We start from the raw sequence: 288,358 nt of genomic DNA, 5'->3' as shown, positions 1-288,358 counted from the left end.
CTTTCAAAATTGCTGTCTGTTTGGAAGTGTTCTTTTTTTTTTTTTTAAGCTTATTTATTTATTTTTTTATTTTGAGAGGGAAAGAGAGAGAACGAACCACGAGATCATGACCCGAGCTGAAGAAATCAAGAGTCGGACGCTTGACCGACTGAGCAGGCCAGGCGCCCGGAGAGGGGGGGGGGGGGGGTTGTCCCGTGAGAGCTGCCAGGAAATGAGAAGCTGTCTTCGGTCCCCGAGTTCACGGGTCTCCTGACGGCCTCATCCGGGATGGACACAGTGCTGTGGGTGGCACTTCGTGCCGACCATCACCACCCTCAGCGGCAAGTTTAAGAAGTACAACAAACTCTGCTACGTTGCACCTGCTTCCTGTGTGTGCTTATCTGAGTCCCTGGGTGATCACTGCCCGTCATGCTCAGCGCTGACGGGTGGAGAGAGCCTGGGCCATCTTCCACGTGGAGAACCCCCCAGTGGGCAGCGGGGGGTGGGGGGTGGGGTCTTCTGTGTATTTTAAGACCTCTTGGCCTCCTCACAGCCTTTATCAAGACGCAAGAAGTGGCGTTTGAGGAGGACGCACCTGGAAAGCAAGGCCGTCCTAACAACAAAGGCAGAGGTCTCGGAAAGCGAGCCAGCCCGGCGCAGAATACACCCTGTGTCCTCATCCGGGCAGCAGGCACCTGCCGGCCAGGGAGGGTGGTTGTGCGTATCCGTGAGGCTCTTCAGAGGCTCCGCCAAGTTACAGGGGCAGACGCCTAAAGACAGACGTCCTGCCGGCCAGCTGAGCACATGACAGTCCTCGCCGGTGATCTCCCGGCCCGTGGCCCCATGGACACCTTCCAAACCAATATTCTAAAGATGGAAAGGACCAGAAAGCCGGTGGGTGCGGGAGAAAGGCAAGTGAGGGAAAGGGGAGTTAGTTAAGGCAGACGAAGCTGTTAATTGGAATCTCTCCTACAGATTCTAGACCTTAACAGAGTCTTTTCTTCTTTTCCTTTTTTTTTTTTTTTTTTTTTTTGGTAAGACATAAATAATACCTGAACAAAACCACCTTCTCTCAGCCAGGAGGTGTGGACATAATAGATAAAGGACTTCATCCCACTGTGAAAACGACCTGGAAAAGAAAACCAATGCCTCTCCCATCTCTCTCTCTCTCTCTCTCTCTCTCTCTCTCTCTCACACACACACACACACACACACACACACACACACACACGGGCTTGTGCGCACACACACAAAATCCCAAACCAGCTCATAGTCCCTGCAGCTAGAGAGGGACCCACTTGGCCACGAGGTAACAGAGGAAAAGCCAGGGCACGTACCAAAGGGTTTCCCATGGCTGACAAGCCCTGTGAACCTACGTTCCTCTAACACGCAGGGCTGGATTTCAGCGCGATGCCGAGAAATATTTTCCAAAGAATACAGTTGAAAGACATTTGCAGGGTGATAACACTACTCCTGCACGTTGGACATTTGGCCTGATTAAAGAAATTCATATTAGTATATTCCCAGTATAAGAAACTTTAAAGTTAGTGAGCAAATTTTAGGCTCTAATGCTAATAAAATATTTATCCTTGAAAATCTCATATAAAATATGAAATAGATTAAAGATGTAAGAGAGCATAGCATATGTATGATGTTCAACTAGGAGCATTCGGCACGTCCCGACGGGGCTTGAATACAGATGTTCACTCCTGTCAATCATGAGGCTCCAGAGGGAACAAGATCGGGCAAAGAAGCAGGGTGGGACGATGGTTGTATTTTTGTTCCTGCAGCGTTCAAGTGCATATGAGCATCCGTGACGGATGTTGTGACTCATGTCACAACACCCTCCTTCTCTGGGCTCGTTCAGGTTGTTTAGGGTCAACCTAAGCCAACCGTATGGAATCAGCCCTGAGAATCCTGCGGACAAGAGCCTGTGAACTTCATGAGACGTAACTCTCTTTGCCATGCCTGATGGTAGCCTTTACAGTAAAACTTCATCTGCCTTTAAAATCAGATGACAATATTGGTTAATTCAACACAGGTAACATCAACCAATAGAGCCCAAGATGATATTGCACCCTTACGACCATCAGTATTTCTTTTTTTTTTATTCTTGTTTAACGTTTATTTATTTTTGAGAGAGGGACAAAGAGACAGAGCATGAGGAGGGGAGGGGCAGAGAGGGAGAGAGACACAGAATCCGAAGCAGGATCCAGGCTCTGAGCTGTCAGCACAGAGCCCGACGTCTGGCTTGAACTCATGAACTGCGAGATCATGACCTGAGCCCAAGTTGGGCAACTGAGCCACCCAGGTGCCCCAAGACCTTCGGTATTTCTTTCCTATTCTTTTCATTGTTCCACAATGTATGCTAATCACCACTGAAAGTTGTTGAAGCGTTCATCTTTGACATATAGAATACGTGCCCTTGTTCATCTAAAATCCAGGGTTCTCTGGGTGGCTCATTCGGTTAAGCGTCCGACTCTTGATTTCATCGCAGGTCATGATCTTATGGATCATGGGTTCGAGCCCCACGTTGGGCTCCATGCTTACGATGTGGAGCCTGCTTGGGATTCTCTCTCTCTCATTCTCTCTCTTTGCCCCTCCCCTGCTCATGCTCTCTCTCTCTCTCTCAAAATAAATAAATAAACTAAGAAATAAAAATAAAAATAAAGCTCAATTATATCCCTTCTCTGGGCCAATGTGGTTTGTCTTCTCTAAATTTCCCGAAAAGCAAATTATATTTTATGATTAGCTCAGGTTGTTCTATATGTTTAAATAAACAGTACTTATGTGATTTTATGAAGTACTACATATATCACCATTTTGCACGGTTCTCCACAAAAAGCTTATTTAGATGAGCATGACATTCATAATATTTTTACTTCCCTCTATTACTGTTACTTGCGATCTGGAGCTTAGTTTTCTGTCCAAACTTCCAAGGATGGTGATAGAAATTTTGGTTACTGATCTGGCTCTTCTAGACCCTCATTGTCATCCTGTAACATTTTTTTAAACAAGGAATTCTTCACCAAAGATGGTTTCTGGGGCCCCTGGATGGCTCAGTCGGTTAAGCATCCGACTTCGGCTCAGGTCACGATCTCAAGGTTCGTGAGTTCGAGCCCCGCATCGGGCTCTGTGCTGATGGCTCAGAGCCTGGAGCCTGCTTCAGATTCTGTGGCTCTCTCTCTCTCTGCCCCTCCCCCACTCATGTTTTGTCTCTATCTCAAAAATAAATAAACATTAATTAAAAACATGGTTTCTGTGACTCACGCTCTTTTCATCTGTCAATCAAACACGTCCCCTGGGCACTGTCAACAGCTTCAAGGTCTCCAGGACTTCTCTGTTACCCACCTGTCTCTTCCTCCCAGAGCCTCATTTCCAGGAGACACGACATCTGCCATCATTGCAGAAGTCAGCACCCCAGGTGCCACTCTGCCCGCTCCTGGCCCACCCCTCAGGGGACCGCCATGACCACATCAGTCTCTCCAAGCATTTGTCCACTGTAACACTTTTCCTCCAAAAAAAGCTCTTCTCAGAACTTAACTCACTCTGGAGTTAGGTCTCAACACTGTCAGCCATTATTTTTTAGATGGAAAAATGGAGGGTCAAAGTTTGGCTATCGTCCTCTCAAGTGTTTTACCAGGCACCGTTCAGTTTCATGGGATAAACGTGGTGTCAGTCCTCAGTTTGGGCAGAAAGCAAATGCGGTGACAGCACAGAGATGCTCACCCCAACAGTCAGCGAATAGTGGGAGATGCTCAGTAAGAAGAAATCCTTAGCAGCCTCAGCAACTGGAGGTGAGAAGGAACCCCAAGACTTAAGGGGACAGTAGCACTTTCCCTTCGAATAACAGGTATTGATCGATACCCTCACAAGTAACTTAGCACATAAATCTTGAGTGACGATGATGCACCTGGAAATACGAAAGGGGGGGTTGAGAGACCACTGTTGACAGTTTCCCGCCTCAGCATAAGAACGCGGCAGGTGTGAAAAAACATGCGCCAGGGTGGCCGGGGGTTGGGGGGGGGGTGGTTACACTAGCAAACCCATTGACTTGCCCTATTTTCTGCTTCTTGGTCCCACAAAAAGCCAGACAGCAGCTCACGTTAGTGCAAGAGAAAGGTCTTGGCCAACAAGCCCTGCATCAGAGATCGCCGAGAACCGGTAGAGGGCCTTGGCTAAGGCTGGGGGATCTGAGTCTCCACCAGCTTCTATTGGAACGACGCCCCCAGAGCGCCTTGATTCTCCGTCCTGCAAGCTCAGCTCAGCTCGACAACTGAAGCCTTTTCTGAGTGACTTCCAAGCAGGCATTAGAGCAGTGAAAAAGACCTTCCCATCCTACACGCCCACCATAACTGAATTATTGTACGTTGACCCCACACTTAGAAGAGAAGAAAGAATTTAAAAAGTACCTTCTAACCTAAAGTAGCCACAAGGATTCTGCATGCACATTAACTCGCTTTCCGGGCTTGGACTCAGCTTCCACCCCCTTTCCAGCCATCTGTAGGAACAGAGGAGGTAATGCATCCATTTGTGGGTTCACTTTTCTGGAGTATCCAGAAAAGACGTCAGTGTCGAACCTGCGAGAATTTTATACTCACAAAGAAAACGAGAAATATTGTGCAGACTTAGAGAGTTTGCTTTTGAAAGTTTTGCTTTTCGTTTTTTTTAATGTTTATTTTTGAGAGAGAGAGGGAGAGAGAGAGAGACAGAGCACAAGCAGGGGAGGGGCAGAGAGAGAGGGAGACGCAGAATCCGAGCAGGCTCCAGGCTCTGAGCTGTCAGCACAGAGCCCGACGCGGGGCTCAAACCCACCAACCGTGAGATCATGACCTGAGCGGGAGTTGGATGCTTAACCTACCGAGCCACCCCTTGGAAGTTTTGCTTTTAGAAGATATTAGCATTTGGGGCTGAGAGACGTGGTTTTTAAAGCCACATCAGCTCTTTCTAGCTATGTACCTCAGATCAATGGATTGCCCTCTGCAAGTGCCCATACTACCCACGGAAGGGCAGTCTGTTCCTCCTAGAGTGTCGCCATGAGAAATAAACGGCACTGTGTGTGATGAATACTTAGCAAGAGGCTTGGTTGCCACCTATGAACCCACAACTATCAGCCTCCCCATCTGGGAGGGCAGGTGGATGTGCTCACACTTTCCACTCTGGTCCTTGAGAGCAGAAGGTGTTCCTCAAACTCAGCTTCCTGGTAGTAATGAAATCCGATCCCAGTGTTGCCTTCAACTCACAACATCTCTGAATTAGACACACGGGTACAAAGATAAAAGATTATAATTAAACAACAACAACAAGTTTCTAGAATAAGACCACCGTTGGAAGCAGCTCACAGCACTTAATACCATAAACAGCGAAAACTAGAGGATGAACTTGAGAAACAAGTTCTGGAAGACAAAATTAGCATTAAACTATTTCACAAAGACCCATTAATCTCCTACTAGAAATTTACTTCACGTTCATAGTATCATTGATGTACTAAGGATTGCGAAACACCACGGATGTCCAACAGCGCCCTATTTTTTTTTTATTTTTTATTTTTTTTTGAGAGAGATAGTGTGAGTGGGGGGGGGGGAGGAGAGAGAGAGAGGATCGCAAGCTGACAGCACGGAGTCTGACTCGGGGCTCAAACCCGTGAACCGTGAGATCATGACCCAAACCGAGTTCAAGAGTCCAGCACTTACCCGGCTGAGCTGCCCACGCGCCCCTTTTCCTAAAGGTAGTTGCAGACTACATTTTAAGCGGTGTCAGCAAATTGCTGAATAATGTCATGCGTCGGCCATCTTAAAACACGCACGCGTGAGCGAGGGAGCGTGGGTGCGTGTGCGCGCCCGCGCGCATGCCCCAACTATTTTCTAAAATTGGGCTAAGAATTTTGGATATCTGCAAGGAATTATTAATCAGATGAAAAGATGCTGAAATAGTCTTTGAGATTTGATTGAGAGAGGTATTGCCTTGGCAACCGTGATAGTCGCGTTAAGCCTTGGTAAGGTTCCAAGTGGGTTTAGGAAGATATTATACAGGAGGAAGCATGGAGGCAGTGCTTTACCTGCTTACATAGGGATCTACTCTTCTCGGTGTGCTTTGATGAATTGCAAACTCTTTTTCTTTATATATCAGTTTATTCTCTGTATCACTTTGCACGCACACAACTTTTTTGATGGAAAGCCTTGGAATGAGAAGTCCATTAAATACCTAATTTGATCAAGCAAAGAATGTGGTGGCTCAATACTATAAATAATTTAAAATCCATTCTTGATAAAGTTAGTATGCAAACAAAAATAACACATGTGACCTGATGAAAACATTGCTCGAAAGCTTGGGTACAAAGATACTGATTGTTATCATTTAAAACTTATTAAATCCAAAGGATTAACGGTGAATTTTTTTTTTTTTTTTTTTTTTTTTGGAAATCCAATCTTGGCTTTTCAATACCAAATGGTGAATTAAACACATACGTGTAGATGTGGCTTTTTTTTTTTCTCATTTTCTCCCCAGTTTCCTATTGAAATGACAGAGATGATGGACGGAGGGATCAAATCTCTCACTGTGTGGATAGCTGAAGTGTTGATGAATTTCTGATAGACCCTGGAAGTTGTAGCCAGAAAGTTTGGAGGACACAGCTGACACGGGTGTGCCTTCCTCTGCCTTCCTTCTGCCTCCCACCCCAACACACCCCCCATGCCTAAGAAACGGGGGTGGATTATGCTAATGGGTAAGGGTGGGAACCATGACGGTGTTAAAAGACAGTTGTAGATCTACAGTGGCATCACTGCCTTTGGTCCCTTCAACCCTAGCATAAATGACAACACAGGTACAGTAAAACTATACAGTCAAACGAGCATAATTCCTTACGGAAGTATGCTTATAATCCAAAGCACTCGTATATCAAAGCAAATGTCAAGAACCACGGGCTCCGTGGTGATCATGTGACGTTCGGTGTCACCTACTACTCGTATTGCAAGACGTTGCTTGTTTATCAAGTTAAACTTCATTAGAGATGTTTGTTTGTCTCACGGAACACTTGCAGAACAAGTTACCCGCAACCCAAGGTTTTACTGTATTTGTCAGCGGTTAAAACCAGAAAGCAAGCCAACCTACAGACGCTCCAGGAAGCCCCGCAGAAAGGAGCCAAGACCAGATGAGATCGGCTAATCCCCAGCCTGGGAGGCTGTTTTAAGCCATTGAGCTTGGGGCAGTTTGATATCACAGCAATAGCTAATGTGTACAGAATTCGTGAATTCGTGGAGCCAACGTAACTTCACAGAACTCAGCAATCCCAGATGCCTGAGCAGTTTAGCCTCAGGACCCTTTGCTGGTCTCTCAAAGGAGGCCTATTTGACTTTCTAGAAAATCCGAGATGTGTGGGATTAAGCACACCATGTCCTGCTGTTGGCACTGCCTTTGCAGTACCCAAGGGCATCCAGGGGAGACACGACTACCAAATAGAATCCACCGAAATGAGCAGATTCATATGAAAAACTCAGCTCAGTTTGCCTAAAGACGTATTGACAATGGGCTAATGTCGAAAAGTCATCAGTGGTTATTGGATGGCAAATGCGTGTTTCACTTCTAGCATTTGTTTTATGCCCAAATTACAAACTTCTCTTGTAAAAACGAAAAGAAACGCAAAAAGAAAACAAAAACAATTCTTAATTTAAGAATGCAATCTTTCAGTCTGACAATTGCCGTGAACAACGCATTTTATTTGCATTAAATGGCCAAGAGCTGGGCACAAACACATGTTCTAAATGTTTCTTCCTCTAACTCACGTTAATTAAGTTTAAGCTGTCTTGACATTTAAGTCTGGGGACTCGAGTTTACGGCTCGAGCCAAATTTTCATAAATTGTAATGTTTCCCTTGGCCCTAAGATTTCTTAATCTTTCATCACTGATGCTTTGCCTAACATAGGGCCCGCGCTTTGTAAGGCTTTATTAAATCTATTCAAATTGTACGTGTTTATTTCAGTATTTTATATTAAATATCTTATAGGAGCTACATGTCGAGGACAGCCCTGTGCATCCGGCCGCAGTAGAATCATTCCATTCATTCGATCTGCCCTTGCCGTCAGTTGCGGTGAAGGCAAAATATAGGCAGTCTTCTTTGAAACCAATTAGAGTACAACTCAAAAATATTTCTGCCACATCACTGCAGAATACACCAATCTTACATTATAAGACAGAAGAGTAGCTCTCCGGCTCTAGATTGGCTAGGAAAATACAGCAGCTACCTTACAAGAGTTTGCACGTAGGGAGTGTCCAGGCCTAAGGGGCTCAAGGGCAGCTCGTGGAACCTGTCGTTTTCCAGAGCACCTGCTGCTGTGGGCAGAATTTGTCCACGGTGGAACTTTCCAAGACAATATGACTTTAAAGGCCAAGTTTTCCCCCTTAGGAAATAAATCGCTTCTCAGGAGAGAATCTCATATCCCAGTGGACTGAGGGACAAGTGGCCTCTCAGTTTTCTTTTCCAATCAAGGAATCTGGATCGGATTTGTCCCAAGGATCCGGGGATCCGAGTCCTGTGGCGACTTGTTTCCAGGACTCCGATGTCCCTCTCACACGGCTGCCCCAGGGCAGGTGGAAGGTCTGCGGGGGACGTCAGGGGGAAGTTTTTACAACTCCCTGCCTGAACAGAGGAGTCCATTAAATACATTTCAAAAATGATAATGTCATCCAATTAAATTTCCTAAATTACAGGAGTAGAAGCAGGGAAGATATTGCAGTAAAATTCTCATAGTTCCTCTAATACCATGATTTTTTGAATAAAAATTTGCTACTTCCTCTTTTGAAAATACGTGATGTTTTCTTTTTCTCTTCAATCCCTTAAAAACCTGTCTCTAATTAACTTAGACTCTGCAGTGAGCAGCTTTCTCCCTATCTCAGCATTTCTATTTCCTGCTTTTTTGAGTAACATATGCCTAACATAGGTAGCCTGGCATCTTTTAAATGTTTTCTTATTTATGTCCCGTCTTGTATTTAAGCAACAACCCCCACGGAGGTGATGAAAACCTGATCAAAGCAAGGCAGGCGTATGAAAAGAAGATGGTGTCTGTACAACAGGTGCTCTCAGAGAAGTGCTCTCCATTGGGATCTCACAGATTGGACCCTGAGTATGATACCAGCATTTTTTAGAGATTTATTTATTGTTTAATTTACATCCAAGTTAGTTAGCATAGAGTGCAACAATGATTTCAGGAGTAGATTCCTTAATGCCCCTTCCCCATTTAGCCCCTCCCCCCTCCCACAACCCCTCCCCTTAACCCTCTGTTCTCTATATTTAAGAGTCTTTTATGTTTTGTCCCCCTCCCTTTGTTTTTTTATTTTTTTTAATTTTTTTATTTTTTAAATTTTTTTTTTTTTTTTTTTTACGTTTATTTTTGAGACAGAGAGAGACAGAGCATGAACGGGGGAAGGGCAGACAGAGAGGGAGACACAGAATCGGAAGCAGGCTCCAGGCTCTGAGCCATCAGCCCAGAGCCTGACGCGAGGCTCGAATTCACGGTCTGTGAGATCATGACCTGAGCTGAAGTCGGACGCTTAACCGACCGAGCCACCCAGGCGCCCCATGTCCCCCTCCCTTTGATGCCAACATTTTAAACAGTGAAGTGTATCCATGGGGTTCTTTCCTTTCCTTTCGTTTCCTTTCCCTTTTCCTTTCCTTTCCTTTCCTTTCCTTTCCTTTCCTTTCCTTTCCTTTCCTTTCCCTCTCCTCTCCTCTCCTCTCCTCTCCTCTCCTCTTTTCTTTTCTTCCCTTTTCTTCTCTTTCCTTTTCTTTTCTTTTGTCATCGGACGAATCTGTTTTGTTTTCATGGGGGTGTTTCTTAAAACATTCCCCAAATCCGGTGATGGCAGGAATGCAAAATTGCATTCCAGAAAAAGCAGATCTCGACGGGGCCAAAATAATGTGGTCCACGCTTAAGCTCACCCTTCACGCTGCTTAATGGAATGTAAATCAGCAGATGCAGAGAAACAGATGAGTTTTACCTCCTCTAGGCCACTCGTGCCAATCATCCCTTTCAGTCCACTTTCATTTTGTTCCAAAACAACGAAGGTGAACCCACAGTCAAGTGCCCTGGAGAGAACATGGAGTGCTGGTGCTCCGTCAGATGGTGGGCAGTGTGACCAAACGACTCATCCGGTGGCCAAGCTCAGGGAAGGACCAGGTCCTCTCATGAGAGGTGAATACCAGGTAAGGGCTCAGACCTGCATATGGGAGGCCTCCCGGGAACCCACAGGTATAGTTGCTTCAGAGCAGAATCACAAGCTGTGTGTCGTGGGGCATAGTTACCAGCGCTGGTCCACTGAGATCCACATGGACGCGGGAGAACGAATGAAAATTATGAGGTTTTTTTCCCATAAAACTTTATGGAAGCAATGAAACTTTCTGGTTTATCCAGAATTAAACGCATGTAATCATTGCCTACATCGGCCTTTGGATTTCAGGGATCATAAAACACACACAAACACAGAGAGATAGAAAGAGCAGGCACACACGGGAGGATCATAGCATCGCCAATGTTTCTGGCCAAATAAAGCCACAGAAGGCCATTCGGCACAAAGCATGCTCCTCTTGGATCTATTATCGCAACTATTTCAAAACGAAAAATACATCAGCAGATGTAAAATACAGAACAGACGTCATAGTAAAACAGAAGGAGTCTTTAAAATGGAAAATACCACTTCGTGACGCCATCTGTATTTTTCTCGTTTTTCTAAGTTTATCCATATTTTGATCTTTTTGTCACTTTCATCAGGATGTGACAAGCCCTAGGGAAGGTTAGTTAGATGCCTGCGGTCACCTTGCCGTTTTGTGCAAGGATTTCACAAAAACTTAAGCCTTTGAAAAAAATCGTTATGTCTTACTTGATTTTTAATGTGTATTTAATTTTTGAGAGGGAGAGAGAGACAGAGCACAAGTGGGGGAGGGGCAGAGAGAGAGGGTGACGCAGAATCCGAAGCAGGCTCCAGGCTCTGAGCTGTCAGCACAGAGCCAGATGCGGGGCTCGAACCCACGAACTGTGAGATCGTGACCTGAGCCAGAATTGGATGCTTAACTGACTGAACCACCCAGGCGCTCCAGTCTGTGCTTTGTCTTAAACCAGGAGGCTTCAACATATGATTTTTCCCATCAATTTTTGCCATTCCAGGAAGTATATTCTCTTCTTTAGCTGTTAATATTGTTCTTACTAATCTAAACTAATCGAGTGTTTCCCCCATGTCAGATGTAAGCATTTACAGAAACTCAATATTTTCATACACCAGTCATTCAAAAGTCCTACAAGGCAATATTTACATACCAAAACACGACAATTTTTATTCTTCACTTGAAGAGTATTTGATGTTTGCCAACGGAAAACATTATCTGCGGTCTTAAAAGTGTGGAAGTTAAAAAGCAGAGGGTTTTCAGAATCTAAAAGTTTCGTCTCCAGCCTCGGACTGCCGGAGTTTGAAGCTATTTTCTTTTTAAGTTTTATTTATTTATTTTGAGAGAGAAAGCATGAGCAGGGAAGGGGCAGAGAGAGGGAGGGAGAGAATCCCAAGCAGGCTCTGCGCTGTCAGCGCAGAGCCCGATGCGGGGCTCGAACTCACAGACCGTGAGATCATGACCTGGGCTGAAACTGGGAGTCAGACTTAACTGACCGAACCACTCGGGCACCCCTGGTACTGGTTTTCACTCTTGCGCTTACTAGATGTGTGACCCTGGCCAGTCACTTAACCTCTGCCCTTTGGTAATTGTCGTCATTTCTGCCTCACGATGCCGTGTGAAGATCAAATCAAGTGAAGAGATTCCCCTCAAGTGTTCAAGTCAAAACTGGCTCCGAGGGATAGATTAATCACCACTAGCTGCTTATGGTGGTATATTTTCATGCTACCACATAAAGCATCAGCAAAGGTCTGGCTATAAAGAACTCTAAACAAAGATTTATGTTGTATCTTAGGAAGCCTGAATATTTTAAAGACACACTCATTCATTCTTTTATCAAATGGTTATTGGATCCCTGGAACACTGGTTCTGCATCTAAAGAGCTTGGAATCATCCCTCCATCCTAATAACCAGTGTAAAGCTGAATACTGTCAAAAGGTCAGTTCTGCAATCCCAATCAAAATTTCAGCCAGCTCTTTTGTAGGGATCCACCAAATGATTCTAAAATTTCTATGGAGGCACAAAAGACCCAGAAAGGACGACACAATATTGAAGAGAAGAACACAGCTGGAGGACGGATTCTGCCCGACCTCAAGATCCACCTGAAGTCTGTAGTAATCGGGCCAGTGTCGTACTGGGAAAAGTACAGGCAAATAGATCGACGGAACAGAACAGAGAGCCCAGAAAGAGACCTTCATCAATATAGTCAGTTGACCTTGGACAAAGGAGCAAAGGCAACGCAACGGAGCAAAGATGGTCTGTTCAACAAATGATGCTGGAAGAACTGGACGTCCACGGGCAAACCAGTGAATCTGGACACAGACTTTCCACCTTTCACAAACATGAACTCTAAGTGGATCGTGGACCTAAGTGCAAAATGCAAAACTATAAAACTCCTAGAAAATCACGTAGGAGAAAATCTACCGCACGGAGAGCAAGCCCTGACGTACACTATGGGCTTTCCGCAAGGATCACATGTCCGTGTAGATTTCTAAACTGTAACAGAAGTGCCTGGGGGGCTCAGTCGGTTGAAAGTCAGACTCTTGACTTCGGCTCTGGTCATGATCCCACGGTCATGAGATGGAGACCCCACGCTGGGCTCTGAACTGGACGTGGAACCTATCTAAGATTCCCTCTCTTCCTCTGCCCCTGCCCTCCCCCCCCCCACCTCTCTCTCTCAAAAATAAATTGATAACTAAATAAATAAAAACATTGCAATAGATGCACCACCCTGGCTGGGGACATTGATAATGGGGAGACCGCGGCCATGTGGGGATGAGGGTGTATGGGAAACCTTAGTACTGTCCTCCCCACTTTGCTGTGAGCCCCAAACTGCTCTAAAAATTAAGTTTTAATTAAAAAAAAATGCAACGGCACAAACAGATGTGGGTCGCAAGTGATGACAAATGCTGTCGAGAAGAAAACGTGCAGGACTCGGGGAATTTTCCCAGAAGGTGGATGAGACGTACGTTATCCAGGTAAAGAGCCACAGAGACACGTTTCGTGAAGACAGAGCTCGCTGGCAAAGGCTTGGGTGCCAAGAGCCCTGTGGAGTTTCAGGAACACGAGAGAGCAAGTCCTGATGGAGAAGGATGGTCACTTTTGCAGGAGCCCAAGGACCTAGCTGTCTCTGAAACCCTGCGCTTTTCTTCCCAGCGTCAGAGCCGTGTACGTCTTACAAGCAAGCGGCGGTCTCTTCGTTCAGCCTCGATTCCTGCCCTCCACAAGCAGTGAGCAGCTAGGTACTTTCAGAATCATCATTTCGAGACATGATTTTAATTAATGACTGAAGACGTATTAATCATTAATAACAACCGAAGATAAAGTGCTTCCCGAGCAGGTCGTCGAGCCTTAATGGATTTCTAAAAACCGCATCGTAGAGGATTTTGAGACTACGTTCCTCCTCCACCGTAACCTCTAAGTCATTCTCTGGTTCATGAACACCCCGAAGGCTTCTCGTGACTTCCTCTGTTTACAGCTGGCTGACTGCACGCTTCTTGAAAATATCTCGGGCTCATTTGATTCTTGAATTGTTCTCACATCACTTCTGTAAAGTACATAGCAGTGTCGCCTTTCTGCGTTCCAAAAAAAAAAAAAAAAAGAACGAAACTGGAAGTTGTAAACTGACAATGGATGAAATGTAGACAGATCAAAGGCCAGCTGGCTTTGGACTCTTCAAGAAAAGCCTGATGCACTCCCTTTGATGTGAGGGGCTGGAAATGTCTGATCCTGTCACGTGTTGTCATTATACAGAAAAGGCCAACGGGGCCAGCGTGCTGGGGAGGCCTTGACTCCTTTGCAGGGAGCTGGCCAGTCCACACTTTCCCTGCCAGCTCCAGCACGAGACAGGACTCCTGCACGTTGAGCCACCTGCACACCTGGGCTGCCCTGAGAGTTCAGGTTAAGAACGTCGGATTCGGTCAGATGAGAACCCAAATCCTAAATCTGAATAATTTTTTAAAAGATGAATGGGTGGCCTTTACATGCAATTTCCCCCAAATCTCCCATTTGATAAAGGAAGCAGGGTGGTATATTTGCAATCTCTTGAAGGTTGATAGGAAGCTTTGCCGACAACGCCTGGCTTACCGTTTATTAAATCATAAACAGTCTCGATGGTGTTTAGAAGAAAACATCCCCATCCCTCGGATTTCGGTTACACTTCTTGTCATAAAGGCTCCACTGACTTGAAGTCTTTCAAATGGGGCTTGAGATCTCTTCGGGTTAACAAGCGTGGAGCCCGCGACCTGACGACAGCCCTGGGGAGTGTGACTGGTGGGTCCCCTTGGCCTCGGCTGAGCAGAAGCCGACGGCTGCTCTTGACAAAGGCTGAAACATCAGGATGAGCGTTTACAGAGGCCGCCTCTTCTGGGAGCACAGGAGAAAACGGAAGTGGAAAGACCAACGCAGCTAATAAAGTTACAGGAGGTCTCTCTAAAAGCAAGTTATCAGGCAGGTTAACACAAGCCACCACAATAATCATTGCAGGATTGGTTACAGACTTCCCGTCTCACCGATGAATATGTTGAAGAACATTTGTATTAGTCGCCACCGATCGCCACAACCTTCTGGGCCTAAAAGGGCCCACATTTATTCTCTCCGTGTCCGTGGGGTCAGGAGCCCACGCCCAGCTGAGCGGGGCTCTCCGCAAGGTGGCAGCTGAGATGCCGGCGAGGTCGGCGGTCTCGCTGGGACTCCGGACCGAGGAAGGGGCTGGGCCCACGCTCCTTCAGCTTGCGGGCAGAAGTCATCTCCTTGCAGTGGTAGGAGGGAGGATCCCATTTCCTCGGTGGCTGGATCCCCGAAGCCCTTGCAGGCCGATAGCTAGAGTTTGCCTCAGTTCCTCGAGGCCACGGCCAGTTCCTTGCTATGTGGGCTCCCTAATAAAGCTGCCAGCTTCATCAAAGCCCGCAGCAGAAGGAATGTGAGTCTCTTCATGGGTTACGACCCTGTGTGTGACTACCACACTTGGAAATCAAATATTCCCATCACCTCTGCCATACACCATCGGTCATTAGCAGTGAGTCACAGGTCACAGCCTCACGGAAGTGGGCAAGCAATGGCGCAAGGACACGGGCACCAGGAGGCGGGGGTGGGGAGTAATGGGACACACCTTTATTTTTTTTAATGTTATTTATTTTAGAGAGAGAGAGCAGGCTCCAGAGGGGCAGAGAGAGGGGGAGGCATAGAATCTGAAGCAGGTTCCAGGCTCTGAGCCGTCAGCACAGAGCCAGACGCGGGGCTCGAACCCATGAACCGTGGGATCGTGACCTGAGCCAAAGTCGATGCTTAACCGACTGAGCCACCCGGGTGCCCCAAACTTTTATTTACTTTTTTTTTTTTCATTTTTTTTAACGAGGACTCACCTTTGTAGTCTGTCTGCCACAGCTCACAGTGATTTTCCTTTAAAGGTAAACACAATAATTATTAAGGCACATCAGTCACCTAGAGTTGCACTGGCCAATATCTAGAGCCTTGTAGTCCAATACAGTAGCCACGGGCCGTACGTTAATATCTAAATGTAAACTGACATTAATTGAAATTAAGTTGAAAACTCAGTTATCTGATCACATCTGTCACAGTTCCAGCACTCGGTACCCACATGGGGTTAGTGGTTAATGTGTTCGACAGCACGGATAAAATATATTTCCATCATCACAGAGGATTCTTGTTGGGAAGGATTCCAGAGTGACTTTCAAGTTAGTCCCTTTGTTTATGGCCCTTGATGGATGACATTGGTTTTCACACATTACAAAGGCTCTTTACATTTTATTTCCTGTTTTTTAGCTCTCTCTCCAGTTGTTTTCTGAAATATAATTAAGAATGGACTTTTCTATCCAATGTAAGTATATAGTAAAGAGCACCGAAAATAATGAAAATGAATAAAAAATATATTTTTAAAATAAGACACTACCAGCTGAGCATTGTTAATACATTTGGGTAGGATGATTGTAAATTCCCTGATGTCACAATTCCAAGCCGAAGTTTAATTCTCTTGGTTTTCTGTCAGTATGACATTTGTGAACATGTGTTCAAACTCTTCCTCCTTTCCCTCCCTCCCTCCTTCCCTCTGTCCTTCCCTTTCTTCCCTTCTTTTTGCTTCCCTCCACCCCTACAACAACACCGATGCAAGACCTATCATATACCAGGCTCTAATGCAGATGGTTGGGACCCATCAGAGCACAAGAATGTGCGTTCTAGTGATAATTAAATTATTTTCCTGAAACCCAAACTTTTCCAGGCACAAGTGTGATGGGAATTGACCAAATACGATAAAGTTCCTTTTGTCTGTGTTCTTCCCAGCCTACCGGACATGCAGGATCCAGTGTTGGGGATGATACCTCCCAGGGTATGTTTATGGCTGCTTGGTGTTGCCCAAATGGGACAGTTCAACCTCATTTCTAATGTTGTCCTTATTATAGGTGGGTCAAACCCAACCCAAGGGAAAACAAGGAAAGAAATAAACAAAAACAAAGTGACACCTAAAGAGAGTCAATTTCTCAAGGCACCAGTTGGTCAAGCGTCTGGCTCTTGATTTCGGCTCAGGTCGTGATCTCACGGTTCCTGAGTTCAAGCTCCACATCAGGCTTCACGCAGACAGTGAGGAGCCTGCTTGGAATTCTGTCTCCCTCTCTCTGTCCCTCCCCTGCTCATGCTCACGCTCTCTCTCTCTCTCTCTCTCTCAAAATAAATAAATAAAACTTAAAATAAAATGAGAGAGTCCATTTCTCACGCTTGAACATGTCACGAATTCAGTGACTGTCAAAGTTCTCAAACGTAACCATAATGTCACTCATTTCAAATTTATATGATGATTGAAAACCTGACAAAGCATATTAGCAGTTCAATGGTTCACATTTGCTATAATTACCAGAAATATCCCAAAGTATACTGTGAGTTCGGTTACTTTTAAATGTTTCTTGCCATCTTGCCATTGTTTTTAATGAACCGAAATATAATTTTGAGATACAGGGAAAAGTCATCCTGGAATACAGATGCAACATATGTCATTGAAAGATCAGAAGTGCCTTGATCATGAAGATTTCTGTAGGTCCTTATTGCTTTTATTGATTAACTGGTGAACTGATCAACTAATTTACTCAAATCAAAATAATTTTACTTATAAAAGCATTGATTAGGTAGATTACTATAAACCCCCCACAAAGATCTAAGGTAAAATGAAATGTTCATTCTGTGTCACATATGACAACAAAACGATAAATCTATTGGGCAAGGTTAGATTACCATCTCTGAATTTGCTGATTCCTACAGCTTTAGTTATCACGTTATTCTGGGCGAGGAAAGAAACTCTTTGAGGATAAACTCTATCTGTACTTCTCCTTATCACACATAAAAGCCATATCATCCTCATTTCCATAGAAACTTCCATACTCACTACCCAGGGTTGGGTTCTTTTTTAATCCACTATTTTCCAATCAGAAATGCATGCAATCTTATTAGATACCTATGGCCTCCGATTAGACACGTATGCCATTCAATTAGATAAGCATGCCCTCCAAGGAGATACGTGTGCCCTCCAGTTAGAATGATCTGACCTCTAATTATACGTGTTGGCCTTTCTGTTAGATCTGCATGCCCTCCGATATGGTGGGCCTACCCCACAGTAGGATGTGTCTTTCTGCCTATTAGATTGGCACGTCTCACAAAGCCGGATTGTAAAGCAAAAACAGGAGTGTGGCACACACAGAGGCTGGAACAACCCCAGTCAAGGAGCAAGGATATAAACAGTCTTAAGATTGCTGCTCAGTTTTATCTGAGCCCTTGATCTGTCTGCTGAGATCTGTCAGAGGAAAAAAATTCTTCCATACGATGGGGCTCAGAGTCTTTGACAATATAAGATTGTAGGTACTAGAGTTACATATTATGGAAAAAGTAGTTTGATCCTGCCTAGTTTAACAAATAGCATTGGCCAACATTTGCAGTATTTAGTAGAATGCCCATCAGTTTCTGGCGTGTAGGTGACTTTTATCCTGGCCTCGTGACTTCTGCAGGCCCCAGGAACTTGCGCTATTGTGGGCCCCTTCCTCCGCACAAAAATACTAGACTTTATATTTTGCGATTATATTGATTTCAAGACTTATGTAATCAAGTCTGAATTATCTTTATTTTTCTTGACTATCTCCTTATCTGTCAATTTTCTGTAGAATTTATCTCTATCGATGTCCTAGGGCTCCTCCAAACAATTAGCACAAAATTGGTAACCGAAAACAATCGAAATTTTGCATATTTCTAGAGACTGGAAGTCCAAAATCAGGGTTGGTAAAACCTCACTTCGTCCAAAAGCTCTACGGGAGCCTCTTTGCTTTTTCTGGCTCCTGGTGGCTCCTGGTGACTCCAGATGACTCCTGGTATCTCCTTCACTTCCAGCACCATCATCCCAATCTCCGCCTCTGTTTTCATACGGCCTTCCTTGTTGTCTCTGTGTGGCCTTTTACGTCTCCTATAAGGACGCACTCATTGGATTTAGACCCCAGCTTAACCCAGTACAATATCATCTCTCCAACCTTACCTTAATTACATTAACAAAGACCTTATTCCCAAATAAGGTCTTATTCTGAGATTCTGGGTGAACGTAAATAGTGGGGAGACACTACTGAACCCGCCACATTGCATAAAATATATTTATACCCTTCTGAATCTAGATGATTGGATTGTTTTATTTATTTATTTATTTATTTTTAATTTTTATTTTTTTTTTGTGACTGTGTGGGGGAAAGTGGCTTACAATTAAAATAGAAGCAATCCAGGGGCGCCTGGGTGGCGCAGTCGGTTAAGCGTCCGACTTCAGCCAGGTCACGATCTCACGGTCCGTGAGTTCGAGCCCCGCGTCAGGCTCTGGGCTGATGGCTCGGAGCCTGGAGCCTGTTTCCGATTCTGTGTCTCCCTCTCTCTCTGCCCCTCCCCCGTTCATGCTCTGTCTCTCTCTGTCCCAAAAATAAATAAAAAACGTTGAAAAAAAAATAAAAAATAAAAATAAAAAAAAAATAGAAGCAATCCAGGGCGCCCGGGTGGCTCAGTCGGTGAAGGGTCCGACTTCGGCTCAGGTCATGATCTCACGGTTCGTGAGTTCAAGCCCCGCATCGGGCTCTGTGCTGATGGCTCAGAGCCTGGAGCCTGCTTCGGATTCTGTGTCTCCCACTCTCTGTTCCTCCCCTGCACGCACTCTGTGTCTCTCCCTCTCTCTCTGTCTCTCAAAAATCAATAAAGATTAAAAAATAATAAATAAAATAAATAAATAAATGAAATGGAAGCAATACAGTGAAATTTGAATCATAAAGGCATCTGTGTTTCTAATGCACTGCTTGCAACTAATATGAATGAGTTCATTCTGCTCATGGCCAAGGTTTTCATTCGGCTACAGATTATTGCTTCCATCCCTGGGTCCCTCCCCTCTCACTTTTCAACCTCCTTCGTGTGCCTCAATTCTGAGAGTTCCTCCATCTTGGCCACTTTGTCCCCACTGTTCTAGCGCCTTCGTGAGTACAGATCCCTCAGCGAGATATGACCAGGGCTGAACAGACCGGACTCCACCCCCTAATGCCAAGTGCAGCGGTGGGCTTGCGTGCACCGGAGAACTTTATCACACCACCCACTCCCGTGAGTTTGCTGTGGAAGAATTTCCTACGTCAACTTCATGTGTTTAACACTTACTGTTTCAGACCCAAGCGCGGAATCAGAATGTGCGTTAACACAATCCGATCGGGAGGCAGGCATCTTCCCGGTGGCCCAATGTGACGGGCGATTGTGTGCATTTATGTGTAAGAAACACCAAAAGTGTTTCCCAGTGTAAATGTGGAAATGATTTGGAGTGCCTTTCTTCTTTATTCTCCTTACTCTTGTACATTCAGTACATCCAACCCTCCCACTGATGGCCCATGGCCAATGTCATAGCCCACTGAAGCCTGAGGTCCCTCGTGGAGTGCTCCATCCAGAACCTGCTCCCGGGACAGAACCAGTCTTTCTTCTCATCTCAAAACTCCTACATCCTGAGGCACCCGGGTGGCTCTGTTGGTTGAGTATTTGAGGTCGGCTCGAGTCATGATCTCGCGGTTCGTGAGTCCAAGCCCTGAAGTCAGATTCACCGCTGTCGGCACAGAGCCTGCTTTGGATCCTCTGTCCCCTTCTCTCTCTCTGCCCCTCCCCTGCTCCCTCTCTCGCTCTCTCTGTCTCTGTCTCTCAAAAATAAACATGAAAAAAAATTCCTGCATCCCATTTTCTTTGATCACCATCAGATAATTAACATGCTAATGGCACGAAGTAAACTGAGTGAACAAGTCAGTGCTACTGTTTCGCTTAATGTCCGACTCCTCAGAATGTATCTGCATTAGTGTCAGTGGTCAGTCCCTTCACTTTCCATCAGGTCGGGGATTCTGGTGTTGCAACGCTGATAACGTGAAATACTACTAGCCATGGACGGATACAGCGGCCCCACCACAGAGAACATATTGTTCTCTGAACATATTGTCAAGATTTCTCCTAAATAAACCGAGCTATTCTCCATAACTTGCATGAAGTTTTTGATGGGCTGTGTTCAGCAAGATAAAAAGGTTATTGTTCCATGAATACCAATGTAAAAGATCAGGATTATAATGCGGTCTTTTAAAAACTCCACAATGAATATTTATCTCTCAAATATTCACTTGCCTTGACACACCTCATAATCGACTGTAAAGCCAAGTATAAGAAGGAAATTGCTTGAAAGATAATTTAAAAAGAAAATATTAGCAAAGAAGCCCTGTTATCAGGGAGAAGGCTAATGTATAATGTCACTTTTCTGACAATTGGATTTGAAGAATCAGATATTTTTAATAAGTTTCTTATTCTATCACATACAAAACATCTAGGGGAAAAAAATGTATCAGAGAAACATAACAATAGCTCACGATTTGTGTTTTTAGCCTTGGAAACTCTTCTGCTATGATGCATAGCTTATGTTTGCCTAAAATCAGACTATACATAGGACTATTCACGGCCCTGCATAAACTCTCATCTACATAAATTGACTATAAATAATCATTTGAGTAGATTACAGGCTGCATATTAAGTGATCTGATTTGAATTAACCATTTCATTATATGGTGATAGATCCTGTTGATAAATGAATTCTAATGGGTGGTAAAGACAGCTGATAGTATTCAGTAGGGGTATCTGTATAGACAGAAACTTATTTACATTGATAAACCTACACGGGAATGATCAAGATTAAAATAGATGGTTTCTCAAAGTTGGATTTTCCTGTATGTATTACAACATACACACAGACACACACTCTATATATGTATATTATAGAATATAAACATATATATATATGTATATATATATATATCCTTCTATAAAATAATGTGCATAATGCTAACACCATTTTATTCAGATTAATTGCCCTAAATCTGGGAACACTTAGTGTTCCATAAATTGTTCAATATTGAATGAATTAATAAATCTCTAATTTAGGTTTATAGGTACTTTTCTCCCTTTATCTGGTACCAAGTCTGGGGAAAAAATGGCACAAAAAATAAAGTTTAAAAGTTTTCACATTTTAGGGGCACCTGGGTGGCTCAGACGGTTGAGGGTCCGACTTCGGCTCAGGTCATGATCTCATGGCTCGTTGAATCCAAACCCCACATCAGGCTCTGTGCCGACAGCTCAGAGCCTGGAGCCTGCTTCGGATTCTGTGTCTCCCTCTGTCTCTGCCCCTCCCCTGCTCCCACTCTGTCTTTTTCTCTCTCTCTCTCTCAAATATAACTAAACATTTAAAATAATTAGAATGTATGTAACAAGACAAAGGGAACAGCGTGTAAGGAGGCAGAGGTGTGAGGGGCGGCCCTGGTCCCACGGCTCTAGGAGGAGAGACCCCGGAGGGAAAGACAGCTGCGAGCCTCCCAGAGCCCGGGAAACAGGCTTCCAGCTGCAAACGTTTTAGGGGTTTGCCCCTCACCTGCTTGCACTCTGTCTCTCTCTCTCTTAAAAATAAATAAACATTAAAAAAATTTTAAGTGTTCACATTTTATAAATACAGGCACAACAATTCTAAATAAGATAGTGGAAAATTTGATTCAGCAATGTATTAAAAGAGTAATAAATTGTGGCTAAATAGGTTTTAGCCCAAGCATGTCACGATTTTTCCAAATTAGGAAACCTAATAACATTATCAGATTGGAGGAAAAAAAATGACATGCAATAAATACACATAGAAAAAGCATTTTATAAATTTGCACTAACTCATAGCAGGAAACCACAAGCCACAGCGGTAATGACAATGAAAACTGTGTAGCAAGTTCCGGAAAGAATGTGTGTTGGTGAAGAGTGTGCCAAGCGGACTTGGAACATGATGGAACGACCCAGCCGTACTTTTCCTCCTGAGCATTGGACAAGAACTTCTAAGTGAGGCAAAAAAAAAAAAAAAAAAAAAAAAAAAAAAAGATAAATTTTTAAAAGGAATTGTCAAAATTCATAGACAACATGATTTGTTTACACAGACTCCAAAGCATCAAGATTTTAGAATACAAGAATTCTCCAAGGTTGGGGCACCCGGGTGGCTCAGTCAGTTAAGTGACCGACTCTTGATTTCGGCTCAGGTCATGATCTCACAGTTCACGAAATCGAGCCTCACACTGGGCTCTGCACTAACAGCATGGAGCCTGCTTGGGATTTTCTCTCTCCCTCTATGCCCCTCCCCCAATCTCCCTCTCTTTCAGAATAAATAAATAAATGGACATCAAAAAAAAAAAAAGAATTCTCCAAGTTTGACAGATATCGATAGTATTCTTACAACTAGTCACAGCAAGTAGAAACTGTAAAAGAAAAAAGATCTTTTCAAAGCAGAAGCAACATATTTGTGGCCAGAGTATAATGTAACAAAATAGTAGAATCTGGAAAAAAATACATGAATAAGTGCAATGAAGCAGCATGCAATGACATGGGAGATTCAAAGTTATAAAGATATAAAGTAATTCTAAATTAACCTCTAAATCTAATGTCGCACAAGTAAAATTTCATGATGGTATTTTTCTAACAAAGGTATTAGCAACATTTAGAAAATCGTGATGCAAGAACGAGGAGTACAAGGGCACCCAGGTGGCTCCGTAGGTTAAGGGTCTGACTCTTGATTTTGGCTCAGGTCACGATCTCGCGGTTTCGTGAGTTCGCGGCCCGCATCGGGCTCTGTGCTGGCAGCACGGAGGCTGCTTGGGGATTCTCTCTTTCTCTCTCTCTGCCCCTCTGCAACTCGTGCTGCATCTATCAAAATACATAAACTTAAAAAAAATTTTTTTAAAGAACAAGAAGTATATAGAGTTTATATATAGTGTGTATACAGACATATATATAATAGAGAAGCATATGTTATACAAGGATATATATACTTATATATATAATATGCGTATTTATTATAAGGTTCTGTTGAAAGGGTTTGACCATAGCCCAGAAATATATATTTATATATACCAACAGAACAAACTATAGGATCCAGAAGCATCTACCTTTGTGTATGGTAATTGGTAAATGAGGCAGGTTACATAGAAAATGACAGGGGAAAAATGCGTGGGCTTTGCAGTCCATGACGTTACAACTGGTTTTCCATATGGAAAAATAAAATAAAATCGCACCTCAACTTCACACCATCCTTACACAAATTTCAGGTGGACGACACAAATAAACATTAACAACAAAACCATTAAGAAAAAAAAAAGATAATCTCTTGGCCTTAACACAGAAAACGTTTTTCTTATTAATAAGCCCCCCCATCACAAATCATAAAGGAACATACATAAGAAACTGTAAGGCATAAGAAACAGGGAACACAATGTTTAAACAATTGATTATACACCTATCTGCACAGACACATAGAAGAACACAAGTGAAACCGGTAGAATCTGAAAAAGCCCCTGGGATGTCCCAATGTCAGCGTCCTGGCTGTGCCAGGCCCCTCACACCTCGCAAGATGTTTCTGTTGAGGAAGCTTGGTGAAGGGTACATGAGGCCTCCCTGTCTCTTTTTTGTCCCTCTTTCCTTTCCTTTCTTTGGTTTTTTTTTTTTTTTCTGCCACACTTGTCATTTTACAGTTATTGCAAAATAAACAGCAAGATAAAAAAAACAAATGATGAAAAAACATTTGAAGCATAAAGGGAAAAAATGTTGACAGCCAAAATGAAGACTTCCTAAAATTCAATGAGAATTTTAGAAAGAAAGAAAGAGGAGAGGAGGGGAAAGGAGAGGAAAAGAAGGAAGGAAGGAAAGAATGGAGGGAGAGAGGGAAAAAGGAAAGAAGAAAGAAAGAGAGAAAGAAAGAATGAAAGAAAGAAAGAAAGAAAGGAGGGAAAAGAAGGAAAGAAGAAAGAAAGAAAGAAAGAAAGAAAGAAAGAAAGAAAGAAGAGGAGAAGAGGGGAAAGGAGAGGAAAAGAAGGAAGGAAGGAAGGAAAGAATGGAGGGAGAGAGGGAAAAAGGAAAGAAGAAAGAACGAACAGAGGGAAAAGAAGGAAGAAAGAAAGAAAGAAAGAAAGAAAGAAAAGGAGAGGAGGGGAAAGAAGAAGGCAAGAATGAAGGAAGGGAGGGAGGGAGGGAGAGAAAAAAAGGAAAGAGGAAAGAAAGAATGAATGAAAGAAAGAGAGGAGAGGAGGGGAAAGGAGAGGAAAAGAAGGAGGGAAAGAAGGAAGGAAGGAAGGGAAAAAGGAAAGAAAGAAAGAAAGAAAGAAAGAAAGAAAGAAAGAAAGAAGAGGAGCAGAGGGGAAAGGAGAGGAAAAGAAGGAGGGAAGGAAGGAAGGAAGGAATGGAGGGAGTGAGAGAAAAAGGAAATAAGAAAGAAAGAAAGAAAGAAAAAGAAAGGAAAGAGAGAGAGAAAGAAAGAAAGAAAGAAAAAGAGGAGAGAGGGAAAAAAGGAAAGAAGAAAGAAAGGAAGGAAGAAAGAAGAGAGGGAGGGAGAGAGAAAAAAGGAAAAAGAAGGAAAGAAAGACACAGAAAGAAAGAAAGAAAGAAAGAGAAAGAAAGAAAGAAAGAAAAGGGAGAAAGAAAGAAAGAAAGAAAGAAAGAAAGAAAGAAAGAAAAGGGAGAGAGAAAGAAAGAAAGAAAAAGGGAGGGGGAGGGAGGGGGTAGAGAGAGGAAGAAGGGAAGGTGGGAGGACAAAAGGTGAAAAGAAAAGGAAACGGGCAAAACACCAAGAGTTTAAGAAACAGGAACCTTCAAGCACAGAGACAGAGATTCTCAGACTCCAGCGAGGAGAGAACTGCACGTGGCGGCGGGAACCACGTGGCAACCGTGGCGTCGGCCCTTCTGGAAAGGCCGCACTCGGAGGAAACGAGGCGTGGCTGAGGGGGAGGCAAGGGAGCTCTCCGGGAGCCGGGGACAGGACGCGCGGCTGAGCGACCTTGCCGGGGACACAGGACGGGGTGGCGTACAGGTGCGCACGCGCGCAGCCTCCGCCCCAGCAGCCGGACCGCCGCGCCCCGTCCGCCTTCCGCATCCACGCGGTGTGGACGCAGGGGCCGCGCGTGCGGGGGTCCTCCCGGTACCCGCGCGCCCCCGGTCCCCCCGATGCGCTGCCGTCCTAGGCGTCCCGCTGCGCTCCCGACGCTGAACACCGACCCGGTGGCAACACTTCGTTTGTCCGGCGCAAAACGAAAGTTTGGTTCTGTCACGTGTGTTTGTTGAAAGGCCGGTTTCAAAGAAAGGAATCTGTGCTGTGCAACAGACCCCCCCGCGGAAGCCATCGCTGGCCTCCGGTTTAAAACAGAAAATCAGAAAGAGCCTCATCCAGAATTTCGCCGGTGTCTCGCCTCTCAAGACACAGATAACTGGCTGGAATTGAGTGTAAATAATGTCATTGCGTTTCCCGAGGCACCTGATGAAGAATTAAGCCATGCTTACCCAAACCCTGTCACACCGTGGTTAACACTACCTCCCTTGGGGTTTTCAGCACACGTTAAAAATTAACAGTGAAATAACTTAGCGTTTGGCCTTCGATCTGGAAACAGGGCAGGATTGATAGGGACTGTGGCAAACGGGATACTCTCTTTTCCGTACGGAGGTGGAAACACGCTCAGTAGGGGTAAATTGTTTGCTCTGGGGAATATTCATTTATTCACCAAATAAACATTTGCTGAGTAAATACTATTGCTGCCTTGGCTGTGACCTTCCAGGGGAGACACACAGGCAGTGGGTGAACGCAAGGAAATGTCCAACGTTTAGTTCCGCAGGTGCACTGGGAGGGTCATGGGGGGTGAGCTTGCTACTTTTCCAGAAGGGGCGGGGGACGCTGTCCTTAATGATCAGATAACCTCTGAGCAGAGGTGAGCCAAGGGGAGTGCACTCTGTTCAGTCTTTTGGGATCAGCGCATGCTCAAGAAAGGCAGGCAGTGCGTTTGGGGGCAAAGTCTGCAAATATTTAAATGGGCAAAATATTCAAAATCATAGTTGGGCCACTGCAACATGGCCCTGGGTGGAACTTGGCATTCACATTGTCATTCTCCAATGCCCACCGCTCTGCGCCCCCGAGTGTCCCCCCCTCCAGGCTGTGAACCAACATCTACCAGCAACTCAAGGGTCTGAGTCTCCAAGGCTGTCTGATCCTGGGTCTTTATTCAGTCACCACCCCCTCTGGATCCGGGTCCCCCCACTTCAAAAATATCAAGATTGCTATGATTGACGCTATGGTGACAATGGAGTAACACAGGTTCATTTTAAAACATATAATCGTTTTAGCACGGGTATTTAACTCATAACTGAACAAACAACATGAGGACGAAAGCTCAAAGCAATATCCACATTTCTTCTACATCAGGTAACGATTAAGCAAACCCCTCCTTCTGGCACGTGCCGTAAATAAACCCCTCCAAGTAGCAAACAGAGAAAGCCCGACATCAAAGAACGAACCAGTTAGAAAAAGGAGGGCGTGGGTAAGAATAGAGACATGAAAACACAAAATTCCTCCCCTAAGGTTTTCTCCTTCTAAATGTCACTGCCGTTGCTCCCCAAAGTCATCTGTCTTCGGCTGCTGACAGACACGTAGGATTCCATCCCCAAGGCATGTCCTCGCCCCTCCTGACAGGATTAGACAGAGAGCCTGGGCCAGCCAATTTCCCCATCACTGTATCATCTTACTATCTGTTCCCACTAATATATTCTGAGCCAAAGACCAAAGATATCAAGCACCATGTTGCCAGGCATGGTTGTTTATAATAACAGACAAAATACTTCCCAAGTGAAAAGTTTGACCATACCAAATAATATACAGCACCTACCTAAATATGACTGACCGTGGACAGCTTATTTAACCTCTTTCAGCCTCAGGTTCCTTATTTATATAATAATGGTAATAATAATAATAATAATAATATCCCACCCCATAGAGTCGTTATGTGAGTTAAGTGAATCAAAATATCAAATATGTTTAGAACAGCACCTAAGGTATTTTAAGCAACATACCAAGATTCATTGTTATAAAAAAATTTTTAAAAAAGGATTCGTTGTTATTATCTGTGACTATTTGTCCCCAGACTACAGCGTTGGCTTTCCCATTTCCCTTACCTGCTTAAAGAAGTCTTTTGAATCTATCTGTTCGTTGACACGTGCATGTTCATTTACACAGGCTGACTTAAGTCGTATTTTCATTCCAGGTACCTGAGACCCTCCTTCTGGTGGAAAGATCACACATCTGTCTATAGGGTGGTTTCGTAAATGAGCAGGACCGAAGCGTTAGAGGAAGCTGCTCTGCGATTTGACCGCTGAAAGCAGATCTCGAAGGCAAGGAGGCCTTAATCAGCATAAGGGAGTGGATGAAGGACACTGGGCGGAAAATCTTAAACAGGGAAAGCAGAGCACAGTCGTGGTAGGGGGAGGGGGCGGGGAGAAACCAAAGACCTGGAGAGTGGCCCGTGAGACTGGAATGCCAGCCAGGTCTGGAGCCTGGAGAGAGAGGCACAAAATCTGGCCCCACGACACGATCGAACTAGGGTTTCATCGGCCAACGATGGCTCTTGGAGGTGCCTCTGCATTAGGGCGCATGCACAAATTCTTAACCGTCAGGAGTTAAGCTGAGTCACAGATGTGCTGAGAGAGGAAATCTGAGAGCGCTGGGGCTTTGCTAAAAAGAAGAAAGAAATTGTCTACGTGTTCCAAATCCTGGCCATCAGGCGCCAGGAGGCAAGCCGGCATTCTGATATCTGTTGATACGATGCATGTGTTATCACTATACTGGTAAATTAGGTGGTATATTTGCCTTATATCAAATCACTAAGTTTTATATTAGAGTGATATACTCGTAACGCTTTGCTTATCAAAGCAGAAAATTCATCACACAAAGTCCATTTTTCACATCACGTCTGAGTCTTTTTTTTTTTTTTTTCCCTAGGCAGCCAGCCCAGTCCATGTTAATGCAATTCCTTTTAAACATCACTGCCAAGCTAGAAAATCAGAGCACACCCTCCGGGGCCACTGAGCACATCGTGGTAATGGCTTTCGAAGACTATTTGTTTTTCACAAAGTTGAAATCCTTGTTACAAAAATGTGTGTTATAGGACACTGAAGATGTTTATCTAAAATTGCACACAATGGTTGTCTGTTTATCCAGGACGAAAGCCCAGGTGCTTTCCTTAGACAACTCTTGAATAAAAAGCAAGTGAGGGTTTAAGTTTAATATGAGGGCCTAACATTAAATGTATTATATATGTTGTCACAGAGAAATGACTTTATTCCACAACTATCTCCTGATATAGAAATATAAACGCAAGGAACCTTGTGTTAATAAGTTGGCATTTCAAAAAAAAATAATAAGTTGGCATTTCATGTTACTGAATTTCCCATATTTTTATTTTTCTTGAACTAAGTTCCCTATATATGCAATTATTTTTGAATTAAAATATATAGCCTCAATTAGAAAGGATCAATTATGAGTTATGGATTTACCTTTAGAATAAATCCACCCAGAACCCAATAAAAAATGCTTTTATCCGTGACAGTTTTCTTTCTTTTTTTATTTTTCTAAGTTGCTTCATACACAATTATTGAAATGTCTGCAGCTTTGATTAGGTAGGTAAATAGACAGATAGATGATAGAAATAAATGATTGATAGATATAGATGATAGATAGATGGATAGACAGATGATAAACAATGGTAGGTAGATAGATAGATGATAGGTGGATCTATCTATCTATCATTTACCATCACCTATCCATTACCTACCATTGAACTTCACCCCATTGGTCTGAGGTCTCTGTTTGCTTGGAAAAGCAAGAACATCAGGAATGTCACCGGAGGAAGGGAAGAGAGATGTTGGGAAACATCCATCTCCTGTTTTATGGGATGCGAAGGAAGAGTCCCGAAGGAATTCGCTGGACCCCTTGTTCCCACTGAACAGAAGAGCTCAGCTCATCAACAGAGTCTCAGAGGCAGCTCATCAAGCAAGCATTGTCCCAAACTTCACTACGTTTTTTTACCTATAGTTTTTGACTGGCTGGTTTCCATTTTTCTTTAACAGCATATTAAGGAACATCTGATTTGCCACTGCTCCCTGACCCTGACTCTGGAGATCTGAGAATGGAAAGAGAGCTAGAGCACAGAAATATGTTCATGATTATGGAACGGGATGAATGCTTAGGACTATCTTTTTATTAGTATATTCTTATTCATCAGAATGTATTCATAGGATGTTCTTCCGATTAAAGAGCATACTCGAGAATACATATATACGTGAAAGAAAGTGTTCTTTGAGACTACATTCCTGGTGTATACATTATCTGTCAATAGGCTTATAATAAGCATTCATCAGTGAGAAGAATACATTCGTGGGAAGACTCTATTAAGAAGAAATAATCTCATTCACGGACACATTCACATGAATGCATTTCTCTTATGTCCCATCAGTTTGTCCCCTTTCTGGCCTTCGGCTACAGCAGCGGGGAGCCGCTACCAATAAATTGGGCTCTTATGAAGATAACCTGAAAGTAATTACCCCAAATAGTGAAGAGAAACACATTCTGACGACGTTATTCAGCAGATTGACCCCTCCGTGAAACGATTTTGTCTGGTGGCCTGGCTATGAGCACGTGGGACTTGCTGCCACAGGACCTGCCGTGGCTTGGAAGAGATGAGCCCAAAGTAGAGACTGGGGACAGTGGGCCAGAGGGAGAAATGGCAAAGCTCAGGGGTCTGAAATCAGGGAAAGAGGGAAAAGTAAGCCGAATCAGGAGAGATCGATGGCTGGCACCACCCAGGGATGTTCTGCGCTGAAGCCCCGACCCACCAAGGCATCCTGTGACCAGGCCATGTCCAGGGGACACCCCAGGACACAGTGACACCGGAGCCCCCTCCCCACATCCACATCCCCAGTAGCGTAGGGAAGATCTACAGTCCTGCCTCAAACACCCAGCTGAGGAAAGGAGGGAAGGAGGGAAGGAGACTGCCTCGAGTCCAAACATGACATCACTGCGTAAGTCACTCTGTAATCAGGAGAGCAGACCAGAGACAGATGACTCCCACCCTTCTGCTACCAACTGTCACCATTTGGCTACTGATGTTTTGTTTTGTGTTGTGTTGTTTTAATTTAGAAAGAGGGAGAGAGAGAGAGAGAGCAGGTGGGGAAGAGGGGCAGAGGGCTCAGCATAGAGCCTGACATGAGACCCAATCCCACGACCCTGGGATCATGACCTGAGCCAAACTTAAGGGTTGGATGTTCAACCGACTGAGCCACCCAGGCGTCCCTAGTTACTGACTTTTTTGATTGGACTAACTTTTGGGTTTTCAGCCAACCTCACTCACGGAGGCTAACATGGCAAACAGTATCAGGCAAATAGAACGGGATGGAATGAGTTCATTCTGTGAGCCTACTGCACAAGCGTATCTGGAACCTTTCTGATTCCACCACAATGCCACTTACTTCTCTAAATACGAGAGAAGTTTCTGAAAGCAGACTATGAATTACGGCTCTTCATGGCCCTTCCATTGTTACATGTTACGATTGCCCTCTTTCCTTCCAAGTCTGGGCTATAAACATTTAAATGAATTTGAGATGATTTAATCTCATTACACGATTTTCATGCAGATCATCTGCTGAGTTGGAAGTTAAAACTGTCTTTTCTATCCCACAGGTAGCCATAAATAAGCAGAGGCATATTTTTTAAATTATAGGACTTGACATTGTCTTTCTTGTGGGTTTTCTTTGCCAAGGTGCTCCTTGGAATTTTGGGGGGAAAGCAAGTTTTCAAGAGGCATTATTCACGTTTATGTGAGATCATGAAATTGTGAAGATGCTTTGCCAACTATATCAAAAACCTATCAAAATAACCAAGCGGGCACTAGGCATCCCACACCACACTTCCCTACACACCATCACCGCATCAGCTCTGTGAGGCCACGTGCACAGTTCCCCACGACCGTTAAGCAATTAATGGCTCCTGCCGAGATCAATGTTTTCTTGGAAAGAATAAGTGTATATCAGCATTGCCATTTTCCTTCCAAGCTGGTTTCCATATTTGCAAACATGGCTTATGCGTCGGTAGTGAAAGTGGCAAGTAATCTAAGGTGGTTAGACTGCTTCCATGTGTATCTGTCTCTGGCCAAATCAACCAGCAGCAACTTTTCACTATATTTGCACCAACTCTTTATTCTTTCTCGCTTCAGGATGTAACCGATCAAGTCCCGGTTAAGACTGAACTCTTAAATACTCGGTCTAAATTACACTGGAGTAGGTTCGTTTGAAATTTATTCTCATATGTGTTCGTGTTCAATAACTGCCATGTTATTTTTAAGAAATATAAATGCTCAGACGTGACATGACGTGAAATGGTCTGCGTAGAAAACGATCCTAACCACAGGAATACCTATTTGTCTTGATAGTACCTGTAGAAAAAGGGGTTATTACTAAGTTTCTGACCAAAAAGCTGATTATCCTATATTAAAGGATATTATAGCTCATTATATTATCCCATAATGTAGAGTATGCATCAAATATTTACACGGGTTGCATAAAGCAATGTATAGTCACGTGCATTTAACGTCTGGTCAAGGGGCGCCTGGGTGGCTCAGTCGGTTGAGCGGCCGACTTCGGCTCAGGTCATGATCTCACGGTCCGTGAGTTCAAGCCCCGTGTCGGGCTCTGTGCTGACAGCTCGGAGCCTGGAGCCTGTTTCGGATTCTGTGTCTCCCTCTCTCTGACCCTCCCCCGTTCATGCTCTGTCTCTCTCTGTCTCAAAAATAAATAAACGTTAAAAAAAAAATTTAACGTCTGGTCAAAATAAGTCACTTCAAATTAAAAATCCATCTAGGTGTATGGCTGGGACCGAAAAAAGATCCACTGTTTACACTAGTAGAATGCACCTGCTTAGAAAGAAATTCCATCTACAAGGAAGTACTTTATCTTCCTTTTTTTTGATATTCGCTTTGGTGAAGGACAATTCTTTTTTTTTTTTAAAGAAAGGCATAGCTCTCATAGAAATACAAAATGGACATGTGGAAGAATTTTTATTTATATCGTCAGTTAATGGGGGAGCCAGCAAGATGTAATAACCAATTTAGAACAGAATCCAAAGATCAGGCAATATAAAAGGCTATTAAGAATGCTGAAAGGAATTTGCTTAAGAGATGAAAAGCCGGCTGCTTTCACATGGGCAGGGGGGATCCATTGCATTTCCACCTGACAACTCCTTTTGCCTGTCTGTGAACAAGAATCATTTGCTTTGCTCTACATTATCTACAGTTCACAGAGTGTGGGGATAGCTCCAAAGCCTGGAGAGGAGGAGGGAGCTTTAGAGGAGGTACACTCAGGCTACTCGGTTCAAAGTCGTTTATAATTTTTCCTGACACTTTGCTCTTGTAACTATTAATTATCACAGAAGCATAAAAAAATTACATTGTTTGGCTGCTTAAAGAGGTGATTTAATTCCTAAGGTAAATATCACTCGAATAAATGTGTGTGTGTGTGTGTGTGTGTGTGTGTGTGTGTGTGTGTTTAAGAGCCGTGTCAGAAATTCAAATATAAACTGATCTTTTAAAGAAATACACCTCCAATGTATCTCACACATTTAAAGTTGGTATCTTTAACAATTCTATTCTCTTTCATTGACGTTTTTGTGTTACGAAGTAAAAATTACTGTCCGGTGAAACAATAACCACCAGATTGTAAATCTTATCCTTCGGGAAAAAATGGTGAATTAGAGCTAAAATATGCTCTAATATTTTAAAGCATATTTAAAGCTCTAGTTTGTTTTAAAAAAAATTTTTTTAACACTTTATTTATTTTTGTGAGACAGAGAGAGAGAGACAGAGTGTGAGCATGGGAGGGGCAGAGAGAGAAGGAGACACAGAATCCGAAGCAGGCTCCAGGCTGCAAGCTGTCGGCACAGGGCCCGACGTGGGGCTCGAACTCACAGACGGTGAGATCATGACCTGAGCCGAAGTTGGGCCCTTAACTGACTGAGCCACCCAGGCGCCCCTCTAATTTTCTAGTTTAAAGAAGATGGTTTACCCTAATATATATTTAGGGAAGTTACAGACGGTATGCAAGTAAGCATCACTCTTCTGATTTGATTAGGCCATGTTGATTCATACACACGGAAATACACCTGCATTTTATTATCAGTGACCAGATGAGCATCTGTATCACTGATGTATCTAATCTCACAGATCTATTCCCATTGCGAATCCTCAATGACCCTCTAGGTTTTCTGTGAACTGAATATGATGAATGACCTCCTTGGCCATTTACCTTTAATGTGGGAATATATTGCCAAGCTCTGAAAATTCTTTTTTTAATGTTTGTTTGTTTATTTATTTTGAGAGAGAGAGAGAATGAGCAGGGGAGGGGCAGAGAGAGAAGCGGACAGAGGATCTGAAGTGGGCTCTGTCCTGACAGCAGAGAGCCTGGTGCGAGGGGCTCGAACTCATGAACTGTTGAGATCACGACCTGAACCAAAGTCGAACACCTAACTGACTGAGCCCCCCAGGCGCCCCGTGAAAACCCTTTGAACTGCAGCCCGTACTGTGAAGGTGGGGTCTCATGCGCAGGTTCCCCAAAGCTGTGGGGTTGATTAATGTCTCTGAGCCCCCACAATCCATGTTTAAAATGGACTTTATTACAGAATCATCCTCACGGACTGCCGTGCCATTAAATGAGATAATCCATGTTAGAAGGTGAAGGGGACCTGAGCAAGTCTCCCCAAAATGGGCCACTGTGGCCTGTGATTTACTTAGTACTGAAGGCAATCGAGACCCAGCGGATTCAAGAAGAATATCTACCCATCCCTTAAACTACCTAAAAGAATTTAGATAGGGGGTCTGACCCAGCAAGAGAACTATGACCAAGAGATACATTTTTTATCTGAATGACCTATCTGTATGGTGGGACAAACATCGAATTACCAACCATCTGGTCTCCTTATCATCGTGAGTCACTGCCTCCCCTTGGAAGCACCAAGTCCCCTCCCATTCCTTACTCAAGATGGCTCACAAGCCTCAATTGCCCAGTGGTCCTTGGGTCTCAGTGTCTTTGTGGGGTCCCCATTCCTCTGTAATTTAAATTTGGTGTTCCCCTGTTAATCTGTCCTCTGTTACTTTGGTTGTAAGACCAGCCAAAGAACCTGGAAGGATAGAATGATGATTTTTCCTCCCAAACAAAGGTTTTTAAAGGGTTTGACATTAATCATTTAAGTATTGTTATTGTCATTATTATCATTGTCCTCCCAGCTAAGAGACTGAATATAGAAACTCTCAAAGACCAGACCAGAAGAGACAATGGAACTCTGCCCCACGACCTCTGCACACAGCATGGCCTGCTTCTAACCCTAATATGCCTTCCCAACCATCCACATAAGATGCCTCCTTCTGCTTGGCGGGCGTCTAGCATTTCCATGCTAACGACCTCCGATCACACCTACCTAGAACCTCATTTGTTTCCACTACAAAGTTTTCCCGTTCTCCCACTTCCTTTGAGTGTCTGCCTAGCACAAGTGAGGGTGGTTGACCTTCTTGCTCCAGCGAGGCGGTCTTTGGTTGTTCCCATTGGGGTGATGGGTCTCAGACGAATTTGCTGGCGTCTGTTTCTTTTAGCCAGATGGCTTGCCCCTTCCTGCCTGGGGCCATGTCTAATTTACTTTCCGCACTTGCCAAATCACCACTCAATACAATTTGCTGAATGATAGAATACATACACTACTGCAAGTCCAGAACTCTACATTGTCAAGTCCTTTTAGTTCCTGAGCTAGGAGTCAAGGGGCAACTGGCCTGTTCTACCTAACGGAGGTGAAAAGAAGAGAAAAGGAAGAAAGAGAATAGAAAAGTAAAAGATTTGTTCTGGGGATGGAATGGATGGAAGGGGGTGGTCAACGGGTCTGTGACTTGCTAGCTGGACTATGGGTGAGGTGGGGCCAGGTTTTATGGGGCCAGCAGCTCAAGCCCTTTGGGGTCTTCTGGAAGGCAAACAATGAAGATTTAGGTGCAAGCCTTGGAAGAGGTTGGCGCAAGTAGGTGCCTCCGCGTTAGGCCTCCTTCCAGGTGAATCTGTCCCTGCATCTGTCGATGGCACAGGTGCGTGTTGCAAAAACAACGTGCCCCTCGTGGCTGACTGAGCTTTGGGGTTAGGAACTGTGAAAAGTGAAACTGAGGCATATTAAGACTTTCAAGAGTTCGCGTGAGCAAAGATCAATTCGAATCGGAAGGCGCTCAGTGTAGCAGGCAGAAAGGAGCTTCGTGGAGCTGTACACAACGAAAGACTTTTATGGGCAGAAGGCAACAGAAACAAGGGAGTTCTACCCTGCAAACGAGGAGGTTGGCTCTTGTACGTTGACTTTTCTTTAGGGGATGACAGGGGTGCACCAGGTCGTTGACCTGACTCCTGCAGATCAGATGCCTCCTGACTGGCTGGTTTAAGATCCCATTTCTGGGAGAGACAACATTGTATTTAAGTGTCGCTTTGCTGACCCAGGGCTTACAATAAACAAGCCATCCATCTTGGACCTCTTGTCTTATTTTTAACAGAACACAGTGAAGAAATCTGGGACCCTGCTGAAAATATCCTAGGAGGGGGTAAGAAAAGGAGCCCTACCATGAGCCGAAGGTGACAGCTTGTTGTTGTCCCCTCTTTTTGTGACGCTGTATTTAGAGTTAAGGTCCCATCGCTCTTTTTTATTCATCTAGACCTCTCATTGCACCTTACACAATGTCTTGCAGGCAATATGCAAAAGTGTCCTTGTGTTATCTCAAACACGGAATATTCATCTGTGGCCTAGGGAGAAGTATGAGGCGTTGGGAAATTAAATTAAGCTCCTGTGAATCCCATGCCTAACTTGCAATTGTTCTAGCCGGCCTTATCCTTGCTTCTTCCCTGTTTATAACAACAATTCTGGAGCTCAGCTGTGAGGTTGTCACCTGCTTTGGGAGATGTTTGTTTTCCTTTGTATCAACTGGGTTGTTTAATTACTTCGGTACTAAGTCCACAAAGGCAATTCTTTGGGATAATAAAGAGATGCACAGGAGACCCAAGAAGAGCGAGGAGACCCAAGAAAGAGATCTTTTTAAACTGCCATTGTTTTGCTTAGGGTGTTATCTCTGGTCTTAATTGCTCAGGAATAGATACGAAACACACAAGCTAGGGGACTTCTAGGAATTAAGTTGAGCTGTTTCTACACCAAACCTTTTAGCTGCAAAGACTAAGATAAGGTTTCCATTATACCATATTTTTTGCATTAAGGCTTTTTACCTCAAATCTTCTCAGAATGGCATATAAAAAATAAAATAGAACTGATAAGCGTGTGGTGATGAGCCAAGTCCCCCAAGCTCTTAAGTTCCTACCCTCTGTTCCTCTAGCCAGATGTACCCATTGTTGCAGATACGTGTGTTTCCCTGGAAAATTCCACATTGTTTATGTAGAGCACACCCTTCCAGGTTATCTGGCTTGACTCTGTTTGCTCTGAGCTTTTTATTTTAACTATGAATGCTTTAGCTGACTGAAGCAATGCTAAGTAATTCTCGTCTATACACATGCAAATAAATTCTTTTGGTTCGAGGATTCCCCCCCTCCCTTCCCTCATTCTGGTAAAGGGGAGCAAAATGGATTACCCCAAAAACATCCCTCCCTCCGTGGCATAAGGTTTCCGTTGAACTGATTAGTTTTAAGAAACTGCGAGCACAGGAGAAACACAGACACTGAAAACTGAGTACAAGTTATCTTTTGGTAGAAGGTTCTTCTATTTGATAAGGGAAATCTTTTGTGAGCATGTCTCCTCTCCCTACTAGCAAGAGGGGGATCGAATCTCTAGAAACTCTTAACAATGGAGAAGGGACTGACGAAAATCTGCGTAACAACCTTACCCTCATTTACTGTGCTTTGCCTGATAACCTCTCAGAACTGGCCTCCCCGCCACCCAAAATCGTTCTTGTGTCTTTCTCTAAAGAAGGCGTTTAAGACGGTGGCTTGGACCATTTGGGGGACTTGCTCAGTTTTCCTGGGTCTGTCCCATGCGTACGGTAGGGACACGTGTCATGAAACATCTCCTTTTGTCTTCCTCCTTATGTTTGTTTTCCTCGGTCTTTTATTTGGGGGCAGGAGGCGGTTCTCAGTCAAGAACCTAGAATGGTAGAGGAAAAACGATTATTTTTCCCTTCCCTACCGTGTAAAAGCCAGTTCTGCCTCCATCAGCAAATTCATTTCAAAATTCCTGACATATGAACGTGTCTATTTTTTGATTCTCCTTCGAGCCAGTTGCATCGTCTGCCTACTTGACTCATTAATAATGAGTTCAAGAAAATCTCGAACGCATATTGATTTTATGCACTAGACATGGGAGTTTACCCTTTTACCTTTCTTCTTTTTTAAACCATCCTTTAAAACCATTTTATACTACGTTCCGCTTAGGTCTTGGAGGGATTACATATGCGGCTTTAAAGAATTCTTTTCGCTATTTCTTAATTTTTTTTCTTTAGAAAATTTTGAGTCTTCTCTCCTAATTTCTGAGACCTTTCTTTTTAGTAATTAACCCGGAGTTAACCAAACGCAAGGTGAAGAGCACAATCGTTCAGACTTTAGACACCAGAGGAAGCTTGGGTGTCCCCAGGACCACCCTCACTTTAGGACAGATGGTTACAAATTTGGAAGCCCCCATGACCACCTCCAGGCTTGATAACCCACTAGAATGACTCACAGAATTTAGGAAAGCACTATACTTAAGGTAAAGTTTTCTTGTAGTAAATAGATACAAATTAAAATCATCCAAGGAAGAGAGGCCCAGGGCAGAGTCTGAGACAGTTCCAATGCCAAGCTTCCCATGATGCCACGATTCCTAGAGCTTCCATGGGGCTGTGGATGGAAACACCACATCACAGCCACAATAAGTATCACCAACCAGGGAAGGTCTCTCAAACTCTGAGGCCAGAAATTTATATTATTATTATTATTATTTTGAGAGAGAGAGAGCACACTAGCAGGGGAGGGGCAGAGAGAGAGAGAGAGAGAAAAGGAGAATCCCAAGCAGGCCCCACACTGTCAGCGCAGAGCCCGACATGGGGTTAGAAGCCAACAATGGATCATGATCTGAGCCAAAAGCAAGAGTTGGACACTCAACTCACTGAGCCATCCAGGCGCCCCAGCCTAGAGCTTTTATTGAGGCCTCAGTACTTAGGCATGATTGATTCGTTGCCCATTGATTCAAACTAAGCCTCAGGCCCATCTGGTCAGGCTCATCACCCGGAATCACCTTGTTAGCAAAGACCATCAGATGTGGCTTCCAGGGTCCATTGCTGAAGAGCAAAACACTCTCATCACTCGGTCATGATTAAAGCGTAGAATGAAGCTGGGAACAAAGGCCAGACCTGTCTTCAAGAGAGGCCAAATTCCTTACCACACATGTGGGCTGTTTACTTTTGTAACTTTTGGTAATAAACTTGAGTCTGTTCTTCTCATCTCCAGTCCTCTGGAATCCCAGAACGTGAGATGAGAGAACCCCAGTGCCCTTTTGATCCTTTCCTGCCTCCCTCTCCCCACGCTTCCAACTTTTTCAGCTATGCCTTAGCTTTTACACAAAGTTGAGTCTATTTTATGAGTATGAGGTGAGTTTTTCTTTTGATCCAAACGAATTCATCAGCATTTAAACTATGCGTAAACGTTCTTTGCTACAGAGCCTCATCAAATACTTCTGTGTTGACCCCACATCAGGATCCCCGGGCCACTGAGGGAAAAACACCTTCCAGCACTAAGGTAGGTTAGGTCTACACATTTTCCACCACCCACTGAAAATCAAGCCTCGTTTTCCTTTGCCTCACGTTTGGACCACAATTTTCTCCTTCAGCTTTTGTTCCTCCGGGGCTTCTGATCGTTATTTTTTCCTCCCCTTGTCGACAAAGATTATTGTGTCTTCAACACATCGTCAAAAGCATCCAGCCTCTCAATCCCATTTTCTACTGTGTGTTATCCACTTAGGTTTTAAAGCTGCCCTTCCAGGGGCCCACCGCATCTTCAAGGAGCTTTGTGGTTTTGAAATTTTCCGAGAACTTTGATTATTTCAACACAGGTTTTTGTTCTTGTTTTGTTTTGTTTTTCACGTATTCTTCTCAGAGGTGGATACGTAAGGGTAGGGTGGCGCTTTGTGGTGACAGGGTTGTCAGAACCCAAGAAGCGTGGGGATCCCTCAGTCCACACTGGTATCGAGGAGTACACGGCTTAGAAAAGTTCAACGTGGTCACTGCCTAAACTGATCTCATATCTTCCGATCTGGACTTTTTCTTGTTTTTGTTGACCATGAGAGAACCCGAGCAATTCATTCAACTTTATCTTGAAGCTCAACTGTTGCATTCATGTTTAAAAATATCTCCCAAGTGTGATTTCAATTCCCTCATTTTTTTTCTCACTTTCTTATTATCTCTTTCGGTGAGAAGATTTTACATATGCAATCTTTTCTTGAGTCACCTGGAGGATGCTAATTACAGTTTTTAATAAAATAATTATTTCCGTTGCCTGAATTATTGATTTTTCCTTAGGGGACTGGTTTTTTTTACTTTCCCTATTTTGGTATTTCTCTTACACATTTCCTGCATATTTCTGATGATCTCTGGTTGCACATTTATTTTCAAAAGCAAGGATTAGAGATCACATTGAAAAGAGAGGGCTTGAGGTTACATTTGCCCGGCGTAACACGAGATTGAAATGGGATGGGGCGGGGGACCGATGTGGGTAGTGGGGAGAAATGGTCCCCAAGATCCCCAGCCCAGAGTTGCCACTGAGCGATGATAAGGGAGGTGGCTTGGATGACTTGTGCCAAAGGAAAATGTTTTCCCAAGAATTCTCTACCCAAGGTAGAAGTTGGCCTGGAAACTCTGTTGATGGGGGCTGGGCATAGCAATGATCCGGTTTGCTTTCACTTCTGTAACTGAGATATCGCGCCTTTGGAAGCCCCCCTACCCGTGTTTCTGTCATAGGAATAGGTTCACGCAGAAGGGGAAGACACACACCTGTGTCTGTTCTGCCATTTTCCACCAGATTATTCAGCGAAGGCCCCAGAGTGTGTGGATTTTTCACAAGCTAGATTTTACTTGGACTGTAAACAAGGTAAACTTAGGTCTATGTTTGAAGATACCATTTCGTATTTTTCTAAACAGAAATTTCCAAGTTCACACTTTTCCAAAGCCTAGATATTAACAAGGGATCCCACAACTTTTGTGCAGGTTTGTCTCGTTGAATCATCCCGAGGGGTTCTGTGACCTCTGAGTCCCTTGTCCCTTTCCTACTTTTTTGTGCCCTGCCCTCTGCTTGAGGCTGACCTGTGTGGAAGACAGCATTGAGTCCCTGTGCCCTCTGGCCAGGGGCCAGCTCTGGTGGGAGAATAGAGACGGAGGGGGGAGAAGTCAAGCTGTCTGTTTTCCTGGTTCCTTTTCAGTGTGTCCCAGCCCAGGTCCCAAGACAAGAGCTCACGGTTGCTCTCAAGGTGGCCTGTTCTACCTTCCAAATTCTGGTAATCTCTTTCTTGCCATGTGCCTTCCGACCTGGGGGTGGTTACAGGCCTGCGGCTGCCAGCCCTGGGTCCCTGCACTGTCCTCTGTGGCTTCCCTGAAACCTGCCCACACTTTATAATTAGGCCCTTTAATAAGTAAACACTCCTCGAAGAGCCCTCCCTGGTGGATGCCATCTGTTTCCTATTGTTCACCCGACTCACACAGCAGCCTGGTTCGGGATAAAAAAAATATCATCTTTCTGCACAAGGAGAAAGTCGTGCCTTTGGGACCGGCTGGGTGATAGGTGCAACTCATTCGTTAAATAATTACAGGGTCTTTGCTCAACGCAGCGTTAGACAATATTCCGGGTGTCCTTGTGTTATTCAACTTTGGTGACATATCAGTGCTAGTCTAATGCACTCACCGTTCCGTGATAAAGTGATGATCCCCCAAGTATCTCGGTATTTAACCAAAGAGCCATCATTTGTACTAATTACAAAATGATTTTTTTTTTTTTTTTTTTTTTTGCCATTTTGTGTTTTCATTTACCTTGTTATAAAATGGCCATACTCAAGATCTGGCAGTCTGAACTGCCTAACAAAGGTAAAGACGATCCTAATTCTTTTTTTGTTCATTTATTTTTTTAACCGTTTTAACATTTTTTTTAAGTTTATTTATTTTTGAGAGAAAGAGAGTGGGAGAAGGGACAAAGAGATGGGGGGACAGAGGGTCCGAAGAGGGCTCCACGCTGACAGCAGAGAGCCCGATGTGGGGCTCAAACTCACAAACTTTGAGATTATGACCTGGGTTGAAGTAGGACACTTAACCGACTGAGCCACCCGGGCGCCCCAGGACAGTCCTAATTCTTAAGATCCTTCTCACCATTGTATGATGTTCTATAGAGATTAGATCTCTGCTGATGGCCCCAAGTCAAACAGCAAGCCTCGTTTCCTACCCCAGTGTAATCCATACAACCCCTACCTTACTCTGCTTAGGTTTTCCCCAAAGCATTTACAACCACCTGACATTTTGTTTGTTTGTTTGTTTGTTTGTTTGTTAAGCTTGTTTGATTCCCCTTAGTGGATATAAGCTTTATGAGGTGAGAGGTTTTGTTTTGTTCCCAGATCTATCCCAAATGCTCAGGACCGTGTCTAGTGGTCATCATTTCAAAAATACCTGTCAAATGAAAGAATAACTGATGTGACTTTGGAGCTCAAGAAAGAGATCTAAGTCTTTGGAGATGATGGATAGACAGATAAACAGAGAGACAGAGAGAAAGAGAGAGAGATGATTTATTTCATGATTATCAGCAAAGAAACAGTGGCTGAAAATTCACCGTATATCTGGCCATTCAGAATGTCTGTGAAGGCTGAAGATAGAAGACAGAGGAAAAAGAAGGCTGGAGGGGTCCTGAAAAGGAGGGGCCAGAGAAGAGGGAATCTGGGTGCTAAGTGCTGTCATGGAAAGCAGCATCATAGAGGAAAAGTAAAGTATTGAGAAGGGAACGGCCATCTAACTTTCAACTGCAGAGGAAGCCCTGGGAAGATCAAGGGACGTGTCCACTGGGCAAAGCACTGAATCATTGAGTGTTGACTCAGCGCAGTTACAGAGGACTCCAAGATTCTCGCGCCTCGTCCCCCTTCCTCAGGACTGCACATTAGTGTCGTCATGGGATTGGAGAGGGGCTGGTCTCCATCTGCCTCCTATTTAATGTGTGGCCGACACCGGAGGGCCTTCTGGGTCTGCACACAGGTAAACGAAAGAGAGGCAGGGCTGCCCTGAAATCTTTGGCACCATGGCTGGTGGATGTGAGCACGACTGGGTTCCGGAAGCAGAAGAATGGGTGAGCCAGAGGGGAAACACACATGAAAAAGAGTTGCAGAACAGACCCGCAGCCACGGCCAAGTAGAGTGAGTGAGAAATACAAATAAAATTGTGGCGGTGAGCTCTGATGTTTATGAGTGGCTTCTCACGACAGCGAAACTGATTAGTACTCCTTAACTTGCCTGTCTCCTTACTCTGGTGCCTATTCATAAGCGGGCAATCACTTGGCCAAGTACGAGCCAGGCCAATAGGGGTCGGGGCCACAGAGGGCCTCTGAGAGCCAACAGTCAGGTGAAAGGGATTTAGCAAAGGGGCCTTAGAAGGAGCAGCCTGTCTAGAGCGAAAACCAGAATCCGGTGAACAAGTTACTCTAGACCTGCTGAGTCCAGATGCCGTATCATCTCTTAGGGTTTGGCATCCCTGTCGTCTTCACCGAGATTTCAGATGGCCAGCCACGGTATTGTTCAAGAACCTGAAGAGCGTTCCTAAAATCTCGTTAATCCAGGCGGCATCCAACAAGCATATTATAAATAATTTACAAGAGTAGTTAAGATTTGGGAATTTAATCAGAAATTACAGTTCTTTACTAGTCACTCTCCAAGAGTAGAGAAAGCATCTAAGATGTTGGAATACAAACCACTCATAAAAAAGTAGGCCAAGCTGCAATGAACACAAGACAAGTGACTGCCTTCCGTAACTCATGACCCAGCCCAATAGCTAAGGAGGACAGTCATGTTCTGTAGGAATGTACACGATATCTGTACATCGAAATCTGATGCTGTTGCTTAGACACTGTTTTGTCTGACTTACATGACACAACTTTTATGGTGCCATTTTATTTTCTTATAAGTAGACAGTGGCACTAGCTAGAAACTATAAATAATCTGCTCCTTAATTCGTCAGTGCCAAGATTTTTGGAAGCCTCATATAAAAGTACTTTAGGTTTCGTTATATCTGCATCAAGAGTGGGCATGTCCACCAAAAGTGTATTTTCTTGACTGCATCAAAAAAATATGGCATCAGAAAGATATAATCATAATTTCAGAACCTGCATGCAATTTTGCATTTAATTTAACCTAGCTTTTGCATTACGCACAAATGAATCTCGGATTTTAGGTTTTGGTCTAGAATGGAAATGATAAAGCTAACTCGGAAATGACGATCCATCTTCGTGAATTTGGAGAGAAACTTCTCTATGACGCAAAGTGGCTCAGAAGTTTGGTACTTATCCACGGCATTTAGGCCGTGTAACTTATCAAAATAAATAATTTAGGACAACAGATGTCACAAACAATAATAAATCACATTTTATTATTGTTACTATAAGTAAGTAAATAAGTACATAAGGAAACAAGTATTCGAGGAAATAACATCAGACTTGGCGATATCTCTCGACAGTTTATCGCTTTCCTGTTTTATTAACAAATAGTTGACATATGTCAGTGTATGTTGAAGGCATACAGTATGATGGTTAGGTTTCCGTATATTATAAAATGATTACCTCAGTAGGTTTAGTTAATATCAATCACGCTGAATAGATGGAATAGGAGGAAAGAAAAGGTCTCTTCGTCAGAAGAACTTTTAGGATCTGTTCTCTGAGCGGTTCTGCCCATCATAGAGCAGTGCTGTAGTCATCATGTTGTACATTATGTCCCTACTATTTATGTTACGACTTTCTGTTTGCACCTTTTAAGCTACCTCCCCGCCCCCGTTCCCCTCCCCAACCTCCTGCCTCAAGTAACCAGAAATTTTACCTTTTTCTGTATGAGTTTGGCAGAGAATTTTTTGTTGTATTTTGTAGTATTTCTTTACATTTCACATACATGCAAGATCATATGGTATAGCTCTTTCTATGCCTTTTGATTGGATAATTTAATCTGTTTGCATTTAAAGTAGTTATTTGGGGCGCCTGGGTGGCTCGGTCGGTTGAGCGTCCAACTTCAACTCAGGTCATGATCTCAGGGTTCGCAAGCTCAAGCCCCGCGTCAGGCTCTGTGCTGACAGCTCAGGGCCTGGAACCTGCTTCGGATTCTGTGTCTCCCTCACCCTCTTCTCCTCCCCAATTTGCGCTCTGTCTCTCTCTTTCACTCTCTCTCGAAAATAAATAAACATTTAAAAAAATAATAAGGTAATTAGTGATAGGTAAAGACTTACTCTTGCCATTTTGTTAATTGTTTCCCGGTTGTTTCGTAGAACGATGTTCCTTGTTTCTTGTCTCATCTTTTCTCATGTTTTGATATCTTTTGGTATCGGTAGACTTGTGTCTTCACTGAACCTAAACTTACTGAAAAAGATTATTCTAAATTGTTTGTCTGACAGCTTATAGATCACCCTTTCTTTATAGTCAGTTATTGGATCTTTATTAGCGTCCTTGGGTGGTATCCCATTTACCTGATTTTTTCGTCATCTGTGATACCTTATATTTGTGTCTGCACATTTCAGTAATCGGGCTCCTTTTCCAGACTTCACAGGTTTGCCTCAGCGGAGACAGATCTTTACCAGTCAGCTCAGTTTGGGTTTCTGGACCTGTCTTCTGGTCCCACATCCTCGGGCCGGTGGGGCCTACCGTGATGGTCTCCTTTTGGGCAAGGCAACTGTTTGAGCTCTGAGATCGGGGATGGGAGGGTCTGCACCACTGGCTGAGGAAGGTAGTGTAGGACTTCTGGCTTGGTTCCCTCCACCGGTGGGGCTATAGGATGGGGCTCTGTGCTTGCCTGGATGACGAGGAGGAGGAGGAGGATTTTGTTGCTGTTGCCTGGATTATTTGATCAGGCTCACTCGTTAGCTTCCTTCCTCGTCACCGTCAGATTCTCAGGGGCTTGAGCCCCACAAACTTCCCTGTAATCCCTGCAGTGTGATATCAGTGTAAGAGCTCCCACGGAGTGACCCACAGTGCTAGGGAAGGCATCCGGGTTCTCTTTTCCCCCTGATGGTACTAGAGGTTCAAGGGAGACCTCTCCATGTGATGCTGCACTGGCCTGGAAGAGGGGCAATGAGGTCTTGTCCCCCCCGGATGCAATCTGTCTCGGTCTCTTTGGTACAGGACACGCCTCACCTCGGACAGCTTCAGGACAGCTTCACCTCGGTGTTCTAGGATTTTCTCAGCGGTGTCTCGATCATGAATGGTTCTTGAGCGATCACGAATGGTTCTTCTCGGGAAGCGGGGGGCAAGTGAGGCACGACTCACGTGCCCCTCTTGGCAACATAACTCTCCTGGCAGTTATTAAAAATAAGTCTCCGGAAAGGGGACAGTCGTGACTCTCATAAACGCGTACAACAAACACGTGTTAAAGATCTTACTTCACTCACGAATTAAATGAAATAACCAAGCATCGGGCACACTTGAGGGCAAAACAGGATTTTTCCCACGGGAGGGTCTCTCCCTCTGGGTAGAGTTCATTTGCACGGCCAGAGGCAAGAATTATTCTGCCCTGGTGATCATCACCTACAATTTGCAGAGTTGTAAACTGTAAAGTAGCTCCTATTTTGAGAGGCTGATGACCCCAAAAGGCGTGCTTTGCAGCAAATGCATCCTGTTCTGAGGCACACCTTTTTGAGGTACACGTTTTCCCCCTGGAGCCCCCGTCACAGGAATGTTCCCGAGTCAAGCCAATCGTGATGCCACGCGGAATCTGCTGGCCTCTGTCTGCTTTGCGCCCTGCAGCCCTTGGCTGAGCTATCAGAAGGTGGCCAAACCAGCAGTGAGCTGGCCTTTGAGAGGGTCTTGTCTGCCTGCCCTCCGTGCTTTAAGGATGATGGGTTGGTGCCGGCAGAATGTGAAGCCTTCCACAGAGACCCTCTACAATCTGCCAGGGGCTCCTGGGGTCCCTTCCGACGGCAGATGTTTGAAGAATTCCAGATGGCACATCAGAAGAGTTCCTGCTGCAGGACTGGTCACTGGTATGGAAGAAAAACTCTAATTCCATTAGGTAGCAATTTCTTGAAGGAAGGCACCACGCGGTCCCTCCCCGTGTAACATCCTCACGCAGAGTAAGAGACGACAGCCTGGGGGCGCCTGGGTGGCTCCGTTGGTTGAGCATCTTGGGTTTCGGCTCAGGGCACCATCTCACGGTTGGTGGGTTCGAGCCCCGCGTCTTGGGATTCTCTCTCCCTCTCTCTTTGCCCATTCCCTGCTCCCTCTCTCTCTCAAAATAAATAAATAAACATTAGAAAAAAAGAGAGAGATGCCAGACTGGATTTGACCGCGCAGAGGGTATTCACAGGCACGGACTGTTACGCGGGCACAGCATAGATGTGAACTCTGCAGACCACGGTGTGTGAAGTGTTCACGCTCAGGCACGCTTCACGTTGACCTCCCAGTGAACCCTTTCATTCCCCAAGGGATTGTGGCTAACTCTTCGGTCCTACGTTCAGAAGGTAGAGTGTAAGATTTTTTTTTTTTTTAATTTTTTTTTTTAACATTTATTTATTTTTGAGACAGAGAGAGATAGAGCATGAACGGGGGAGGGTCAGAGAGAGAGGGATACACAGAATCTGAAACGGGCTCCAGGCTCTGAGCAGTCAGCACAGAGCCCGACGCGGGGCTCGAACTCACATACCGCGAGATCGTGACCTGAGCCGAAGTCGGACACTCAACCAACTGAGCCACCCAGGCGCCCCAAGATTTTTTTTTTTTAAATGAGAATAATTAACACATATATTCCAGGAGTTGGAGGTCGGGGAGAGCTAGTGGTAAAATTATGCTTACTCACTCTTTTCGGTTCTGAGTTTCTCAACGTTCTGCACCTGTTAAAACCAAGAACTGCAGGTGGTACATTAGAGCGTGCCTTTGCCTGGATACCTACGGTGTTTTTAAAAGAAAACAAATTATACATTCAACTGATGACTAGAAAATTTTCAGAAAGCCTTCCAACAGAAACGCTTTGTTCTCAATGAGCGGTACCGCGTGACCAGGAAACTGACTACACAAGCCTATGTTCAGAAGATGCGACACCCATTATGTAAAAAAGGCGAAGTCAATGCTAATATGGAGGTCTAGAAAGGTAGCGACCGTTCATTTGACTGGGGTTGGGGTCACGGCCGCATGGACACAATTTGATCTGCGAGGGAAAATGGTTATTAGGAACCGCATTTCACAGACAAATGTCAAATGTCAATTCCCTGACGATATTTGCGAGACCCTGAGTTGGAGGGAGGGGGAGTAGAGCAGCTTTGGCGTAAAAACTCCACAACTGGCGTGCTTTGGAAAACAAGGGACAAAAACAAAAAAACCATAGATTTTTGTACCATAGATGGGCAGCTTTGTACTGCTAAGTACCTGCCCCGCTTTGCCTCTCCTTCTCTGAGGATCTGTCGGGAAATATGCAGATAGACCTTAGCGGTTCCTTGGCTCTGGTAGGGGGTGGCACCCTCTCTCTTTCTGTGGGGCACGGGCTTCCAGAGTCACCAACAGCATCAAGTTTCCGGACGCCAGCGCAGAACGGTTGACGGTAAGAAAAAGATGCCAGGCATTCGGAACCAAGTGAACGAATACAGATGGAAATATCCAATGGACTTTCTCAGGCTTCTTCTTGGTCGGCTTTCTGGTTCGTTCTCCACGCTACTGTCCACCCGGCTGCACCACCTGTGCCATCATTTCAGGTGGCTCGCATGTGGCTTTAGTGGCTTTACCGTCATGCAGATTCTCAGTCGCCTGGTGAGCACAGGAATCCCTCCAGATCGCGCCCTGCGGGACCCACATCGGACGTCTCAGGAATGTTTCAGCTTCCTAAAGTCTTTAAAGCCATTCTCCGGGGCCAACGTGTATATGAAGGCACAGAACTTTCATGTTTAGAGCCACACCCATTGCGATGTCTTGAACCCAAAGCAATGCTCTACTGCATGTTGTGCCCACACTTTGCTGAGCCCGCAAGAATCTGCGTCTTCGACCAACTGCAATGAATTATAATTGCTTATTTCTGTTTCTATGCAGAGCGCCTCATGATCGGAACTTCCTCTAAATACAAATCATTAAGCTATGTGCTTGAGGGTATAAAATAATGAATTCTATTGCACAGGGTCAGCTCACCCGCCTCCAAAAATCTTCTTTGAAGAGTACCTGAATCATTGATAGAGTAAACCTTCAGTGACTCTAATATATAATTTGTGCTGAATCAGATGCCAGCCGATATTAAATAGCAGGTACCAAAAGTAGAACCAAAGTCAATCTAAGAGAAGAAATGTATTTTTCCTATTAATTAGGAAAATGCCACTCTGCTCAGTGTGAGTGGCAGAGCACTTCTGTCGAGATCACGGAACGTTAGGAACTGAGAGAACCCGGGGAAGCTTGTGGAAACATCATAGGAGGGTCATTAATCCAGTCTTACCCCCAAATACACTGTAATGTGTGTTTCTTAAATGGCAGGTTGAGGATCGTAGGAAACTGCCCTCCCAAGAAAAAACAACGAAATGCCAGCCAAACAATTCAAAGTGACAATTTTTGAATTCTGGAAATTAACCCAGTCACAGGACAAACCAACAACCATCTCTCCAGCAGTAACTACAAAGCCTCGGAAAGATAACGGGATTTGGAATGTTTTCACTCCCATCCCTTTGCACACACACAAGCCCCCGCTCAGTGGCACAATGCGAAGTTGGCTTAACATGTTAAAATTTCAACAAGGTTGGCTTAATATTGAATGTCATTAATGCAATACACTATATTGCTTTTTTTAAAAAACAAGAAACACAATAATCTCAATAAATGCATAAAAAGCATTGAACACAATACTATACGTTACCAATAAATGATCCAAAATGAAATTAAGAAAACAATTAATTTAAAATAGCATCCATGAGGGACGCCTGGGTGCCTCAGTTGGTTAAGCGTCCAACTTTGGCTCAGGTCATGATCTCGTGGTTTATGAGTTCAAGCCCTGCGTCGGGCTCTGTGCTGACAGCTCAGAGCCTGGAGCCTGCTTCGGATTCTGTGTCTCCTTCTCTCTGCCCCTTCCTTGCTCACACTCTGTTTCTCTCTCTCTCTCAAAAATAAATAAGCATTAAAAAATTTTTAAAATAGCATCAATGAGGAGTGCCTCGGTGACTCAGTCAGTTGAGTGTCTAACTCTTGGGTTTAGGCTCAGGTCATAATTTCACAGTTCACAGGATCGAACCCCCAGTTCATGGGATCGAATGTCACAGAGCTTGCTTGGGATTCTCTCTTTCCCTCTCTCTCTGCTCCTCCCCTGCTCACACACTCTCTCTCAAAATAAATAAACTTAAAAAACATAAATAATGAAGTAGCATCAGTCAGAATAAAACACCTAGGAATAATTTTAATTAAAGGAGGGCAAAACTTGTATACTACAAATTACGAAATATTGTTGAAAAAATTAAAGACTGTGTAAATATTCTTTATGGAAAGAATATTTGGAAAGAGAAATAAGTGGAAAAAGAAATGTATGGCAAGACATCCCTCGCTCCTGGATTGGAAGGCAATGCTGTTAAGGTGGCCATCTCTCAAATGGATCTCCAGGTTCATTGCACACCCTATCGAAATCCCAGCTGCCTTTCGTGCACCCGTAGACAAGGATGATCCTAAAATTTGCATGAAAATGCAAAGCACCCAGAATGTAAGAAATAATCTCAGGGGAAGAAAGGGCACAGGTAAAGGTCTCCTATTTCCTGATACGGAGACCAGCTACAAAAGCACAATGACCAGGACAATGTCGCACTGACGGAAGGATGGACACGAAGACTAAGGGAACAGAACTGAGAGTCCAGACATGAACCCGCCCACATATCGATTGATTTTGGACAAGAGTGCCAAGACCACTTAATGGGGAAAGAATAGTTTTCTCAACAGGTGGTGCGGGGAAAACCAAACAGCCTCACGCAGAAGAATGTTGTCGAGCCTTACCTCACACCACACACAAACATTAACAGGAAGTGGGTCACACGTTTCCGTGCAAGAGCTAGAATGGTGTCATTCCAGAAGGAAACAGGAGTAAATCTTCATGAACTTGGGTCAGGCAACGATTTGGCACCTTATCAGAAAGTTGACCCCACAACTGCACTCCTAGATGTATACCCAAGGTGATTGAACACATGTCCACACCAAAGCCTGTGCACCGATGTTCACAACAGTGTTACTCCCAATAGCCAAAGAGTGGAAGCACCCGGATGTTTGTCAACAGGTAAATGGATAATCAAAAGGGGGTGTCCGTAGGATGGGATCTCGTTCAGCCTCCCCAGAGTTAGCAAACCCGGAGGTTAAGGGCACCGTGCTTTAGACTCCCCCATGTGCCCAAGACTGCAGACACACCAGCCCAAGTTTGGAAATCTCCAAGGTCATCTTCACTTCAGGCCAGCTGGCTACAAACTTGAGTGTCCCTGCAGACTCTTTTGGGTTCGTTCACCGTCTTGGAATGACTCATGGAACTCAAGGAAGTGCTCTACGGGCAGTTTTATTATAGCAAAAGGATACAGTTCAGAACCACCAGACCAACCAACCAACTTTGGGCGCTCTTGTCAAAAAATGGCCAAGGGAAGAAACATATAGGGCGGGACCTGGGACAGGGAGGGTTCCAGGGGTGAAGCTTCTGGGTCCTCAGGGATGCATCGCCCTCCTGGCATCGGCGTGTGGCGATACCCACGTGGAACGTCGTCAATAAGAAACTCATTCAAACTTTGGTGTCCAGAGAGTTTCCTGAGGATTTATTACATAGGCACGATTGATTGAGTCATTGCCCAAGTGACTGATGTCATCCCTTGGCTCCCGCTCATTCCCCAAGGCTAGGCCATAATCACCTGGCTCATTAGGCAGTTGGTCTTACTGAAGTGACCAGCCCCCACCCTAAGTGGCCAGCCACCCCAGGAGTTGCCTGTTGGCAAAATCCATCAGGTTGGTGTGAGAGACCTACTCTGACTTACAAACAAACTCCCAAGGCATGTTTGATGCCCTTTACCTATTTTGCCCCCTCCCCCCCGGCCCCACCCAACTCCCTCTCCTCTGGTAACCATCAATTTGTCCTCTGCATTTAGAGGACTGATTCTGCTTTTTGTTTGTTTATTCGTTTTGTTTTTTTAGATTCTACATATAAATGAAATCATCTGGCACTTGTCTCTCTCCGTGTGACTTATCGTGTTATTTGGCATAATAATCGTGTTATTTGGCATTTCTATTTTCTATCTTATTCATTCATTCTTCCCTCTGTTATTGTGCTCACCCATTGAGTTTATTTTGGTTGTTCTATTTTTCACTTCTAAGGGTTTCATTTGGTTCTCCGTACGATCTATTTCTGGGCAGAGACGTACTATTTTTGCTTTTGTTTTGAGGGTGCTCATAATTGCTTCTTGAAGCTCCTTTACCATAGCTGACTTAACATCTCTGTTGGATAATTCTAACGTCTCTGTCACCTTGATCTTGACATCTGTCGATCATTCTTTCCCCATTCGGAGACCTCCCCTGCTTCTCAGCATGATGAATGCTTTTCTTCTGAAACCTGAGCGTGTTGGGAATCGTGTTATAAGAACTAGGATCATATTTCAACCTACTGTTTTAGCTAGTTTATTTTGACACTAGTCAGTAGAGGAAGTGGGGAATGGCAGGTTAGTTCTGCCAGATGGGGGAAGAAGTGCAGATTCCCTATTTGGCCCCTGTCAACCCCCACCCCACAACGGGGTCCTCATTACTTTTAGGCGGGGGTGGGGGATTGACTCAACACTGAGCCCTCTATGATACCTCCCTGGCTGGGATAGGTCGTAGTGTTCTGTGACTTCTCCCCCTGTGGCTTCCAACAACATGACTGGGAGGGGGGTTGGCCTCGTTATCACAGGCAGCTACGGAAAATCCTGACCATCCATCAGGCCTCCTCCACCAGCACCCCTGTGGGGTCACCTTGCTACTGCTGGGTGGGGGTGAAAATCCAGCCTCCTGTGTGCTTTCTGCAACAGTATCTTGGGGGATGGAAGTCCTGACTGCTTAGTCTACCTTCTTTGACACTAGCCTGGTAAAGAGATTATTTGTTATAGCCTCACCTGGGAAGAAGTCTAGGATCTGCATTTGACCTTTGTTGGCATGTTGACAGTGGGACTACAGGTTTTTCTGAGGTGTTATCCAGAGTAGAGCAATTACCCTAAAAGTTGTCTTTCCTGCTAGGCTGCCTCCTCCTGGGTCCTTTGGCTAGAAAGAGAGGGGGCTTTTTATCATCAGTGTGTGTGTGTGTTTTAACTGTGATAAAAAACAAAACAAAACAAAACAAAAACATACAACATAAAATTTTCTATCGCAACAATTTTTTAAATGATTTTATTTTATTATTGTTTTCTTTTTAGACAGAGAGCACGAACAGGCGGAGGGGCAGAGGGAGAGAAAGAGAGCATCTTATTTTTTTTTTAATGTTTATTTATTTTTGACAGAGAGAGAAAGAGAGAGAGACAGAGCATGAGCAGGGGAGGGGCAGAGAGAGAGGGAGACACAGAATCTGAAGCAGGCTCCAGGCTCTGAGCTGTTAGCACAGAGCCCGATGTGGGGGTCAAACTCATGGACCGTGAGCTCACGACCTGAGCTGAAGTCGGATGCTCAACTGACTGAGCCACCCAGGCACCCCAAGAGGAAGAGAGAATCTTATTATCAAGAACATGCTTTTTTACCCTGGAATATTTGGTGTTATATTGACAGTACTTGCTTCTTGAATAAGTGTAGAAGTTGCATTCACCAGGACTTAGACTTTTGTTTGTGAGAAGATTTTTGACTACTGATGTCTGCGGTCCTTTTCCTGGGACATCTCCTCTCCAGAGGACAGTGGCCACCCACCACTCAGCTTGTGAGAAAGAAACTGACACAAAGGATAGACTTTGCATGAATGTCCCCTGTGACTCTATGTCCCTGAACGCTTTAGTGGCGACACCCCCCCCAAAAGAAAAAGTTGAGTGTTGCTTGGGTGGCTCAGTCAATTAAGCGTTGGACTTTGACTCGGGTCATGATCTTGCAATTCATGGTTTCGAGCCCCACGTTGGACTCGGTGCTGACATCTCGGAGCCTGGAACCTGCTTTGGATTCTGTGTCTCTCTGCCCCTCCCCCACTCACACCTTGTCTCTCTCTCAAAAATAAATAAACTTAAAAAAAAAAATAAGGTTGCTGCATCATTAGAGTGGTCGGTGGCCAGCTGTCTGCCCCAAATACAAAGGGCTCAGCCCAGAACACCCGAGAGAATTTTCTCCCTGCCATACCCTTATGGGTCACCACTGGCCTTCCAAAGCAGAGTCTTTCTTTTTCAGTCATACCCTCACCTTCACTGTCGTTACCAACCTAAGAACCTAGAACAAATTAACTTGAACCATATGTAATCACCATGTCAGTAATATTGATAGGTTATCTGAATATTAATACATTCACTATTTTATTGGCATATGGTATTAATTATTTTTTTATAAGTTTTAAAAAATGTTCATTTAGTTTTGAGAGATAGAGAGAGAGAGGAGCAGGTGAGGAAAGAGAGAGAAGGAGAAAGAGAGAGAGACAGAATCCCAGGCAGGCTCTGCACTGTCAGGGCTTGAACCCACGGATCATGAGATCATGAGGTGAGCCGAAACCAAGAGTTGGCCGCTCAACGGACTGAGCCACCTGGGCGCCCCTGTTATTAATCATTTTTTAAAATCCTATGATGACATCAGTATTATTATTTTGTACAGTCAATTTTTATCCGGGTTTGTCCACATCTTCATTCTTTCCTGCATCTCAGACTCTGCAGTTTCTAGAAATGTCTTTTTTTTTTGTGCTCATTACACATCCTTTGACCAGTGTTGTCCAGTATGGTAGCCATTAGCCACAAGTGGTTATTTAAATTTAAAGTAATGAACATTAACATTAAAATTTAGTTCCTCAGCCATGTGGCTGGTGGCTACTTTTCTATCCTCATAGAAATTTCCATTGAGCTGTATTGCTTTAAAACTTCATTAATGAAGGTCTTTATGGGGCATGCTCACTCATTTTTTGTTATCCCAAGTATCTTCACTTTTGACTCCTTTTTCAGAAATCTTCTCGTGAGTACAGGATTCTGGGTCGGATGCCTGCATTAGCACATATCAAGGGAAGGACGGGTTTCTGCAATCTTGCAGCTTACAAGTCCAAGGTCAGAGTCCTTCTTCTTAAATCTGATCCCTGTGTGAAGCCCCAAAATGGGGCGGGAAATGGGGCCCCACTCGTTCTCGCTCTTGTAACTGTGAGATTCTTGCGATGTGGAGGGCCACATCTGCTCCTTGTTACTTCCCTATAACCGTGGATAAAGTGGCTCGGATGTCTTTAGCGTGGATGTGAAACGGCAATTAACTAGTTACTTTCAGTTAATGAAGTTTTCCTCTGGGGCTTGACATATCTGAATCAATTGCTTATGTTGAAAAAAAATAGCCAAATAATCATTTTAATTTCCATTCCAGCTGTATATATATATGAGATCTCCAAAGTATCCATTGACTCAACGAAAGCAGTAAATTATAATAGCATTCACTGTGGGCTAGGTGTCGCGTTAAACCCTTCGTATGGGTTAGTTAACTTTTTGTTAGGAAAATAGATGAATGTAACTCATTCTTTTTTTTTTAATGTTTATTTTTGAGAGAGAGAGACAGAGTGCGAGCGGGGAAGGAGCAGAGAGGGAGACACAGAATGTGAAGCAGGCTCCAGGCCCCGAGCTGTCAGCCCAGAGCCCGACGCGGGGGCGAGGGGCTCGAACTCACAGACAGTGAGATCATGACCTGAGCCAAAGTCAGACGCTTAACCGACTGAGCTACCTAGGCGCCCCTGGATGAACATAATTAGCCTTAAACTGGGACTATGACTCGGAAGTCACTGTCTTAAAATATTAGTTCCAACTTTGTCTCTAAACTGGCCCAGCAGTGACACAGTCCTCTCTTCCAACAGGATGCATGGGGTGTATTCTCACATGCACCCGGGTGCTTCTATTTAGATTTCCAATACTTTAATGGATGGAAAGCACACTCCTTGAGGGTAGCTAATTCCATGTCTTAGGGCAGCGAAATGCAAGATGTTATGGAAAGTCATGTTGCTGATAGGAAGCAATGTGTTTTTTTTTTTTAAGTCTGGAATAATTCTGGAAGAACAATGGAGTCAGATGATACCAATTTTAGAGACAAGAGAGAATACTAATTATCATAATAATTAAATATAATTAATTATATAATTAATTAATACAATGATATAATTAATATATATTATCCAAAGATAATTAAATATCTTTGGAAGAACTTGAGACTGTAAAATGGCATAAAATAAAAACTTGACATAAAGGAGAGAAAGGTGGCTGTTATTCAACATTATTTTAGAAGTAATTTTAATTCGAATTAGATTACCAATAAATGGATTTCCTGCTTAAACAATGTAGTTCATCTCTGCCTTCAAGAGACTCCTACAGGTTTATGTGTAAAAGTAGGAAACGCTGGATAAATGGCACTATGATGAGTTTTAGAGAAAAGTACCCCCCCTCCTCCCCCCCCCCCCCCCCCCCCCAATTAGGAAGGTTAGGTTGGTTCCGAGAGTCACAGAAAATTGCCAAGTAGATAGCGGACCAAAACAACACGCAAAAATGATGAGTTCGCCGAAGGTCCTGAAAGGGCAACTCGTGAGAAGGTGGAACCCGATGTCACCAGGACGCAACCCCACTGGATGCCCCCTCGCGGAGGTGGAGCGCCCCACTGACCGGGATGTCAGGGAAAAGCACGTCCAAGAAAGAGAGTAAACAAGCAATGGCCAATGAGCACCGACGTAAGCGGGAGCCCAGCCTGGGGGTCGCAGCCCCTATCCACCGCCCCTGGAAGATATAACCAGCATGTGAGTGTCCTGATCAAGAATCCTGGCTGAAAGCCCGCAGACTGTAATGTTCTTTTTATTACAGCTGAAGCAAATCACTGAATGCCCTAGAAAGCGTGAGCATAACTATTGCTATAACCTCTGCACAGTAGAAATATTATAAACAATACAAGTGGATCTGAACTGCATCATCCACAGTTTTGCAGTCAGTTGGATATAAATGTCACAAGAGTTTTTATGACCGTTCTCGTAATTTGAGTGGGTTTTTTTTTTTCTGGTTTTAAGTTCAATTAAAAATTTCGGAGACACTAACCTATTAAACATGCTAACTCGTAAAATGTTTAATGTAATTTCAGGAGGGTTTCAGTCAGCCTGAGTAGACTATTTAGAAAGCTAACGTTTAAAAGTAATTTTTGTTTATAAAGCTAATATTTATAAGCTAACTTATGTATTGTAGGAGTATTCAAATGTTTAGGAAAATTCTATTATATATAGTCTATTATATATGCTGATATACATAAGTATCTATATGAGTATGTATATATGAGTATATGTTTGTATATGTGTATATATATGTGTATATGTATATGCTTAAAATAATGAACATTAAAGAAAGCACAATTAGAATATTTCTCTCTATATAATAAACATCCTAGGAAGCATTCAAAGCATAAATCTGGCACCAGTTGGTAGAAAGTCGTGTGTGTGTGTGTGTGTGTGTGTGTGTGTGTGTGTGTTTACCTGGACAGAAGTTTCAATTCCATATTTTTTTCAACATGAAATATTTTAAACATGAAGATATGATTTCATATCTGCAAAGATTGAAACAAAAAAGAACTGTGGTCATGCCTTATCTTTACTTGCTGTGGAAAATGGAAGCCAGCCCACTGTTGCATAGGAGCATCAGGCTGCCGTTGGCTGGGAGTAATCAGCTGTGTGACTCTGACCTAAGCAACGAAGGACTTCTGTGCCACAGTCTTCTGATCTGTAAAAAGGGAATAAGCATATACGTCTAACCTCATTGGTTTGTTGTAAAAATTAAAGGGAGAGCTTATGAGGCAAAGCACTCTATGCCGCTGTAAAGCTTCTATTTTAAGAGATGTCTTAAATATTAAGGGAATTAGAAAATCTCATTTTTCAAATCTAAAGGCAAGGGTAGACCTGAGACAGGGGCATTTGTATTCACAAAGTACATGATAAGCCGAGTCCAGGGTCTCATCCTTTTAACACAAATGATGATACAATAGAGTGAATCCGCATCATTTTTCGGTCACGATCAAAGGGTGGCAAAGGTAGTCATTATTAGTAATTTTGAAGCAGAAAGTTTACAGGAAGTAAGCCCTCCAGCTTACTCACCCAGCCGTGTGATTTGTGTATGATACATCCGGCCACACGTCCCGGGAACACAGACCTCTCTTCCTAAAGCACAACCCGTATCTTATGCTGAAAGTTACACCACATATTATGGCTGCTATTCCAAAGAATGTCAGTTACAGCAGTAACTCTAGCGGGAGCTACACCCAGACAACTCGCCCAGTAGAAAAAACAAGGGTCTTGTAATCTGAACTCACTTGCTAATAAAGCTGTTTCCTTGGAAAAAGCAACTTGGACTTGCTTGGAGAGCCTGAGCAGAGAGGAGACAAAGTTTGCACGGCAAGGCAGTTCATGCCCCTGCTAATGGGAAATCTCTATGATTCTGAGAATAAGGATTTTTTAAAATAACTCGATACTTTCTCTGAACTTGAATTTGCCAAGCCAGTGCTTACGGATACTTTCATCTTCCCCAAAAGTAGTCATTCTCATATGCAGGTTTAAGTAGCCCAAAGATCTATCACTAATAACATTTTTATTCAGCTGTAGTATTTTCGACGTGCACAGAATCTCTTAATGACCTGGAGCTCGGAAATGTGCCCGTGGGCTCACCTACACACGTAATCCACCTCCCCACCGCCTGGAGTGCACACTGCTTCATGTTTATCACTTCCTTTCTAATCCTTTCTTCCGTGTTGCCGCTCATTACGAGCTTGGCGGGGGAAGGGGGGTTCAGCCAGGATCTATTGAAGGCACCAAAGGATTCTTTAACCTAATCCAGGTTAGTACATGGATTGCAAAACAACAGATTAAGCAACCCAGTAAACATGTTTTCATTCAACACGGGTCCACCGCATCTCCCTTGGCGGTCGACTATTTCAATAACCCAGCTGCATCGTCAGAGCAACTGTATACTCGATATGGAAAACGCTGCAATCATATTTGTCCTCCTTCAAGGCAAGAGCCATGGACTTAACAGTTTATTTTCAGAAAGCCCGTTGAAAACAACTATCTATCAGATGTGCTACAGCAAAGAAAGTGAAAAAGTTCCCGAAGCAGTGATTATTCTAGACAAACAGAATGCCCTGATAGGTTTTTCGACATTGTTAAATAATACTGGGGAGGGAATGAAGCGGGGGGGGGGGGGGGGTCTTCACTTAATAATGGAGCAAACAGAAGTTCTCAAATGCCAGTCCCAATAACAAGTGTTAACTCCCAACTATTTTCCTTTTCTACTGGGAAATAAGTCTTGAGGAATTATGATCTTTCAACATTTATTTCATAGCAGGCTGTTATTTGCAACTGGAATTTGTATATTTAGAGTGCTCTAGAAACCCAACTCTGGGGAAAATCATGTTTAGCCAGTTTTGAGTGTATCGTAAACATTCAACTCAACAAAGAACTTACTGGTTGTTAAATTATTGTTCTCTGGCAAAGGTTTAGACTTCTACCTTCACGGGTATTTTAGCTTGTAATAATCAGTACCTATTAGGTACTTTGTGTTTTACTTTGTGTTTGATCATTTAAATACCATCACAAATAATATTAACATACCACAGTGTTCTCTCTGTAGACAGTACAGGTAACGTAGCACACACACCATTACAGAATGGAGACATTTGCTCATTTTTTTTAATAGATTAGGGGAAAAAACAATATAATTCACAATTCAAATTCCAGTCAATTTCTCTTAAAAATAGTTTCCTAATTTAATTCAAAAACGTTATTTTATTAACAAATAAGCAGGTTGACGTTTACAAATCGGTAAAGTGGATTATACATCACCGCAATTTGGTAGAAACATTTTGTTTTCTCTTTTAAAAAGAGAGCAGAGTACAACGGATTGCCCTATCTATAAATCTGTAAAATTCCAGCTACCAAAGTGATGAATTCTCTTGGAACTCAACATGATCATCTGTTAAAGTTGCAACGATTTCAGGATGTTCACATTCAACTATGCATTCCGCAGGAGCAACAGGGCCCATGATTTTGCGTTGAATCCTTCCCCGACCTGCGCAGACCTTTTGGGCGAAAAGTACGCATAACCATTCACCAAGTAGGTTTCTCATGCATTACTATGTTGAGATCCCGAAAATCCTTCATCGCTCACTTAAAGAAACTTCAATAAAGATATAGTAGTGTAGAGAGTGACTTTAAAGGGACCCCATGATCTCAGCCTGGCAGTTACCAGTCCTTATGTAAACCCCTCCTCTTGAGCGTGGGCAAGACCTGTGACTTGCTTTCAACCAACAGAATTTGGCAAAGGAGATGGGCTGTCACTCCCATCATCACTTTATGTTCCATAAAACTCCCTCGTATTTGCAGACTTGCACTAGAGTAGCTCTCTCTCTTGCTAGCCCTGAACAGAAGCAGGCTTCCGTGAATCTTCCAGAAGTACGGAACGGAATGTCGTCGATAACCGTTAAGAACGAGGACGCCCTAGCTGAGTCTCCAGATGAGAACACAGCCCGGGCTGACACTTCATTACAGCTTCTTAGGAAACAGTAAACCCATGCCTACCTCCTGATCCTCGGAAACAGTGAGACGCTAAACGTGTGTCGCGTTAAACCACTACATTGTGGTGGTTTGTTACACCTCGTAGAAAACTAATATGAAACCCTAAGAAACAAAAAAAGGGTTTTCTTGAGAAAAGACTTAGTATAGAGGCTATCTGTTTCTATTCTTTAAAAAAAAAAAATCACAGAAAAGTAGGTGTGCACTCAAAGGTAATAGCAAGGCTAAATGTGTATAGTTCCAGGTGGTCCCGTTGGGGTCAAAGGGAGCAATCTGATTCCCAGCAGGCACGTGGCCAGGTGGCATCCGAAGAGGGCGACACATCATTTGCGTAACTGGCTGTTGGGTGCAAATGGTGGGCTGCACACCGTCATCTCGTGACCCCTGCCGCGAAAGGAGTTCCTGGCACGATTCCCGCGGTTGATGTACGTTCTTTGCTCCCCTCGGATGCAAATACACCCTACTATGAAATGAGCTGGTCGATTTTGGGGGGCTCTAACGGAAGCGGACTCCGAGATCCCAGATGCTTGAGCGGAACGACAGATTTAACTCAGATCCTACAGCCCGCGCCCTCCCTTCGCAAAAGCATCCTTCCACCTTCGGGGAATGGTTTGCCTGGATCAGTTCGGGATTTAGAAAAAGAAATGGAGAGCTTTAGTTCCAAATTGTGACTCTTCCCTAGTAAATGAAAAGACAGTCGTAAGAAACCAGATTGTTGTGACAACCTCAGAAAAAAGGGAACCGCAGGACAACAAATAATAGTGACCTAATCACCCCACATTTGAAGGAAATAAATTCAAGATTATATTTCATTTAAATGGAATGGATGAAGGATACATTTGCAGTGTTAAATATAGAGTTCATACCTGGGCACAGGTTTAGTTAGAAAATAGATGTTTTGGGGGAGATCATGAGGTGATCTTTATCATAATTTACAAAGATTAAAATGAGCAGTTACAGAATAAAATAAGCAAATATTGCAGACCAGAATGCTTTATACACTTTGCTACCTATGCATTTTTCTGTTCCATAAATGAACAGAATACTAGAATTTCGTAGCTGACATTCAAGATGCACTTCGTCACTAAAACGTATGCAAACTGACTTAAAAGAGACAAATAGTAAAAGCAAGCAGCCAAAAAATGTTCTTTTCCAAGTCTCGAATGCATTTTTGGCCACCAGGCTCTGGTGTGCAGGAAGATGGAAACCACTCGAACACCATCTGAGAAACACTTCCTGCTTTACGAGTGTCAGCAGGTGATCGATAAGGGAAGCAAAATACAGACCTCCACACAACGCACATCAGAGTCCAACTCTGACTTTTATAAACGTCTGTGTCCCCGTCTTAAGCGAGTAGAGCCACAGCTCAAATCCTTGCCCTCGCTTAACACCCAGAGTCATTATGCAAAATACATTTGAATTTTCAAAGATCAGGTCAGAACAGTCAGAAACTGCCACACAGGGATTAATGAGCACACCGAAGTCACTTTTACATCAATAGATCATGAAGCGGCGCTGAGCAGGGCCTCCCGGGGCCACACACGAGCAAGCTGACGGCGCCCCACGGCCACCGTCTGTCCCAAGAGGACGAGAGGGGGCGTCATCCACTGGGAGCCCCTGGCTCAGCCCGAAAGTCGCGTCACCAGGGCCATGCATGAGTGAGCCTCTACTGCCCATCAGAAGAAATACTCCTTCTGGCTTTCACTGACTGTACTTTGCAGATTGAGCTCACTTCTCAGAGCCGTCTCGGCATTGTCTCCGTGTTTTGGAATATTCGATTCATTTTTGTGGTACAACCATCTCTGTTGGTAAATGCGTATCGCTATGGCAGTGATGCAGAGCAAGATAAATATCACAACGGCTATCACACCTAGTGAGAGGAGAGAAAGGAACAACATAGTCAGAATATAAGCTTCATAATCTACTATAATATGTATAGTATGGAGCTTCATTTACATCATCTCTCTATGTATCAATTACATCATATATATATTACATCATATATGTTACATCATATATATATTTCATCATATATATATATATATATCTCACCAGAAAATTGGAAACCAAATGGTACTATAACACTGAGTTTACTTCTAAGTCCATACATCCTTTAGCTACAGGAGTTTTATGCCCTCGTCCTAAAGATCGATCAGCATCACTTTCAGTTAATGCCCTCACGCTTACCTTCAGAACCACAACGTGGTCACGCCCTCACTTCATGCTAATAATTTAATTATTATTATTATTTAAAAAAATTTTTTTTTAACGTTTATTTATTTTTGAGACAGAGAGAGACAGAGCATGAACGGGGGAGGGTCAGAGAGAGGGAGACACAGAATCGGAAGCAGGCTCCAGGCTCTGAGCCGTCAGCCCAGAGCCCGACGCGGGGCTCGAACTCACGGACCGCGAGATCGTGACCTGAGCCGAAGTCGGACGCTTAACCGACTGAGCCACCCAGGCGTCCCATAATTTAATTATTTTAAAAGTATAGGCAGTATAGACCTGTCATAGAGTAGTTAAATGCTTATGTGTTTTTTTCCTTAATTTATTTTTTATTAATGTTTATTTTTTTGAGAGAGAGAGACAGAGCGCGAGTGGGGGAGGGGCAGAGAGAGAGAGAGAGAGAGAGAGAGAGAGAGAGACACAGAATCCGAAGCGGGCTCCGAGCTGCCAGCGCAGAGCCCGACGTGGGGCTCAAACCCACGACCCACGCGATCATGACCTAAACCGAAGTCGGACGCCCAACCGAGCCACCCGGGTGCCCTGATGGTGTTACGTATTTTAAGGAAAACTTGCTGCTGAGATACTGCTGACTCACACATCTGTGGTGTGCATACGCTTGTTTCTACGAGGCTAGAAGAGTCTTAAGTGATGTCCGCTGCTGGGGTCCATGCCTTTGTGTGACCGCCTTCCACTGTTTGTGGGTAGGGCCTGTGACTTGTTTCTACCCAACAAAATGGAACAAAGGTGATACGCTGTACCTGATTATGGGATTCTGTTACATAAGGCTGTAGCCCCTGTCTTATGGGACTGTCCGTCCCTCTTCCTGCCGGCCGTGAGGCAGTGAACGGTCAGGGTAGGAAACCTTACACGGCGGGGAACTTGCAGGGAAGGCTCCAGGGGCTGAGGTCAGGCTCTGGTCAGCAGCCGGCAGAAATGCAGACGCTCTCAGTCCTACGGCTACAAGCCACTCAGTGCTGCTAACAAGCATGCTGGTGATGACGGGACTCCTTCCCCGGAGGAATCTCCAGATGAGACTCCGGTCCGGGTGGACACCTCGATCACAGCCTCATGCGACCCTCGGCGGAGGACCCGGCTAAGCTGTGCCCCGACTCCTAACCCACAGAAACCGTGAAATAATCAAAGTGGGTTGGCTTCAGCCTTAAGCGGTGGCAATTTATCACCCAGCAAGAGATAATCACTGTGCCATTGCGTTAAACTTTGGAGATACTGAGACCATCCAACTCTGTGGAAAGTAGATTATTTGAGATCTCCCGTTGGAAATGCTCGAAGTACCGAAAACGTTCGCTACGCCAGTGGTTCGCAACTTTGGGTGCATAGCGGACAACAGCTCAGAATCTTTGGGTGCGAGGCTGGGACATCAGAGTTGTCTTAAAAGTTCCTCAGACTATTTTAAAGCGCTGCCAGGGGTGGGGTGTTCAAATGAGGTCTAGAAGTGTTCGCTCAAGCTATCATAGTAGCGAAGAATGCATGTCCAATCTAGACCAAAACAAAGAGGCAAAAAACATTTTTTTAAAAGCATTCACTAGGGGCGCCTGGGTGGCTCAGTCGGTTGAGCGTCCGACTTCGGCTCAGGTCACGATCTCGCGGTGTGTGAGTTCGAGCCCCGCGTCGGGCTCTGTGCTGACTGCTCAGAGCCTGGAGCCTGTTTCAGATTCTGTGTCTCCCTCTCTCTCTGACCCTCCCCCGTTCGTGCTCTGTCTCTCTCTGTCTCAAAAATAAATAAACGTTAAAAAAAAAAAAAGCATTCACTAGTCAATATGCTTTTAAGACAACTCACACAGGCATTAGTATTCTAATTAGCAAATGCTAGAAAACACGTTATTGTTTTGTTATGTGAATCAAAATGTGTATTATAAAAAGGAAGATTCTTCATTATACTCTGGGACAGACATAAAGAAGCGTGACGGAGAGGCGCCTGGGTGGCTCAGCCGGTTGAACGTCCAACCTCGGCTCAGGTCATGATCTCGTGGTTTGTGGGTTCGAGCCCCGCATGGGGCTCCATGCTGACAGTGTGGAGCCTCCTTGGGAATTTCTCTCCCTCTCTCTCTCTGCCCCTCCCCCGCTCGCACTCTCTCTCTCAAAAATAAATAAAAATTAAAAAAAAAGAAAGCATAATGGGATCCAACAACCTCAAAATTGGTTGGGTATATTAGGTCACAGGGATTCCTGAACACATCCTCTCAGGAACCCAGACCCTTCCTTCCCTGAGACAGGTAGCATATTCATGATTTTTTGAATATTCTTAAATATCAATAGGTAGAATAAACATCACTCTCAAACTTACATCTCACATGAGAACAAACAGTAGAGCTGCTTTAATTGTTGTTATGTTTACTTTCAGGACTTTGCTTTAAAGAGCTATATCATATCCAATTTTAGACTCAGAGACAGTAACTCTCGGTAACAGCGATCGGGCCACTTGATTATACAATTACTGTCACCATTATACGGAAACATCCACGCTGTTATGTATGTAACCGATCACTAGCTTGTTTGTTTTGTGAGTTTGGGTGGGGTCTTAGAACCACCTCTGTCCTCGGCCACTCTCTGAAGATGGAGATAACTTGAATAATGCATCAGACGCATTCCATAACCTTCCCTTCAGCAATTCTGGGGTAAATGTGTCTGTGACAAGCACTCAGATCTGCCCGCCCCCCATCCACCGACACGTCTGTCCCTTTCTGCCCAGCTACAATATGGGTCCCTTGGCAAGAAACCCTCCGCGATCTCTGGTTTACCAGGTTTGAATGTTATTGAGATTACTTCTCTCCTATATTGTTCTCTTTGCTTGCAAGAGGACAAAACGATAACGCACAGGGCAGAACCCACCTATCAGGAGCCAACTAGGACCTCTCAGGGGAATAATACTGGTGCAACTTACTCCGTACATCTTGTCAATGATATGTAACCAAACGCGATAAAGCGCCAAAGACCACATCTGTCCTGTCATCAATTTGACTACTTTCGTTGGTCTAATAAAGGCACTAACCGCGATATTTTGCACCGTTTTGGACTGTGATTCCTATTTGGAAAACATTAATCACTCTTGATTTATTTTCAATTAGCTTTTGCTTTCTAGTGAAGTCCCCTCATTAAAAATAAATGAGAACGGCTGAGGATTGAGTTTTGATTTAAAATTTAACACAAAAGTATTCTTTTTAGATACACATTATAAGTAAGACATTTGCTTTTTATTTGTTCTTGGAGGTGTGAAATCGGGGCGGGGCCTCACCTACTTCACTCATCACAAAAATAGAAATGGTTGAGAGAAGAAAGGGAATATTAACTTTCTTACATAGATTTGGTCGGCACTTGAAAATGTCTGAACGCTTTGCTCACGGTCTGGAGAAGCTTGGTGTCTTTTATGAACGGAAGCGAAATGAACAGATTCGATCTGACCTGGTGCGCACCCCGCCTGAAGAGCGGACTGCCAGTGGGGTCACCCGGCTCTGGGACTAAGTCCCTTCTCTGGAACAGCAAGGGAATGACCAGCAGTGCCCTTCCTCCTTACCCAGCCGACTTTGCAACGGACACATCGCGGTAATCTAAGTAAATACATTTACATGTTTCTTGAATGATAAGGAGGGAGACTTGATTATTCATTCTTTAAATGAGACCTGCATAAATCCTGTTTCAGAGAATACGTTGGGAGGTATTTAAGATGCAATTACTTCTACTTCTTCAAATATATTAAACGTATAAAATAGAAGTATTTTATATTCCTATAAATATATATTCCCATTACACAGGAGTTCCTATGTAATGGGAATATATATTTGAATATACATATAGTTTAGCTATCAGGCTTTGCTTGAAAGAGCTATATTACACCCAGTTTTTGTGTCACATTTATAGAATACATGTGACACTAAAAATATATATGTTATGTAAATATATAAGTAATTATATTTATAAATAGAAGTGTATATAAATCTAAGATAAGACTGACACCAGAAACAGTTTTACATATTTATGCTTACAAAAATCTTTATGTTAGGGGGCTCCTGGGTGGCTCAGTCCCTTAGGTATCCAACTTGAGCTCACGTCATGATCTCATGGTTGGTGAGTTCGAGCCCCGCATCCGGCTCTGTGCTGCCGGCTTGGAGCCTGGAGCCTGCTTCCGATTCTGTGGCCCCCGCTCTCTCTGCCCCTCCCCCGCTTGCACTCTGTGCCCCTCTCTCTTTCTCTCTCAAAAACAAACTTTAAAAAAAATTTTTCGAAGAAAAATCTTTATCTTGTCTACCTTTATGTTTAGGAAAATGGCAATTTGCCTAGTTCAGGTGTTTTCCCCAATGTATGTCTTAATATTATTAAAAAAAAAAAAACAACCTTTTTTTAAAGGCTTATTTATTTTTGAGAGAGAGAGAGAGACAAAGTGCAAGCAGGGAAGGGGCTGAGGGAGGGGGAGACACAGAATCCAAAGCAGGTTCCAGGCTGTGAGCTGTTAGCACGGAGCCCCACGTGGGACTCGAACTCTCGAACCCTCAGATGATGACCTGAGCCAAAGTCTGACGCTTAACTGGGCCAACTCAGGCGCCCCTACTTTTCATAGTATTTTTTAAATGTTTTGGGCTAATGGACTGAGAGGTCCGTGGCTACTTTGAATCGGAGAAGTAAAGGTGAATGCGTCTGAAGCAAACATATCCTGAGAAATATCAGTGGCTACTTTCAAATGAAAAACCTTATTATTCTGCAGCCTGGCAACTATTCAAAAAGCGTCTCCGTGGAGCCACCGGGGCCTTGAACTAACAGCCTCCAGGGGCTGCCTTCGGGGCGGTCACACGGGGACCATCGGCCAGTGTCCTGCGTCCCGCATCGACCCGGAACAACAGCGCGGATCCCCACAGACGCTTTTTGGATCCGGCCAACGGTGACAACAACGCCAGGGCCCGGGTCATTCACAGCCCTGTTACCTCCGATGACGGCCGAGTCACTTCCGTCAGCAGTAACTAAGGGCTGTCCCCCGTCCGTTGGTCCAGAGCCACCTACGGTAGAAAAAGGGAGAATGACAGAGGCGAGAGGGAAGGGGGCCTTCGGAGACGCGCGCGAGCGTCACGCGGGCAGAAGAGCGGGCCACCGTGTGCCAGAAACGCGCGCGAACCCCGCGCCCGAGCGGGGCCGGCCCAGCCCAGCCCGCGGCGGGCTCCGGAAAGTTCCGGGGAGGGACGGGGCGGAGGGGGCAACGCACCTGCGCCACCTGCCAGCGGGCGGGTGGCCTCCCGCGCCGGGGCTCCGGGCCCCGCCCCCTCCGCGCAGCGGGCCGCGGCGGCCACGTGGCCGCGCACGGTGACCGGGGCGGGGCCCCCGGGGCGCAGCGCGGCCTTGAGCGGGGCGGCGGGGCCGAAGCGCACCGCCGAGAGGCAGCCGGTGAAGCCGCGCGCGCCGGCCCGCAGCGTGTCCGGGTCCGCGCCGGGGGGCTCTGCGGGCAAAGAAGCGGGGCACGCGTTAGGGCGCGGCCGCAGCACCCTCCCCCCGGATCCCCTGTCCCTCCCTGCTTAGGAAGAGGCAGCCAGAGCCAGTGCCCGCGGCCCGAGGCGGTCCCAGTGAAAGGTCTCCGGAGCTTGGGGACGGCGGTGCTCTGGGGGAGTCCTTACCGCAGCTCTGATCTCCCCAGGTGCACTCAGGTCTGGCTCACTGTTGACAGAGGTCCCCCGCTAACCGCAGGCGCCACGGGGCGGGGGGGACCCCACACCCCACTGCCGCTCCCCCCTTTCCAGTGATGGTCTCTGCCCCCTTTCCGTAAGTTGAGGCTTGCCTCTCCTGGCCCTCACCCCACTCTGACGGAGGTTGGTTGGCGGGGGATTGACTCAGGAGACATCATCAATTCCTTCGCTTCGACGATGGTCAGGCCCTCAGTGCTCTCGCTCAATGGCCACCAAACCTGACCAGCGGCAATGAAGTGTAGACTCCAAATGTTTCAACGCAGTGAGTCGGGGGGGGGGGGCATCCGTGTACCCCACAGGGGAAGCCACCTCAACTTAGTAAGGACGTGTGGCCTCTGCTGTCACACTAACTCCCTGCTTCAGTCAATGAGCTGGCTGACTTCCTAACAACCATGAACTACCAAGAATTTATGCACTGGCTTCCGCAGGCTGGGCATTGCGTCAAGGGATCTGCAGAGGTTACCATGAGTGCCCTTACTCCTACTGAAAGTTAGTAAAAGGGGCGCCTGGGTGGCTCAGTCGGTTGAGCGTCCGACTTCGGCTCAGTTCATGATCTCGAGGTTGGTGAGTTCGAGCCCAGAGTCAGGCTCTGTGCTGACAGCTCGGAGCCTGGAGCCTGCTTCGGATTCTGTGTCTCCCTCTCTCTCTCTGCTCCTCTCACAGATAAATAAACATTAAAAAAAAATTTTTTTTAATAAAAAAATAAAAAGAAAGTAACACTAGACCTTAGTAAACCAAGGTCTCTCAAGTTGGGGGGGGGGCCTGTAACCGAGCTGGTTATAGTAACCCCCTTTTCAATAGGGTATTATCCCTTTTATTATGTCAGTATCTTTTGGACATGTTCGTAATTATTCACATTAAGGGACAGGTAAATGGGGGCCATTATACTACTCTTTCTCCTTTAACAGATGCATATACCTTCCATAGAATATATGTATACATTCTAGAAGTGTTTTTTGGATTGGCATAATAGTCCGTCTTTAACTTCACCCTGAGAATCTCAGCTCTGATCCAGTCTATCTCGATGTTGCAAACCCTTACAGGACAATCTTTATTGCCTTGGAGTTTGAGTTTTTGAGGGGGTACTGCCCTTTTGTCTCCACTTCCTGATACTATAAGTAACTATAAATAGTTTTGATTGGATATGGATAATCTAATACATACATGCTAGGTGCTGTGAAAAATAAAGAACTATTCTTTTCTTAGGGGGAAGAGGGTCCCCTGTGAGAAGGGGGTCAGGCTGGAGAAATCTGTACACGCAAACCTTGTTAAAGTAACTCCTACCCCCATTTGCTCCCCCCCCCCCCCCGTACATTTAATTACTCATGCACAATTACTATACCCTGTGTTCAATCTAACATATAAACACTATCTGCTTTTTGGGTCTTCATTTTCCTATGGAGGCGCCATATACGTTTAAAAATCTACATGCTTTCCTCTTGTTAATCTGCCTCAGGCCAATTTAATGCTCAGGTTTAGCTAGAAACCTTAAGAGGGGAGATGTAAAGTTTTGCCTCCCCTACAAACTCAGGGGGTGGATTCCTTCAATCTCATCACACGTCTCGCCTTTTTTCCTATTAAACTTCATCTCACTACATTAAACTACATCTCCCTACATTAAACTACATCTCACTTTCAGTCTGTCCTTCCTGAAAGTCCAATCTTTTGTATCCTTGCTCCTTCAGCTTTGGAAAAGAGTCATATCTTTAAGAAAAATGATCTAACTTTGGGAAACTTTGAATAAATTCATTGGGAGCTACTTGGACTTATAAAATTCGTTCAGTAATTTTAAAGTTGCACAAGTAAGTGCTGTGTAAAAGGCCTCTACAAGCAACTAAAATCAGGGACATGTTTACATTGTTACAATCACAAAAAAAAAAAAAAAAGAATTTTCTGAAACATATTGCTATCTTGGCCAGGCTGATTATATGAAGAAGCATCAAGGAGCGTTACATATGCTGAATTTCAGGTAGATTCTTACAGTGAAGTAAAATGAGCTGGGGACAACTCAATTAAATGATTATTTTATACTAAAAGAGTTCTTTAAAGATGCGATAACTTTTTTTTTTTTTTTTTGCATTCAGGCCGTATATATTCCTTGAAGAAAGGCATCTTCACTTGAATATACTTGAGAGAATGTCAAGAAGAAAAAAATGGGAAAACACCATGATAGTAACATAGGACTTCTGCAATGCTAAAATCCAAAACAAACAAAGAAACAACCCCCCCCCCCCAAACCCCAAACAAACAAAAATACAGACCAAAAAAAGGTCTCGGCTGTTGAGCAAAAAGAGAGACTGGTCAAAGTCTGACACGAGCACTACCGGGCTAGGGTAGGAGAACAAATCAGGGGCCGACATTGACCTTAATTCTTTAGACTAATTCTGTGACGTGTATGTTTTCAAAGGTAACTGACCTTCGTTTCTACAGGCAGTCCTACTACTCAGGAAAGAAACATCAGAACATTATAGTGCACTATATTTTCATGTTCTTCAAGACTGTGTCTTTGATGTTTCTCCATGTATGTGCGTTGTGGGTATGGACACGTGTGGGTGGATTTATGCGCCCACATATTACGTATGCACGTTCAATGTCAATATACGTCAAAAGGTTTACTGCTCACCGTTCCCTACTGCCTTCATCGTTTCCATCCTGAGGCCACGGTTGTGATTCACTTTTTGACTGGAATAATTCTCCAGTATTTTCCTCGGGTGGGATGCATGGTCAATATTTAATCTCAATCCTTCCTTGTTATCCAAAATATCTTTTTTTAACCTTGTCAAATACATTATATATCAGATGCTTAAGCGGCAGCTCATTCCTCAGCAGTGTAATGATATTCTGTCGAGTTTTTTTTTTTTTTTTAATCCCACTGTTACAAATGAGAAGTTGGGTGCTGATGCCATGATCATTATTTTTTCATTGTAGTAACTTCTGTCTAGAAAGTTTGGAAGCTTTCTTCTCTGTGGTTTGGCAATTCAGAAGTTTTCCCAGATGTAGGTCTTTTCTCATCAGGATTGAGGAGTCCTTTCAATTTGCAACTCAGGTTTTCCTTCAACTCAGAGAATTGTTTTAAATGCACAATTATTGTCTTTGCTTCTAATTCTGTTTCTGGATCTCTAGTTATTCGTGTTACATTTCCTCTTCTTTTCCCTTCTAATTTCTCTCTCTTAAGCTTTTTTGCTCTGTGGTTTGAGATACTCCACCTACAATATATTCCAGGTCACTGTTTACCCATAATCAGTGATGATCCTCTCCTTCAGATGACCCAGTGAAATCTCGAAGTTATATTTACTTTAACCCCCAGCGTCTGTGTCTGCATGTGTGACTTTTCTCAAATTTCCTTGAGCCCCAAGTGTCATCCTTGTTATTTTCTGGCTTCTTTAGCAGCTGTTTTGATGTGGGAATTCTATTTGTTGTTTTTAATCCTCCTCCTCATCTCCCTAAGGGGTGACGTTATTATTATTATTATTTTTTTTTTTTTACTTATTTATTTCTTGGTCTGCTAGTTTCAGAACTCCATGGTTGGGGACCTTCCATGATGATATGGGGGTCCTGGCAATGTGGAGAGTGCACCTGTTCTGACACGTAGCCCACATTGTAGGAAGAAGTCTCTCTCCCTCACCCTCACCAGTGACAGAAGGAATGTGGCCCAACCAGCCAGCCCATCCTCTGCTCAGGGAGGGACACTGAGCCTGAGCACAACCATGCTGAGCAGTGTTGAGCTTCCTTCCCTTTGGAGGTCTGGAGTTCTCTCCAAGCCAAGCTCTGCCCAGGATCTGCAGGCTTCACACTCCCTCCCTGAGACTCTGCTCTGTTCCAGCCCACGGGGCAAATCCCCACCCCAGGTCCCTCATGCACCTCCCCTCCTGGCAACTGGGCTGGCCCTCCTGGCAACTGGGCTGGCCCTCCAGTCCCTCTGTTCAGGGCACAGACACAATGAATTGGGAGCGGAAGCAAGTGTTTACGGGTCCAAGCTGCCATTTTCCAGAACAAGGTCCACACAATATCAGCATCAGAATTAACAGAACTGTGTTCAGGAAGACAATGAGTGCAAATCTATCTTCCCTAGGAGCTGACTCCTGAAATTCCATGACTGAGGCCCTTCCTTCTGGCTCAAAAGTTTTCTTCCCTTTAAAATGTAAAGAAAAAAACACGAGGGAAACCTTAGGAGAATAGTTAGGCGGTATTAGAAATTCACATATCAGGGGCGGCTGGGTGGCTCATTGGTTAAGCAACCATCTGACTTCAGTTCAAGTCATGATCTCCTGGATTGTGGGTTCGAGCCCCAGGGCAAGGCTCTGTGCTAATAGCTCAGAACCTGGAGCCTGCTTTGGATTCTGTGTCTCCCTCTCTCTCTCTGCCCCTCCCCTGCCCACGCTCTGTCTCTGTCCTGTCTCTCTCAATAAATAAACATTAAAAAAACATTTTAAAAGAAATTTGCGTATCAGGGTGACTATGTTTGACCAGCTCCGCGCGCTGGAGGACACAGGTATACTAACAGGAAGTAAGAGATCAAGTGCATACTAGGTCACGAGGGGATGGGAATGTGGTTTGAGTGTGGCCAGGAAGCAGAGTTAAACGTTTAAGAAAAAGTGGGCCAAGAGAGGAGGATAAAGTTCACTTCCTTTGTAATTTTGAGTAGAACCCTAAATCATTTTCAATAAAAACAGATTAAATCTTTTTTTTCCCCTCTTAAAAAACGTCCATGGTAGGAAATCTTAAAATTACAATCAAGTTTACGATAATTCAGGACATAAACATTCTCAACTGTCTCAGATGGTGGGCAGTGTTGCCCATAAGATACATTTACCAAGGCTGCGCATTCCAATATATGGGATGATTTCTGCTTTTGTGAGGAACAAGCATTTTAACAAAAGATCCACAGGACGTTCTTCCGGCAGGAAACACCGGAGCAGTGGAAGGAGCATCCCCAGAGGCTCTCTCAGCAAGAAAAGTCAGGAAACAAAGTGAGTGGTTCAAGGAATCGCAGGAAACCAGGACGTACATCCGAAAGTGTAAAAATGTGGATAGAACGAAATGGACACTGACTGTTTTAAACGACAGCAATAGTAACGTCTTGCGGAACAAAATAACACGCAAACGTAAAACACATGACGACGAGGGTGGGGGAGGAAATAAAATGTTCTGAAGTTTTTATGTATTTTGACAAGTGTGACAATTTAGTGTGTGATAAATCAAGGATGCACAATTTAATCCTAAGAGTAACAGATAATAATAAAAGGCGGCATAACTATAAAGTTGATACAGGAGATTAACAGCCCCAAAGACAACCCAGCTGCCCGTCAAGATGAGAATAAAACAATTGAGAGATACTCATGCAATAAAGGGCGCAGCAAAGACAATGAATGAACTTTGTACGCGCAACAGCATGAACGAATGTTAGAAACACCTGATGAATGAAAGCCGTGCCCCTGAATCGACCTGCTATTTATTTTGGAATTGATGAAACAGCAGAGTGAACTTTTTTTTTTTTATTCTAAATAAATGACATAATTAGAAGATGATGACTAGACAGACTTTCCCAGTCTGTCCTTCCAACAATTCAGGGCTGGAGGGACGTGATTTTCAGAGTCAGAAAGAAGTGAATTAATTACACCTCCCTCCTCCCCAAAACACATGCTCGCCATGCACCAAGAATCCCAGCACTGGCAGCCAACGCCTGGGAAGAAATCCGGGGTCATTTGGGACCCCGGGCCCTTTGAACAAGCATTGCCAGCAGGTATTTACTAGAAGAGCAGTCTTTAGTAAATAACGTCACCTCCACGTGTCATGACGTGAGCGGTCTCTGCCACTCGTCTACCTAACAAGGGGATACGGTCACAACTCCGCCCGGTTGCTATCTTTGCCCTTAGTTCTCAGTCCTTTTCAAAAGTATGACTAGGCTTGTGCAGGAACCGCTGATGTGGCTTTGCTCCACCTCGGCAGTCTCGGGCGCTGGCCCCTACCAGTTCTCTACTCCCTACCTCCCATCACATCCTGTTCTCAAATAAACTCCTTCACCCTTCAGAATAAACGTCCAGTTATGGCTCATCACTCCGACTCTCCCAGCTGCATGGAAAAAAGGCACTGGCAAAAGAGAGAAATCTCTAATAGATTTTTTTTCGTATTACTGAGATCCAGGTCATATACCATAAAATTCGTCATTTTCAAGTACACAATTCAGTGGGGTTTTGTGATTTACAAAAGCTGTAACACCATTACCAGTATCCCCTTGCCAAATTTACCACTTTAACCTGACTTATTTGTCTTTTTGTTCAGTTGGATGAGTCCTCTATATGTTCTGTACAAAAGTTTCTTGTCAGATACATGACCGGCAAATATTTTTCTTCGTCTTGCGGACGGTCTTTTTACTTTCTTGGAAGTGCCACTTGAATTACCAAAGTTTTTCATTTTGATGAGGTCCACCTTATCTGTTTGTCGTGTGTTGCTCGTGCTCTTGAGAAACCATGACCTAATGCAAGGCTTTTGAAAAACCTTATCTAAGGAACCACTGCCTAACCCAAGGTCACAAAAATATACAACCATAGTTTGGTCTAAAAGTTTTATAATTATATCCCCCACATTGAGACCTACCATCCCTTTTGAGTTAATTTTTGTAAATGGTGTGAGGTAGGGGTCCACATTGTTTTTTTAGCCTGTGGATATCCAGTTGGCTCAGTTCCATTTGTTTAAGAGACTATTCTCCCTCCATTGAATGGGCCTGGCATGAATGTCTAAGTCAACTAGTGATAAATCGATTTATTTCTTGACTCTCAATCTACTTCGTTGGCCAATGGGTTTGCCCTTATGCCAATACCACACAGCTTTGATTAGCATGGCTTTGTACCAAGTTTTAAAATCAAGAGTGAGACCTCCAACTTAATTCTCCTTTTCAAGATTGTTGTGGCTACTTGGAATCCTTTGCGTTTCCATAGGCATTTTGGGACTTGTCAATTTCTACAAAAATCGCAACTTGTCAGTTTCTACAAAAAGGCCATCCAGTTGGATCCATAGGTCAATCTGGGGAGCACTGCCATCTTAGCAACAGTATGTCTTCCAATCCATGAACGTGGATGTCTTTCTGTTTACATACGTCTTCCATAATTCATTCCAACAAAGTCCCATAGTTTCCAGCATGTGTCTTACACCTCTTTTGTTAAAGTTATCCCAAGGTATTTTATTCTTTTTGATGCTATTTTAAATGGAATTTACATTTCATTCTTCCTTTCATTTTCGTATTGTTCATTGCTAGTATATAGAAATAAAATAAATTTCTGTATATTGATCTTATATCCTTGCCCAAACCGTGTACTAGCTCCAATAGCTTTTCTCCTGGATTCCTTACAAGACCACATTCTCTACAAATAGAGATAGTTTTACTTCTTCCTTTTTATTCTGGATACTTTTTACTTTTTTTTTTCCTTGCGAAACAGCCCTCACTCCAACTAGTTCTATAGTCTTGAACAAAACCGGTGAGAGTGGACATCCCCATTTTGTTCCTGATCTTAGGGAAAGACTTCCATTATCTTACCATTGAGTATGATGTCATGTCAGCTGGGGGTTTTTGTGGATGCCTTTTTTCATGTGAGGAAGGTTCTTTCTATTCCTAGTTTGTTCAATGTTCTTTATTATGAAAGCAGGGTGGAGTTTTGGGGTTTTTTTTCCAAATGCTTTTTCTGTGTCTACTGAGGTAACCATGTGGTTTTCATCCTTTATTTTACTAACATGGCATATTACATTGATTAATTTTTATCTGCTGAACCAACCTTAAAATCCTAGCATAAATCTTACTTGATCATGGCATATAATACTTTTTTTATGTTACTGAGTTAGGTTCCCTAATATTTTGTTGAGGATCTTCGCACTTATATGCATACTCCTGAAATTTTATAAACGTTTTGTGTCTTTCTTTCTAAATGAGATAAATTCTTTGGCAGAGCATAGAAAAGGCATACATGTCACATAAGTCACATAGAAGTCACATAATATCTAAACAGTAGTCTATCCATGAAGATGTCAGTAGGTAATTTCCACAAATTATTTATTACTCAATTCTCATATGTGGAGCTCCATTTCAATTTATAATCCTTCAATGGATTTCCTTTCCCCACACTGAAAATTGACCCATTAAGGCTTATCTGCATGACTGTATTGATTTGAACTACATTCAACCTATTGTATTCTTTCCCAGGAGGAAATAAAAGGGCACATCTTTATTCTGCATACTTCAAAACAGATTTTTGTTTTGATATTTGGGGAATTTTGTCATTGTTTCTTTTTATGCACACACACAAAATCAACAGAATACCATTTATATAAACATCTCTAGAGAAATAAAACTTAGCAAAACAATGCTAGGGCACCTTACTGGTTTGTTGTATTTTAAAGCTCTCCTACTTTGGGACTATAGGCCACATCCAAGTCAAGACCAGACAGAAAATCAGAAATCTAATGATTTGCATTTAAAGTAGGATTATACTAAAATTATTTTATAGTAACTGGGAAAACTTAACCTGATTGGTCACCATTAAGAAGACCACTAATTAAGAAGAACAAGGACAGCCTGTTAATTTAGAAGGTGATCCTGAACTATTCTGTCCAAAGCACATTAGGGTAAATAATAATAACGATAAATTAGATTAGTTATGAACACTATTCCGTTGTTTATATTCCCTATTATATTGCAAGTGCATTAAGGGCAGGCGTATATATCTGTACGTCTTGTTGGTAGACATCCAAAATATCCTGTGAGGGACAAGTGCGCATTAGGGACCACAGAAGTTTTTTTAATGAATGGATAACTCATTGAGTCAAAACAGCTAACAAAATATAAGTTCTAGATAGCTTGCCATAGTTTGCGACAACTTTCTTTGGCAAATTAATGGCTCTTTATTAACCAATCTGTTGGTCTATTTCACTGTAAGTTTATGAAGGGAAGCTCCGCTTATATTCTCCAAATCTGGACACAAAGCAGTGTCTCCTCAGTTACTCACTGCTCTGAAAGTGCCAGCAGAATCAGGGCAGAAGCCATCCTGAAAGTTGTCCAGAACATGAAAAGTTTTATTCGGCTTTGATCAAGATGCATAGCTCTATGTACAGATGAAATGAATATTTATAATTTTATTAGACTCAATTGCTTCAGGCAATAAACTTCATTGCTGAGTTTCAAGTTTAATTTTTATAGCCTGAGAGAGATGCTCCTGAATATACCATTCTCGAATAAAAACATTAACGTCTTCGATTCTGCACTGTTGTCCTCTGTATATGAGCTTGTGGGAAAATAAAACTTTATATGATAAAATTTATTATTCTCCTTTTGTATTAAAACGATTGCTTTTTATATAATGCAGCCGAGTTATTAAATCAATATTTCCATCGTCGATCAAAAGCCAAATTGTCTTTAAAAACATTCCTTTGTCAACTTCACACTTTCTACCTTGCATCACAGACATTTCTGAACGTGCCTCACCTCTCCTCTCAGAGGCTCGAGTCACTGAGGGCAGGAAGTTGCGTGTGGGGTGTTCACTTCGTTCGTTGACCCTATCTGTCCTGGTGGCTGGGAAAAGTCCACAGACACCTGCTGTGGCAAGGAAGGAGGGATCAGACGGCTGGGGGCAGGCAAAGCCGTCACTCCAGTCGCAGACTGCACCACTGTATGATAATCTAGCTCTGAGGTTTGCACGCCCCTAAGACAATCAATTACTCACTCTGTTCAAACCGAGGAGAGTAACTACCCTTACTATCCAAGAAGAGTAAGTAACTATCCTTGAGTGGAGCTCAGTATCAGACAAAAAAGGAGCAAATTCTTTGCCGCTTGGATGTTAAAAACAATTATAATATTATTCAACTGACAGCCAAGGAAGGGGTTCCATCCCACTGTTCTCTGAAACTCAACATGGGCTTTGAATTTGTAGGAATCTCATAGCCTCCTCTATCTAAATGGATACTGTGATTGTCATGGGTAAAAGCCGGGGAAGGAGCTGATTTCTTTCGATTGTTTTTCCAGTTCTTGTGGTTTTCTAGACTATGCCACTTTTAAAAATAGAACAAAAAACCCTACTGGGCACTGTATGTAAGTGATGAATCACCCAATCCTACACCTGAAACTACTATTACACTGTATGCTGACCAATTGGTATCTAAATAAAAATTTGAGGGGCGCCTGGGGGGCTGAGTCGGTTAAACATCCAACTTCGGCTCAGGTCATGATCTCACGGTTTGTGGGTTCGAGCCCTGCGTCGGGCTCTGTGCTGACAGCTCAGAGCCCGGAGCCTGCTGCGGATTCTGTGCCTCCCTCTCTCTCTGCTCCTCCCCCACTCATGCTCTGTCTCTCTCCTTCTCCCTCTCAAAAATAAAAACAACATTAAAAAATTTTTTAAATAAAAACTTGAGGGGCGCCTGGGTGGCTCAGTCGGTTAAGCGTCCGACTTCGGCTCAGGTCACGATCTCACAGTTTGCGAGTTCGAGCCCCGCGTTGGGCTCTGTGCTGACAGCCCAGAGCCTGGAGCCTACTTCAGATTCTGTCTCCCTTTCTCTCTGCCCCTTCCCTGCTCACAGTCTGTCTGTCTCTCTCTCTCAAAAATAAATATTAAAAATTTTAAAAAAAACTTGAAAAAAATAGAATGAAAAACATCTACTAATGTCACAAAAACACGGGTGTCCAGAAATGCCCAGAACGCATCCAAAGTCACACATTAGAGACTGAGAGAGTCCCCTCCCCAGTGGGCTGCAATAGCCATAAACCTCTCCCAATGCTCAAGGGGAAACAACTGTCCTCATTTTTATTTCTGGGTTAACTGCTCGATGGTGATTTTGCTTGTGCCGCGGGGACCGGAGCCGTGAGCCACACGAAATCACCTGCAGCACCAGCTGCCTTTCTGCCAACACATCGGGAGGCCCTTTCTTTATCCACCTTGAAGGCATGATTATAAATCAGGACCACCATTTCAGCCTGAGGTCTGCTATTCTTTATCCGACGCTCCCAGCAAAGACCTCGCAGACCCTCCTTCACTGGTGTAATCAGCCACCTGTAACTGCACATGACCGGCCTGGAGCGTCCGGTGATGCTGCACCATCTAAATTACACGGTTTTTTGTTTTTTTGGGTTTTTTTACCATTTTCAAGAGCACCTGGGATTCCTCGCCTTCCCTCTGAAAAATTAGAACTCATAATTTTACTACCCATCATCTGTTTGGAAAATATGATCGTTTTCCCAGTTACTGTGCTTCTCAACATATTTTGAACATCCATTCCCGTGCCTTCTCTAAACCTCCAGTTTGCGATGTTATCCATGCGTGCAGCGGCCGAAACGATCAAAGGATCCGTGTATAAATGGCTGGAAACCTAGCAAAGATTCCACCGATCACCTAGGGCTCAACGGAGCCAGGCGGGTGTCACGTATCAGAACAGGAATAATAAATATTCCGCAAGAGGCTTTCTGCCAAGTAACTGTAAATGTAGATGATATGGACAGTTCATGCGTAAATGATCGAAAAGAAAAGATATACCTTCCAAAACCTACTTTTCTTTCGGTTTAATTCTTGGCGACAAAGGGAAAAATAAAGGCATAAATCATTTGATCCCTAAATAGGATAGTATGCTTTTACTCTGGCATTCTCATGAATTCACAGCCATCAAGAGTGGGCATGGGATCTTTAGGCTGTGACGTCCGGGCGTGGGATCTTTAGGCTACGACGTCCCAAGAAGCAGCTGGGAGCATTAAATACATCTCAAAGCAAGGCCCAGGATATACAGCCCGACACGTACTCACTTGCTACAAGAAAACTAAGCCTTTTCTCTTCTTCTCGTGAATGTCAAGCTATACTTATCATTCAGTGGTTTCTGCATTTGACTCCTGATTAATCGAGAATCTGTGACCTTGATATCTGCTTTGATTTTGTCTTTCCTCACTTGCTAGAAAAATGCCGAGTTTTGTCCTGCCTGATTGCCAAGGGAGAGGGTTAAGTGTAAGGACTTCTCAGGGATCACCCTGGTGCCTGGAAGACAGCCCTCACTCATGACTGCAGGGGCACTCGGACAAGAGAACAGTTTCCACCTTGATTATCCCTCACTGGGAAGCCGTCAAGATGACAAGGAGCCTTAGTCAGTGCCGCGACCCCTTCCTGTGTTCGCGACCTAACGCTTCTGACCCATGGGCTGTGGGGGGACGCATTTTCTGCCACTTACCTAAAACTGTGCCCAACGTAAGGGATTTGACAGCATTGAATTCCGTCCCCGATGACAGGATAACTTGTCTCCTTGCATTCTGGTTAACCTATGAAACGTTCCACCAGAAGCAAACATCAAAATGGCAAGCAATTTTGATGGTAAGAGAGAGGGAATCACAGGGACACCAAGAAAAATGGTAAAAATGAGCCATATGTTCGAACTATCACAAAGGCTAAAAGGAGAAAGCTGTTGCATAACAATTTTTATAATAACTCAGATTTCACACCACCCCATTCCTTATTCTTTTCCCTGTTTTTCTTCGTGGTTTAAGGATCTATAATTGGTATAATCCACAAAGAGACGCAACAAGCTATTGCAAACCTTAAAGCTTTTACTTATTTCGAATAGAAATTAGTAACGAGCCAGAAAAGGTATTATTCGTACAGATTCAATACATAAAGGCTATTCAAAGCCCAGTGCCAATGAATCATTTAAATACCGATGTTTTTAAAAATGTATTCCCACTTTAAGCAAAACCTCGCTTTTCCCCTTGTGTTTACATTTCTATGGCACTTGCTTTTTTTGTAGTCAGATGGGAACAAGTTCCCATCGGAATATCTCCAGCAGTCGCTGTAAACCAGACAACATTCCCCTACCGACAAGGACAGCTTAGCATTCATTCGAAATGGTCAAATATTAACAATAACTCCGTCAGCCTCTTGCTGAACAGACACAAAAATTGCTAAACCAAACACTCTAACTACATTTTCTGTCCCCAAGACTTCCGGAAAGACCATGTTGAATGTGTATCTCTTTTATTAGGATTTACTGTCAAAGGTTTGCTTGAAGTCACACATTCTGAGCGTCACAAGTTTGGGGACTGTTGCCGTTGCCGAATCCACCCCCTTACCTCTACAGAGACCATGGCCGCTTCCCTGTGAATCTTCACTTGGTGAAACTGCCCATCGGCAAGGTTTTTAAAACCAAAGTTAAAAACGTCAGGTGCCTGGCTTCTGTCCAGCTTATACCTGATCTGCAAACTTCCTAAAGAAGAGAAAAATGACATTTTTAACTAAACTAGAATCTTAAAAAACCTGTCGACGCAGGTTCTAGAGCATATTTTATTTTTATTTATTTAATACAATTTGAATCCAGTGGGCGTTCGCTTAGCACACCAAGGATTTTTCCCGGAAGACTGATTGTACGTGTGCTATTCCAGGGCTGAATTCAGAATCCAACTACACTATTTTATTTAAAAACATTTTTTTGCAGGTTTATTTCTTTTTGAGAGAGAGACAGAGAGACAGAGCGCAAGCTGGGGAGGGGCAGAGAGAAAGAGAGGGGGACAGAATCCGAAGCAGGCTCCAGGCTCTGAGCGGTCAGCACAGAACCCGACGTGGGGCCCGAACTCAGACTGCGAGCTGAAGTCAGACTGAGCCACTTAGGCACCCTGAGAATCCAATTAAACGCTATTTTATTTTATTTTATTATTTTTTAAGTTTTTATTTAAATTCTAGTTAGTTAACACGCAGTGTAACATTAGTAAACGCTATTTTAAAAGTCAAGACCAAATGGTCTTTTTCCAAGTTCTGCCATTTTCCTTAACGAAAGGAATAAGTCTAAGCTAAGCCTATGAAAACTCCAAGCGAGGCTCTAAGTCAATTATTCATGTGGTATTCATACTATTAAATGGTAAAACCTCAAGCAATATTGCATTAACATTCAGTTTCTATAAGCATAACTTCTTTTAAGGTGACTTACTTTAATGCATTTTAATGTATTGCTGACATTTGCATAAGGATTTTTTTTTTTTTTGCACAACCAGAATTTTCTCCCTAATGTTTCTGCCATAATCAAGAAACAGAGAAAAGAGAAATGATTTGCTACAGTATCTAAATCTCAAGTTATCCACAAATGCACCACTGACTCCTGTCTGTCATAGATGCTCCAGAAGGTCAAGTTTCTGCCCTGCTTCTCTGTGAGGCAAGGTTCCAACTTGGCTTTGCTCTCCAACTGGAAAAGTCTTGGAAAACCCTGGTGGCCATGGGTGGGGTAGCTCTCCTCCCACTTTTCTTGGTACGTAGAGATGACCTGAAAGGCTCAACCACTGATGGGTAAAGAACAATCCTACTCAGCCCATGCTGCTCAAGATTAGATTTTATATGGTTTAATATACTTCTTCGCTTAGAAGGAGGAGGAAACATTCTCCATGTACAGAATGAGATATCTTGTTTCAAAGTGAATTGCAAAACTAATTTAGATTATTCATGTCTGGTAGGAAAGACCCCGAGAAGAGCAAGGCACACATCTGCACGGGGAATACATTAAATGACCAAACTTCCACGGGAGAATGGCATCTTGAATGGAACCACTGAAATGTTAACTCTAGTGATAAACATGGAGGTTATCATGAAAAATAAACTACCCCTAAGAGAATGAGAATCTATAAGCCTTGCAATTGTGTTTCTTTTTTGTGGTTTAACGCTGGAAAAGCCCCCATCCCCCACCCCATGTGGTCCTGATATCCTAAGTCAGTCTTCTTGTTCGTAGAGTCTGACACTCACCATTGGGGGCGAGGATAACTGATAGGTACTCTTCGTAGAAGGAGCTCACGTAGAGAAGTAAGCTGGGGGCCCCTGTGGTCCGGAAACTCAGTGTGGCCATTTCTCCGGTCAGCGTCAGATCCTCATGAAATAAAGCCGCCAAGGAGCTGGCGTTCTTACCAAAGGTGTGATTATGATGTTCTTGAAAGTTGTAGATAACAGACGAACCGCTTCCAAAATATGCAGAAATCTCTGGAATGACACTCGTTTTCGTTATGTTACCAATAACATAAGAAGAACAAGAACAAGGCTCTTCTTAATGGATAGTTACACAATATCTCTAACTCTTAAATTTTTTTTTAATGTTTATTTATTTTTGAGACAGAGAGAGACAGAGCATGAGCGGGGGAGGGGCAGAGAGAGAGGGAGACACAGAATCTGAGGCAGGCTCCAGGCTCTGAGCCATCAGCACAGAGCCCGACGCAGGGCTCGAACTTGTCAACCGCAAGATCATGACCTGAGCTGAAGTCGGATGCTCAACCGACTGAGCCACCCAGGCGCCCCGACAATATCTCTAACTCTTAAACATCTCAAGAGAGAAAATAATGGCATGCTTTGCTCATTGTTTTAAACATCTAAGCATATTTAAGATTAAAGAAAATAATCAAGTATGGATAGAAAGATAACATCCCCACCCACATTCCCATAACGCAGAACTCAGTATTTTCATATTGCCTGCAAAATTCCCCTCAAGACTTCCATAGCTTTGGCTACCGTGGTTCTCCGTGTTGATGATTCCGGATCTAACAGAAGTAGTCACGAGCTTCTCAAGAATAGAATCATGCCTCTTTCCAAGTTAAACACAGAAATTCGGGACCGAAACAAGTCTATTTAAGCTAATCACAGAGAATTGCCTCATCCCTTCTTTACAGGGTCAGATGGCAGAAACACAAAGGGAACGGGAAAATGATGTGCCGTCCTCTCCGGTCCTGGTCCCACACGTGGGTCACACTCACCATTTTCGCAGAATGGCCCGTCGTAGGCAGAGAAGGTGCAGTCACAAGCGATGCCCCTGTGTCTCTCTCTGCATCTCCCCCCGTTGCGACACAGGTGTCCGTAGCTGCTGCAGTGTCCCGGGCACCCTGGCTCCACGCCCGGCGTCATTGTCGCTCTTTCTTCCAGGTCCAGGGCCAGCCCGTTCAGCCGCAGCGACCGAATGCACCCCAGGAAGCCTCTCTGTCTGGTGGCCGTCCCGCCTGCAAGGGAAACACTGCAAATGCAAATGTGTCCTTGCGTGTCTTTGCGGGATTTCGTCTTCACGTCCAACGGAGGCCGTACAGATAATGTCAAAAAAGTGACCCGTCCAAAGTTTTATGAACAAATACAATTTTGAAAACAGAGGCTGTGATCAAATATTCAGAATCATCAAACGACACTGATTAAAGCCATTGACAAAAATATTTCTTTTTAATTTTTTTTTTAACGTTTATTTATTTTTGAGACAGAGAGAGACAGAGCATGAATGGGGGAGGGGCAGAGAGAGAGGGAGACACAGAATCGGAAGCAGGCTCCAGGCTCTGAGCCATCAGCCCAGAGCCCGACGCGGGGCTCGAACTCACGGACCGCGAGATCGTGACCTGAGCTGAAGTCGGATGCTTAACCGACTGAGCCACCCAGGCGCCCCGACAAAAATATTTTTGAAGTCGGCCTTGGTAAATATTTATTCTAAAAAATACTTCTTTGGGGTTCCAGGGTCGCTCAGTCGGCTGAGTGTCCGACTTCGGCTCAGATCATGATCTCAGGGTTTGTGAGTTCGAGCCCCCATCGGGCTCTGTGCTGACAGCTCGGAGCCTGAAGCCTGCTTCAGATTCTGTGTCTCCCTCTCTCTCTGCCCCTCCCCCACTTGTGCTCCGTCACTCTGTCTCGCAAAAAGAAATAAATGTTAAAAAAATTTTAAAAATACTTCTTCAAGTTTGATTTAGAAAGATTTGTACATTTAAAAAAAAATTTTTTTTTAATGTTTATTTTATTTTTGAGACAAGGAGAGACAGAGCATGAACGGGGGAGGGGCAGAGAGAGAGGGAGACACAGAATCGGAAGCAGGCTCCAGGCTCTGAGCCATCAGCCCAGAGCCCGACGCGGGGCTCGAACTCACGGACCGCGAGATCGTGACCCGGGCTGAAGTCGGACGCTTAACCGACTGAGCCACCCAGGCGCCCCAAGATTTGTACATTTTTACATTGCTTCCTTCATAAAAAACAGAAGACCACTTATCCTTTTTAATGTTTAAGCATATAAACTATGAGGTGCACAATAAAGTTACATAGTTGAAAATCTTTGCAATATGATATATATTACAAAAGTGTATATTAAAATATACAATTATGCATGTATGTATATATATGTACATGTAAAATATACAAGAGTTTTGTTGTATATATGGAACATATATAATATACATTAAAATTTGTATATGCGTTTGTTATATATACATTTTTGTTATATATTTGTTATACATATGTATATAATAAATTATATATGTAATACCAACCCTTCTTAGAAGTGCCATCAATGACAAATCCATGAAACCCAGCTCTCAGGTCAGGGGGACTAACATTAACCGAACACTGTAACTCTGTATTTCTATCACGTCTCATGGGAGCCTATTCTCACAACTGGGTGCCCAGAAGTCACCTAGAATGCATGCTAAAAACCGAGGTGGGGTTCATCCTCAGGCACTCTGATTCGGTGGGCCTGGGGTACATACGCCAGATCAGAATGTTCCGCTAGCTTCTCAAGCTCTAGAAACATCTCAGCGGAAATGTTACTCCTAGGTAGACGTTCATGCAAACTCTGTTCCTAGAAATTCCATGAGTCGATCTTCAGCATTACAAATCAGAAGATAAAATTATTTCATTTGATGCAGCGTCATGGCTTGATGTGAAGCGTACCCGGTGACAACTGTGCTGGAAGCAGACGTTTACGGGGCCATGGGTTGAACGCGCGCACACACACACACACACACACACACACACACATTCACGAACTCCCCACACAGCACCAGCCTCCAGATGCCGTAGGTATCCCCTGGCAAAGCACACTGAGTGCTAATTTGTGATTTAGATCAGTGTTTAATTAGACCGCATCCTTATTTACTTTTAAAATACGTGAAAAATGACCAAGTAAGAGCTACTTCAGTAATCTGCTCGTTTTCCAAATTAGAACAGAGTTGTCTGAAAAGCCACGTAGCAAAACTTAACTTTCCCCATGGGCAAGAGAAAAAATTATAAAAAATAAGCAAGCAAATGAAAGGGGAAGATTCCCACTCCCCAGAGCCGTTGATCTTTAAAGAATGGGCACCCAGGATAAGGAGCCAGAGTCCGGTTTTGAACCCGGCGTCTGCAAGAACTGAGCTGCAGGAGGGCGGTGCTGAGGAGCCGCGGCTGGCGTGGTCCTGCGTGTGAGGGGACACTTGGCGAACCCTGCCACAATCGCAAGGCAGGTTCTCCAACTTCCCTGAGACGGGGAGTGGGAGACTCGGATGAAAATTGCTAACGGATTCGTAAGTCCTATTGACAAGAAGTAACAAAAACAAATGCGAATCACCGGTGCGATTGCGCGCAAGCCTGGGAGTGAGTCCACCGCGGACAGGGTGTCTCTGCTCTCGGAGTTTCGAGACTGGGAAATCTAGGGAGGCCGTAATCAATGACAACAGTCTATAGGGAGGCCGTAATCAATGACAACAGTCTATGGGAACGATAGTAACGATCTGGGGAAAGGGATGCTACCACATGGGCGCTCGGCCCAAGGCGCAGACAGAAGTCTGCGCTGGCTGCCGTCACCGCCTGTCCAGTTAGGACTTTCTCTGGGTCCGCACCGCTCAGCTAGAAACCGGCCGCACTCACCCACGAAGAGCTGGCTGTTGAGCTGCAACCGTGCGTGCCCGTCGGCAGGTGCAGCCTGGGTCTCGCTGGGGAGCTGGTCCACCTGAAGCGACGCTTCCTTCACGTTCCTCTCGGCCCTCACGTGGTGCCACTGGTTGTCATTAAAGGGGGTGGGCGACCGCACTGTGACCTCGCAACGTCCGTTCCCCACATCAAAGGAAAAGGTCACTTCCGAGGGAGCTGCAAATACAGATACGGAGCGTCACTCGGTTGGGTCACGGGGGAGGAAGTTCAGTCTATCAAGACAGGAGGCAAGTGCCATGACATGCCCCTTATGAAAGCACAAGACAGTGACACTGGTGCGCACAGATGTCACGCTGAGCTGGCTCGGAGGGCAAAATAAATCTGTATCCCGGAGGAAGAGAAACAAAGCGATTTTAACACATTCCTGCTCAGACTGTCCATCTTTCTAAAATCCCTAAAGAGTCGAGATAGTCACCTAGAGGAAGAAAACTAACGTATTAGCTGGCTTCAGATGTATAAGTGGGTTTATTTAAAGGTGGTTTAAATCTTCATATACTTTGGGGCGCCTGGGTGGCTCAGTCGGTTAAGCATCCGACTTCGGCTCAGGTCACGATCTCGCGGTCCATGAGTTCGAGCCCCGCGTCGGGCTCTGGGCTGATGGCTCAGAGCCTGGAGCCTGCTTCCGATTCTGTGTCTCCCTTTCTCTCTGCCCCTCCCCCGTTCATGCTCTGTCTCTCTCTGTCTCAAAAATAAATAAAACATTAAAGAAAATTTTTTTAAATCTTCATATACTTTAAAAGCACGACATAACGTTAAAAAAATTTTTAATGCTCATTTATTTTTGAGAGAGAGAGAGAGAGAGAGAGAGAGAGTAAGCAGGGGAGGGGCAGAGAGAGGGAGACACAGAGATCTGAAGCAGGAGCCAGGCTCCAAGCTGTCAGCACAGAGCCAGACGCGGGGGCCCTACTCGGGACTCAACGCAGGGCTTGAACTCACCAACCGTGAGATCGTGACCTGAGCTGAAGTCAGATGCTTAACCCACTGAGCCACTCAGGCGCCCCACTACAAGAAACTTTGAAGTAAGGAATTGTGCTTTGAGGTACATGCATAAGTGATGTAACCAGTCAATTAAATGAAGTGATTCTGCAACTTAGTGAGTTACCTGACCAGTTTGGTTTTAAATATCCTGATCGCACACACAGTTAGGGCAGCTAAGTGCTGCTCCACAGACGGGTATGTGTTTGCTGAATCGCTGTTTTCCTCTCTATTAAAAATAGCAAAGTAAAATAATAGAACCTTAGTATTTACGAAAGAAATACAAGTGACAGCACACTGCAGTGTGGCAGGAGTTAGGTTCTCAAAGGGGTCACTGTTAACTCCTGAGCGCCTGGTGGCTTCGTCCGGGGGGCGACTCACCATGTAGCTCTAGCCTGATGAAGTCTGTGATCCCCAGGTTCTCTACAAACACCCCAGAAGGAGCTGTTGTCTTAAAAAAGAAAGACACATCAGCACTGAACTCTCCGCGGAACGTAGGGAAATGAAGGTATGAAGTCTCCGTGTTGAAGGACGCTGAGTTCCAAAATGAATCTGTTTCCAAAAAGAAAAAAGACAGCGACAATAGCAATGAAACAGAACAAACAAGAACTACATTTTGGATTTCTAGCATTTTTTGCTGTTAAATGCCATCAGGGGAGATAATCACTGGAAACGGCCTGTGTTCTTTAAAGAAAACAGTATTATTTTAAAATTATCATAGAAGGGCGCCTGCGTGGCTCAGCCGATTAAGCGTCCGACTCTGGAGTTTGGCTCAGGTCATGATCTTAGGGTTCCTGAGTTTGAGCCCCGCGTCAGGCTCTGCTCGGTCAGTGCAGAGCCCGCTTGGGATTCTCTCTCTCCCTTCCTCTGCCCCTCCCCTGCTCGCACTCTCTCTCTCAAAATAAATAAATAAACCTAAAAAAAAACATGAAATTATCATAGAGTAAAATTGACTTTTAGAGAAAAATTGATGTTACATGAGTTTTAATACATGCGTGGAGGGGCGCCTGGGTGGCTCAGTCAGTTAAGTGTCCGACTTCGGCTCAGGTCATGATCTCGCAGTTCACGACTTCGAGCCTTGGTTCGGGCTCTGTGTTGACAGCTCAGAGGCTGGAGCCTGCTTCTAGTTCTGTGTTTCCCTCTCTCTCTCTGCCCTCTGTTTGCATTGTCTCTCTCTCTCTCTCTCCTCTCTCAAAAATAATTTAAAGCATTAAAAATATTTTTTTTAAATACACACACGGATTTGTACAACCATCACCCAAATCAGGATAAAGAATAGTTCCATCCCCCCAAAACTCCCTCTTGCTATTTCCTTATAGTCACACCCTCCCCCCACCCCCAAGCCCTGCCTACCATGATCTCTAGTTTTGCCTTTTCCTTTTGACATTGGCTTTTTTTTTTCACTCAGCATAAAGCCTCTGCGATTCACTCGGGTTGCCACATGTTGTTACTATTCTGTAGTATTCCACCAGGTGGATGGGGCCGCCATTTCTTTGTCCACATGTAGTGGACAGATTCGGTCATTTACAAACAGAGCTTCTATAAACACTCGTGCCAATCAAGCACGTGTTTGTGAATAGTTTTCTCTCTTGCTTTCTAACCCGTATGCTTCTTCCTTCCTTCCGTACATTATTGCACTGGCTACGACTTCCAGTATGATTGAAATTGTGGAACAGAAGTGGTGCGATTGGATATCCTTATCTTGTTCCCAGTCTTGCGGGGGGAAGGCGGGGATCAGTCTTTCACCAATAATTATGCTAGGTGTTCTGGATAGAGATACTCGTTATTAGGATGAAGAAGTTCGCTTTTATTCGTAGTTTGCTAAGAATTTCATTGTGGATGCTACCGTGATACAAATTACCACACTGATTCATGATATAATCATAATACGAGTTATTCTGTTTCTATCAATTGATGCAGAAAAAGCATCTGGTGTGATCTTTCTTCTTTCAACTGTTAAAATGGTAGATGACATTGACTGATTTCCAAACACAGCTGACCCGTGAACAACCAGGGGGGTTAGAGGCACTGACCTTTGCACAGTTGAAAATCCATGTGTGACTTCTGACTCCCCCAAAACTTAACTACTAATGGCTTACTGTTGACTGGAAGCCTTTGGCAACGTCAACACATACTTTGTGTGTTATATGTATTAAATGCCGTATTCTTATAATAAAGTAAGCCAGGGAAAGCGTAATATTATTAAGGAAGCCATAATGAAGAGAAAATACATTTACAAGACTGTACTGATTTATTGGGGGGAAAAATGTGCATATAAGTGTACCTGCACAGTTCAAACCTGTGTTGCCCCAGGATCAGCTGCACTGAATCAGTCTTGCATCCTGGGGTAAATCCGTCAGTGTCGACGTATCATTCTTTCATATATTCCTGGATTATTTACTAATGTTTTGTTGAGGATTTTTGCAAATATGTCTGTGATGATGCTATCTGTAGTTATCTTTTTTTTTTTTTTTTTGCATTTTCTTTGTCTAGTTTGGATATCGGGGCCATGTTGGCCTCATATAATTTTGGGAAGAATTTCCTCTTCTATTTTCTAAAAGAGATTGTGTAAATACGGTGTTATTTCTTTGGGAGAATTCACCAGCAAAACCGTCTCAGACTGGATTCAATTCCATGACTACTTTCAGGTCTGTTCCAGTTGTCTGTTTCATCTTGAGTGAGTTTTAGTCGTTAGCGGTTTTCAAGGAATCGATCTGTTTTATCTATGTTGGAAAATGTATGCGTGTAGAGTTGTTTGGAGATTGCCATTATTATGCTACTGATGTCCGTGGGGTCTGTAGTGATAACTCCAGCTTTCACTCCTCACATTGGTAATTTTTCTCTTTTCTCTTTCAACAGTTCTGCTAGAGATTTATCCATTTTATTCATCTTTCAAAAATATTTTTTCCTCTTATAGATCTCTATTGGTCTGCTTTTAATGGAATGGCTTTCTCTTCATATCTTTATTATTTCCTTCCTTCTGCTTACTTTGAATTATTTTTTCTTCTTTTTCTAGTTTCTTATGGTAAAAGCTTAAATTATAGAGTTGAATTTTTTTTTTCAAAACACAAGCATTTAATGCTATAAATACCCCTATAAGCACTGCCATAAATGTACCCCACCATTTTGATATGTTATATTTTCCCTAGTATACAGGTCCATATGTTTCATAATATCCATTTGAGACCTCCTTGACTCGTTTATTAGTTAACAGTTCGGGGTTAAATTTCTGAATGTTTGTGGAGACACTCACTGTCTTTGTTACTTACTTCTAGTTTAATCCATTGATGCCAAAGAATGTATTTTGTATGATTTATTTGGTAGTTGCTAAAGTTTTCTTGTGACAAAGAATATGCTATATCCATGTGCATGTGAAAAGAATGTGTATTGTACTGTTGGGAGGGAGTTCCATAAATGTCCATCGGATTCTGTTGGTTTGTGGCGACATTCAAGCTTCTGTACCCTTGCTCATTTTCCCTCTCTTAGTTGCATAGGTCAATGAGAGAGGCATATTGGATTCTCTAATTATAATTATGAATTTGTCCATTTCCCCTTTCCATCCTGGCAGTTGTTGCTTTTATGTAGTTTGAAGCTCAGTTATTAGCACACCCATTTAAGATTCTCATGTCTTCTTAATCACTTCTTGTGTCTATTAATTTTCTATGCTTTCAAGCAAAGATTTTAATATAGAAAGTCCAGCTTTCTTCTAATTAGTAATTAGGCAGTGTGTCTTTTCCTGTCCTTATTTTTAAACTTCTGATGTCATTATATTTGAAGTGAGTTTCTTGTACACAATACATAGTTGAGTTGTAACAATCTGTCTTTCAACTGGTTTACTTAGACCAATCTCATTAAATACAAATGTCGACATGTGGGATTTAGTTCTACCGTCTTATTTCTTCCTGTTTGTTACACCTTTTTTTTCATCTACCTCGCCTTTTCTGTCTCCTTTTGGGTTATTTAAACATTTTTTAGTATTCTGTTTTTATTTTTCCGTAACTGTTCCTTGATTGGTTATTTTAGAAATTACAGTATATGTACTTACATGTACTCACAGTCTGCTCAGAATCTCCATTTCAACCACTTGGCTGATTTGTAAAAATGTCACCAACAATTCTGTCACTTTCCCTGCTCCCCTTTATGTTGTTGTTGCTAAATGTATTACATCTGTGCACATTAAAAACTCAATGAAGTAATGCTGTATTGTTTGCTTTTAACCCTCAGATATTTTTACATAACTCAATATAGAACAGTCTGTTAAACTTACCCAGATATTTACCATATCTGGGTAAATATTTTTTAAAACATTTTTTTAAAAAAGTTTTTTTTAATGTTTATTTATTTATTTATTTATTTATTTTGAGAAAGACAGACAGAGAGTGAGCTGGAGAGAGGCAGAGAAAAAGGGAGACACAGAATCTGAAGCAGGATCCAGGCTCTGAGCGGTCAGCACAGAGCCCGACGCAGGGCTCGAACTCAAGGACTGCAAGATCATGACTTGAACTAAAGTCGGACACCGAACTGACTGAGCCACCCAGGAGGCCCAGATATTTACCAATTTTAATGCTGTTTTTCTATCCCTGATGTCCCAGATTGCCTTCTGATATCGTTTCCCTTCTGTCTGAATCTTCCTTTAGAAAGTCTTTCAAAGCATCTTCTGGTAACGAATGCTTTTAGCTTCCCTTCGTCTGAGAATTGTATCTTATCTTCATTCCTGAAGGAGATTTTTGCTGAATACAGAATTCCGGACTGACAACCTTTTACTTTTAGCACTTGAGAAATGTTCTACCACTTACTCTGGCTTTCATATTTCTAACGAGAAAGTCACTGCCATTTGAGTAGGTGTTCACTTATAGATGACACATCACTCTCTCTGGCTGATTTCAAAAAATTTCTCACTGCCTTTATTCGCAGCAGTACGATTACGATGTGTCTGGATGTGAGTTTCTTTGAGTTTATCCCGTTTGAAGCTCATTCAACTTCTCAAGTCTGTCTTTTGCCAAACTTGGAAAATTTTCAGCCATTATTTTTTTAAGATATTTTTTCCGGTACCACACTCTTCTGTCTGCTTCTGAGTATTCAATTACGTGAATGTTAGATCCTTTCTGGGTAACTCATGGTTCCCTGAGGCCCTGTTCATTTCTAGATTTGTTTTTTTTTTCCTTTCTTTTGTTCAGATTGAATCATTTCTATTCATCTTTAAGGTCACTGACCGTTTCATCTCAGATCTGCTATTTGGCCCTTCCAGGGCATCTTTTATTTCAGTTTCTGTATTTTTCAGTTCAAAAGTTTTCATTTAGCTCTTTAGAGAGCCTATTTCTCTGATGAAGTGCTCTTTTTCCATTTATTAAGAAAGTGTTTATGATTACTTATTAGGGCTCTTACGTAATAGCTGTTTCAAACTCTATCAGATAATTCTAACCTCTGTATCATATTTGCATTAGTATCTGTTGATTGTATTTTCCTAAACCAGCTTAGATTTTCCTGGTTCTTTGTGCCAAGTAATTTTGGATTATTTCCTAGATATTTTAAATAGTATATTAACAAACTCCAGGCTTTGTTTAAAGTTTGTGGAGCATGTTGAATATAGATATCGATATCTATATACAGATACAGATACAGATATCTGTATATACTGATATATATATATACGCATCTATATCTATCTGTATATATATTATTTTTTTATATTTTTTTATTTTTTATTCATTGAGTTATTTTGCAGGTAGTCGGCCTGGTTAGGATCTGGCCACACATTCTTCTGTGGGCTGTCTCTAATGGCAGTCCAGTTTGCAAAGGTTTTGCAGTACTATTCAGATCTGCCTCCCTCATGCGCCACCCAGTGGCCAGTCTGGGTCTTGGGTGGTAGCCGCTCCGCTCAGTTCTCAACTTCTGTGGTCTACGATTCGGGTCAGATCCACTCGGATCAGATCCAGTAGCTCTGAGGTGAGCCCAGGACTTCGTAAACGACGTATGGCACGCCTTCCTGAACAGTTCCCTCTCTGGGCCCTTCCAGGTACTTTCTGGTCCCCTGGTCTCCCTTCTCAATCACGGGACCAGAAAAAGGGTCGTTTTTAGCCTGCTCTCTTGTGTGCTCTATGCACCTCTGCAACTCGACCACGTCCATCGCCAAGCGACGGGTGAGAAGAGAAAGAAAACGAAAATAACGGGAGTCCGCCTACGGTCTCTGAACCAAAGCTGCCCTATTCAGAGCAAAAGGTCCTTTCTGAAGTTCTGGCTCTTGCGAGCTCCCGGGGCAACTTGTGTTGCTATTTCCATGGCTCTGCCTGGGGACTGGGGCCTCAGAAAACACCAGGAAAAGAGGGAACTGGGATCCCTGCATTCCCTGAGAGTTGGGACTCCTCTGTTCTCTCCTCCGGTCGGGGCTAGAGGGCTTCTCTTGGAACCCTATCTGTCTGTGACCCAAGTCCGCATCTGGGACCAAGGCCGAGCGATGCTGGGGGGAAACGTAAATGGTGCATTCTGGTTTCTCTTTCTTGCTGCTATTGCTTCCCAGCGTCCCGAGACGGCTGCTTCAAGGCATCCTGTCCAGGTTTTAGAGGGGGACCCACGGGGAGAGGGGAGCCGGGACGTGCTAACTTCATCTTATCCAGAAACAGAACCGTGGTCTGCCTTTTAAGATCACAAGTGGAAAAAAATCTCTTCCTACTACCATCAGTCAAGGCACGTGACTACGTTCTTCACATTTTGACTTTCCACGTCTCAAAACTGACGTTGTCCGAGATAGGAAACGCTTACTTTTTCTCAATAGCAAGGTTGAGAAGTGTCAGGATTTCTTCACAAGGCAACATCTCCTACGGGATGGGCTGTGTGGCTCCACGGGCTCAGAAGGCCACGTGGCCACCGCAGCCTCGGTGGACGTTGTGCTTCGGCCTCTCCTCTGACGTGAGTGCCACCGCAGAGTTCGGGGCAGAGGACCGACATGGCCTGACCTGGGCGCCTGGCTGTCAGGTGGAGAATCAGCTCGGTGGGGAAAAGGCAGCAGCGGGCAGGCCGGCGAAGCCGCAGCAACAACCCAGGTGCTGGTGGTCACGAAGGTGGATTCGGATCCATTTTGAAGTTGGAAACAACACGACTTGTGGGTGAATTAGAGGTGTGTTGGGAAAAGAAAGACGTTGTGAGTGACCGCCATGTTTTCAGTCTAAGCAAAGGGAGAATGGAGTTGCCGTGTACCGAGGTGGAGAAGGTTGTTGTGGAAACACTTTTTCCCCTCATTTTCAACAAACTGATTTCGCAATGCCTAGGGAAATACAACCCAAGGTACCGAACAGCCAGCTGGATGTCAGGGCTGGGAGTTCAGGGAGACTGGGCTTGAGGCGTAGACGGGGGACTCACTGACATCAGTGTGGTACGTGTCATGCCAATGTCCCCAATGGGCCTGTTGGGAACAGCTGGAGGGCAGAGAGAAGGGGGGCTGAAGCTTGGGGGACCCCAAAACACGATGCCACTGGTGAAGTGAAGGAAGATGGAGGGAACCCAGAACGTTGTGGTATGTTGGCAGTAAGGAGGCGAACCAGGAAAGGAGACCAAAGTGGCCGATAAAGGTCAACTCAGACAACACCGGAGAATAAAATTTGGATTTAGCAATATCGAGGTCTCATTAGTGAGCTGGAAAAAGCAGTTTCTAGGGAGTGACAGAGGAGAAGGTCTGAGGGGTTAGAAAGAGGTAAATTAAATGCAGAACCGATGTATTTTATTTCAATTAGTTTGGGAGAAGGAAGGCTATGAAAGAAATCCAGATGTAGCTGGAGGGTAAGTGGTCAGAACCACTGAGGTTTTCAGAATTGCCAACAGGTATGAATGAACAGGTACACTTGATGGGTCCTGTCACCCCATTTCTCATCATCTTACCAATTTTAGGCATCTCAGCACTCAGCCAAGTGCCTTATACTTAGCTGTATACGTTAGATGTTTGCTGACCAGGTGATAGAATATTTCAGATGATTCCATGAGTATTCGCAGCAAGAGTCTGATTTCAATACTGCAGAAAGGTCACTACTCCAAAGGTAATGTCATTTTCTCACTTTTCTTCCTCAGTTACGATGACAGCACACACTTCGTTTATTAAGTTAACACATTTCTAATGAAATATGGATTATCAGGGTAGGTAGTGTTTTCATGAACGTGGGCAGCTATATTTCTCCTGAAACCCTGACACGTGTTTTCAGGGGTCAAGACAGTTCCTCTTCCCACTACTTACTGTCCCCCCAGCAGAGCAGAGGCCCCAGCGCATACGCGGCTTCTGAATGTGGTCGGCCTGTGTCTCTCATCACAACCTGAATGACCGGCAGGTGCTCCTTATGGGAAAGGACTACTGTGTCGCTGGTCCTACAAAACAAATACGACCACCTTAACATTATTCTCAACGATACCCGGAGAAGTAACAGTCTTTCAATGCAGTTCAAGAAGGTATTTAGCTAAATGTGTGACTACGTAACAGTGGGAAATCAAACGGCTCATCTGACCCCTTACACGGTAACGTATTTTAATAAGGTCGTCTGAGGACCCGAGACCTTTGTTTGTCTACGTGACCCCAGGGAAGGAAAGTGGCCAGGTCCAAAATCATGAGCCTCATGCTGGCGTGAGATTACACTTTCACTGCAATTAAGCAGTTCACTGCTCTTTCCAATTTAGCCGCCGTGTAAGATTTAAATGCAGAACTTTCACATGCAAGATCTGTCTGGCTTCATTAAAAAAAAAAAAAAAAATCTGACTGATAAGATTTAGGTTTTCAATTCTTAGATTTTTTTTTTTTTTTTTTACTATATTTTCCAAAATTCCTACTGCGGTTACTAGGCATTTCCTTTTTTATTGATGCCATAAATTTAAAAACAAATGAAAAAACAAACCAACCCCAAAACAAAACACTGATTCAAAACCAAATCTAAAGGATGATACAATGTGCAATTAAAATTAATAAATGAGATAATTCACGGGAAGTGCTTTGTCCATGGCTGTCACCATCCATCCATTCGACCAACACTTACTAAACAGCTTCTACTTGTCCGGCCCTGTGTTTTGGGGACGTGGACATAAAAACCACGAACAATGTCCCCAAGAAACCTAGCAGATATTGTAACTATAACAAAAATATAATTGTAATATAACCAAATCATGTAAGTGAATATTTAAGACAGCATTCGTAGCTATGGTTCCAATACAACGAAAACTAGAATAAGGGCCAGAGGTCCTGGATTGTAAGCCAGCTGACCACCAACCACCTCTCTGGAGGAAGAAAGAAGACTTTTCTGCACATTGTAAGCTGTTCATATTTTTACTGTATATTTCAATATACAATTGTACTTTTGATTTAATAATTCATCTCATGTGTCATTCTGATGCCCTGTATCTGTGCAGAACCTAGGAAGTTTTCATGTCAAACAATTACAAAGCCACCACTCACTCTTATAGGTACAAAATGGAAGCACTTGAAACTGACAATTTTGCAAGTCGAAACAATCAGCCATTTCAAACGGTTCAGCCCAATAGCTTTGCTGCAAAAAAGAATCTGCATAACTTAATGGCTAATTATTCCAGTTCTGATTAGGCATCAAAGTAATTCTTTTAAGGCAGGAAGTTGAAAATTATTAACATTTTTATTTTGCTTAAAAAATGTAACAACGTGACTGGCAGTGCCTATGGTAAGACATGAAAAATTTGAACTAGATATCCTGAAAGTTAAGAAACAATTTTTTTTTTTCAATCAGAGTGTTTCCCAAAAACCAGACTAAATAAAGCCGCACGGCTTTATCTGGTTAAGGCCCTGCAATTTCTGTGGGTGAAAGCACACATCCCAAACACATAACTCCTGGCTTTGTTGGGAACAGGTGGTCACCAGCTAGAAGATTCCATGGATTATGGGGGGAGTCAATCTGAAAATATATCTTATTATAAATGTGGGGATAATGCACCGAATTAATTCCTCGTGTTAAATATCAATCAGTGTTACAAATAGGCATTTTAATTCTTGTCATTGCTATCTTGGTAGAACATTCTAGAGTAAAAACATAAGTGTATTAGTTATTCATTGAGGATCCCTGAATTTTAAAGAACCATTTAAAAGCTACATTTATAATGCAGTGAAAAAGCTACGCTTTTAACTGTTTTTAGCAATGACAAAGCACAGAGTCCTGAAAAAAACCTAAGGAAAATCATAAAAGGTAACTGTGTGTCGGAAGGCAGATATTGTACTAAGTTCTTTTTTCATTCCATTGTTTGTAAAGTAACTTCCTGATTCGGAGGAAATTTGAAACAGCTCCGATTTTAAAATTTATCAGCACAGGTCATTGCCAATTGCCTACGCTTCACGTAGGATGTTATTCATTGCCATGGTCACTAGATTCATTCGAAATTGCCTAATTTAGTTCTAGCTCAGTTTTCTTCTTGCTTCTCTATTGTTTTCAAAAGTTGGAAGCTTTGCATGTCTAGGCATGATGATTTCTCACGATAGGTTCCAAGCATTCAGTAAGAGAACTTCCAAAGCCACTTCTCTTTTGTTTTCAGTCCCAAGCACTCCAGAGATTATTCTTACTTGCTGGCTGTTCTGCAGGGGACTTTCTGAAGTCTAACGGGGCTGTCACGACTTGGAATTGTTGGAAAAGCCACAGGGAACAAATATTGGGTCGGCTTTCACATTTCCTAATTGTTCGGGGGAAAAGAGAGACCGGAGACAACCTAATTATCACCACCCCGAGTCGCATATTTTGAGAGCTCCCAGGCTCGCTCTTGGGTTTTGCTATTCTATTTGACAAACCCGTTGACAAACCCGGGCGGTTTAATTACTGCGGCAATGTGACACTTCACGTCCAGCAAGGCCCGTCTCCTCTCCTTGTTTCCGTCTTCCGTTGTTATTTAGCATGGCTTTTCCAAGTACTTTTTCCCAGCTTGTCACTGACCCAAACACGAAGCACATGTTTGGCGTTGGCATTAAATGGAATCAAGGAACTACATATTTTTCTCACTCACGGCCATTGTGTGATACCTCCATTTGCTTATGTCTTCTTAGAGTCTCACAATAAAGTTTTACGATGTCTTTTCCCTAAAAATTTTCCATAATTGTGTCATCTTTATTCCAGAGTACTACACTCTTTTTGCTGATTTTGCGAGTAGTTTGTATAATATCGTCTTATACTTAACACGTTCTTCATAGGAATCCAGTTATCCTAAGATTCAGTAAGTAGCCCTACTAAATAAATTCTGATTAATTTCATAATATTTCTGTATATGCTCTTGAGTTGTCCTGGTCGACAACCATATTGTCTATGAATAATGTGATCTTCATTTCCTTGTTTCTAATCATGTGCGGTTTTCAAATGCCTCCTATATTTTTTATCCCTCTCCTATTCATTTCTAACCTAACTGCACTGTAATCAGAGAAATTGTCCATAAGATAACAACTATTACAAAATGTGGGGGGTTTTGCTTTACAGAATATCAGAACAATCAACTTGCAAAAATGTGCCACGTGTGGCTGAGAAAATTATATATTCTATAATTTTAGCTGGCTACCAAAACAAGCTGTTGATTTCATTTAAAAATATTCTGTATGCTTAATAATTTTTGTCCACATGATTTACCAATTGTTAACAGATGTATGTTTAAATGTCTTCCTACAATGGTCGATTTGTATATTCCTTCTTTCAGTTGGGTAAATTATTTTCTATATGTATTTTGACTCATTTTTATCAGGAACAAATTTAGGATCGTTACGGGGTTTTTTGGTGAAATTAAAAAGCATTATTATATAGTGATAGTAATCGTCTCCCATACTAAGACTTTAAAACTTTACTTACTTCTGTTCGTACTTGCTTGGAAAACTTGTGTTCAGCATTTTGCTTTCGACGTTTCTAGGTGTACAAATGAAATACACTTATTCTTAGTTCAATATGATCTATCTGGATTTAAATGGCTATTTTGGTCACATTTACTGTGCATGATTATTCATTTTTTTGTTGCTGTTATTTTGTTGCCTGTTGTTTCCTCTTTTCTAGATTTTATTTCCTCCCTTCTTTTGAACTAACTAGGTTTTTAAAATCCCATTTTGGGGGCGCCTGGGGGGCTCAGATGGTCAAGCGTCCTATTGCTGCTTTGGGCTCAGGTCATGATCTCACAGCTTTGTGGGTTGGATTCCCACATCAGGCTCTGGGCTGACAGTGTGGAGCCTGCTGGGGATTCTCTCTCTTCCTCTCTCTCTGCCCCTCTCCCACTCGTGCTGTCTCTGTCTCTCTCAAAATAAATAAATAAGCTTTATTAAAAAAAATTACAATGAAACAAAAATCCCTTTTGAATACTGCACTCTCCATGGCTAGTCTTTAGTGGCCACACTTAAAATTTTAATCGTATGTCCTACGAACAGTGCAATAATGCTGACAAATATCTACGAAACAAGTTTTAAGTTTCAATAACATTTTCATTTCTAAATTTAATTCCTTTGTCAATCACAATCATTTTGTAATGGGATTGGAATGCCTCCTCCCGTTTCAATTCCGTATATACTGTGATATACAACTCGTGTCCAGTATGCATCTCCTATTTTCTTAACCTCTCAGTTTACACATTTCTTTACTCAATATTTCTTCTAGCGCCTGAGACTCTCCTACAAGATCACCTACTCTCATGCTGAAAATCATTCTTCAAACTTCCTCTTGTGGAGTCTGCTGGTGGCGTATGCTCCTTCAGCGTCTGTCTGTCTGTCTGTCTGTCCGGGCGTTCACTGTATCTCAGCTGGGGACACGCTTGGAATGGGACATCTTCCTAGTGCACGGCGAGGGGAGAGCCAGCACCCGTGGGTGGCGCTGGGTTCCATGGAGGGGTGGGAGGGGCCTGCTGGCTCCGACTTCCTTTCACCTCTGCTCCCTTTAACGTTCTCTTTAATTTTCTTTGGTTTCACCGTGATGTGTCTGGCGATGGACTGGCTTTTACTTATCCTGCTTGGGTTTCCGGTAGTTTCTCCCATCTGGGCATTTCTTGGCTATTTGATTATCGCCCTTGATGATCTCCAATCTTCTCTTTTGAAACTTGACTCAGATGCCTGTTCGACCTTCTCCACACCACCCCTCCATGTCGCTGTCTTTCTTCCTGCCACCGTGTGTCTCTCTACACTACAATCCACACGTTTTCCACTTCCCCAGTTTTCTGATCACCTGTGTCCACTACCTGATCCAACAAGTCTTGAATTTCAACGATAATAATATTCTCATTTGTAAACATTCATTTGGTTCTTCCGTAAATCACAATCACCTCCGTCAACAGTATTTTCTCATTGCTTTCTCGTGTTTCAGTTCCACTGCTTATTCTTCAAACGGTTCCCCACGTTGATTTTATCTTACGTTCTTAATGTATCCGTGATCTGGAATTTTTAGGCATCTATTTACTCTGTGGTGTCTTCTGCCTCCCACTTCTGTCCCCTGGGGCTCTGTAGCACTGGGTTGCGAGCTCCAGTTTGGTAGCATTCTATCTGTGGGAATCCTTTACCCGCAGGAATGCCCTCCAGTAAGAATGTCAAGGAATTCTATGATGAGCCACCGCCGTTGCCAACCTGCGGCCCCACTAACTTAATTCAAGGATCGGGTGACACTGGACTCCAAAGCTGCGTGAGGGAAAGTCTGTAGACGTGAGTTTTCAGGGAGTTATTTCTTGCTACCTAGGGTGCTAGCAGGAAGAGCTGTCGCCTTCCGCCTTCTTTTTTTGGGTCTGGAAGCCTCCTGAGACCTCCAGCGGTACGGAGAGGCTTGTGTTCCACACCTCCCCTTTCGTGCAAGCCAGACCGTGTCTGGTTTCCCCAACGTGGCCATTTAAAAGCACGGCCAGCAGCGAGGGAGTTCAGCAAACAACCCTGGGTCAACCGTGGGGCAATCATCTTATTAACTGGGTTAAACTGAACTTTCGGAAGTCTGCGTATTTTACTTTCGGCGAATGGGAGACGTTAACCTGGTATTCCTATTCTGTCTTATTAGAAACAAAAAATAAAATGGACATGATTAGTTATTCACAGGTAAACAGAAACAGCTCCCTACCACTTTAGGCTTCAGATTAATTACACTGCACACATCAAAGCTTCTACTTTGAGCTTGCTAGGGAATCCTTTAATCTTTTCTCTTTATAGAACTGTCTTGTCCAATGTCTGCCTAAGTCACATCGTTTAAGCAACAAAAAAATTACAGTTTGCACAGGGAAATTATATGGAAATCACCATTCATTCCGGTCAGCATCACAGTTGCAGTAATATTGAGAATCAAGGCAGTTCCCCTGTAATCCACAAGCACATTTTTGAGCATCAGGCAGAGAACCTCCCCAGTAAGTGTGTGTTTCATTGGTTCTTCCAACCCACCAGCTCACTGGGGTTCCATCTGAAAGACAAGTATGAGAAAAGTGACACCTACTTTGCCCCCCACTGCCTGCCTCCCCAGCACAGTCCTTTGCTCCCCTCTATTTCAAACACAGCGACTCTTTTAGATGTGAGCAGATGTTAACTCCGCCACAGGATAATTTTTAAGAGGATTTCCAACTGTTTAAAGAATATTTCCATATCAAGACTTACATTCTCACCATATGTTTTACTTTTATTAGAAAATGAGCAAGCGGCCCCTAACTCAATCCAGGCGTGATATTTACGTATTTCTCTTGAGGACTCCAATGACCTAATTTATTTGAAAATAACATTCACAAAAGAATTCTCATTAAGAAAAAAAAAAAAAAAAACTAAAGAAAACCAGAGTGATTTATACACTGAGTCTAAAATCTGTTCGAGAGCCTAAGACGCCATTGAAATAACATAATATCATGCAAAACATGGATGTCTTTCACTTTATTAGCGGAAAACACTGGTCCTTCCTGTCAGGTCTTAGAAGCCTCATGGAGACATGTGTTTCTTCTTATACTGAATGGGTTGGCTTCGTAGTTGGAAACTACGGACAAGGTCCTGACGAGCCTTCTCCATGCCTGGGGTGCGTCCCAGGCTCAGGACAACTGCGGTTACCACAGCTCAATTCTTTAGCACAACTTTCTTCCTAGTACAACCCGCAATTAACCCGCTGCTGAGGCCCCAGGGTGGGACTGTAGGCCACCTGGAGGTTGAGGATGGTCAGGAAGGTGGGCCTTCAGGAGCGTGGAGGAAAACAGTACCTAATAAACAGAGCATCAGAGCAGGAGGGCCAATGGAAGCGACATCCCTCAGTGGGCCTGCAGAGATGCTGGTCCATTGTAGCGTGCTCTGTCAAACCCTCGGGCCGTCCCCATCCAGCACCCCCCGCCCCCCACCGGGCATCTGGAAGACATCCCAGCTTCTCCCTAACTTACAACCACCCCTGCTCATCATGGCTCCCTGTCCCATGAGACTTCACGTCTGCCCGCAACCTCCCAGCTTGCAAACACACTGGCCACATTCATTACCACCCACCACAGGCCCACTGGGGGAGATGTATACCAAGAAATCAATATCCGCGGTCTTCCCCCCCGCCCCCAGTGTGTTGAAAACTTATCTGTAGGGGGTAGAAGAGCTTTTCAACATAACAGATATTTTTCAAAACACCATTTGGAAAACATGATTATTCAACACTCACTCTTTCCTAGATCGAGGAGCGAAAAGAATCATTGCACCTAAATGCACAATTGTTTGTTTACATCGGAATTTTTCATTTTCTCTATAAAGTAAGAAGCCTCGGGGGTTGCTAATGGTACAGGATGCATTTGGCTCCATTCAAGATTTCTTTGAGAAATCTGGAGAATTTGCATGAGGAATCAGTAAGAACAACACGAAGAAGAACTAGAGCCGAAATGGAAAGGAACGTGGCTTCCCGGCCCCCATCGTCGGTCCCTGGTTGGCTGTCCTTCACGCCAGCCATAACTACAATCCTCAGGGACCTTAGTGTCCACAGTACGGAGACCCAAGTTACCTGAAATCAGCACTTACCACCCCCCAAGCTCCCTCTTTAGCCACCCATAATCACATCCCCTGAAGCCATCTATAGCCTAGAGACCTAACAGCTGCTAAAGGAAGACGCTGAGGGACCCTAACAAGAGTCAAGGCCCATCTGCTCCCCACTAGCCCTCCCGGAAACCGCAGGACACAGGGGTTGCTGCAGCGGGCCCCGGCCCTGCTTCATCTCCTCTCACAATTAACAAGACCTCAGGCTCCTGGCAATGTCTCAGAATTTGAACAGAGGGAAATTCTTGGGGGAAAGTGGATGTCGACTCTCATTCCCCAATGCGTTTTATGACGTTCTTGAGCTACGTGGTCCCCACAGTGCAGCCGCCTTGAGCGATTTTTGCCATGGCGACATTCTAGCGAAGGCTCCAGGGGAAGGCTGGTTGTGGCCACTCCTTTCGCACAGGGTAGCGTCATGCCCCCCACGTCTGCTCGTGTCTATCAATAACACACAGCAAATCAGTGTGCAACAAGTGTCAGGTGTGTTAGGCTACACTATTTTAGGCCAACCTCGTGTGTACTGTAATTAAGAGACTCTGGAATACACAGGTCTGCACCGAATTTGTCTATATTGACTTTGTGCTACAAATTGGCCAGTGGCAGAATATCAGAAATGCAGCTGCAGGGCGCCTGGGTGGCTCGGTGGGTTGAGCGTCCGACTTCAGCTCAGGTCATGATCTCGAGGTCGGTGAGTTCGAGCCCCGCGTCGGGCCCTGTGCTGACCGCTCGGAGCCTGGAACCTGCGTCGGATTCTGCGTCTCCCTCTCTCTCTGCCCCTCCCCTGCTTGTGCTCTCTCTCTCAAAAATAAAAAAGGTTAAAAAAAGAAAGAAAGAAAGAAAAGCAGCTGCTTGAGTGTGTACAGATAAAAATCCCTCACTTTGTCCCTTTAGCGAGTGTTCAACGAGTTGGAAAGCGTTTTCTCTTTCCACCTTTACCCCAACCCCGATTAAATACTTGTTTTTGCTGCTGCTGTTGCTGCTGCTTTCTGTATTGATATGGAAAGGATGACAATTGAGGAGTGATCGCTTGCAAATCAACAGGCGGACACCGGCCTTCCAAGTGGGAATTCTCTACTGAGGCAGCGGTGTCCAGGTTCTGGGACAGACCACGTGCGGGAGTTTGCTCCCAGACTCACCCGGTGGGTTTGTTTTCGGACTGTGTTAGGGGCTCGCACACCCTGCCCTGCTTTCGCCTCGTTTCCCTGGTGAGACAGCCCAACCCGCCTTGTTCCACAGCACTGCCTCACTCTCCCGGGGCCCGCTTCCTCCTTCTTCGGGGAATATTCCATTTTAGCTCAGTCGTCTATTTAGCAGCAATCAGCTCACAGTACGCGCTGAGCCCTCCAGCACGAACTATAAATTCAATAAATTGGAGAGATGCGGATAAGTAGCATTTGACTTGGTGCAATTTCTACGTTGTGCGAGTAAGGCCTGGCAAGGTGAGTGTCTGAGAGCTGAAGGCTCTGAGGGACGAAGCAAGGTCCCAGCTCCCCTGGCTGCTGAGTGATGGGCTCGGAACGTGAACCCCGGGGGACCCTGACTACCGCCCTCTGCTCGCTCCTCTCCCCAGACGTCTGATCAGCCTCCCACAAACCTAGGAGTTTCATTCGAGCAGGGTGGGGGCTGCACATTCTGAAAGAATGAGCTATTTCAGAGGAAGAAAATACAACACCAAAAGCAGAATTTTCAAGAGCAGAATGGGCATGAAAAACGAACCATGAGCAGGCACGGTGTGTGAAAGGGGTGCATGAGACTAACGTTGTTCCCTAATTAATAAGTACCCCAGACGCTAATTACATTCGGTCTCTGCAAAAGAATCTCACGGAATAATCACCCCCGGAGAGAGAACTAAGCCACGCATGTCGTCCGCAATCTTTTCTAAGATAACCTCGTAAGGAGGCTTCCACTGTCCAGTTGTCTAGTGGGGACTGGGAAGGCACGTCAGGTCATTCACAGCTTCGAGCAGGATATTGACCTTGCTCTTTGCTCCGAGGAAAAGCATCTCTGTGACTTCCAGATTGTGACGTGAGCATTATGGCCACAGATTCTCACGCATCCGTGGCAAGCCACGGCCACCTGTGGGCATTGCAGCCCACGATGGCTGAGCACGCTGATTACTCACCGTGGCGAGCCGAAAGCCTTGACTTCTTGCAGTGGAAGGCCAGCTCCTGTTGGCAATGGTCCGCACGGTCGATTATGGCTTGGAGCTGGTCCATGCTGGCTGTGTACTTGAAAGCCACAGGGTGGGGGCTTTCTCCATCCGAGCTTTTGACCCTGGCCAGATGTGAGCCATTGTGCTGCACTGAGGTCCCAGTGGAGTCTTGTGGGCAGAAACGGGGTGGGAGGGAGAAAGAGACTGTGACTAGGTTGGAAGAATTAAATATAAATACGAAAGTCCGAAGCATCTTTTATCTGAATTAAGGCTTTTATGTTCGTAGCTATCCGAGCTCTTCGATGTTAGAATCGACATGAGTGTCACTGAGAAAATGTGAATAATAGAGACTCTCTTTACCGAGATTTGTATCACCCTGAATGTGGTCAACATTGTCTGGGGCCAATTTTTAAAGTTCTGTGTTATAACGCTCACAATTGTAAACACTACTCCTTCTCCCTGAGTTTATTTCTTTCCATTACCGTAAAAAGAAAGCCAAATGTTTACTGCGTATACATTTATTTTTATTTTTGGAATGTTTATCTAGTTTTGAGAAAGAAACAGATTGAGTGTGAGTGGCAGAGGGGCAGAGTGAGAGAGGGAGATACAGAATCCGAAGCAGGCTCCAGCCTCTGAGCTGTCAGCACAGAGCCCGACGCGGGGCTCGAACCCACGAACCGTGAGATACTGACCTGAGCTGAAGTCAGATGCTTAACCGACTGCGCCACCCAGATGCCCTACATTTACTTTTTAATAAGCATATTCCTAGGGGCGTTTGGGTGGCTCAGTCGGTTAAGCATGTGACTTCGGCTCAGGTCATGATCTCACGGTTCGTGGGTTCCAGCCCCGCATCGGGTCGGGCTCTGTGCTGTCCACGCACAACCCACTTTGGATCCTCTCTCTCCCTTTCTCTCTGCCCCTCCCCCACCTCTCAAAAATAAAAAAAATAATAAGCAAACATTTAAGAAGCACATTCCTCATCTGACTGAGCATCTTTTTCTCTGGAAATCAAGGAAATACGTAGAAGACACATCTGAGGAATAACCGGCTGACGTGATCATGCAAAATAATAAAAAGTAAGCGTTTTTGACAACAATGGACTGATCGCGTGTCAGCAACTCGTTCGTGGCCAGCACGCAGTCACGCAGCGCCTTGAAGTATCTAACGTAACTATCCGCGGCAGTAACCACAACTCCACAAATGTCTGCTGGCCAACTCGGACGCATTTCTGTCATATTGATTACCTGTATTCTAAAAGGGGATTTAGAAACAAGCCAAACGTGCTCCACAATGTTTGCAACAGAAGAAAAACATCTTGACTTCTTTTACCTTCCCCGAAAACACACCTCCTCCCACGGTATAAAAGGGCCCTGGCTGAGTGGCCAAAAGGCTGGCTTCAGAGTTGCCCTAACTCAACCACATTTATAACATCAAGTCACATAACCTCCTCTGTAACATGTGTTTGGTCCATACGCGCTCGGTCTCCATATTTCCAAATTATAGGGGCCGGAGACAGTCATGTGAGGTTCGTTCTGATTACGTTTAATGGCTAATACATACCCAAGGTTAAAAACTCAAAGTAGTGCTACCAGGAACTCAGAGGCGTCCCCACCGCCCCCGCTCCCTGCCCCTGACCTGCCCTGGGAAAAATCTAACAGCCATACTGGTGCTCACAGACCCCAAATGCATCAAATACATCCAGAGATCCAAGGAAGAGAACCCCGCGGGCCAGGGAAAGAACTCTGGCTCCAAGCCTATGAAAAACATCACCAAATATGCCAAATCTAGCAGGAACGGGAACAGACTGTGAGTCAGCGTGACTAATGCAGTGGTATATTCGGTGGAGAAAAAAAGGCTTAATAGATCATCCCCTCTCGCTGCTCACTGAAGGGGCTATGAGTGTTCCTATAGCAACTTGAATCCCACAGGTTTTTTTCTTCCCCCCTCTAATCATGTTTTCGCCAGGCGTTTTATATTTCAACGTTTTCCTGGAAAATGACTTAGATGGACCTGACGTTATTTTTGGTAATTACCTACTCACATTCACCCTCAGGGTTTCTTCCATCAGACGACACAGGGTAAAAGGAGCCATGGAGAAGCCATGCGTGAGGCTTGGGAGTTCATCAATTATAACGCCTGCGTGTCATCCGTTTTCATGGTTTACGACACAAAGAAAAACGATGTGCCTGAGTAGCTCACACAGGCTAGCGGTCAGTATGATGGATTCGTGGTCTTGCATGGTTAAAAGGTAATAATGGAACTCTTTTTCAAGTGGAGAGAAGGGAAAGCGGGAAAAGAATCTCAAAGCTGTCTTTTGAAAAAAGAAAAATTTAAATGATTGCTCTTTCCAGAAATATTTTTTCCCAAGACCCCAACAAGGGCACATTATGTTTCCCTAATGTTCCACAATGTACGATTTCCATAGATTTCCAAACTGTTAAGTGGGAAGGCAGCTTTGAGAGGCAATATAACCTTAGCTTTCAAGCATGAGGAGACAGACCAAGGAATTCAAGTGACCAGCATGATGGAAAAATACTTAGCTGTTATACACTATAATCTGAAGCGCAAATTAGATCGGAAGAAATTCCTGGTAATAAGGGACATTTTTAAGTAGGAGTTTTGAACTGTTGAATCGGGCCACATCATATCATGTTCATCCAGCTCAGTGAGGTTTTTTTCATCTGCACCTGGCGTGGAGCGGCTGTCCGTGGCTGCTGGTCCACCATTTGCTTAGGCAAGTCAACCTAAATTAATTCGATGGTTTAGTTTGGTATTAAAAATAACCCCGGGGCGCCTGGGCAGCTCAGCCGGTTAAGCGTCCGACTCTTGGTTCTGGTTCAGGTCACGATCTGGTTCAAGTCCCGCGTCGGGCTCTGTGCTGAGAGTGTGGAGCCTGCTTGGAATTCTCTCTCTTCCCCTCTCTCTCTGCCTCTCCCCTGCTCGTGCCCACTCTCTCTCTCAGAAATAGACTTAAAAGCGTAACACTGACGCACCACGTCATAGAACACCTCCTAGTTTCTCTTTATTTTGCCAAATTATATCCACTTTGCAATCTACAACACTGTCTGTACTTCATGGCATACCTCTGAACTATACACGGAGTCTTTTATGGGAAAACAGTGGGTTGAATGGAGGAAAAAACAGAACAGAACACATTCAGGTAAATGTGAATCCAGAGCATCTCTGCTAGGCTCACTTTCACCTTCCCTGAGAAAAAAAGAAGGAAAAAGACTTCGTTACAAAAAAACGGGACGCCTGACCAGCCTGTAGGTCTGTCACCCACACGCTGGAAGTTGACTTCGAGGAAAAGGAAGGCAAAACATCCCTTTACACACGGACGCCTGAAATGAAGTCCGATTTGGGTCTGAACACCACCTCTTTGGGAATGAGGCCAGCTGCCTGCATCTCCTGCGGTGGAACAGAGGGGCTGGAGCTCAAAGAAGCCAAGGAAGGCAACGTGCCAGGTGACCGGACCTGTCACTCTCCCTCCGCACATTAAGAAGTGGCCGAGGAGGCACAATGACGCATAAGGACAGACTGATGAAAACACTAGCGGGCGTCCCTGGATCCGCAGAGATGATGGGGACACCACGTCCTGCCTCTGAGAGGTAGAGCCCCAAGCCTTCTCAGAACCCCACTGTGGAACTCTCTAGAGAGAGACACGGCTGCAGGTGGCTATCATCTGTTCCTCAGCCCAATCCTCCTGGCACACAGAAGCCGAAAGGGAAGCCTAGGAAAAGGCACTTGCCCACCTTGGGGAAACCAGGTAACTTCAACACACATTTCTAAGCGTCCCTGGGCTTTCTGAGTAGGTCAAGTTCTTGAAGACCACTGAGGTCCATGAGTCTCTCGAGCGCCTCATGCACCCGAGCCCTCTCCCGTATTTCCAAGGAAAACAATCCAGGGGGAGCAGAACTAGATCACGGGCACTTACGGGCACATGTGTGCACACAGGGCTGGTGATGGCCAAGCGGCTGCTGGGAATGTCTGGTGGGTGCCCCGAGGAAGTCAGCAGTCGGCTCTTATCGGCCCCTGTTCCAGATCTCGCAGGCACTGGCCCTGCCATGTTGTGGGTCTGCATCTGCCAGAGCCAAGGACGACTTGATGTTTGGGTTTTCCTGGGGTGGGGGCGGGGGCGGGGGGTGACTTTTCTAAGCAGGCAGCTTCCGGGTCCTGGGGGTGGCCCAGAGGTGGTATCGTCACAGCCCTACGCCTTTGGGTCCCTCCTGATCGATACTGGCATCAGGGCCCTTGTGACGGCTGCCATTCTTGTCACAGTTCTGAAGCCCTGGAGCTTTTCATGACTTACTTGAATATCTTCAACATAAGAAAATGCTCTACGATCCGACAAGATATCCCCAAGCGGATGCAGCCGCTTCATAGCCTTCTTCCCCTGGGATTTCAGAGGATGCTCTTTCCACTTAATAGGTCACACTGAATACAATCTTAGGTGTCTCCTCATTCATCAGTGTAGGCACCTGCTATTTACCACGCAAGGACACTTCTACAACACGACTTACATTCTCTTGAGGCAACAGATACATGTGCTTGGTTGGCCCCGTGCCTGGCGTCTCCCGAGTGCTTACTTGCCATGAAATGTTATTCGTGTCTCCCCCTGCATTGAGCCCAGCACACAGCAAGAGAGCAGAATGATTTCCTCAGAAAGAACACTGCGTACACGCTTAGAAAATTGGACAGAGACCAGTGTCATGGTCAAGAAGAGAACATGGGTTTCAATCTCTGTTCTTGGAAATGTCAGAAAAATCCTCTAAGCCTCCAATTCCACATTTGGGAAATGGGGAGAGTGAACCAGGTGGCGTCCAAAGATCGAAACTATTGTTCTGGCCATCTTCAATTAACTAGGCGCGTTACGGGCCGAGCGGCTCTCTTGAGTTTTATATTTTAATTGTTCATCGAGAACGTGCGCCTGTTCGTCCACAAGCAGGGCCATGCTGTGCGGCTGATGAGAGCAGCAAAATGAACTTTCCAGAAACGTGTGTCTCTTCTCCTCTTTGGGAGCAGTGACAGGATCTGTTCCAGAAGTTTTGCATCCCCGTGCATACTGGGCATGCCTACTTTGGGGACTTACCTTGAGAAGCTGCTGGAGATCAGCCAGAATGACATCCCCTCAGTGGGAACGGGAAGGATTCTTTCCGGGCAAAAGTCCACATAAAAGAGAATCATGGTGTTGGACCATCATCAAAGAGTCGCTCTTCTTTTTCTCTCTCTCTCTCTCTCTCTCTTTAGAAATTCTAACATTTCGACATTATAGAATTTTCTGTCAGAGACACTATTTTCAAGCAAAACTTGCCACCCAGGACATAGGGTGATGTCACGCTTACCACCAATCCCAGTTTTCAAGAGCAAAGGAGGGAACAGTGAAATCACAACTCTTCCCGAGCAAAGAAAACTATAGGCTGTAGCACACATTGTGCGTGTGCTTATGAATGAAACTCTCCAACCCACACTCAGAGCCTCGTTCACAAACTTCCATCAAGTGTTCGTATATCCAGGCATCCCTCAGAGATACCGCGGGTCCAGTTCCAGACCACCACAAGAAAAGCACACACTGCGATACAGCGAGTCAGAGGAATTGTTTTGTTTCCGTTGCATATAAAATGTATGTTTCCGCTCTCCTGTAGTCTATTAAACGTGCAATAGAATTCTGTCTAAAAAACAACGTACATCCCTAAATTAAAATACTTCATTGCTTACAAAATGCCAACCATCACCTGAGCTTCCTGCGAGTCGTGTCTTCTCCGCTGGGGGAGGCTCTTGCCTGGATGTTGATGGCTGCTGACCGAACGGGGTGGTCGGTGCTGAGGGTCAGCGTGGCTGTGGCAATTTCCCAAAATAAAACAATGAAGACGGCCGCATCGATGGACTCTTCCTTTCATGAGTGCTTTCTCTGTAGCAGGGGACGCCGTTTGATAGCATTTTACCCACAGTAGGATTTCATCCACACTATCAACCTAGCTGATGGGATAGAATCAGATCCTTCTGATTCTTCTGGATCCTTCATGGTCATTTCAACAGTCTTCACGGCATCCTCACCAGGAGTAGATTCCATCTCAGAAAACCACCTTCTTTGCTCACCCATGAACAGCAACTCCTCACCTGCTCACATTTTATGACATGACAGCAGTTCTGTCCCATCATCAGGCCCCACTTCTGATCCTAGTTCCCCTGCTGCATCTATTTCCTTCCCTCAAGTCTCGAACCCCTCCACGTCATCCGGAAAGACTGGAATCGACCTCTTCCAAATTCTTAATAATGCTGGTATTTGGAGCTTTCCCCATGAATCATGAATGTTCCCCGTGGCATCTAGGACGGTGACTCTTTCCCGGAAGGTTTTCAATTTACTTTTCCCAGATCCATCAGAGGAACCACTATCTATGGCAGCTAGAGCCTTAAGAAACGTTTTTCTTTAACAGTAAGATTTGAAAGTCAGAATGACTCTCTGATCTGCAGAATGGATGTTTTGTCAACAGACACGAGACAACATTAATCTCACTGTCCAACTGCATCAGAACTCTTGTGCAATCAGACGCACAGTCAATAAGTGACAATATTTTGAAAGGAATCGTTTCTATCTCTGCGCAGGCCTCAACAGCGGGCTGAAAACACTCAGCGCGCCAAGCAGTAAGCAGATGTGCCCCTCTCCGCACTTCCACGTCGGGACGACGGCCTCCTTCCTCAAACCTCCCGAAACCACCTCCGCTCGCTTCAGACTCGTCCTCTGCAGGCTCCTCACCTCTGTCAGCCTTCACGGGACTGAAGAGTCAGGGCCTCGCTCTGGGTTAGGCTTTTCCGAAGGGAAGGCTGAGGCCGGTTTCATCTTCTGTCCAGCCCACTAAAACGTTCTCCGCATCAGCAAGAAAGCTCTTTGGTTTTCTTATCTGTTGTGTGTTCACCGGAGTAGCGCTTTTAATTTCCTTCGGGAGCTTTTCCTTCACTTCCACAACTTGGCTGTTTGACGCAAGAGGCCTTCCTTCCAGCCGTTCTTGGCTTCTGACATTCCTTCCTCACTAAGCACAATCACTTCTCACTAAGCACAATCACTTCTCACTAAGCGCAATCACTTCTAGCTTCTGATGGAAAGTGAGAGGCGTGTGACTCTTTTGTTCACCGGAATACTTAGAGAATATAAACTGGCCTCGTATCAATCCTGTCATGTCTTGGGAGTGGGGAACCCAAGGAGAGGGACCGAGATGAGGAGATGGCTAGTTGGTGGAGCGGTCAGAACACGCACAACATTTACCGATTAAGTTCGCAGTCTTAGATGCACACAGTTCCTGGTGCCTAAAAACAATCACAATAATTACATCGAAGGTCACCGATCATCGTAACAAGTACAATCTTAATAAAAAAAGTTCGAAATATTATGAGACTTGCCAACATGTGACACAGAGACACGACGTGAGCAAATGCTGTTGGAAGATGGGGCTGGTAGACTTGCTCAACCCAGGGTTGCCCCAAACCCTCAATTTGTTAAAAAAAAAAAAGGAGGGGGGTGGATATCTGCGAAATGCAGTAAAGCCAAGTGCAAGGAGATGACGTATGACTGTATTTAGAATAGTAAATGCAGGGACGCTGGCTGGCTCCGTCAGTGGAGCGTGCAAGCTTTTGATCTCGGGATCATGAGTTGGAGCCCCACGTCGGGTGTAGAGTTACTTAAAAGAACTTAAAAAAATAAAACAAAATAGCAGATGCAAAATTCTAATATTTATAATATGTTTAGTTAGCCGAATTACATCTGTCTACCTCACTAGTCTGAAGGTCTAGGACAGGAGTCCGTCCCCCTTTTCTTACTCAAACGCACTACGGTGCCCGGAAGCCAGCAGCATAGCAGTCAAGTGTGGAGAATGAGCGAGTGAATACGTGAATTGAATGGCTGGCTGCAAAGGGAGCTGTTTGACTGAGACAGGAACCGTTGTAGGAAGGCAGAGGTGAAAGAAACAGAAAATCTACACAAATAAACCAACATAAAAAGCACAGCAGTATGGCTTCACCGGTACCCATCCCATAGAGTATTTTTTAAAGTAAATGTGAGCTGTACGTAGAGCAACTGGGCTGACCGTGCTTTGTTATACCACGATGCTGGCTGGAGACCTGTCCCAATTTCGGACACAGGAAAAGACTATTTAAGAAACACAGTGGCTTGGGGCGCCTGGGTGGCTCAGTCAGGTGAACATTCAACGCTTGACTTTGGCTCAGGTCATGATCCTGGGGTCGTGGGATCAAGCCCCACTTCAGGCTCCAAGATGAGGGTGGAGCCTGCTTGGGATTCTCTCTCTCTCTCTCTCTCTCTGTCCCCATCTCTCTCTCTGTCCTTCCACCCCCTCTCCAAGATAAACAATAATAAAAAATTTTAAAAATGATAGCTCATGAAAGAGAGGAAGGAAGGAAGGAAAGAAAGAAAAGAAAAGAAAAGAAAAGAAAGAAAGAAAGAAAGAAAGAAAGAAAGAAAGAAAGAAAGAAAGAAAGAAAAAGAAAGAGAAAGGAAACACAGTGGCTTGATTTGCATAAGGGCAACTGACTGAGTCAGTAAGAAATGCTGAGTTATTGACATGCTGAGTCAATGAACCGGGATCTGAAAGGGGAGTGGGCTGGGGTGCAAAGACCCAGCCCTCAACTGGTTCCTCAATCCCCTGTTGATTCTTATGAACGTGATATCGAGTCATCGCTCTGACTATAACCCATCTCCTCCCTGTGACAATTGTTCCCGTGGTACCACGTCTGGGAACCAGTTCCTGAAGCACAACTATGAAAATCGCACACAACGGCACTGTGTTTCAGGTGGGTGTGGACAGCCCTGCTCTCCGGCCGGGTATCCTGCCATCAAAGAAATCATGTTGTTTCTTCCGTTTAAAAAGGGGATCGATCCGTTAACAAAGTTCACAAGCAGCCCACTCAAAATAGTTGATTTTTTTGTTTCGTTTGGTTGTTTTTATACTAAAGGGAGTAAGATGCATGCAGAGTATATCCTGGCACTAGGTTTTTGAAGGCTGTTACCACGGATGGGACTTTAGCCATTAGTTTAGTATTTTGCTTTTTGTACATTTCTCCAAGTGTTGGTGTTTGCTTATAATAATTAAAGCATGCTTCATCGTCCACAGGAATCGTAGCCATCAGGGAGAGTGCGAACTTCACAGCGGAAAGATTTCCAGGCTGGGACAAGACCAGGATCGTGGTTCTTCCACCACCAATAACTAGATTGGTCACCGGAGCACCTCATGTGACCCAGATCAGTAAGGACCATTTAACTGTAACTCTGGTTCATTCCTGTAATTTTCCCAGGATCATCTTGGATTTTGTACACTTTTGGTTAAATGCTTTGTTGTATGGCTCCTAGAAATATTTCCTGTCTTTGGGTTAGCCTCTGTAGTTCTTTGTCTTCAGCAAGTTGCTTTCCTTATGGCTTTGACCTTAATAAAAACCCTTGGTATTTTGGAAATCCTCTCTGCCGTGTTTTTAACTCTTGCTCCCTATCCTGCTTTGTGTGTGTGTGTGTGTGTGTGTGTGTGTGTGTGTGTGTGTGTTCCATTATCCATTTGATGTTCCATCTCAATCCTAACTCATGTGACCTTAGAATATTTGTCTTACCACAAAGAATAGGAGTATGCTCATTTCAGGAGTTTTCTTTCATAAGAGCTAGGCAACTATAAACTTCTCTGGAAAACTTAGTTACCAGAAAAGTCTTGCAATAATGATCTGTACTGAACGTTTGGTCATTTGCAAAGTAATATGAAGACATACATAGTTATTAAGTATATTTGATAATAAAAATACACAGCAATGTTAATCATTAAATTATTCCCCATAATTTTCATGAATTCCACCCCCTCACACACATGTGCACACTTCAAAGCTCTAATAATTCCAAGATGAAATTAGAGAGTTTAATGTCTTAGACATTATCTTAATGTAGATGAGTGATTCTTGTTGCATTTGTGGATAATTAAATGTCACCACAGCCACCTATACAACCGGGAAACGACAGGACAATTGCCTAGACAGAAAAGTGAATGGTGGCACCAAAATTTCACGTCTGCGTTGGTTTTATTTCTCCATTCTGTGATACTCTCTGCCCTCCTTCCATTTTAATATTTGTGGAGAGGGCAGGCTGTGCACGGTCAAACCAAAGATCCTCAGCTCCCTGGTGGTAGTTTCTAAACCCGTGTGTACATCAGAATTTCTTGGGAAGCTTCATAAAAACACAGGGTTTTCTGGGACGCTGCCCCAGAATCTGTGTCTGCAGAGTGCAGAGCTGGCCCTCAGTGGACAGCGGACAAGCGCGAGGGGACCCAGAGACGCCCCGTGTTGCTGTAGGATGCTGGACAGTGTCCACCACTGACAGTAAACCAAATGGAAGCCCACTGGTCTGTCAAATTAATTAGCAAAGGGACTCTCCGAAACATATTTTAGATGTTGTACTGCCAAGGATGTTACAACCACCCAGTGGGCTTTCAGACTGACACACATGACACTCATTTTTATGACCAACAGGTCCTCACTAACTAGACGAGCGACAGGCAACCCAAACTTCGCGGATTCACAGCGGGAATCCTGGTGTTCCCTTTCAGACATGCTTCGTCCCCACTGATAATACCTGCACCTTCCTTTCAGGGCTCCGATCCGAACATGGGGGACTTTTCTGGATGCCTGTCTTCCTCCGGCCACATCCCGTCCCCTGGTTCTGACTCTGACTTCTTTCCCTCCTCTGTACCTGTTCTGCACCACCGCCATCTGGGCTCAACCACCGGGGCAACCCCCCACTGGTTTCCTCACCCTCTCCCGGCGTGGCGTGGTGGTTAGAGGCCCAAACTGCACCGCTGGTGTGAGTCCTGGACCTGTCACTTTCCAGTTTCATGACTCAAAGGCCATCTCTTGGTCCCTCCAACCCGCATTTGCACAATGCATGAGGCTCCCTCTGGCCGCAGGCTTGCTACACTTGTACGCTCCCTCCGTCCAAAGGCTTGCTCAGACTTTCTCAGAGCTGTTTCTTTCATGAGGTTGGTTCAAACGTAACATTCAAACTGAGTACTTTCCTGATCCCTCTTTTTAAAACCGCAACCCACCCAGAGGCACCTGGGTGGCTCAGTCGGTTAAGCATCCAACTCTTGGTTTGGGCTCAGGTCACGATCTCACGGTTTGTGGTCTTGAGCCTCACATCGGGCTCTGTGATGACAGTGTGGAGCCTCCTTTGGATTCTCTCTCTCTGTCTCTGCACCCCGCTGGTGCTCTTGACAGAAAGAAAGAAAGGAAGTAGGAAAGAAAGAAAGAAAGAAAAGAAGGAAGGAAGGAAGGAAGGAAGGAGAAAGAAGGAAAGAAAGACAGAAAGAAAAGAAAGAAAGAAAGAAAAGAAAGAAAGAAAGAAAGAAAGAAAGAAAGAAAGAAAGAAAAGAAAGAAAGAAAGAAAAGAAAGAAAGAAAGAAAGAAAGAAAGAAAGAAAGAAAGAAAGAAAAGAAAGAAGGAAGGAAGGAAGGAGAAAGAAAAAGAAAGAGAAGAAAAAGAACAGAATAAAATAAAATAAAATAAAATAAAATAAAATAAAATAAAATAAAATAAAATAAAATAGTAACCCACCCTCTCACATCTGTGCCCCTGGCCCCCACTTTATTCCACTTCACAGCACCCACTCCTTGGCAACAAGCCACATATTCAATTAGCTGCTCTCAATGGTCCAGTTCCGCACCCAGAGATGTTCACTGTACCAGGGGAGGGATCCGTTCCAGCCCGCTCCCTGTTGCGGTTACAGCCATGCCCAGCACAGAGCAGGTACTGAGGACACACGCGTTCAACGTCGTTAGAAACTTTTTCTTAACTCTTCAGTTCTGTGCCTTTACTCGGACATTTCTTTGAGTCACCACGGGGAGGAAAATGATTCACGTCCTCGGCAGACAGTTTGCAAGGCCTTCGTCTTGTCTATAAATTCACTAGGAGGGTTCATCAGTAGATTTCACCTTCTCCTTCCTGTATTTAGAGGCTCCTTCTTGCCTCAAGGATAAAAAAAAAAAAACAACTGGCTTACGTATCATCAGATAGTACCCTAAGTTAACGGTAATCAAAAGCTGACCATCTGTTCTTACTTTCTCCTTGCATTTTGATAATAACTACTCTCCCCTCTGGTAGCGGGTGCCGAGGTTCACTCTGAAAAGGTAGCAGCAATTAAGGGAAATCAAAACACATCGGTTATGTTGTGAAATCAGTATTAAAACAAACGTCTCTGAACCAGTCGTACATTCCAAAGGGGCTTTATAAATATGCACCACAAAAACCTCACGGAGATGCCCGAATCGCGTGTTCACTTGTGATGCTTAAAGTATTTTTTTCTTTTATTATAACCATACACTGTAGACAAATAGGCAATTAGCTGTCTGTTATTCCTCTTGGCAGCAAATGCCCTTTTTTTTTTTTTTAAATGAACTTGACCTCAGCCTTACCAAAAGCTGCCAACGGTTAATTATCAAGAAAACAGCTTTAGTCATTGAAACCTTACTCATCTTGGAATGTACCAGTTGGGACCATTTTCATCTTTCGAGGGATCTTGAAATTCCTCAGTGTAGAAGGAACTTTGCTTACAGGATTAACCAGGATAAAACATAGAAGAATCGTTAACATGTCCTAGACTTCTATGATAATGAAGCACGTGACTGATAAAAGTAGAATGTATTATTGGGATCCCAGCATCTTTATTTAGTTTTGTCTGTTCTTGGCATTCACTTGAGCCATGATAATGCAAGCAAAACAGAGCAGAAATTGAGTAACTTGAAGGCCTGTTATAACCTCTGGAGCCCAGAACATCTAGAGAGATCCTCTTGGCTGTTTCGTCACGTACTTGACCGATCACACACGTTCCAGTAAAGGTTAAGTCAATATATTTATCTCCTATGATCGCACTGCAATATTTTGGTCAGTATCTAGGAGAAAATGCTTGCCCCAGAGTCCCAAACAGCCACACGTACCTCCAGTACAATGCCCGGGGAGCTCTCACATTTTCTTTGCTTTTTAACTTTTTTAAGTTCATTTATTTTGAGAGAGACAGAGACAGCTTGAGTGGGGGAGGGGCAAAGAGAGAAGGAGAGCGACAATCCCAAGTAAGCTCTGCACTGTCAGCGCAGAGCCCAATGCGGGGCTCGAACTCACGAAACCGCTTAGATCGTGACCTGAGCCAAAACTGAGAGTCGGATGCTTGGCTGACAGAGCCACCCCGGCGCCCCTCGCGTTTTCTATACCAACCTTGGGGGTAGTCTGTACGCTGGAAGGTAGAGTTGCCCCAATTTGGATCAAATCGGTTGGGTGACCACTGCCCAAAAGCTCCGACTTTGTTTTATGTATGAAGTGACAGTAGGTATAAAAACTGCATCAGGACTTTCATCTACTCACAAACCACCATCATAAATTCACCCACAAATAACCCCTTCCTTACAGAAACTGCAACCCAATCAGGGTGACCTGTGGCCAGAGCGGAGAAACCAAATTATAACCAGGACATGGTTACCTTAGAACCACGTACGGCTGACTCTTTTCTGACCATTTGTCTCCCGACTGTGCGGGCCCAAATTCTGTCGTTGTTGGAGTACCTGTTATGTCTACACCACTGAAGCAGCAGGGAAAGTTTCATAAAAGAGGGTTGTTTTCTGAGCACGGGGAGAAAAGGTAGCAACTGACACACACACACACACACACAGACACGAGCGTAAAAAAGGCGTTAGAATTTGTATCAATTCTATCATTCACTGGGGTGGGTGCACTGGTCCTTTGAAGAGCTGGTTTATTTATGACCTACCTGTCCTGATCCACCATATACAATGGGGTCTCCAGGAAAAATGAAATATGACTTATACAGAGTTGTACACAAACCTGCCACTCAACGAAGTAAAACTTGGTTTTGCGCACAGCAGTCAACTACATGAGCTTAACTGGCATAATAAAGCTTATCAGCCTACCTGTCATGTTGCAATATACGAGAGCAGGTTCCAGAGGGCCACTTCCATCGGAATCGATATAGTAGAGCCCTGAAGAGTCTCCTCTGTGCTTGTGGGCTTCACAGGACTGCTCGTACAACGCTGAAAAGGACAGGGATCTCAGCCAGGGGCAGCAATAAGATGGGGCCCTCCATGTTGTTAATTACGCGATACTTGCCCCAGTGACACTCATTCTGCATCGCTCTCGGGGGCATTTTGGCTAGAGGAGTGTTCCCCCGCTCTGATCAGGCAGCATGAATACTCTGAGGCACGGAGCAAAAGATGTTAAGAGGTATCTCTGTGCGGCTCTGAACCCTGCGTGCTCCAGAAATGAGACTCTTTCCAGAGCCATGGTAACTGGACTTACACAGTCTAATTTTATTCTGCCCCATAATATCTAAGCATCTGAAGGGCGCTGGCTTCATCTCCCTAAGTGATCTGTTATTATCTAATAATCACGGTCATTTTTTAAATCGCTCAGTAATTATACTCTCTGTTTACTTAAAACACTCCACACGGGCAACGCATTGTTTTCAAGATGGGTTTTGCAAAGCACCGGCTTTTCTTCGTTCAGCGTTTAAAGTGTGTTTTAAAAGGAAATTTCCTTAAGTGCTTTGCCAAGGATTACTCAAGAAAACTGAAATTCAAAAAAAAAAAAAAAGCGTATACACGCGAAACATCTCTTTGTAAGTTCAATGTATCCTGATTCTTAGTTGAATTTTTTATGTGTGCAATAAATGCTTTGCTAGCACATGGCAAGTGATTAACATCTGCAGATAATGGACTTAATTAATATTCAGCCTAAGCTGAAATGAGTAATCAGCCGAGCAGTGTCTCCCGTGCACATCAGTCACCGCCTCGAGAGGAAAGACCCTTTGAAAACCTGAAAAGCAGCTAACGGCCACCAGGAAAGAAATGCATCACTGCTTCTGGCACAGCGTGGACTGGATCTTTAAGCCACCCTAAGGATGAGGTCCGGCATTCAGGAACACAGACTCAGGAAGTGGCTAGCCAAGATCCACCACCAAGAATGATCCCGGAAGGGCATCATTCCAGGCAGAGTGGGGGCCCAGAACTGATGCCCTTCTCCACTCACTGGGTTATCTACATTTTAAAACTCGGCCGATTTCCAAGAATGAAGCAAAACCCGGAGAGGGGGCGGGGTGGGGCAGAGGGACTGTTTTTCTCCCTTCGCACAGAAGAAGAAGATCAAAGGAATGTTTGCTTGTCCGGGGGATGTTACAAAAGAAAACATTCTTTTATTAAATACGGCCAGGTGTCAGATGGGTCAAATGAGATCGGCCCAAATCAATAGCACGCCTATTACCATCGACTCTGGTGGCTACAGACACACCATGGATTGCTTTCCCAACAGCGTTGGCTTGCATTTTGCCCACTCATGTTTACGCTTCTATAAATACGTAGCCGTGCTTGCAACTGCCCTGGAAAAGTGTCCAGAGGGACACACACAAAGTGACGACAGTGCTTACGTTTGGATTGGGGCTGGACCCGCCCGGGGAATGAGGGTAGAGGAGGAAACACCAGGAAGGCACCTGCGTGAATCGTGCACTTACACCGGAAACTAACGGCCTTACGAACCCTCACTGTGGAACTGGAAATCTCTCCCTTTCATTTTGGTCTACTGTTAGAGTATCACAACAAAGTCAATGCAGTTATTAGACCAAATCAAATTACTAAGGCCACAAGTGAAAGACTCCGTATAATACACCTGTTAATTTTCCAAGCAGAGTTGTTTGGGATGATGGTTAAATCAGTTACCGGCAACACCGTAGCAATCATTCCTCGGTCATTAACCTTCAGTAGGTATCCGCTTTGTGTAAGACACCTTGCTGGGTGCAATCTGTGGCAGAGGGAGCACTGTACGTAAGGGACCGCCCCCATTCTTAGCCGTGACTCTGGACAAGTCACCGAGCCTCAGACATCCCAGATGTCCAGCTCCTTCCAAATAAAGAGGTGCCTTGGAAAATTCTTACTTGGCACCATAAAAGCAAATGCAGGTACAATTGCTCTGGTTGAACTTATGGGGTGTTTAGTGGGGTGAGTCGCCGCCCTTTGACTGCAAGAGCCTCCCGGCTCTTCTGTGGAACATCCCGGGCCGGAGGCCAAGGCTTCTCGGCCCAACGCTGATGCCTGCTGCTTTGGGGTTCAATTCACACAGGCTGGAAACTTGACAACCCGTGCTCTGCCTCGGTGAATGTTCACGGCGGGCTGTTTTCCCTAAAGACCCAGGGCGGGGACACGTGCTAAAAAGAAGGGGCTCAGAAACGTCGGCAGTGATACGCCAAAAAGGAAAAGTAGGATAAAACCATAAACAACGAAAGCCAAGAGTTAGACAGCAATGAGGACCTCAGGGGCTCTGTGGCAAGCCTCTGGTCGGTAATGAATTTGGGGTCGCTCAAGTTTGGTTGGCTGTGGCCTTCGGAGAATGATTCTTCAGAAAAGAGCCTGGTGTTCAAGATGGAAGACATGGGGATGGTTCAAGGCGGTCGGGAGCCCTGGCCGGCAGCTGTGGGACCTTGATCGAGGCACCTGACCTCTCTCTTTCCTAAGTGCACAATGTAGAACACTCACCTTCTAGGATGATTTTGAGGATCAAAGGAGTAGAAACATGCAGAGAACTACAGAAAGCTAGGATCCCACAGGCACATGGTAAGCTTCCAGTGCATTCACCACCGCCATCATCAAAGAGCATCACGACCGTGAGGGACCTGGACGTTTACCCGGCCTCTGGCTGACTCTAGAAACTCTACCATGTTAACTCTCATCCTGTGCCCCTTTCTGCAACCCCCCCCCGCATTAGATTTTATAAATACTGACATTCAGTAACTCATTCTCTCTTTACTTCGGCAGACAGGACTGGAGAACTAAAACCGGGTCCGACGCGAGGAACAGAGTAACGTGATCATGCTGTCTAGATTGTTTCTCGTATTGGGGGTTTTTATTACATTTTATTTTCCTATATTTATTTTTCTTTGCCTGCTGCTTTCTTTTTCTTTTTTTTTCCATCCTATTTGATACTGCGTATTTCTGTAAACTGCCTTGACATCACTAGGAAATAAAACTGATTAAAAATAAACCAGGCACGGGGCACCTGGGTGGCTCAGTCGGTTAAGTGTCCGACTTCAGCTCAGGTCCTGATCTCGCGGTTCGGGAGTTCGGGCCCCTCGTGGGGCTCCGTGCTGACAGCTCAGAGCCCGGAGCCTGCTTCGGATTCTGTGTCTCCCTCTCTCCCTGCCCCTCCCCCACTTGCGCTCTCCCTGTCTCTCTCAAAAATTATCTCACCAACCATGAGTTCATGACACGAACCGAAATCAACAGTCGGACACTCAACTGACTGAGCCACCCAGGCACCCCTAAATATGTATTTTTTGTTAAGAAAGATAAAATGTTAAGTCTTACCAGAAAATGTACAGAAAAACCATAAGGGGGGGGGGAATGCTGAGCTCTGTCTGAAACTTGATAATGCTTAAGTTTTGTTTCTTTAATAAATCAGCATTTGACAAAAAAAATTAATAAATATTCTAAAAATTAAAAAAAAAAGAAACCAGACAAAAATTGGTCTCTAAAAACTTGTTTTTGTTGTTACTTCCCAGAACGTGGTTGCATAGACACAGACACATAGACACGAAATAATGAAAAGGAAAGAAGGGGGCACCTGGGGGGGCTCAGTCGGTTAAGCCTTTGACTCTTGCTTTTGACTCAGGTCAGGATCTCACGGTTTCACGAGTTCGAGCCCGGCATCAGGCTCTGTGCTGAAAGCCTGGAGCCTGCTCGGGATTCTCTGTCTCCCTTTCTCTCTGCCCCTCCCCCACTCATGCTCACGCTCTCTCTCTCTCTCTCTCTAATAAATAAACATTAAAAAAAAAAAAGAAAGAAAGAAAAGGAAAGGAGAACTGCATGGAAACCAGGACAGAAGAGGGAACAGGCAGGGTGTGGGGCTTACGGGAATGGCAGGTCGCGCCCAGGTAACCAGTGTGCGCACAGTCACAGGAGAAGGTGTCCCAGGACTGGGAACATTCGCCCCCGTGTTCACAATAGCTGGGCAAACACCTACAAGAGAACACAAACAACCGTTACTTGCCACATTCAGTCAGGAGAAAACGTGTATCTTCACCGACACGTTACAGCGAAAGACAGTAATGACAGTGGCTTGAAGAGAAAAATTGCAACATGAACAAAAATTGTTAGATCTGTCAAGAAGGTTTCCTAAGGCGATACCCACGACCAACTAAGAAACCCATCAGATGCTGCCAATTGTCACGTATTTGCGACAGATAAATTTTCTACCCGTTGCATTATCAAAAAATGTGTTTGCTTTTTCACGAATAAGGCAAGATCCATTTCATTACATGACCCGAGATATAAACTGCTAGCAATGGCCACGGGCAGCCACAATTGTTCCCCTCCCTGCTTCCGTGTCCTTCAACTGGGACCTACGGATCCTTCCACAGAGAGGCATTCCTCTCCACCTTGAATCTGGGTTGGGCATGTGACCAGCTCCGACAGATGGGACATCAGCAAACAGATACAGCAGAGGCTAGAATTTGGGAGATGAAAGACCTACCCCCGGAAAATCATAATACATTGATGACAGAAACCGAAGACAACACAAACAGAAAGACATACTATGCTCATGGATTGGAAGCACCCTGTTCGTACTACCCATGTCCATACTGCCCAAAGCAATCTACAGATTGAATGCAATCCCTGTGAAAATGCCAATAGTACTTTTCACAGAACCAAAACAAAAAAATCCCCAAATTTGTGTGAAACCACAAAAGACCCTGAATAGTCAAAACAATCTTGAGAAAGAAGAACAAAGCTGGAGATCTAATTCTCGATTTTAAACTATACTACAGAGTTGTAGTAGTCAAAAGAGTATGGTACTGGCACAAAAACAGACACAAAGATCAATGCAACAGAAATAAGAGTGCAGAAATAAACCCACATGTATATGGTCAATTAATCTATGGCAGAGGAGGTAAGAATATACAGTGTCGAAAAGACAGTCTCTTCAATAAATGTTGGGAAAACTGGACAGCCACACGTGAAAGTATGAAACCGGACCACGTTCTTACACTACACATAAAAATGAACTCAAAATGGGTTAAAGACCTAAATTTGTGGCCTGAAATCATAAAACTCGTAGAAGAAAACATAGGCAATAACCTCTTACACATCAGACTTACTAATATTTTTCCTCAGGCAAGGGAAACAAAAGTAAAAATAAACTACTGGGCCTACATCAAACTAAAACGCTTCTGCACAGAGAAGGAAGCCATCAACAAAACAAAAAGGCAACTTATTGAATGGAAGAGGATATTTGCAAGTGATAGGTCTGAGGAGGGCTTAATAACCAAAATATATAAAGAATTGGTACAACTCAACAACAACAACAACAAATAATTCAATTAAAAAAGGAACACAGAATCTGAACAGACATGCTGGCAAAGAAGACATCCAGATGGCCAACAGACTCATGAAAAGCTGCTCAACATCACTCATCATCAGGGAAATGGAAATCAAAACCACAATGAGGTATCACCTCAGACCAGTCAGAATGGCTCGTACCAAGAAGACAAGAAATAATAAATGTTTAGAAGAATGTGGTGAAAGGGAGCCCTTGTGCACTGTTGGTGGGAATGTAAATTGGTCCATCAACTATGGAAACGGTCTAGAGGTTCTCCAGGAAAGTGAAAATAGAAATACCATAGGATCCAGTAATGCCACTTCTCAGCATTTACCCAAGGAAAACAAAAACATCAATTTGAAAGGATACATGCACCCCTATGTTTACCGCAGCAGTGTTTATAATATCCAAAATATGGAAGCAACCTAAGTATTCATCCATACATGAGTGGATAAGGAAGATGTCGCATATATACACAACGGTATGTTACTCGACCATAAAATAAATGAAATCTTGCTATTTGATACAACAGGAATGGACCTAGAGAGTATTATGCTAAGTGAAATAAGTCAGAAGGGGAAAGACAAATACCAGATGATTCCACTTATATGTGGGATCTAAAAAACAAATACGTAGGGGCGCCTGGGTGGCTTGGTCAGTTAAGCGTCCGACTTCGGCTCAGGTCATGATCTCACGGTCCGTGAGTTCGAGCCCCGCGTCGGGCTCTGTGCTGACAGCTCAGAGCCTGGAGCCTGTTTCAGATTCTGTGTCTCCCTCTCTCTCTGCCCCTCCCCTGTTCATGCTCTGTCTCTCTCTGTCTCAAAAATAAATAAACGTTAAAAAAAAATTAAAAAAAAAAACAAATACGCAAACAAAAAACAATAAAAAAAAAAAAAAAGAGAACCAGACTCAAATATGAGATGAAAATGGTGGTCGCCAGATGATGGGGGTAGGAGTGGGCAAAATATGTGAGGGGGATTAAGAGGTACAGACTGCCAGTTATAAAACAAACGACAAGGATGAAAAAGACAGCATGGAGAACATAATCAACAGTATTCTAGTAACTTTGCCTGGTTAACACATGGTAACTACACTTCTCCTGGTGAGCTCCATAATGTATATTCTTGTTAAATCACTATGCTGTACACCTAAAATGTACTTTGACAACTGTATTGCAATTAAAAATGTTAAAAATTTTAAAAGTTAACTCAAGGGAGACCACAGACCTAAATGTAAAATACCAAACTCTTAAACTCCCGGAAGACAACAAAACGGAAAATCTAGCTGATCTTGGGTTTGGTGATGACTTTTCAGATACGGCCTATGAAAGAAAAAAAATGGTAATTTAGATTTCATTAAAATTTAAAACTTCGCCATCAATGACATTGTTAAGGGAATGAGGTTACACACCACAGTCTAGGAGACAGTCTTGGCGAAACACACACTTGACGCAGGATTGTTATCCAAAATACAGGGGAAACACTTTTATTTTTTCAGTTTATTTATTTACTTATTTATTTTGAGAGAGGGAGGAGAGAGCACAGGGGAGGGGCAGAGGGAGACAGAGAATCCCCAGCAGGCTCCGTGCTGCCAGCGCAGAGCCCGACACGGGGCTCGATCTTGCAAACCGTGAGATCGATCATAACCTGAGCTGAAATCAAGGGTCGGACGCTTCACCGACCGGGCCGCCCAGGAGCCCCTAGGTAAAACTCTTAAAACCCAACGGAAGGCACATGAACCACCAATTAAAAACTGGCTCACAAGATCTGAGCAGATGCCATACAAAACAAGATATAAAAATGGCAAATACACGTATGAAAACATGCTCCACATCGGCAGTCATTAGGAAAGTGCAAACCAAAACCTCAGTGAGATGCCACTTCCCACCCACCAGGATGGCCATCATCAGAAAGGTAGAACAGGTGTTGACGGGAATGAGAAGGATCTGGACCCTTCTACGTCGCTGTTGGGACGATAAAATGGTGCTTTAGAAGTCAATCTGGAAGTTCCTCAGTTAGACGCAGAGTCACCACTGGCAGCAATTTCACTCCTGGGTACACGCCCAACAGAACTGAAAACACATGTCCACACGAACACCTGCACGTGAATGTTCTTATCGGCACGACTCGTAATAGCCAAAAAGTAGAAACCACCCAAATGTCCACCAAGTGACGAATGGATAAACCAAATCCGTCACAGCCTTACAAAGGAACAGGATATCACGGCTTTGCCAATGATGTAGAAAAGAAGACCCGTGTCAATTCAAAGGTCGAGGACCTGGGTCCCCACAAGCCACACTGCCTCTCAGTTTAAGCTCTAAATACAGTCACTCAAAAGCCTCACACATTTGCAGGAGCTATGTAACTATTCACTTCCCTCTGGAGCTCAAGAAGTCAAAGGGATGAGTAACTTTGGGTTACTTCTACTCTATGAGCAGTGAGCACTGAGCACTCCCTTCCTGTTTGAGAGAGAGATGCTGGAAATAAGCCCAATTTCTTGCCAAGGACGCATAGACACGCTCTCTGCTGGGCCTTCTGCCATTTGAGTGGGAGACACCTGATTCCAGGCCAAGAACCAGAAGGCGGGCTTCCTGGGAAAACAGAAGGGTGTCTCTTCACCTCCAAGGATTACGAGGCAGGTCACTCCACATCCGGGCCCCTCCCTTCGTGACTGTCGTCCCCGTGTCTTTGGCCCTTTTGGTTCTTCCTTCAATGGCTGCAGTTTCCTGGGCCCTCCCACGCCTGAGGTCAGCTTCGTTACCCCAAACCTCCTGCTTTCCTGGAGGGACCCAGCGTGCACAAGGAAGACCAGAGAGAGGTATGAGCCATAGTAAGAAAACCTTCACGTGTGTGCGTGTGCAGGCACACCAGTGTGTATCTTAACCTGACTTGGATGCCACGCCACCGCCGAAGATTGGTGGGGAACCGGAAGTCTAGCGCCCGGGCTGTGCTCACACGCAGATGAGGACAGCTTAGTCTGTACCAAGTTTCTACGGGAAGGAAAGTTATGAAACCTACACACCACTCATGGGCCAGGTTCCTTCCGGTTTCAGGGAAGATGTTGGCCAGAGTTGATGTGCAGGAGGGCAATCAGGATGGGGATAGTACTTACCCTGTAAAACATTGCTAAGAGAACAGACTCGAGCCCGGACGAGAGCCAATTCAGGGAATTCATCGGGGACTTTTTGGGCTGCGGGGGGTAAAGTGGGCACAGCTTTACAACAGGGAAGATGAAGATTAAAGCTGGAAATCTGGGTGGGACAGAAGACACGGATGAAGCGTTCGGTGAACGGGGAAGCGTCCGGCTCCGGAAAGGTGGAACAGAAGCGGGAGCCTCTTCTCCACGGTGAGTGAAAATGAGATCCCTGCTTGGGGATGGAAGCGTCAGCAGATGTCATGTCTAAGGTTCTCCCCAACCTAAGGATTTTGTGCCTCTAGGGTTCTCAAAATATCTTAAGACCTAATAACGAAACCTCTTGACTCTGGGACACCCAAGATGGTGCTTCTCCATCACTATCCCATCGAGCGGTGAGGTCACCCTTTATCCAGCTGTCCAGGCCAGAACCTGAGGCCCATCCTGACTCATCCTTCTCCGCCACCCCACAGCCTGGCAGCACATCAACTTGTCACGATGTTCCCCAAACATGTACTTGTCACGATGTTCCCCAAACATGTAGGAGCCAGCCCTGTTTTTCTCTTCCCTACTTCGGGCCATCATCCCTCCCCACAGGTAGGCCGCCCCTTCCCCGGCCTTCCACCACACAAACTCTCTCTTCAGCCCACACCCAAATCCTCTCCCCGCCGTGGGCCGTACTGCCTAACTGAAGCCTTCAGAGATGCCTCAGGGAGCCTTAGGTCAACGTCCAGACTTCGGCTTGGCCGCCGGGCCTCTGTGGTGCAGCCCCGCGCAGTGAGGCAGCCCCATCTCTCACCACCCCCTGCTCCTCCTTCTCAGACACCCAACTGGTACAGCAGGCCCTGCTCGAACAGGTAGACTCGTGGCTGCGCTTTGGGCTTGGGCACAAGGCTGTACCTTCCCTGGATGCGTATGTAGCCTCTCTCACTTGATGGACTTACCCACCTTGCACCCCACTCTAGATGTCCCTCCCTCCTCTCCAAAAGCCCTGCCTCGTCCCGGAGCAAATCAGGGACCCTTCCTCCATGTCTCCATAACCCCCACAACCTCAACTACTTATCCTCTCTAAGAGAATAAGCCTACTAATTCTCTCCAAGAAACGATGCGTATAGGGCACGATGGTGCACTTAGCGTCTAGAAGATTAACGCCGGACAGAGGCCAAAGAAGTGGGAAAAGTGGCCCCATCCGTATAATCCAGGCCTAGCGGTGTTCAAGACGGCACTCCCGTGATTCTCAAAAGAAACCTTGACCGGACTGTGAAACCCGAAGTCTATGACATGAAATCCTAACGTCCAAAACACAATTGGTGTAAGACACGATCCCTCCTCCCGGCTACCTCCTCCTGGAAACCTTGTTCCAAAGAACCCACCGCTCTCCCTGTGTCATGGGGGCCCCGGGGAAGACAGACCACCAGGTGCACGAGTCCTTGTGTGGCTCAGAAAGGTTTCCTACGTCCCATGAGATTTCAAACATCCTTTCATAACCCTGCAGTATCGTCGGGCCAGGAATGCTGTTACGCATCATGAATTATGAACTCCCATGCCTGACGGATAAAAGTCATAAAATCATTTGCGTTTTAAATTTTTTTTTTTTTCAACGTTTTTTTTTTTATTTATTTTTGGGACAGAGAGAGACAGAGCATGAACGGGGGAGGGGCAGAGAGAGAGGGAGACACAGAATCGGAAACAGGCTCCAGGCTCCGAGCCATCAGCCCAGAGCCTGACGCGGGGCTCGAACTCACGGACCGCGAGATCGTGACCTGGCTGAAGTCGGACGCTTAACCGACTGCGCCACCCAGGCGCCCCAAATCATTTGCGTTTTAATAATAAATCTCAGCTTTACTGAGCACACTACGACTTGCTCTGGACAGGCAGGGTGTGGGCTGGGAGGGTGGCCGGGCTCAGCACCGAGCAGCCGGCAAGAGCCTGGGTGTGGATGTTTGCTCTGTCGTGTGTTTACGTGAATCTAGTTTGTGGTGCATCGGACACTCAGTTGGTACGTATGGCCGGAAGGGCTAAGGAGAAATGAACATTTTTAGTAGTGAAGAATAAGGACACGTTTTTAGACGTTAAACCGTTAAAAATTGCAATTATTGACTGTATCGGCCAAAGAGTCAACAGCTCTTTTCACGCCCATGTACGGAGCTGCCATGAACCTCAATTTGTGCCGAAAGGAGGTAACTTAATATGCCAGATGTCTCCATCCATTCTTGGAACATATTTCTAAAAACCATTTTTGCGTGTGATAAGGAAAATCTTTCTATTTGGTGATATATCATATATATATACACACACCTATACATGTACCACACACGCTTTTGGGGGGCGGCTAAAAGACCTGTGTGCACAAAGGGGCAACATGCATTTCTTATGTCAGAGAAATCACTGTGACCACATCGTGCTTTGGGAGGGAATTCTCCAGGCACCGATCTAACTTCCCACAGACGAACAGAAGGTGAACCGTGCACATGAACATCGGCATTAACGAAATCACGTTCTCACGAGTTGATACTTCACGTACTGGAATTCACGGTTTCCTAACACGTTGCCAAATTGCAACGTAACTCGTAGTTTATCGGACATGACGTGGAATTGCAGTGAGCGCTAAACTCGGAACGGATTTGCCGTGGGGCACCTAGGTGGCTCAGTCAGTTGAGCGTCTGACGTCGACTCCGCACGGGGCTCTGTGCTGACCGTGCGGAGCCTGCTCGGGATTCTCTTTCTCCTTCTCCGTCTGCCCCTGCACCCCACTGTCACTCATTCCTCTCTCTCTCAAAAATAAATAAACATCAAAAAATATTTTTTTTAAAGAACCAGATTTACCGCACAAAGCACTTTGCAAAGTGTGACCTTTGAAGGGGTTGGCCGGGCATGGACGTGTGAGGGCGTCTGGAGCGTGTTTGTTTATTCAGCAGGGATATAGGTCACTCCTACTGCAGGAGGCTACACCCAACGGGCACAGAAAAAGATTTAGTCCCTTTTAGCCAAAATAACTGAAAGTCCGATAGCATGACTAATGAGACCATTTGAATAAAAGGTGCAATGCTTAGCAATTTTAACACGCTGTTGTTTCAAAGCTCTTCTCTAATTGACTTACATTATATGAGTTTCAGGGGGACAACACGATGATTGGATATTTGTATATATTGTCCTGTGAAGAGTTTTTTCTTGCGATGAAAGATCTCCTTCCTCTCTTAGCAACTTGCAAATATACAAAACAGTATTATTAACTCTAGGCATTATGCCGTACCTTACATCCCCATGAGACTTCTTGTATAACTGGAAGTTTGTGCCTTTTTTTTTTGGAGAAAGAGAGCACACACCGCGGGGGAGGGGCAGAGAGAGAGAGAGAGAGAGAGGGAGAGGATCCCCAGCAGGCTCTGTGCTGTTAGCACACAGCCTGACGTGGGGCTCGATCCCACGAACCATGAGATCACGACCTGAGCCAGTAACAAGAATCGGACGCTCAACCGACTGAGCCACCCAGGTGCCCCAGTACCTTTTCACCTCTTTCAGCCACTCCCACTCCCCCACACCACCACGGGCACCACCAATCTGTTCTCTGTAAAAGCCCTGCTTGTCTCATCTCCCTTAGGGAACCAGTACCATGTTCAGCCTGTGGTAACTGGGCTCTTTCCATTCTTTGTTGTGTTTACGTGACCAGAAATCCCCAAAGGCTCAACCTTTGTCCAAGGAACAGTTACTTTTCATTTTCCACGCAGAAAAGGGAGTGTGGGGTGAATCCAGCTGACCACATTGACTTACTGGTCCTCGGTGATTCATTATCTCTGTAGACTATTCTAATCTGTTTTGTGCAGTGGAAAAATTCTTAAAAGTATTTCTACTCATCAGTATTTACGCTCAGCAATTATAGCACCACCAACAGAATTCTGTAACAACTAAGCAGGGTGGGGACAGACACAAGGAAAATTCATGAGAGTGTGTCTTCTAAGAAAATATTATCATTCAAAGGAGCAATTATTCAAAAAGAAAGACTGTCATTTTCTGGTTTTCAACGTAATCACAACTTTCCCATAGGGACTGGATATCAGGAAGAGAGAAGGAGCTAGAAGAAGTTGCTTTTTCTCCGCTGTCCATTTTTTTCAGTCTATGATCAAACAGCTGAAATCAAGAATGCTAAAATGACACGGGATGGCTTTACCTGTCTGTGAGGCCGCAGGTGTCTATCTGGAGGTCACGGAAACTCCCCAGCGCCCCCTGCTGCACTGTGATGGGATCCACCGCCTTGTCGCCAATGGAGATGAGCCTCAGGCAGCCCTGAAAGCCGCCCAGGGGACCTCCACATCCAGAGCCAGAGACGCTGTCAGGACAGCCTGCACGAACACGGAGATACACAAAGGAGAAAGTCAACCGTCGTGACCAAAATAGTGCACAGTGTTTCCTAAATGCAAGTTTGCCACCTCCTCCTGAGGACGAGGCTTCCTAACTTTTCGGAAGGGCCATACTGATCACGGAGGGGGTGGCAGGTGGCTGAAAAGAACAGAAGCTAGCCGTTTCGGTAAAGTATAGAAATAACAAGCGGAACCAGGCTTACGGGCGGATGGGCCGAGGGTAGGACGCGCAACCCTACCAGTAGAGTCAAGGCACGTTTAATTTCAGCAAAATTTGATTCCTCTCGTGCAAGCGCACAGAAAAAATCACTCCTTTTAGCATGATATGAAACCATGTGAACTAAATGAAGGGCATGTGATACCAGAATCAGAGAAAAAACTCACAGGCATAATAGGACCTGCTAAATTTAAGATACTTGAATAATAATTACGTCATGTGAAATTTCTACTCTGTATGTTCATGCATGCGCACACAGACACAGGCATAAAACAGAGTTTCAGGGGCGCCCGGGTGGCTCAGTCGGTTAAGCGTCCGACTTCAGCTCAGGTCACGATCTCGCGGTCTGTGAGTTCGAGCCCTGCGTCGGGCTCTGGGCTGATGGCTCAGAGCCTGGAGCCTGCTTCCGATTCTGTGTGTGTGTGTCTCTCTCTCTCTGCCCCTCCCCCATTCATGCTCTGTCTCTCTCTGTCCCAAAAATAAATAAACGTTAAAAAAAAATTTAAAACAGAGTTTGATTACAACTGGTCAGAGGGGTGCTTGGGTGGCTCAGTCAGTTAAGCATCTGACTTCGGCTCAGGTCACGATCTTGTGGTTTGTGAGTTTGAGCCCCTCATTGGGCTCTATGCTAATGGCTCAGAGCTTGGAGCCTGCTTCAGAGTCTGTGTCTCCCCTGCTCTCTCTCTTGTGCCCTCTCTCTCAGAAATAATAAATGAATACACTTAAAAAAAAATAAAAAGAATTATGTATGTGAAACTTCCACAAGCACAGGCATATTTAAGTTTTTTCTATGTTTATTTATTGAAATAACTCCCAGAGTGTGAGTCGGGGCGGGGGGGCAGAGAGAGAGGGAGACAGAATCCGAAGCAGGCTCCAGGCTCTGAGCCGTCAGCACAGAGCCCAACAAGGGGCTTGAACCCACCAATCACAACATCATGACCTGAGCCCGAGTCAGATGCTTAACCGAGACTGAGCCACCCAGGCACCCCAAGCACAGGCATATTTAAAACCATGTTTGATTTTAACTGTTCAAGGAAATCGAAGAACAATTCATACGTACATTTCTAATTGTTTCTGAATTAGGCAATGTAATCAAATACCTTTTAACAGTAACACACAAAATGATCAAGGATCTCACGATGATATGGCACTGAAAATAATGGAGAAAAATTAGCATCAGACTATTCCATGAAAAAAAGAAATGGGCTTTGATGGTTTCCAATAGTAAGAGTTAAATTTTACAAGTCATGCCGCAGTCACTAATTGGTGTGCTGTAATTACTCTTAAATTAATTAAGCAAGGGGGTCACCAGAGGCGGCTCACCAAAAGCTTTAGTGGCCTCGGAAAGCAAACCGAAGTCTGGGCCTTTAAATGCCCCCAGGTTCTGAAATCAAACCCTAAGGACAGCCCATCACTAATAGCTAACCAGGCTTTAAGCTATAGCCAATCAATAATTTCCTTTCTTTGCTTCTGCACCTTCTCTATAGAAGCCTGTCCCCTGGCTCCTGTCTCTACGGAGCCCCCCTAACCACCTCTGGTTTGCTGTTGCCCAATCTGAATCAATCTTTGCTCAAATAAACCCTTAAAATTTTTGATACGCCTCAGGGTATCTTTTACCATTACAAACCACAATTCCCAGTGATTTTATTGTATCCCCTTGGGTTTCCCAAGAAGACAATGCTATCATAGTAATGGTGAGCCAGGTCATGGCTTTGAAATCAAAATCAAGCAAATGGGGTTCAGAACCACCTCCTTCCCCACGTGTGGGGCTCTCCCAGCCCCTGCGGAGCTGCCTTCTACAGGCATCGCAGATTTGAGTACTGCAAGATGCCTCGGGTATGGGCGGAAAGGAACAGCTCCGGAAAAAAGAGAACAGTCACCGTAAACGCTTTTGTAAAAGGCAACACCTGGAGGAAATCTGCATACAGAGCCGAGTTCCCAAGACACCGCCCAACCCACCACACTTCATTTTTAGGACTGAGGCTGAGGGTCTCCCCCAGAACTGGGGGGGGGGGTTGGCCAGTGCCCAGGGATGCAACAAAGTGGTCAGTGGTCTACCCCCATTTCTCTCCTGGGATGTCCCTGAAGGGCAGAATGCTTCAGAGCCTCCGCGGGACGTCCTGAGGCTCCTGTTGGAAGTGCATCCACACCTCAACTTGTCTCTGTTCATCCCAGCTGCTCTCTCAACCTTCCGAGGATTGTCCCCAAGAATTAACCTCACCAAACCCCGGAACACAAATGTGCCAGGCAGAGAGGCGGCTTCCCGGGGAACCCACCTGCAGCGACGTGGGATAAAATCACAAAGTTTTCACCTAACTGAATACTTTATTTTCATAGGCAAACACGAACGAAGCACAGCATTTTTAAATAATCAATATGGTTTTAAGCCCGAGAAACTGAGCAGTAAATTGCATGCTTCGTGAAAAATTTACCTATTTTATTTATTCTTTCCCTTATATAATTATGTTTCATTCACATCACCTCCAGGGGAATGTTTTCTTTTAACTTATGAGATACAAGATCTTAATTATTCATCTTTTTAAAAAAATCATTAAAAAAATCATTTTCCAATTATTTAAATATTAAGGATTTTTTTTTTTTTTTGGTTAATATTTACAGCCTGGGTTTGAGATTATTATATAAGGCTCTTATTTTTTTTAATGAAAAGGAATCCGTAATTTTATAAAGATTTTACTCATTGTACTCCTATGTGTTTCTTTCTTCTCTCTTTGAACTTTTGTCCTGAGGTCACTGGTGTCCTTCCAAAGGGCGGGGACAGAACATGGAGCCCCCTCGGTCCCAGGAGCTTGCTGCCTAAGAACTTCCACAAAATGCACTTTTCCTTCAGTGACTGAGGCTTTGATGCTTTGTATTCCTGACAAATACAATCCAAAACCAGCCAAGGCCTGCATCAGGTTCAACTCTGTTGGGCCCAATGCAACCCCATAAGGTAGCCTCGTGGAGACTTGACCCTTCAAATGTGGTTCGACATCACAAAGAACTGCTTAACTCTAAAGTTCTTTACCATTTCCTTGCTTTATGCGAAAATACGCGCATTTCGGCGTGTAAAAGAATTTCTGAAGGGTTATATTTGGAAGAAACCTGGTACATCTTTGTATCTTTACAGGTGACTTCGACGGACAGTGCTTAGGAACAGGGCATTTGCTTACTCCTCTCCAGCCACCATCCCTTCCTCTGGATCACAAGCCTCAAACTCATCTAAAATACAAAGCAGAATCCGGGGCGCCTGGGCGGCTGAGTCGGTTAAGCGTCCAACTCCGGATTTCGGCTCAGGTCATGATCTCACAGTTCATGGGATCGAGGACTGCGTCTCGCTCTGCACTGACAGTGTGGAGCCTGCTTGGGATTCTCTCTCTCCCTCTCTCCCTGCCCCTCCTGGGCTCATGCTGCTCACACTCTCTCTCTTTCAAAATAAATAATAAATATGGGCGCCTGGGTGTCTCAGTCAGTGAAGCATCTGACTTCAGCTCAGGTCATGACCTCGCGGTCCGTGAGTTCGAGCCCCGCGTCGGGCTCTGTGCTGACAGCTCAGAGCCTGGAGCCCGCTCCCGAGTCTGTGTCTCCCTCTCTCTCTGCCCCTCCCCACTTGCACTCTGTCTCTCTCTCAAAAATAAATAAATATTAAGGAAATTCAAAACAAATAATAAACAAATAAACCTAAAGTAAAATAAAACACAGTGCAGTACCTAACTATTCCCGTAAAGGACAAAACTAAACAGAATCTAGTGGCCACAAGGAAATGCTCTCAAAGCGGACCTGTAAGAAGGAAAGGTCAGTCCGCTAAGTGCTTCATTGCTGCAGAGGTCGGGAAACGAGGGGAGCCACGGCCCCAGAGAAGCCCAGGCCGGAAGACGCCCATTCATTCATGCTCAAGACTGCCTGAAATCCTGATGGTAAAAAGGCAGAGGGTCATTCCTCGATGACCTGATTCCAGATGGAAGTCAAAGCGGAGAGGGAATATTTACTGCTACATTAATAGAACACACCTGTCACTATCCAAGGGGTCGGAAATTTAGGTACCTCTGAGGATGGCGGAGTAATTGTCTCTTTATGTCACTCACCAGGATGGGTCCTCAGTGAGGCCTCATTACGGTCCTCATCGGTTCCCCGGCCTGTTCACGTTTCACGCAAGGACACTCGAGAGATGCTCAACATGATGTCATAGTCCCCCACTCTGCGGTGCAAGTGCGCTATCGAATGGTACAGAGACTCCTTACCAAAGCAAAGCTCTGTACGATACGCCAGAGCAAAACCATCGTTGGAAGAAGAATTTACAAACAAAGCTCAGACTGAGAAAAGTGAGGGAAGTAAAAAGGGAACCACGGAGTGTTGACAGGACACACGAGAAAGGCTGCTAATTGGCAAGAGGGCACGTCTCGTGGAAAGAAAGCCACAGAGCCCTGGTTTATGCCGCTGTCCCATCATAATTAAGGAGATCATCTGCTTCATTGGCTAAAGTGTCCTGGCTTGCACAATAAATCATACGGCCACCCTAACTGTAACTGCCAGATGTCCTCGTCTGTCTTTATGGGAAAGCATGTGACTGATCGCACGGTAAATGGGAATTTACAACTGGCCCCTCCATCGGGAGAAACCCAAGGGGAAGAAGAACTGGTTAGGGAGGGTCTCAGCACATGGGGTATTGGTTTCTGTGAAATACAGAGCATGAATTGGATAAAGTGAATTTCCTTGTTAAACATGATGCATATTCTGCTTCTGGTGGAAGTGAACGATGAAGATAATTAAATAAATAGACGTTGGCATCAACCATTCTTGGGACTGGATAAAATAACTCTAACATTGACGTCTTGGGGTCTCAAGGTTTCCACTCAAGTTGAACCTGACATGACCCACTTTACCCAGAACAGAGCTGGAAAGTCAAACAGACTGTAGAGACAAGGGGCTCTGAACAAGGGAGTCTTCACCTGTGCATAAAGCTTGTGAATACAGTACATCTACTGAGAACCAGAACTCCATGTTCACTGGTCCCAGACCTCCCTTTCTTGATTTTCCTTGACCGCCAATAATATTCGTCTTTTTCCTTAGTATCAGTAAATTGGTTTGTTTTAGCCGGGTGAGGGCATCGGTGGAGTGTTTTGGATAGTATATATTCTTCCTCCAGGAAAAAAGATGCTGTGACGTTGGTATAAAACGCGCAGTTGATTAGGTTAGTTTGAATCATTGCCTGGAATCGTTCTATAGGCCTAAGTTGGGCATTTACAGCTACGTACGTAGAGGTCATTCTGAATTTATACATTAGTTAGGGATAATGTGCTGTGACTGCAAGATCTTACACTGTTTTTGCCACTTAGCGCCAAATTATAATCGCGGCTAAAAAACAGGAAAGCGGTAATGAAGAAAAGACATTCTGCTCTCTCATGGGATGTTTACACTTTGTAATTCCGCTCATCTGCAGGACGCTTTTTGTTACGGGAAGCCCTACTAACAAGACAGCTGCTCTGCACATCAACACAATTTTATGAAACTATGTGAGGAAAGGCCTATTATGCTCTTCTCAACGCATCGCCTCCAACTCTCCAGGGTCCTTTCACAGACCAGAGGCTGGGTCTCTGTGCAAAACCCATGTGACTAATGCGAACTCGCGAGCGTCGATTCGGCGTTAATGACTGCAGCCTGTCGCTGGAAACACCGCACACGACCCTGTTTCATCAAATCGACTGTGCGTAGTAGGAGAGCTTGGTAGTTTGTGCATAAGGAGAATGTTTAAATCACGGGCAAGATTATTCTTGGCCGCCGGAGCAGGACATTTATCGAATTTTTTATAATAGCAACAACAAAAAAAAAATCCAACTGTCAATCCAATGTGACATTGGATTGCGACATTTTAAGTAAACTCCAACTGTCAATCAATAGTAAAACGGGACGGATTTAGTAAGTAAAACAGGGCATAACATACATCAAAAGCCACAGAGCGGTAAAAATTAATTAACTTTACCTATAGACATTCACACGGTGGACCTCAAAACTAAATATAAAAAGCAACCACAGCAATAATTAAAAAAAAAAAGAACACAGAAGGGTGTATACAGTGGTACCCTATTTATAAAGTTAAAAGCAAGGTAGCACACAACCCTCTTCTTTTAAAGTCCCCACATAGATAACAGGTTTAAAGAAAGGCAATACATTAAAAATTACAAACTTTCAGGTGTCAAATAAATAAGTTATAGGGATAATGTACAGCATGGTGACTATAGGCAATAATGCTGTATTATGTATTTAAAAGTTGCTAAGAGAGTAGATCTTTTTTTTTAAATTTTTTTTTAACGTTTTACTTATTTTTTGAGACAGGGAGAGACAGAGCATGAACGGGGGAGGGTCAGAGAGAGGGAGACACAGAATCCGAAACGGGCTCCAGGCTCTGAGCGGTCAGCCCAGAGCCCGACGCGGGGCTCGAACTCACGGACCGTGAGATCGTGACCCGAGCCGAGGTCGGACACTCAACCGACTGAGCCACCCAGGCACCCCGAGAGTAGATCTTCAAAGTCCTCATCACAAGAAAAGAATCGTAACTATGTCTGTGGATGGATGTTCACTGGACTTACTGTGGGATCACTTCCCAGTACAGACAAATATCGAGGCATTATGTTGTACATGTGACACGAATAGATGTCATACATCGGTTTTATCTGAATTTAAAAATCAAAGGGACACCGTGGTGGCTCAGTCGGTTGAGCATCCAACTTTGGCTCAGGTCACGACCTCATGGTTCATGATCTCGAGCCCCAGGTCGGGCTCTGTGCTGGCAGCTCAGAGCCCGGAGCCTCCTTCGTATTCTGTGCCTCCCTCTCCCTCTGCCCCTCCCCGACTCCCGCTGTCTCTCTCTCTCTCTCTCTCTCTCTCTCATGAATAAATAAACTTAAAAATTTTTTTCTCAATTTAAAAATAAAAAAAGCAATACAAAGATTAGTAAAAAGAAATGCAGGGTAATACTTAACTGGGGGGGGGGGATGAGAACCTGGAGGAATAAGGGAAGCTTTGAAAGCGTTGTAATGTATGTTCATTTTGTTATTATTATTATTATTATTATTATTATTTTATTTTTTGAGAGAGAGCATGAGCAGGGGAGAGGGGCAGAGGAGGAAAGAGAAGCTTCAACAGGCTCCACGCTCAGCACAGAGCCTGACATGGGGCTTGATCGCACGACCCTGGGATCATGACCTGAGCTGAAATCCAGAGTCAGATGCTCAACCAACCGAGTCAGCCAGGTGCCCTGAAAGCATTGTAGCGTTTAACTGAGTACCCTGGGGGATGAGCCCATAAATATTCAAGAGACATTAGTGGTATTTTAAAATACATACACACGGGGCATCGGGGTGGCTCAGTCGGTTAAGCGTCTGACTTCAGCTCAGGTCGCGATCTCATGGTTCATGAGTTCGCGCCCCGCACGGGCTGCGCGCCGACAGAGCAGAGCCTGCTTCGGATTCTCTGTCTCCTTCTCTCTCTGTCCCTCCCCTGCTCGCCCTCGCGTGCACGCTCTTTCTCTCAAAAATGAGCAAGTAAACGTTAAAAAAAATAAAATATATACATGTATTGCGTAGTAACTACTGATTCATACGACATCAACGTGTAAATATCTAGGAAGTTACCTACTTTGGTAACTGCGTTGCCCGTTGGGAACATGTAGAGTGTTCAAATTATGCAAGAAGGTTCAAACATCAAAGAAGATTCTGTGGTTTTGAAAAGTATTTTTTTTTACGCTTTAATAAAAATAACAAGTATTCTATTTTGTATCGTTAAACAACATAGCGAGGATTTTTCTTCCTATCCCTTTTAGTGTCTCAAACTCCTTTACCTTTGAAGTTATAGCTCCTGGATAAATTCTTTATTTAGTTTTCAAGGAATCTGTTCCTCTGCAGAGCTATAAAATCCATCATAAGCATAAAGGTTTAAAAAACTATCTGGGTCAGAAATGCACCATATTTAGCAAGCAACGAAGGCCAGCAATCCGATCTTTGAATGCTGCTGGCAATACTCCACGTGTACCGTGATGGCCGCTTTCGGGGGCTTGAAAGATTAAACACCCTGATTCACGGTTTGTGTGCTTATTGTCAATTCTTAGGGAGGATTTTACACTTTCTTCTTGGGCTATCGAGCTATCTCCACCATGATTCCAGACTTATTTTAGAAAAAAAAAAAAAAACAACTATAAAATGCAAAATAGGAATAACATCAAGGCCGGCTTCCAGCCAAGATTAGAAATAAGTCTTACAATTGACAGGTCTGAGCTTCCGGTGGCTCAGGATTTTTCATTCGAATGCCTCAGGAATGGAGATTCATTACCCTCAGAAGCTCCCCCTCCCTGGCTGAAAGGATCCCAGACAGACTCAGTCAAAGGTCTACTGAACACGCAGCGGTCCACGGACTACAGTCCAGGGAGACGGCCTGGTGTCGTGTTGGTAAAGTTCATCACTAAGTAACGAGTGAATCATCAACAGCGATTAAAGTGCTCTCTCGCTCTGTTGTATATAATGGGGCCCTTCTGTAGAGACAGTGGGGATAGAATGTTTCCTAACTATGTCGGGAATGTTTCTGCACTTGGTGACGTGCAGATTCTGGTTCAGGAAGTCAAGGATGCTCCATCCAAAGCTCTGATAAACTCTCACGTGATGCTGATGCCGCTGGTTCCCGGATCACACTTGGGGAACCAGGTTCCTCAGGGAGAAGAGAAGGCTACAGAAAGAATACCCACATGCAGCAATAAAACTGTCACATAAAAACCTGAAGAGAAGGTGGGGAGAGTCACTTGGCATTAGCAAAATTCTCGACAGCAAGGTACTGAAGGTAAGAAACAGGGAACAAGGACCCTCCCAGTTGCCCGCACACAGGATTGCCTGGAGACCTTAAGAAATGTGTTGCGCAGGCTTCAGAACCAGATAAATCAGGGTCCCTGGGGACGGGACCAGGCGCTAGCATTTTTGAAGCCTTCCAGGTTACTGCAGGGAAAGCAAGTGCCAAATCCAAAGCCAATCTTAGCACAGGTACATTTAAACAAGGCCACACAGGAGACGTACATTTGAGGCCATAATTTACCGCCTTTGCCGACTCAACATTCTCAGGGACTATCACTGAAAGAGAAAGGTTGTCCTTCAGTATTAAGTCTTCATTTAAAACGGTCGGTTGCCTTAGAAGGCGGGAGCTGGAAAGACAAAGATATTCTGACTGCCAACAGAGCCGGTCTTCACTTACCGCCCAAATAATAGGTGTCCCCGGAATCAATCCGTCCACGCAAGGAATGAGCCACGGAGGCCGCCTCGCCATCCACCATCACACTCAGGTGACTTCCTTTCAATGATAAGGACACCGAATGCCACTGCCCGTCGCTTAATCCACCACCTGGAGGTAAACAAGATGGGGAAAAAGATTTTCCTACAAACCCTACAGATGCCTCTAAACAGAGCAAGTGCTCGAAAACAGCACGATGAAGATCCTGGACCATCTACCAAAGACCACCATGAACTCACCTGAAGCCTCCCCAGGCTATTTAGCTGGCTGGGCAATGGAGAACCACCACAGGGGACAGCTGGGGCCTCTAGGGGGGACAGGGTGAGGCTTGGGATAGATGTGGGCTTGCCTGGGGGTTCCAAAGAGGCAATGAGATGATGTGGTATCCTGATCAGGTTTATCCAGAAGGAAGGTGTGGCCCATGCAGCGAGGCTCATCGAGTAAATGTGTGGTTGTGGTGGGTCCTTGCGTCTGACCCTCCACTGTCATGGACTGGCCAGTCTGGTTCTAACAAACATCATTATGTTCGGTCGGGAATATTTATGCCCTAATGGGCGCACTGCAATGGCTGTGTATCACTGTCTCATCACGCAGTTAAATCAGAAAAGTACAGGGAGAAAAGAGGAGAAAAGAAAGAGACCCGAATCAAAGGGGTAAAGAAGAATCAAGAGTGGGCGATCCAGACATTCTGCTTTGGATGCTGTCGTGTTAGTTTCTCCTAGTCGTAGGGCCTTTAGAGAATAACACAACTGACCCTGAGCAACCCTGAAAGAACGAGACCTTTCCAATCACACGGCATAGGGCATACCTCATTCTCCTCTAGCTTGTTCATACTTGAGGATGTGGAGAAGCATAGGCATTTTCCAAAATTGTAAGTTACAAAAATAAATTTTTTTCATACTTTTTGTATTAGCATTATCTATAATGATAATTATAGTCTATTTAGACTATTTATGGTAGACTATTCAGACAAATATATCGTATATATCAATCTAACTTTCTAAAAATATTTAAGTTTTTAAGTATTAATAAGACATGAAATTTCACTGAAATCATTAAATGTAAAGTTAAAAAAGCATTATATTACAGTGTGTGTGTGTGTGTGTGCATACTCAATCACTGTATAAAATCAATGTATAAAAATGGAAAAGAAAACCGGTAGGAAATATTCTTAAATATGAACGTTAACTTTTGGAGAAGGGAATGGTGTTTGCTTTCATTTTATGCCGTTTTTCCATTTTGTTTTCCCAAATTTGACACAGCACTCTCCAGCTATTGCTGTGTTATTATTCTGAAAAACTAATATTAGTCCCTCCTAAATCAGCCACCGTCTCTTGAATCCGTGAGACGAAGTATCTATTTTTTTCTTAAAGTGATGGAGTTGGGAATGGTCAAGTGGTCCAGCCAGCGACCAGCGACCAACCACATGTGACTTTACTTTCTCCTACAGACTTACTGGCCAGGTCTTACACTGAATGAAAATCCGATGTTGTGTCACGGAGAAGATAAATCAGTCAACAGTAGGTGTACCAGCACACTCACCAAGACAACGTTTGTTAGTTAGCCCCTCCTAGATTATGTTGCCAAAGCAAACAACCCCTAAGCTCAATGAGTAACAATTAAGGGTTTGGTTCTCACTCTGGTCCTGAGCCAGTCAGGTCTCCATCCTCTGTGCCCCCAGTGCCTCTGCATGCAGGACTGGAGCTAATGCATGGCCCCATTTCTGCCTCAGGGCTGAGAACGAAACGGTGCTTGGCAGCATCTTGCCATGGCTTCTGCTCGGATGTGACAGATATCACTTCTGCCCACATTCCATTGGCCAAAATGAGTCATCTGGCCAAATTCCTCCGCTCCAAAACGGTCACGGCAACCCCCACATGCACAGAGATGCCTGTTGTGTTAAGGAGGACAGTGAATAATTGGAAATGATTCAGAAATGGTCTTGGGGGCACCTGGGTGACTTAGTCGGGTAAGCGTCTGACTCTTGATCTTGGCTCAGGTCATGATCTCACGGTTGGTGAGTTCGAGCCCCGTGTCAGGCTCTGCACTGAATTCTTTCTCTCACTGTCTCTGCCCCTCTCCAGCTTGCTCTCTCTGTCTCTCTCTCCCAAAATAACTTAAAATAAAAAAAGAAAGAAACTGTCTTGCCCAGGAGGGAACGAGGCCATAAACACCTTTACTCATTGAAAAATAACAAAATGATGACTTCTTGATTTTTTGATGTCATGCCCAAGCATGATGATGAGTCTACTTGACTCTAATCATCTTAGGGAATTGTCCCAATAGATTAACTAATACCTCTTATAAATGATAAAGTCAAAGACTGCTTAACAGCCCTATATATTTGGAAGTCAACCTATGAGAATCAGAGTTATTTTATAGCCCATGGGGATATAAGCCCCAAAGAAAATATGACCATATTTCCGGTAGAAAGTTAACCAGTCATATTTAACTTAATACCAGATTCCGGCCCAATCAGTCTACTCAACCATACAAATTCACGTCTGTAAAATGTTCTTCAATATGTCAATTACCCTTCGATTACAAATTAAAATTAAAATACAGCTTTTTCGTTTTTGCTTGGTCTCTCATCAGTGACTTCCACGTGGACCTGAGATCCACATGTGTGGGAAATATGTTTCTGACATGACCCAGAAGGTCATAGATCCCGCTCTAAAAATAGCTATAACTTTGGGGCTCTTAGGAGGCTCCGTCGGTTAAGGGCCCAACTCTTGATTTCGGCTCAGGTCATGATATAACAGTTTGTGAGTTTGAGTCAACGCGTCAGGCTCTTCGCTGACAGCGTGGAGACTGGATGGAATTCTCTCCCTCTCTCTCTGCCCCCTCCCTGCTCACACTCTCTCTCTAAGATAAAGAGATAAACTTAAAAAAAAAATAGCTACAACTTTGTTCTTCTCAGACTACAAAATACTAGTTAACTTACTTTCCAGCACTCACTTTCAAGGAAGGGACAGTTTTTAAAGTCACAAAGGTGACTTTGCCACGGACACGCATCCAGTATGATAAAAATGCCAGAGTCTCACTTTCCGTTTCACATTTGTGGAGCCACAACCGTTGCAAAGGGTCAACACCTGTTAGTTTCATGAATGGATAATGAGGAAGGTGACAACAGAACACAGAGGATTTGGGTTACTTAAAACGTACATTATGACATTGGCCCTGAAGCAAGCCGAAGGAGGTCCTGCAGTCCTGGAGCTTAAAAAGGAATAAACACACCAGATTCCGTGAATGTTCCTTCCAGTCTTCCCATTCGGTATTGATTTTAAAGCCTACTTAGCATATCTGTTGGGACGGTAACCACATCCACTTAAAGCCTGGTATTAAAACCCAATATTTAATTTGGTGTGAAATATTCCCTCCCGCCCCCTCCTGCCCTCTGTGTGTCCACCCACCTGTCTAGGACATAGAGTTCTTTCACGGGAGAGCCTGCGGAAAACACTCCCGAAAATCTCCTTGAATTGGTTGATAGATGCCATTTGGCTCTTTTATAATAAAAGACTGGTTTTTAATAAAACCTGTCATTCTCATTTAAAGTGAAACGCCTGCACTTAACGTGCGTTCTTTCCGTCTACCCATTATAATTCTCACCCTTTGTGTGTGCTCTACTCTCCTTGCTTCTGATGGAAGAAGCCAGTCTCCCAGGCAGCCCCGGAGGCAAGGGATAGATGAAGAAGAGAGGGTAGACCGTGCTTTTGGTTTTGCTACTGCGAAAATGATGCTAATTCTTTCCCTCAGCCCTTCCCAGCTCCCCCCTTCGAAGTCTCAATCTAGGAGGTGATGGTTGGGCGGGGCGGGGGGGGGACTAGTTGGGGAATAACGGTAACTAAAAGTTACCGAGTGCTCATCAGCAGGCACCGTGCTGACGGTTTGCACGCACGGTGTCATCGTTTACACCGTGAGTCATACTAGAGTCATTTCAAAGGCGAGCACATGAGGCTTGGCGAGAGCAAAGAAGGCGCCTTATCCAGCCCATCAGACATAAAGGGGAGCGTGCTGTCCCTCCTCCGCTTTCCTTCTGTTCCCACCACACTCCCCTGGGCCAGCTCCATAAACACACGCACACTAGATTACACGCCCTTGGACCGTTCTAGATCCTGAGATAACTATTAGGAAAAAGGATCTAACACCTGGGAACAGGAGGAAAGATGACTGGATGTCCTTTTTGCCATTCAATGCGACTTACGTGGAGCTTATCCTTTAAAATCTGGTTCTGGGTTTGGTACGTGCTTTCGTGCTTCATACAAGGTTTAAGACGAAAACCAACTGCAAGCTGTCTCATTTTCCATCTACAGGCACACCTCGTCGTATTGCGTTTCGCGTTACCCGATTCGCAGATACCGTGTCTTTTACGAGGTGAAGGTTTGCGGCAGCCCTCCCTGGAGCGTGGCTCTTGGGGCCGTGTTTTCAACATCATTTGCTCACTTCGTGTCTCTGTGTCACATTTGGTAATTCTCACAATTTTTCAAACTTTTTCATTACTACGACATTTGTTATATGTTCTGTAACCAAGTGATTACAACTCCCTGAAAGCTCAAATAACAGCATTTTTTTAGCAATAACGTATTTTTTAAAATGTTTATTTCTTCTGAAAGAGAGAGCGAGAGCGAGAGCTGAGGAGGGGCAGACAGAGAGGAAGAGAGAATCCCAAGCGGGCTCCAAGCTGTCAGTGCAGAGCCCCGTGGAGAATTCCATCTCATAAATTGTGAGATCGTGACCTGAGCCAAAACTCAAGAGTTGACTATTTTACCAACTGAGCCAGCCCGGCGCCCCAGCCATAAAGTTTTTTTTCTTTTTTTAATGTTTTATTCATTTTTGAGAGAAAGAAAGACAGAGTGCAAGTGGGAGAGGGGCAGGGAGAGAGGGAGACACAGAATCCGAAGCGGGCTCCAGGCTCCGAGCTGTCAGCACAGAGCCCGACACGGGGCTCGAACCCACAGACCGCGAGATCATGACCTGAGCTGAAGTCGGACGCTCAACCGACTGAGCCACCCAGGTGCCCCATAAAGTGTTTTTTAATTAAGATATGTACATTGTTTTTCTAGACTTAAAGCTAATGCACACTTAACAGACTACAGTATACTGTAGACAAAACTTTTATATGCACTAGGAAACCAAAAAATGCACTTCACTTGCTTTATTGTGATATCTGCTTTATTGTGGTAGTCTGGAACCAAGCCCGAATATCTCTGGGGCATGCCTGTATTTCAAATGCAAAAAACATCACCCCTCACAGGCTTCCAAATCAAGCAGCAAATACCAAGAAAAATTCACCTTTGGTTTGCTTTTGAAAATCAACACGTTGCCCTGTAAAGGCTTAGAAATCAATGCAATAAATTGTGCAATGTTTCAGCACTGGCCTTTAAAAAAAGTTAAATAACTAATACATGTGCGTGTTGGAGGGGGCAGCGCTATGTACCCACGTGACACAAGAGTAAAAAACGATCTTTTTTAGTTAATACTACATGGGGCTTGTACATCTGTACAAGCAAAGGTTGAAGCAATTTACTGAATCTGATTGGACACTATTGGCTCTGTTCATTTGCTGAGGTCCACAGGGAAACTCTGTGCGCCGGCGGCCAGATTTTTCTGATTTATAAAAAGAAACAAAAAATTTACGTTTCATTCCTGGTTTTTCAATCCCAAACTGGTAACCCCAGGTCGGGCAAGAGGGTCCTTCCTTAGTCAACATTCATGGAAGGACATGCCATGAGCCTGCCTGGGTTTAAATTTTTATCAGCACTCAAATGCAAAATAGCCCCCTAAGTTCAAAGATAAGACATCTCTGGAAGTGAGTTTGGAAACATGGGTGCTTCTTGGAAGACGGGGGCAGAACATCTGCCCATGGTTATAAGAACTTCATCCAAAACAGGGTCCCCAAAGGGAGCAGGAGCTGTGACAGAAAGGGGAAAAATGAGAACTTAAAATATTATGAAAACCAGGGGTACCTGGGTGGCTCAGTTAAGTCATGACCTCATAGTTTGTGAGTTCGAGCCCCACATCCAGCTCTGTGCTGACAGCTCGGAGCCTGGAGCCTGCTTCGGATTCTGTGTCTCCCTCTCTCTCTGTCCCTCCCCCGCTCGTGCTCTGTCTCTCTCTCTCCCTCTCTCAAAAATAAATAAACTTAAAAAAATTATGAAAACCAGTGTGTAAACAGGCTCAAAGACAGCAAACAGAGCTCTATTTTCCCAAGACTACTCAAAATTAGGCTAATGGCCTCCAGTATTTCAAGTTCATGGCCAATTACTAACCACTGACTTACAAATAAGTTATTTTTTAAACTTTTTGACAATTATGTTTGATGTAGCTAAATTTGTGTCACACACCAACAGCCTGGAGATACCTATTTCAAAGGTAAAAGAAATTTAGTTCCTTCTAGAAGGATTATGAATATCTTATTGGTTCACTTGCTCATTTATTGTAGAGATGACAAATCTCAGGTTGACACGTGACAAATGTCTATTACCTGCTGTGACATCCCTCGATGGATGTCCAGGCTGGGAGAGACTCAGCTTGAGTTTTCCATCATTTAGAACAAGGACAAGAGCCCCCGACCCGTGTTTTAACTGACTGGTCAGCAACAGCCCTGCTCTGTTCCACGTCCGAAACTGGAAAGCGACTGACACTTTGTCCTCTCCAGAGGCACCCGGGAGAGCCAAGTAGCTGCTGGAACTCAGGAAAGTCACAGGGACAATCTGAAGGTGTGAGCACGAGTAAGACACATTTCCCTGTGAACACAGCAAAAGAGGATTTAGGAAGGTGCCGGAAGGATACTTCCATTTCACGAACAATGCGTTTTCCAAGATTTACAGTTTCCTATCAACCTTCTAGCAAACTAGGACTTTCAAAACTAGGCTTCCCCATCAAACTTAAGTCCAGATTTACCTTACAGGTCCTTCAAACCACAGCACCGCCCTCTCCAGGCAAACCTATTTCTGAGTCCTTCAGGGGAGTTCTGTCTTCTCCATTTCTGGGCTTTGGCAAAGGAATCTCGAGCCACATCTTTCCCAGGCCTTGTGCTGGACGTGGGATACAAAAGACGAGACAGACTTCTCCCCTCAAGGTGTTAGGTGTTTATATCTGGTACGAAGCCCAGCACCAAGGACCCCCTTCTCCAAGAACTTTCCTGAATTCGCCTTGGTTATGTAAACGTGCTTATAGCTGTGTCACTCAGGTGACGCGTGTACATCTGACTCAGGTGGGCAGTATGCTTCTGCACATCTGAAGGGAAGGATGTGGCCAGGTGACCTTTCCAAAGGCAAACAGGCTGCCTCTCAGAAGCTCTCACGGGCCGGGTCGCCCAGGGTGTTCACCCAGCCTAAGGTCTGACCTGCCTGGCAGGTTTTTATAACTCTTTTTTATTCTATTTTACCAAAAAAACACACACCTTTTATCTGTAGATTATTTCTCTGGCTCCAGGAGCAAACTTATTTTTAATTGCAGCATTTGGAAAAGAAGGAACTTAAGTTCTTAACATAACTCCAATTAAGATCTCTACTAGAATTTTTGCCTGGGATTGGATACATTTTCATAAATTCCAGAGGAATATGTACCGAAACATTGCCATTCCTCTCCAAAATATATTATGCAAAGAAATACAGTGAGATGGGACTGAATTCAGGAGACGCCAAAGCATCCACACCATAAAGGCACTGTAGTTAAGTCATTATGGTATTGCTATAGGAATAAACGTAACAGCAGAGCCCAATAAATAACCCACAGAAAGATCTGAGAACATATGTACAGTCAGTGTGTAAAAAAAGGTACGATTCAACTTAGACACAAAAGGTTGGGCTTAATTACTACATAGTATAAGAATAAATGGGTATCCCTAAGGCCTAAAATGACAACTGATCCACAGAAAGAATAAATCCTAGACAATCAAAGGCTTAAAGATATTTTTTCAATTTTAAAACACATAAAACCAGCTTAAAACTTTTTCCCGGAAAATCCATGAGACTGTATCTAGCATCTCGGGTTTTAGAAACATTCCAAATACTACAAAGCTATAAAAAAATTCATAGACACATTGACCACATACAAATAAAAACATTTATATACTCAACGCAGCATATAACATTTAATATAAAAGATACGATATACAATACATAATTATATTAGAACATGACTTCACATTTAATATAAAATTGATTAGTCTGAAAAACCTATCTGGACCCTGAATGACAAAGGGTAATAATCTGCCAAACATAAAACTCTCTTATAAATTGGCAAGGAAAAAAATCGTTTAATAAAATTAAAAATGGGCCAAAGAATAAGAATCAACAGTGATCAGAAAAGCAAATCCAAACGGACAAAAGATTATTTCATTCATCGGTAGTCAGATAAACACGACGTAACCATCCCATATTAGTTCATGTCCGTTGAGCTGGCAACAGTCTGAGAGCTGTTTGACGCGTGTGGCTGCCTGACATTGGATGGAAGGACTGTGTCACACACTGCTGATGGCAAATGTCGTGTTACAGTTTGGGGGGGGGGGGCCAAACAGCAACATGAATTAAAATTTCAAGCTGCATAAAATTTCCAGGCAAGAAATTCTACTCCTGAAACTTTTCCCACCCAAATAAAAGACCCCGTATCTGAAAACAAAGGTGCGACTGCCCGTTGGTGGTAAAACAGAAGCAGAAATAAAGCAAACGTCTTGATTAGAAAATGACTTTCCTAATGGCAAACTGCGCAGCCGTGACAACATAGACCTACACCTGCTGACGGAAACGAATTTCCACAAGGTTTAGTGGAGTCGGAAAGCCGAGACTGAGAAAAGCTTCTCTAAAGCGATCCCCTTTCTGTAAACGGCACGGGACATGGAGGCATCTACGTTCACACATACGTGGGTGAACCTGAACCCGCTGATCTGTACAGGATTCGGTTATAAGGGCCCAAACATGGAAGGACGGGTGCTGGCTTAGTAACATGCCAGGCTGGGCGAGGGCCGGCAGCCATATGGAGAGACGGAACTGTCACAACTCTCCCATCCATCTTAGGGGTTAACCTGCTTCCAGATAACAAGCTCCTTACGTTGCTGACCTAAGTCCCTGCATCCACAGCGGGCAGACCACTGGCCTTGAAGACAGAGGGACCCAAACTCTCCCAGCCAGTCGGTTCAAAGCCACGTCCACTTTCTGCACAGCCTAGACCTAACCTTTTTTAGCACGATGTTTTTCCTTTGGGAGTCACACAAATGCTTTTGTTAACCTCCCCCTCGCGTATCCGCAGACCCTGCCCCTCTTCGCAGAAACAACGGAGCACTCTCGAACATCGCAAGACGGAACCAGATCCCCACGCACAGCCCCTGAGCACTGAGATAAGGTCCGAGGCTGGCATCACCGAGCCCGCCCGTGATCAAGAAACGTCGGAGAAATATTTGAGAAATTTGGCGTCGGCTTCCATACGTACGTAAAAATTAAGAAAGAACGTGATGGGGGTTAAGGAGCATACTTGGAATGAGCACCGGGTATTGGGGGGAAATGTTGAATCACTATATGGCACACCTGAAGGTGATATTACACCGTTTGTAAACTAACCGGAATTAAAATTTTCGCCAGTAAGTTGCATTTTAAAATCTAATCGATTAATTAACATGGACGAAATATGAACTGAAAAGTATATATGACTGGTACTTTCCCTGCCTTCAGGAGAGGTGTATTCTAAAACCGAACCAATCAGGCAAGTTGCAAGTTGCAAGTTTCTCTTGACCTCGCAAATAGACTTTCTTACCACGACGAGGGTCTGCGGCTTGCGTTTCTTGGACAAATCAATGATATCCACTCCATTATAATAGAGGTTTTCGAAGCAGCCGTGAAAGTTTTTACGTGGGAACACCACTGATTTTCTGTGTCCGGGAATCCCTCCGAAGCTGATCTTAGAAAGAAAAAAATGACATAAATAATATTGTTTAATGATTTTCTGATTATCTGCCTAAAACATTTATGACGAGCAGGTGTACAATAACTGTCGCAAATCTATCCAGCATTATTTTGCATTATCGTGTTAATTTCAAATGAAGTTTTCGATGTAGATTTAGCAATGTTTCATTATATCTAGATAAATAGGTTAAATACCCATCTTGCAACGTGCTGCTCAAACCGACTCTGTCACTTTAGCCGATAGGGAATATCGCACATCGATTTCCACGGTCACTCTTGATCTATGCGACCATACCGCTGCCCGTGATGACATTCTACTTTATAAATCTTTCTGGAACCCAGACTTTAGGGTCCTGGTCCTTGCGGTGGCTCTGCTGATAGGTTAGAATAATAAAGCCATTGATAATCTCATTCAAGGCCAGGCTCTCCAGCTGGCCTCCTCTGCTGAGGCCACTTATCCTAAATGAATGTTGAAATCATCCCATTTGCTCTGACAGATGTGCTGAGCAGAACTGGTGGAACAAAAGGGGCATTTCAGCGTAGGGTCAACCCGCGTAGGCAACACGCTGCGAATACGTTAAACCTTTAAATATCCCAAGAAATGGTATCTGGAATCCTGCACTTCTGGCTCTCCTGCTCCTCAAAAAAGCATGTTGGAATATACAGGGATCACTTCTCCGAGGTCCCCTAGATCGCTAATTCCGTGTAGGATTGCCCTAAAACACAGAGAGATCTCCAAGGTAAGTGTTGACATCCGACGCCAGATGTAACACCAAAGAACTGTCTGAACAAATCATTTTTAAGCGCGGCCTGCTGTACCCTTAGCTCTTCACGCACACACTTCCCAGCTTTAACGCCCACTGCCTCTCGTGTGAAAACTAACATCGACGAGTGATGAAACGTCTCGACAGCACACGGGCACGTCACGCGCCGACGTCAGCCGTGGGAAACGCTTCGCCGGAATTCTGAATTGCTAGCCAAGGGGATTTCTCTGTGTCGTGCCATTTTCCTAGAAGGTCAGGTTGCATTTAAATCCGTAATACTTAAAAAGTAATTTTCACACCTCATCATCAAGATCCAAATAGCGGGACCCGCTCTTTGCCTGGAAATGCTGCGTGTGCCTGTCCACGGTGAAGTTGACGTGTGCGTTCAGGAGCTCCAAGAGGACAGAATGCCAGTGCTGGTCGTCCAGCAGGCTGCCCAGGGTGAGGGTCACACGGGCGTCAGGGGACGGCAGGTTAGCGTGGCCTAGAAGGACAGGGGAAGTAATGCACCACTCCAATTCAACACTATGACGGCCATGTGGAGGGCAGCGTTTCTCACAACTACACTTTCCTTCCCTCCTTCTCTGTTCTGGTTGGGGTGCCTGGGGGCCTCAGTCGGTTAAGCGTCCAACTTCGGCTCAGGTCATGATCTCACAGTTCATGCATTCGAGCCTAGAGTCGGGCTCCGTGCTGACGGCTCAGAGCCCGGAGCCTGCCTCGGATTCTGGGTCTCCCTCTCTTTCTGCCCCTCCCCGGCTCGGGCTCTGTCTCCCTCGCTCTCCAAAATAAATTTAAAAATACTAAAAAAATTTTTTTAAAAAGCGTTCTGGTTTCAGGATGAGTTAACGACATAGCTGTGAAAAATTAAGCACAAAAAGATATTTTCATCTCAACAAGCTCATTTTCGAAAACACCACCTTGTAGGTTTTTACCTGAATTAAGGGATAAGATGAGTCTTCCTTTAACTAACTCCAGGGTGACGTGCTTGCCATTTTGTCCTTCTCGGTGGAGTAGAATCCCATCGGTCTGCCTGGTCTTAAATTTCAAAGAAATGACATCTTTTGTTGGACTCACGGATTTCTGATTCAATGTGTATATCAAGGAGCTCTTTCCATCAAAATTAACCACCTCAGATCCTACAGTGGGAGACATTAAAAAGTAACCTAAGTACAACATGTCTTTATTAGCGCATTGAGATGTGTAAGTCAACACACACATACGCAAGGGGGAAATCCATGTGGCTAATTTTCCCTTCCTACCAGTAGCCGATACCCCTAAACTCCACTCTTGGCCTTTCCTGACGTTTTCCCCAAAATGTATCATCTAGACGTACACGCCAAGTACGTTGGCCAAGTCCCAGTTGCTCCTGCCTTTCTAATGACCACTTCTCATCCTGTAAAAAATGAAGATCAGTAAAGAAGTTGAAGTCACCCCCTGCTGCACCCCCCCACCCCCGTCACACCATGGCTACGACGCTGCCGTTTTCTCTCAACTTTCTGGCCGTTTCATCTTTCCAACCATCAAGGTCCCTTGCATCTGAAAAAGTTATTATTTTATCATTAACGTAGAAAGAGCACTGGTCAAACCACTTGAAGACAGAACAAGAGAGACACAGAGGGATTCGTATTACCCAGAAAAATCTCCTGTGTTTTTCGTATCTCACAAGTAAACAAGACAAGACGTGACTGTGCCTTAAAAAGACAAACACCGTGTGATTTTACTCGTGCGTGGAATCTAAAAACAAAACAAATAAATAAACAAACAAGAAGACAGACAAACAAGAAGAGAGAAAGAGCACGGACAGGGGAGGGGCAGAAAGAAAGGGAGACACAGAATCTGAAGCAGACTCCAGGCTCTCAGCCAGCAGCGCAGAGCCCGACGCGGGGCTCGTACTCATGGACCGTGAGATCGTGACCTGAGCCAAAGTCAGAGGCTCAACCGACTGAGCCACTCAGGTTGCCCCTATTTATTTATTTTTAAATGTTTATTTCCTGAAGGAGAGAGAGAGGGAGGGAGGGGCAGAGAGAGAGGGAGAGAGAATCTCAAGCAAGCTCTGCACTATCAGCACAGAGCCCGACGTGGGGCTCTATCCCGCAAACTCTGAGATCATGACCTGAACCAAAGTCAAGAGTCCAGTGCTTAACTGACTGAGCCACCCGGGGGCCCCTAAAAAGAAAAGTTTTAAGAACACATATGTATAACAAATGAAGGTGCAAGAGAAAGCCAATAAAATGGGAAAATTCAGAAGCTTGATTTTGATTCACACACACAGTGGAAAATATATAAACACTGCCGTCTGTCTAAAAATCATGTAAACAAGCAGTTATTCTCCATTGCATAATTAAATGAATGTGCCTGATAAAAACATAACCCTTTGTCAAATTCAAACAATGTCCTTTAGCGTGTTAGATGACAGTAATGAGAATTTGATAATGAAGGATTTAAATACTTTCACATTTTACTAGTCTAGTTTTTCTGCGGGCACGTCACCGAAAGGCAATGATAATAATTAAGGCTTCTTTCTTTTTTTTTTTTTAATTTTTTTTAACGTTTATTTATTTTTGAGACAGAGCATGAACGGGGGAGGGCCAGAGAGAGAGGGAGGCACAGAATCTGAAACAGGCTCCAGGCTCTGAGCTGTCAGCACAGAGCCCGACGCGGGGCTCGAACTCACGGACTGCGAGATCATGACCTGAGCCGAAGTCGGACACTTAACCGACTCAGCCACCCAGGCACCCCTAAGGCTTCTTTCTGAAGTGAGCGAATGAGAGCTGTTTGTTCCATGAATGATTTTGTCAGGATTATTCTGATCCGATAGCTTTGGCCCTCAGCTTCCCTGGGGCCACTGTTGCTTTGTAAGCGTAATATTGACCTTCCAGGGATGAGAACGTGCTGGAGTGTGGGGTAAGCGCAAACTGCTGGGCCCCATCCCCGGAGTTCCGACTCTGCTGGCCTGGGGTGGGAACAGAGAATCTGCCTTTCTAACACGAACCCCCAGCAATGCCGCTGCTGGCTTGATGACTACATTTGAGAACCGCTGCTCTCCAGCAGCTAAATTCTGTTTCCTGGAACCTTCCCCTCAGGCAAAACGGAGCGGTGAAAAATTTACTGGATTTATAGAAACGCAAATGAGTGGCCTTACAACCCTTGAAAGTTTTCAGCTCTCTCTCCAACGGGATCACGGACACTTGGATGTCGTACAATCAACCACATGTTAATCATCACATGAGATCTTATGAGGCAGACGTCACGTGTCTTTTGACAGGTTTTCTAGGCCTGTAAAGTGGCGGAATTATATCATCCAGCTACGTCATCAACCGAGTCAAACAAAACCACTTCAAAAATGCATCTTGTAACAGTCCTGGTTAGTTTCACTGAAGTCTTAACCGGTAACAGACTTAAGCTCCGTTAAGTCTGTTACTTAAAACGGTAACAGACTAAGGGGGTGAGAATGACACGGATAAAATTCAGGAATTGCTTTTAGAAGTCTGGAAGGTTAGGCTGCGCCTCCTCTTCATCGGAAACTGTCCACATCAGTCTGCAGCCTGTACAGCCCGGTGAGCTACTTTCTGTAAAGGTTTGTTAAAAGAACAAAGAACAGTGGCAGAGGGCACGTGCTCCCACCGAGCCTAAAATGTGTGCTGTCTGGCCCTTTACAGACATGCGTACATCTTCCACTCCGTGGAATCGACCGGTGATGGTCACCGGGCTCGATTCCTGATTGTTCAGAGGTGGCCGTGACGAGAACCAGCTCAGGGCCGGACATTTTGTGGTCTTTCTTTGATTTCAACATCAAAAACCCTATTTTAGGTGGGAAATCACCAACTTAATTATTTTTTTGATCTGCCTATTGCATAATTCAATACACTTCATTGGTGGCTTTTTTTTTTAATGTTTATTTATTGTGAGAGACAGAGAGAGAGAGACAGAGATTGTGCATGCACGAAAAGGGGAAGGGCAGAGAGACAGAGAGAGGGAGAGAGAGAATCCCCAGCAGGCTCCTGACTGTTAGTGCAAAGCCCGATGCAGGGCTCAATCTCATAAATGTGAGACCATGACCTGAGCCGAAATCAAGAGTCAGATGCTTAACTGACTGAGCCACCCAGGCGCCCCCACTTGTGACTATTCCTGCATGTATATTTTTATAAGGTATAAGAAAGTATTTTGGCTCCTGTGTCGTATTATAAAAGATTGGTTTTATATTGACAAGCTTCCGTAACTTCAAATTCGGCTTCAGCAGGGATTCTGCTTTGGCAAATACAGTTTTGTTAGTAAAAGACCATTTTTCCCCATTTTCCTCCCCCCCCCCCCGCCCCGCCCCTGCCTTGACTTCATTTTCATTCATTCCCCAAATGCAGCCCCATTTTCATTTCATATTGACATAGGCCACGAGGCGCCACACTGTATCGATGTCGGGATAAAACAGAAGCAGACAGACGTGGCCGGACCCTCCCAGAGCAGACAGTGTTTCCCTCGTGTCCCCACTTCGGCTCTCATGAAAGAACGCATTTCTGCAGGAATCACCTAGCCTTACCGTGGGGCTAAGAAATTTGGTGACGGGGAAGCAACTCACAGTCAAGATGAGGGAAGCAGGGGCGAGAGGGCTTTTCTCCGGGGAAGCATTTGGAGAGAAAGAATGTAAACATCCTACTAATCACATGGTGCCTGTCACATGCAATTTACAGACAGGCACCAGAAAGAAGCCAACATGGTCCCAACAGTGGGCTGTACTGTTTTTTTTGTTTTGTTTTGTTTTATTTATTTTTGAGACAGAGAGAGACAGAGCATGAATGGGGGAGGGTCAGAGAGAGGGAGACACAGAATCAGAAGCAGGCTCCAGGCTCTGAGCCATCAGCCCAGAGCCCGACGCGGGGCTCGAACTCACAGACCGCGAGATCGTGACCTGAGCTGAAGTCGGCTGCTTAACCGACTGAGCCACCCAGGCGCCCCTGGGCTGTACTGTTAATCAAGAAGCCCCTCTGTGAAGCCCAGCATATACGTTATCACAAAGATGCTTTACAACAGGAGCATTTAGACTGGAAACTCAGTGACAGGCCTCATCAAAGAGAATCAATTCTGCAAAATGCCCTTTACTTACAGATACTCAAAAACCAATCCGACTATCTGAAAACAAATTGACAGGTCGGCAAATCCAGAATGACTTTTTTAAACACGTATCCCTCAAACACGATTTTCAAAGGCCATAGAGTTTTCAAAATTAAACCGAAACATCATACTGTGGGAGACAGAAGGCTTAGCTCAATGAGTCAGTAGGAGTGAGCTCTCCCGAGTATGGATGGGGGACAGCCCCGGGGTCCTCAAGCCTCAAGCTCCACCTTGACCATAATCTCCACTAAACAGAGGCTCCCCTGATCTCTATACCACTGATTACAGACTGACTAGAGAAACCACCTTTCCAGTCTTAGAGCTCACTGGTGACGCTAAGGTGACCTTTTATCAGCTCATGGAGGTAAAGTGTTTGATACTGGACTATTGTTAAGAGCAAATACAATTTACGATGCCCCTAATTAATACAAATAATCGACTATAATATTTATTTGAATAAAAACGCCAAAATGATGTAGTAAATTACTGCTTAGCATCACACTGAACTTCCACAAGAAGGCTTCATGAACAATGTCTTTGTAGGTCATTCAACTAACTAAATAATTGGGGTACTTGACATAGAGGTCACTCGTTACGCATCAGAATAGGAAGCGGTGCTTTCCTCTATTGGAAGAGTATAGAACCCACGTTCCAAAATAGAAAATGTGATACTTACTTGAAAATAACAGCGTTTTTCCAATTTTACGTGATTTTATCATTATGAGTTTTATTTATTTATTATTTTATTTATTTTGAGGGACAGAAAGCATGAGTTAGGGATGGGGCAGAGAGAGAGAGGGAGAGAGAGAATCCCAAGCAGGGTCCGCACTGTCCGCGCGGAACCCGACGCGGGGCTCGAACCCGCGAACCGTGAGATCATGGCCTGAGCCAAAGTTGGATGCTTAACCGACTGAGCCCCCAGGCGCCCCTAATTATTAGTTTTATTAACTGAGATTATGCTTTGATGACTGAATCACCAACGGTATTATGAAAAAGGGCCCCCCACACCAGCCAATTAGAGAAATCCAGGTTACTAGTAGTGAGACCAAATTTGTGCTAATCGACTCATAGCCCCTGCATCCGGTCCCACAAACAGCCTTTCAGACAACACAGAGCAGCAGCAGCTCAGAGAAAGGACCGGCGTTGTCCCGTGAGGGTCCAAATCCTGATTCCACTGTGGAAGACCTTCACCTGTCCAGGTCCGTTTTCTTATCCGGAGAAGGATGAAGAGGGCTTTCCCACACAGCAACTGAAATGAGTCTTAAACAACTTAACATCTCGACGGTGTGTGCAGCAGTGACCGAAACACGGATGTTGACTGCCTTATTACGTTTGAGCACCGGGCAAAGAAAAAGAAATACAGCAAGAGCTTTTACGCAAAAAAAAAAAAAAAAGAGCTTTTACGTAAAATGCTTTTACGCAAGCATTTACGACTTCTGCTCCTGACCAAGATGGAGTGACCAGATTTACTCTCTCACTTGAAGCTAGAAAAAAGGGGGGGGGGAGGGGCTGAGGAGGACATTAAACAATGGTTTTCATGCCCGAGGGATGGGAGACACAAGATGAGCCCTGGAACACCAATCGGGCACTGCCTGGAGAGAGCGTCCAGGTCATAGGGCAGAAAGGAGGAATTGAGGCAGAGCCCAGCAGACGTCCTGGGAAGAGGAGACAGAGTCAGAAGTCTGGGGGGCACAGAGCACCTGGAATCCACAGGCAGAGTACGAAGAGGGGAAGGATGAAGGGTGAGAACATGGGCGGCCAGCAACACGCCCCTCTTGAGTGTTCGGCAAATGCCGATCGGTGTGTGCGAGGGACGGAGCCCATCAAGACCGGGAAGTGAACCATCTAAGAGGACGAATGGCTTGGGAACAGTGCCCACTGTTATCATCCAGACCGGAGACCTCACCAACATCTGCCAGTGGGTGGAGTACTCAGAAGGCTCTTACCTCAGTGGTGGGAATAATTACCCTAGACTAAAACACTGCTTTGGTTGGGCTAACACACTTTTTTTTTTTTTTAACGTTTATTTATTTTTGGGACAGAGAGAGACAGAGCATGAACGGGGGAGGGGCAGAGAGAGAGGGAGACACAGAATCGGAAGCAGGCTCCAGGCTCTGAGCCATCAGCCCAGAGACCGACGACGCGGGGCTCGAACTCACGGACCGCGAGATCGTGACCTGAGCTGAAGTCGGACGCTTAACCGACTGAGCCACCCAGGCGCCCCAACACACTTTAAAAGCAACACCTAGAAGAATCAAATCCCTTCAATTCAATGTGTCCCTGAAGAAAGTTCAAGCATATAAGAAAGCAGGAATATCCAGCACCCAAGGTAAAAATCAAAATGTATGGCATCTACTCAAAAATCTCCAGGCATACTAGGAAGCTGGGAAGGATGGCCCACAGTGAGGGGAAAAAAAAAAGCAATCAAAATAGAACTGACCCAGATATTATAATTAGCAAAGAAAGGCATTAAGGCAGTTGTTACAACTGTCATGCATATGTTCAAGAAGTCAGGTAGCTACACAAGAGATACTTCTAAAAAAGTGAAAATTACAATGTCTGAGTTGAAAAACACACTGAATGGGACGACTGGCAGGTTAAACAATGCAGAAAAATAGACTAGTGAACTCAAAGACACAGCACTAGAAATATTTAAAATGAAACAAGGCATAAAAAAAATTACTTGAGAAAATAAACAGGACATCAGTGAAGCTGTGTGACACAACAAAATCAAACAGCCTAATATGTGTTTTATCTAATGACAATTGGATCCCTTAAGGAAAAAAGTGAGGGGAAAATGTAGAAAAAAAAAATATTGGAAGAAACGATGGCTGAAACTTTCCAAATCTGATGAAAACTATAAACCCACAAATCAAAATAACCCAGTGTGCTCCAAACACAAGAAACCGAATAAAACAAAACCAAACTACATCAGAAACAAATTGCTCAAAATCTTAAAAGCAGCTAGAGGGGAAAAAAAAGGCATGTCACATTCAAAAGACACATAGATACAGATAGCAGTGGGTTTCTCTGGGGACAGGATACAAGTGAGGAAACATAAGAGCAATGTCTTGAAAGTAATGAATGAAAAAACGTTATCCTAGAATTCCATACTGAGCTCAAATAACTCTCAAAAATGAAGGTGAAATACCAACTTTCTCCAGACATCCAAAATGCGAAAGAAGTCCTCACCAGCAGACCTACACGGCAAAAAATGCTAAAAGGAGCCTTTGAGGTGGAAGGAAAATGGTATGTGGAAATGTGGATCAATACAAAGGAATAGAGAATGCCAGAGTTTACATGGGTCGATAAATATAAATGTGTATGTATACATGTATATACATACCTGTATCTCATTAGATAGAAAATACTAACTGTATGTTGTATATAAAATAGAATGGTAACAGAAGGATTATAAATACTGACACATGTTGAGGTTGTTAAATAAAACCATTTTTGATGCAATTATCCATCGGTTTTTCTATTTTTATTTTTTTTAATGTTTTTATTATTTTTATTCTTGAGAGCGAGCAAGACAGAGTGCAAGTCGGGGTGGGGCAGAGAGAGAGGGAGACACAGAATCCGAAGCAGGCTCCAGGCTCTGAGCCGTCGGCACAGAGCCCGATGCGGGGCTCGAACCCACGAACCATGAGATCCTGACCTGAGCCGAAGTCAGATGTTTAACTGACTGAGCCACCTAGGCAATATACTTTTTAAATAAACACAATATTTTGAAACAATTACCTGTTTTATTCCCTTATTCTCTTCCCTGCTAACCCATTTTATTTTCCTTTTTTTAAAATATTTTTTAATGCTTATTTATTTATTTTGAGAGACAGAGAGAGAGAGAGGGCAAGTGTGCGAGCAGGGGAGGGGCAGAGAGAGAGAATCCCAAGCAGGCTCCACGCTGTCAGCGCAGAGCCCGATATGGGGCTCGAGCTCAGGAACCGTGAGATCACGACCTAAGCCCAAGTCAGGCACTTAACCGACTGAGCCACCCAGGTGCCCCTAACCCATTTTATTTTCAATGCCTGATCTGACACAGGACTGGAGGGCCACACGGACGACTGGTGGATGACCACGTTGTTCGCCATTCTGTGCCTACATAATCCACATTCCCAAGGATTCGTGCACTCTTTCCTTCGTCTTTGCTTTCCTTCTGTCCTCCCCTCCTTCTTTCTTCCTTCTCTTATTCACCAATAAACACACTAATAAACCATGATGGGCATGGAGCCAGCTCAAGGGTAGACTTGAGAAGACACTGACCTTGAACGTGGGGAGTCGAAGTAGATGGCCGAAAAGCAGCAACTGAAGATGCCCCAAAGAGGAATAACAATCGAGAAAGAAATGAAGGTAGACCTGGGCACAGAATGCCTGTCTGTGGCTTCAGAGACCTGCATCGGGGATGTCAATTTGGAATTGATCAGACAGTGCATAAACGTTCCTGAAAACTTAAGAAAGCAGAAAGACACCGAAGGGGAGGCCTTTTCAGAGTAGAATACAAAGCCAAGAACAAGTCCATGGGGAATATGAGCACTGGACACTGGGGGCTGCGGCAGGGGGCAGGGGACTCCAAACAGACTGTGCACTCTAGACGTGGGGGGGAGGGATTTTCAGGAAGAGAACACTCATGTGCCAGGAAGCCACGAAAATGCGTGAGGTTGGTTTCTACGAATGGCCAGTGTCATTGGAGTATAACTGGGGTGTAAAGAAATGAAACCAAACAGAGAAGTTGCATCCAAGGGACACTATACGCCAAGAGAAGCAATCTGGACATTTTCTCACTATCAACAGAGAAGTGAAAATAGAAATGGGGGGTGGAGATAATCATTAGCCCTTTGGGCTATAAACCGTATCATATTCAAACACTGTCAAAAATAAAAGTGCAAAGTGCTAGGCTTCAACAATTATTCTTATTAATAATAAAAATGAAGACAATACAGAGAGAGGCCCTACTATCAAGGAATGTACTCCGCAAAGTTTCACAAGTAGTGAGGACTATTATAAGTTACGGTGGGAACCCCTGATGCCCGACAGCTCATGTTCGCTGAATTTTGGATGCACGCAGGCCCCATGAGAGCTACACAGCCAACCAGCCCTTCCGGGGATCAGGCGCACAGCTTTGATCTTTCTGGAACTGACCTCTAACCGGAGGAACCATGGTAATATCTCCTCAAGAAGAACATCAAGCTGATGGCAAATCCCCATCAAAGAGCACGCACGGCTTTCAAGTAGTAAACTGATGTTGTTTCCCGGGTAATGGGAGAAAGGAGAAACTCATTTTATGGGATCAAAGAGAAACCGAGGATCAGGCGTCCCGGCCGTTGCGGCCGTGAGCGTGTTCGTGGATCCCAGAAACAAAAGGATGGAAGGAGATGACCGACGGAAAGAGAAAGAAAAAGGCGGACGGCCACGCGGCGTCACGTGGGCTAAATGGTGCACGGAAATGCCATGCAGAGGTAGGATTTGGAAACAGAGCGGAAGGGGAGCCTGTCATCTGGCAGCTGGATGAGCTGAGGCCGAAGGGGACCCTTGAATCTAGAACGGGGTTGCTTCTGGGATGGTGAGCCTCACCTCCAGAAGGTCTCACTGTCTGTGGGGTTAGCGAAGGGGCAATGGTATCATTCTTACACAACCGCTCCCTGTGCCCTCGAGTGCCCATATCCTCCTTGATCCCTGAGCCAACAGAAGCTGAGATTCCTGCAGCCACTATTTCTCTGCACGTTCCTCGTCCCTCCCCGGGACCCCTCCCTGCCCGCAGCTCACCTCCCAAGCCCTTCACTTGGAAAACCGACTGACCGCTCTACTCCCTGTGTCCCGGGGTCACGTTCCAGTATTTTACGTCTGTTTTGTACAATTTTATGGCTTCTCATAAAATCCTGACAACAAAAATGAATCATTCTAGAACGGCCCCCCACCTCCAATGTTTAACACAGTTCTTGGCAAATGGCCAAGTGTCCGATAAATTCTTAGATGGCAAGTGAGGGAATGAGGAAATGAAGGCCAGGATAATATAGTGGTTACAAGAACCGAATTTGGGAGAAAAGACATCGCTTTCGAAATGAAGTGGGACCAAAAACCCAACCTTACGAGACGTCCCCATCCGATACACTCTTTGGGTTAGTCTCCGGTTTTCCAGAAGGTATTTTTTAATCATTATTTTTTCTTTTCGTGTTACTTTAAGTAAATACTGGTATATTCTAGATCATCGAAATGGCAACCGTAGAGTTGATTCCCCCATGGACTTCACTGAAGGTGTTTATGCTTGTATTTACGCAATTTTTGTTACTCTTCTCATCAGTAGAGAAAAGAGGGAAGACACGACACGTAAATGACGTTCAAAAGAGGCCTCAAGTAGAGAAAAGTGGAGACGCAAGCGGTGAACCTAAAAGAAGAACTGAGTCATCATCGTGGGGTTCGGGGAAAACAAGATCACCAGCGTCCCCACACGAGGGTCACCCCAGTGACAGCCTCAGAGAACAGCATCATCGGTCCCAGTAAATGACTGCTGTCGATTTGGAGTTCGTTACTTTCATGAAGTAAAGGTTCTGAGGCTCAGGCCAGGTGCACCTACACATTCGACTAGAAAATAACTAAAGACAGCATAATATCAAGGCGTTCCATAAAAAACCGTTTTACGTAGATATTTAAAAGGCTGAGAGAAGTCAGGTTCAGTTTTCAGTTCGGCATTTAGAGCACGTCAGCCCGTCATCGCTGTCGGCGGGGGGAAATAAACACCACTTACTGTATGCACATCCGTACACTTCTATCCGCATCCCAATCCTGCCCTTAGGGTTCCAGGCTACGGGGAGGAAGCGCAGGAACCTGGCTTCGAAGGGAGGCTCGAGTCTGTAATGTACCACGCTGTCTGCGTTTGTGTTTCCTGGAAAACCCTGGGAGAAAACGGAGAAAGGGATCAATGTGTCTGCAGAATGCCGAGTTCACGCTGTCACCTCTCGTGCCTGTGAGGGATGGGTGCCTCACCTTGTTAATACGCAAAAGGCCGCCCGCTTTATAGAAACGCCGCTAACGTTTGAGAGGCTGTGCGACAACCTTTCTTCAGGGCCTGGATTAGTCGCCACGGTCTAAGTTTTCCTTATTTGCAGGGTAAATAAGGAATTTGCAGACGTTCACACGCAGCCCCACATCCAAGGCAATCAAGCGGAACATGGAGCCCGACGCAGGGCTGGATCCCACAACCCTGGGATCATGACCTGAGCCGAAATCAAGAATCGGATGCCCAACCAATGAGCTACCCAGATGCCCAACCCCTGCCGCTTCATGTGGCCTTTCAAAGTTGATTCCATTGATTCGTCATCAGATTCTTAACCAATTTTCCCAGATGGCCTAGGCTATAATAGTCGTCGTAACAATCTAAAGTTTTCCTGTTACGCAGCATCTTACCAGAAAATGCTACCCCATCCAAGGACCTTACCGGTCTATGCTCCGCAAAGAACGAGTAAGGGCCCTCAGCTTCTAAAACGTAATGCCAAACGTTAAGTCTACCTAAAATTCTGTCAGTTCTTTGGAACCCAACAGTCAAAACTTCCAGTTGTACGCTCTTCGATCTCTCCCAGTTTTATTATTCAGAGAGGCAAAAGATGTCCCCGTAATACTCCTGCATATGACAGTAATATAATTAGGGGGGAAAAGTCGGCCCTTCCTTATGCCCACTTGCATCAGAAGGTCAGACTCACCTTCCTGCCTACATGTCACACAAACAGCCAGATACAATCAAACAGCCCGGGAGCGAAGTTCTTCTTAGCTCAGCCAGGAATGATGCCTGCCTCGTTGTCTGGCCTTGTGGAACACTAGGCCCCAGCTCAACGACCAAGTCAAGTTCAATCCCTAGTAAGCCACGACAACGAGGTATAGACAGACGGAACTAAGGATATCAAAAGCTCCAATGTGGTGGGATTCTCAGATGCTATAACTCTTCCTCTGGGCTAGAGAATGAAATACCAACTCAGACGCACTCAGTCATCTCTCTCTCGTTCAATGGAAGTGTCATCTTTGTCCTTTACGCCGTCTTCGTTTTCAAGGGTTGGCAACTGCTACGCCACGATCAGCGTGCCTCCGCGCTCCAGAGGTGAATTTAGAACTGCATTGTACCTGCCCCACCACTTGCCGGCCCGTGGCCTTAGTTGTAGTTATGGGCTGCGGGCCATAGTTCCCTCGCCTACAAAACCAGCTTGTAAACCCTAACTCCACAGGTTGAGATGTTACTAAGTTAGACAATATCTGAAAAGTAACATTCCCATATCGGCCTGGAGGTAGGCGGTCCACGAAGGCTGGCCACTGTGGCTGTGCCCCTGGCTGCCATTTTGGATACCGTCGGTACCTTCGGCCGAGGGGGCTCATCTGTCAAACTCAGCATCCTGTTACTTAACATCTCAGGTTCAGTACCCAAGATGTGCAGGTAAAACAGTGAAGGGAGAAACATCAGCTCCTACATTCACGGTGATGCCCAACTTGTAATGCAATTTAAGAACTGAAGTCAAGGGGCACTCAGGTGGCTAGTCGGGTAAGCAACTGACTCTCGATTTCCGCTCAGGTCATGGGATCAAGCCCAGCGTCGGGCTCTGTGCGGACACGGCGGAGCCTGCTTGGGATTCTCTCTCTCCTTCTCTCTCTGCCCCTCCCCGCCATGTGCTCTCTCTCACTCTCAAAATAAATAAAGAAAAAAGAATTGAAGTCAATATTTATTTGAGTGTAGCTGACAAAACTTGTAAATCTCAGCATGAACCATTTAATTAAATTACTTCCTAAGAAGGACACTTAAGTTGTATTTTCTTGATATATAATTACTTCCTTCTAAAATATTGTTTACAGACTATAAATTCTGAAAATCACCCTTCAGATTGTGTGATGATAGTGCCAGACAGCAAAAGGAATTTCGAGTTCTATTTTAGTGGAATTTACACAGAATACTCTTTAAGAAATACTTCAAGTGGCAATAATGTCTTAATAGTCTATGAAAAGTGGGGATTCAAAACACACTCTTCACAACTTCTGAGAATCCGTGTTCAAAACAAAACATTCATCGTGTCCGATTTTAATTATATTCAAATACTTGGAACCTATGTATGTGTATGTGTACACCTATGCGATTATCATAATTCATTCTAATTTTAAGGAATTACGTGATTTGTGTCTCATGTAGAATTATTAACAGTCGTTTTGGATACAAATCAATGATACGTTTCCTTAAAGATACAGAGATTAAGTGAAGTGAGTCTCGCACAGGTGGGATCTCTACTAGGGTATTTATGCTCTCATGTTTGGGGCTAATTACTGAAATGATCCCGTATATTTTTGTTAAGCTAACGTTTCTTTTTCAGAGGTGGTATAATCTATTATTCTATTCTAATCTATTATTCTATTCTATTCTATTCTATTCTATTCTATTCTTCTATCTATATAATCTATTATTCTATATTTTTGGTTTAGTGTTTCCAGAACAAACACAGATGCACAGGCTGAACGCAGACGGACAAGAACAAAGGGTCACCCTCGCCCTGTTCTAACACGCGGGAAGGGGCAGACCCCACGGGAGCAGAAAGCAGCGGTCCCGGTGGAAGCGAGCTGCCCTGGGCAATTCCTCAGCAGCTCTCACCCAGGCTCCCCTCCACGCAGACCTATGAAAATCGAAAATCGGCTCCATCCAACTTCTTCCCCATCTCTCGTTACGGGAGTGACCTCAGGGAAGCCGGCATCTTCATGTATCAAGTAGGAACAAGAAAAACTCTTACAGTTCTGATGGGCTAGGGTATGAGAGTTTCACGGGTTCATCATCTAACCGTTTTCTCCATGGCATTCCTGCTGAGGGTCGCTGGAGGGGTGCTGGGTGGAGGGATGGGCTAAATGGGCGACGGGCATTAAGGAGGGCGCTTGTCGGGATGAGCGCTGGGGGTTATATGTAAGTGATGAATCACTAAATTCTATTCCCGAAATCATTATTACAGTATAGGTTAACTAACTTGGATTTAAATTTTAAAAAATAAGCTAATATTTGAAAATGTTCACAACAGTACCTGGCTGGCATAATAAATATTATACATCACAATTAAACTAATTGCACTCAACAAATATTATACATCACAATTAATAAATAACACATGAACTGGAAAAAAAATAAACCAACACCCCCCCCCCCCACTATCGATCAGAAACACTTCAGCTAGACGTGGACTCAATATTCAATCACTTTAAAAGCATCACAATTGAGTGTTTCATCCATGATTAGGAACAAACAACGTCTGATGAAGTTTTCCGTTTCCCCGTTAGCTATGCGGAAGGGAACCCGAGTCCGCGGCTTGGGCTCCATTCACATGCTACAGATGCGTTTCTAAAATAATATGTTTTAGCAATCGATGACATTTCTGAAAAGCTGCCCACTCTGCATTTCGTTTATTCAGCAGTCACATCAGTAGGATCTAAATCACAGGAAAGGATCATTACGAGGCTCAGGCAAAGCCCCAGTCTCCAGCGTAACGTGCCCCATCCCATTCTGCATTAGAGTCAACAAATGACCTTCGAGATGCCGATCATGTATTTGTCACTGTACGTTTGAAATATCTGCGTCGTGAGAAAGGCTTTCCTACCAATTCTTTGTTTCAAAATAGGAGTGGGGCTGTCTACAGAAATGGGTCTCCGTGATTTTAAAAATAAATAATCATTAGGGCTCTAAGCTGGGCCCCTACGAAATCCAAGCTTCGCTCTGCACTCACACTGTTCACTGCATTTTAAGACCTCTGCGGTAGGAGAGGGGATGTTGCGGGGACTAAGGGGGTCTGCGGGAATCCCCGAGCTCTGAGCTCTAATTCTGGCCATTTTAAGTGCCGGACCATGATGGCGTTGGACGACAAATACTTAATCTCCCCACGTCTCTGCTTCTTCATGAGTAATGGGGGAATACTAACAATTATTGCTATTGTTAAATATAACATTTTGTCCCTGTTATTTTTGGAGGCTCGCGGGCCACGAAAGGACATACTAAAATCATTTCCTGTAATCAGACCATGCAAACGCTGTGGTCGGTTGCTTTAACGTCCATGCTCTCGTGACAAATTATTTTTAACATTTTAGTGAACCAGGAAGTACCACAAGGTTTACACTTAAAGGAAACAAGGAAAGTATCCTCCTGCCACTTTGGTTTTACTGACTGAACTGGACATTCAGTAACACGGAATGGATGTCACGTGTCGGACCCGGAAGGAGCCGCTCAGTCATCCAGACCAGCAGGCTTCGTGCCCGGTGACCGCTCAAGCCTCAACGCGTGCAGATACGTTTACTTCAACGTGTTCTAGAAAGGGAATGGATAATCTCTCGTCTGGCTTAAAACCAGAAAACACGCCCCCCAAGTGTGCTTAAAAGATTTGCTTGTGCGTAAGACGTATGTCTGAATGCACACAATAGGTACCTTACAGGCACGTAAGTAGTATATTCTGATGTGAAAATCTCCATGTGCCGGAAACAGCGTGCACTTAATGAGTGGTTCCTGGTATGTTTTATGGCCTCTTCGTGGAAGCAAGTCACAAAGTCAAACCCACAGCTGACCCAAAAGACACAACCACCTCTCTGTGTCCCAACACCTGCCCCTGCCTCCAGGCAGAACCCACCCCATGAGCGAGTACAGCTACGCCACCCAGAAACCCACGGGGCCCAGCCCTGGAGCCGTCCACACCCCCGGGGCCAACACAGACGCAAGAAACAGGTCCTAAATGCCGCTGCTCTTGATTGACGTGATTTTTTTTTTTTTTTATCTGCGCGGTATAGAGAAGGGCAGTGTAAACATTGCCGAAATATGGTTGAAATAAAGTATTTTTAAAACTTTATTTTTGCTAAAGTTGTATTGCTAAGTGTTAGGCTTTTACCACTTTGTTTTACCTTCTGCCTGAAATATGAACCCAGGAGAGAAGTCAGGTTTCCTTGACTCTGCAGGAAAACTAGAGTTTGGGTTTCTTCATACTCTTCCCTTCCCAATCTTCCTAAATGATCAACAGAAATACATTTTATAAGCTATCTGGCCATTTTTTGCTGGCAAAGAGGTAAAGAAAAAGCCAGGAAAAAAAATATTTCCAATGCCAACAACATGGTATTTTATTTGATTTTACTTTAATATTTACTTATGTATTTTTGAGACAGAGAGAGAGAGAGAGAGAGAGCGCATGCGTGTGAAACACAAGGGAGGAAGGGGCAGACAGCGAGAGAGAGAGAAAATCCTAAGCAGGCTCCATGCTGTCAGCACAGAGTCCAATGTGGGTCTCGATCCCACGAACCTATGAGATCATGACCTGAGCCAAAATCAACAGTCAGACGCTTCACCGACTGAGCCACTCGGGTGTCTCCACAAGATCGTATTTTAAAAACAATATACGGTTATTGAAAACAATACCAGAACATTGCAAATAAGCGTGTGTGACTTCATATATGGCACAAACTTAGTTTCTGAAAAATGACTTAGCTTTCAGTATGTGAGGAGGCACACAAAAGAGTAAAATAAAGTTTAGCTGGTTTTATAAGAAATGCCTCAAATGAGTGTTTAATAGTGTGCACATCCTATCAGCAACTGGAAGAAATTAAATAAATTTGTTGAAATAAAAGGATTAAATAAAACGTTTAAATTTGACTCTAGGCATAGTTTTGAGGGCATTCTTTAACAGTTCAGATTATTGGCAGAATAGCACTGTCCTGTTAGCCTCCTGTATATGTTGAAAATAATGATACATAAAGTAGATTATTTATTCAAAATTGAGAAAGATTTCCCCTTGAGAAGAACCAGTGACTTGAACTGATACCAGTTTGTGTTTAATTCGACATTAAGGGGCTCCTGGGCGGCTCAGTTGGCTGAGCATCCGACCCTTGGTTTCGGCTCAGGTCATGATCCCAGGGTCGTGGGACCCAGCCCTCCATGCTCAGCATGGGGCCTGCTTAAGATTCTCTCTCCCTCTGTCTCTCTCTCTCTCTCTCCCTCTGCCCCTCCTTCCTGCTCGTGTGCACTCACATGCTATCCCTATCTCAAATAAGAATAAAATTTTAAATATTTAAAAAATAAAATACGTCATAAGGCAGGGAACTCATGTCACTCACTATGATGGGCTAAACTGTGTCCCCCTCAAAATTCGTATGTTTAAGCCCAAACCCATAGTGCTTCAGAATATGACTGTATTTGGAGAAAGGGTCTGTAAAGAGGTGATTACGGTAAAATGAGGTCATTACAGTGAGTCCTAATCCAGTGTTATTGGGTTGTTATAAGAAGGGGACATCTGGACAGACGGACAGACCCTAGATAGGGTACACACAGAGGGAAGACCATTTGAGGACCCGGGCAGAAAGTGGCCATCGGCAAGTCAAGAAAGAGAGGCCGTAGGGGAAACCAAAACTCCCCACACCTTCATCTTGGACTTTTAGCCTCGAGAGTCACGAGAAAATATATGAGGTGCTGGGTGTCGACCACGCTCATCGTGGGGATCATTTCGCAATACGTCCACACGTCAGATCACCACGTCGGACACCTTCGTATTATGTGTCAGTGACGGCACCATAAACTGGGGGGAAAAGAAAACTCCACAGTAGCGATATACAGCTCGAACAAAACCCCTATTTTTAAATACCCTCTGAGGGAGACTGAGCAACTAAATACTTCTGAAATATTCGGTGTGGATTTTAATTTCTTTCCAGAGGCTAACTACCGGGGCGCCCGGCTGGCTGGGTCGGAGAAGTGTGCGACTCTTGATGTTGGAGGCAGTGAGGTCCAGCCCCACACTGAGTCAATATTTAAATAAATAAACAAACAAACAAACAAACAAACTTTAAATACATATTTTTTTTAAAAAGAGGCAAACTGCCTGTTTTAATATAGGGAAACAAGTAAACAATCCTGCAGCAACGGAATGCAAATTTTTTCCGTTGAAAATTTTCTTCTCAAATGAGACATTTAGATTTATCCTACACTGTTTATAAGGGAAACATACTTACCATCACAAGATTTTTCTAGCCTTTCTAGAAAAAAATAAGTCATTTCTGAGTGGTAGTTACAATTCTGCGTTCAAAAGGAAGTGTTAATAACTTAAATAGGATTTAGCCAAAGAAGTTGAAAACTATGTCAAGATCAAATAGCTGTTTTTCAACTAATTATCTATCCCAAACTGTTTGGCTTGTTTTAGTAACAAAACGAGGATGCTCTTTTCTTAGCGTTTTAAATCTGAATCAGCAACACCGTCCAACCAAGATGATTAGGGCCACTAGAAGTTCAAAATTAACTCTGACACAAGAATCCTACTTCGCATAGGATAAAAGAAGGCTGTATCTGAAAAGTCAGTTGACATAAACACGAAGGAAGTCCTTTGTGCCACATAATAGCCATTTCATAGGGAAGACAAAAGGCCGTGTGGGGGCCAGAGCAGAGGTAAGACAATTCTCCATGGGTTTCTCACATTTCTGCACCTCTTACAAACGGAAGCCCTGACTATCTTTTATCCCGAACTATCTTCCAAGGACATTTATACAGAAAGCTTCCTTGTGAGATAATCTTTTTCTTCCAAGCTAAGGGCAAGCATGTGTCCTGCACAAAAGATTCAGGTTCCCTAAGCTCTCGTAACATAACCCCACGTGCATGCAGGCATCCACCTGAGCCTATAAACACGGCCCACGGGTGACGCAGGGTCAAGGAGAACTGCGGCCGGTACGTGAGGCTGCCTGCTGGGCTTTCTGGGTAACCAAGTAAGTCACACACGCCTCTGTCTCTGACCCAGGTGTCTCTTAGTCTTCTCCCAGCATCCAGAAAACAAGCAGGCTAGCCTGCTGCAAATAGAGCAAAAGTTCAGACACCTCGCAGTTCTGGGTGGAAATTTTAAAGTCCGTCTCCCTGAAGACACTGGAGAACGTGTATGAAAAGGTGGGGGACTAAAGAATCTATTTAACTCAAGTTGCTGTGCAATCATTTATATATTTTCATATACTGGTCTGTTAATTTCTGTCTTGCTCTTTTGTTCGCCTTTATTAATGCACGACGGCAAACTATTTTTTTAATTTATTCCTTTTTTTTTAAATACTGTGCGTTCTCCTGTTGCTTAATACAAAATAACAAGAAAGAACAAAATGTCGTCTGTGTTTTCACTAGCAGGAAAGCCCTGATCGACACGGAAAATAAATGATACGCATAGATGGCCTTGGCTAGAAAATTCGAACAGTACAGAAAAGCTTAACATGCAGAAGCCACTCTTTCCCCAGCCCCATAGTTAACCATTTTTGTATGATTTATTATAATTGTCTTCTGCGTTTACCGCTTCCCATCAATCCTTTCTTTTCAGATTTTCTAACAGGGATCCCCCTGATTCGAGACAGGGCACACATCAGGCATAGTGAATGCTACCTGTCTGCCACAGGATCCTTCCTATCATTAACAACGTTCTAGAGAAGCTCAAGCCTACGTCCCAGGCACTGGGGAAAGCATTAGCAAATACCGCCTGATCCCTCGTCCCAACAGGGAAGACCGCCGGATCCACAAGTCGCCAGTCCCTGTCACTTGGAGATACCCTCCCTCTTTCCTCCTCCAAAAGGGGGGCAGGGAGGAGAGACCCACCCTGTTCCCAATCTTCAGAAAGGCACATGAGGAGCTCATCCTGGATTTAATCAGTTAGAGGCAGGATCAAGTGACGTCACTTTTGTAAACTGCTTACCATTCATTTTTAATCAACCTGTGGCATAATAAAAAGCATGCATCTCATTAACTAGACATCCCATTTGCTCATTATTAGTTTTGCGATGCTATATTCTGCTCATATAATTAGCCTCCATGGTTTGTTTCTGCAGTCGAATTTGCACCTACGTAAAATTTTACAGAATTGGAAACTACATTATGCTATGTGTACAATCGAGATCTTTTCCATTTCAAAATGTTTACCTCAGTGCTTCAGTATGCTTGATGATCTCATTTATAATCTTAGGGTACATTTTGGACTCTTTAAATATGCAGACGAAAGTAGAATCCTGAGATTTCAGAATCACAAGGGATGATGATAATTCGCACTGAACACCTGCCAGCATCAGGGAGGAAAGATGTCCTGAGTCCCTCGGATGCAGTGACTGAGGGTCTCAGAATAAACTGACATGGGGCGCCTGGGTGGCTCAGCTGGTTAAGCGTCCAACTCTTGGTTTCGGCTCAGGTCACGATCTCACCGTTTGTGAGATCAAGCCCCGCATCAGGCTCTATGCAGACAGCGCAGAGCCTACTTGGGATTTCCTCTCTCCCTCTCTCTCTGCCCCTTCCCTGCTCACACACACACTCTCCCTCTCTCAAAATAACCAAGCAGAATAAACTGACAAAAGGCAGATGAACAGGAGAAAAAATGTGTTCACATAAATAGGAGTTAACAAAAGAAGTAGCTGGCTCCCAGTTGGCTCACCAGTTGGAGGCTTGCAGACCTCGCTTAGCAGGGAAAGACGGAGGAGACAGGGCTTCTACGGAAAGAACAAAAAGGTGTCTTTAGGAAAGACAAAGCGGTTTCGCGAGAACAAACCAGAGGCAGGGAAAATAATGGTAATATTTGTTCATGCAGGGGACAGTGGTCTTTCTTTTTCTGTGCCATGAAACCCCGTGGAGAGGGGATTTATGGGAGGTTTATCTTGATCTCTCTCCCGGGGCCGGATCCGCCTTGAGGAGGGGATTCACCACAGCCTCACTTCTCAGAAGCAGCTGCTTTTAACTCAGATTAAGAAAGTTCCAAGAAGGCTGCTTTCTGCAGCCATTCATTCCCGAATGCCTTCAGTGTAAACTAATCTTTATGCCAACTCTAGGGTCCGGAGAGGGTCCCCCCACTAGACGCTCCTCACCCTGTGTCATCACCATTGGCCCCCCGTCCATGACCCCGCCAGGCGGTGTCTGCTCTTTACTTGGCACAGATTAGAAAACTGGTTCAGTATTCAGTCGTCTGCCCCAGGGGAAGAGCTGGCCGGGGTCTGACCAAAGGGCTGTCTGACCCTAGCGCCCAGGCTCATAGCCCTTTGAGATACGACCGCTCGAGAGATCTCAGAGCGCATCTGATCCAACCTTCTTTGTGTCAGTTAATAAATTTGTTGACCTCACTGTCAACCAGTCACTGGGAGATCTTGGACAGTTTCCTTAGCCCATCCGTGCCTGTAAAATGACAACAGTACTCCCTTGCTGCGAGGAACAGCGGCCGACGCTTGGGAAGTGCCATGTATCTGCTTACCACTTTGTCATTTACTTACTACCATTTACTTTGGAGAGATCAAGGCGTTCTCATAAAATATTCAAAAGCTAAGTATTGACTTAACCCGTCCCATATTGATAAACACCTAGGTAGTTGTTGATTTTTGGCTGTTACCAACCATGTTGCAGTGACCACGAATGCCTTGGTGCATATGGGGGAGTGGGGAGATTGCCCAGATTCGAGGAATTCGGAAATACATGTTCCTACGAATGGTATTTCTACTTAAAGGTTGTACACGCTACTGCATAATCACTTTTCCCCTCTATGAGGGAGAAGCTTTTTAATGCATCATCCCAAATCCATTTCTTTTTTAAGTTTATTCCTTTATTTTGAGGGGAGGAGCCATGGGGCAGAGAGACAGGGAGAGAGAATCCCAAGCAGGCTCCACACTGTCATCACGAGCCTGACACGGGGTTCAATCTCATGACAATGAGATCACGACCTGAGCTGAAACCAAGAGTCAGACGCTTAAATGAGTGAGCCACCCAGGCACCCCCCAAATCAATTTCAGATGGTATTTTGCCACCAGGCAACAAAAGCCCATTGGTTTCCCAAATTTTGTGAAATTCACATTAACTGAAATTTGTGAACTGACTTTAGAAGTATCCAAGAGAAGTCTATGGCCGGACCACCCCGAATGCGCCCCAATCCCGACTGATCTCAGAAGCTAAGCAGGGTCGTGCCTGGTTAGTACTTGGATGGGAGAAGTACCCAAGAGAAGAGAACCCAAGAGAGAAGAAAATATATTACCAAATTATTCACGAAATGATCATAATTGTGATGTTCTGTGTTTGTGGACAGCCTCCTATGAATAAAGTCCGGAGCCAAGAACTTTGCTTAGACCTCCTCACTTAATTATCAGGACAACTTAAACCCCCACCTACATATGATCCAATCAATCTGACCAGACGAGCACGAGAGTTTGTCGATGTTGTCTGGTTTGTAAAGCAAAGCTGCTCGTCATTACCACCCTTCCGGATTATTTCACAGAGTCAGACAAAGTTTTAGAAGAAAATCCTCCATTGTGGAGTATAGTAGGTCTGCCCATGTTTTATCACAAGCCTTAGCTACTAAGATTTCAGAAATGCTATACAGATATAGGTATACATATACATATATATGATATCTAATGTCTTATATAAATAAATAAATAAATAAATAAATAAATAAATATATAAATAAAAGCAAAGATTTATCTCATTCATGTAAATGCTGAAAACGCAAGGTGGCAGAATTAATGACTTATGCCTAACATCTGACTGACAACAGGCTTAAGCAGATGAGCAAAGGTCTACAGTAGATAAACTATAAAGGACAAAACGCAGAAGCAACATCCACTTTACCATCCCTGGGCGATCTATGGCATACGACCTGAAAAATACCTGAAATGGTCATTCTCCTTCAAAATATCCATCCTCTTCTTTCGCACAGAGTCTAAGGGGCCACCATGACATTGAACTTTTGATTCACCCTGAGTTTGAAAGCTTGCAATCCGCAGAAGTCTCTTTCTGAAACAGAACTACCCTTTCAAGGTAGGATCTTTCAAGGGCTCTTTTAAGTCAGGATCTCTCGCTCGTCTATTCATCCAACAACATTTATTGAACCACAGCAGCGGGAAGGCTCTGTGTCAGGCTCTGTGGAGGATGGCAGACAGAAGCGGTCAAGCTGCTTTCTAGGAGAGCTTACATTTCAATGCCCTCTATTCCTACCTGGGGCCAAGGACACAGACGGAGTGGAAGAAATGCTCATCTCTGAACAGGTAGGAGGGAAATGACAGAACACTTTCTTTGACTGCCTTACTGTTTTGCCTCGGGCTCGTTCTGTGGACGGAACATAAAACATGCGGGCACCTGGGGCCCCTGGGTGGCTCCATTGGTTAAGCATCCGACTTCGGCTCAGGTCGTGATCTCACAGCTTGTGAGTTCGAGCCCCACGTCGGGCTCTGTGCTGACGGCTCAGAGCCTGGAGCTGCTTTGGATTCTGTGTCTCCCTCTCTCTCTGCCCCTCCCCTGCCCGCACCCTGTCTCTCTCTCTCTCAAAAATAAATAATAAAACATTTTTAAAAATTTTTAAAAAACAAACATGTGGGCATCTGCAGGTGCTGAACTTGCCAGCCAGGGCACCCCTGCCTTTGTCATTGTCCCCACAGCCTCTCTTTGCTGGCCTCCACCAGACAGACACCCATCTGAAGAAAAGGGCTCACTGGTGTTGAGATCCTCCTATTTCCTGGACACTAAAAGTGACTTTTTTTGGGGGGGGGGGGTGGCGCCTGGGTGGCTCAGTCAGCTAAAGCCTCTGACTCTTGATTTCAGCTCAGGTCATGATCTCACGGTTCGTGGGATCGAGCCCCAAGTCGGGCTCCACGTCAACAGCACAGGAGCCTGCTTGGGATTCTCTCTCTGCCCCTGCCCCTCCCTCGCTCGCATGCCCACTCTCGCTCCCTCTCAAAATAAAAAAATAAATAAATAAACATTAAAAAAAAAAGAAACACCGATATTTAAAAGTGATATTTCTTCATAAGCAGTATCTCAGTGAATCCATACCATAACCCTGTGTGTTAGGCTTTAATCACGCTGTTTTGTAGAAGAAAGAAAAACAGTGGCTCAGAAAAGGGAAGTTTCTTTGCCACGCTTTACAGCAAACAGTGGAGGAGGGGATCAGCCCCCCGGATGCCTGGCTCCCAGGCTGAGGGCACGAGGCCTTCGGAATAACGCCCGCATAGACTGTACTGGGGTGCTGGAGGTTTCATCTACCCATACTTTTGGGTTTTCCTACCAAGACTGCTGAGTCACTGAAAAACTAAGTCGGAATTCTCAGGAGAAACTCCAAAAAAAAAAAAAAAAAGAAACATCAAGAGTATGATGCCAAGTTGCTGTCTGTCTCAAGCCAATGCCTCCTCCGTCTCGCCCCTCGGCACCCGGACGGCTTGGCCAGATGGGCTCAGAAAACCCTACCAACTATGGTTAAAGGCAAAGCCCATGACAAGATTTTCCCCGTTCGGAAGAGTTTAAAGGACAGTGGTTAGAGCCAAGATTCCGCATCAGGAGAAACCAGGGAGGGACGGCTGGGTGGCCCAGTTGGTCAAGGGTCTGAGCCGAAGCTCAGGTCATGACCTCAGGGTCGCTGAGTGTGAGCCCCGCGTCTGGCTCTCTGTCAGTGCAGAGCCCGCTTCAGATCCTCTTTCTCCCTCTCTCTCTGCCCCTCCCCTGCTTGAATGCTCTCAAAAATAAAAAACATTTAATAAATTTTATTTAAAAAAAAAAAAAAAAAAGAAGCCAGCGACAGCGGGGGAGAAAGATAGAGCTTGGCCCCTCACAGGTCTGCTCTGCAAGGAGAGGGAGAGAAGAAACGCTGGTATTCCTCCCTCCAAGCATCGAAACGCCAGGCTTCCTTCATGAAAGGCTTCTCTCCGGGAAAAGCAAACCGACCAACCAACCAACAAAAAATGTGGGAAGATATTCCCAGGGTTAAGCGGTTTCTACACCGACTGTTTCTTAGTATTATGGTCTTCCAATATCTCACTTTTATTGTTTGACTGTCTCTGCTCTGAGTACATTTCAGAGAAAATTCTTAAGTGAGCATTCAAAAGCAAAGCAATAAAAATGTTCTGTAGTGTGATCGAGTGGGTATTTTAACGATTGATAATTATGCTTCTAACATATAAAATGCTCCAGGCTTCCCAAGTTGGGCTTGTTAGGAGTCAGACAGATTCATGAATGTGTGCAATCTCGATTATATTTCTGTCCTGGGCTATTTTTCTTAAAAATGTTTATAGCTGCTTAAGCAGTGATTTAAAAAAAAAAAATACTCTGACTACCATTTTCACTTTAAATGTTCACTTCAAATATCGTAGAACTATTCAAAGATAGAATTCTCCTGTCCTGTTCTGGCGCCTCGAAGCTTTTTAGTTTGTACCTTTTGAGTTGCACTATGCATCGAAAGTGACATAAATGTGGTGGGTGTCCCTATACACGGATGGCATTTTCCATTCGACACCTGTTTCTCAAAGGTTCAGTGGAGCACAGAGGACCGGCTGACATCCTCCGATGCTTCTGTGTGGCTCTGCCTGTCCTCCGTGTCACTGATCGTTTACAGGCCCCTTGGGGTCTGTGTTCTGTGATTCCTGGCTTCTTTTAATCTTCTCGAACTTCCATGCTTTCTGTGCAAAATAGAGGCGACAGGGATTGCCCCGGCAACCCCCCACCGCGGAGGGAAGGTGTGTTCGTGACTTACAGATTATGAGAAAGCATGCGAATTCCGTGGCCGATGATTTGTGGAATGAGGCAAGGGAGAAAGAATGGAAGTGAAAGAAGGAACAAAAACAGAAAGACGAGGTGTTCTTTTCTTTGAAACAATAATAAAATGCAGTGAGGAGTCTGAGAAGTGCCAGGAGCTGGTGTCCAGGGCCCCGCGGACTCTACGGAGACCTGAGCACATTGTCACGTGTCTCAATTCTGCGTCACCAATAGCTAAGAGAACACCTTTCCTCTCTGCCAGTGTTAGGTGACTACAGTCTGTTTCTATACTTTAGAACTGTACTGGGCAAGATCAGTCTTGGTTCTCATACCCGGGGAAGGAAAACAAGGTTGAAACGAGAATAAAGAGTGAAGATGATTGGATCGTAAACTGTTGACACTTCTTTTCCTGATGGCTCAACGTCCCCACGCAGAGGCTGTGACCTCCCACCCAGCGCCCCTGTGTGGTCTGGCTGGCTCCTGTCACAAATACCCCTTCTCGCCCTCCCCTGTCTGGGATCCAGTGACACTGAAATAGACCAGTGAAATCCCCTCCAGGCTTTGCGTGCCCTCCTGACCCCCAATAAGGGTACTTGTCCAGAGATGCCCCCGTCTCTGTTCCCCACCGGCCGGGTGGGACCACTCCCTGGCCACTCCTGCCATGCGGCCACTAGCCAGGTGTGGCCTGCTGTGCCCCCCTCCCTAGGAGCTGTGCGTCTAATAAATCCTGTAATTTCTTAGCTTGAGTGTAATTTGCACAACCGCATTGGAACGCTCCTTAAAGACCCCACAAGGGGGACTTACTCCCCCATTCATGACACAGTGATACTGGCAGAAAATGCAATTTTAATTACAAATATATGCAGATTGCGAAAGCGAAGTGATTTGCTGACCTAGACTTCTAGAAGGTCTCACTGCCCCCTAGATGCCTAATAAACTCAGAGAACCCATTTCCTGGCCCGTGGATCACAACAGCTAAGTTTCTCTTGGCTTCCATCCTTGTTTCTCTGCTCCCAATGAACCCTCGCCTCGTGACCCTCAGGCACAGTTTATGACTAGTAAATCCCCGTTGTGCAAAGTGCACTACAATAAGGACCTTGCACAACAAGTGATTTGGCAGAAGAAGTCAGACTGCTGCCGTATTCTTTTAAAACACTAAATAACTTTTTAAATGTTTAGTTATTTTTGAGAAAGAGACAGCGTGCAAGCCGGGGAGGGGCAGAGAGAGAGGGAGACACAGAATCTGAAGCAGGCTCCGGGCTCCGAGCTGTCAGCACAGAGCCCGACGCGGGGCTCGAACTCACGGACCTCGAGATCACAATCTGAGCAGAAGTCGGACGCTTAACCGATTGAGCCACCCAGGCGCCCCACTAGATGACTTTCTAACCCAAGAATTAAGGATGTCACGATTATCCTCAAGCACAGGTGGACACACAACTGAAACTCTGGGCAGGTGCATCCTCAGATTATTTGCCATTTACGACTTATTTTAAAACGACGTTCTGCGCTAAGTAAATGTAATTGAGCTTATATAATTTTGGAATGTTTTATGAAAAGGACAATCATACTGCCCAGTATTATCTTTTTATTACTATGAAAAGAGTTAGTTTGACCCTTGCTCGATATTTATTTGAATGAGATTTTTAGGTCTCATTTTACTAAATTACATGAACTATAAAGCTATGGGATATCATAGTATCGGCAATTCAGAAGTCATCTATGCAGCTTAAATGCTAACCCGTTCAAAGAGGATCTAAGTGCATCACGAGTCCCTCAGGGATTGTAACAGTGGGCTTGTGGATCTATTAACCATATGCTTGTGTCACACGCTACTTTTCAGTCTTAGAATGAATAGGTTTTGTGAATTAAAAACTATCCTGCAAACATTGCCATCGCTGTCTTTGCCTTTAAACGTCACTCTGGTGATTCGGCACTAGGGATAATGTAAAACGTTTTGCATCAACCCTCCCCACCCACGAATGATTAAACTACAGTATGTTCTATGCACAGTGGGTCATTTCAAAAAGGTTATTATCTAGGAGATGACAGCGGCTTATACCTGGAAATGCAGTAAATGCTTCCCTTACAACATTCAGACGACTGACTGGTGAGAAAACACACTGGGCCCGGAGCGCAGGGAGCCGGCGCTGGGCTCTCAGGCTGGTGATGCAGGCGGGGAACCAGCACCACGCAGTCCTGGAGGCTCCTCCCGGGTCCGCGGGGAGATGCAGCAGGTGCGTTGCTCCCTGGAGGAGGTGGCCGCAGGTGAGGGGCTTCCGCATGTGGGAGTTTAGACGGTGGCCAGGAGAGGAGGAGCGGCTGGGGCAGAGGACCTGCCCGGTGAAGGCACTGGAAGGAGGCCGTGGGCGGGACAAGCAGACAGGACAAGCCACAGGGAACGTGGTGGTGGATGATTTTCCCTTCTTTTCTAACCCCGATGCAGGGAAATCAGGGTCGGGGCAGAGTGCCAGGGATGGTCACTTTGGCCGGTGGGGGGCGCAGGAAGCAGGGCCCCACCTCCTTGTGCACACACTGCTCGTCCTGGGCTCCCCGGGAGGAGGGCTAGTGCCCTGAGACAGTCCGTTATCCTGAGTCTTCACCCTCCCCAGCCTGAGGTCTGAGAGGTGGGCTATCCCCTCGTTCCTCTGGAAGGGGAGCCCTGGGGTGGGGCTCTGAGAGGCGGCCCTGAGGACTTGTCCCTCCTTTGCCTGTGGCATCCACGCTGGTGCCTGTTAGGGCCCCTGGGCTGTGAGGATGCGACCCACAGAAGAGGCATCTAGTGAGTCGTCCATACGGCACTGCTCAGCCTGGGTGGGGGTCCCATCTAGACGGCCCTCGGGAAACATCTGATAGGAAATGGTACGTGTGGGTCACTGAAAATGGGCCTAAAGGAGAGGATGCTGGAGGAGGGAAGGGCTTAGGGGACTTGCAGAGCCAATGACAGGCATAGAGGAGACACCCCGGGGGCCAATGGGACGTGTGAGGTGAAGGCGTTGAAGGAGCAGCTTTCCGTGCTGCGTCCTAGCTGGGATGTCAATTTCCTATCAGTATCACCTCCGGGCCACACACGTTCCCTGAGGGGTGAAGGCTGCCTTAGCCATTGGCATGTCATCACATTAGCATACTGCTGTCACTTCCTGAGCACGAACGGACCTGGTCATTGGTACATGGGAGCGATGTCGGTACCCCCTTAATTCCTGTGAGTGTCCAGGCACGCGGTGCTGTTTCCAGCGGCATCTGGGGAGACTAATGCCAGCCCGCGGCAGAGGAAGCAGATCCGTGTTTAAGGAGAAGCATCTCCAATTAAACGAGGCCGCTTGGTTCTCTGTAAAAAGTGACAGTATCCATGCGCAGTTCAAAAGGTCCTCTTAACCATCACATACGACAGACAGGTCGGCAGAGGAAAGACCTTTTTTCTTCCAGCAGGGGCTGGGATCTATCCACATTTTTGTTTTCATTTTAAAAGTACGGGAAAAAGGCAGACAAAAATGGCAGAACACGAACACGTATGCATCAGCACATTTTGAAATAGACTGGGTATTTTTAAAACTGATTTTCAAAATGGAGAGTGATGTCAGCAAGATGACAGACAAGAAAACTCCAGGCCTGTTCCTCTAGAGAAGCATCACATCAAATAAACAGCTAGAGACTGACTAAACTCACATTATGGAAACGATGGAAATGATGGCAATGATCAAAGATCTACAGCAACCAAGTGAACACCCAGTCCAGAACACGCCACATTTAAAAGCGCAGGAAATTTCGTGACAGTGTAGGGTGGCACAGCTGAAGGAAAGAGACTGCCACCTGCTAGTCCCCTGTGCAAACCAGAGAGAGCAGAGCAGGCTGATCTGTAACCTTCCAACCTGTCCGTGGGATACCTGAGGGATTGGTCTTGGGACACCCAACTCAGAGTTCGGACAACCAAAGTGGCTCACATCTCAGAAGACAGGAAGCCACAGGAATCATCAGCAGGTACAACTTAGGAAAACTGCCCTAGACACAAACTACAGACACAGACACCTGGGGCAAAAGATGACTGGCTGTGGAATACACTAGAACAGCTGAGGCCCCTAGAATGAGCAAGGCTGCGACCCTTACAGAAATTAAGACATTTAAAAGCAGCCATATAAATGGGAAAACTAGGAAGAAAGCACAGGCACAGATCCAGGGATGACACAGGCCTGAGAAGGTCTGATTCGCGAGCGTCTTCCCCTGCAGGAAGCCAGCACACAAAGACTGGGAGACATGACTGTTTCCTAAAATGCCCAGTTTTCAACAAAAGATCATAAGGCATACAAAGAAGCGGTAAAACATGGCTCCTTCGAAGGAACAAAATCCATCTCCGGGAACCCTCCGTAAAGAAACCCCGGCACTGGGGGCACCTGGGTGGCTCAGTCGGTTAAGCATCCGACTCTTGATCTCTGCTCGGGTCATGATCACATGGTTCGTGGGTTCGACCTCTGCACTGGGCTCTGTGCTGTCAGCAGAGAGTCTGCTTAGGATTCTCTCTCTCTCTCTCTCTCTCTCTCTCTCTCTCTCTCTCTCCTCTCTCTCTCTCTCTGCCCCTTCCTTGCTTGCTCTCTCTCTCTCAAAATAAACAAACTTCAAAAAAAGAGAAAGAAACACTGGTTTTTTGGACTTACTAGAGAAAGACTTTAAGACAACTGGCTTAATCAGTTGGTTAAGCATCTGATTCTTGATTTCAGCCCAGCTCATGAATTCACAGTTCATGAATCCGAGCTCCACATCAGGCTCTGTGCTGATAACACAGAGCCTGCTTGGGATTCTGTTTCTGTCTCTGTCTCTCTCAAAAATAAGTAAATAAACATTTAAAAAATAACTGCCTTAAATATTCTCTAAAGGCCAAAGGAAATCACGGACAAAAGAAATAAAGGAAATTTAAAAATATATGAATAAGATGAGAATATCTCCAAAGAATCTGCAATTATGAGAAACAATCAAGTGGAAATTCTGGAGATGAAAATACAATCACTGAATTGAAAAATTCATTTGAGGGGTTCAATAGCAGACACAACAGAAAGAAATAATCAGCCAACTTGAAGACGGGCCATTTGAAATTATTTAGACCGAAGAGCAAAATGAGAAAAGAAGGAAGAACAGGGAACAGAGACTGAGAGACTGATGATGGCAGAACATCAAGCCAACCGATGTAGACATTATGGGAGTCCCAGAGAGTCCCATTATGGGAAAGGACAGAGAAAAAGGCAGAGAAGTTATTGAAAGAGACAATGACTAAACATTTCACAAATTTGAGAAAAGACGTGGATACATAAATATAAGCTTAACAAATAATAAACAGGGGGCACCTGGGTGGCTCAGTCGGTTAAGCATCTGAATCTTGATTTGGGCTCAGGTCACGATCTCGTGGTTGCGAAACTGAGCCCCACATCAGGCACTGTGCTGACAGCACAGAGATTCTCTCTCCCTTTCTCTCTCTGCTCCTCCCCCTGCTCTCTCTCTCTCTCTCTCTCTCTCAAAATAAATAAATAAATATTAAAATATACCAAGTAGGATACACACAAAGAGACCCACACCAAGAGAAGAGTGACTCATCCCATACAAGGGAGCCCCTGTAAGATTATCAGTGGATTCCTCGGGCCAAATGCAGGCCAGAGGGAACTCTGTATTAGGCAAATGTCCTGCAAAAATGAGGGAGAGATAAAGACACGCCCAGAGAAACAGAAACTGAGAGTGTCCATTACCACTAGACCTGCTATAGCAAGCCTATCAAGTTGGAATGAAAGGGTGCTAGAGGGCAACTCAAAGCCATATAAAAATATCAAATTCCGCAATAGAGGTAAATACGTGGACAATCGTAAAAACCAGTTATATTATAATTTTGGTTTGTTACTCCACTTTTTTACAGTTTTATTGAGAAATTATTGACATACACTATAACTTTTTACTTTTTACTTTTCTACAAGATTTAAAACAAATAGCATAAAATGATTATAAATCTATGTTAATGAGTACAAAATATATAAAGATGCAATCAACATAAAATGTGGAAGAGCTATAAAGAAGACTTTCGGTATGCAGTAAAGTATCAGTTTAAAGTAGGTTATGATAACTTCAGGATATTCTATGTAATCTCCATAGAAATCACAAAGAAAAAAATCTATAACATTTATAGAAAAGGAAATGGGAATTCAATTAAAATGAGTAAAAAAGTTAACTAAATATAAATGAAGACAAGAAAAGTGGAACAAAACATATAAGACATAAAGACAACAAATAAAATGGCAATAGTGGTCCATCCTTACCTGTAACCACTTTAAATGTAAATGGACTAAACTCACCAATCAAAAGACATAAGTTGGCAAAATGATACCTAATGAGAAGAGAAGAGAAGAGAGAAAAGGGAAGGGAAGGAAAGGAATGAGAGAGAAAAGAAAAGAAAAGAAAAGAAAAGAAAGGAAAGGAAAGGAAAGGAAAGGAAAAGAAAAGAAAAGAAAACAAAAGAAAAGAAAAGAAAAAAGAAAAGAAAAGAAAAAAGAGAACAAGATCCAACTTCATGCTATCTACAAGATACTCATTTTAGATGTTAGGACACAAGCATAGATTGGAAGTAAAAAGGATAGAAAAAGATATTCTGTGCAATTAGTAAGCAAGAGCAGGGATGGGTATATTAATATATTATTTCAAGCAACCAAGAAGGACATTATACAATGATTAAAGGGTCAATTCACCGAGAAGACACAAGAATTATAAATACAGGTGCAACCCACATCAGAGCACCTACATATATAAAGCAAACCACAGAACTGAAGGGAGAAATAGACTGATCTAGAATAATAGAGGGAGACTCCAATACCACATTTTTGATAACAGATAGAAGAACCAGACAGAAGATTAATAAAGAACTAGAGGGCTGAACAACACTGTAAGCCAACTGGTCCTAATAGAGATCTACAAAACGTTCCATCTAACAACAGGCATCTTTCTCAAAAAGGCATGGAACGTTCTCTAATACAGACCGGATGTTAGTCCACAAAGCAAGTGTTAAAAATTTTAGAAAGATGGGAATCATGCAAAGTATCTTTTCTGATCAAAATGAAATGAAACCAGAAACCAATATCAGAAAGAAAACTGGAAAATCTACAAGTATGTGGATACTGAACAACACAACCTTAAACAGTCAATGAGTCAAAAGAGTCAATCACCAAAGAAATGTGAAAATGTTTTGAGACAAATGAAGACGAAGCCACTACCTACCAAAACTTACTGGATGCAGCAAAAGGAGTGCTAAGAGGGAAATTTATAACTGTCAATGCTGACATTAAAAAAAGAAGAAATATCTCAAAATCAGCAACCCAACTTCACATCACAAGGAACTAGAAAAAGAACAAATTAAATCAAAAGCTAGAGGAAGGAATAAAACATTAGGGATTAGAGCAGAGAAAAGCAAAACAGAGAAGAGAAAAGTAGAGAAAATCCACAAAATCAAGAGTTGGTTCTTCAAAAATCAACAAAATTGACAAACCATTAGCTACGTTGACCAATTAAAAAAGAGAGAAGGCTCAAACAGCTAAAGTCAGGAATGAACGTAGTTCATTACTAGAGACTTTGCAGGTACTAAAAGGATTATAAGAGAGGATTAGGAACACTGAACAGTAACAAACTGGATAATCTAGATGAAATGGATAAATCCCTAGAAACACCAAATTTGATCAAGGCTACACCGAAAAAGAATTAGAAATTATGAACAGACCCATAACAAGTAAGGCTCCTAAATCAGTCATCATAAGTCTCCCAACGAAGAAAAGCACTGGAAATACTAACGAATATTTAAAGGAGAACTAACACCGATCCTTTCCAACTTTTCCAAAAATATGAAGAGGAGGGAGAACTTCCTAACTCATTCCGTGAGGCCAGCATCACCTTGATACAAATCCAAAGATTGATGCTACAAGAAAAGACAACTACAGACCAACATCCCTTATTAAGACCAATGCGAAAATCCTCAACAAAATACTAGCAAACTGAATTTGACAGCCTATTAAAAGGATTAGATGCCATTACCAAGTGGGATTAATTCCCGGAACGCAAGAATGATTCTATATACAAGAAACCATCAGTGTCATACGCATTACAAAATGAAGGGAAAACCACATGATCATCTCAATTGCTGCAGAAAAAAACATTTGACACCGTTTAGCACGCTTTCAGGATAAAAGCACTCAACAGACTAGGAACAGAAGAAACTACCTCAACCTGATAAAAGCCATATATAAAAAAACCCACGGGGCGCCCGGGTGGCTCAGCCGGTTGAGCATCCGACTTTGGCTCAGGTCATGATCTCGAGGTCCGTGAGTTCGAGCCCCGTGTCGGGCTCTGGGCTGACGGCTCAGAGCCCGGAGCCTGCTGCGGATTCTGTGTCTCCCTCTCTCTCTCTGACCCTCCCCCATTCATGTTCTGTCTCTCTCTGTCTCAAAAATAAATAAACGTTAAAAAATAAATAAATAAAAAAACCCACAATGAACATTATATTCTATGGTGAAAGGTTCAAAGCATTTCCTGTAAGATTGGGAACAAGGCAGGGATGCCAGATTTTGTCACTTTTACTAAACACGTACTGGAAGTCCTAGCCAGAACAATTAGGCATGAAAGGCATCCAAATTGGAAAGAAATAAGTAAACATATCTGTTTGCAGATGGCATGATCTTATATGTAGAAAACCCTAGATTAAAAAAAAAAGAAGAAGAAAAGCCATTTTTAGAACTGATCGATGAATTTGGTAATGGTGCAGGATACAAAATCAACATACAAAAATCTGCTGCGATTCAATACCCTAGCAATGAATAATTTAAAAAGGAAACTCAGAAAACAATTCCATTTACAACAGCATCCAGAAGAACAAAATACGCTGGAATAATCTTAGCCAAGAGGCAATAGACTTGTACCCTGGAAACTATAAAATGGTGCTCAAAGAAATTGACGAAGACACACATAGATGGAAAGCCACATCATGTTTCGGAAAACCTCATATTTTTAACATGTCAGTATTTCTCAAAGTGATCTGTAAGTAATTTTCGACACCGGCGCCAGGACTGTTCAATAGGGAAAGGGCAGTTTTTCCAAGAAACGGCGCTGGGAAATTGGATATTAGTATGCAAAGGAATAAAATTGGACTTTATCTTATACCATACACAACATTGAACTCAAAACGAAACAAAGTCCTAAACATAAGACCTAAGGCTGTAAAGCTCTTAGGGGGGAGAAAAAAACAGGACAAAAGCTTTATCACAGTAGATTTGGCAATGATTTCTCAGATATGACACTAAAAGTACAGGCAACATAAGATAAAATAGATAAATTCAAATACATCAAAATTTAAAACAGTAGCGTATCAAAGAACACTATCATCGGAGTGAAAAGGCAACCCGTGAATGACAAAAAGTATTTGCAAATCACATATCTGGTAAGAGGTTCGTATCCAAAATACAGAAAGAACTTTGTACACCCCAGCAACAGAAAAATCAAACAAAACGCACAAAGTATTCAAAAGGAGATTGTCCTTTTTGTCCAAAGGAGATTGGAGACAAGTGTCCAACAGAGCACATGAAAAGATGCTCAACATCAGTCGTCATTAGGGAAATACAAATCAAAGCCACAATGAGATACCACTTCTTGCCCTTTAGGATGGCTATTTTTTTTTTAATGGAAAATAAGATGCGTTGATGAGGATGAACTGGGACCTCTGGGCACTGCTGGAGGGATGGAAACCAGTGCAGGCGTTGTGTAGTGCAGTGTGACGATCCTTCAAAAAGTTCAAACTAGAATTACCATATCGTCTGGCACTTTCACTTCTTGGGACATACCCAAGAGACTCGAAAGCAGGGTCTCAAAGAGATACCTGCTCACCCAAATTCAGAGCAATGTGATTCACTACAGCCCGAAGGTGGAGACAATCCAAGTACCCATCAGGAGACGAGGGGAGAAATAAACCGCGGCACATACACACAGTAGAACATGACTCGGGCTTAAAATGACAGACATTCCGGCACACGTCACAACGTGGATGATCCCTGAGGACATTATGCTAAGTGAGACCAGCCAGTCACAAAAGGACAAAAATTGTATGACCCCACGCACATGAGGTAACTTGATTAGCCAAATCCATGGAGTTAGGAAGTGGTATGGCAGTTGCCAGGGTCTGGAGAAAGGGAGGAATGGGGAATTAGTATCTAACGGACAGTGACTTTCAGTTTGGGAAGAGGAAAAGGATCTGGAAATGGATGGTGGGGACAGGGGCACACAATGTGAATGAGCTTAATGGCATTGACCTGTGTACTTAAAAACAGTTACAACAGGGGCGCCTGGGTGGCTCAGACGGTTGAGCGTCTGACTTCGGCTCAGGTCATGATCTCACGGCTCGTGAGTTCAAGCCCCGTGTCGGGCTCTGTGCTGACAGCTCGGAGCCTGGAGCCTGTTTCCGATTCTGGGTCTCCCTCTCTCTCTGCCCCTCCCCTGCTCGCGCGCTGTCTGTCCCTCTCAAAATAAATGAACATTAAAAAAAATACAATATAGATGGTCCCAACAGGAGCGCATGGGTGGCTCAGTCAGTTGAGCCATCTGACTGGGTATCAGCTCAGGTCATGATCTCACGGTTGTGAGATGGAGCCCCTCATCGGGCTCGGCACCAAGCGTGAAGCCTGCTTGGAATTCTCTCTCCCTCTTTCTCTGTCCCTCCCCTGCATGCTCTCTCTCTCTCTCAAAATAAATAAATAAAATTTTTAAAAATATAGTTACAATGGCAACTTTCATGGTATGTATATTTCTACCATAATAAAAATTTTTAAACAAAATTAAAGGTGCATTTTCACTCGTGTGAAGGTTGCCAATGAGACCCAGACTGATCTGCGATCGGTTCCTGCAGATAAATTCCCTGCGGTGGTGGGGAATGCCACCCGTCCCAGCCACAGGTACAGGTTTCCTATGCATCGGCCACCATGCCCATCCCCAACTTCATGTCAACAACATGGGATCCACCTGCCATCACACCCCATTTGGAGTCACAGAGTGTCAGCACGCATGGCAAAACTTCTCTTCTGTACCAGGAATATATTCACAATTGACTTCACACAGTGAGAATCTCAAAATGCCCACAATTGTATCTAGATGTTGCCAGCACTAACACCTTTTTAATATTAGGGTTAATGAACTCCCAAACCTTAATCCAAATAAAGCCCTGAGAAACAGAAAGTCAGAATCCCAGGATTCAATCCGAATAAAAGCAAGGGGTCTACCTCCCACCCCCTTATGATTTGCTCGGTTACAGCAAATACAGTATATATATATACTGTATATATATATATATGTATATATATATATACAGCTATACAGTCCGTATAGCTGAGCAACCAGTTCTGGTGGAAGCTACCCTGCTCTGAGAACAGGTAGCGGCCTCCCCAGGAAGGTTCTCCGTGAGCCTGCCTCTCCCTGGCTTCTGGGGAACCCAAAGTAGGAAAGGGATCATCTCAGAAGGCTGCCAAACAGGCTGAACAGGACTGAGACAACAAAATCAGCCTTGGGCAAGCAACATAAAATGGTATTCTAAGGGAAAGTGGCAAATAAAAAAAAAAAAAAGTACGACTTGGAAGTCATAAAGCTAAGATCAGTAGAAAAAAGCAGAAAGCACAACCAAAGGATGTTCCCCCACAACGTGTAAATGAGAAAGGGAATTTGGGGCGCCTGGGTGGCGCAGTCGGTTAAGCGTCCGACTTCAGCCAGGTCACGATCTCGCGGTCCGTGAGTTCGAGCCCCGCGACGATCTCGCGGTCCATGAGTTCGAGCCCCGCGTCAGGCTCTGGGCTGATGGCTCGGAGCCTGGAGCCTGTTTCCGATTCTGTGTCTCCCTCTCTCTCTGACCCTCCCCCGTTCATGCTCTGTCTCTCTCTGTCCCAAAAATAAATAAAAAACGTTGAAAAAAAAAATTAAAAAAAAAAAAAAATGAGAAAGGGAATTTAAAAACGAGACTTGACGATAACACAGAGCACTGGAACCGGAGCACTGGCCAGCCCCTGGCCCAGAGAGCATGAAGTGAGGTGCAGCAAGCTGCCGGTCTAAGGCTCTGCAGGTGGGGATGGCCCCAGAACCTTCCTACCGCCTCTCACCTGCATCCCCTTCCCTGCTTTCTCCCTTCTCCTCGCTCATTCTTGGCCTGCAGTGGTTCTTTAGGACCAGGCTCTGGGTCTGGAGTAAGTTTGAGAATAAGATGTGTAAGGGCTGGAGAGGAGGGTCTCCTGTGGCAGGGGCTTCAGAAAGGACCAGTGAAAGGCAGAGAGGCGGAGAGAGAACTAAGTTCAGAGACACTGTGCCTGGACAAGGGCCACAGAAAACGAGCCAAGCCTGCTATGGCAGTCCTCACTGTCTTCCATCTTCCCGAACCAAGATGCCCCAAGATGCCGAACGAGTCCACACCCCTATATAAAGTGGGACAGGTTTTCCCAATGCTGAGCAACTCTTTGCTGGGTCCCACACCTGAAGGAACAGCCATGCCTGGTCTACGTTTCGCTCCTACCGGAGACGAAGAATCCACAGAGGCACCATGTGGGAACCCTGAACAAAGATGGCGGACCTCTAGGAACGGAGGCACCGTCTGGGCTGGGATGGCAGCAAATCCCATGGTGTTGAATACCACTGAGGAGCCTGAGGCCAGCAAGTCCCCAAACGTCTCCTAACCACTGTCCTCGGGTGCACCTTCACCTGCTAAACCCAAGCTCTGGGTGACGCAGATTTGCCTCTCTCTCACCAAGAGCACGACCGTCCTCTGATGACGTCCCCCTCCTGTTCTCAAACGCCTTCTGCGTTTGCCGGGAATCTGTCTCACAGCAGGTGACAACGATAACAACAATAATGAAAAGGAGACCAAAGGGCCACTTCAGTCGTATCTCACAATATTCCAGGGTGGCATAGACACTGTCCACTGTGTAACCCTGACCTTCAGTTTCTTGTTCTGTAAAATGAAGACGCTCGCTGAAAAAGATGAGGTCATCAGGGAGGTGCCTGCGTGGCTCAATTGGTTGAGCATCCGACTCTTGATTTCAGCTCAGGTCACGACCACAGGGTCATGGGATTGAGCCCTGCGTTGGGTTCTGTGCTGAGCGTGACGCCTGCCTGAGATTCTCTCTCTCTTCTTGTGCCCCATCCCCTGCTCGTGGTCTCGCTGTCTCTCAAAAATAAATAAAACGAGCAAAAATTTTTTTAAAAAAGATGAGGTCATCAGGATGGGCCCTAATCCAATATGACCAGGGTCTTTATAAGAGGAGGAGAGACAGAGTGGAGAGGAGAGGACACGAAAACACACAGGAAGATGCCTTGTGATGACAGAGGCAGACATCAGACCGATGCATCTGCAAGGATCACCGACAAGGTCACGCGCTATGAGAAAGATACGGAAAATTTTCCCCTAGAGCCTTCAGGGGGAGCGTGGCCCCAACAGACTGAATTCAGACTTCTGGCCTCCAGAATTGTGAGGCCATAAATATCTGTTGTTTTAAACCCTAGGTACTTAGTTAACAGCGGCCCTAGGAAAAGTTTACGGGGCTAGACTTAATTCCTTTCCACCTAAAGGTGCCCGAGAGCATGAGAAGCAGGTTTTTCAAGAGAGCCTGGAGATCACAGCGCACTTCCTTCAACAACTGATGAAGGCAATTAATCAATTTCAGGGTAGGAAATCTATTGGCAGTGCAGTGAATGCATTGACCATTTCACTTATTATTATTTGGGGATGTGCAAATGGAAAAGCAGTGCCACGATAATTTCGTGCTCCACTCTCAGGATACTTTTCTGCTAACCCTCAAATTTCCGTACAGGAAACAGGAGCTTTTCGTGTGTCTGAATTTTCCCTCCGTGGGAACTTTAGCTAATAAAGCTCTTGGTGCAGCATACACGCGAGCTCCCCGGGGGTCCCTTTCTGCTGCTCCTGGAAGTTCTCTCTCCTCTCTTAAAAAACAAGGATATTGAATCGTTAAAATGTTCAAAGGTCTGAAAGGAGGATAAACCGCTCAGGTCTGAATTGATTAAGAACGTGTAAAAATACACAAGACAGGACTTCAAATCCAAACCAAGTGCATTTGCCTCATGCACATCCAATGTGATTTATTTCAAACTTCTCTCCCTCGGTCACATGCGTAGCGTGAGGCTCAACTCTGCAATTTCCACCGCCTGCCCTTCTTTCTGGCTCACAGCTCCTTCCGGAAAAGGGCTCCGACCGTGGGCTCTTTTTCAAACCTGGGCTTTTTTGATGGTTCGAAGTGATTTCTCCTCAAGGGCATACGGAAAGGAAGATTATGCCAGGAAGGAAATAAACAGAGTGCTCCGAGCACAGCACAGGGTGACCGGGATGTGACTGGCTGGTGGCCGTATCTTCCAGGGGTGGCACTCACCTGGCAGACAGATACGCGGCAGACGGATGAGCTCGTCTCCACGCACACAAACTTCTGTACCGTAATCCCAGAGGCAGCTCGTCCTTTTAAATGCGAGAAGAAAGTCACCTAAAAAAGTTTCCCTTAAATTGGAATAGTATTTGTTCTGATCTGTACCATCAAAAAGCCTGTATCACGAAGACAGTCACAGTGGGGAGGACCTAAGATTCTTTTTATGTGGAGGACACTCGAGCCTCAATCGTCTTTTCAGCTGATAATCTCAAATAAGTGCTCAACATATTTTTATTTTTTTTATGTTTAATGTAAAGACAGTATGAATGATATGCCTTGTATCCACTAGCATATAGATCTTAGACTCGACATAATTTATGCGAGAAATTATGGCGAGAAAAGCCAGCATAGAAGTGCCGTGAAAGAGGAAAGTCCACAAAGGCATTCCGAGTCCCAGCAGGGAGAGACTGGGCATCATGTAAATCACGGTCATCCAGAAAAGTATCTGGGAAATGACACCAGTTCGGAAGCCAGAGACGCAAAGGGGCCCGGACAAAGACACCCAGAGAATGGCCTGCGTTAAAGCACAGCCAGGGACTTGCGTTACCCAGCAAGGACACGGAGGGCCGCTCGGGGGCCATGAGGGATTGCCTCTCCTTACAAATCTCAAGGGTGAGAGAACCAAATAAACACGCTGTTCAGATGAGGGCGCAGAGAAATGAGAACCTGGTGCGCTGCTTGTGGGAATGCAACATGGTGCAACCACTGTGGAAACCAGCTTGGAGGGTCCTCACCGACTTCAAATAGAATGGTCATATCCAGCAGTTACACTCCTGGGTTATGTCCCCCCAAAAAACGCAAACCAGGACATCCCAGAGATACGGGCACACCCGCGATCATGGCGGCATTCTTCACAATAGAAACTCAAGGAGCCATCGATGGATGAATCGGTATCTTAGAACTGATAACAGAACACCCCAGACTGCATGCCTTACGAACAACAGAAATTTAACTGCTCACAGTTCTGGGGGCCGGAAGTCTGAGACCGGCGTGCCCGCATGGTCGGGTGAGAGCCCTTTTCTGGGCTGCACGCTTTCTGTCCTCACCAAACGGAAGAGGGCGGGGATTCCTCTGAGCCTCTTTTATGAGATGCTGTCCCTTTCAAGAGGGTTCCACCCGCATGACCTAAGTACCTCCAGAAGGTCCCACCTATTAATACCATCAATACTTTGGGGGGGGGATCGGGTTACAGCAGATGAATGTTAATGGGACACAAACATTCAGACCATAGCGATCGACGAAATACAGTGTACCAATACGATGGAATATTATGCAGCCTTTAAAAAGGAGAGGCACCTGGGTGGCTCAGTCAGTTAAGCGTCTTTTGATTCAGGCTCAGGTCACGATAACCGTTCATGGGCTCAAGCCCCGCATCAGGCTCTGTGCTAACAGTGCGGAGCCTGCTTGGGATTCTGTCTCTCCCTCTCTCCCTGCCCTTCCCCTGCTCGCTCGTTTTTTTCCTCTCTCTCTCAAACTAAGTAAGAAACACTAAGAAAAATTCCTCAAAAAGAAGGAAATCCTGTCACATGCCATACGTTGGGGGACTCGCAAGGACAGCACGCTACGTGAAATAAGCCAGTCGCCCAAGGCCAGACACCGTATGATCCCGCTTACCGGAAGGATCTAGAAACATAGAATCAGATAGCAAAATCATAGAAACAGATAGTAAAAAGCTGGTGGCCAAGGGCTGGGGGGGAGAGGTGGGAAAGGAAATTTGTGTTCCCCGGGTTCAGACCTTCCATCCTGCAAGATGGAATACTTCTAGAGGCGTGTCGCACAATACGAACATACTACGCCCCACTGAACTGTAGACCTAAAAATGGCTGAAGTGGTGAATTTAATGTTCTGTGCTTTTGACCACAATACAAAAAAAAAAAAAAAACTCTACTTGGGATTTTCTTTCTTTTTTTTTAGTTGTTTCAACGCCTAGTATCGAATTGTACAGCAATACGTGCACGTGGTTTAAAAGTAACAATTACTGTGTATTTTTAGCCTCCAGCCCTTTACCTGGAGTGAGTGTTCAGCTTGGGGACTTTAAATAGGAGCACCTTGCTTTATTTTTTTTTTATATATTTTTAACGTTTTATTTATTTTTGAGAGATAGCAACAGAGTGCGAGTGGGGAAGGGACAGAGAGAGAGAGAGAGAGAGAGAGAGAGAGAGAGAGAGAGAGACAGAATCAGAGGCAGGCTCAAGGCTCTGAGCAAGCAGTCAGCACAGAGCCCAACGTGGGGCTCAAACCCAGGAACTGCTAGATCATGACCTGAGCGGAAGTTGGATGCTCAACCGACTGAGCCACCCAGGCTCAGTGCCCCTGGAGCACCCTGCTTTAAAATAATGTTTTCACGGGCACCTGGGTGGCTCAGTCGGTTCAGCGTCCGACTTCGGCTCAGGTCATGATCTCAGGGTCCGTGAGTTCGAGCCCCGCGTCGGGCTCTGTGCTGACAGCTCGGAGCCTGGAGCCTGCTTCCGATTCTGTGTCTTCCTCTCTCTCGGGCCCTCCCCCGCTTGTGCTCGGTTTCTCTCGCTCTCAAAAATAAATAAAAAGTTTAAAAGTAATAATGTTTCCTTGGCTCATTATCAATAAATAGATTTACCTCACTCTTTTCAAAGGAATGCATTCTACGCAGTATTAGATTATTCCATAAAACGGAGATATCGTAATTCATCTATGGGCTCAGTGACCAGTGGAGACCTGGGTGGAGACCGTTAGGACATGAGCACTGGTGTCACAGGACCTTTCCGTGCACCTCACCTGTCTCTGCGGCATTCATCCCCAGAAGTCAAGTTTCTTCTTGGTGTGGACCGTGTACTGAAGAGACTTAAAAGTACCTCTCTTTTTGGACCATCACCTTCAGAGGTCTGAATAACAGGAGCTTTAAACACTGTAATTTTATGGAAATCCCCTGCAAGGGTTTGTGAGAGCAAATACCTTTTCATGCACGTATAAGCCTCTCTGTTTCATTCTGTTTACTGTCTATTTATATCTTTACCCATTTTTATGTACGGGATTTTTAAAATCTTGCCCATTTATTAAGAATGTTTTATAAATTAAGAAAACTTGGGGGCGCCTGGGAAGCTCAGTCGGTTTAGAGTCTGACTCTCGGTTTCAGCTCAGGTCACGATCTCACGGTTTGTGGGTTCGAGCCCCGCGTCAGGCTCTGGGCTGATGGCTCGGAGCCTGGAGCCTGCTTGGGATTCTGTCTCTCCCTCTCTCTCTCTCTCTCTCTCTCTCAAAATAAAATTTAAAAAATTAAATAAATTCAGAAAATGTGTTCTTTGTCATATATATTTAAATTTCCCCCAATGTATGTTTGTCGTCTTCTGACAGCATTTTGTTTTTGCACATCGTTTTTAAATTAATCGAATTTATCACCCTTTTCTTTTGTAGCATCTGGGTTTCCATCTCACTTAGCATGCTCTTTCCAATAATTAGTACAACACATTTTCTAATTGCGTTTCATCCTTTCTCTGTGGCTGAGTTCTTCGAAATTGTATCTACTTTAGGTAATTAAGGCAGGGATCCAGCTTTATTTATTTTTTCCAGGTGGCTACCAACTTGTCCCAGTATCATCAATTGAATAATCCATTTGTTATCATTAATGTGAAATGCCACCTTTATTTCATGCTAATTCGATAAGTATATTTATTAATGAACCCTATGTTTTTTCACTAATTTTTGCATTAATATGCTAACATAAACAGCATTCATATTAAGTAGCTTCAAACAGCTAGATTTAAGCTTTATAAGGCATTTTCCTAGCTTACCAGGAATAATTACCTTTAATACTATTCTTATTACCAATTGCTGTGGCTCTTGCTGCATACAAACATTTTAAGATGAAATTTAGAAAAACCTCCTTTTATTTCAGGGTTAGTTGAAGATGAGTATACATCATGATTACACTATCAAGTCTGGATAGGACAGGGATTAACCCCACTTTTCTTTTACGCCTCTTAGTGATGCTTTCGATGTTTTTTGGAGCATTTCTTATCAATTTTATTGCCTGTGATTCTATTATAAATGAGGTCCACGGTTCCTTTATCTGTTAGCTAATTACTTGTAGGTATAAAGAGAAGTTAATTAATTTTGGAAATTACTTTCGTAAGGAGGTACACCGCGGAGTTATTTTTTTTTAATTTTTTTCCTCGGGAGATTTTCTCATGTTCTCAAAGAGCGTATAATGATAATTTACCTCCAGTTCTAATTTTTGTGCTCCTTCTATTATTTCCTTCTCTACCTGAATGTACTTGATAACTTGAGAATGTGAGGATGGAGACTTAGAAAGGGCTTCACACATTTATCTTGTAAGGTCATATGGAATAAACGTCTTTTAAAAGCCCTCTATAGCCTCAAAAGCAAGGGAAACCCCAAATTGATTCTCTCTGGGACTAAGTTCTGAAATAAGGCAAAAGTAGAAGTCTAGGACTTTATCCAGAGATGAACAAAAAATAAGGGGAAAGACTACTTTCTAGGAGAGCAATCCAACCCGTTCGTGAAGACAACTCACCCATAGGAATCCTCATCACCCATGTGATTCCTCATCACAGAAATGTTGCAAAGCACTGATCTATTTCAGATTGGTGAACAGGCACCTATTTTACATCAGTGTCAATACTATTTCCTACTTAATACTGTCCAATAAATGATACTGGAATAACGAGGTAGCCATTTGAAAAAAATAAATGAAGCCATATCCCTACCTCACACCTTCAACAGACAGAAAATGAACTAAACCAGGGATCGAGCAGCCTGGAGGCCAGGGTCAAATGCAGCTGCTTGCGTGTTTGTGTAAATAAAGTTTTATTAGAACACAGCCACACCTGTTCATTTACCTAACGCCTGTGGCTGTTGTCACACAACGGAAGAGTTAAGTAGCCACGACAGCGACTGTACGGTCTACAACACTGAAAATATTTGCCACCTGTCCCTTTATGGAAAGAGTCTGCAGACCCCTGGTCTACCCTGCTGTTTCCTTCAGTCTGAGGCCTTTAAACATATTTGGAGGACATCCAGCTTCTCAACTGATGCCCCGATGTTCTCGGAAAGTATGAGGATTGCGAATCAGAAATTCTCATCATCTCAGAGTTTTGAGATCCCGTCTGGCACGAAGCCACTTTTGAATCTTTTATGCCAAAATGACAGGCCCAGGAAATCCTCCACAGAGAGACCAAAGTGCACACCACACTTCCGCATCTGTGTAACTACAGCATGTGTGCAAGCTGCAGAATGTGTAGAGTTGACTGCCATTGCAAAGGAGACCAAGCGTTAGTACATCCTCTGAAGCTGAGCTGCCCGAGTTGCAACAGGAGATCCTGATGGAAATGCTCCCTGAACTCCCCTGCTTCCCTCCCCTCGCCCCCCGCCCCCGGGGACGTGGCTCAGCACCATTTCCTTTCAATGACCGTGCTGCTGGAGAAGCTTTTCTGCTAAGAATTTAATTTTTCCGCCACGCGCCTTTCTTGCGTAAGACAAAAAAGAGCACTTTTGCGCTCTTTCAATGAATAAATAGTCCTACTTTTCAAGCTATCTCCCCCATGGCTCTGCCGTACTCCACTCACATTACGGTTTACAATGCACCTTTTTCATAAAGTCTATCCTAATTTCCACGGGTTGCTACACACGACCGCTTGGTTATATGCAGAGTAAAGGTGCAATTTGTAACATGTCTCCGGATTTCCTATTTGTCTTGTTACATATTTAAGATTCTACTTCCCTCCCTCCCAAGGTGACAACGTGTGGCAATTCTAATAAGCCCAAACATTACTTGTACCAAGGGGTGAAGTAGGTACAAAGGATACAGAGATAAACAAGCCTTAGTCCCTGACTCCAGAACTGATGTGAAATAGGCACGAGATGGGTAAATGTAGTCGAAGAGAGGAATATGTGAGAAATGAAAAAGAAGGGAGCGTCTAAGCAATTTCCGTACACAGTGAAGCTTTTCCGGTTGCGGAAGGTTGTCGGTGACAGAGAAGGAAGGATATTCTGCACAGAGAGCAGGGAGCTCGGACAAAAAGCAGTTGTTACAGGACACCCCGCCTCTGGGGAGCCCTTGGTTACTTTGCGCTTCAAGCTCAGAAGCCTCATTCGCTTCTCTGCCTCAACCTTTCCAGCTGCTCGGAGAGTTTTCCGCAGATCGAGTCCAGCATTTATCTTCATTGTCACTGACCCCCGCAGTTAAGGGCAGACGGGACCACCTTAGGTTCAACAGGACATCATCCTCGTACAACCTCGTGGGGAAGCAATGTTAAACTTCTTACACTCAGATGTGGCACCAAAAGCCTCCCGCTGCGGAAGCAGCATCACATGGTTGGCTAAGGTTTCGAGATGCGTTGACTACCCATCTGGCGGAGGTCTATTGAGAACAGCAACTCTTCCTTAATTCAATCCAACGGCCCTTTACTGAGACACCATAATAGGCCTGGGCCTCTGGGGAGATCAATCCCTGACCTAATGGCTCTCAGTGCCCAGGAGGGGGAGCCACGCATAGGAAATCCGATTGTGGCCCACAGTGGTAAGCACAATCAGCAAAGTACGGTCCGTACAAAGTCACTGCCGTGGTGGCCAATATGCTGAACGTGAGGAGGTGGCTGGTTAAGAAGGAGACAGCCACGTCCCCCACACGGCTGAGGATGGAGGTGATCGATAACAGAATCGCTGAAACGTTACTCCTGTTCCTTGTGCTGAAAGCCAATCGGTCTCAGAGCCGAACTTGGCAGTGGTGGGCACGGCTGCGGTTGGCCGGGGCCTCACGTCGGACCCTGCAGACCTGCAGACCCTTTCTGCAACATGCCGTGTGATGTGAGGCTTGGACTTGTTGAGTCATGAACTCCATGATAAATGTATTAACCTAGACCTGAGATAAACCAACACGTATTTAAATGACTGAATTAATAGGAGCCTCGATCAGGTGAATTTCCACTTCCGCTCCCAACAAAGCTTCCCATATAGCAGTGTTTACCTCCCTGCACACGAAACACCCTTCCTTATTTCTGATTCAAGTCGTTCCTACGATAATTTGACGCGGTTCTTATCCCTCTCTATTCTGAAATCACATATGGGTCACATGATCTTTCTTTTTATACCAAGCAGTCACGGTTCTTTATTTTTTATTATTTTTTTTTATTTATGCAATATGTCAAACATACCCATACCCACATGTACCTGTGATCCGGACTTAACAGGGTGAATATTTTGTTACCTGTACCTAAGCTCCTTCCCCCCAACAGATAAACCACTACAGATACAACGAACACCCCCTCATGCCATCTGTCTTGCTTCCAATATTTCCCTGTCATTTCTCCTACCCTAAATCCTTGGGGTCACCTCTGTCGCTCTTGTAGAGCACTGTAAGGTTGTCATGTCTTCCAATACAATATTAATTAGCCTCACTAATTAGTCTACATTTTTCTACTTGGCTTAGGTTATAAATTACCGAAAGTAGACTAAAGTTTCAAATGGTTGGCTGTTTCGATTTTATTTTCAGCTGTGGACCTACTGATACACATTTTTTCAAGGAAAAAGGAATCTATTCAATAGAATTAGTTATACTAGATCCTATGTTTATATCAAATAATTTCTTTTATTTTTTTATTTTTCAAATACAGTTTACCAGTCTGTTCTTAGAAGAATTCCTTTTTCACACAAACGTCCTGCATAGGGAAGAAGCATACACTTGAATTGTAAGTTGTCAATGCATTCAGAGTAACAACCCAGTCTTGAGTTCCCACGGGACCTAACCGTTGAATTTGAGTTCTGATGAGTTCAAAACGGAAAGAATGAAGTCCTAATTAATGCAAAATGTACAGATTCAAGAAATAATATAGTTCTCAAAGACGGAACTAACTTTAAGCACTTGGTTGTTACTCGTCAATAAAAGCAACGAGAAGACACTCTGGGCTTGTGTCCCACGAGGTTGGTGACAGCTGGGGAGAAAGAGGGTGTTCTCTAGCCACAGGACAACAGAGCGAGGTTCCTACAGGGAGGATCGCCTGATCAGGCTGACACTGCGTGGGTGACCTGCGTCCTCCAGCAGGGGCATGACCCCCTGTGAGCCAGGCATGTACAGACGTCCTTGGTCATCTCAGTCAGCACTTCTGGGATCCCCTGAGAATCTTCTTTAAACGCAGATTCGGATTTAGTAGGCCAGATCCAGCCCCCCTGAGATTCCATTTTCTATCGAGATCCCAGGTGATACCGATGGTCTGTGCGCCACAGGTGGAGATGTGGGGCCTAGAGTCATCTGGGCCCTCTCTCTTGTAGAGAAGGAGAGGACAGGAGAAGAAAGATGTGATGATAAGGAGAGAAAAGCAGAGAGAGATATAAGAAAGGCAAGGCTCAAGGAGAGAGAGAGACGAAGGACAGGAAATTTGATAACACGGCCGTCTCATGAGGGTGGCCACTAGGTCCTTACATGGCTCCACCCACCGTCCAGGGCCTTCAGTCCCTAGTGCGGGACAGATGGAGCCGGCTGGTGGCATGGGCTCTTCCGACGACCACAGACACGAGTTCCCCGACGGCCCCTCGGCAGAGCCAGGCAAGTCACAGCGCGTCCACAGACTTCTGAACCCGCCCTTCTGTACAGGGAAATAAATGCCAGGAGCGAACCCAGGGAAGGCGAGGGGCAGGGAAGGCTCTCGGGTACAGCCAAGACAGAGACCACCGAACCCCCTCCTTACAGTGTGGCTGGACTCTCAAATCACCTGGACCGGTTCGAATCACAAGGCTGGCCCGTTCCCAAGACCCTAATGATGACAGCGGCTCACTGTGCCTAACGTTTGTGCAAACGGTATAGTTTATACTCAACACCGTCATCCTTGTAGGGGGTCTCACAAGGCAGAGGGTGCCTATGCGACCAGCCCCCCAAAAATACCCCGGCTGTTGAGCGTCTGATGAGTTTCCACGGTTGCAACACCTCACGCAGATTGCCAGAACTTTCTTGAGGAGGAATGAAGCATGTTCTATGGGTGTCCACGTGGAGAGGACTCGTGGGGGCTTATGACTGGTTTGCCACGGGCTGCTCCCCAAGCACCTTCCTTCTCTCCTGATTTTGCTTTGTGTCCTCTCAACATCAGTTTTAGGACTACACACTGGTCCTGTGAGTCCCCCCGCCCCCCAGTGAGTCGCACAACCTGAGGGGGGTCATCGGGATCTCCCCAGCCCTTCCCACCCCCTACACAGAGGACCCAGCCGGTTACACCCCAACTTCAGACCTGCAGAAACCGTGACGTCACAGCTCTGCCTTGCATCGGGTCGCAAAGGGCACGGTAACTTCTTACACTGGCAGCACGGAACCAAGAAAACGGCAAAGTGTTGCTAATGAAGAGTGTAAACCTTTCAAGGGAATTTTGTTTAGACTCTCAAATTCACTCTCCAATTAAGGTCAGCGATCCGTAATGAAAACCACACCCTGACGGAGGGATCGAGCCTCCGTTGTCATTAAGAGCCGCTGACTCTACGTGAGAGGGCCAGAGAGCAGCCAAGTCGGCCTCCTCTTTTTCCAGAAACTGTACATATAATCTCGTAATTATCGCTTCGTGGGGCATCCCGCTGTCAGAGTCAACTGTATAGAGAGTCGGGCCCGGAGCAGGAAACGAATCCACTTAAGCCGCGGTGACGGACCAAAAGAAGGCAAGGATGAGCCACCTTTCCTAACGGAGATCAAGACGCAGAAGAAACCTTTGCAGTGGAGCGTCAGAGACCCCTGCGCTGAGACGAAGGGCTTTCGAGCACAGCAGTCACTCAAGAGCGACTTCCTCACGGAAGGGAGACCCTACGCACGCACGCACACACGCATCTAGCGAATGCGTCCCAGCTTTCTGCTGGGGGCCAGGCACCGTGAAGTTCTGGGGATGCAGAGGAGGAAGGCGGGTCTTTAGCTCCCCAGGACGGGGAGGTAGGCCACCACACCAGTCCTTACTGTGTGATGGGCGCAGGACCGAGGGGCGCTCCCCTGCGTGGTCTCCGATCGGTAAGGCCACTATCCCTGTCCCCACCTCCCCTGGGCTCCTCGAAGCAAAGTGCCAGATGGTGACGCTTGGAGATGGTTTCCCCCGAGCTGCTGAGCCGAAACACGGGAACTGTCACAATTTCTCAGCCATGTATCAGAGTGGGATGGGGGTAAAAAACATGAGCCGTAGTTAACGCGACTAAGAACAGGCGTGCACTAAACTCTACACCTGAAACCAGTTTTATCGTATATGTTAACTAACTAGAATGTAAATAAAAATTTGACATCAGCGGCGCCGGGGTGGCTCGCTCGGTTACGCGTCCAACTCTTGATTTCCGCTCAGGTCTTGACCTCAGGTTCGGGAGTCGGAGCCCTGTATCAGGTTCTGCGCTAACAGTGTGGAGCCTGCTTGGTATTCTCATTCCCTCTCTCTCTCTCTCTCTCTCTCTCTGCCCCTCCCATGCGTGCTCTCTCTTTCTCTCTCTCTCTCAAAACAAATAAATAAACTTTAAAAACTTGAAATAAAAACTAAGCATGCACTCTCAGTTACCTGATTTCCAAAACCAAGACTTAATTTTGAATAAAAGTTCCCTATATAAGTAGATGCTTCGTTAAGGTTTAACTGTTACTCGTTCTTCTTTTTTGTAAGAGAGAGAAAGTGGGGATGAGGGCAGAGGGAGGGACAGAGAGAGGGAGAGGGAGAGAGAATCCTAAGCAGACTCCCACCCTCAGCACAGACCCCGACACAGGGCTCAATCCCACAACCCTGGGATCATGACCTGAGCTGAAAACAAGTCAGATGCTCAACCAGCGGAGCCAACCCAGGCGCCCCTGACTGTCACTCATTCTTAATTAATGTTTATCTTAACCCTGCTTTGGACCTGCTGTTCTAAGAATTAACTCGACGTCAATATCTACTTCTGATCACACACTTGGCAACTGCTGGTTTGGGAAGTCAGCCAGCCCCGAAACCCCAAATCCTCTCCTAGTCTGTTTTACCTCCTATTAAGACACCTGGCCAGTTCTTCTTAATTCAATTTACATCAGCATTTATTGGTGAACTAGCAAGAGGTCCAGAGATAAAAAACTAAATAGGCCATGATCTATGAAGTTATCCTGAGTAACAGAGTTCTAAGGAAGTGCAAATGGGGGCAATTTAGGGACAAATGAGGGGAATATTGTCATTGTGTTGTTTGTCAGTGTTAGAGGTAAGTCACGTGCTAACAAGTGGCCGCTTCCTGGCTGATGCTTTTCCTCCTACCACGATGAGAAAAAATTTTTAAGCATTTCATAATATGCAGGGCTCCTGGGTGGCTCAGTCGGTTAAGGGACCGACTTCGGCTCAGGTCATGATCTCACGGTTCGTGGGTTCCAGCCCCACGTGGAGCCCCAAGTCGGGCTCTGTGCACTGACAGCCTGAAGCCTGCTTCGGATCCTCTGTCTCCCTCTCTCTCCGCCCCTCCCCTGCTTACACACGCACTAGCTCTCGCTCTCTCTCAAAAATAAACATTAGAGGGGCACCTGGGTGGCTTGGTTAAATGTCCAACTTCAGCTCAGGTCATGATCTCACAATTCATTGGTTCGAGCCCCACACTGGGCTCTGTGCTGACACCTCAGAGCCTGGAGCCTGCTTCGGATTCTGTGTCTCCCCCTCTCTCTCTGCCCCTCCCCCCCCCCCCCATCATGCTCTGTCTCTCTCTCTCTCTCTCTCTCTCTCAAAAAAGTGAATAAACATCAAATTTTTTTTTTAAAAATAAACATTTAAAAGATATATTTTTTTACAAAGTTACATAATATCCTTAGCCTAAATTAAATGGAAACTAAGCTGTATATTTTTTATTGTGGGTAAATAGTCACGATATAAAATTTACCACTTTGGCCACTTTTAAGTGTGCATTTCTCTGGCATTAACATTCGCACTGTTGTGCACCCGTCCCCACCGTGCATCTCCAGAACTTTTCATCTTCTCAACTGAAACTCTGTCCCCACTCCACGCTGACTCTCCATTCCTCTGTTCCCCTAGCCCCTGGCAAGCATCTAAACTGCATTTTTAGTAACAAGAAAAGAGTAAGTCCTTCTCCACCTGACACATCTCCCGTAGGCCACACACTTCATCAGCCACCCCATCAGCCACCCCACCAGCCAAGTGCAAACACTGTGCACACAGAGCTTCTCATTCAGGGCAGACTGTGATTTAAAAACACAAATGCTGGGGCGCCTGGGTGGCTCAGTCGGTTAAGCGTCCGACTTCGGCTCAGGTCACAATCTCGCGGTATGTGAGTTCGAGCCCCGCGTCGGGCTCTGTGCTGACAGCTCAGAGCCTGGAGCCTGTTTCAGATTCTGTGTCTCCCTCTCTCTCTGACCCTCCCCCGTTCATGCTCTGTCTCTCTCTGTCTCAAAAATAAATAAACGTTAGAAAAAACCCACAAATGCTAATTAGATAATAAATTTCACATAGTGTCATAGCCAAAAAGTCAGGCAAGGGGCTCCTGGCTGGCTCAGTCAGCTGAGTGTCCGACTCTTGATCTCGGCTCAGGTCATGATCTCACGGTTTGTGAAACTGAGCCCCAGACTGGGCTCTGCACTGACAGCACACAGCCTGCTTGAGACTCTCTCTCTCTCTCTCTCTCTCTCTCTCTCTCTCGCTCTCTCTCTCTTTCTCTCCCCCTCCCTCCCTCCCTCCCTCTCCGCTCATGCATGCACACACACCCTCTCTCTTAAAATGAATATTTAAATATTTTTTTAAAAGGCAGGCAAAATTTAATTCTTCCAAAAGAAACACGACATGTAATCAGAGGTCGAAACTATGTCACGGATGCAAAATAATCACGATTCCAAAGAATCCCAGAGATCTAGCTCCCATGAATTACAAGGGGCCACCCAAGTACACAATTTCCTATTGGAGCCGGATTTGTGTCCCCCAACATGCCGTCCATAGGGAGACTCTCCATTACACCGATTTTTAAACGTTTGGGGTTTTCCAGAAATCTCACTTAATCGGAGGACACAGAAGAATGAATTTACTTAATTGAACAACACCAAGGCAACACCAGCCGCTGGGTTCTGGAACAAAAAATACAGTAGGTTGTGTATGTGGCTTTATTCCTTAGATTTCACACTATGTTAAGGAATCATGGGAAGACATTTTCAATATTTCACTACATTACAAAATTGTTTTACTTATTTCATAAATTATACATGGGCAGCACATTTTAAAATGCCACATGTGTCTTACAGTCGCTTGGAAACACTTTTCGAGTAATTTAGGAGGCTCCATTCTATACTTGATCCGACAGATTTGCAGCAACAGGCAGTAATTGGCATAATTCATGCTCTGACAGACCCACTCGCAGGGAAGGAACATACCGAGATGCTTTCTTCTCGCCGATACAGCTTCCAGTTCCTCCCGCCATCACTGAACATAAGGACGTAGCTGGTCACCCAGTCGGAGCTCCCGTATCCTCCCTGGGTGGCCACAGCTGTGACCTCCATTCTCTCTCCGAGGTCAATCTGCAGCCACTGGTATTTATCTGACACGCGTGGAGACCAGCCACCAGCCCCTTTTAGTGGAAATAGAAACAGGAAAAACAAAACAGTAAGGGGAAAGAAATCTTTGAGATCTATCCTATCCTGTAAGAAGGGGATCATAAATAAAATTTATGAAAATCAGTTTCAAATTCTGGAACGTATAACTGCTCTTAATTACACACACACACACACACACACACACACACACACACACACAGACTCAAAACCACGGGTTAAGTAAATAGATGAATCCTACATAAATTACTTTGGTTTCTGGCTCATGACCCCTAACTCCCCGGTGGTTCCCAATAAAGTGAAAGTGCTTAACGCAACAGGTGGACGGTTGAACCTGCCACGTCAACACTCGGAAGGGTGTCTTTACTGGCCTTTATGTATGACCTACCCTTGGCTGGACCTAAAGGAAACTATTCAGACCATGGTAGAACGAGAGAGACTTAATTCTGGAATGCCAACATGAGCAAGTACAGTATTACATATTGGGATAAGGAAAGGGGCGAGGGCACAGTCCTACACTCGATATGCTCACAGATTCACGCGAGAAACAGACGTTTCAAAGAACGATTTGAAATGCAGCGTGGCAGGGGGAGGAGGGGAAGGTTTCTCTGCGCAGGGAGGGAGAGCCCTGAGAGGCAGCAGGGAGGTGCAGGGAGAGCCCAGAGCGAGTGACAGGCAAGGGCTTTCTCAGGTTTCCAGACAACAGGTGCAGAACAGGAATCACGGCGCTCGGCTTTGTCCGGTGCCGAGGAGAAACAGAAAAAGTAGAACTACCCGAAGGCGTACGGCTGACGTGTTTGGGTCTTCGAGATGCATTCCGGAATTCGTATTTTGCTACTTATCCATGTCTAGAAGACACGTGGGATGGAAACTATCCCTAATAGGGCAAAAGTGGTTTGTTTTTTATTTTGCCCCACTGTTCTGACACCTGACTTGAGGTCCTCATGATAAGGTCTAATGCGTTAGACAACAGTTACTATCTTCTCATCGGGAGCTCTGATTGACATCCACGCTCGGGATGCTAGAGCCACCAGGACTGGCTGTGTGTCAGGAGGGGCGTGACGTGGTCGCGTGGCACTCGGAGGGGAACAGAAGCGGGGCGCTTGCGTCGGGGTGTGGGGGCATCACCAGGAGGTGAGCGCGTGCGCTTCTTCCCCGCGTCTTCCACGAGCAGCACTCGGTGTACAACCTTTTAGCAAAGTCTAAAGCTTCCAAGTTCTTTAGAGCCCAGATCCTTTCTAAGATCTGCCCGTTTTCCTGCCGTGAATCTTTGCTCAAATACTGCACATTTTCCTCTCGACGTACCACAGGCGCGATGCCTTCTCCTTGGACTCAGGATCCTAAATACGCTGCGATTTCGGTTGTTCTGCAATGCACTTCTGAACTTCTCATTCTGAAAGAATTTCCCATGGACAAAAGAGCCGCAAACGTGTACAGGGGATTCCTGTTTGCTTTTTACTCAATTTCCCCGACAGATAACACCTTACACCATCATGGTACTTTTATCAAAACTAAGAGATTTACAGGGGCATCCGGGCGGCTCTTGATTTTGGCTCAGGTCATGATCTCAGGGTTCACGGGATCGAGCCCTGCATCGGGCTCTGGGCTGACAGTGCGGAGCTTGCTTGGGATTCTCTCGCTGTCCCTCTCCCTCTGTCCCTCCCCCACTCATGCTCGCTGTCTTTCAAAATAGACAAACATTAAAACTAAGATATCTACACGGGTACAACAGTAATTACAAGGATGAACTTTATCTTGGTTTCTCCAGTTTTCCCATTAGCGCCCTGTGTCTGCACCAGGATCCTATTTAGGGACCGTGTCCTCCAACCTGGGACAGCTTCTCAGTCTTCCCTTGTCTCGAGTGACAGGCCTGGCTGTCATCCAGCACTCCTATAGTTCTACTGCTTTGTCCAAGGGTCCCACTAATGGTTGAGAAATGGAAGTCCTTCCAGATTCTACAAATTGTTTTTAAGTGTATGTATTCATTTTGAGAGAGAGAGAGAGATAGCGGGGTAATGGCAGAGAGAGACAGGGAGAGAGACAATCCCAATCTCTGTGTTAACAGTGTGGAGCCTGACTCGGGGCTCGAACCCATGAAGCATGAGATCATGACCTAGGCGGAAAATAAGAGCCTGATGCTTCACCGACTGAGCCACCCTCCTTCTGGATTCCAGCTGAGAACTAACTAACAGTCCTGGGGACACTACTCTGCCACTGTGGGTGGTTTTACGGTTGTCACAAAAATAAAGTTAAAACCTAGGGGTTGCCATTTAGCTGATCATCTTAACTTGGAGATGCCACGCTGGAAATTCTATATGAATCAGTTCAAGTCTCTAAGAAACTACATAACGTCCTGTCTCCCAGCTCAGGCTGGTTGGTATTAAGTTCTAAAGAAGGTACTAACGATACCCTTTTTTGCATTTTGTGATCTCTCTGTGTCATTTTCCGTCTCCCTTGAAGCCAGGAAATACCATTAGGACGGTACCGGAGAAAAGCACAGGGAGTAAACAGACGGGATGTTTCCAGCATGTTGCCCTGGCCCAGCCTCTCCCACATGCCAAGTGGCCTTCAACGCCTACCCGTTCCCTACAGGTAACAGACCCTGAACACTTCCGATGCTACCAGTATGCAAATTAAGCTATGTGATTAAACTAGGTACTTGATAAAGGAACAGAGCTTGAGGACCCCCTGTGCCACGGGGCAGTTCACTTTCAGCAGGGAACAGGGTCCCAGGTCGTCCCCAGATCGCTGCTGGGTAATGACTTGGGCTGCCGTGCATTCCTTCCTGTGTGCACGGTACACTGTCTTTTTCCCCCACCACCTGCCTCTGTCCCACCTCACGCCCTTGCGGAACAAAGCGTCCCAATTTGTACAACAGAAAACACATCCAGAGGGCCCAACTTTCACAGAACGAGGGTCCAGTGCCTGGATCGCCAAACAGCCTTCTCACTCCTAGGGAAAGTGTGGTAGGCGCGTGTTCGGCCTGGAGGGAGGACTTGGCCAGAGGAGGTGTTAAGCATCCGTGAGGATGTGTCATCAAAGCTCGGGCCCCCTTCCCACCCTCCACCCCCTCTAAGAAAATACCCCTGCGGTTTCACAGTTAGGCAGTGTGGGCTGCCTACCAATAACCAGACTGTATTTTATCTCGATCTATTGGAAGGTTCCTGTCTCTGGTTACTCCTGTGTGATTGCTTCCTGCCCCTCAGGTCAGCCCAGACACAGGCAGCGACAATTCCGACAATTCCTCGGGGACAGGAAGGGTTGAACAGGAAACGCTCACTTGGGCCTTAATTACTCTGTCCACTAATCACGACAATGACCGCAGCTCCCGGTGGCCACGGGGCACGCGCTCTCGTAACTGCTGGCTTTACGCAGAGAGGAACATCGCCCAGAGGCGAGAAGCAAAAGCTTGTGCCTTCTTCAAGTGTCAAAGAGTTCCAGAGCAGGGAGATACCCAAGGGAGCAAAGGTCAAGTGGGTTAACTTGACGTGACCACACCCACCCATCTTGAGGGCATCCAAACGCCGAGCAAGTAAGTGGTGAAGTTGAGACCACTGCCAAGGGAAGCTTCTCCCCAAGGTCATTATTCCATTGTCTCAAATGGGATCTCACCCGGTTGTGAGGGTCCTTAGCTCCCTGGCACACATCCTAATTCACAGAAGCTTTACTCGGAGTTCCGGGCGGGGCCCAGGGCGACAGGGAAGGGCACCAGAGTGTCTCCCTTGGAAAGAAGGGCCAGCACGCAGACACCCCCAGATCTCCCCACTCAGAGATCCTGGGGCTTGACACGCTGAAGCCCGTGTCACAACCCTGCCGACGTTGCTGAGGGTCTCGGCACATTTGCTGCAGCTCGGATTCCTTAGGAAGCAACCCCAGCTACCTACACGGGGCGTTTCGGGCTCTCAGGAAGGAGCCAGCACAGAAACCCCGCTCTGGGTCTGCCTAGGCGCGCTCCGATCCCCTTCTGGATCCCCTTCCCGAAGTGCTTCCTGCATTCCTGGGCAGGGGGGAGGGTGGGGGAGGTGGGGGGTGGCGAGTGGGGAGGGACGTTTCCCAAAAAGTGCATCCCTAAGGAGAAAGTCACACGCGGGTGCCTACTTGTGAACCAGATTGCTATACGCAGTGCAAAGGGAGCCTGTAATGGTTTTGTGAACAGACAAGTCCACAGTTAAATAAAAATAGGGGCGCGCTGGTCAGTTTGAGATTTGACTGCGAGGCCAGTGAACCATCCACGTGTGGCTCCCGGAAGCTCCCTGTGTGTGCTGCATCCCCGGGGAAAACTCTCGATGCCCTCTGGCACCGAGCGTGCGTTACCGCGGCTCCTTCTGCGAAAAATAAACAAAAACCTATCGAGACGGCCTGTCTCCTTTTGCTGGGCTCACGTATGTTCCTGACCGGGTTTTCCAGGAACGTATATCCTCGAGAAGCACTCAGATCTGAGTCGATGTGAGGCTTTTCAGTTCTTACTTGTTTGCAGCTCGGCACGGACAAGACTGTGAGGGGATTCTGCTCATTTCTCACCTGAGAAATAGAACAAGAATTGCCCGGCAAGCCTCGAAGCGTCTGAACATGTAATCGGTCCCTCATTTACGACCGAATAAAACGTGGGACGGAGCCTCCTCATATCCCGTGAAATCTCCATGTTTACGAGGAGTGGCAACTCTGGGACGTGTCCTAATTCCGTGAAGGCATCATTCCAGAGGCCCCCTGAGTTGTTCAGAACAGACAGGAGGGCAGTCAACCCTCGAGGCCAGCGGGAACAGCAGCACCTCCCTCTGCTGCGTCCAGACGGCCAGGGAGGGCAGGGGTCCAGGCACCGAGCTCCCCCCTCCTCACGGATTTCCACTGCTTTTCTTAAGGCTCTGTCTCCTTTTCTAAAGATCAAATACGGTGCGGGATCATGTCAGGAGACGCAAGGGTGAGACGCTCAGAAATAAAACCAGGACAACTCAATGATCCGCCCATTTGTGGCCGCTCGGTCAGCCAAACGCCTCTGGGAAAAAACCCCACTGACGCTAAAACTTATGTTTCCTTTAAGGATGTCGTACGGCTCAATTCATAACAATCTGTAAGCACGCTGTGAGAGCCTCGGATGAAAAGAGTCACGTACAGATTACCTGTTCTACCAAATAGGGTGTTCTAACGAATGCGAAAAAGATGAGACCTGGTGCTGACGGGGAGCCCTTTGGGAGGGGGCACAGGAGGGCCCTTCAAAGCGTCAGAGCAAAGCCTGTCCCGTTTGATTTCCTTAGAGGAAACGTGGCGACAGGAAAAGAGCCGAGCTGCAAGAATCATGAGAACAGTGAGCCCCTGAGTCACCGTCTCCCAGGCGGCCCCTAGTCCGGGCAGGTCTCTGCAGAGCTGTAGAGCGGCTGACCACAGGGCCCACCGAGAGGTCCCATCAGCCTCTGTCACGGGCTACGATCTTCCTGCGTCACAAGAGACGCGTGCCGTTCAGGACTCCCGTGTGCTTTGATTTTAACGTGGCATCTAGGTACCATGAGGGATCCCAGGGGCCTCACGAAAGATTGCTGATTGGACCTGACCACTTTGGCAGAAAGAAAGGTCACCTTAGCAGGTGCACTTTTACCAGGGGTCCTGAAGAGAATTAAAAAAAAAAAAAAAAAAAAAAGGAAATCCCTAGAAGGGGCAATACAGCTAAATGTGGGTGGATGGGAGACCCTGGAGAAGCGTGTGAAGGGATCAGACAAAATACAGCTCTGTAGGGATGATGCGTATTAAAAGTTCAGTGAACGAAGACATCATAATATATGCCAAAGGTACATAACTGTTGGAACGCCCGGGTGGCTCAGTCAGTTAAGCGTCCAACTCCTTTTTTTTTTTTTTAAACATTCGTTTATCAGAGACAGAGAGAAAGAGTACAAGTAGGGAAGGGGCAGAGAGAGAGAGGGAGACACAGAATGTGAAGCAGACTCCAGGCCCTGAGCTGTCAGCACAGAACGCGACACAGGTCTTGAACCCATGAACTGTGAAATCATGACCTGAGCTGAAGTCAGACACTTAACCAACTGAGCCACCCAGGCGTCCCAAGCGTCCAACTCTTGATTTCGGCTCAGGTCACGACCTCACGGTTCGTGGGTTGGAGCCCCACATTGGGCTCTGTGCTGACAGTGCAAAGCCTGCTTGGGATTCTCTCTCTCTCTCTCTCTCTCTCTCTGCCCTTACCCCGCTCACATTCCTGCTGTCTCTCTCTCAAAATAAATAAATTTTTTAAAAAGGTATTGTTAAATAAATAACTTATATGAACCTCTCTGTGTATTATGAGTGATACAAAAAGTGAATTCATTCGAAAAGAGCCCAGACTAGAATTTTCTGGACAACTATTTTAGAATGTGATAAGCCCTTAGAAAGGCTGCCACACACCATGTGGGAAGTTGCCCCGTTTGTCACAGGCACTGCTGACTCTTGGAAAAGTGAAAACTCTTATGGCAAAATTATGGCCACCGTGAGGCGCTTACTATGCAGATTATAAACACCACAAATAACTCTGAAAAGTTAAGTTGCTGTGTTTTTTCACTCTTTTTGTCCAGCAAATCCTGGTGGCCAGTGACCATTATACCACTGAGCCCCAGAGAAGCCAAGAGGGCAAAGAACAACTCAGAAAAAGAGGAACCCCAATGCGTGAGGAGTTGGTGTGGGACAGGAAGAGAAGCTGGGAACCGGGGGCCTTGGAAAGAGCCGGAATGGAGGACGAGTGAAGGTGGCTGCACAAGGTGAGTCAGACACCTTTGCTCGGGAATGAAGCCCGTGGACCAAGAAAAGGGAGAGGAATAAGCAAAGAGCAGAGGACCAGCTTTGGCTTGGCTTCCGCTGGAATTCTGGGAGATGCACTGGTAGGGGCCATGCAGTCACTAACTGTTTGCCAAATGTTGCCTGCTTTCTCCCTTCTGGGCACGTGGAGGACAGCAGTCCAGGTCCCTTGCGGAGGGGGCAAGGCTACATGACCAACTCTGGCCAACAAGCTGTGAGTGGAAGTGACAGGTCACTTCTGGGCCTAAGTTGCCAGGACAAAACCATGCGGTGCTCTTTTCCCCTTGGCATGGTGACCCAGAATTCACCATTGGCCATCAAAAGGGGACACAGAAGCTAAAATGAGAGTCCCGACTCGATCTGAACAGAAGGTCAACTTGGCAAGAGCAAGTTAAATGGGTAATGGAGGGCTCAGGCCGGAAACCAGGTGAGACTCACGGTCAGATCTCAGGGAGCCCGGAAGTGACATGGGACGTATATTCCTCAAGGGACAGAGGACCCAGGGCTTTCTTGCCAAGAAAGCGCCATGAGGCATAACCACCACGGGCTTTGGGAGAGGATGCCAACTAACCCGCAGGGTCAAGAGCCAACAACCTACCCTCAGCAGACAGCAGAGGGAGTCCCTCCCACCATCCAGCTCCAGGAGGGCATGAGCCCGTCCTCACCCAAACGTGGTCTTGAAAAGAGCAGGAAAAAATGCTCAGAAATCTGAGCATCCCCAGGAGACACTCACCCACCCATTAGAGGCCACTGAATCTGGAAGAGAGGGAGGACTCCCTCCTCCTAGGGTAATTCTATAATTTTGGGCTGCTTGGGAGAGAAAAGGACCAACAACACCGCCTCGCTGAAGGTCAGTGGCGACACTGGAAAACGCTGGGTTTGTTCTGGTTTGTCTCATCAAGTACCACAGACTCCATGGCAGGAACCCGGAGACTCTGGAGCTTGAGGAGGGCTCTGGGAGGATCAGAGCAGCTCCGTGTGTGGTCCGTGTGACAACTCTACGGTAAGGTCAACACACACCCTGCTGTTCGGGCTTCTCTTCCCACATGCTGCCATCTTGCATTTCAGACAAGCTGTGATTTAATAAAGCTGCACGGCCACAGAGACAGCGCTCTGTGCTTTAGTACGTGGGCATATCTTGCATCAATGCTCTTATGTTTGGCCTGCCCACTGCACTCAGTATCCACAGTGCATCTGCAAAGTTATTTCAGGAGGGAGAGGAGAAGAGAGGAGGGGAGGGGAGGAGAGGAGAGGAGAGGAGGAAGGAAGGAGGAAGGGAGGGAGGGAGGGGAAAGAAAGACAGAAGAGAAGGGAAGGGAAGGGAAAGAAAATAAACTGTGGTTTAAAAAGAGAATGTGCATGGGATGCCTGGGTGGCTCAGTCAGTTAAGCGTCGACTTTGGCTCAGATCATGATCTCACGGTTCATGGGTTGGAGCCCCACGTCGGGCTCTGTGCTGACAGCTCAGAGCCTGGAGCCTGCTTTGGGTTTTGCGTCTCCCTTTCTCTCTGCCTCTCCCCAGCTTGTGCTCTGTCTCTCTCTCTCCGTCCCTCTCTGCCCCTCCCCTGCTCGTACTCTCCCAATAACTAACTAAATAAATAAATAAATAAACTTTAAAAAAAAAAGTAAAAAGAGAATGTGTATTAGTCCTACTAGGTCTAAAAACTTTTAAGCAGGACAGATAAACAGAATTCAGAATCTGGTGTCCAAGACCCTTCACTGCAATTTGAATTGCTCAGTCTCTCGTCTGGGAATACCGGCCAGTTCCATCAGCTTCCTGGCCTGTGAACAAAAGATAGGAATATACAGGAACTTCAATTTAATGAAAAAAAAAAAACATGACAGAAAAGTTTACTATTATGAGATTTGCATCAAACATTTTTGAGGTAATATTTTGATGCATGTCGGGAGTTGACACATTTTTACTTTACTTACTCTTTCAATTTTTAAAAACATTTCTTTGTTAAAAACCAATGACTTTTATATCATGTCCCGTTCAGAATATTGCAGAGTTCAAGTAATCGGAGTCCCCATGTTATAAGAAAGCGTATCTAAGCACTTTCCCTAATGTAGTCAGTTTTCTTCATCTTGCTAAAACCTACAGTATAAACTTGTACTTGTCGCTCAACTTCATTACCGAGAAATAAACACTGTAAATCTGAGAACAGTTTCTGAAATGCTCAGCCATGAATTGTATTGGCATCATTAGACAAAAATCTTTCCTGACTCTGCCCAGTAATGCAGTCTGCATTTTATGGGCTCAACATCTCCATATGGGAAAGATGGAAAATTCAAAGAGAAAAGAAAACACCTGGTCGGTTCAGTTTTCCCCCATTTACTTTCTGTGTGCAACAATTAACGTGGTATCCTGAAACGCCGTTTTTGAGAAAGTTGTTTACTTTTTTTTATTTTTTAATGTTTACTTATTTTTGAGAGACAGACAGAGTGCAAACAGGGGAAGGGCACAGAGAGAGGGAGACACGGAATCGGAAGCAGGCTCCGAGCTGTCAGCACAGACCCTGACACGGGGCTCGAATTCACAGACTGCGAGATCATGACCTGAGCCGAAGTCGGACACTTAACCGACGGAGCTACCCAGGTTCCCCTAAGTTTATTTTTTTTAATGCTTATTTATTTTGAGAGAGAGAGAAAAAGAGAACAAGTGGGGGAGGGGCAGAGAGAGAGGGAGGGAGAGACAGGGTCCCAGGCAGGTCCCACACCACATTGTCAGCATGAAGCCTGACACGGGGCTCGATCTCACAAAGTGTGAGATCATGACCTGAGCTGAAATCAAGAGTTGGGCGCTTAACTGACCAGGTGCCCCAATAAAGTTAAGTTTAAAGCACTCTCACTGCATTGTCACCAACGAGGTGACTTGCTGCATTAAAACCCATGATGTTCAGCATCCGGGTGAGGAACAGAGCAGCTCGTCTCTCTCAAAGTGAGTGTTCATGCAAGCATTTGAGGGGAACACACAGGGAGGACAGCGTGTGTGCATGTGTCTTCCTAGTCAATTTCAAATTGCTCCCGGCAAGACCACGCATCTCACCATCACGCCTGCACTTACAGATCACGTGACTGAAACGAACATGGTGTCCAGAGCTGGAAAACAGCCTCTGCAGTGCTACTGAGCCAGCCGGAGGAAGGGTCACCCGGAGTAACAATAATTGGAAAAACACAGAAGGCTATTTCACAAGCAAAATGCAGAGTACAAGTCCAGCATGGCTTACCAGAACATAGTTGGCGGGGAGGGGCTGTTTTTGTTCATTAACTTTTGTCTGCATGAACTTGGGAGTACAAAGAGTCTTTAGGAGATTTTTGAGAAGACAGATATGAAGTCAAGCATGTTCTTATTTATATTATACAGCCAGATTCCTGCAGTCTTGATTTTGCATAAGAAATATTAGATAACTTGTAATTTTAGGAAATATTCAATTTAATATTGATGGAAACAAAATCAGCCAATATGAACGATCAAACCCAATTTTCAAGGACTTTACACTTTTATCTAATGGCATCAATTTTCTGGAGCAGGTACATGAATAAATGTATGTGTCTATGATTTACTTCTTAAAATCTATCAGTTTGGAAAAATTACACATTCAGGCACATGGGGATGCTAACTTTTCGGCAATTTATGTTCCTTTGTATAAAACAGCAGCGTGCGTTGCATCAGTGTGGGCATTTTGTGCAATGTATCATCGGGAACCCAACTCCGGACATCAAAATGGGAACTTTAAAGGAACCCGAATAGAGATTTCAAAAATAAATTACAGGAGCACTTAGTCTTATGTTGAGAGAGGATACTAACTCAGCATTACCTCCACAATGACTGGCACTTCCATTAGAGAACTCACAAGAAAACACTGAAAAACGTGGTTACGTAGGAGTCAGGAGTCATGGCTTTCTGAACCCCTTGAACCCCGCTCGGGAGGGGGGGGTTCGGGGGGGGGGGGACTTGCAGATATATATTCTTACTACTCTATGCAGTGATCAGCTGTATATAAAATTCCCCAAAGAGGCCATGATATTTCAGATATTTCTAATTTTTCATACAAAGTCGTAAAAGCTCAATGACTTCTATGCAAAATAAGAAACTAGGAAGGTAAGAAAGACCACCTTCTTTAAAACCTCCAAGTCCCACAACACAGACCAAGGAAACTAGTCATACAATCAGGTAATCTAACAAGATCTTCATCAGCAGATCACGCACAGAGGTTTCAAAAAAGCTAAAACTACTATGTATGAAGAATCATCATCATCATTATAATCATCCACATTTTATACAATTCACATTTTGCATCATAATACCCTAAACTGAAGTGAACCAACACGTTCTCCAGCATTTACAAAGGCAAAGGAAATGGGAGGAAAGAATCTGGGATGCTGGCTTTTAACAGAAAATATATACAGATAATCCTTCCGAAGGAATATTGATTGATAAACTGTGTATCTCAGTCTCATTTTAGGAATGCGTATGAAATCAGATGGTAAAATGAAGGAACAGTCAGTGAAATGTGCATTGTGTACAATTAGAGTAGCAACAACCTCGTCAGTTGATTGCCACTCTCTTAAAAAAATTAAATTTGCAAAGAGAGTGGTCTGAACATAATACATAAGCTTTATACTTACCATTTTATAAAGGCTGCTTATCATATGCTGTTATTAATTTCTTAATTAAATGTAGTAGAAATAAATTCATCTCAAACATCAGGATTTTCCCTTCTAATGTTTATAAACTTCCCAGTGTCACCATACTGACAGCACAAGAGGCCTGAATCATAAAGATATTCTGTCCCTGCAAATCAGAAACACAATACACAGGCCCGTTGGGATTCTTTAAACTAATTAAATGTGGTGCTTATTTAGTTTTGACAGTCTTTGGGCAACCACTGGAAAGTTTAGATGTTGAGCTGGCTATTAGAGTAACCACCAGACCAAAAATAGTAAATTTGATCATTTATTTTTTTAATGTTTATTTATTTATTTTGGGGGGGGGGGGGGACATGTGTGAGCCCAAGAAGGGGAGGGGCAGAGAGGGGAAGAGAAAATGTCAAGCAGGCACCATGCCGTCAGCACAGGACCTGACTCGGGGCTCAGACTCACAAACAGTGAGATCATGACCTGCGCCGACATCAAGGGTTGGACACTTAACCAACTGCGCCACCCAGGTGCCTCTGATCATTTAATTATTAATTGGAACCTAGCTTCAAATGAGAAGATATTTTTACTGGAATGCTAAAAATTATCACGAATGATGCTTTGTAATTATCTGGAGGAGTAAATATCTGGCCAGAAATGCTTCTTCATAGTAAACGGCCATGAAGGTGGTCGTCAGGTCAACAGCGGGCATGCTCTCCCACCCTAAACTCACCAAAAGTCTTCATTGTGTCCTTACTCCGCCCTGCCAGTCTATTTGGCCACTTACTGGGTTCCCACACTTGATTTTTAAGGACATAATAAAATTCAAGCTATACTTAAACTATGATCTTAGAAATACCAAAGGAAGGGAGAAAAATACTCAGTTCCTTAGCAATATCTGCAGACTTTACATTTATAAGGGACACGGTTAATTTAAAATTTTACTTTCTGGGGCGCCTAGGTGGCTCAGTCGGTTAAACGTCCGACTTCAGCTCAGGTCATGATCTCACGGTCCGTGAGTTCGAGCCCCGCGTCGGGCTCTGTGCTGACAGCTCAGAGCCCGGAGCCTGTTTCATATTCTGTGTCTCCCTCTCTCTCTGACCCTCCCCCATTCATGCTCTGTCTCTCTCTGTCTCAAAAATAAATAAACGTTTAAAAAATATTTTTTTTAAATAAAATAAAATTTTACTTTCTGAATTAATCTCACCAAAAAATGCATCTATCCCTTTACTTTTAGGTAATCTCTACACCCAACATGGGAGCTCAAACTCATGACCCCAAGATCAGGAGTCACACACTCTTCTGACTGAGCTAGCCAGGTGCCCCTAATCTATCCCTTGAAAAGGTAGTAAAATATTTGATTTTTAAGTGTGCTTATTAACTTATTTAATCCACTGAACTAGTATTTGTGCAAAAGATAAAAAGTAATTTAATCGGTGACACTCAAGAAGCAAGAATGAATGAATGCATCTCCAAAAAAGAAAGCCATTAGCTCCCTTCCCACCGATAGGAAGGGAATCTGTTTTCAACAGGAGCTGTCACCCAGGTACCTGCCAGGCCACGTCCTGGGACGGAACCGTTTCCCCATCACGATCCCATGGCAGCTTCACATCGCACGGATGCCAGGCAGTGGCTTGTTAAGTGTTCCCCAGTGCCTGTGACATTGGCTCATTCACTCGTTGTTTTAGTTACTCATGAGAAGCATACTTGACTAGTCACCCATCCAGAGTGTTCTAAAACTAAAAAGGGATGATAAAATAGGAAATAGTCTAGAGCCTCCAATAATTCCCTTCTGATCTGAACCTCATTTACGATCATTGGCTGGCAACCGACAGGGAAGGGAGATGTCAAAACAAACAAAAGAGATTAATACTAAAGAAGAAGGAAGCTAGCAAAAGGATAACATGTTGAACCTGCTTCCTCATTTTCATTAAACTGCGATACAATTACTTTTTGAACCGCAAGAATGAATATTAACGAAGAATAATTATTCTGAGGCAGAATCATGATGGATTAGCAACAAGACGGCATCAGACTCACCATCTCTGCGATTAAGACTTGCAAACCCAGGGCCGTGGCTGCTGGACAGCTCCGAGGAGCTGCTGAAGGACGCTCGAGGCAAGGTGGATGCCAGTGGGGCGTCACAGCTATCTGTGCGGAAAATACCAAGTTCAGGTTAACCCACTGCTCGAGGCTGTTCTGTCTTCTTCTCTCCTTCCCTCTCTTCTTCCCTCCCACCCTTGCTCCTGTCCTTCCTTCTTTCTTTTCTTTTTAGTTGACAGGCTAAGAAAATGCGAGAACCTGCAGCAAACAAACATCAGTCTCAAGCAGAAACGTGTTAGTAAATGTACAACCACGGTCTCTTAAAGCAAATAAAAGCCCTGATTGGGAACCTTGGCCATTTTCCGTGGTGTAAAGATTCCCATCGTGGCCACTTCGAAGCTGTCAACGTGGCATCATCGATCATGGAATTGGAAAGAGGTTCACACGTCACGTCATTAGATAGTATTTCCACCATATGCAAATACAAGATACAGAAACAACATCCAGCGCACAGATAATAAATAGAAAAAGGGCATGAAATTAAGTAATTAAGTTGTGTGTTTGGAAAATTTACCTTTGTTTTTAACATGATTTACTTAATTGTAACTTCCAATCATTTCATCTTTAATGACGGCTGTATTTTGACAGCTGACTTACAAAATTCATGAGAAGTTAGTGATTGGCTCTTGCTAGCTGCTAAAAGTTGGCTCCAGCCCACTGCCCCTCAATGGGGAACTATTAGAAGAATTTCCTTTAAAATCAAAAAGATTTTAATAGGCATCACCACTTCTGTTGAATGCTTCTCTGAAAGGCCTATCAGTACATAAGAGAACATTTAAAAATTAAAAGCACAGAATTGGGAAAAAACAAAAAAAGGAACTGTCATCACTTCCAGATGATATGATTGTGCAGGTAGAAAATCCAAAAGTAACTGACTAGCTTAATAGCCCAATATCCCACACCCACTTCATTTTAAACTCAATCTAGGGTTAGAAAATAAATTAACCAGAATACCAAATAATAACAAAACACATAAAGTATCTAAGAATGAATCTTCCAAAACTGAAAAACATTTATGGGGATTATTATAACAACTGTATTGAAAGACATTACATAAAATACAGACTCCAGTCGTCGCCAACAGGAAGACAGTATTTTTAAAGGATCAGTCGTCCCCAGGTTGATCTAAAGATTCATTAGAAGTCCAATGAAAAGCCTAAGAGGGCTTTTCAGACACACTGAATCAAGGAACCCTGCCTGACCTGGTTCATAACATGGAATACAAATAGGATTTAAGAAGCCTATAAAGACAAATAGAAAACAAAAAACAAAAACGACACCTTCATTTTCATTAACCTCTAGCTAAAATTCAGCACTTTCTTTAATCATGAATACAGGCAAATCACAATGTTTTCAGTAGTGCCCACAAATCTGTTACCATCCTAAATTACAGATATTTTTATGGCAGTCATTGTTGTCACGGCTATCTAGAAATATTATTTATGATTCTCATTACTTCAAAATAGCGGTATTCAACTCACCACCGGATTTTGTTATTTAATGTGCTAATAACTAAGGAGACTTATTATATTACAACTTCTAATTTATTGATATCAGCATTTCACTATAATTAGCTTTCTTCCCAATCATATATATATATATATATATATATACACACACAGACACACATATATGGGTGTGCACACTGGAAGTACAAAGCTGTTGAGTTATTACTGGGGCATCATTAATATTTCAGAAAATTCCAGAGGAGGGGGGTTGTCTACCGTTCACAGTCAACAGTGCTAACTTGAGTGTTAGCCTAGAACTTTCTCAGGGGATGCCAGCACGATGAGCAGACCAGGCCCGCCTTATTCTGCCTGTACGTAAAGAGGCCCCGGGGGCCTCGCCACTACCTTGAAGGTTGAGAGCAAGACAGGATTATTTCCATTAACGCCCGTCTTGGGAAGCCTGCTCTTTTCCCAGCCTTGGCCGCCACACAGATTCCTTCGAGAGTCTTTCCCGATGCCACCCCGTCAGCCCCCTCCACTCACACCACTGTGATCTCACTACTTACAGACTTACAGTCTCCCCTTAAGCTGGAAACCTAATGAGAACTTAGCATAGATTCTGGAGCCAGACTTGGGTGGGGCTGGCATTGGCCAGGCTGCCTACTCTTCCGGTGGCACTCACCCTTTCCTAAGCCTCAGTTTTCTCATCAGTTCAATGGGAATAACTGTGCAGATAGCGCATAATTATACCACGGGGAGTCAACTCCCCCAGCAGTACAGCAAGGAGTCACGTAACTGTCAATGGTGAGTCACACACTAAGAAGACCGCTACGAGCATTAAAAGTATTTGCTTTTATCATTCTAACTATCATAAAACAAGTCAACGCTTCGTAAGTTCCTTCAAAATATTCTAGAAGGACACTTTCGTGTATACGTGGAAGGCAATGTTCAAAGTTCCAAACCATATTGTCATTTTTTTATTCTTTCCTCAAAGAAGACATAAGAAGCTTGGTCTTTAAAAAAAACAAAAAAAAAGTAATAGCTTTTGTGATGTAATCCTTCCTTTGGAATAACAATTTATAAGATTTATTTTAAAACTGTCTTTATTTAGTCTAACTCAGAGGCTTCTAAAGACGGTGTTCCAATTTACTCCAACATAGTAAATCTTGAGAATATGTGTGGTCTGAAACAAGGTGGTCACATCCTATGAGGCACCTGGAGAGGAGCGGCTGTGGATTCGGACAGTGTTTTCCAAGCATTCGGTGTGTTTCTCACTGAATCACATCCACGCAAGGTAAAGGCTCGGGAGTCATCCCAAACCTCCAGTAACTGCTGTTTTCAATCTGAAACGTCTCTATTTTCTACTAAGATTCCTGGAGCAAAAAAAATGTCAAGACCCAATTTCATTTTCTTTTTCTGGCATCATGAAAAGACATTCGAATCCCACTAAATGAATATCATTCTTATGAATAATCTGAGGAATACTATTTCTGTCCAAAAAAATAGAGGATCCCTGAAACGTTTCAAAGCTACAAGAATTATTCACAAATTATGGTTTTTAACAAGTGAAATGGCAAAACAACTTTAAAGAACCACAACTTATCACTTAGGGGGAGAAGCAACTCGAGTACAAATAATGAGCTTATGAGAATTAACATATGAAAATAGACAGACAATATTACAGTTAAAGAAGCTAAAGTAATTTTATTTCCCTTCATAATAACCACTCATATTCATAAGAAGGATTCTATGCAATAATCTTAATTTTGAAATGCATTCATCCGTCAGGGGTCCAAATGTACTCAAGGTTACGTTCTCAGAGAAGCTTAAGGATTCTAACAGAAAGGCGATGATCCATTGTCATGTGTTTTAGAGGAAAAAAAATAAACACACCACAATTGTTCATGATTTATGTATGACTCAGATCAGAGTGCTAGGGACATCCTTGTGTGCATTCTGATATAATAAATTCATATTTATGGGATGCTCAAACCTGGTCTCAGCAGTTGTCCCTATCACAATGCCGTTTTAATCAAAAGCCTATTGTTTGTCTCACCAACAGAACAGCCTTAGACTGAAATTATAAAACAATATTTCAGCTTCCGTTTTTCAAACTCGTATCTTTTTTTTTTTTTCCAGATGAAATCTTAGAAATCTGGAACTTCCCGCAACTGGGGAACATAGCCAATCTGAGTGTGAAGAGTGGGGGAGGGGCAGAGAGAGAGGGAGACACAGAATCCCAAGCAGGCTCCAGGCTCTGAGCTGTCAGCACAGAGCCCGACGCGGGGCTCGAACTCACAAGCCTTGAGATCATGACCTGGAGCCGAAGTCGGATGATTAACCGACTGAGCCCCCCAGGCGCCCCAGATGCATTACCTTTTGGACAAGATTAACAATTCCCCAACACAGAAAATTCATGTTTGCTGGCTGCTTGTTTTTCGGACTTGAACATACCATAACGGACTCTAGTCCCTGGAATGGACGAGAGAGCGAGTCACCAAGTCCCCTGGAGCTGGACTTCTGGCCCTACTTGCCCTTCCCAAGTGGGCAGCTTGAATCAAGGCCCAGATGCACACCAGGCCACGCCCCTTGGCCACTGGACCAGCAAGAACATTTGGACTCAGTAGAGCCTGGTGATACCTGGGAATCTCTCTCTGTCAAGAGGACTAAGACCCGGAGCCGGTCTGTCACTCCAATATCCACCATTCCTGGTGGCCCATCAAGGCCTCTGAGAACTTTGTGAACATCTAGGGCCACCTTCCTGCCCTTCCCGAGGTATGTGCTTACAGAGTCCCAATCCATGCAGAGTCCCAATCCATGTCTTCACTACTTTGGACCACAGTTCTGAACTTGGCCAAATGTTCTGGGGCATGGGCCCGTTTCCAACCTTCAGAGGCATACACCGTGGACAGGAGGTAATGACCCCCCAGAATCTGTAGGACATCCCAAGTTTGTAAGCATGGCGTACAGGATGCTCTAGTGACCCCTGAATAATTCTCCACCCCATCTCACCCACCCCTACCCTCACGTGCCCCTGAAAACGTGTGCTGCTGTGTGCTCAGGCCTGCAACCACCCCATGTGGGTCTCTACTTGGCAATAGCAACTGGGCATTCCACGAGCTTGGACAACTGCACCAGTCTGTGCTGGTTACCTGCATGACCCTCGTGGCCCGGCCTGTTAGAAACTCAGGTGGAGAAAAGCGGAGGCGATTTCCGATTTCTCGTCTGCTCTAGTAAGTTACACATCCCAATAACAGAATAGAGTTGGATCGCTGGGAGAACAAAGTCAGAAAGGGCCCATTATTCCAAGTTCCTGGCTACTTTATTTAATAGTTTCACACCTGCAGAGGGTGCACACCTGTCCATTAGTACAGTCCAAAGTGAAGCACTTTTGTTTTTACTTCTAGGCTTCCTCTCTTATCGTAACGTATGTCATGAATTATCTCAAAGATTTGGTTTATGTTCACTGTATTGAATCACAGCTGTTGAATGAATACGTCGAGATCCAGATGTTGCCTATGAAATTACTCCTCAGCACTGAAGGATTCGCTGTTTATTGTACATCAAATAGTAACACTACAAAAACAACTTGCCGTTAATTTTAGTGATGCGATATAGCAAATTAATATCCATTAACTGCACCTACTATTAGGTATAAATGTGAAATAATCATTGTTCTTACGATTAAATTATACCTCATGTTCCCTCCAGCTGACTGAATTCATACTGGTAGTGTTTCCTCTTTTAGATCAATGCATTTGTAAAATGCCTTACATGTTTCTGAGAAAATTTTAAATTACAGAATAGTATATTCCAAATTCTGAAATCCAAATGGTAGGTAAGATGTAGCTGGGCAGATATTTGTTAATAAAAGGAGCTTCCAGGGGGGCGAAGGTGGGCTCAGTAGGTTAAGCTTCCGACTTCGGCTCAGGTCATGATCTCACACGTTGTGAGTTCGAGCCCCACGTCGGGCTCTGAGCTGACAGCTCAGAGCCTGGAACCTGCTTCCAATTCTGTGTCTCCCTCTCTCTCTGCCCCTCCCCCACGCATGCTCTGTTTCTCAAAAATGAATAAATGTTAAAAATTTTTTTTTAAAAAGAAGCTTTCTGCCTACTGATCTGACTTTAAACTTCCAGAAAATCTGTAACTCAAATATACAAAATCAACTTTGAAAAAGTCTTCTTGTTAGAACACAAATCAATAAAATTAAAAATAGGAAATCAGTGGAGAAAATTAACAAAACCAAAAGTTGGCTCTTTGAAAAGACAGTAAAAGATTCTAGCCAAGCTGGCTTAAAAAAGAGAAAGAGAGAAGACAAAAATTATCAGTATCAGAAATGAAAGACAGAACATCACTACAGATCCCATGGACATTAAATGGCTAATAAAGAAGTAATACGGACAACTCTTTGCCCACAAATTTGATAATCTAGATATGTGAGGGTTGATGGGGGGTGGGAGGGAGGGGAGGGGAGGTGATGGGTATTGAAGAGTGTGTCTTTTGGGATGAGCACTGGGTGTTGTATGGAAACAAATTTGATAATAAATTTCATATATTAAAAAAATAAAAAGAAAACAAAATAAAAAAAAGATAATCTAGATGATATGGACTCCTTACAAGATATAATCTGCCAAATTCACACAAGAAGGAAGACAATCTGTATGGGCCTATATCTATCAGAGAATTTGAAGCTATAATTAATAACCTTCCAAAGCAGAAAGTACCAGGTCTAAATGGCTTCAGTGGTAAATTCTACCAAACATTTAAGGAAGAAATTTTATCAATTCTCTACAAATTCTTTCAGAAGACAGAAGCAGAGGGAATACTTTCTAATGCATTTTATGACAACTGAATTACCATGGTACCAAAGCCAATCATTGATTTTACAAGAAAAGAAACCTATAGACCAATATCTCTCATAAATATAGATGCAAAATCCTCAACAAAACATTAGCAAACTGAATCCAAAAATGTATAAAGAGAATTATATACCATGAACAGGTGGAATTTATCCCAGGTATACAAGACTGATTCAACAACATTCAAAAAGCAATTAATCTAACCCACCACATCAACAAGCTAAACAAGAAAAATCAGTCATTTAAACAGGTGCACAAAAAAAATATTTGACAAAATCCAACACCTATTCATAGTAAAAACTCTTAAACTAGGAACAGAGGGGAACTTCCTCAACTTGAAAAAGGATATCTACAAAAAACCTACTGTGAAATCATACTTGAAGGTGACAAACTTAAAACTTTCCCACTAAGATCAGTAACGAGACAAGGACGTCCCATTCTTTTTCACAATCCTACCGGAAGTCTTAATTGATGCAATGAAACAAGAAGAGGAAATAAAAGGGATACAGATCGGGAAGAAAGAAATCTGTCGTCGTTCACAAATGACACGATCATCTATGTAGAAAATTCCAAAGAATTGACAAAAAACAACAACAACCCTGAAACTAATAAGCCAAGAGGACATAAAGTTAACACACAAAAATCAAATAGTCTCCTATATACCATTAATGAATAAGTTGAATTTAAAATAAAAACACACCATTTACATTAATGCCCGCCCAAAATTATGGAATACTTGGGCATAAATCTAACAAAATATGTACAAGATGTATATGAGAAGAACTATAAACACGGATGCATAAAATAAAAAAAAAAAGACTAAATAAATGGAGAGATATTCCATACTCCAGAATAGGAAGACTCAATACTGTTAGGATGTCAGTTCTTCCAATTTGGTCTATCAACCAAGGCAGTCTCAATCAAAATCCCCGCGAGTTATTTTGTGACTATCAACAAACCGGATTCTACAGTTTACATGGAGAGAAAAAACAACCCAGAATAGCCAACACAATGTTAAAGTTGGAGGACTGACACCACTCGGCTTCAAGACTTACTACAAAGCCACGGCGATCAAGATGATGCGTTATTGGCAAAAGAACTTGACAAACAGATCAGTGGAACAGAACAGAGCCCAGAAGCAGGCCCACACAATACAGCCGCCTTATCTTTCAAAGGAGAAAAAGGCAACACAATGGAGAAAAGACAGTCTTTTCTTTGGTTTTTTTTTTTGAAAGAATTAGATTAGCACTTTATTTTTTTATATTAAATATAATTTATGGTCAAACTGGTTTCCATACAACACCCGGTGCTCATCCCAAGAGCTGCCCTCCTGAATGCCTATACACCCCCCACCAACCCTCAGTTTGTTCTCAGTATTTAAGAGTCTCTTATGCTTTGCCTCCTTCCCTCTCTGTAACTTTTTTCCCCCTTCCCCTCCCCCATGGTCTTCTGTTAAGTTTCAGGATCCACACATGAGTGAAAAAATATGGTATCTGTCTTTCTCTGCCTGGCTTATTTCACTCAGCATAATACCCTCCAATTCTATCCACGTTGCTACAAATGGCCAGATTTCATCCTTTCTCATTGCCACGTAGTATTCCATTGTGTATATAAACCACAATTTCTTTATCCATTCATCAGTTGATGGACATTTAGGCTCTTTCCGTAATTTGGCTATTGTTGAAAGCGCTGCTATAAACATTGGGGTACAAGTGCCCCTATGCATCAGCACTCCTGTATCCCTTGGGTCAATTCCTAGCAGTGCTATCGCTGGGTCATAGGGTAGATCTATTTTTAATTTTTTGAGGAACCTCCACACTATTTTCCAGAGTGGCTGCACCAGTTTGCATTCCCACCAACAGTGCAAGAGGGTTCCCGTTTCTCCACACCCGTTCCAGCATCTACAGTCTCCTGATTTGTTCATTTAAGCCACTCTGACTGGCATGAGGTGGTATTTGAAAAAGATACATCTGACAAAGAACTGTTGTCCAAAATATAAAAAAAAAAAAAACCTCTTAAACTCAACAATTAAAAACAAAAACAAAAACAAAAAAACTCCATCTCAAAAATGGTCCAACGACTTCCAGGCACCTCCATAAAGAAGATACGCAGATGTCAGATAAACATATAACAAGAGCCTCAACACGATATGTCATCAGGGAAAATGGAAATTAAAACAATGAGATACCAACACGCACCCATCAGAATGGCCAACACCTGGAACACTGCCAACAGAAAATGCTGGCGAGGGCGTAGACCAAGAGGAACTCTCATCCACTGCCGGTGGGAATGCAAAATGGCAGTCTTCTTGGAAGGACAATTTGGCACGTTCTTACAAAACTAAATATACTCCCGCCATGCATCCCAACAAGTGTACTCCTTGGTATTTGCCCAAACGAGTTGAAAACTTAATGTCCACACAAAAACACGCACACGTGATTTATAGCAGCTTGATTCGCTGATTGCCAAAACTTGGAAGCGAACACAGTATCCTTCAGTAGGTGAATGGATGAAACAAACAAACAACCTGTGGGTGCCACAACCAGGTAATGGAGTATTTTCAGCAATAAAGAGAAATGAGCTGTCAAGCCATGAAAAAAACATGGAGGAACCTTAAATGCCTATTTCTAAGTGAAAGAAGCCAGTGTCAAGACGCTACATCCAGGTTGACTTCAACTCGACGACATTTTGGAGGAAGCAAAATTATGGAGACGGGAAAGAGGTCAGCAGTTGTCAGTGTTCAGGAAGTGGTCACCGGATTTTGTGTGACATAGCGATGAGGGGGTATGTGACATTACACATTTGGCAAACGCTACAGAATACACACCAAGAGTGAACCCGAACTTGGGTGAACTTTAGGTGGTAATGATGTACCAACCCCAGAGCATCAGTTTGAATAAATGAACCCCTCTGATAGCGGCTGTCGATAAGGAGGGCGGCTGTGCATGTGCGGGGGGTAAGGGGGAGATACGGGAAATCTCTGTACCTTCTGCTTAATTTTGCTGTGAACAGAAAACTGCTCTAAAAACTAGTGTCCATTAGACAACGAAGGCTTTCTTTGTATCAACAGCTGAGAATTCACTTAAGAATCAAGGCTATGATTCAAATAACTTCCCTGAAGAGGGACATAAACGCTTCATCTTTACACTGATTTTGTTCCAGCTCTATGCCAAGAAGGCCCTTTGTGAAATTTAGCTCTGGCACTTGGCCCGGCAACTGAAAGGATCAAGTCTATTCCTTCCTGGCTTTAAAAGCACGCACCGCCGCGTGAGTTCCGAACCTCAGAGGAATCACAGCTCTGGAGAGAGAACTTTTCAGTTTCCTCCCTGATTTCCCTGCTTCCGCACCCTAAAGGAGCCGAGAATTTGGACCCGTTTGAAAGGCAAAAATTTAACAATCCCAATTATTATCCACCAAGGCCCCTGAAAACTGACATTCAGCAAAAGGCACCAATGACAACTGTGGTTCTAAAAATTACACCTGGTGCCATTTTCACGAATCACCCCGTTCTCGTACGGGGTCAGCAGGTTTTATAGAGAACTAGTATTTGTCTTTATTTCCTCAGCTTCCAGCACCGTGCCTGCCACGTGGCAGGCACCTGGTCAACGCGTGCTGAATTAAATCGGCCACGAGTTGGAGAAACACTTTCTTATTTAAAAAAAATTTTTTTAATCTTTATTTATTTTTGAGAGCGAGACAAAGCATAAGCAGGGGAGGGGCAAAGAGAGAGGGAGACACAGAATACAAGGCAGGTTGCAGGCTCCAAGCTGTCAGCACAGAGCCCGACGCGGGGCTTGAACTCCCGAACCACGAGATCAGGACCTGAACTGAAGCCGGACACTTAACCCACCGAGCCACCCAGGCGTCCCGAGAAAAACTTTCTTGAGTCTCCGTATCTAAGCCCTGGTTCCTCTCCAACGCATACTGAGCTTGCAACACTGAGGCAGCCAAATTCGTCCTGAGAGACAGGGCATGCGTTTCCGCGCGGGGTGTGGGACAGGCGTGTCACAGAGGGACGCAGGCAAACACGAGGAGCGGGGAGGGGTCCCCACCAGCCTGTGGAGATAGCGCAGGAAGGATTCGTTGCAGGAGACATTCTAGCTCCTGCTTAGACACGGCGTGTCAGTGAGAGTCAGTAACTTGCCACACTCAGGTGTCTTTCAGGAAGAAATTCCGTCCCTGAATTGTAAGAAAGTGACATCTCTTGATGGGTCAAGATCATATAATTTTGTGCAATACAATTCGGGCGGGGGGGGGGGGGGGACGGGCAGAGCAATTAGTCTCTTGTACACTGATGCCCACGAGACCTTTCTTCATACGTGAAATTACGTGGCTCCCCGACAGGACCCCCAGAGACACAGAGGTGCTCTGGCTACAAGGTGGCAGGGGTCCCACGCGGCCCTTGCCGGGGCTTCTCCCAGACCCCAGGCAGGACCCGCTAATCCCTTACACATCAGTGAGCAAGTCACCAAACTAGAACACCAGTGAAAAGCACCCGGGACATTTTAAAAATTGGCATTCTCAGGGGCACGTGGGGGGCTCAACCGCTTGAGCATCCAACTCCTGATGTTGGCTCAGGTCACGGTCTCATGGTTCATGAGTTCGAGTCCCACATCGGGCTCTGCACCAACAGCGTGGACCCTGCTTGGAATTCTCTCTCCCTTCTCCCTTTGTCACACCCTCACCCTTGCTTTCTCTCTCTCCAAAAATAAGTAAACTTAAAAAATAAAAATAAAACATTGGGCCACCTGGGTGGCTCAGTCGCCTAAGCGTCCAACTTTGGCTCAGGTCACGATCTCGAGGTTCACGAGTTCGAGCCCCGTGTTGGCCTCCGTGCTGACAGCTCGGAGCCTGGAGCCTGTTCGGGATTGTGTGTCTCCTTCTCTCTCTCTCTGCCCCTTCCCCGTTTGTGCTTTGCGTGTGTGTGTGTCTCTCTCTCTCAAAAATATTTAAAAACAAGTAAGTAAATAAATAAAATACAATAACAAAAATAAAAAATAAAAAAACCGGGCATTCCCCACGCCCCACCCCGGGAAACTCTGACGTAGTGAGTTTTGAGCCCCACCAAAGCAGGGTATTTCAGATACAACCGATGGTATTTGTGTCCTCAAGGCAGACACAAATCCTCCTCTGCTCTTCAGAGGAGGAAACACACCATCTCTGCTGTGCAAGAAAGCCTCCCTTGCAGGGATGGCGTCTCCACGTGGCCACCTGTTTGCCCGTAAGCGGCCCTGGCATCTGTGTCCTGTTCGGCGGGTAGCATTTGAACGAGGATTGGCGAGTGGGCAGCACAGAAGACACCGTTTCAAAAGTCTGAAACCCTATCGAGCTACTGCCCGGAAAGACGCACGAGAGAAACAAAGCTGTAGGCTCGTGTGGGCATTGATTTTGCCCTAAATGTTTAGGTTGAAAAGATTTTAGCTTGCCCACAGCTCATTAGCTAGAGAACCAACTGCTCGCACGTCAATCTGAAACAGCCGGGTCAAGGGGCAGAGTCTGACCCCCACAAACTATCCTCACCTTGTTAAAATGGTCACAGGGCAATCCGGGGTGCCTCGATTCTCAATATTCTTAATATTTCTGTTTGCGCATCGCTCCCGTGAATTACCAAAGCATTGTAATTGTCACAAGATCACACAGCTTCATTCTATAAATGCTGCTTCTAGAGGAACTGCCTCCTGGAGCAAATGCCTAATAAACATTTCTTGAGTGAGGAGTGATTTCTTTTGAAACGCTGGGCAAACTTTGTAAAGTTTCTCAATTTTCTCCACTGAACATTGGAAGCACAAGTTTTTTAAATTTTTTAATGTTTATTTTTGAGAGAGAGGGAGAGAGAGAGAATGAGCAAGCACAGGCAGGGGACGGGCAGAGAGGGAGACACAGAATCCGAAGCAGGCTCCAGGCTCCGAGCTGTCAGCGCAGAGCCTGACGCGGGACTCGAACCCATGAACTGTGAGATCATGACCTGAGCCGAAGTCAGAGGCTCAATTGACTGAGCCACCCAGGCGCCCCCAAAATTATTTAATTCCCTGAGACTACATGATTGTAAAACAATTGAAAACTTTTGCATGAGTTTTTCTAAAAACTTAACAAAATGTAACCAAAAAATCCTAAAAACGTGCTATCATATTTGATCCATAAATATTGTAACAAATAGTTGGATTTTTAGGACAAGACTTAGGTTACATGAGAACTTTTTATGCTATCTTGGAAAGAATATTTGGTGTTTGGGCATTTTCACTGCAAAGGATTTAAAACAATACAAACAAAATAACTAACATATTCCCAAGCTAAAGACTCACTGCTTTATAAGAATGAGAAACAGAATACACGCCATTGTAAAGAAATACGTATTTCCTGGGACGCCCGGGTGGCGACCGACTTCGGCTCAGGTCACGGTTCGTGAGTTCGAGCCCCGCATCAGGCTCTGTGCTGACAGCTCAGAGCCTGGAGCCTGCTTGGGACTCTGCATCTCCCTCTCTTTCTGCCCCTTCCCTGCTCGTGTTCTGTGTCTCTGTCTCTGAAAAATAAACAAACATTAAATAAACAAGTAAGTATGTATTTTGTGCTTGAAATAACCAACTGGGAAGTTCAAAACGCTGGTGTGACCTCAGGTAAAAGTCTGGTCACAAGCTTTGTTTTGTAATTTGGATACACTTGCCTTTTCTTTCTTTTTTTTTTTTTTAATTTTTTTTTAACGTTTATTTATTTTTGAGACAGAGAGAGACAGAGCATGAACGGGGGAGGGTCAGAGAGAGAGGGAGACACAGAATCTGAAACAGGCTCCAGGCTCTGAGCGGTCAGCACAGAGCCCGATGCGGGGCTCGAAATCACAGACCGTGAGATCATGACCTGAGCCGAAGTCGGACGCTTAACCGACTGAGCCACCCAGGTGCCCCTACACTTGCCTTTTCTACCTATCCTCCCTCCCTCCCTCCTCTGCTCCTTCCTCGGCTTCCTCCTCCCTTCTTCTTTCCCCTCAGAGACTTAACAAAGGACAGTTGTTCAAAAGGGGTTTGCAGGTGATGGACGGAAGCACGGTCAATGCATCCCAAGCACGGGTGTCTGTACATCATTCCTCCACAAAATACCGTTTCTCCCATTTTGTTGGGGGGGGGGCGGGGGGCAGGGAGCACAGGACAGTAATTTCTTTGCAGAGTTCCAAGAACGTATACAAAATATATGGGGGGGGAGGGGGGAGAGAGAAAGGTTTTGATATTATGGAATTAGATGCGGTATGGAATTCAGACGATACTTAAAGTTTTAATACAATTCACTCACTGTTAAATATTTTGTGGTTTAAATCTACCGAGGTTCTAGTATATTACAGCATTGCTGTTTAATGTAATGTTTACCCAGAAATTATTTAAATGTAAATAGTAACAGTTCGCTGGAAACTTGGGTCTCTGCCAAAAAAATTTCCATAAAACAATCATTTGCTTTAATTGTTCATGTTTATTCAAAACTAGAGGCCACTGCTGTTACACGAGTGGAAAATCCAATCATTTTTAGGGAGCACGCATGCGCGTGTGTGTTGAGTGCACGTACATACCCATAAAACTGAGACTACTACCGAATAAAGCACTACATTCTCAGATATCTCATTAGATACACTTATAAACATAATATATCTACTTGGTGTTATTTTCACAGGGTGCAACTAAACATTTCTTTAAAAAATGTACCCAAAGAGGGTGGGTTTTTCTACTAACCTTCCAGGCTGTGCTGATACATATATAGCACTCGGGTCAAAAAGGAGGGGAAATGTTTTAATTCAGGAGCAAGTAGAAATTTAAAATTCACAGCATGCGCTGAATTATACCATGTATAGACACTGCCTTCTCTTTTATAAACCTGACTCTTCTCTCTGCACCATGTATAAAGCATTATATAAAACCACACAACCTAAAATTAGTTTATACAAGACACAAATCTGCTAACCCTCAGGGAACTCCAGATTTTAACAGCCAAATGCATGATAAAATCTAATATTTTGTTCTCTTCTAAAAGATGAGACATAGCTCAAGACTTCAATCACCCACAGAAAAATGTCCCAGTAACTTATCAAATGACCAATTGTCATTTTTACAATTGTCACTGAAACTCTGCCAGCAGTGCATAAGGAAAGGAGATTAGGGGCACCTGGGGGGCTCAGCCGGTTAAGCGTCCAACTTCGGCTCAGGTCATGATCTCACGGTTCGGGAGTTCGAGCCTCGCGTCGGGCTCTGTGCTGACAGCTCAGGACCTGCTTGGGATTCTCTCTCCCTCTCTGCCCCTCCCCCGACTCTCTCTCTCTCTCTCTCTCTCTCTCTCTCTCTCTCTCTCTCAAATTAAATAACTAAACTTTGAAAAGAAAAGGAAAAGAGATTAGATGAAACCCTCCACACACTTAAATGACCCCACTCACCCATTCTCAAGCATAAACACATTTCCTTTGTTTAATGAAGAATACTCTCGATATCAGATAAGAGACAAATGAATGAATAAAAGCATAGGATCGTAGCAAAACGCGAAGCAGAAAACACGACTTTTTCCTAAAGAGGCACATCGGCTTCGTGACGTTGAACAGCATGCGCAGTATCACATTTAATTCATTTTCCACTGATTATCCTTTATTTTAACGCAATACTTACTTTTTGAACAACATCCAGGGCTAAATTTTACTTATTTCCCAAAGAATATTAGTAAGAGTTTACTCTCCCTTGTCATGCTCCCCACTCATGTCTTACGGAGTTTTACGTAACAGTTCGACCGAAAATTTCTAGCATAAAAGTTATTTTCCCTCCTAGCTTGTATTTCTCTCGCCCCTTCCTTTGGTTCCTGATTACTGCTCCACAGCAAGCAAACTGTCATTCCCTTATAGCAAATCAGTTCACGTCATTCTCTTCGGTGGCCAAACCTGGGACCGTGTTTCCCTGTTTTTCCACTTCCACTATTTTCATTTGACAATTTCCACTGTTGTCCTCCATTTATCTAACTCAGCACCACATGGGCTTCTGTAATCGAGATGCATTATTTCTTTTCCATTTTAGGAAATTTTCATTTACTTTTATGTTAACAACACCTTGAAATCGGTTAAAATTGGCTTTTTGGTCAAATAAAAAAGTAAATATTTTATATGTGGTTGGAACTGTGAGTAATACTGTCCGATGTAATATAAGCCCATAAAAATAAAAACTGGAATTACTTTATTCAAATCTCTAAATTTTTTTAATGTTTATTTATTTTTGAGAGAGAGAGAAACAGAGAGTGTGTGCACGCATGCACATGAGCAGGGGAGGGGCAGAGAGGGAGGGAGACACAGAATCCGAAGCAGACTCCAGGCTCCGAGCTATCAGCACAGAGCCCCCACATGGGGCTCAAACTCAAAAACCGCAAGATCATGAGCTGAGCTGAAGTCAGATGCTTAACTGACTGAGCCACCCAGGCGTCCCTCAAATCTCTATATCCTTATCACTTTGGTATATTTTACTTTATGCACTTAATTTGTCTATCGTATCCAAAGCTTTTCTTTCTTCCCCCTCTCTTCTTGCTTTCTAGTGAATAGATTGAAATTTCCCCCCGGACTTATTCTATTTTTTTTTATTACATTGGTTTGGAATGTATACTCCCCATTACTATTCTTCTCATGGGCCTCCTTAAAATTTTACACTGCATTCTGGTTGACAATTTAACCAAGTCTAAAATTAAACAGATTTTAATTCCTTCCACAAAACAATGCAAGGAGCATAGCACGCTCTGTCTGATCACCCCTTTCCATGTTTCTTTTCAGTTCCTCACATCAATCTACCTTGTCTTCTCTCTTTGCATTCCACCAACTTTCATTCCACACCAATGCCATACATACAGCCTTATTACTGCTCAAATGTGTGATCAGATTTGCACACCAACTACTAGATTCTCACCTCTCATAACTGCCCTCTGTAATCATTTCCTTTCTTGCTAAACTTATCCATCAACATCTCTTTTTTTAAGTTTTATTCATTTATTTTGAGACAGAGGGAGGGGGACGGAGGGAGAGCACAAGCAGGGGAGATGTGAAAAGAGAAGGGGAGAGAGAATCCCAAGCAGGCTCTGTGCTGTGAGCAACGAGCACAGAGCCCAACACGGGGCTGAACCCACGAACCGTGAGATCATGACCCGAGTCAAAACCAAGAGCGGGATGCTCAACTGACTGACCCACCCAGGGATTTTGAGAGACTACCTGAATCTAAAAGATTGGTGACTTTGCAATTCTGGGCAATTTCTTTTTTTTTTAATTTTTTTAATGTTTATTTATTTTTGAGAGACAGAGAGAGAGATAGAGAGAGAGAGAGTGCACAAGCAGGGAAGGGACAGAGCAAGAGGGAGACAGAGAATCCAAAGCAGGCTCCGGGTTATCAGTGCAAACTCCAACATGGTGCTTGAACTCACAAACCGTGAGATCATGACCTGAGCCAAAGTCAGATGCTCAACCAACTGAGCCACCCGGGCGTCCCTATTCTGGGAAATTTCTATATATTACCTCTTAAGTGTTTCTTCTTCCCACATTTCCTCCTTCTAGAACTTCTATCAGACACAGAGATCTTGTCACGCTCTTCACCCTGCCCCTTGGTCTGGCTTTCATACTTCCTGCCTCTCAGTCTCCCTGTGGCGCATTCTCGTTATTTATTCCACATCTGTCTTCTAATTTGCTGAGTCTCTCTCCACCTGTGTCTAATCTGCCATGTCAGCAGTCACTGAATTCTTTATCCCAGGGTATCCATTTTTAGCTTCTCGACACTGTTCTTTTACACTTCTGCTATTCATCTTATTCTTTCCCTTCTTCCCATCTTTTATTTCTTTACACATACACAACAAACTGTCGTTCTAAATTGACTTCCATATCTACATTTTTATCTGATTGGGCAGTTTCTTATTTCTTCTGATTCTCCCTCATGGTTGTTTGTTTCTTTTATGTGTTTTATGTTTCTGTTTTTACTGCAAGCGTGTGTTTCCTGGAAATGGATCCATGAGCCTAGACGACTGCAGAAGTAAAACACATTCAACAGGAAGACAAGACATGAGGAGACAGAGCTAGAAGCAGAAGGAAAGGGCATGAAAGCCGTGGTGAAAGAAAACCAGTGCCGTGAGGTGGCTGTAGTTCAGGGTCAGCTAAAGGAGCGGATGAAAGCAATGAGTAAAGAGAAGGGACCTTTCAAGGACTGTGGGTGTGTACGTGTATGTGTGTGTGTGTGATGTGAAAACACATAGGAAAGTTTTACTGAGGAGAATAAGATCATCAGGTAAGCAATCTTTAGAAAGATTACTCTGGCGATAGGATGCAATGGACTAGAAGGAGGTAAGTTGGTGACAGGGGAATCGTGGAGACAATTACAGTATACAAATTCCGGAGAAATGGAGGGTTTGAACAAGTCTGGGCTGGGATAACTGAAGAAAAGGGAACAGGAACAAACTGAAGAGACAGAGCTAAACCTAAGCTTTCAGAATCAAGCAGTAACGCTCCCTCTCCAGGGATCCACACCAGCGTCTTCATATCCGTTTTAACTGAGACCGCATCTCAAAGCATAGGCAAATATGTGGCATGAGACTCACACTCATCTAACAATCATAAAGGCTGAACAATCCACGCCGATGCCAGATACTATCTATCCTCGAAGACTTCAGCAAAAATAGCCAGACAACAGGCAGTACGAGTTTCAGGGACATGTTATCTTGATCTGGGGAATCCTTCCCGGCTAAGGGAAAAATATATACGATTGAAAGAAGTTAAAGATTAAAATTGTTAATGACAAGTTAACAGAGAGCTAAATCTAAGGAACTTCATTATTTACAGAGATGTGATAATACAGAAAGCCGAAACATATCAGTGTTCTGTAGTAGTTTCTGATACAGTACCGTGGCCTTTATTTTAACATTCTTAGGAGGTAATATTATCTTAATCTTGACTATAATGATATGTTGGACAATGGAAATACCCATTACAAATGTCTTTCTTAAAATATTGTTTATCTCATTATTCCACCCAGGATCATGGAATAGAGTCACATTTCAGCAAGAACAATAATAATGGCCAAAATTTCCTCAGGATTTGCTATGTTCCAGACATTATTTACAGAAGTAACTAATGTAATCTTCCTAGCAACTCTATGAGGCAGGTCACTATCATTAATTATATTTTTTAGAGATGAATAAACTGAGACACACAGAGGGTAAGTAAATTACCCAAGACCACACAAAGGACATTAACTTACCGAAGCAGAATTCCCATCCAGGCATCCCGATCAAAACTACCCCACCCCTCATTATAGAACCATCTCAACAGGTGCAGAGAAAGCATTTGACAAAATTCAACATCTGTTCATGATAAAAACTCTCAACAAAGTGGGTTTAGAGAGAACGTACCTCAACATAACAAGGCCATACATGAAAAACCCACAGCTAACACCATACTCAATTGTGAAAAACTGAGTGTTTCCACTAAGATCAGAAACAAAACAAGGATGCCCGCGATCATCACTTTTATTCAACATGGTACCAGAAGTGCTAGCCATAGGAATCAAAGAAAAAAAAGGCATCCGAATTGGGGTGGAAAAAGTGAAACTGGCACTATTTGCAGATGGCATGGATACTACAGATGGAAAACCCTAAAGACTGCATTAAAAAAAACTATTAGAACTAATACATTAATTCAATAAAGTTGCAGGATACAAAATCCAAATACAAAAATCTGTTGCATTTTTTATACACAAATAACAAAGTAGCAGATATAAAAATTAAGAAAATAATTCCGTTTACAAGTGTACCAAAAGGAATAAAATACCTACAAATAAACTTAACAAAGGAGGTGAAAGTCCTGTGCTCTGAAAACTATAAACACTGATGAATGAAACGGAAGATGACACACACAAAAAATAGAAAGATATCCCATGTTCATGGACGGGAAGAATTAATATTGTTAAAACGTCATTTATCCAAAACAATCTACCAAATCAATGAAATCCCAGGCAAAATGCCAAGAGTATTTTTCACAGAACTAGAATAATTCTAGAGTTTATACAGAACCACAAGAGACCCTGAATAGCCAAAGAAATCTTGAAAAAGAAGAAAAAGCCAGAAGCATCGTAATCCATTTCAAGATATAGTACAAAGCTGTAACAACCAAAACAGTATGGTACTGGCACAAAAACAGACACATAGGCCAATATACTACAGAGCCAGATATAAACCCATGATTATGATCAATTAATCTACCACAAAGGAGGCAAGAATATACAGTGGGGAAGAGAGTCTCCTCAACAAATGGTGCTAGGAAAACTGGACGGCTACGTGCAAAAGAATGAAACTGGACCACTTGCTTACACTATATACAAAAATAAACTCAAAATGAATCAAAGGCCTAAATGTGAGGCCTGAAACCATAAAACTCCAAGAAGAACACGTAAGCAGTAATCTCTTGGACATCAACCTTAGAAACATTTTTCTATAATTTTTTATGTTTATTTTATTTATTTTGAGAGAGAGAGAGAGAGAGCACACACAGGAGGGGCAGAGAGCGAGTGAGAGAGAGAGAGAATCCCAAGCAGGCTCCACACTGTCACCACGGAGCCTGATGCGGGGCTCGAACCCACAAACTGTGAAATCACACCCTAAGCTGAAATCACAAGCCAGATGCTTAACCGACTGAGCCACCCAGGCACCACAGAAACATTTTTCTAGATACGTCTTCTGAGTCAAGGGAAATAAAAGCATAAAATCTGTTACCCTAAAACAAAAAGCCTTTGCGCAACAAAGGAAACCATCAACAAAATGAAAAGGCAACGTTCTGAATGAAAGAGGATATTTGCAAATACCTGGTAAGGGCTCAATATCCAAAACACATAAAGAATTTATGCAACTCAACACCAAATAAATAAATACATAAATAAGTAATCTGATGCAAAATGGGCACAGGACCTGAACTGACATTTCTCCAAAGAAGACATCCAGATGGCCACGGACCCACGAAATGAGATGCTCAACATCACTCTTATTTGGAAAAATGCACACCAAAACCTTACACCTGTTGGAATGGCCAAACCCAAAAAGACAAGAAATAAACAAGCGTTGGTGAGGCTGTGGAGAAAGAGGAACCCTCATGCACTGCTGGCGGGAACATAAATTGGTGCATCCAATGCGGAAGCAGTATGGAGGTTCCTCAAAGAAAAATTAAAAACAGAAATACCATACGATCCAGTAATTCCATCACTGGGTATTTACTCGAAGAAAAATAAAATACTAACTCAAAACAATATATGTACCCCCCCCATGTATATAGCAGCATTATTTACAATAGCCAAGATATGGAAGCAACCCTAGTGTCCATCAACAGATAAATAAATGTATAAAGGAGATGTGGTATGCTTGTGTGTGCATAACGTACATATACAAAGGAATATTACTCAAGCATAAAAAAGAATGAGATCTTGGGGCGCCTGGGTGGCTCAGTCAGTTGAGAGTCCGACTTCGGCTCAGGTCACGATCTCGCAGTTCATGGGTCTGAGCCCCGCGTCGGGCTCTGTGCTGACAGCTCAGAGACTGGAGCCTGGTTCAGATTCTGTGTCTTCCTCTCTCTCTAGCCCTTCCTCCCTCTCTCTCTCTCTCTCTCTCTCAAAAATAAACATTAAAAAATTTTTTTAAAAAAGAATGAGATCTTGCCATTTGTGACAACACGGACGCACCTAGGAGGCATTATGCCAAGTGAAATAAGTCAGACAAAAAAAGACAAATGCCATATGATTTCGTTTACATGTGGAATATAAAAAAAAAAGAACAACAACAAAAAAAGTAGAAAGAGACCCATAAATGCAAAGAACAAATCGGTGGTTGCCAGCGGGGAGGACAAAATGAACGAAGGGAAGTGGACGGTGTAGGCTTCCAGGGATGGAATGAATTAGTCATGAGCTGAAAGGTACAGCCCGGGGGGTGGTCAGTGGTCTTGTGACAGTGTTGTACAGTGACAGACAGGCGCCCCGCTTCGAGCGAGCCTGGCGCAAGGTACGGAGTTATCCAATGACCACGCCGTGTGCCCGAAACTACCGTTAACGCTGTGTGTTAGCTACACTTCAAACGACCTCTCCCTCTCACCTGTCTGAAAGCGTGGCCCATGACTTTAAAGCATTTGTTGGATTTTATCGTTTTATGCTACTTGAAAGAAGCCTGCCGGAATCATCTTCGTTTATACACCTCCACGGTGCCCCGCTCCGTAATTCTGAAGATGAAATTAGAAACGATGTTTGTTTAAACTAGAGATGATAATTACATGTCGTCATGCCCTTGAGCTAGCCAGTCATAAGAATGGCCGATAACAGCAGGTTTTGTTGGCAGTAAGGACCATCCAAGAATAGACTCAGAAATCCCCCCAGCCCAGACCAGGCAGGGGTATCAAGTCTGAAGGCACACCGGGAGCTTCCTCTCGGCGCGACAGGTTACTGGACACAGAGTCCGCGGCCACCACGCCAGAGACAGCTGTGACTCAAATGAATTCAGCCTCCCGGCTGCCAAGGAGAGAACTGGACACCCACACTGAGGTGCAACGGCCATCTGTCTGCCCCGATGCACCACCAGCCTTTTCCACCGGGATTCAATGCCGCTTCGCTTATCTAGTTGATAAACCAGGCTTCTGGAGAACTCCAGGTACACGTTGCTGAAACACCTGTTTCAGACCCCGACCACGGAGCCCGGCTCAGACTTGATCTAGGATCTCCCTAGAAACAGACATCTTGTCTAACGGCCCCTGCCCAGAGGCCTCCTCTTTCCTGCTCACCAGTCCTGGGTAGCGCCCCTGACACCTGGCCTGTTCAGTGCTCCCTCGGGGGCTCCCAGCATTTTGTTTCTTTTTTAATATGAAATGTATTGTCCGATTGGTTTCCCTACAACACCCAGTGCTCATCCCAACAGGTGCCCTCCTCAATCCCAGCGGTTTTTATAACACGCACCATGCCTCTCATCAAAGCCTCGGGGCAGAAATTATGTCATGCGTTTTGCTACCGAAAGAAAATGAAACATTGAAAATCAGCCAGTGGATCTTTCCGTGGACAAATGGTGAGCTTGGGGATACTAACGTGAAAATTAATTTTTTATTAGGCTACCTGCAAAATGATTATAAAATACACAGGAGGATTCTCCACGATTTCACCATATACTTTCAAACTAGCGTATTTTCAATATACTAATTTCTTCTCTCTTTTTTTGGTAAATACCTACAGAGCACCATCAGCAGAACTGTAGGGACAAAGAAATGTGATTCTGTTCTCAGGAAGTTTAAAATCTAATGAAGGAGGCATACACGTAACCAGCCATCTGTTGTATGAAGCAGATAAGAGCCCCAAAGCCAATGCTTTCATAATAGATGTTAAACTAATTACCTAAATGGATGGTGCATTTCACTTTCTCATCAAGAGATGCAGGCAAAGCACCCGGTCAAGGACCAAGTCCCGGTCACTTCTTGGCCCCACCCTGGTCAGTCAGAAGGCCACCCCCTCCTGTCACAGTCCCCGGGGAAGAACGGTTACCCAACCCAGAAGAGACAACGCAAGTCAGGTCTGGGGATTTTGCTGGCATTTTGGGAAAGAGAATCATTCACCTTTTTACTTACCCCGCAGCCCCCTGTCTCCGAACTACCCCTGTTCCCTCAAGCAGTCCCTGCTTGCTTGGAGTTTGGAACAAGGGAACGAGCAAATAAATAAGTGCTCACTGCTTCAGAGCGATAAGGGCCACAGTCCAAATAGGGGAAGGCATTCCCTCTAACAGCGCTGCCCAGACAGCTCGACCTTGGCCATGGAGCTGCCACACAGAATGCTGCCTGAGCCTCCGGCCAACGTGGGAAGCCGGAGCCGAAAGAGGAAGAGAGGCCAGCCCTCGTGGCACAGTGTCACCAAGTGTCTCCAACTTGCCTGAAATGAAATGATGTGCACCGACTATTCCCGTTTTGGTTTAAGTCCATTGGATTTTGTCTTCTGTTCACTTGTAACTGAAAGATGCTTGCCAATACCTAATCCTGACACCCCCCGCCCCGTTTCTTACTAGTCGACGTACAAAATCCAACAACCACTGAGTCCTAAAAAGTGTTCCTGGGCACACGCAACCTTCTCCTCCTCACTGCCACCCTCCCACTCAGTGCTGATCCCATGGGCAGCAGCGAAGGCAGAGGGACACCTCTTGGGACAGCCCAGTCCACCCAAGTCAACCCAGGGAGACATTTGGCCTCACAGCCCAGTCTTCCTCTGTCTAAGACAATGGAGGAGGAAGGTGCTCCTGGAGGCTCCTGGAGTGGGGGTGTGGGGGACCGGGGGGGGGGGGGGCTGCCCAGCCTCATCCTGGAGAACAGGGTCACGATTAACAACATCAGTGTCTTTTTCATGTTAAAGCAAACACTAGCCCTCCCACTCCCTCCTGCCTCACTTTGCAACAATATTCACGAGGGAAAGGATCTTTTTTCCAGGCAAACGTGCAACCTGTCCTCCAACAAATGAGTCTCATCGCTTACAAGGAGAACGAGTAAAATCGATCATCAGCAGTGATGTAAATTTGTCAAAGACCAGGTTTTCGGGTTTACTAAAGCAGATCAGTAGCTCATCATGACAAAGAATAATAAACTCTTACGATCAAAATTTTATTCTTATGATCCAGAAAACCAACAGTGTGCTTTCTTAGCCTTGCACTATAATTCAGAAGGGATCATCTGCCTTTCCCTAACAGGGAACAGACTTTGGTATCTGTCGACTCTCCTGGGTTCTATGTCTGCAAAATTTATTTTCAGAAATGTTCGTGATTCTTTAAGAAAGCCTAATTTTGGTGTTTGCTCCCCTAAACTCCCTGAAATACACCTTAAACTCTACCAACCTACCCTCCTTGAGCCCTCCAATTTTTTTTTTAACTCTTAGCACTGCCTACACATTCCACATCATAGAAAAGGATGTGCTTGAGAATGTCAAGGCTCACGGGGAATCAACTCAACAAGAAGTCTAAGAATCACATCACAGACTGGCTAGCTTGCCTGATGACAGTACACAGCTATTTATTTTTTCTCTTCATGTTGTAATACCGTTAATGTCGCAATGCTCTTATTCTCAAGTTTTATTTTTTTTTATCTTTTTAATGTTTATTTATTTTTGAGAGAGAAAGACAGGAAGAGCATGAGCAGGGGAGGGGCAGAGAGAGGGAGATATAGAATCCAAAGCAGGCTCCAGGCTCTGAGCCGTCAGCAGAGTCCCACATGGGGCTCGAACTCACAAACCATGAGATCACGACCTAAGCCTAAGTCGGATGCTTAAACGACTGAGCCACCCAGGCGCCTCCATCATTCTCAAGTTTTAGACATCAAAAACATGGCAAATGTAAAGCTACACAATAAATCCTTAATCTTGATAATCTCAAAACATTTGAACAGATGTCTACAGACATGTATTATTTTTCTTAAATCTGCCAAATCTGAGACATTAAAATCGATCACAGTTCTTTAAATATTTTCTTCCAGGGGCGCCTGGGTGGTGCAGTCAGTTGAGCGTCCGACTCCAGCTCAGGTCATGATCTCACGGTTCGTGGGTTCGAGCCCCACGTCGGGCTCTGCGCTGACAGCTCAGCGCCTGGAGCCTGTTTCAGATTCTGTGTCTCCCTCTCTCTCTCCCCCTCCCCCACTTGTGCTCTGTCTCTCTCTCTCAAAAATAAATAAACATTTAGAAAAAATATATATTTTCTTCCATAATAGTGGTTTTGATGAAAATGACTTTCTTTGATCTGAATCAAATTATTGCATTATTTTCTAATGCTAAAATTAGAATTTTATTAGAATGCTAAAATTTCTAATGCTAAAATGCTAGAAATTCGTGTATCTACTGGCCTTTAAATCCAAACCCTACCAGCGCTTCCTTGGTAAACTCTTCCCAGGGACCAGAACAGGGTAGGGGCTGCAAGATGGGGACGGCTGCGTACCAGCTCCAGGGGACCCAGCACCCGTGAGATCAACGGGGACAGGGCGGATGTCGTATTTCTTAATTGCTCACACACTCAGAAATCCAAACTGGAGAATATCCATTTTACACAGTAGCTGGTAAGAAATGACTCCATCCTGCATACCTGGACCTCGGGACACACACACACACACACACACACACACACACACACACACACAGCAGTCACCCCACCACCCCTGCCGTCGGTTCCCCACTCCCAGAAACAGTGTGCTTAGCTTAACTTTATCAAGCTCTCTGGTTGCCTGGGGATTTATAGATGTTAAAATTTTTAAAAACACACACACACACACACACACTAATTAGAACCATGAGTCCTGAAGGCAGCGCCTCAGTTAATGTCGCAGGGCAAACCGGTCACTCCTGCTGTCATGCAAGCTTGTAATTTCCCTGCTTGTTCGCAAGCTCCGAGAAATCTTCGGCTGGGTCCTGAACACCCCGAGCAATGGATGGGAATGACGGGGGCACGTGGGACATTAGATCTCAGCCACAGCGCCCGAGGTTACAGGACCACTACAGATTCCAGCAAGGTTGTCCGGCCACATCCCCCCGCAACCCCCAGCGGTGGCCCCGCGAACACTGGGCATGGGAATCCCTCCTCCGTGGACAACCACCACGCGGATTGGCTGATGGGACCCCCAGTGGGGGAGTATCGGAAAGCCACATCTCAATAAAACTCAGGAAGACGTGAATTTGAGTATGTGGCGCACTATTTACCACATCCCCTGAAAGGATGCGTTCAAAAATATTATGTTTGCCGGTTAAAAAAGCAAACTCTTCTCGTGTTTCTCTCTCTGAGTTAGAGGTAACACACCCTCCGCGAGCATCTTATCAGAGTGCCACCGAGTGATAAAAGCCACAGCCCACAGAAGATACATTACACCATTTTTTTGTCCTACGACTGCGCCAGCGTGCAATAAAATCTTTGTAGTTACCCTTCGAACCTAAAAAAAAAAAAAAAAAATCAATTTAACTTGTAACATCTTAGTGTCCAAGCTCTGGTCAAATAGTAAATGACCAAGTCAGGCATGGGTGCGTTCTTCTGAATAATTAAAACTATCATGTGGGCATTAAACAATGCTCTGTGTAACAGTAAAAAGGTCATGGTGTCACACTCTTTTCGCAGTATTTACAGGCTGTGTATAATTTTTCTTAACGCGTGATCAAAGACTTGTTTTCATTTTTTAATGCTTATTTATTTTAGAGAGGGGGAGGGAGGGGCAGACAGAGAGGGAGACACAATCCGAAGCAGGCTCCAGGCTCCGAGCTGTCAGCACAGAGCCCGATGAGGGGCTCGAACCCACAAACCGAGAGATCATGACCTGAGCTGAAGTCGGACACTTAACCCACGGAGCCACCCAGGCGCCCCAAGACATTTTTAAAGCGTGTAATCCTACGCCATAAAATTCAAACTAGGAATCACAAGGATGTCTACTTTGAAAGAACGTTTTACATTTAGTCTAATGCCTTTCACAAAAAGGCCGACATTAATAATTTCGTTTTTAAAAGTTATTCAACACAAAGCAAGCGACGCCCAAAGCAATCCGCAACACAGCAGGTCACAGGTGACAGGCGGGTGCAAAGGGGACCCTGCAGAAGCTACTCTGAAGAATTCTGTATGTGGAAGCCAAGCCTTTTAAAGACTCTAAAAGGAAGTAGGGGGAAGAACCTTGGGTCTTTTACTTCCAAATTGTTGGAGCTATTCTATACTTTTACATTCGAAGTCTAATTTTGACTTAAGGAGAAAATTTCAACTTGAAATCTGTTCAGTTGAGACGTTTTTGTCAGTGAATATGTCCCTTATGAAGTAGTTTTGAATGCGCTGCGTTTTTTTCCGAAATCAACTCAAAAAAGTGGATTCTCATGACCTCCAGTCCTCTCCCCAAAACACCCTTCCAGGCTTGGGAGGGTCACCGATGATATGTCCTCAGGGTTATTTCGTTTATTTTTGCTTAGAGAATCTTCCAAAATCGTGTAAGTGCCAACCCCCAAAACAGCCAGCTCTGTTCTTGCCTGTCACTTTGTGCTGACAGTCACCATGGACTTTGCAAGTTTTCTGGAGAGAAGATGTTTTTGTTTTCCCTCTGCTTCTGAAAAGCACCTTCACCTCAGTATTTCTGGGAAGTGTATTCAAATACTATAACTAAGGATCTATTTACTAGTTTGTGGAAGGCTCTTTCCAAAAAACTCTCAGCTCCAGTTTCTGCTAAAACACACATCCCCATATTCTGGGCTCATTTTCCCCAACACGTTTCATTGTATCGAGAATGGGTTCCCCATTCACCTGCTCCACGGGCACACCCTCTGACACCCTAGGCTGATTAACTTGGGAAGACTGGACTCACTCTAGACAAGCACTGAGCATGCTATTAAGGCAAAGAAAAGCCTGAGCCTATTAAAATACTGAAAGGATTTTAGTCCGTAATAGCCAAGGCGAAATTTCTTTGTCGACTACCTTGAGCCTCTTAGCACTCATGACATTACTGGAAGATTGAGTAGGCTCAGTTAGCAATAAAGAATTTTGATGACACTTAGCAAATAATTACAAAGAATCTGCGTCCACTATTTCTGAAAAACAAAACCCTCGAGAAGAGATATACGACAAATACTTTGCTTAAATAAGTGCTCGTGATTTCATACTTCTTAGCAACTGTAGCATTATGTCCAGTCACCCAGTCTGCATGCATATATTTTTATACCAAATTATTAAGGTTAATCATGTCACCAAGTTAGGATAATTCATATACTTCAACAGTCTCACTATTACATCAAACTATGTATGTTATTCATATTACAAAAGGATACTATTGGACGATAATTTCTATCACGGGATTATATGAATGCACTTTCATCAAAGAAGATACAGTAATGCTTCTGCACATAAAGAAGCTTAGGCTCGAACGAAGAAACGGTTCAACTCTGGTACAAATCCTCAAATTGAGGTGTTAACGTGTTTATCGCTTAGATCAAACACTAGGTAGTTGTGAAGGTCACGGGTTTGTTTCCCACGCTGGCAAACAAAATGGGCTCGATCCACACCCCCTTTCATGGTCAGAGACCTCTCTGGTCTAGGATTTAATGGGGAAGAGGACACGTGTCAATATAGAAAAACAAATTTACATTATCACCCTTACAAGGGCAATTCAAAGTGTATACCCCACCTGCAGTGGGCCAGAAATAGATCTTTTTTTTTTTTTCCTTGAAACGAGAAGGGTGCTTTTGACAGGGGAAGGAATCACAAGGAAGCTTCTAGAGAAAATTACAAGTACTGAGATTTAACGAAGGAAGAACAAGTCAGTCATACTCACTAAACTGAATCCCGGGATCTGTAAAAATTTCATCATTTATATCACAAATAATCACCATCAACGAATGAAGTTTCTAACATATGCATCTGTCCTTATTCAGTGGAGATGGCGGGGGGGGGGGGTGGGAATCAGCTATCAGCCACAGCTTGTACCTTACTTACACGGGGAAAATAATTCAGCTGTACATTAACTTTGACTTGTGTTGTTCCTAAGTGGGCAGGGGGTGAACGTTACCCCTCAGACTGAGGTGCAATCCGGGAAACAGGCTTACAACACTAAATACACAATCAAAATGTTGACATTTTCATGTTCAGATCATATCTCTTCTGCCTCCAGAAAGGTCTTGAAATTCATAAAGGAGTCGTGGATTTACAAGAATAATTCTAAAACAGAGAGCTATTGCCTTCTTCCATTTGTGGCGCTTGGGAAGAATTAAAGGAGGCAACAGCCTACATAACAACTTCTAGAAAGCAGGGCTCTAACTTGGAAACCTGTATTATAACCTCCCTTTTGAGTTATTTCAGAGGACAGATCACATTAGAACACTCTCGTCTTGACTTGGGACGGAGGGTTCTAAAAGGCAGACTAGACAGATGTTCACATTTTTTTTTCTAAATATCAAGTCCGTGGCCATATTTTGGAGGAGGCAGTTCATTCCACTTGCTTTATCTTCAAAAAGACGGAGAATACAGAACAAGAAAACAAGCCCATGGTCATGGCCATTTAGAAACATCTTCCCTCCAGTGTGTCATTTCCTGATTTAAAATTTCTTGAGCAATGCTGATGTTCGCCATTTCTTGTTCGTAGCTTAAATCCCACACTGCTGGCAAACTCCTCTCTAGAATTTCTCAAATGATGGGACAGAACAACAAAAAAAAAAGACCCCTCTGCCTTGACTTAGTGATAAGAGATTACAAATCCATGTTTGATGTACCCTGCTTGCACACACATCGAACACACACTTCCCAAATATGCTGGAGTTAAAGAAAAACTGAATCCGGCAAATTAGCTAATTCAGGCATGAGATTCATTCACCATTTCCGTCTACTGCTACACATGATGCCAAAGGGGATTACTGGGAAATTATCAAACGCCATCTGGGTGGGCCCCTGTGAATCTTCAAAGTCATTTAAATATATACTTGACCCTTGAAGAGGGTCATCTTTGTGGCGATCCCATCAAGGACTTGAACTTTAGTTATCTAAAATGTCCTTAGCACAGAGAAAGACAGATACCGTATGTTTTCACTCTTATGTGGATCCTGAGAAACTTTAACAGAAACCCATGGAGGAGGGGAAGGAAAAAAAAAAAAAAAGAGGTTAGAGTGGGAGAGAGCCAAAGCATAAGAGACTCTTGAAAACTGAGAACAAACTGAGGGTTGATGGGGGGTGGGAGGGAAGGGAGGGTGGGTGATGGGTATCAAGGAGGGCACCTTTTGGGATGAGCACTGGGTGTTGTATGGAAACCAATTTGACAATAAATTTCATATATTGAAAAAATAAAAATAAAAATAAATAAATAAAATGTCCTTAGCAATGCAGATTTACATAGGTTCTTTAATTCATGGAACTTTTGATAAGAGTCCCAAATACACCTAAGTACACGAGGCTGAGAGGCCAAAAAAACCAGCATCAACATCTGAAGAGTCACCCAGAGACTCAGTCCCAGGGGGACTGAGCTCGGGACACATCCAATTCAGACATGGGAACCTGCATGGATAATCAGTCACAGAACACCCCAGAGCAGGTGCCTTGTAAGAAGGACGCTCTGTGTGAAAGAACACGATACCTACGTGGATTTCAGGGAATAAAATACTAAGTGAAAATAAATACCACTGATCTTGCCGATAGGCTGCAACCACCACTAAGGAGCCGGCCCTCTGCTTTCTCTCCTGGGAAGGATTTTCGAAGCCACGTTTCCTTGAAGTGGGAGTGACCTCCGGTGACTTTTTAATGGTACCTCAGAGTAAGTACGCTGAGTTATTCTCCAATGTACGAATACCAGCAAATCACTTAGTACTAGTCATTTTGAATTTCTCAGCACAATAACAAGTGCTCTGCCGAAGGATTTAAGGATTTGATTGTATGTAAACGCCCCCGTTTTAATTAATTCAGAGCAGTTGTCCCACCAAGCTAAATTAAAATTGTGTCTGAAACGCGGGGCAGTATCTGCTTCAAGGAGATTAAGGCTCATTTTGAGGAGTGACTCACACACGACATGGCATTAAATAAGCTGATACTAGACCGTGACACCGCAAAACCTTCACAGCCCCGCGGCATCCGTGCACGAATGGGCGCGAAGGTAACTTTACGTGCAACGCTTCCCACTTTAGCCGGCTTCCCAGTGAGGACAGAGGTGGGGCCCCAAGAGCTAAATCCGGATACCCAGCAGCAAAGTCGGTTTCTGAACACGCCTGCTAGCACTTTCTTGAAATGTATTACTAGCTTGTCCGAAGCCCTACACCTGATTTTTTTTTTTTTTTTAATTTTCTTTAGGCGGATGGGACAGGAAGGGAAGGGGGGGAGGGGGAGGACAGAGAGTTCCTTAAAATCCATCAAGGCAAGAAAAGCCCTGGATGGAGAGAGATGTCAATCTGAACAACACTCCTCAAACTTCTCCTGATTTCCAGAGGCAGATACCGCGAGGCGGGCTAGCAAGCATCTTTCGAGGGGACTCAGCGGCAGCTAGCCCGGGACCCAGAGGCTACCGTAGCCTCAGGGAACCTACAAAAGCAGAAACACGCACGTCACCACACACAAGCAGGTGCACGGATGACAGGAGCCTGGAAGGCAGGCTGTCTCTCCCTTTACCTCGCGAGGGGTCCGGCTTCCCGGAATCCCGGGGACCCTCCAAGGCAGGGTGGGCGGCGCCGCGGCGCCCCGAATTCCGCAGAGCGCCCACTGCAAACGTGTGCGCTAATGCAGGACCCGCCGCTTCGCGCTGACACGCTTCCTCCCCAACGCATGTACACCGCAAGGAGATAAATGACCACGCCGGCCTGCTGGCCTCCCCTCCTCTGAAGCTATTCTCCCGCCGGACTCTCCGCGCCTCGGTATTCTCATGCCCGCTGCAGGTTTTACTAAAAACTTGAGCTTTCTCAGGGAAGATTCAGCTCGCCGGCAAAAAAAAAAAAAAAAAAGTCAAACACAGGCTTTTGCTGGATCTCAGACTTGGCAGGAGGGAAAATGCAAGAGAAACCTTCCTATCTTGGCGCTGGTACTTGGAGAGATTTTTTTTTTTTTTTTTTTTTTTGGAATGCCTCCTTTTCCCAAACACGCCAGCGCTGCCATCTGCAAACACTCGTTACTAATAAAAACACAAATTCTAAGTTGTCAACGCAAGTTGGAAAAGATGTGCCGTACTCACAAGGGCTCCCTGCCACCGCCGTGCTCCACGGCCGAGCAGACAAAAGAAGGAGCATCCCGAGGACGGCGCCCGCCGCACGGTCCATGGTCCCCCCGCCCCAGCACCCGAGGCGTCCGGCAGCCGCTCCGCGCGGGCCTCTGCCCGCTCGCTCCCGGCCGGGGTCGCGCCGCCGCCGCCGCCGCCGCTGCCGCCGCCGCTTCCGCGCTCTGCGCACCCGCGCGGCCGCCGGGCGGGCGCCCCACCTGCGGCCACACCCACCCCCGCCCTCCCCGCGCCCGCGCTGCGGGCTCGCGCGGCCCCGGGCGCCCCTGGCGGCGGCGGGCGGAAGTGCGCTCGCTGAGCGGCCGGCCTGCCACCTGCGCGGGGCGGGGGGAGGGGGGAGGGAGGAGGAAGAGGAGGAGGAGGAGCGGGGCGGGGACCGCGGGGGGCGCCGCGCGTCCGCGACTCCCAGCGCCTTCACCTGCGGGGCGTCCCCTTTCCCGGCGACCCGCAGTCCGAGGGGGCGAGCGCCACCCGCGTGATGCTGCTGCAGCCGCCGCCAGGCACTGAGCGTTCGCCCTGACGCCAGGAAAACTGCCTTTTCTTTATGTTTTTTCTTTTTGCTGTTGTTGTTTTGTTTTTTTTTAGTAGAAAAGATGAACTTAGGAGAGAAATAACGAATCGGGTTGGGAGAGAATATTCACACGCATTGCAACTATTGGAAAGAAGATTTCTTGTTTTCTGAACGCATTTCATGATTCGCAGTGAAAACACCCTAATGAACTCCATATTCGTGTATCAGATGGTCGCGTCGAACCCTCTAAACTTTGGCAGGGATGGATGGCCAGTCAGAGCGCAGTAAGGGGGAGAACAGGAAAATGTATCTATTTTAAAAGTGTACCCCCCACCCCACTTCCGCTGGAGCGTCAGCATTGTAATTATGTATATTCCTGCCTGGGAATCGGAGGGCTACGACCAGCAGCAGGTCGATACAACCATAAACTGGCATCCTGATGGAAGGAATGTTGTTCCAAACACGATCGCAGAAGTGACCTGATACCAAGGAGGTGAAAGGAATAGATTTCGTTGAAAAATGAAGTTATTTTGAAATAACTTGTATCTACTGTAGCTGTGTTGCTTTGCACTCAGATTGTCTCATAACAATCCCCAAAGGGGACATATTTTTTTATTTTTATTTTTATTTTTATTTTTTAAATGTTTTGTTTATTTTTGAGACAGACGGAGAGAGAGCAGGGGAGGGGCAGAGACAGGGAGACACAGAATCTGAAGCAGGCTCCAGGCTCCGAGCTGTCAGAGCCCGGATGAGGGACTTGAACTCACAAACCGTGAGATCATGACCTGAGCCAAACTCGGATACTTAACCGACTGAGCCACCCAGGCGCCCATGGGACATATTTTTTTTAATGATAGAATATTAAAGGAAAAGTATCTAAAAGTCGGGGGGGGGGGGGGGGGGAGCTTCAAAGCATAAAGACCGAAGCCAGATGGCCCACGGAGAGAGAAGGATTTCAAGACTCGTGACTTCAAAATCCGTTGCCAGATTAGCGGTTACTCCCTGCAACGGCCATCAGAAGGTGTAAATCCAGGAGTGGCAGCCCGGCATCACCGGGATCAATACTCTCCTTACAACTGTGATCAGACTCCCCGCAAATGTGCTGAGATTGGAAAACAGGCTCCAGGCTTTCTTGTACCTTCCGGAGTGATCAGAATACAAAGGGAACTTTAACCTTTAGCAGAGCCCCACCTGCCTGACCACGAAGCAAGCAGAATAGGTGATTTCATTATTCTTATTTTGCGGCCTGGGAAACAGACAAAAACAGGACATAGAAAATGCGAATAGCTTTGGCAAAGTCGAAGAATTAACAGCCAGAAGTGCTGAGAATTAGACCCAAATATAGAGCTTCAGATCCCAACTTTACAGGCTTGTGCAGCCCACGTGGGCCCCTCCCTGAGAATCCAGAACACCTCCGGCCCACTCCAGCTGAAAGGCAGTGGCCAGTGGCGGGAAACACTGACCGCAAAGCCTGTTCAGCAGGTGTATTCGGAAACTTGCAAAAGCCACAGGCAGTGGAGTGACCTTCATTCATTCATCAGACACTTCTCCAGGGCCCCCTGGGGTCCTGGGACGAGAACATTGTATTTCTAATTTTGTAAAGCAAATATAAATTAACTATTTACATTCAGGATGTAAAGTATTTTTTAAACAACCCAGAGACCAAGCCGTGTGTGTGTGTGTGTGTGTGTGTGTGTGTGTGTCTAAATAAATGGTCACAACATTCCTTTGAAGTCAATACTATGCCCATTTAACAAATAAGCTGGACCTCAGAGAGTGTAAGAGAAGTGTCCAGGGTCACTCAGCAGGTCAGGAATGGAGGCCAGGAGCTCTGGAAACACCTTCTCACAGAGAATCGGTGTCTCTGTAACAGAAAAGTTGTCACCCTATGAACACTGTACTCGGGGATTCACAGGAAACCCATGTAGAATGCATTAGTAATCACCTCAATAATTGATGCCGATAAAGCCCAAAAGGACAGTGATGGTAAATCACCTGAGCAGGCCTTAGGATGGGTTGTTACAAGTCAGAGGAGACCCAGCAAACGCAGGGAGTGAGGCCCCTGGGTGGGCTTCACCCTGAAGCTGCACAGCCCTGGACTGTTAACAAAAATTCAACTGAGCAAATTTTAAAGCCTCTTTGACTTTTTTGATCAATCCCAGAACTGGGCCGCATCTATCCCATCTAGCAAGTGGAGGGGAATTCCAAAGGGCTATAGGAAGGAAAAGGTTTTTAGAGAAAGGCTGAGGAAGTCATAGGCAGAAAAAGAAAAAGAAAAAAAAAAGAAGGATTATTCTGGGTGACGTCATCTTCCTTTAGGCGGATTACTTCATCTTCCTTTGGGGATTGGAGAGGGCCCATAGCACAGATTACCTTATTACCTTATTAATGCTGACCAGAAAAGTCCTGGTTGAAAGGGAGGTGGAAAATTTAATTAGGTTAGATATTAAGCCCCAGTTTGATGGCTTGGCCTAGCCTAAGTGACTCCATCTGGGGCTTGTGGTTTTCTTTTTAACAGAATGCCGGACTGGACATCAGCACGGGGCCATCGTATGGCCTCCCAAGACAAGGGGGACATCAGGTGAGGAGGGTTCATACCACACACAGTCGTACCCAAAGCAGAGACCTGCTAGCCTGGGGCCCAAGTGGTTTCTCGGTTCGTCTCTTTAGTAGGCGAATTAGTGGCCCCTGGGAGCCTCAGCATCCTCGTCTGTCTGGTAAGGTTTTCATGGTCCCTCCACAGAGGACTGGTCCACGCATTCAAGGAGAAAGTGAATGGCGAGCTCTTAACATCATGCCAGTCGAGAGGGCACTGGATCAGGCAGGCGTGATGCTCCAGGCGTGGAGCTCTGGGCTCCAGGGAGATAGGTAGGGCACCTGCCGGAACACCCCCAAACACCGGAAGCTAACTCGGTCCATCCCTGACCCATGTCCCTAGCTCTTTGCTATTCTATGCAGGAAAGACAAGGGAAAAAATGTGGAGACGTTATCTGGCACGTTTCTAGAGCTGATGATTCAAACCCACAAATCGCGCCCGCGGATACGTGGCTGCAGTCAGAGGTTATACGAAACACAAGAGAGAAATTGATACCAGCAGGAGTCACAAACAAATGACGAGGAAGGAATCCACTGCTGATGTCCAGGAGTACGTGTACACTCAGGTAGGAAACTGCAGACGGGGTGCCTGTTCTAAGTGAAACTGAGCCCATAGCATTTCCTGACCAACGTCCTCTGTCTTCCCTGCACAGCCGGGTCCACTGCATCCTGGAGCAGAGGAAGGACCAACTTTCCTGACCGGAGTGAAGACCCTTCTCAAGGCTCGCCACAGATTAGAACGAGATTCCATTCATTCCCCTCTTCATTCGGCAATTTTTTCCCTATGAATTCTGATTTCCGCATGTTTTATTTAAATCTAGAAATACATTTAACTTTACTCTCATAATGGGAACAGATTTGTCATTAAATCCTCTGAAAGTTAGAATACTGTGAATAAAATATAATAGTATTTCTATTAGGAGTAATTTTTCCCATAAGCCCCTGAGCAACAAATCCTGAAGAACAATTATCGAGAGACAGACTCCAGCGAGAATAAATGTCACATGTGTGATATAGGACACACTGCACAGCGTCTTTTCAGGTTCTCTCTGATGAGCTGTGTTCCCTATAATTAGTCCTTGGAAAGCAGAGGTTTTAACAGCCAAAGGATTATGCATCTGATGACATAAATCTCGGCTACAAGAATAGTCAACCTCATATTTCTTACACATTCAGCCTGTTTCAACCCAGTAGGACTTTTTGCGACCAGCACCGGTATCTAAGACAACCCAAAATAAGGCACCGTTAAAGAACTTGACATATAAAAACAATACTACACGGCATTTCCCAAAGGGCATTAGGGAACATTCCACATGATGGCTTCTAGGTAATCACACACCCTTTCCCTGACATTCTGGCTTGGATAGAATCAGAGAAGCTTAACAAGTTAAACTGGAAGGGGGCCTGGGTGGCTCAGCTGGTTGAGTGTCTGACTCCTAGTTTCAGCTCAGGTCATGATCTCACGGTTCTGGGCTGACGGTGCGGAGCCTGCTTGGGATTCTCTCTCTCTCCCTCTCTCTCTCTCTGCCCCTCGGAGTCAGCTGGCCAGCAGTCCACCCAATTCAAACATTGCACGCTCCAGTGCCAATCCTTGTACATACCCACTGATGGCAACAGGCAGGGCGCACCCTTGAGGAGAGACAGGAGACCCTGGAATCTCCTTCAATCACGACACGTGGGCGGATACACTCATGGGATCGATTACACGAGTTTCCACAGACATTTCTCTTTTCCTTTAAAAATAAAATGAGATGCATTTGTACCTTTTGAACCAGACGTCTAATTTTATGGGAGGCATGAAAGGTAATTGGGTTTTTTCCTCACTTCTTTAGGGATAGGAGGAAAGAGGCGGGGTGGAGTGTATCTGAAAAAGTTGTGGTTTTTTGGTTTTTTCACTTAACATTGAAATCAACACGTGATCCGGACATAAGAATCTTAAGAGCTCTACTTGAAGAGGCACGATTTCTAAATATAATTTTATACATCCAGAATCTAAATGATACCTCTTCCAATGTAGGAAGCAAAAATAAATAAATAGGTAAATAAATAGGTAAATACATAAACAAACAAATAAATGCATTTGGATTGAGAGATCTGGAGCTTTTTGCCCAAAAACAAAATGCCGTTTGAGTAGAAACTGAAAGGGAGTTAAAAATTTGTACGAGTTTAGCTGTTGAAATTGGTAGGCTTCGTGGTGAAAAGCTAAAGAAACCCTTTTTCAGAAGTAGATGCTTCATCTCTAAATCGTGGCCACCTCAAACAAGTTAAGAAGAATGTAAAAAAGAGGAGAGAGAGAAAGAGAGAAAAGCAAAGAAAATGGGGTCTGTGTGAAGTTTTATTACAGGGTAGGACAAGTAATAATATCACCCTGAGCATCCAATTCCAGGTACAAAACTTACTTTCTAAATTTGGTCGAGAATAAAATTGGCTTTAGTCTCCATGTGAAAATCTACCAGAAGGCACCGAGCTGTTCGCAGAGACGATGTGCACCATGTTTTATTTGCCGTAGTCAATAAGCATAAGGTTCACGCTTCAGAGAGAAAGCAGCATGAAAATTGTTGTATTCTTTTCTCCTTTTAGGTTAATACTCGGATAAGACATTGTATTAATTTCACCATCTTTTTTTTGGAGGGCAGTGGGGGGGACGGGGGGATAAAGGGCTTCAAGTCCCGAAATGATGTTCGTAAATGCCATTTATGTTGATTTGATCACTGGTGAAGAAAGGGGACCATTTGTGGTCAGTCTGTATCTGACCCTTACTTTGACAATAAAGCACGTCCCAAACTGTGCAGAATTGGAAAATATTGAAACTCACCACGCAGAGATCACACTCACAAGATGGCTATAATTAAAAAAAAAAAAAAAAAAAAAAACAAAAACAGAGAGAAACGATCATAAATGTTGGTAAAGATGTCCAGAAGCGGGAGCCCTTATACAGTGCTGGAAGGAATGTAAACTAGAGCAGCTTCTTTGGAACGAAATCCGGGGGTTTTTCAGGTGGTTAAACGTGGAATTACCATGATACAGAGCAGCGTGGCTCCCAGCGACATATGCAAGAGAAAACATGCCCACGCAAAAACTTGTACACGAATGTCTATACCAGCATTATGCACAGTAGCCAAAAGGTGGAAACAACCCGAAAGTCCATCAACACGTGAGCGGATAAATGAAATATGGCTGCGACATACAATTAAATACTATTCAGCCTTTAAAAGGGAGGATATTCTCATACACACTCCGACCCGGGTGAACCTTGAAAGCATCACGCTCAGTGAAAGAAGCCGGTCCGAAAAGGCAAAACGTGATATGATCCCGCTTCTATAGGGCACCTGGAAGAGACAAATGCAGGGACAGAACACAGAGTAGTGGTCACCAGAGGCTGTGGGGAGGGAGGATGGGGAGATGATGTTTAATGGACACAGAGCTTCAGCTGGGGAAACTGACAAAGTTCTGGAAGGTATAGTGGTGAGGGTTGCACTGTGCATTGTGAATGTAATGCCATTGAATTTTATGATTAAAATGGTGAATTTTGTGTTATGCATAGTGTATCCCAATTCTAAAAAAAAAAGGAAGAAAATATAGCTTCGTTAGATACAGAAGTTGTAACCTTAGGAAGATTTACAGATCTCAATTTGGATTGATTGTGGCTACAAAAATGCCGACTGGAGAAAAAATGCTAATAAAGGATTCGTGCGTACTCCAACATAGAGGGGCTTTGAACACATAAGTGAAATTCAGCCGCGAGGGCTGTATATTACATGGGTCCATAGATACGAACTTCCCCAGAAAAGGCAAATCCATAGAGACAGAAAGCAGACAAGCTATTGTCGAGGGCTGGGAAGGGATAGAAGGATAACATCTAAGGGGAGTAGCTATTTTCAGAGTACTCTTTTTGGAGTAACGGAAGTACCCGAAAGTAGATTGTGGGAGTTGAATGTCCAACTCTGTGAATATATTAAAAACCATTGAATTGAACACTTGAAAGAAGTGAATTGGGTGGTAGTTGATCTCAAAGCTATTTTTAAAAAAGAATACAGGAACTCTAGAAATACACTGAAGCCATTAACATCTACTTTACCACGGCGATCCCAAATAGAAATGTAACGAGAATTCAAAACCATAAGCAGCTCTGTCAGGTATTTCTTGCCGTCATATGCTGTCAAACAACCCCCCCCCCTTTAGTGGCAGGCAATTTGTAAGTGTCCCCAAGACAGGTGTGCTGAGCGGACGGTGGCCCTGAGAGTAGGGACACTTGGCCAATCTGGGCTGATCTAGAATGGCCCCCTCTGGAATGACTCGGTTCTGACTCACCATGTGGCCAACGAACCTTACAATGGTGGCAGGGAAGCAAGAGAAGAAATGGGGAAAAAGGCAAGGCTGTTCCAAACCTCTTCATGTATCAGCGTTTCACTACCCAAAGCAAATCTCGGGGCCCAACTCAGAATTCAGGGTCAGGAGAGCAAATTCCGCCTCGTCTGTATTTCCTCCCCACTACAATTATATCAGAAACTTTGAGACATCTTGCCTTTTTTTCCCCAGTTTAATCTTGATTTAAATAATAGAAACATTTAACATTTTTGTAATTCAGCTGGATCGTGACCGCATCATTCAAGTAGATTTAAAAGCAACTAGAATCTGATACATAACAGCACATTCTGATATCAATGCCCCCGGACGATACTGTGCGTGATGGGAGCCTTGACTGTGTCTGGTATCTTCTCTCTAAAGCATCTTTGTAGCAAGAGGTCTTTGCTGCAAGTATTTTTCACCACTGAGCATTTTTGCTGTGCCACTTAGCGGTGAGGCAATTTTGCCATAAAAAAATTTTAAGAGATAAAAAAAATAAATAACTGTTGACAGTTTGGTTTCATTTCTCCATTGACATGATACTCTCATTTTTACAGCCTATAAATCTTAGCCCTCATAATGGTCCATACGGGGGCACGGATTTGAACCCACATTTCCATGAGAACTTTGGAACGTCTATCAAAGGACATGTCGACAATATGCCAAGAAAACAACAGTGTTTCACAAGGGCGCTTTCCCAACCCGCTACCAAAATCAGTTACAAATATGTATCCTAGTATTTGGAAACAGACACGTCTCTTAAAGAAGGAAGGAATTTTAGCAAAAAAAAAAAAAAAAAAAAAAAAAGAAAAAAAGAAAAAGCGTGATGCCAAACGAGGAGACAACTTAAGATGAGCAAATATGTACATTTAGGATACTCTGAATGAAGTCTTTAAAGACAAGTGTTTAAGTACAATCCACAAAATAAAATCCGTTATTTGCACAGTGTTACCATGACCCTACACACACTTTAAATGCATTCAAATATTTTGTCCTTCTCAACAAAGCCTTTTCAATTTTGTTATTGATCTTTCAATGCTTCATCGTGTCCTTTTTCAGGAATGTCTCTCCTTAAAAATCTTTTCGTGATTTTTAGCTTTTATGGCAAAATCGCCTTATGGCCAATTAGGAATGTGGCAAAAGCGTTTGCAGCAAAAAAAAAAAAAACAAAAAAAGCTTGTGGCAAAGATGCTTACGGCCAGACTACGGAGAATCCAGCTTGATGATTTGCCTTTTAATTATAGGAAATTTTAGCTTTTACAAAGATAACTACTTTTTAAAGTGCCTTTCTAAATATTCTTGTCTTATCACTGAAATGCATGCCTGTACGCACAAGTCTAACTGGCCTAGGAAAACGCCCGCTCCCGCCCACACCCCCACAGCTCTAGACTGTGGATAAAAAGTGCTATGTCATTGATAGAACACATGATAACTCTTTATGTTCGTTGACCAGACTAGGTTCATTTTATCTGTGTTGTAATTAGACTGTGATGTCTTTCTGCATCTCGTTCTGAATTAAAGTTTTGGATTTGCGTTCTTTATTTCCAGAGAGTGGCTTCTTATGTGGGAAATGAAACCCTATTTTTGCCTGGCAGTCTAAAATGACTTTGAATCCTAAATGGGCCTCACGTGGTCATCCTTTAAGACCTCCTTTTCTTGTTGTTACATTTTCTGCGTGATGGACTGGATCAGTTACATGAATTATGTAACAAACGCCCACCTTATATTGTTGGGTACACTTTTCATCCCCAGGGAAGGATCAGAAGAAAGAAATGATTATATCATTAGATTTTTTTTTTTTTAAGTGGTGGCTGTGGTTGATTTTGTCGGGAGTGATTTGACAGTGGTGGCTCCAGGTAGGAATCTAAAGCCGATCCTTTACTGGGAGGCTTAAGTAATTGTACCTGCCAGGAAAGAGACCAGAGCTCTGCTCTCACTCACCTCCCCCTTTCGTGTGTTCCAATTACCGGGAAGGTTAATGGTGCTGAACAACAGAGGTATGAAGGCGCCTTTCATTGCCTGCAGCATCAGGAAACCACCCCCCCCCCCAACTCATTTACCTTCCCTTGGGGTTTATGGAGAAAGACAGAGCATTCTCTCACACGCCAGAGAACATGAGAACCGACTTCTCACAGCCGAGCACAACTTGGCCAACATTTTCTGGACAACAGTTTTGTCCCGTTCAGAGCCAGCCTGGAATGTCATGTGAACTCGAAGACCGAGCCCAATGTCCTGTAAGAGGAGTTAACGAAGTCCCTTCATCTTGGGAAATCAGCAAACTGCCTTGTGCGACCACACTCTTCTAAATGTCATCCCCAGTGAAACTATTTACTAATCGGGCAAACGCAGAGGAGGCAAGGAGAGTTTTTCCTTGAATTTTTTTATGCTGAATTAACAACAAGAATTGGGGTATAAAGACTAACAGGCAGTACCGGGCCCGTGTGGAAAGGCACCTACCCGTGCCACGTAGATTCTTTCATCTTTCTTTCATGATGTAGCACATCGTGATGTCGCCACCGCTAACGTTGAAAGCATCCCATAGATGTCCTTTGTGACCTCTCCTCTTGAAACATCGTCCTCCCTGAGACTCCGTCAGGATGCACCTTACATGGAAGTGATAGGTGCCTGTGAGCAGGGCAGATTTTCAGGGAGTGGAAATGAACTTCTGGCCCCAGCAAATCTCTCTCGTTTGCTACAGACTTGCTAATATTTAGCCTAAGACAAAACCCTTGTCTCCTTTTCCTCGTTATTGTTTCAAACATGTAGCCAAGAGGCGACTGTAAGGCAGGCAATGTTGCTGCAAGGGCTCCCTCATCCAATCCCTCCGCTTTGATCCGGGGCAGGACCTCAAGCCCCAAGAAAGGGTAACGTATGTAAAGAAAAGATCACTGGAATAGGGTTTGCCGAGATAAAATATAGCAGGCCCGGATGAATTCGAATGTCAGGGAACATGTAGTTTGGGGGACACCTCTATCCTGAACAAATACAAATCTGGCAACTCTCCATTAGGGTGCAATACAGAGATGGGGGTGATAAAAAGGGGGGGCACGGAAGGAATCAAAACTAAACATGATGCTTCACTGTTTTGTCGAGGGCAAGGGTCAGCGAACTCTGGCCTGAGGACCAAATCTGGTTTCAATGAAGTTTTACTGAGACACAGCCACAGCCACTCTCTGGGTACAGTCTAAGGCCGCTCCCACTCACCAGAGTCCAGAAGCTGCAAGAAATGCAGTATGGGGGGCGCCTGGGTGGCGCAGTCGGTTAAGCGTCTGACTTCAGCCAGGTCACGATCTCACGGTCCGTGAGTTCAAGCCCCGCGTCAGGCTCTGGGCCGATGGCTCAGAGCCTGGAGCCTGTTTCCGATTCTGTGTCTCCCTCTCTCTCTGTCCCTCCCCCGTTCATGCTCTGTCTCTCTCTGTCCCAAAAATAAATAAACGTTGAAAAAAAAAAAAAAATGCAGTATGGCCCAGACAGCCTAAGATATTTACCATCTGACCGTTTACAGAAAAGGCTGACCACACTTTTGTCCCAGGTAAAGTCCCGAAATGACACTTGTCATCGTAAATACTTGTGATTGTCATCTCTGCTGAAGGGCTTCTTTCCATAAGCGTGCCCTCAGTGACAAAGCAGAAAATATGTAGGATATTAAACAAGTGGTCCTATTTTACTCGTCGGGATTAAACATAAGACCATCATGTTACTTTAAGAAAGATAAACAGAGCTTTGAGAAAGTGTCCTCTATGTCAACATTTGTGTTTCAGAGCTTCAGACAGCCTCGCGGCAACCTTTAATCTCTCGGCACAATGAAGCAGAGAATATTACCGAAGATTCGGGGGAAATCCAATCCACCCGCCCACCAGCTCTCCCAATCTTCAGCAGGACATTTCCTACCCAATGTGGTTCAAAGTGGCTTAAGGAAGCAACTGTTTCATTCTCATGCGAATCACTGTGGTTCTGGAAGAAGGAGGGAACTGTAGAATTAATCTCCAAGTAGTAAGAAGAAAAGGCGGGCTTACAGAGTCTGTTGATGCGCCAGTGAGTAGCTGGAAGAAAAAGCCTTCACTTGGAAAGTGGGATTTTATTCCTCAGGGAACCGACACGAGCCTGGTGCCCTGGGTTGAAGCCGGCTTGGTGGGTGGGTAACGCGAGAGCGGCCTGGGGACCAAAGTCGCCCCCGTCTGCTGACGCAGATGGCAGGCGGAAACAGGATGAAGTTCGCCCGGCAGCTCAAGGTTTGAAAATCTAGTGTGCAAATCAAAATCAAAGAAGAAAATTCTATTTCCAGTCTACCTGTACAATGTCTGCGTTTAATTTTCAGATTACGAAGGGTCAGAGGAGCGATCCCTCAAAGCGTATCAGCTGCCGGGATTCCCCGACTCGGCAGCCGAGCAGTGATGGTGAAGGAATGAATCTAGACCACTGCCAGCCGCCTGGCCAGAGACTGAAGAACGCAGGTGAAGGGATTTCCTGCCATGTACGGTAAACAACGTTGCACACAAATAGGCCGTGACCTACATGGTGTATGAGACCAAAGAAGAAATAAGGAAACCAGCTGGTTGGCGTTGAGGAGAGAGAACCAGAGCAGAGTCAGTGGGGACTTGAGGCTCCTGAGTGTCTGGGCACGGAGACGGTACAGAGGCCAAAAGTCAGGACACGACAGCTTGGCACGGGGCCCCTCACCGGAGGCCCGTACATCTGTCTCCGCACTTCTGATGGGAAAGTGAAATCGCCTGTATTTTATAAAAGCGCTTCGTAGAAAATGGCCAGGCCCAGTGACAGAATGATAATTCAATAAATGCACATTATTAGTAATAGAAATAACTGTAAGAATCTCATAAAAACATGCCTAATAACCTAATGCCTTTTGGGTTACCCATTTCTATTAATTTTTTTTAACGTTTATTTATCTTTGAGAGAGAGAGAGAGAGCATGAGCAGAGGAGGGGCAGAGAGAGAGAGGGAGACAGGACGGAAGCAGGATCCAGGCTCTGAGCCGTCAGCACAGAGCCCGACGCGGGGCTCAAACCCAGGAACCGCGAGATCCAAGGATTTAATCTCTCCTACCGTGGCCTCTAAACCATAGTCTATCCTACATTTGCCAAGACATGCCAGGATGAAATGTTACTGTTTTTGGCCCCATGTTCCTGTAGTTCCCCGTTGCAGTGTTACAGAAGGATGCTCCCCAGGAGTACTTTTTATATGAATAAACAATTAAAAGTAAGAAACCTTCCTGTAGAATGCATATTAAATATTAAAGTGGGAGCAATTCTAATTTGAAAATAAAAGAATTACAATTATAAGTGAAAATCTGACTACGGTGCCTTTCAGAGGCTGCTCTCTTCACCGCAGAAAATTTTAAGTTGTGATAGAAACATTCCTTGTGGAAATCGCACCTGACAAAAAGAACTCCAACTAAACCTCACATCCCTCAGCTAAACACAATTCCTAAATAATTACTGGGATGTGGGATGGGGGAAATTATCAGATGGGATCGGAATTTGTCAGCTGGTAATCTCTCGGCGAAGCAGACCTAAATTAATTAAACCTCCAGCAGTGAAGACCCTCTTGACAGAATCGTAGCAGGAGTCGGAGGCCGCAAGTCGCGGGAGCACATTTGTAGGCCTCAGAATGGGAACTCAAAGGGTTTGAGGTGGATGTTCCAACACGAGAATCTGGCTGGGTTTGGGAAACTCTTCTGACATGGGAGTTATGATTTTGAGGCTCGTTATGAGGGACAAGGGCAATTCAGTGGAGAAAGGACAGCATTCTCAACACATACCACGGGAGTGATTTGTGTCATTGTTTTTAATGAGCTTTCATTTGTACTTCATAGATTGGACAAAAGTTAGCTCGAAATGGACGATAGACCTAAATAGAAAACCTAAAACGATACGATTTCTAGAAGAAACGTAGGAGAAAATTTCCGTGACCTTGAATTAGGCCAATATTTCTTAGGACGCCAAAATCACAATGTATAAAAGAAACATCAATGAACTGGGTTTTATCGAGATGAAAACACCTACTCTTTGAAAGAAGCATTCACAGTTCGTATTTCTATGAATTATTTGTATCTCCTAGAAATAGAAGCCATGAACTGGTTTAAAAAACTACTTGCAAGTAACAGATTTTATTTAAAAAAACTGTATGTATAAATAGCTCTTAAAACTCAATAATTAAAATCTGAACAGGGGCGCCTGGGTGGCTCAGTCGGTTGAGCGTCCGACTTCGGCTCAGGTCATGACCTCACACTCCATGAGTTCGAGCCCCGCGTCGGGCTCTGTGCCGACAGCTCCGAGCCTGGAACCTGCTTCGGATTCTGTGTCTCCCCCTCTCTCTGCCCCTCCCCTGCTCATGCTCTGTCTCTCTCTGTCTCAAAAATAAATAATAAACACATTAAAAAAATAAAAATAAATAAATAAAATCTGAACAGACCAATTTCTGGTAAGGAGACTAAATTAGTAATCAAAAACCTCCCAACGACAACAACCACCACCACAAGAAGTCCAGGACCAAATAGCTTCACTGGATGCCAAAATAAGGATGCCAATAAGGATGTCAAAAAAAAAATTCAAGGTCGATATCCCTGACGAATACAGACAAAAATATTCCTGACGTAATAGTAACGAACCAAACCGAACTATACGTTAAAAGGATCCTATGCCCTGACAAGCGGAATTTATTCCAGGGATACAAGAATGGTTTGGCATCTGCAAATCAATCCGTGTGACACACACAGTGACAAAATGATGGGTAAAAACCATATAATCATCCAACAGATGCAGAAAACACATTTGCAGAAGTCAACGTCCGTTCATAATAGAGACTCTCAGCAAAGTGGGTACTGAAGGAACATACCTCAACATAGTGAAGTGGTGTTTCTAATCTGTGGTGTTTCTATACACTACGAAAAAAAAAACTAGTAGAGAGAGAAATTAGGAAAACATTTCCAGTTAAATTTGCATCCAAAATAATAACATTCCTAAGAATGAATTTAATCAAGGAGGTGAAAGACCTATACGCTAAAAACTGCAAAACATTAACGAAAGAAATTGAAGAGGAAACAAATAATAAAATTTTTCCACGCTCATTGATTGGAAGAATTAATGTTGTTAAAATGCCCATACTACTGAAAATGATCTATAGATCCAAGGCAACCTCTGTCAAAATCCCAGTAGCATCTTTCACAGAAATAGCACAAAAAAGTCCTAAGATGGGTATGGAACGACAAAAGACCCTGAAGAGACAAAGCAATCTTGAGAAAGAACAAAGCTGGAGGCATCGTGCTCCTCGCTTTCAAAGTATATTGCAAAGCTATAGTGATCAAAATGGTAGGGTACTGGCATAAAAACAGACACACAGATCAAAGGAACAGAACAGAGACCCCAGAAATAAATCCATACACATATAGCTGATGAATTCACGATGAAAGAATCAAGAATGTATTATAGGAAAAGGACAGTCTCTTCAGGAAATGGTGTTGAAAAGGGTCACACACCAAAGAGTGACACTGGACCACCATCCTATACCATACACAAAAACTAACTCAAAATGGATTGAAGACTGGAAAGAAAGACTTAAACCATAAAAATCATAGAAGGAAACATGGATGGTGAACTTCTTTAAATATATTTTTTTTAATGTTTATTTATTTTTGAGAGAGACAGAGACAGAATGCGAGTGGGTTAGGGGCAGAGAGAGAGGGAGGCACAGAATCCAAAGCAGGCTCCGGGCTCCAGGCTCCGAGCTGTCGGCACAGAGCCCGACGTGGGGCTCGAACTCACAAACCACGAGATCGTGACCTGAGCCAAAGTCGGACACTCAACCGACTGAGCCACCCAGGCGCCCTGATGGTGAACTTCTTGACATCAGTCATGGCAGTGATTTTTGAGGTCTGATACCAAAAACAACGGCAATGGAAGCAAAAATAAATAGGTGGGCTACATCGAACTAGAAAGCGTCTTGCGCAGCAAATGGAACCACCAACAAATAAAAAGGCAACCTACGGAATGGAAGAAAATATTTGTAAATCTTGTATCTGATAAGGGGTTAAGAGCCAAAATATATAAAGAACTCTATAATTCGATGGCAAAAAAACAAACAATTCAATTTAAAGATAGTTAGAACTTGGGCGTCTGGGTGGCGCAGTCAGTTAAGCATCTGACTCTTGACTTCGGCTCAGGTCATGAGCCCAGGGTCGTGGGATCAAGCCCCGCATTGGGCTCTGTGTTGAGCCTGGAGCCTGCTTAAGATTCTCTCTCTCTCTCTGTCTCTCTCTCTCCTTCTGCCCCCCCCCACCTGTGCTCTCTCTCTCTCAAATGAAAAGAAAAAATGGGTAGATATAAACAGACATTATCCCAAAAAAGACATCCAGATGGCCAACAGACACACGAAGGATGCTCAGCATCACTCATCATCAGGGAAATACAAATCAAAACCGCAAGAAGATATCACCTCGCGCCTGTTAAAATGGCTATTGTCAAAAAGACAAGAAGTAACGAGTGTCGATGAGCAAGTGGAGCAAAGGTAACCCTCATGCACTATTCATGGGTATGTAAATTAATGCAAAATACTGTGGAAAACAACGTGGAAGTTCCTCAACAAATTAAAAATCAAACTACCGTATGTTCCTACAATTCTACTTCTGGATATGTACCCAAACGAAAACCACTAACTCAGAAAAGGTATATGCACCCCCATGTTGGCTACAGCATTATTTATTCTGGCCAAGAAGTAGGAACGACCTAAATGTCAACCCACAAATCAATGGTTAAAGAGTATGTCTGTGTGAGTAAGGTGGGGGGAGGGGTACGCTCATACACACTGGAATATTCCTCAGCCGTAAAAAGTGTGAGATCTTGCCACGTGTGACAACAGGGATGAACCTTGAGGACACTCTCTACCATGAAATACATCAGGCAGGGAAAGGCAAACACCAAATGATCTCGTTTGTGTGTGGAGTCGAAAAAGAAAACAAAAAACTGAGCTCCTAGCTCCGAGGAACAGATGGGGGGTGGCCAGAGTGGGGGATGGGAGGGCGGGCAGGAGGGGGGCGGAAAAGGTGAAAGGGGGTCAAATGAAGCAAACTTCCAGTTATAAAATAAATGCGTCCTGGGCATTAATGTACCACATGGTGACTACAGTTGACGATGCTGGACTGTAGCTTTGAAAGTTACTAAGAGAGTAAATCTTAAAAGTTCTCATTCCAAGGAAATAAATGTGTTATCTATGTATGGCGTAGGTGCTAAATAGACCTAGGGGAATGATCACCCTGCAGTATATACAAATACTGAATCATTAGGTTATACATCTGAAGCTAATATGATGTTATAGGATATCAACGACACCCGAATAAAAAAAGATAATAATCAAACAACCCAACTTTTTAAAAAGTGGCAAAAAATTTGAATAGACACGTCGCCAGGGATGGATGGAATGCAAATTAGCACAGGAAAAGATGGTCTGATTCACAGTCATTACAGAAATGTGAATAAAATTCACAATGGAATCACGCTACATGCTTATTAGTATGGCTAAAGCTAAAGAGACAGAGACGATACGCAAATGTGTTATCTGTAATAGCCTTGAACTAGGAAACAACAGAAATATCTGTCAGTAGGTGAAGTATCTATCAATAAATAAATGGGGGCATAGCCATACAGAATATATGACAATAAAAATAAATGCATTACAGATAAGTATAGGAAGGTAAATGAATCAGAGAATAATTACAAAAAGTCAAAGAAACCGGGCAAAAAGTAGCATATATTTTGTGAACTCTGTATGAAATTCTATACGAACACAAACTTATATCTAGTGGCAGAAAATAGATCACTTATGGTCAGTTGATGAGGTTGACAAGAAAAGTTTATACAGGAGTAAGAAAAATCTTTGGGTGGAGATGGTTATAAGTTCCTTATCTAGACTGTGAAGGTGGGGTCATGGGTGTATACATATATATCTCAGTACTTATCGAATTATACACTTCAAAATAGCTTATTTCATATAGATTACACGTTCATAATGTTGTTTATAAAGAAGAATATTCTTTTTTTTAATGTTTATTTATTTTTGAGAGAGAGACAGAGCATGAGTGGGGGAGGAGCAGAGAGAGAGGGAGACACAGAATCCCAAGCAGGCTCCAGGCTCTGAGCTGTCAGCACAGAGCCAGACATGGGGCTTGAACCCACGAACTGTGAGATCATGACCTGAGCCGAGGTCGGACGTTTAACCGACTGAGTCATCCAGGCGCCCCTAAAGAAAAATATGCTTACAAAAAAGAGAACGTAAAAATATTAGCGAATGAGCATTATTACCTTTACTGAGTTAGAATTCTCAAAGCCGCTTTGTTAAATGGTACTTTTTCAGCGAAATGTTGTAAAGTGTCCTCTTTGGTGTGGAAAAAAAAAAAAATCAACTCCTAAGGCACATTTCAAGGGATCAGATAACACACTCCACTTATTCCTTCTGTCACATCCTGCTCCACCATTAAACACACATCTACCCAATAAAAGTATAGAAAAGACCGACTACAGTCCAAAAATGCCCTGAAGAATGCCCAGCCTCTTCCCCATCAGCCCACCCCAGTGCACCGATGGAAAAGCTGTTCTGAAAAGTGTATCCTCCACTCAGAAAAACAAACCAGCGTACTGAGGACAAAGCTTGTAGAATTCTAGCAATCAAATGAAAACAAGAAGCTCATTGGAATTAAGCCTATTAAACACCGATACAGCATCCAGGAACCTCTCCTCTTTGCAGGCAAGTGGTGGGATTAAAGCACGTAATTTAACTTCACTAATAAACCCTCAAAAAGGATTTCTGAAAACAGAACAAAATTGATCCTTCCTGTCAGGGCAGAAAGGCCTCTTCCACGTGCTTGAAGGCACTGAAACATTAGTGAAGGCGATCGGGGTATGCCACCCCCAAAATATGCCACTTTAGCATCAAGGTTTGTCTTTTGTTGTTTTTTTTTTTGAGCTAAAGGCAACTGGAAATCAACAGGTGCAGCAAGAACTCTCCCCTCCCCCCCTCTTTTTTGCCTAAAATCAGAGCTCAAATATCCCTTAGGAAGGTGCACCTGCTCCCAGACAACCCATCACCAGAGACAGTCAGCACTGAGATGAGTTCACATAAGCAAACCTTACCAAAATAGCTCTTGTCTCCCACCATTTCTCTCATAGATTTCCTAGTCACCTTCCTACGACTTGTCTCTTCAAGCCCGAACCCCCTTTCCTTTGTTAAAAATAGAATGTAAGTTCCCCAGCCACCACTGTCTCACTGATTCTTTGATTTTTCACTTCCTTTCTGTGGACTCTCATCCATAATAAAATATCAATAAAAATTTTATGTCTTTTCTCCCGTTAATCTGTATTCTCTTAGTTTAATTTGCACACCCCCGGGGACACAGTCAAAGAGGGTAGAGGAAACGAGTTTCTTCTCTACTAGAGAGAAAGGAGGAAACGTGCTTTAGTGGTGAGATAAGAATAAACTTGGGAGGTGATCCAATCATTGCCTGAGTCACATCAGTCTTATGTCCTTAGCACCCCTCCCTTGGTGTCCTTGTCCTGCCCCTGCTTCTCAAGACACCTGGGAGAGCTGCAGCGTCCAGGAACATAATGTGCTGTCTGCAATGCGAGTCCCATATACAGATGTTGTTTTAGAAACGACTTCCATACTTCCCCTAAAACACGTTCGAGGTAAAGCCATTAAATTCATGTTCTAAGCATGACAGCGGCTCAGCCCACATGGCAGAACCTTGAGAAAGTGCAACACGCCCAGGGACTGCAGGTGTGATATCAATATCCGCCCCAGGATTGTGTCAAAAAGCAGAAAACGCTGCTCTCCCTCGTACTGGCCAAGCAGGAGCAAAATACGTCTTTTGGTGCTTCATTCTTCCCAGTGATGTACTTCCCTGGGAGCCTGCAAGATTTCACCAATATCGTGCTTTCTAAGAGCAATTTCTGCTTTCACTCAAATTTATACCCAACAAAATCTATCTTAAAAAAATTTTTTTTTAAATATTTATTTATTTTTGAGAGACACAGAGAGACAGAGCGTGAGCAGGGGAGGGGCAGAGAGAGAGGGCAACGCAGAATCCGAAGCGGGCTCCAGGCTCTGAGCTGTCAGCACAGAGCCCAACACGGGGCTCGAACTCACAAGCCACAAGATCATGACCTGAGACGAAGTAGGACACTTAACCGACTGAGCCACCCAGGCGCCCCAAAACGATTCTTGCCAGACAGCAATACAGACAAACTTTGTTCAGCACAACTGATTCCTGTCTGAAAGGGACGAGAATCCCCCAAGTGGAGAATTTGAGCTGGGGTTTCCTATGGAACGCTGGCTGGTTTTTTACCGAAAGTTAGTGATCTTTTGTAAGAATTCTCTTTTCCAGCCACTGTAGAGGCTTCTGCTCCCCCCAGTTCTCACCAGTGTTACCGTCCTGCTGGGTCTTTGATTAATGAGCTAATAAAGCCTATGACATGTACTCATGTTACACTGGCTTGAGAGTCCTGGGTTTAAGTTTTGAAAATTGCAATTTAACAAAGAGCAAATGTGAGTCACAATGCCTGCACCGGTCAGTAAGCTAAGGGCGTGTGGAGAACGGTCACCTGTTCAGATACACACACACAGGAAGACTGGCCCCTTTCAAAGAGTATCTCTGCAATCTGTCGCTGCTTTTATTCTGGTTCATAAGAGCTAAGATTTCACAATATCTGGTAAATATGCTAAGTTTTGGGGCTCCTGGGTGGCTCAGTCAGTTGAGGATCCCACTCTTGATTTCGGCTCAGGTTATGATCCCAGGGTCGTAGGATGAAGCCCCGTGTCGGGCTCTGTGCTAAGCATGGGGCCTGCTTAGGATTCTCTCCCTCTCTTCCTTTGCCCCTCTCCCTTACTCACTCTCTCTCTCTCTCATAAAAAATTAAAAATAAATAAATATGTTGTTTCTCTGTTAAAAACACACCAGCTCCTATTTGTCCTGTGCCATCATAGTTTTGGACCACGTCCTTTCTCCTACTTAATGCCCAGCACTCTGTGTGTGGGTCTGATAAGAGGCTCTCATCTGAAGCTGAGATGGGTTCTAGAAAGTTAGAACCTACAGTTCCATACTTCCTGAACACTGGGACAGCCTCATGACACCCCATCCCTGCCCTGGCTGTTCCCACTGTCTGCCGGGGAGAGAACCACTCTCCCTTCCCTCTGGTCCTCCCACTTTCCCGGAGCGGCTGGAAGGGAAAGGTTTCTCTTCTTCCCTCCCCGTAGCTGTCCCCCCCCCCCACCAAGTCTAACCATCCTTGTTTAAAGGGGCTATTTGGGGGCGCCTGGGTGGCTCAGCCAGTTGAGTGTCTGACTCTTGATTTCAGCTCAGGTCATAATCCCAGGGTTGTGATTTTGAGCCCCGTGTCAGGCTCTGTGCTGAGAGTATGGAGCCTGCTTGGGATTCTCTCTCTCCTTCTCTCTCTCTGCCCTTCCAGTGCTCTCTCTCTCCCTCTCTCTCTCTCTAAAATAAAAAAAATTTTTTTTTAATGAAAAAAAATAAAGGGGCTATTTCCCATACATTCAGTTTCATTGCAATTACTCTGGTAGATACCAACACCATCCCACTTTCAAAAAGAACTAATCAAATATCTTACCTGCTGGATGGGGATCCATCCTGCTATCAGGAAAGCTGAGACAAGAGCGATTTTGTAAACGTCCTGGTGAAGTTTACACCTGTAAACAATTTTCTGTCCCTGCACTGCTCGGTCCTTGTCGATCTGTGAAACTGAGTTTTAAATTAACAAAGACTCCTGGTTGTTCGAGTCAAAAGATGTATCCTACTTAGTACTGTGCACCAGAACATGTGCTGAACTTGGTCTGGAGATGAACAAGGCATCCCAGCAGCACCCAAGAAGGCCCTGTCCAACGGGGTTCACAGACATACACGCAGAACACAGAGGGTCTGGCTCATAAGTATTAGAGAGGTACAGACCAGGTGAAAATAGGGCACGATCGGGGAGAAGCACTTCCAAGGCTTTCAAGGGGCGTGAAATTTTAAGTGGGCTTCCTGCAATTGATTAAAATAGGGCAAGTCAGGGGCGCTTGGGTGGCTCAGTCGGTTAAGTGGCTGGCTTCAGCTCAGGTCATAAACTCAGGTCATGGGTTTGAGCCCTGGGTCAGGCTCTGTGCTGACAGCTCAGAGCCTGGAACCTGCTTCGGATTCTGTGTCTCCCTCTCTCTGCCCCTCCCCTGCTCATGCTCTGTTCTCTCTCTCTCTCTCAAAAATAAACATTAACAATTTTTTTTCTTAATTAGGGCAAGTCAAAATCAGCATGGGAAGAAAGGATACCCAGGTGAGAAAGCAACCTGTTCAAGAAGGAACAGCCTGTTTCTTTTCCGTGCCCCTAAAAATGTCACCGTCACTGGCAGTCATTACTTAGATATGATATTACTCGAAAGACTTATTTTTACCAAAAAAAAATTTTTTTAAGGTAGACTGAGGCTCTACTTATTTTTTTTTATTTTTTTTTTAATGTTTTTATTTATTTTTGAGACAGAGAGAGACAGAGCATGAGCAGGGGAGGGGCAGAGAGAGAGGGAGACCCAGAATCCGAAGCAGGCTCCAGGCTCTGAGCTGTCAGCACAGAGCCCGATGCGGGGCTCAAACTCACGGACTGTGAGATCGTGACCTGAGCCAAAGTCGGAAGCTCAACCAACTGAGCCACCCAGGCGCCCCTGAGGCTCTATTTAAATTAGATTCCCTCAAGCACGGTATCACCTTTTGATTTTGATTACAAGGAGCATTTTCAAATGGGGGCCTGTTTAAAGACACACAATAAAAACAATGATTTCTCTGATTTCCAAGCAACCTTCTCTCTCCTCCCGGCCTCCCCCCAAGCCCATCACCATCTGAGAAATGTCACCCACGGGCCACGAGAGCCGGAACAGGAAGGCCTACCCGTGCGCCCCCGAGAAGGCACCCAGGGGAAGCAGCAGATCTCCTACCTCTCAAAGACACGCGTGGAACATTCGGCATTCTCTCGCACCTTCTCAAATTGCTTCCCAAATCCCGAATCGCCCATAATAATGAAAATTCCAGAGGTCACCCAGAACCAGATCGAAGGCCAAAAGCCGAAAGAAATAGCCTGCAGTCCCAGTCAGACCACGGACTGTAACCTTGGCCTTTGGCGGGTGGGATGAGAATGTTTGGGCAGGTGCAGATCGGAAGCTCTGGCGGAGAGGCTGTGGACGTAACACGGGGCGCCATCAGAGAAAACCGGGTTCCAGCCCTACCTGGGAAGCTATAGGAGAGGTGGGTGACCAGAGGAGGTCGCCGAGAAAGGGGTGCGTCAAGAGACAACAGGAGAGCGCTTGGGAGGCAGGGCGCACGCACAAGGTATTTCGCTGTTTCTAGAAGGGCAGGGGACAGAAAGGCTGTTGAGAAGGGCAGCTGGGGAAGGCCGGTGGGAGAATACGGGACCGGCAAGACCCTGGGAGACTGACTCTCCACGGGCACCATGGCCAGAGCATATGTGAACGTTGAACTCTGACCCCAAACCTGCAGTCACCGCCAGGAGGCCAACCCTTTGTCTCTAATAACTGACCCAGCAAGGGAGCCGGACTTGTAACTCCGTATACACCGCGGGAAGCCAAACAATAACTTCTGAAACGATGAGGCCAAAATGGCCAGGACTTAACTGATAACTGCCAGCTTTCCTAGCTCGGGTCCTACTTTCCAGCTTAGGACCAGCCGGAGACAGCCAAATGCGCTCCCCGAACACCCATCCCCAGGATGCGCCCCTGCCGGTTAGCCGCCTCCAGCTTCCCCCAGCCCACTGCTTCTGCCCAGGGCACACCCGAACCTTCCTTTTCGTCCCACTAGAAAGTTTTCCCACTCCGCCCTTCTGCCTCTGAGTCTGTGCCAGACGCAAGCGATGGTGGCTGACTCCCTTGCTTTCGCGAGCTCAGGATCGACAGCTTCTCCTCGTTTTGATGGTGTTCGTTTGCATCCACAGCACGATGGGCAGATGTTTCTAGGAGGCAAGAGTGTTTAACCGGGTGCATCACTAGGGGTGGGCTGAGGGAGAAATGTGCTTGGCAGAGGAGGGCCATCGGTGACCGTGTCACTTCCCAGGAGTGCCGGGACAGAAGCCAGAGTTGAGTAAGGTGAAGAATTAAGAGGGGGTGAGAAAGGGGTGCCCGGGAGGCTCGGTCGGCTGAGCGGCTGACTCTTGGTTTCTGCTCAGGTCATGCTCTCAACGGCGTGTGGGTTCGAGCCCTGCATCGGGCTCTGCGCTGACAGTGCGAAGCCTGCTCGGGATTCTCTCTCTCTCCCTCTCGCTCCGTCCCTCCGCCACTCGCGCTGTCTCTGTCTCTCTCAAAATAAATAAATAGAAAAAAAAAAAAAACCAATCCAAGGGCGTGAGGAAGTTGCCCCAGCAAACACGGGCGATTATTTCGTAAAAATTCTACTGAGACAGAGGAAGAGAATTTGGACAGGAAAGGAGTGGAAATATACGGTTTTATGATGGACTTTTTATTTTTTTTATTTTTTTTTTAAATTTTTTTTTTAATGTTTATTTATTTTTGAGACAGAGGGAGACAGAACATGAGTTGGGGAGGGGCATAGAGAGAGGGAGACACAGAATCCAAAACAGGCTCCGGGCTCTGAGCTGTCAGCACAGAGCCTGACGCGGGGCTCGAACCCACGAACCACGAGATCATGACCTGAGCCGAAGTCGGACGCTTAACCGACTGAGCCACCCAGGCGCCCCTATGATGGACTTTTTAAAAAGATCCTGGAACATGTCTGTTGTGCTGGGAAGAACCCAGTTTACAGAGGAGCCTCAGTGACGCCAGAAAGAGTGCAACTGATCGGAGACAGGAAGTCAAGAGGCAGCCAGTGGGCAGGAGACTGAGAGCAGGGGTGCCAGGCAAGGCCTGTCTTCGACAGGAGGAGGGGACTTTATCCCCTGAAGGGACAGAAGAGGCATGCAGTTGGCAGGAAGTAGGTGGCTCGTGGAGGGAAGAGAGAATCCTTCCAAAGGCTTCTACTTTCTTCATTAGGTAGGAAGTAAAGCCACCACCAGCTGAGGGGAAGGGAGGGTCGTCGGGGGGGAGGGGGGGGGAACTGTCCCAATCACTGAGCAAGCAGCCTGCGGGGAAGTGTCACATGTCTGCGTCTCGTGAGGGACCAAAATCTCAAAAATCTCAAAGTGAGTCTGGCGAGTCCGGTGACTAGATGGGCTCCTGCTGTTGTGTTCACAGGAAGGCTTCCGCTGGTGTCGGGTGGGGTTCGGTCTAGAAGGATCTGCACCGTGGAGGGTCTGTGCGTGGTGCCCGTCACAGGCTGGAGTCTGACCCGAACGAGGAGGAAACTCAAGGCAAGAATTGGCAGAAACCAGCCGCGAAGGGCTGCCTCTGGCTTCCCAGTGACCTAGGAAAACGTGGGGTGGGCTGCTGAATTGAGCTGGAGGGACAGAAAGTCTGGACTGTTGTTGAATAAGGAGGCGTCGGTGGTCACAGCTCCAAGGGGGGGACACACGGGAAGCTGGCGGAGGTGAGCAAATCCGAGGATGGGGAAGTGCACAGCCACAAACACCTGCGAGTGTAGAACACCACCAGCTGTGTAGCACGTGTCGGCTGGCCTCAGCTTCCCAAACTCGGGGGTGCGGGAAATGTTACGGCATCTTGCGTGTTTTTATTTTCGGTAAATCCGCTCAGGTGACATTCCAGGCTCCAGCGGCAGGCGGATGAAACCCTCATCGTTCTCGTCCCTCCTGGATCCAGGGTCACACCAAGTCTCCAGCGGCCCCTGTGCGGGGTCCCGGCGAGTCCCGTCCACACGCAGCCCCCGCAGGTGCACAGGCCACCCTCCTTTTGAGACCTTGTCACCTTCTTGGGCACTGCTGTCTCCTGCCCCTCTTTCTCTCTTGCCCTCAAACAAACCAGAATCGCTCTTGGAGACTGGCGTCAGGCTTCTTGTCTTGGAGGAAGCCCGGTGGAGAGCCACAGGCAAGGAATTACGGAGCTGGGTGGCAAGAATAAAATGAGAGAGGAGGGGGACGATGTGGGCGGAAGAAGCAAGATTTAATGTTTCCATAAATTATTCTGGGAGAATTCCAAAATTATTCTCGGTGTTTGTGATGGTATCTGCCATATTCTGAGTATAGTAAGCATATTCCAAAATGTAAATTGACATCTGTTGAAATAAGCGAGTAAGTGCGTCTCAAGTCTCATTATGACTTTTCAGATGCCTGTACAAAAATCTGAGCACACAATGGCGACATAATCAAATATTACTATTTATTTTATTTATTCATTATTTTTGGTTCAAAAGTCGTTAGAGGGTAATTGTCTTTCCTACCGACAAATTAACAGAAGAAAACAAAAAGGAAAATGTGATTCACTTTAAGCTTGCATTTCACTTTAGGATTTAGAGGTAATTACAACGTATCCATTCAATCAAAGGGAGCCCCCCACCAAGGGCGGGGCGGGGGGGGAGTGGGTAAGGGAACAGGCAGCAGCATGGTAATTACAAAAACAAAAGCTATTCTCGTGGTGGTGTTTTTATTGGACTGAATAAAAATCCACGAAACCTAGAAACTGAAAGGCAATTTCATTCACAGGAGGTGTCCGACTCCCCCTGTCCCCATCTTCATAGATTCCTGGGGTTAAAAATCCTTCTTTCCCGTCCTTTATACAGAATTAGGCTAAAACTGTGAATAAAAAGCCTGCTGTCAGTACTCGATTGTGGATTGCACCTCTAAAAGGGGTTCCTTTGCGACTCCGTCTGAGCGCTGCCCTGTCCCCCAGCAGTGGTTTGGGGGGATTCTGGAAGCCGCCAGGAGCTCCGGGAGATCCTGCCTACCGCACGTCCCGGGACCAGATTCGTGACAGGTGAACAGATTATAACTACAGGGGTTTAAGCTGTGCCCCCGCTATCCTGGAAAATAAAACCAAACATTGTAAAAATGCATATGGCACAACATTGGAGAGAGGCTTTGCAGAGGAGGTCAAGGGTGCTACCAGGGCCCCTGAGCAGGGAGGAGTCTGGCAGAGCCAGTCTGAGCCCTACAGACTCCCGGTCCCATTCTGCCTGTGCTGCTTACAATCGCCAAGTGAAACTCTTGGAAACTTAGCTTCCTTTTTATTGGAAGAATTTTAAGCACGGAGAACAATCTAGATTTTCCCTTGATTGAACACATACTTTGTGTTCACCTCTAATCCCACTGATCATTGGTTCATGTGTTGGCCTGATTTTATTAACTTGATTTTATTTATTTGAATAGATCCGTTAACAAATTATATTTCAATGAGTATTAAAATATTCACATAGGGACACCTGGGCGGCTCAGTTTGGTTGAGCGTTTGACTCTCGGTTTTGGCTCAGGTCATGATCTAGTGGTTCACGGGATCGAGCTCCACATCGGGCTCTGTGCTGACGGCTCAGAGCTTGGTTGGGGTTCTCTCTCTCCTCTTTCTCTGCCCCTCCCTCTACATGCTCACTCTCTGTCTCTTTCTCTCTCTCTCTCTCAAAATAAATAAACATTTAAAAATTTTAATATTCATATAAAAATAATAAAGGTAACAAATACTTGTGATGCTGCCCAGAACCCCAAAAGTAAAATAGCTGCCAATGTATTTTTCCCTCATAATGCCCCCCTTTTATCAATAGAGACACCTGTCTAAATAACTTATTGTTGGTTTGGAACTCTCCTGGGAGCCGGTGTAATCTGAGCCTGACTCCTGTACACAGAGGGCAGGGAGAAACCAAAGAAAGAGGCAAGTTACTCTAGTTGGAAGGTGGCAGCTTTAAAAAGCAAAGGGAACTTACATACAAGGCTTGTCTTGGGCAGAAGTGGGATGAATGGGGGCACCTGGGTGGCTCACCTGGTTAAGCGTCCGACTTCAGCTCAGGTCATGATCTCATGGTTCGTGAGTTCGAGCCCCGTGGCTGACAGCTTAGAGCCTGGAGCCTCCTTTGGATTCTGTGTCTCCCTCTCCCTCTGCCTCTCTCTCTCTCTCTCTCGAAAATAAATAAACATTAAAAAAAAGAAGTGGGATGAATGGATCCCCAAATCTTAAACATTTACGAAGGGACCCTCACTGGGTTCAGTCACATATACCATGCGGGTGTTCTCAACACCACATCGCTGTCTCAAGGCCATGTCCTTGGAGCCTCTGGGAGTGGGAAAGGCAAGCAGAACCCACATTCCAAGGGCGGAGAGGGGTGAGGAGCCTCCGACTGCCAGCGTCCAGCTCACAGGTCAGGCAGCAGGCACGTCTTTTCGATGACGATGTTTCCCAACGCTTATTCTTTGACTGTGTTTGCTCTTGAACTCTCTAAAAAGGATATTATAATGAATGTTGTCTGACTTTTTTTCACTCAGCAATATTTTATTATGTTCTCTCCGCATCGTCCTGCAGAACTGTAGCACATTTATTTTCACAGGTGTGTCAATATCCATCATGAGGAGATCTACAATCTGATGATCCATGTGCATTCAGGCATTTGGGTGATGTCACTCTTTTTCTTATCGCAAACCTTCCTTTATATCTCTTCGTTTTGCTTGCATACCTAGGAATCGTTAGCGTCAAAGGTGTAATAAAGAGTCTGGCCCCATTTTTTGACGTTGAGGCTTTCACGTCTCACTTGTGCCTCTTCCCCTCTGTGCCCCTATCTGGACAAGCCAATAAGACATGCCAATTCCCCTCCTTTGGCGCGGGTGAGAGATCTGGGCCACGAGCTAGGATCTCCATCTGAACCCCAGCCCCGAGCCCTAACTATCATAAAACCTCCAAGCCGGTTTTGGACCAGCTTGGGAAGTCTTCCTTGCTTTCCCCCGAAAGTCTCACATAGAAGTATAAACCTTTTCATACCCTCTTGGGGGTGGTGGTGGGGTGTGTGTGTGTGTGTGTGTGTGTGCGCATCATCATTTTTGACAACAGAACCAAACTTTGGGTGGAAATCCATCCCGTTTCTGCAGATGACTGAACACAGCCCATGCTGCAACAGAATATCTAGACAGCGGTCACCACCGCTTGGGGACTTTACCCTCTTGTCCGGCTGTGCTGAGCTGCTCGGTTGCCTCCCGGCAAGCGTGCTTTTTGCCCGGAGCCGCTGCTCGCTGGCAACATTCCCCTCAGCGTGGTACAGGTTTGTCCTGCCTTTGCTGAGTCCTCCCGAGCCTCTGTTACAGATTTAACTGAAAGAAGTCAGAGCTTTCAACAGACACTTGGGGACAGGAGTCACGGTCCTGAGCCCGGACTGGAGGTGGCAATTGCAACACTCCCAGAAGCCGGTGGCTTCACTAGGTCCTTCCCTTTCCTGCTGTTGGCTGTGTCTAATCCTGATCCTCAGGGTTAGAGGAAAAACGCTCATGGCACCCCATGTGGTACAGCGTAGGAGTTCATGAAACCATCGTCGTGGTGTGACGCTGATTTGAGGGTCTCTGAAGGAAGAAACTTATAAGAAGCAGGGTTTATGCCCCGAAGCATGGAAAGAAAGAAAGAAAGAAAGAAAGAAAGAAAGAAAGAAAGAAAGAAGAGAAAGAAGAAAGAAAGAAGGAAGGAAAGAAAGAAGGAAAGAAGGAAAGAAAGAAGGAAAGAAGGAAAGAAAGAAAGAAAGAAAGAAAGAAAGAAAGAAAGAAAGAAGGAAAGAAAGAAAGAAAGAAGGAAGGAAAGAAAGAAAAAAAGAAAGAAAGAAAGAAAGAAAGAAAGAAAGAAAGAAAGAAGGAAAGAAAGAAAGAAAGAAGGAAAGAAGGAAGGAAAGAAAGAGAGGAAGAAAGAAAGAAGGAAGGAAAGAAAGAAAGAAGGAAAGAAAGAAAGAAAGAAAGAAAGGAAGGAAGGAAAAAAGGGGAGGGGAGGGGGGAGGAAGGTAGAGAGAAAGGAGGGAGTGGGAAGGGAAAAAAGGAAGGAAGGAAGGGGGAGAGAGGGAGGAAAAGAGAGAAGGAGAAAAAGAAAGAAACCTGGATGCAGAGGGAAGAAACAAAAGAACTAACACAGAAGTCCACAATTTGGCCCAATTGGAAACCCAAAACATACTGGAAGGATTCATAAATAGATTCATAAATGCTGATCGGGGCCCTTGGTCGACTCAGTGGGTTAAGCGTCCAACTTCAGCTCAGGGCAAGATCTCACGGTTCATGAGTCTGAGCCCCGCGTGGGGCTCTCTGCTGTCAGCACAGGGGAGCCTGCTTCGGATCCTCTGACACACACACCCCCGCCCCCCGCCCCTCCTCTGCTCTCACTCTCTCAAAAATAAAAATAAAAAACAGTGAAAACGACAACAAAAAGTTGTACCCTTTGACCGACATCCCCCCCCATTTCCCCCACCCACATCTGCAAACCACCATTCTGCTGTTTCTGTGACTTTGATTTTTTTTTAGATTCCACATGAACAGGAAATCATACAGTGTTTGCCTTTCTGCGCTGACTTACTGCACTTAGCATAATGCCCCCAAGGTCTACGCGTGTTGGTACAAGAGGCAGGATTTCCTCTGGGTCGTTGTGGTTGGTTTGTTTTTTGTTTTCAATATTGTCTGATCTTGGCTTTTGTTGCTTGCAAGCTCATCAGGTTTTTTTCCTGCAGAACTTCCTTCAGTACTTTGTCTTTTTATTTCCATATCCATTTTGCAGTCTTATTACCAAGTTATTTGAAGAATCCTACGAAATTTTCTTGAAGTTGCCCCAAACCCACAGATCAGTTTAGGAGAACTGACATCATAAAAACATGAGACTTCGCATCTGTGAGCATGGGCTTACCTTCACCATTAAGTTTTACACATACTTCACTCAATTTTTTACTGTTTTCCACATTCAAGGTGGGTGGCCCAGTATTGCTGGACTTCTTCCCAGGTGCTTTCTTTTATTTTAAGTTTATTTTTTATTTATTTTGAGAGAGAGAGAGAGAGAGAGAAAGAAAGCACAAGTGGGGGAGGGGCAGAGAGAGAGAGGGAAAGAGATAAGAGATAATGACAACCGGCTCGGTGCCCAACACAGGGCTCGAACTCACAAACCACAAGATCATGACCTAAACTGAAAACGAGAGTCAGACGCTTAACCAGCTGAGCCCCCCAGGCGCCCCCCCAGCAGGTGCTAATTTTAGTTGTAAATAGTGGATCACTCAAAACACCACGTGTTCTCATCCTTACTGCCGTATAGAAACGCCATTGATATATACGTATTAATCACATACTCTATTTCTACCAACTCTGTTTTTTCAATCTTAATATTTTCAACTCTGAAGCGCCTACTTTACATGGCTCTTACAAAACTAAAGTGAAGATGGGGCGCCCAGGTGGCTCCGTGGGTTAAGCTCCAACTTCGGCTCAGGTCATGATCTCTCAATTCCTGAGTTCTAGCCCCATGCCGGGCCCTGTGCTGACAGCTCAGAGCCTGGAGCCTGCTTCCGATTCTGTGTCTCCCTCTCTCTCTGCTCCTCCCCCGCTCGTGCTCTTTCTCTCTCTCTCTCAAATATAAATAAACATTGAAAAAAAAGTTAAAACTAAAGTGAAGACAACCGGTATAAATTCTGTAGCTTTGTAGGGGTCCTGGATTAAATCTTAGTTTGCATGGCCTTTCCTTCTCTCAGAGACCCGCCCCTCGGTTAATGCCGAATGGGTTTAGGAATCCAGGGCTCTGGAAAGACTCTCAATGAAGTATTCTTTCTTCCAAGGCGAGAAAAAGTACAGCGGAAAGTGTGTGCCCTATTGCCTATGACCCTCATATCCTGTAGGGTTAGGTGAACTTCAGAAGTCTTTGTCCCTGAGCGATGTACTTTGGACGGCCCCAAACCAGGTGAGCCTGTGCGAGCAGCCAGTCCCAAACCCCACAGTGACTTCAGGAGAACAGCTTTCTCCTGCAGCTCGGCAGCTCGGCCTCACGCACTGTCCCACCCACACTTGCCGACAATGACTGTTTGCACCGTGTCCTTATCCCATTATTTCACACTCATGAAACACATAAAGCAACCAAAAAATCAAGAGAGTGCATAAATGAAAAAGCTGTTACTTTGTCATAATAGATTTCTCGGAACCAAAGCAAGAGAACAATAAAAGGAACAGTTTTACTTCAGTGTTAGGTTTCTTACAAAGAAATTCCGGGGGCGCCTGGGTGGCTCAGTTGGTTAAGCGTCTGACTTCAGTGCAGGTCATGATCTCGCGGTTTGTGGGTTCCAGCCCCGCGTCGGGCTCTGTGCCGACAGCTCAGAGCCTGGAGCCTGCTTCGGATTCTGTGCCTCCCTCTCTCTCTGCCCCTCCCCTGCTCATGCTCTGTCTCTCTCTGTCTCAAAAATAAATAAAACATTAAAAAAAAATTTTTTTAAGAAATTCTGCATTACTGGATGTGAGGATAAATTGCATAAAAGTGAGGCATAAGTCAGAGTACAAGGGTGAGATTTTAGGAGTTACACCCTCAAATTTGTCTAATTCATCATATGGATATTGAAGACCAGAATATAGATTTTTTTTCATTATTTTGAAACTATTCTTTCTTCCAAAGCTAAACTTATTGATCATAATGTCAGTATCTTCAGTATAACAGTCAGTTAACTATAGATTATTAATAAATAGGAATTATTTTGTTGATTAAGATCCACGGTTAACAGGGTGTCTTCCCAAAGAAAGTCCTTCCTCACATGTGAAAATATGAATGGTCATTCCTCTGTAAATATTATATTAGGAATCAGTATTATTGAAATTAATAAAAGTTAATATGGAATTGGTTGGCTTTCAAAGGCTAATGATACTAAAAAATATTTTCAAACTACGGAGATAGTTTTAATTAAACAAACAGAAAAACACTGCTTTACCTCATGTAGAAACAATTCAAAGAAAAGCTGTTTTTCCAAAGGTTATTTATTCATAAGAGTGAGAGAGTGAGTGAGAGGGAGAGAGAGAGAGAGAGAGACTGCGCGAGCAAATGCGTGCACGAATGGGGGAGAGGCAGAGAGACAGGGAGAGAGAGAATCCCAAGCAGACTCCACTCCCAATGGGGGGCTCGATCTCACAACACTGAGATCATGACTTGAGCCGAAATCCATAGTCAGACGCTTAACTGACTGAGCCACCCGGGCTCCCCCAAAGAACAGCTTTTTATATTACATTCAAAACTTTAATTATAAATACCAGTTTGTTATCTATTTCTACAATTATCATATAATATATATGTACGTATTTTTTTTATTTTTCAGAAATAGAGTGACACTCTAGAATTTCAAGAATCCAATGAAGTTCCATCAATCTAAGATTGTACCATTTTGGGCAATGAACACATTTGCCAATGTGCGAGGCGGTAAGACACTTTTCGTAGCTCTTCTTATCACCATTTTCCTTCTCCAAAAAAAAAAAAAACCAAGTCTTTAGCTTATTGTCTATTTTTCTACATTGAAAATACATATACAAGAAATAGCATGTATATAAATATGTATGTGTATATTTATATATATTTATATGTATATATAAATATATATATATTTTATATATATATATAAAAAATATATATATATATAGAACACATTTATTGCACCTGATGAACCAATATTAACACATTATTGTTGCCATGGTTGACATTAGGGTTCATTCTTTGTGCTGTGTATTCTATAGGCTTGACACACGTCCACCATGACAAACACAGGATACTTCCATTGCCTTCCAGCCCCTACGCCTCACCCCTGCAACCACTGATTCTTCCACCAGCTTTTCCCACAATGCCCTAGAGTTGAAATCATTCGCTCCGGGGCCTCTTCAGATGGTTTCTTCTACTTTGTAATACGCTTTTAAGTTTCCTCCTCCGTGTGTTTTTGTGACCTACCCGCTCATGTCTTTAGTCTGCTGACTCACATCCCATCGCCTGGATGTGTATGTGTCCACTTACCCGCCGAGGGCATCGTGACTGCTTCCGAGTTTGACAAGTATAAATAAAGCTGTTGTAAGCATTCACGTGCAGGTTTTGTGCACCAGAAGGCCTTCCACACCTTTGGGTACAATTGCTGGGTGATATGGTAAGCGTATGTAGATTTTGTAAGAAATTGCCAAACTGTCTTCCCTAGAGGTGGCACCATTTTGCATTCCCACCAGCCGTAAGTGAGAGCTCTTGCTCCGCAAGAACGTGCCGTGTCATCAGGGTTCTGGATTTTACACAATTCTGTTAGGTGTGTGGTGACATCTCACCGCTGATTGAATTTACAATCCCCTAGTGACATACGATGTTAAGCATCTTGTCATAAGCTTATTTGTCATCTGTGTATCTTCTCTAGTGAGGTGTCTCTTCAGATTCTTTTTTTCGCCCAGTTTTAATCGGTTGTTGAGGGTTAAAGATTGTTTGTATATTTGGGGGGCACCTGCGTGCCTCAGACGGTTAGGCATCCAAGTCTTGGTTTCCGGCTCAGGTCGTGACCTCATGGTTTGTGAGTTGGAGGCCACTGTCTGTGCTGACAGTGCGGAGCCTGCTTGGGATTCTCTCTCTCCCTCTCTCTCTCTCTGTGCCTGTCCTGCTCGTGCTCGCTCACTCTCTCTCTCTCTCTCTCTCTCTCTGCCCCTCCTCTGCTTATGCTCACTCTCTCTCCCTTTGAAAACAAATAAATAAATTTTTTAAAATGTTGTAAAAAAAGATTCTTCCTATATTTTGGGTATCAATCCTTTATCGGACACATGTTTTCGCAAATATTTTTTCCCAGGCTATGGCTTGACTTTTCATTCTATTAACAGTGTCTTTTCTCAGAGCAGGAGTACTTAATGTTCGTAAAGTTCCACTGCATTTTATATTGAATTCTTGGATCTGTTTTCTAAAATATTTATTTATTTATTTTTGAGAGAGAGAGAGAGAGAGAGAGAGAGCAAGGAGGGGCAGAGAGAGAGAAGAGAGAAGGAATCCTAAGCAGGCTCCACACCGTCAGCACAGAGCCCCACGCGGGGCTTGATCCCACACACCATGAGATCATGACCTGAGCTGAATCAAGAGTCGGATGTTTAACTGAGCCCCCCAGGCCCCCCATGAGTCAATATATGTGAAAGGTGTGAAGTTTTTGTCTACGTCTCTTTCTTGCATGGCGATATCCATTTGATCAGCACCAAAGCTCACACAGGGACATGGACAGTCTGTCTAGCCCTCTACCTATTCAAGAATTTGAATCAATACTTAGTATCTGACAAACAGAAAACACGAGGGCCAGATGAATTTTACCAAACATTTTAGGGGAAAAAATTACGCTTATTTTCTAAAATCTTTTCCAAAAACATAGAACAAAAATGCATACGTCTTAATATATTTTATGAGGTCAGTATCACCCTAGTATCGAAAACACAGAGGGGTGCTTGCGTGGCTCAGTCGGTTAAGCGCTCAACACTTGACTTTGGCTCAGGTCGTGATCCCAGGGTCATGAGATTGAGTCCTGCATCGGGCTCTGCGCTGAGTGTGGAGCCTGCTGAAGATTCTCTCCGTTCCTCTCCCTCTGCCCCTCCCCCACTTGTACCCACATGTGCACTCTCTCTTTTTTTTTTTTTTGATGTTTATTTATTTTTGAGACAGAGAGAGACAGAGCACGAACGGGGGAGGGTCAGAGAGAGAGGGAGACACAGAATCCAAAACAGGCTCCAGGCTCTGAGCTGTCAGCACAGAGCCCGACGTGGGGTTCGAACTCACGGACCGTGAGATCGTGACCTGAGCCGAAGTCGGACGCTTAACCGACTGAGCCACCCG

The 288,358-nt window shown here is 44.7% G+C and overlaps 1 protein-coding gene across 4 annotated transcripts; it reads right to left on the bottom strand.

The window, feature by feature from the left end:
• Nucleotides 1-60,642: 60,642 nt before the first annotated feature.
• LOC109275508 (contactin-associated protein-like 3) lies at nucleotides 60,643-253,403 on the bottom strand. Of its 4 annotated transcripts, XM_053907748.1 has the most exons (24): nucleotides 253,187-253,385; nucleotides 221,154-221,264; nucleotides 207,526-207,719; nucleotides 165,019-165,166; nucleotides 154,100-154,303; nucleotides 153,467-153,651; nucleotides 152,255-152,398; nucleotides 148,986-149,247; nucleotides 142,466-142,612; nucleotides 132,831-133,002; nucleotides 124,067-124,173; nucleotides 120,085-120,204; nucleotides 106,103-106,300; nucleotides 102,247-102,403; nucleotides 96,256-96,383; nucleotides 88,416-88,586; nucleotides 86,997-87,215; nucleotides 84,108-84,347; nucleotides 83,113-83,343; nucleotides 81,459-81,592; nucleotides 80,567-80,654; nucleotides 67,903-68,133; nucleotides 67,628-67,699; nucleotides 60,643-62,337 (listed from the first exon to the last, which is right to left on the bottom strand). In XM_053907748.1, exons 1-24 carry the CDS (start codon nucleotides 253,269-253,271, stop codon nucleotides 62,144-62,146), a joined length of 3,942 nt encoding a protein of 1,313 aa, XP_053763723.1. In that variant the 5' UTR covers nucleotides 253,272-253,385; the 3' UTR covers nucleotides 60,643-62,143. The 4 variants fall into 4 exon arrangements, with proteins under 4 accessions (XP_053763723.1, XP_053763724.1, XP_053763725.1 ...); XM_053907749.1 differs by lacking the exon at nucleotides 221,154-221,264; XM_053907750.1 differs by lacking the exons at nucleotides 96,256-96,383; nucleotides 102,247-102,403 and having other exon boundaries at nucleotides 253,187-253,403.
• Between the last annotated feature and the right edge of the window lie 34,955 nt (nucleotides 253,404-288,358).

This window comes from Panthera pardus, unplaced genomic scaffold, assembly GCF_024362965.1.
Source record: "Panthera pardus isolate Hobbes unplaced genomic scaffold, ASM2436296v1 HiC_scaffold_20, whole genome shotgun sequence".
NCBI lineage: Eukaryota > Metazoa > Chordata > Mammalia > Carnivora > Felidae > Panthera > Panthera pardus.
The sequence above is the reverse complement of the archived record's forward strand: the minus strand, read 5'-3'. Positions and strand labels throughout refer to the sequence as shown.

Excerpts from the sequence above, each read along its gene's own strand:
- LOC109275508 (XM_053907748.1), bottom strand. The coding sequence starts at position 253,271 with ATGGACCGTGCGGCGGGCGCCGTCCTCGGGATGCTCCTTCTTTTGTCT. Across the intron at positions 149,248-152,254 it reads AGCCGCAGACCCTCGTCGTG|GGAAATGTGTCTTACTCGTG; the intron begins GTAAGAAAGTCT and ends CTGTGTTCACAG. Across the intron at positions 81,593-83,112 it reads AGTTATCCTCGCCCCCAATG|GAAGTTTGCAGATCAGGTAT; the intron begins GTGAGTGTCAGA and ends TCTCTTCTTTAG.